Consider the following 288358-nt stretch of genomic DNA (forward strand, 5'->3'; position numbering starts at 1 on the left):
GGCTCTGGTTTGATTTTGTCCTGACAACGTGTGCCTTTTGATTCCACGTAAAATGGGACAGGAGTTTGCAAACTACATTTGCTTCTGGGAAAACTATTTTCTTTTACTTTACACAAAATAAATGCCTGCTTGCTTCTATTTTATTTGAAAAAATGTTTTCAGAAAAATGCTTAGGAAATATTCAAATCATGTCATGTAACCCAAAACTTCACTAGGATATTGCAGTAGTTTTGGAGACCTCCAAGCAGTTCTGGGTTGCGTCTACAGTGGGCTATGAAATGTGTCCAGTACTGGGAAAGACATCACATTAACTTTTAACCCATGTGCTAGATAAGTACAGGACAAGCAACAATTCATTTCAGAAGATGAAGAGATGAAGTCACACCACACTTCATACTGACTGAACTTCATCGACAAAAAACAGTGCTACTAGGTTTTAGCTGGACATCGAGTTCCCACGTGCATCTTTAAGATGGAGGCTCCCTGCTGGTCTCACAGCTCATTGTACAAATTGTGCAGACAAAGCAATCCTCAGGGAGTCAGGAACAGCTTGGCTACTACCAATTTTGAGCCACTTGTGAAAACTACTTTTGGAAGCTGTATTTACCAGCCTGCAAAGCTGGCCCAAACAACCACGTCTGCCTTGTCTGGAGCCGTAAGCCATCCTGCTTCACAGGACAAAACCCGAACGTTCACACACTCCCCTGAGACTGGACTCAAAGCAGTGGAATTCTCCTCCCTCCCCATTAATCCCTCAAGTACAACAAATGACATCTTTCAACATTAGGAAAAATCTTTGTTACCGAGCAAACCCTATTGTTTGTTTGATTCTTGTGGTTTCATGATGCTGGCTGGAGTTTGGGGACAGCAATAACAGCGTAGGCTGTAGAGCAGCAAGTCAGCCAGTTTTGAGGCTGCCCTTGCGAGGAAACCGAGAAGCCTCTAACCACGCACGCCTTGCAAATCAAAATGGCTATTGCAAATCAGAAAATCCTTCTCAAAATCTCAAAAATCTCAACTATCAAGAAAACTTTCATTAAACATGTGCCTTGGTTTGAATTCAGGCTCTTTCTAAGATTACAAATGCTAGTGCTGTTCTGTAACAAATGCTAGAAACCACTACAGGAGCCTCCACATGGCAAGTTAATACAGTCATTACGTAAATGCAACACATCTAACCCCAAACTTTTATTTACGCAATAATATAAACTGCAGAGACACTGCATAAAAGTGTTGCTGTTTACATATAATAATTTTGTCGGTTAACAGGGGTTCTTCAGGCAAAATCACCTAAGTCCCTAAGCAAATCGATGCTTTTTGAACAGCCTTGGGTTTTTTAAAAATACACCTGTGCTTCAGACAGTCTATCTGCTAGTTTTGCACAGCTTATAAAACACAGGAAAGGCTAGTAAGTACAAGAAGCAGAGGAGAGCTCCTAAGCAACAGCCTAGCTACTGTCTACTTCCACGTTAAGTGGAAGTAGCACATGCACCACCCTTTTCCAGGTCTCATGTTCTTTGCTTCTTTGGCTTTTATTACAGTTCCAAAAATGAAACTTTCTGGTTTGGGGGGAAGCAATAGAGTCACTTCAATTCTATTGTTTGCATTTCCTTTTAAATTGCTGCTTCAGCACACACATCATGAATGAATAAAGGAATCAAAAAAATAATACCGAGCGATCTAATACTAGAATACTGGAGGAATATGAACGTCATGACCTCCAACAGCATCTTCTAGGACTGGAATGGGGATGGCCTTTGCCTAAACTGTGCCGACACAAGTGCGCAATAGGCAACGGTGGGTCAAGCCAGCAGAGGCAGCACTAGGTGCAAGCTATGAACAGACAGGAACCAGCTGTGGCACTGCGGAGCATGGTAACATACCACCCTCACAGACAAGATCACCACCGTGTCCCAGCACACATGAGAAGGGAGCTGAGGCTGGTGCACGCTTTGTTCTCAGCAACTAACGGGGACCACCCAGGATGACCTTACAGAATTTTTGGAAATTGGAATTTTTAATGGACTATAAGACCATACAAAAACATTTCTAAAAACACAAACAGAATAAGAAGATGATGATGATATGTTTTATAACCAGAGTCAGCACAATAAATACTAATGAAATTAATAATGGTCACGTTATGCAAGCATTATACTAATAAAGAGCTTGAGTCTGCTACTCCCCAGAACACGGTTATTTTTTTAAGGAATTGTTAGTTTTGGAAGCATTTACCATGTCTGTTGTATTTTTCTGAAACAGAAAAACATTGATTCTATCCTTTGTTGGATAAGACAAAAAATAACAATCCTAAATAGGTGTGGCCATGAAAAATCATCTGCTATTTTTGGCAAGAACGCGGAGAGCCAGCTCCAACAACCAAGCTGGGTCCCCAGTGTGGAAAGAAGAATTCTCTCTCTTATCCACTTCCCAGGTTATTCAGGATACAGAGTTAAGTTTTAGGCTGATCTTAATTTGTATCATTCCATTCATGATACAGCCACACCACTGCGTGTTCTCTCTCACCTGGAACAGCAGCTTCGATGGTTGGCTGTACCAAGCGAGGATGGGGAGTATTTCAGAATGCTTCTTTATGCTGCCTCACTCATTCTGCCTAGCACATCTGACAAACAAAAACTTTCCAAAAAGCTTCTAAACTTTCAGTATGCTTCTCAAGGTTGCCCATTTTACAAGGACAAACAGACAGAACTTCAAACTCCAGGTTTCATTTCTTGCTTTATCTTGTTTCCCTTCCGCTTACAGAACCACCACCACTCTGCCTGCGTTCTTCCCCTGGCCTGCCAAAACACAAGGCCAACACCTCTGGGCTGCGACACTGTGAAAAGAGCAGGTTCTCCTAATCACCATGTCCATTTGGACACTTAACACTAGTTCTTTTCAATACATCTTCTAGTTTCTTCGCATCAGACTCCGAGAGGGTGTTCATGTCGGTCATTTCGATTAAGGACCGCAGAACCTTCGGCCACCCGCAGCGCGCTGTGCTGGCCACTCTACACACAGTAAGTCAGCTTGTGCAGTCTGTTCTTTTACATGTGTCATCATGAACTTCAATTTACATCACTCCATTTCCCACCTTTAAATCTATTGTTTAATGAGTTTAGCTAATCCCAAATCAGTTATTACCATGGTATGGAAATACAGGTTTTGACAGGGAACATTTTTACTACAAATGGCCTTATTTCTCAAAAACTGTAATACGATTTGGCAAGGGGGATGGTGACAGACAGGACACAAGATGGCAGCAGGTAGGGGCTACAAAAGTCAACTCAAAGGCTTAAGCTGAATTTTTCAAACCTTAAGCGCTCAAAATCCTTCTGAAACTCAGTGAGTAAACTGCATTAGGCTTTGAAACGTCCTTCCTCAAGCTGCAGTCAAACTCATTCTTGTGTGGCCTCATAAACAAGGTTAAGTCTTCACCTTTAATTAACTGCCTTTCATTAATGTTGTCCACTTTGATGCGTAAGCACACACATGGGCAAAGTTTTCAGAAGCAGAATTCCCATCCAAACTTCAAGATTTACAAAAGAACCACCTGGATCAGGAAAAAAAAAAATCAAGAAAGGAGAAGTCCTGGGATAAAAGCCTTCACCTAGGACCAGACAGCTCACTGACAGAAGAGACCTAGTGTATCCTTTCAAACAGAAGACTCAAACAGGCATACAGTATAGGTAAGAAGTCATCTAATAAATCCGTTCCTGTTGCACTTAAGGCAGAAATACCTATGTGTTCGTTCCCCACTTTCAGAAAAGCATCTTCAGGCAAACTATTAACAAGACACCAAAAGCTCCCCTCAGATACCTACCAGCTCAAGTGTGGCGCTGAGCAGGACTCAGACCTCTGGCCCCTGGAAACTGTCCTACAGGTAAAGTCATAGCTGTGCTCACAGACAGATGCAGAAAGTGTGTTCTAAGGGTACATTGCTATTTCAAGCTGCCAGGGCTTCAGCCAGCTCCATTTCCAGCTGCAAACTGGTGACTTTGCCCTCACAAGAAAGTCTCGATGCTCAGATTAAACCCAGGCAGGTCTAGCAGGTAACTGTGCTTGAGGACACCGGCATCTCTGAAGCCAAATCTTCTCTCTTTGCTACATCATCTCTCTCCTTCCGTAGCAAGAGGAAATTCTTTACTATTCATTGACATCTGGCATTTACTTGTAATCTACAGGCACACATAATGGTAGATTTTAAAGACCAAGATGATTTAATACTATGGAAAATTACTGCTATTAGAAAGAATATACATATAAACAAAATCTCCCCCTGAAATCTTCACTTGACTACGGGCTTCCATTAGCTATTGGCCTACCAGCCAAAATTGCTACATAAATTCTAACTGAAGCTTTCAAAAGTCTGGAACAGGTATTGAATTTTTTGTGATAATTTTAAGTCTTGAACTGTATTATATATAATAGTGAGATATGTTAATGGTTTAAGCTTGACATCATCACCTGTAAGAAATACAGAGCAACTTTTATCTACTCCCGATCCATTTGCTCTCTTGGCAATACATATGAAACTGCTGTTCTTTATTTCCAACTTTTATCATCTCCCTCATTTTAGTTTACTTTTTTCCCTGTTCTGGCCACAGATTTCTTTCATACAATCTGTAAGTCTAATCCTCAGGCAGATTCTTTTTTCTGCTTCACTGAAGTCAGAAAAATACTGACTTAAAAATCACTTTTCAAGTTTCTCTTTCCTTATTACCTATTACATAGCTTTCTTCCCAAGATATTAATTCATTTTACAAAGACCTGTGAATTACAGCACTTCAAAGAGTCCCCTTGGCAGTAAACTACCAGCACTTTTTTCTGAAGAAACATTAGCTACAGAAAGGTAGAACTTTGGCTGTTTGACCAAGATAGTTTTGCCTCCTCACAACTAGATTTAGTTGCTGTGTTCTTCTTGAGACTGGTAAAACCACCGTGCTGTGGAAGGGTATCGCATCTTTTCTGGCTGACCTAACTGCTTCTGTAGACTACATTTGCTAAATGTTCTAGCAGAGGGTTAGATAATGTCATGGAGACTTTGCTCTAAATTTCAGGTGTTGGGAAAGAAAATAATTTCATAATAATCAGAAAAATGTTTACATCCTTCATATATGAAATATTACTTGTTGAGAAATAAAAACTGCAGTTTAAAACTGACACTTAACTCACATGACACTAAGAGGCAGCATATAGTTACTGCACCATTCACAGCCAGGTATGGCTTAATCAAGCAGTGAATTAATGTATATTCAACAGCAGAGAGAAATCATTAAAGCAACACTTAAGTCACATGGACTCCAGAAAATGGGAGTACATGGATTCTGAACCATCTGAAAAGCAAGACAATAGGGAGAAAACAGAGCAAACACCACCATTATTTTATCCCTGCTTTATCAATACCGCAATCCGGTATCTCTGGTAGCACATTATCCTGTTCTCTGCCTTTGTGGCCAGTGGTCAAGCAGGACAGAGAGATGATGGCAGCCATGGAGCTGAAACTGATTCTTCCTTATGCTTGCAAACCTTGCATTCATGTGAGCTGCGCTAAACAGGATCTGCTTGCACTAGCTTTATAGTCAAAGACAAATCCTTCACCCTGGGAGAAACCCCACCTCTCCAAAAGTGTGCTCCCCACCTGCTCTAGTGCAGTGGGCTGCCACTGAAATGCCATCCTCCCTATGCCAATGCTAAATCTAGCAAACACTGCTCCACATCCACTCTTCCCACTAAAAATCATCCTGGCAGAAACTCTCCCATACACCAACCAAGCATGCTCTGTAGAGCAAAGTAAACTCTGCACTGGGTTAGGCCTACAGATTCACTAAGATTTAAGCATAGTTTCTCTTTCTTCAGGCCTGGGTACGCTCTGACAGCTAACCCTCTTGCCATGCTCACACACCACCTCCGCCAATTGAAAACAAAATCACTCTTGATAGGGCTCACAGCTGTCTCGTTAGTCAAAGCATCAGCCAAGACAGCATTCAGCACAGTTAAGTTCTGTGCAGCAAATTCATCAGCATAAAACTCCCCTTTGCCCCATCAGTTCCTTTCTCCATCACTGATCACAGACTCACAGAATGGTTTGGGTTGGAAAGGACCTTAAAGACCCACCAGTTCCCACCCCCTGCCACAGGCAGGGACACCTCCCACCAGCCCAGGCTGCTCCCAGCCCCGTCCAGCCTGGCCTTGAGCACTGCCAGGGATGGGGCACCCACAGCTGCTCTGGACAGCCTGGGCCAGCGCCTCGCCACCCTGATCATGCAGAAGAGCAGAGCATGTGTGCACAAGCGCTTCACCCTCAAATGTTTTCTGCCACACGGCTCATTTCATGGCTGGCTACCTGCCCATCTCCTAAATCCCTCCCTACCAGAGACAACCAGACTCTCTTGCCTCCTTCTGCTGCATCTTCTAGTCTGTCCCCTTTCCACCTGAACAAACTTCTGCTGGCATAATTTATTTTTATACTGGAAACTCTCAGAACATCTACTGATTTATCTACTTGTCTAGAGTGATCCAGGCAGGAAGTTCATCTTGGATGCACCAAAATATCTCAAAAGAAGGACTGCAAATCACCGTGCTGCTTTCACAGCTATAAAGCAGGCAGCACTCAGGCTGCCTTCTGGAATGAGCTTGTTCTCGTGCTTCATCACCTCAGCACGAAGGTTAAAGAGATCTGGGTTATAATTTGGTAATTAGATGAGTATCTGAAAATTCCACTTTTAGTGAAATGGTGGCCACAAAAATCTTTTCAGATTTGCCTATCACTTATTCACAGGTGATGTATGTCTTCTCCTTGAACAGATAAAGCAGATATTTACTTAGCAGGTTATTTTTTCAGCACAGTTTTACTCACCTACTTTGTTCTTTTAATGATAAATACAACAGAAAGCAACCAAACGATGACCAATGTAATTTCCAAGTCAGATTATTTTCATGAGCTGGCATTTAACTTATTTAGGAGACATAAGAAGATTATTACTAATGAGTTAAGCCTTTCCTTCCAAGAATAAACTTTTGGTTGAGTTTTGAAAAAAATAAAATATGATTTTTCACACTCTTCTAAATGAGGGAGTATTTATTCCTATGTACATGTAACAGAGACCCTGCTTCAACGCAGCACATTTGAAAGGTCTTGGAGAAAGCAAGCTACAACAGTGCTTCCCACTGGAAGCAATGGCTGCGGTCTGGCTTGCCTGATGCTACACGTGTCGACAGCGTGTTATTAATGGCACTGCTACTGCCTTCTAGACTGTATATAATCACTGCCATAGCACCGTTCACATTAGCATTTCCATTAAAAGTCTAGCACAGTATGTTCAAAAAGAATCTGAAAATAAATATTTTAAGCAAGAAGCGCGCTCTTACATTTATAGGAAAATGAGAAGACATTTCTAACAAATATTCTTTTGTCTTTCAAAACATCACAGTGGCCAGTCATTCACTTCATATGTGCATACCATTAACTGAATGTGGATCTCTTCTTTCATAAATACTATACATGCAAATGTGTTGTGCACACTAAATACAAAACACTGAAATAATCATTAAAGCAACAGATCAGATCAAACTTACCTTGATATTGGCCAAGAATTACAAATAGATCTAAGCCTACTATAACGAAACAATTCCAATACTTTGGCTTAGTTTCTTACTTTCATAAGTTACTTAACACCCCGTCAGTGATACTTGCTGAAAAATTATGAACATGGATGAAAATGAGGGTAAGAAAGCACTCCTGCTTTCGGGTTCTTCAGTTCAGGACTGGGGCACAGAGGTGCTGGGATTTCAATGGAAACCTGGCTGCCTTTGGCAAGCCTACACAGCAGGAAGGGGACTCCAGTTTCCCAGGATGTCCAGCTTACACCTAAGGAATAAACACCAGTATAGCCTGGATTTGTTAGTGTGAATTCATTAGCCCAACTCAAAGACAAAGGGGAAGTGAAAAAGAGAGAGATAATATATCAATCACAATCACGGTAAGTTCTTACAGTCTGATTGCACAAAGAATCCCTGCAGTACCAAGGTGGGGACCTGTAAGTGAAAAGGAAGTGACACACAGATAGCACAGAACCAGATCTGATGCTGGAATTCCCATCCTCTTAGGATATGGGATTGCTAGCACCTGGAAACATCTGCTGCAGAGACAGACATGTCCCTTTGCTGAGTATTAACTTTTGTTACACAACCAGCGCCCCAGTGTTTTACCAAGGGATCTATTATAGGCCATCATGGATTAAAAAAAACCAGTTTCGTTCACAAAGAACCTTTCTTTAGGGTAAGGATTTAGATCCTGGTTTGTATTTGCCAATTTTATTTATTACAAAATTACAAAATGGTTTGGGTCAGGAGGGACCTTAAAGATCATAAGGAATCTTTAAGGAAGATTGGGTTGGAAGGGACCTTAATTATCTTAAGAAAATATTTGTTCATAATTTGTAACCATTAAGAAATGCAAATAAAACCTCTGAACTTAACACTTCCATCACCACAATACATAATACATTCATTTTAGTATCATATAATTAATAAGGTTCTGAATAAATTTTGAACTAAGAGTGATTAACTACTTTTAATAAAGTATATTGAAACTTACAACTGCCAAACCTTAAAAAGATTTTAAAAAAAAACCAGCTGAATGCACAAAAAAGACCTCCTATGTTTTGCAATGGAAAACAACTGGTTTATTGAATCAAGAATTGTCTGTAATCAGTGAACTAAACACTTTTTGTTGCTCTGTTTGGCAGGGTTTTAGCACCAGTACATCACAGCTTGTTTTTATTGCTACAGTCAAAGAGTAAAAGCAGCATCCCTACCTTTGCAAGTTCCCTCTCCTCCATTCCATTTCCTCAACTGTGAGTGAACTGGGCTTTTTGGATTAAACTGAATGAACAGAATAAATCAAGTGAAGAAAACACTCACTCTGCTCCTGGAGAGAAGGTTCATGTCTAAAACCCAGTCCCATCACTAGCAAACACCAAGTTTGGGTGACGAGCCAGAGGCTTGCACCAATGCAGCAGTCTGACTTTCTCGAAAACTTGGCAGCCACACAGACTACTCAAATGTTATTTCTGCTCGGATTACACTGTTTGAATACACCAAGGGTAGGTAAAGTCTTGACCAAAGTAGTTAATAATATTATTTAATTCTAAATTAGTGTCTTAATAATAATAATAAAAAAAACCAACAAACAAAGCAAACCAAAATGAGATCTCATTGAAAGGAAAGAAATCTCATCTTTTAAATGCCTCTTGGAAAACAACTGTTTTTTATCCCACTCTGGTGTTATCAGGCACATCATTCCTGGCTCGCTTGCAGCATGCCAAAGAAATAAATTTCCAACGTATAGCTCGGGCATCTCACCTTCGCGCTCCTCTGGGCAGGGCTGCCCTCTCCTGGGCATCGGCTCTGCACCTCACACCCACACTCTACTGCAAAATCTCCCCAAACTGTGCTTCAGGGGGGAAAAACTGCAAATGGTTTGCAGCTGGTTCAGGAAAGTATATTAAGCAGTAAAAGGCACTTCACTTTATCAGTGTTTTTGAGAAAAAGGTGCACCAGGGTGCCACAAAATATTTGGAAAGCTGCTTGTTTCAGTTTGGAAAATACTGGAAGCCTGACAGAACTCCGCAGATGGAGATACGCGGCGGACGCAGGGTGCAACTCTACCTACAGCTAATGTAGCTATGCTAGTTCAGTCTAGTTAGAGTGGATAAAAGCAGCAGCAGAAACTGAGCAGCAGCAATTTTAACATGCTCAGCCAGCCAGGATCTTTAGTGAGTTTATGTATTTTTATTTGGTCTAAAATGATGTACAGTTTTTTTTCCTTCAAGAACCCAAATTCCTTCACCGTCGCTCTAAGAAAACCAGAACTGACCCACCCAGAAAAATGGAAACAAGCCTTTCTTCAAGGAGCTACTGAAACACACAGAAGTGATTGTCTGCAGCAAGCCCCCCTTTTCCCCTTCACTCTTTTTTTCCCCCCTAAACTTTGGAGGGGGAGTTGTATGAACCACTGGAATGAACCGAGAGCAAATCTGTGTTGGGAACTGGTTACAAATATTCAACCTAACTCAAACCACAGAGAGGTCCAGTGAGGGTTTAGGTCAGGCTGTGATGTTCTCTCGTCGTTTTGAATTTAAACTGAAAACTTTCCTAGTTGGTATTTAGTTTTCACTTAAAAGGTTTAACAGAAAAAAGGTGCACAACATTAATTTTATAGAGAAATACTGCTATTGAGGACACATTTCCAAACATCTTCCAAACCCCCTGGACCATATAAGACACCCTGATTCCTTCAGGAATCATTTCTCCCCCTCAGTAATCATCTTAGAAGGCCAACTAATCCCCATCTGGGAAGACCTCAAAGCACAAAGAGCACCTTCCTCCCTCCCGTTATCTCAAGGGCCACCACCTCCCACAATACCCTTCCCAGGTCAGTTTCAACTTCAGCAAAGAACTGTCTGGAATTTATAGGTCAAACACATAAAGTCTTACCTAGAAACAAAGTTTAAGGGTTTTATTAGAGTGCTGTATTAGGGCCTAAAATCAAAAAGGACTATGAAAACTGCATTTTTTTCAATATGCTAGCTGTATGGAAAATCTGAAAAAAAAAGCCAATCAGTAATGCTTTTTGATTATTGAAAATCTAGATTTATTTGTCCTAGATAGTGAAATACTCCATTTAAGTATTGTTTACTAGATAAGTAGTCTTGAAAATATATCTGAGAAGGCACTTAAAAGTCATTAGAAAAAAGCACAAACGCTGAAAGTAATCAGTATCAAAAAAGTGAGTTTTAGACTGGAAAATGTACACAAACATATGAATTATTTTGCAGCTGTGATTTATGTTTTCTGACAGTAACATTTTTATGTGGTGGTGCTGGAGAGCAAGCGTGGTCTCACCAGCCCATACCGTGGGCGACCCGCTCAGTGCCAGCTCCCCAGAGCTGCACCATCATCATCTTTGACTTGTTACGGATTGATGTTGGTACCAATGAAAGAAGTTACCCTCTTGTACTCAAAGAACACTATGTAAGCAAATAAACCATCTTACAGCACCCAACGAAATGCTTTGGAACTATTGAAAGGTGATATATCAAAAAACCCTGGTATGACGGTGTGCTCCTACTGCATAGCAGCACCATTCCTTAGCGCAGCAACATATCTGGCTTAGCTGAAGAGTCAGCTCAGGAGCTGAAAAGTCAACTCAGTTAAGAAAGATGCACTGTTAGTCTTGTAGTCAACCCACAAGAAAGGTCTGGTGGAAGAGGCAGTTGTTGGCAGGTATTCTGGTAGTCAATGTTTGCTGCTAAGCTTCCACAGAATAAAGCTACATTTGCAAACAAATGCCACATGTACTATCAACATGAGTTTCTGCTACAGTACAATTAAAAATCATGACTTTTCCTTTCACAGTCAGGAAATCACTACCAGATCAGCAGCAAAACCACAGATTTTTTTTTAAAGCTAGCGTGTATGTAGGGCAACCAAACAGAGCTAGAGCCTTTCTTCGTAATAACTAACACATTTCATGACATCCCTTCAGATGACAGAGGGGAGAAGAGCCCAGCAGTGTACCGCCTTCTGTACATCCTGCATGTAAAATATCCCTTTGCGGACTCCTCCTTCATAGTTAGACGCCTTTTATTCTCCCTGCTCTTCTGCCAAAGGCACTTAATGCTCTAATAATACGTGCATCGTGGTAGGCTGGAGAAGTTGTTTTAACAGGTGACTGAGATGCCATTTGCGTAATGCAGATACAGATTCTGACATCCCTTTTGGAATATCCATTTCTTTGAAAACATCATGAAAAGAGTGTAAAAGGAGGGAGAAAAACTTCAGTTAGAGGATGCTGATGACAAAAGAATGGAAGGGGAACAAAGTAGCCAGCAATAAAATTCATCCTGAAAATCAGAATAAAGCTTCCACACATAAGAGGACTGAGGCTCGGACTTATGTCCCATCATGAGTGGGAAGGGCAAACATCAACATTGCTTTAAGGCAGGGGTCCTCAAACTTTTTAACCAGGGGGCCGGCACGCAGATGAAGTAGCAGGCAGCCATCTGCGGCTGCTTGGTTTCCCACCCCCCGGCGGGGAGGGGAGTCAGGGGGGGGTCTGTAAATACCGGGGGCCAGATTGGGGACCCTGGGGGGCTGTATCCGGCCCGCGGGCTGTAGTTCGAGGACCCCTGCTTTAAGGTGTCACTCCACAGGCTAGATTAGGATTTTCAGCCTAGATAGGATTAGAACGTATGGACAGCTTAGAACAAACACTGTGCCCCTTCCAGTTGTAGGTCCCTATGAAATCTTTCCTGATTTGCATCAAAGTCTGACAGGAGACGATCTCCATTTCACATGGCATTGGCTTGATACAATCCGGTTCATCTGCTACATTCCATTTTTGCAGCACAGAGACCAGTGTAAACACAGGAAGAAACAGGAAGCAGAGAGAAGGCAGAGACAGAACAGCAAGGATGTAAACTTAACGCAGGTACTCACTACTCTTACCGGTTCTCCGCAGCTCAGGTGCAACACCCCTGGCACCCCCACTTCAACCCGGCACCGACCTGATGCACAGGGAGAAGGGCGCAGGAAGCATGTCAAAGACGGCTCTCCTAGTTCCTATCACCTCAAGCTCTGTGCCCGCGGCTATGGATCACAGTCACATTCGCAGATTTTAGTTATACATGTAAAAATGCAAAGCACTTGCAAATTTTTGCAAATCATCAAATTTTTGATCAAAGCACCATACGGTAACATGCAGCTGCAGCACCCTTCTTCAAAACTGAAACGCTCCGTTTTCACAGAACACATTGAAAGAAGATTCACTGTCATGTTTTTGTGTTAAGGTACATGAACATCAGTCACAAGCAGATATCAGTAAGCCTGGAACCAAATAACTACGAATGAACGCTCTTCAGAAATCCAAGAGGAGGTTGAGAGCAAAGGAGACCATAGATGTAGGTGTCTGTATACATGCACATGTATTTAGGCACTAGAAAGTAATTAGTATGCTGGTGTTTTTAAACTTCATTAAAAGCCAAAAGATGTCTCTCAGCAGTGAAAAGATTTAGTCACCCCCTGGGATGTACCATTAAAAAATGGTGACATCCCTTTGCATAAAAATAATGTCAGAATGCTCACCCAACTGAAGGATACGTTTGCCTGAGCAGTCAGACGTAGCTAATGAAGAGATTAGTTCACCCCAGGTATAACTGCAAGAACTGTAATAAGATAAAAAAAGGCCAAACATGTTTCAAGGGCAATGCAATTTTTTTCAGAGCTTTACAAACAACTTTTTCCACCACCCAGGGCTTCTCACACACAAAAAAAGACATTATCTGCTGGGTTTTCTCTTCCTTTCCCTTGCCTCCTTTTCCCTCTCCCTTGACTCCCCGCCACCCAACCAACTGCAAAATACAGCAGTTACAGCCCTTACAGGTAAAAGGTAGAAAATATGACAAATAAAATGAGAAAGCAGCAAGTAAGAGGAGGGAACATGGTCAGGATAACAGACTGCCAAACACTGACGCACTAACCACTGGGGATAACGGAGCAAGGAGTCCTTGCCAGCTTGTCAGAAAACATTTCACAGAAGAATCACTGCAAGCTTAGGAATGGTTAGCACTGACGCAGGAGTGAAATCCTGACAGAGACACAATGCAAAGCACAAGTCAGAGGTCTCTGCGGCAATGCTGCCTCTGCAGCGTTGTGCTCCAGAGCACAGATGGCTCTGATCGCTCAAGTCTGGCTCCAGGTTTTTCCTTACAGGCATCTTCTGCCTCAGGTAGAAACGCACAGCCATAACTTGCCTCCTGTGCACATCATCACCGGTTTGGAAATGCAACGGCAAGGGACATGCCAAACCAGCTAAAGCTCTGCCTGATAATGAAATCCTGATGTGACTTTGCTCAGCCATAGCAAAAACCAACACTGAAATACTGCGCCACTGCCCTAAGAAAGGAAAGGCAACTTCTTTCCCAGGTTTCCCACTAGTTTCTGACCAATCATTCCGTGTCATAAGTTGCACCTTCAGTTAAGCATTGAATTTTTCTCAGTTTCAGCAGTTAATTCTACCGGGATAAAGGATAGGACTGACTTTCTGAGTAGCGGCTGTGCTGAACATACACCACTGCTGGCTTGGTTCTAAGCAGCAGAAATGGCTAAGTGTCTAACGCTACCGAGGCACCCAAGAAATTGGTTCTCCCCGCTCTCGATGATAAAAATCACACACAGGTAAAAAATACTTCTGAGAAGCAGCAGCAGGACAGCAGAGCTGACCAAACAGTTATTTAGAATATTGCCCCAGAAGCAAGCTCTTAAATCCAGGCATCTTTATTTCCCCCCCCTCCCCCTGGCTCTGTTTTTTTTGTTTTTGTTTTTTTAATTCAGATTCCCTATTCCTCCTGCCATTTTGGTTTCCAACTCAACAATATGCGAGTACACACTGCCTCACTGCCCCAGTGATGTCTCCCAGTTTGTGTTTGTGAGCCTGGGCAAAAAAAAAAAAGTGTGCACACTTATGTTCCCAGTCCTCGCCCAGTGGCTCCCGAGATGGGCAGCTGCCCCTCCGCACACCGCATCCCTTCCCAAGGCGAGGTCCTGCAGGCTTCGCTCTCCTGCCTGAGAGCTCTCTGTGAAGTGATGCCAGGTGAAGAAGGAGACTATATAAGCTGATGAAAGATGCTCGGCTCTATCTTGTTTCCACTGAACTGACAGGCTTCTGTCTCCACTTTCAAACAAAACAGGGCAAGGCTCTGACACACACACACTGCCACATGCTGGTTCATCCTGGTTCCTCCTCACTCACCAGCGCGGTTTTTGTCCATGTCAGCTATCACCCTACTGAGCGACACCCCAGCGCCAGTCGGGACACCCTCCTAACCAGGCCATTTTGATGCAACCGTGCTTTTCTACGAAAGGCTGGCGACGCGCTGTGCGGATGCTAACTGAGCAGTGTCACTGAGCCTCCGAGCCACAGAGCTGCTGCCGGCTCATCTCCTGTAGCTGCACAGGCTCAGCCCTCCCCAGCTGAAATCACCCTGTGCAAGGCTGGTTTGCCCAGTTTGAGCCCAGGTAGCACAGGGTAACTGTGGCAGTAAGATACACTGGTAAGCTTTCTGGCAGTATTTGCAACTCAAGCTCAGTGCTGTGAGCAGGTATTTGCATGCAGGGGCTGGGTTACAGTTGTTTAAATCCCCGGGTCACACAAAAAAACCTGCCACAAAAACCCAAATGTACATCAAACACAGCATTCCACACTGAAAAACACAATTATTATTTTTTTAAAAAAACCCTACAGTTCACACTTGCAGAGCACAGGATCTGTCAATACAGCAGCATAATAAACCAACCAATACAATTCTGTCCCAAGGGAAATGGCAACGAGGAGGAAAATCAAGAGTACCTCTCCTTCAGGTACTTCTGTGATACCTGAAGTCCTCTGGTAACTAGCAATTGAGGAGGAGGCTGGGGATCTCATCCTGCTTCTCAGCAATGTGTCCCAAATTTTCCTGCTCCTTCAGCTTTACATAAACCAAAAATGAACTCTGTGCACACAACACGCAGTAACTGCGTATGGAAGTGGGAGGAAGAGCATTTAACTGCTATGACGGCTCTGTGGAGAGACATTTGCTTTTTCTTATTGCTTGAAGTCACAGGAGGCAGCTCGGGTAAATCACCCTTCAACCCACTTCGCTGCATCTGACCGAAGAGTCTGTCTATCCTATCCTTCTAAAGGAAAAAAAAATCAGTTCAAATTGTTTCCTCACCTGATGCTTTTAATCCGGAATTTACCGAAGAGTGTTTTGGGTTTTTATGGACTTGAGAGATAGCAGCACAGATAGCAAGTGCGAGAGAAATACAGAAAACACCAAAGTACGGCAGATCCTTCGGCAAAGAGAAGCAGCTACACACACAGAGTATGAGCCTTCCCTCACACCTGTTCTCTCCAGAATATTTGGATGAGTGAAAAGTCTTAATAGCAGATAACTTGGACTTAAATGAGCTTAGACAAATCTTACCTTTGTATACCTTTTTAGCTGAAAACTCTTAGTGTGCTGGGGTTAGGGTTAACCCTCATTAATAGGGAGGTAGGGAAAAAATAAAATCAATGGAAACTAACTCACAGCGTATGTCTCTGCCTTTACATGATGCTGTCTTCAGGTTTTAAAAGCAATTTCGCTGTCTGGTTGGAAGTCAAAAGGATCCACGCAAAAATTTAATACTCAAAAGAGGAGAAAAACTGGCGCTGCGCTTTTTCAACTTGCCAAGTTAAAGGAATGTTATTGAAGACTCTCTTACATAAATGTTCCTTGACCTCTGAATGAACCAACAGGTCTTAAAAGCTGCATTAGCCAAAGCAAATTCCCATAGCAAATAAAACATTTAGCCGAGTGCATCAGATTTTTCTCTGCGCAGCACAAAGAAAACTCCAAGACCCAAACCGGCAAGTTAGCATCTCCTCTTTGAGTCTAAACGAGTCCAATAAACTTGGGGCGAACAGTTGCCAGCAGAACTGGAACATACCATACTGGCCCCTCCTGAGTTCTCTCACAACTGGCTAACAATGTTCTGCTATTTTGCCTAGCAATGATACATAGATCCTTCTTCCTCTTGACAAAAATCTCACTGTATGTTGTAGCCTAATGGATTCTGAAGAAAGCTTGAAAAGGCAAGAAACTCTAGAACAGTGGCCAAAACACGAGCAGGCTCTGCTGCCTCCAGCCAAGCCTCACAGATGCAGAGGCATCAACAACAGGTATCACTGAAGACAGATGCGCTTGAGATAAGGAAGCATTGCATTTGTCCAAATACTACAACTTCACTTACCATGTGTACAACCCCAAAACCACACGTAAATGCTACGAACACCACAAGCTTGAGGACGAACTTAAAGAACAAGTCCTGCATAACATGTAGCTAAAGCTGACAGTACCTGCGGGAGCAGTTTCAAATAGGTAAGGAATGCCGTCCAGATTACTGCTAAACAACCGATCACTCCTCAGGCGAGTCAGAGAGCATTAAAAAAAGCCATCCTACAACCCCAACCTGGACACGAGCGTGCACAGATGCTGCCAATATGCTCCGTATTTCTAAGGCTTACCTATTGCCAGTGTTCTTCTGTTCATGCAAAGCAATAATATTACACAATAAAGTGAGACATGCAGGTACACAAAGAGCTCAGGAACAGGTAGGAGAGCCCCCACCGTACCCATCAGCGTAACAGGGTTCATTACATGCGTTTTAGATAACCTTTTGAACATAAGTCTATGTCAGAGCTCTTCTTTTGCAGGTAGTCCTGTAACACACGTTATTAGTGTGCTGCACAGATACGCTCAATCTACCTAAAGAGATTCCTGTAGTAACTATCTTCTGAACTGCCCAGAGAAAAAAGCACCAAAGCCAGGGAGCCTTCAGCCCCCTTCAGCACAAAACCATCCCTTCTGCTCTGTAGCTTCCTGACCTACTCGCCAGGTTCATTTCAACTCATTCACTACAGCATGTCCAAGAGCCTCATGCAGTACGTGAATTATCCTGTACACTGAGGCAGAACTGCCAGGAATAAACCAGTCTGTAGTCACTTAACACTGCGGCATAACGTATCCGTACACAGGGGTGAAGAAAACTGCAGAGACAACTTCAGTTCTGTAATTTAAATACCCAGCTCTGCAAACCAAGGATCTTTTAACAGTTTTTGGCAAATATACATGTATCCCTAGGTCACATTTCCTCTTCAGGTCTCAAGTAAGATTATATGACTATATAGTCTATTAAGGAAAAAAAAATAAATCAAAATATTTGCAGGTATTGTATTTATTGTGATTTGAAGACCACCTCTTCCTTCCCTTTAAATAGTACAGTGGTAGCAAAACAAGGATAGGTTATTCTGAGAAGGGCATTTTTATGTGAACAGAATGGTCGAGGTTTCTTTTATGACATGCCAGAGTGACAGTCTCAGACACAGCAGTTTCACCATTTAACCTCCACGTTATCATTTTATCAGCAAACCTGCCACCAGCCAGAACGGAGATGAAGTGGCAATATTACAATACTGACCTTTTGCCAAAGGATCTTGAACGAGTCTGGGAAAAGGAGAAAGCTATATGAATCTAAGGAAGTTTTATACCAATTTAATGTTGTCTCCAATGAACACATAGTTCTGTTCAAAAAAAAAAAAAAAATGAACCAAACACCACCAAAACAACCAGTACCTGGATCAGTTGTAAACATGCAAAAACTGAGTGATGGCCAAGCCTCACGTTAGTGTCTACATGGATTTTTAAGACAGGAACAGCTTCTAACCACTGTTAGAAAAGCATCATATTTAGATCTAGAGGACGATGTTTTGTCTAGAGGAAGAGGTGTGTGAACTGAATAGGTGATGGGGAAGAGACTGCATGTCCTGCTACTGGCTGCCCCAGGCCTGTATTCATAAACACATTGCTCTATTGATACCACAGTTCAAAAACAATTAAATACAGGCACAACGTGTTTGCAGGTGTATGTGGTCTCAGGGACACCTCACTTGCTACTTTCGGTATAAGATGATTTTATAGGCCAGGGAAATAATTTACAGGAGCAGGTGAGTGGTGCTTCACTTCAGGCTTAAGTAGTTTATGTAGAATTGCTTTATGTCTCATTTGTGCACATGTTTTTTCACTAAGATGGCTTAAATTGAAATTACTGTGGCAATATTCTTCCATTTCTATTGTGGGATCTCACTTCGGTATAATTGCTTTTTTATTGCGATTTATGGCAGAACCTTAACCTTCAGTCATGAAAAATAGCCAGCTTTCTGCTTGGATCTCAAGTGTTCCTAGAGCAGACAAGCGTGGATGGCCATAGCCCTACAATTAGTTACAAATGCTAGCTGATTAGCATGCATACTTTGCTTCAGTTCAGACACGCACTTTTTAATTCACAAAGTACCATAACCAGGATTAAACCTGGGGTATACCCTGGCTGAAACTGTACTTGAGATGTGACAGAGAAGGGAAGCATCACATCAGCAGTGATTGGAGTGATGCAACTTCAAGTGTTTGCTTTGGTCCAGTGAACAAGTCTTACTGGCATTAAACCTAGTTTCTGTCACTTACGTTAGCTCTGTGGCAAGATTAAGCTACATACGTTAATATGTTATAAAATCATCATTTAGCAATCATACAGATGCACCAATCCAGGGCAATACCTACATGTCTCAAGAGGCAAATTCATGTCACATCTAACATTAATGAAGCTCCCTGATGAAATTCCTTAGAGAAAAACTGTCTTCTACACTTAAGAAAACAGCTCTTTGGAGTCAGGTTCTGTTTCTAGGGTTCAGTGGACTCCTACGACACACAACAGGAGAACTTGCCTTATGGCTGTCCTCATGGTGTGAAGGAGCACAAAAAGCACAAATGAAACTTGCATTTCAAAATTCCTTACCCAGTTCTGTTCATACTTGTCCTACACAAAGCTTTTATGGCATCAGATTCTGGCCTTTAACATAGGCTTTTTAATAGTAAATGCAAAAGCCAATTTATTGGTGTTTTCCTGTCATTCACGTGAACAGTTACCTTACTGGTGTAAGTAACATATAAGAATGGTGCAAGAAAGGGTTAAGCGGTGCTGTTACATACATCCAAGTAACTGGAACATTGAAATGACTGAATATATGCAGCCAACTTGAAGACTTATATTGGAAAACAATAACAGGGATTAATTACACACACAGCTCCTGCACATGCAGCTCCTATTTGGAAGTCATGAACATATTTACTCTGCCTGTTGCAGGAACATGAACTGCATGTCAAATATTATTCAGGAAATATTCCAGAGGAAATGCTGACTATACATACACAGCTACTGTGTCATGGCACATATGTTTCTTGCCAGCACAATGTATATCATCACATCATGCTGTGACTCAGAAGTTAGGAATCTTGAACTGTCTTCATTTCTTAGGACTGTATCTAAGAGCGGAGCAAAGCAGGATGGGATGAAAGCAAACCTCTTGATCTGCTAACTATTTTCAAGCAAACAGTTTTATTTACTTTTTATTTATATTAATATAAATAATACTTATATTTATATAGCTGCATTGGGGTTACACTCTAGAAGTATTCACACCTAAGAAAATAGAGTATTTTAAGCTATTAAGCTATATTAGAATCCCACTGTGAAAAAAGAAATTGTAATTTTAACACAGATTAGCTGGTCAGAGTAAAATGTAGGTGGAGACCGACCCTGGTTAGGAAACTTTACAACCACAGTAGGCCAGAGAAAGTGCAAGAAAGCAAGCAGAAAAGCAAAAACTCAGCGACTGTTGAACTCAGGGCAGTGACCACTGAAGGTCACGCAGCAGCAGACCAGAAGCACAGCCAAGGTCCCCCAACTCCAGGTCTACGCAGCAAGATTTTTCCCACCTCCCCCCTCTCATTCAATACACACATTACAGCATGTGCATAAATTCATATTTAATGCACACTACTGACTCTAATGTTACACACCAACATTTTCCCACTTTTCTTTGCCATCACTTGTGGGACTACTGCAGATCCTTGCTTGAAACTTCTGTTTAAAAATACCACACACAGATACAAATACAAAATTTTGCAATCTTTCAGCCACACATGTAATTCTAACAAACCTACGGTTCATCCAGACATGAAATCCACAAAAAGCTAACACAGAGTCCATAAAACGGTGCTGCTTTTATGTGGGATGTGGGATGTGAAGGCAAAGAGATCCCTACACTCAATATGAAACACTGGTTTAGGCCCCAAGGGGAGGAGTAAAAAAATAACCGTGCTTCCCAGCCAGACAGGGAAATCTAATACTTCTCTTTCTAAACGATACAAGGGCACATCCAATGTCACAGTCACCTGTGTAATACAGGTTCTGAAACAAATTCCAGTCATAGCCACTTCACACTTAACTTTTATTTTGGTAACCAGGGTTTTTCTTTTTTTTTTTTTTTCTTCTCTCCTGCCTACTATAAGAAGATGAGTTAAAAAAATTATTACTCATATATATAATTCAGAAAGGGATCCTAACAAAGTCTACCAGGGAATAAATACAACTTTGTTTTCATGTGTATATATATATATCTCACAAGAAGATTGTTACATAGGTATACAGCACAACCTTGTTTGAATGTAGTATTCAGTGGGGTTTTTTTCCATTTAATCTCTAGCAAAGAGAGGCCTAGGTTGCAATTGTACAGTGAGGAATGTAATTCCTCAGTACATGTTAACACCTTTCACCAACACCAAGGGCTTACTAGCAATGCTGCACCACCCCTTTGACTATGGTTTTCCAGAACTATTTGCCCACAATCTCCACCTTTTCATATGAAACGATCAAGTTGTTCTCTGCTTTAATTCCAAACACATTTCCCTTTTCTTCTAAACCAAAATCGCTTCTAAGGATTCCAGTCCTCTGAGAGAGGCACAATGTTCTATTGTAGCCAAAGACTTGACAAAGATGGTGTGTAATTTTGGCTTAATGTAAACAGGGCCAGTGGAAAACTTTACTTGGAAGCAGTTGGGTTTTTTTCTTAAGCACACAGAAGTACTACTAGGCTCTAATTACCTAGATTCCTCTACAAGTCCAACCAATCCCAAGCTGTAGAAGTCCAGGACTATCTGCACACCTCTCGTTTTACATCAGTCTATAGAGACACCCTCATGCAAATGAAGTACATACATGGTTCATGAAGCATAGCCACCACATTCAGGAAACATTATTCAAAAATGTACACATAATTGTTGCTAGAGGGCTTTCTTTTCCCCAGTGATAACGTAAGCTTACTTGATTTTATGTGATTAATTTCTAAAGGCATTTCAATATCTGCATTGAAATGCAGTATAGAATAGCTTGTGTGTGTGCCATTACCTAGAATTAATTTTAAACTTTATCTCCGTGCAGAAGAACTATGTAAATTATGATTTGTGTTGCAGCATCTGCCTTGGAGCACTAGCAGTGGTCAAAGGTATTTTGTAGTATGCAAAGTACATACACATGCTAAAAGACTATGTCCGCCACAACAACCTTACCAGTTGGTATAAAAATCTGAGAATTAAAATGATCAATAAGAAATGAGGAAAAGGTACAAGGGTAACCTTTGCTTTCTGAGCTTCAAGTCTACTGCCTTTCACCCTCAGTGGCCGTGCTCTCAGTGCTTGCCCCAGCTTCGAGGGGGCAGGGGAAGAGCGTTACATCGACCAGCTGCCGCCTTTGCCGCTGCCTGGAACGTGGCTCCAAATACTGGAAACCATCCCGAGTTCTACACAAGGACTTTACCTCTGGGGCAGGATTTCAAGAGTCGCTGTGCCTGGTGCTATTGAACTCCTATATGCCTCACCTGCTGGCTGCTGTCAAGGAAAAGAGCCACAGGGTATCCTTCTTGTACAGACATCACAGAAACACGGATTATCAAAGCATAGCGCATGCTCAGTGTCCTTGTCACAAAGGCAGAGCTCAGCACTCCGACAAGACAGCCACTGGGCAGAGGCATTTGGTGCGAGTAGTTAGTAAGTCCAAGATCTCCCTCACAACTCCAGGGAATTGCTTTTAAAAGATGTACTGCTCTTTTAGCTAGACTAGCTCATCATTCCCTGCGGCTCTGCCCAGGCAAGACTGCTGCCTTGGTTCCATCAGAAGCCTCACTCAAAGGAGACGCAGAGCAAACAGCACTCTTACCTGCACTGAGGGGGCTGGTGACTTTAGCCACAGTGGTGAGCAGGCAGAGAAGGTACCCCAGACGCAGATATTCCCTCCTAGAGCTCTTCTGTAGCACTCGGGGATGGGGACCCCGAACTGACGGCAGAGGTGGGTCACTTGCCAAGACTCTCCCGTATGACAGCTCTGAACACAAGACATGGATGTCAGAGTGGGAGCCAGTACGTGGAGCCTCATAGAAACTACCCGTCTACTGTGGTATATGAGGTGTCTCTACATACAGCTGTGTTTCTTTAATTAATATCTATTTATTAACAGTATCTTGTTATGGCTTTGAACTAACCAAAAATACACCTGACTTCACACCACCTTGGAAAAAGGACCCCATACAGGCAACAAACAGGACAGCTACGCACAAATGACTAGAGGCAGCAGTGCAGGTGTGTGGCTGGTGGTTACTGTGAATAATGCCGCAGTTCCATCACCCAGTGTTAAAGCTCATGTCTTCTGCGAGCCATCTGCTGAATTTAGTCATAATCAGCCTTCAGTGGCTGTGCAAATACCAGCATACCAAAAAAAGAGCCCTGGGATGACTATAAAGAAAAAACCAAAAAATATCCGCAAAACTACCATTATTTCCCATCACATGTGGAAAAACAAACACCCAAAACCACAAACAAAAAAAATCCCCAAACCGTTTGAATTATTCTGGGTGTGTTACCACATCCAAGATGATCTTTTGATATTTGCATTTGAGTTTGGCAGAGTCTCTCCTGTTCGGACTGAATAAATAAAAGTTGTTTCCATGTATACATACACATACACATGTTTATGTAGGCAGAAATACTAACATATATGTAGTTCCACATTAGCAGTCTTACTTCTGTAAAAGCAATATATTCTCCTGCTTATACTGCTTAGAGGTTAGCTTATCCTGGGGTTTACAAAGACACTCAGCATCTTAACATCAAGTTTCAGCAATAAAAGATAACACAAGCTGCAAGCTTGGAATACCAATTAAGCTTAAGCAGAAAAACTGCTGCAGGTCGGCAGCTTCTGTACCCAGCACGACAGTATCTCCAGATAGGTTTGGGACAGACATAAGAACAGAACGTCCATCTGACCCCGACATGAACGCTGCCTGCAATCCAAAGGTCTACAGAGAGCATCTGAAGAAAGAGGTTCCCAAAACAAAGTAAAAAGCCTTCCTAAAATAAGCCATGGGGTTTTAATCTGTGATAAACTTCAGACAAAGCTAATATATAGCTGACCTCTTAAAGGACTTCTTTTGCAACTGGAAGGATATCCTAAACTTAGAGAGAGCTATGATGACGAGCGGTTTATTTGCTCAACTTCCTTCCATAAAACAGAAATATTTAGACAGAAACAGTAAGAAAGGATTCTACCAAGAATGCTGCAATGCTTAGCCATAAACCTTTATGGAGAAAAATAACTGTTGGTAAATTATTTCAATATTTTTGGCAGTCGTTATACAGATACAACATGAGATGTGTTTCTTTTCTGTGTGCTACTCCAAATCATAGCATATTCAGAAGCATGAAAAAAGAAACAATCTTTGTATCATTCAGGACCTTCAGATGCTGTCTTCATCTTGTTTGCCAAATATTAGTTCAGTTTCTGCATGGAGGGCTTTTTAGTACCAATAAGTATTAAAAACAAAGACGTATTAGCAAGGGCCGTGCTTACCTCCAAAGAAAACAGTTTGCTATTAACAGTATGCTGGCTCCTAGCCACTATTAGCATTTCAAATATCAGTCTTCTGCCCTAGACACTGCTCTCCAGAAAATCCTCCTTTCCCTTTGCATTCAGCTGTGTCCAGCGGTTGGCATATTGCTCGTATTCACATTATTACCACCACCCGTACAGACCTAAAGCTTAAAGGACAAGAAGAAAGGGCTTAATAATTCCTTATAAGTTTCTTTGATAAAGCAAGTGAGACAACTACAAGCTCAGCATATGTTAGAAAAGCAGAACTCTACAGATGTGAGCCTAACGCCTCTTATCTTCACAGATCTGTTTAATAGTCTCAAGAAATACTACGGGTTTACTTATGCAGTGAGCATTACAAAGTATTGATTCCACAGTTACTCGTGATCCTTCCAAAGTTTCACACCTCAACACATCTTTGTTTGCAGGGGTTTTGTGCGGGGGAAGGGCTACCTGGCCAGTTCTCCAAGGTAACAACTGAAGCGCCACCCCGGCCCAGGTCTGCCGGGCAGCTGTTGTTGGGAAGGATCTCTGCTCTTTGCTCGTGCACCGCATCGCTCACCCAGCCAACTCTTTGCCAGGTGACTCATTTTGGACCTTCATTTGGCAAAGTTCAAAGAGGCCTGGCTTTTTTAAAGGACAGGGGGAGAGAGTTACAAGGCACACTAACTCAGGGTTAAAATCTCTCACTGACCATGCAAAATACAAGTTTGTAGAAGGCTTTGGTCTGTCTTTCCAGTTCCAAACATTCCCATCCATCCCCAACAGTTTTGTGCTGTCTTAGGGGAACCTGCATCTTCTCTTTAGCTAGCTCCCATCAGAAAGGGGAACTTCAGTGATGCACAACCACAGACACTTCTCTTTCTTGAGAACTGCATCACTGTTCTCCATTTGTGTCTCCATTTCAGAAAACACAGTAAAGCAAATTGTACAGTAGGCTGCAGTTCCACTTCACAAGTGAAATCTAGCAGCGATAAAAGCACAAGAACATTTTTGGGTTTGGTTGGGTCTTTTGGTTTTGCTATCTGCATCTCAGCCGCTCACAAAATTATCAGGCAGCAAATAAATGGTAAGGAGGAGAAATCAAAGGGCAATTAAAAAAATAATTTAAATTTAATTAAATTTAAATTTAAAAAAATACCCAGACTGTTGGGGCAAGCGAGGCTTGGAGTAAACGTTAATACATTTTGCTTTTTTTACCTGACTGAATTAATCATCTATCATTTTCTTGTGGCACAATCTCATCACAGTCACCAATAATCTAAAAATTTGTCCTGTCATACTGATGCTTGCTTATTTTTTGACCAGCTCATGAATAAAAAGAAAAACAGTATAAGGGCACAGAATGAAGAATGCTACAAAGTGCTCCAGAAATCCTGCTCTGAAAAATACCAGGTAAGTAATCCTAGATACCTCCAATAGCACAAAAGTTACAATTCACATGAATGACAAAATGTTACAGTGACTCTGACCCATTTTCAGAATGGAAGTAAGCAGGCTGCCCAGTGAAATTACTGAGCTTTAGATGGAGAAAAATATTTTTTTTTAATGTATTGATTTTTTTTTTTTTTTTTTAGGTATTCATAACCAAAGTAGTGACTGTTCACTGTGTGGAAAGAATAACAACTTTCACATAAAACTGAATTTTTTAATTAGTAAGCTCAATCCATATTGAGGCCCCTATCTTATAGCTTGCTCCAACTCTGCTTGGTTTTTAGGCAGAATCCTCTTTTCCCAGGGTTTCCAGACTGTTTGAACATATCCAGATTCCACTGGAAAATAAAACTCACAGCAAACAATCACCGTGTTGTTTGTGACCCTCAATCACTTATTAATTACCTACTCTAACACCCTCTCTTCTGAAAATTCATATATAATTGTCCAATGATTTTGCCTCTACTTCTTCCATCTCAAATGACTTCAAATTAACATGAAATTAACATCCTTATCCGTGCAGACCTACTCAAGAGTAACATAATGTAGAAGTATATTATTAAGCTAGCAGAAATTAAAGCCAACATTCTAGGTGAATTACCACATAGGGTATCGTGTGGTTGAGAGAAAACTTCATAAACCACAGGCTGTTCTCAGCACATCACCGATATCAAAGCCTGAGGACCTGTCCTCATCACTCAGTGCCCATTCCAGCATCCCAGTGTCACAGCTTAGAAGACCAGCACATTCCACAGAGAACTACCACCCAAGGGAGCGGTAACTGATCCGACTTCAACCTGTCTGGAAAAAGGGGAAAAAAAGGAAGAAGAAAGAAAAAAGAAAAAGAACAGGATGAAATCCTTATCCCACTGAAGTCAGTCACAAAATTCCTGCTGGCATCAGCAGATTCAGGATTTCAGAGAGCCTCTGGAAGGATGAATTTAGTCAAGTGAAGCATAAAAATCAACAGCCTTGGCCAAGATCCTTTTGCAAAAACTTTGGAATTGGCTCTGGGCTCAATTACCACGCGCCAGTTTAGCCAAGGAAAGGTGCTGCATTTGTATGCGTGGGGAAAAGTCTCACCTGATGCACCTTCACTTCACCATCTCCTTTCACTGCAAATGAAACGGAGCGAGACCATATTGCAGCTGCCACAGCCCGAGTTACCTATCAAAGGACATGCAGTAACTGATGGTGAGGGCACATGCTCATTTGGGCAACCTGCCTTAATTTTTCAGGTCAGAAAATGAGTGACCGATCAAGGCGGGGGTGTGGGTGGGGGAAGTGAGCCATATTTTGAGAGAGGACCATAGGGCTTTCACAAGGACTGGAAAACGCTGTTTGACTATAGGTCCATAAAAGATCACAGTGATGCTCACCAAAATAACACAGAGGCAAGTCAGAAACCATTACAAACCCAGGGATGCTGACAGCTGTGACAATGCCAGCACACTAACACAGCAGCTCCTTTGCTCAAGCCTGCACCACAAAAATTTGCGTTTTGCATTATTTAATACCATAAGAACATCATCTCACCTCATAGGACTTTGAGAAGAAATATTATAAAAGCCCAAAGCACCAAACAAATTTCAATTGTCCAGAATATCAGAATTAGTTTTCCCTACCTTTAGGATTTTTAAAAGACTATGTTATGGTCAAGTCCTCACTTCTGCATTTCAGCAGCTCCCAGACTTTAGCCTGATTTTCCACAGAGATCTTCAATCCAAACTTTGAGTTGTCACAGGAGCATATAGCTTGTGACAACAAACAACATGATATATACTTACTCCCAAGCCTGACTGTTCTTATTTCAGTGCCATTGCTTAAGGGGGTTGGCTGCACTGGAAAAGTAAACACGCCAAAGCTCCAAGCTCTCACAATCTGTCAACTGCATTCTGTTCCATCTTGACATCTTCACGTCAACATCACCATGCTGCAGAAAAGAGAAACAGAAGTACCTGCAGCGCTAGTTATTAATAAGCCGGCATGCTGCCTTGAAGCATTTTAAAGCATCGCTGCTCCTATTTTCTCCCGATTTCTACAATTAGTTCCTTCTAGATAATCTGCATCTGAAGGGGAAAAGGTCACCATATATTTTTTAAAAATTGCAGTCATTGCATAGTCCTTCTCTGGGGGCTTATTGCCGAAATCATTATCCTAAGTATCTCCAAACAAAGCTTATCTCTCAGCCTTCCAGTAATAGCATATAAAAGTAGAAAAATGCAAGCATAGCAAAGCTTTTATTATCCAATTCATCTGAGGTTGTTTACTTTGTAAAATAAAAGAGAATTATTAGTTGCACTCTATGGAGCAAGCACTTATACAGGCAGTAACTAAACAAAAACATGAACTGCACAGCGATCACAGATGGAAATTGGTGCAGCTTTGCAAATGGCACCATTTCTGAACCGATGGACCTGGCTCCACTCCCTTATATCTTCCATCTGACAAAGCTGGATCTTCTCCATTTACAAAAGCAGGTAAGGACCCATTGACTCAGTTGTAATTCTGGGGAACAGAAATAGTTCCATACAGCTGAGTGTCAAAAGTATGTAGTATTTTAATTAGTGAAAAACATGAATCACATGGACACCTACAAAAAAGGTAAAAAGCCCAGTTCTGGCTTCAACACTGAATAGCAGGAGAGACACATTTAAAAAAAAACAACACAGAACCCTCACAAACCCGAAAGGTGTTCAAAAGCCGCTGGCTTTCAAAAAAAAAAAAAAAAAAAGGAAAAGAAAAAAAAGGAAAAAAGAAAACACACACACACAGCAGTATGACATGGAACTCAAGGGCAGGATGGTGTTGTAGGCAAATTTAATTGGAATTTTACCCGAGAATAAATCCTAAGTTTGAATAATAGTGTCATGTTTAGGCATAACTGAGAACATTTTCAGAAGCTGTCTGGAGTTTTAAGTTCGTCTGCTTTACAGAACCTTAAAAAAAAAAAATAATCTAAAAAGTCTTGTTTTGTGACATGGACACCAGCTAGACTTCAAAACGCACAAAGAACGCGAGTGCTCAAAAAGGCAAGTCCCTTTAGATTTGCCTAGACAAAAGGCACATTTAAGTTACATTGATATGAAACCTCCCAAAATTTCTTTGCCAACTCTCAACATCAAACTCTTTCTCAAAGCAGAAATCATGTGCCTAGAGAGTACCACCACTATTTCTATTTTACTGGATACATTTCTAAGCAACTGACTTTCCCTATTAGAAGATTTAATCATTTACCTATTTTCTAGACAAAAAGGGCTCAAGTTCCACATTTCTTTCTCCCTTCCTAGCCTAACCATTCAGAAACTCGTATAGAAGAGAATTTTATCTGCCTGCAGCAGCTCCCATTAAAGTGTGCTATTAGCTGCCCAAGGTTAGCCCGCATGGCATTTTTACAGCGCAGTCCCTCTGACTCGCACTTCCTTAAGAAAGTATATTTCCTGACTTACATAAATCTGTAGTTATGCTCAATATGATTTCCATCTGCTTGTGTCAAGCATGTAAAACAAAAAGGGCCTCAGTTTTAATTTAAGCCCTTAAGGGCAGTTATGTCTATTATTCAAAACTGAATTCCTGCATCTCAACTTTCTTCCGACCAGGATCACATTAGAACACAGCTGCTCCTTCCTTGGCCACTTGTGTTTCCCACAGGTGTTGAGTACAAGACGACCCACGAGCTGGCGAGCGGTCTTTTACCTTCTTAACAGCAGGATGGAAGCCCTACCTTAGCATCTCTCCTCCTGGGGCAGGCACAGACGCTTCACTCAGTTTCCCAAGCTAGTCAATCCCACACTGTTCTAAATACAAATGGCCCCAGAACACAAGACTCAAATAAAGGAATTGCTCCTTATGTAACACGCGCGCTCAGCCTACAGCAAGATGTTCCGTCGAGTGCCCCCAAATGGACCCTGCTGTCACAGAGCTGGCTCATGGCTTCCAGCTTTGCCATGAGTGCTGCTGCTGGAAACACTGCAGAAGGCAGGATTGTCCTATCCACATCAATTCCTGCAGATAAATAGCATCTATCACCTTAGATCGCTTGCTACGTTCCTGCTGCATTTGCTCAATTCAAGCTACTTCAGTCTTAAACCGAAAAGCATACTTTTCTGTAACATACAATCATTTTTAAATGAACCAGTCACCCCTATGTGTATCCGTCCACAGGAAAGCAGACTGCACTACCTGCCATGGGTCCTGGTCACTCACCTCAAAGGGGGGCTGGGTGCCACCTGGAGCCTAAAACAACTTCTGAGTCTTCAGAAGGACAAACACTTTCTCACTCCTGGCTAGAAGGCTGCAATTTCTGCCTCCACCAAGGCCCCTAATGCATCCCATACATAGGCACATCCACAGCCCACGCGTGCACTCCTGCATCCCACCCGACCGTCGCACATGCTGTTCCGCACGCCACAGCCGTGGCAGCTCCTTTACCCTGCCACACTGCCCTGCCAGAGGAGCCAGCTCTGCAGAGACCTTACTGCAGCCCTTCTTTTGTAAGAAAGAGGGGACGGGCTTTCTACAGGGGCCTTAGCAATAGGACAAGGGGGAATGGTTTTAAGCTGAAGGAAGGGAGATTTAGATTAGATATCAAGAAGAAAATCTTCACTGTGAGGGCAGCGAGGCACCGGCCCAGGCTGCCCAGAGCAGCTGTGGATGCCCCATCCCTGGCAGTGCTCAAGGCCAGGCTGGACGGGGCTGGGAGCAGCCTGGGCTGGTGGGAGGTGTCCCTGCCCGTGGCAGGGGGTGGGAACTGGAGGGTCTTCAAAGTCCCTTCCAACCCAAACTGTTCTGTAGCTCTATGATAAGTGATCTGGGGCAAATAACTGCACTTGGCTTGAGGTACTAACTGTACACTAAGGTGGAAAGAAGCCAGACCATAGCCACTTTGTAGGCAGTAGTTCCACAAGGATTTGGAGAGGCACTCTCACTTCCTTAAGGATCACTATTTTCTGCCATACTGAATCGTGTATTTGCTAATATACAGTGTGTCATTAAAGCAATTACATAAACAGTAAAGTCTGGAAAATTTTCCGAACTGCACATGAAACTATAAGAGCATTTTTCCTTCTGCTCTCCCTCTCACCCCCCAATTTAACAGTGTATTTGTGATGCAGCTGGCTATCTTTGCAAGGAGACTTTGGAAATAATTAGCTTGCATACCAATATTTCAACTTTATCAAAGTAGAAATCAGTTAATCACCTGCAAGACGTAAGACACTTTTTAATGTAGGGACTAATGACAGTAAAAAGACCCTGGAGAATCAAGCCATGGAAACTGATCTTTTGGCTCACAAAGTCTAAAAGTGTCATATGATACAGTCGTGAGTGCAGAAAAAAAGGCTCAGCTATTTAAATAGCTGATCTTCATTAAATAACTTTCATTTAAATAGCAGATCTTCATTATCTGTAAATCCTAATTCCATTTGAAAAACTTCTTTGCTCAGTTTGTGCAGTGTTTAAGTGGAACTTGTACTTTCTAGGATATCATTTGAACACCTGGCTATTTCTTACAGGAAAAGGAAATAACAGGCAGTATGAAAGACACAGATGTGTATCACTTACAAAACATTATTTGGAATTTGTTTCAATCCAAGTGCAGAAGACCAAATTTCCAGTCACAGTTCTGCCACAGACTTCCTTTGAGCAGTTACAACCAGTGTGCGTATTCTCCTTTTTGATGTGCAACCTGTGAGTCTTTGGGAACCGAACGCTTACCGCTTCTCCATGTTTCCTCACAGCTGTCCTCTGAGTACTTCAAGCTCCATTGCCCAAATTGAAGGAAAGTCTTTTCGTGTAGAGAAAACAAACATAAAAACAGCTAAACATGGGGAAAAATGGGGTGTCGCTACCTGTTGCGGTGCTTGACGTGACTTCTGTCAGCTTCCAGGTTACACGTCACAGCGTGAACCCTACAGTTCATCATCACAGGACATGGACACACACAGCAACGCTGCACTTGTGGAAGATGTTTCTTAATGTCCACTTGCCTCATTTGCTGATGGAAATAATACTGCATGAAGGTGTTTAAAAAACTAACTTTCAGTGGAAGTTGACCTAGCTTCAAGGAGAAAAGGAACACTATCAGATTTTTCACTCAGCAGCTGCAAAGAGAGTGAACTTTCATGCAACACTGCAGCAGAAAGAAACGTGTTTAACTGCTTGGGATACCCCTTCTACTCCATTCACCTTTAGGGGAAAAGGAAAATGGCTCGCGCATCCCGATCCGTACTTAGGATCGCTAAACTACTAGAGGCTATGCATCTCTGCCCAAGATTACAAACCACAAATTCCTGCAGAGCTGATAACAGCGTAAACAAAATTCAACCCCGCAACAGTGAAACTACTTACAATTCTGAAAGTAACAAGATGGGCAGAGAAGGCAGGGGTCAGTGCAAGGTCCGTGTGCTTGGGATAGGGCTGAGGGAGATGTCAGGGACTTAGAGGTAGAACGTAGTGCATATGTGTAATAGTTTAGATTACAGCTCTGACAGACCCTTCTCAGCTGAACAAACCATGTTGTGAAGAGCCCACCGTGAGACAATGAGTCACTGTTATCCACCTCTCCCACGCATTAAAAAGTAATATTCTTTCTTGCCAGTTCTGATTAGCGGAGTGGTTATGACCCCAACCAGGAACAAGGTCTCTCACCATGCCAAACTCCGAGCACTTCACCTACATGAATCTACTCTTTAAATTAGCAGCTGTACAAAATGCTTTGGACAGGTAGCACAAAAGGCATGAAGGAAAATCGAAACACTGAAGTACCCACCCTCAGGGAAATACATGTGTGGCAGAGCCCTGTACCATACTCAGAGCATTGTCTCCCTACAGCTTCAGCAATATTTCTTTTTTCCTCAAGTGCTGGCAGCTCAGACAAGGTCTAGAAAAGGCAGGGCTCTTTCAGAGGAACTGTCAGCCCCCTGTGCTCCCGACTCATTTGTCTTGGAAGTCCTAGCTGACATTTCTTACCTTCATCATGCCCGCCAGCAACATGAAACGTGACCGAAAGGTGGGGATCCTGTTGAAGGATCTTCATAGATGAGTTTGTCTGTGAAGACAGTCTTTTCCTGCCATTAACAATGCACACTATGAATTAACTGGCAAACAATAGCTAACTTACTAATTCACCACCTTGAGCTCAAAAAACCACCTTTATGAGCACTTTTCCCTCTCTGGCAGCTATATTAACCAAGATTATGAGGAAAGCCCCTCCTCACGGCAAGGCTTTTTATCAAAAGTGATGAAACTAAAATTGTGCGAGGACTTTGCATGGAGGGAAAATCTCTGAATCCTTTTAACAGTCTGCTTCAACTAACCTATCCTGCAATTGCTGTTTTGAGCAATGATGTTTCAGACTTTTAAAGAGTGTCTTGTCCTTACACACTTTACTCACCATGACTCAAAAACCTCTATCAGTATAGAGGTCGGTTGTCTGTTGAAACTCAGGTGCTAAAAGAAAATCACTGGACTTAAGTGCTCTGGCACCTCAATTAGACCTCTCAAATCCAGTTCAGCCTTTTACTTCAACCAAAATCCACATTTAAAGTGTTATCCCATCAGAAAAAGTTGATGGCTCATCATTTTCTAAAACATGTTCCCAAAGTGAAAAACACACACCCAACAACAAACAGCCATCCATCACAGCCCTCAGCCATCATCACACAGGAACGGAGACTAGAGCCATTCAGATGTTCTCAAGTTCAAGTACTTCAAAGTTACCATGTCTCTGCCTGCAGATTCCCAGCCCATCTCACCACAAAGTAAAACAGGTAAATCTGAAAAGATGAGAGTGGGAAAAAAAACCCAAAAAACTTCTTGGCTTGCTCTGACTTGGCTGCAAAGTTCTCTTCTGAACCCTCTTGCCCTTCCAAGGATCAATTGTCTACTGTGGTTTTGCATTGTATCCACTCTGGAACAACTGCACACTACTTTTGACCAGCGCTGAGAAACAGTCGCCAGGCAAGTACAAAACAAACATCATAAGGACCAAACTCCTGCATCCAACAGCCCCTTTTCTCAAAACTGGCTGATGCTGAAGACTGGCATTTGTTTCTAATTAACAACATTCTTCCCATTACAACCGGTGTGGTACCCATACACATACCAAATGGCTTTTCAACCTTTCTGGTCCCTCCATTTAACACATTTGAGCCTTGGACTCATAAAGCCAAAAATCACGCTCGTGATTGACAGTATCACAACTTCCCAGCTGTACTCTCGTAACAAGTCCCCAGAACATCTTTTTACTGTTCAAGTGCAGATGCAAAAGTGGGATTTCTTTGAAGGAAGGCAAGGTACTTGGCACAGGTAAACGTGTCTTCCTTCCCTACCTCTCTCCAGGCCTAAAAAGGCTTGGTATGATTAGACTTCAGAGCATACAGTACAATACCCCACTTTTTCATAAGGGATTTGAGTACCAGGGGTTCTGGGAGCTGGAAGATTTCATTGCTTTAATGCTTGCCACGGTTAAAATTCCATTTCTGCAGGGACACACTTGTATTCAAACATCTGCTATTGGTAAGGGATGAACACTCAGAGCTAGAGGAACGCTCTAAGCACAGGATAAAAGCCTTTCTTCCATCTCAGGGATCTATATAGATAACCGAAGCTCTTGTCCCCACCGTACTTGCTCCACAAAGTCAGAACATGAGATTCCAGAATTTAAATGCCTGGTAGGCTTCACCTGCAGAATACTCAACTGAAAGCAGCACACTGCAGCAGAGTCCCAGTGTGAGAGGGGGAAGGGTGCAAGCTGGGGAACAGAGGCAACAGGCTTCCAAGGCAAAAAGCAGCATGACAATTCCCACACAAATTCTTCCATCCTGAAGGATGGCACAAGGACTGCCATCCCCACTTTCCTCCACCCTTTGCTTTTAGGAGTGTTGATGATGGCTGCTTTCTTTCCAGGCCAGTTAGGACCATTTGTTGTACATTAAGTTTTCCCCCTGGAATATGCAAGAAACGAGAGAATTCCTCACTGCTAGCTTCTTTACACTCCAATCGTTATAACATCTGAGGACTGTAATAAAAGGGCAGTTTTCAAACAGGAAAGATTATCCTTCACTTTGGGGGAACTGTGATCCTTACGAAAATTAAAAAAAAAAAAAGCCCCATCATTCTGTAGATACGTGACATATATTAAACAGTAGAAGGACCTGTTCAAATAGTCTCCAGCACAAACAATGTGGACAACTTCCGAATATGCTGCTTAACTGAAACTAGATCCCCAGCATTTAATACTCCATCACGTGCATATCAGTTTACTACAGGAGTATAGAATTACATTTGTTACTTCTTTTTGCGAAAATCCCCAGAAGCATGTTGGCTTTTTATACAAACATTAATTGTTCATCTGAAAACTTGGAAACAAATATTATTTGCCCCCCCCCCCCCCCCCCCCCTTTCCTGGGGCTTCAAGTCACACGCATTTAATTTATCCAAGACAAAGTGGGTTTTGTCCAAATGTTTCACCACATAACCTGCAAACAAGCTAAGCTGTATATAAAAAAAATCATAAGATAATGTACTTAATTGATATTTTTTCATGCATAGCATGAAAAAATACACTAAGAAAACAAATATTGGGGATTAGTTTGAAGGAAAAAAAAAAACTTAAATAAAATGGCTCAAACCATAAGGCTTAGAATTCAGAAGAACAGGTTTGCTGAGTTCTAGTAGTTTCTTTAGATTTACACCAGTCTACATGGTCCTTGGCCTCCCTCCCATCAGTACTATGTGGAACAGAATTTACTTCACAGAGGTAATGACAGTCTCAATTCACCAGTCTGCGCATGAAATCATATGAAAATCATAGGCTTAAATTCCTGTTCTCATTCATTGCAGCTGATAATACTGCAGGTTTCTTTGCTATTTTCTACCATGGAACTAAGTAAAAGCAGAGACAACATTTTTCTTATAATTTTATCTACTCCTGTTCAAAAACGTAGAACACTGGATAATTTGGTCAGTGAAGTATTTGCCAAAGTAACTGCAGTTGGAACGGAAGGCCAGGGAGAGCAGGCTTACCAAGTTTAAGTATCTGACCCTACACACGGCAGCAAATTCTTACCGGTCACCGTGCAAGGAGACCCAGAGAAGCATCCTCCCAACAGCCAGAGGGGACCCTCACTTCCCCAGATAAGGGAAGCAGGGGGCAATAAAGAGCCATCTGGGCTCTCTGTCTAGCTATTACCTTCATCCAGAAGCCCAGTCCCTATAAATAAGGCAGCAGCAGCCTCTCCTGAAGGACTCCAAAGTAGGGGATTATATTAAATCAAGCAGGTTAAAAAATGTTATTTACTGTTACTTCAATTGCAAAGTTAATTAAGGAGTCTACAAAGCTCAGCTCTTTAAAGGAACATACAGATGTGTGCGCTCACCTCAATCTGCACTAAAGTTAGGCATCTAACTTGACACTGTCTTCTTCAAAAGTCCTTACCAAAACCAAAAGCCCGTAACACCACAGGATAATTGTGTGCACCAAAAATTGATCAAAAACATCACTGCGACATCAATGAAAAGCACCAATCCGTTATTACAAACTCACTTTGCCAATTTGCATGCATTCAAAAGTTTCTGCCAGGTTAATTGTGTAGCTTCAGGCTTGCAGTGCCTTTCCGTGACTAACATTTTGCTAGATCTAGTATCATCTGTCCTCCCACAGCTGGCACGACGCTGGCAAGAAAAAGCCCTGACGTCAGCATAAACTCTGTATTTGCATCCTCTAATTTGACACAAATGCAATTGCATAGTCCAGTTTGATCTAGACCACACTTGTCCTGCTGAAAGACCCAGCAATGTGTCTAGTTGTAATATTATGAAATCATGGCCTAAACTGGTCCTAAATCCACAAAGTCGGGGGGGGTGGGGGGGGGGGGGCGGGAAGGTGACTAATTAAAAAAAAAACAACAAAAAAAAAAGAAATTAAGGACATTCTTTTAGCCACTTTTTATGCAGTGCAAATTTCCCACTGGCCTGTTCCCCTTTCTTTTAAGATAATACTAACTTGTGATCCCTTGAACTTTAAAAATAGAGCAACAACCCTCACTTATGAGAACAGCAGCTGCCGTTACTCTTAGCACTATGCTGAGCTTCAAAGAAACAAGGGGTATTTTATTTACCGTCAGAAATAAGTCAGATCAGTTCAATACAGGTAGTCCAACAATAACAAGGGAAAGAAGGAAGCGGAGCCCTCCTGCCAGCTGGCCACAGGGCTGCACAAACGGATGGCTTTGCAAAGACAACGCGGCAGTAAGAGGGATTGTCCTGACACCTGCCAAGTTCCATTTGGCATCCTCAGCCCGCCAAGAAAGAGCAGCTAGCAAGTTCTTTTCATTATTTTAAAGATCAGCAGCGTTAAACACTGGGTTACTTCAAAGGGACACAGCAACGAGGTGGAAAAGCAGTGTACACTGCAAAGGGATGGGTTGATTAAGCTCTGAAGCGGCATCAAGATGAAAGACAGAAGAAAAACGTTTTGATCCGAGGCCTGCCTGCTTGCCCTAGATTTTAGAACCCTGACAGCCCAACAGCTAACACGGAGAACTGTAGCTTGAGCACCCCCGTGTGTACAGGAGCATATTAAAAAATACTGAAGCAGTTTTTCCTTTCCAGAAACCACAGAACTGAAGTGTCAAAATTGACACTTTGCCCTTGAAAAAATTCTTACACTTCAAGGAATCCACCCTGGTAATTCAGCTTTGAATTAAGAATTTGGATTCCCCACTAAAACAGCCACAAAGAACAACCAGGTGGCCTGACAAAGTATCAAATTCTCCGGCAAACAGCAGCACTCCGCTCTAGCACCCCGTAAATGGTGTTACATTATACTGACACGTGCATCTTGAATGTGACACTCACCAACTTGTCTTTCTTACACAATTTCAAGCTAATAAGTAGAGGGAAGTTAAGAAAGAAACTCTCTCTTCCTTTCTCAACTGTCAAATCTTCTATTACTAGTGAGTTTTGGTAATTTACTTACAAATTCTTTGTTTTCAGTAAAGCCAGAATGGGAAACATGCAGAAAAGGTGAAGAAACAGCTAAGCCAGAGCTATGTATCACATTAAATAATACGGTATCATTTGGAAAGAATATTACATAGCCTTTTTCAAGACGCTTCAGGTCTGTGTTTTCCGTTTTCCCAATTCCTCCTCCAGAAATCCACCTCCGCTTGCTCATCTGCAGAAAGTGTACCTTCTAGCATGACAGGACCACTTGTAAGGTTAGTGTAAAGGATGGAGCAGATGTCTCACTGGGACTGCTTCCTCTCCACAGCTGACAAGCTCGGCTGGCCTGAGACAGATCACTATATCTTTCTTTGCTCCATCCTTGTCTCTTTAACATAGACTTAAAAGAATTATGTTACCATAGGCATACATCATAGGGAGGAAAACAGCAAAGCTTTGATCCTCTTCACTAGAAACAGCATCAAACATCAAGACAAGGATTTCTGTACAGTTAATATATTTTAACAGAGTACTTACCATGGCTGAAAAAGGAAGTGCATTTTTGAGGCAAACAGTCTTTGTTCCAGGTCAAAAATATTAAAGCTAGCAATTTAGTTTGGGGGGGGGGGGTGTGTGTGTTTGTTTTTTTTTTTTAAGTAAAGCTAAAACTAACACATCGTAGCCCTGTTTTCAAAGTTTAGGTTGTATTTTCAAGACAGAGAACAAAACATATATGATGTGTAAAATCTTACGCTTTTAAGTATCATTAATCCTAAACTTAGAAGGTGAGTAAGCAGTGTGTGCATTAGCAGGCTCTCCTGGCTATACAAATATAGAAGAAACCCTGCCTGCACCGGGCTAGGCAGGCACTGGCAGGCAAAGTGCATTTAAAATTGGGAAATTATGACCTTTTTTTTTTTAAAAAATTTACACATTACATTGGAAATATTACCAACAAACCAAGATTTTCTATTACCTGTCTCTCATTTGCACCCTATGTCCTCTCGCCTTTGCAGAATTATCTTCTGTGTTGCATTAGTATTAACGAATACTTGACAATGGCTTGGAATGTTTCCAGGCATGCTCTGGATTATGGCTTTGGAATAGAAAAGCAATACAGACACTGAAGGCTCCAACTCCTACTCCACATGGGATCTGTGCCAGGATATTTCAGCAATTTTGAGTTCTATCAGAACAGAACCCCTTCAGGGAACTTGTCCTTAGTTGAATACGACTTGACTGAGTTCAGCTCCACGAGTTTAGGCTCCCTCCTAGGTAGCTGCATTATATCAACAACTCTCTTACAGACTCAGGTTCCACCTAAAAATACGCTGTGAAGAAATCCACCTCCAAATATATCCATCCACTCTCTTTTAACTTGCACTGGCAGACCTTGGGTGGGATTTTAACCAGAATTCAAAGGGTGTAAACCAAACAAGAATAAATGGAGAACTGAGTATTTAGATTACCAGACTACTGCACCCACATATTGCTACAATAACACTGAACATTCATTCGTGTTGCAGAAGCAATCCAACTCACTGGCAAAGCTCATGCTACAATTTTACGCGAGTAAAACCTTCTCTCTGTACAAATTCTCACATTTACCTATGGTGCACAAATTTGCTCAGACCTGAAATGGATTACCTGTGGTGGTGAAAATAGTTCACAAAAATCACAAAGACTAGGAATAAGCTGGCTTGAGTTCAGCACAGCAACTCTTCTGCAGCAAATGGGCTCATGAGGATTTCAGAAAGACACAGGAAATAGTCCAATGGTGTCTGATATATCATATTAATTGATACAAAGCATTTCCTATAAATGCTTATCACAGCTGATCATGGAGTCCCACATTTAAACTTGACAAATATTTGCTGGGGCAACCATTATGTGCACCTTCCTCTTGACAAGGATGTGCCAGTCCTTCAGCAAACCCACGATTATCCGTGTACAGGAATATGTATTTATGAAAACACATGGTGTACACGTATCTCTAGCTGTATGTAACACCTAAACATAACATTCCTCTTTATGTACATATGCCACGTGTTGCTTACTCCAGCAGACACATTAATACCAAAGAAAACAAAGGTGCTTCTTCCTCCAAACCCTAGGGCCACTCAAGTCTTAGAAAGCAGAAGACTGCCAAACACACTGAAGAGAAGAGCAAATCTAACAAAGCTCCTTTCACGTACTAAACATCTGGTGCCCTAACAGAGCTGTTAACCTGCATGAAGCATTTTTCAGCAGCCCTCTTTATGCCTCCCAAGAAATCTCACGTTGTTTTTGTTTTTAATACAAAAAAAAAAAAAAAAAAAGACTTATCTGGTTTAAAGGCCCTGCCCAGAAGCTTCAGTGTACCTTGTTCCCAAGCTGGAAAGGCAAACCCCGTGCAGACGAACCCTGCTAAGGGCGGCGAAGGGGACTCTTCCCCTTGAGATGCACAGAGTACCAGCTCCCTCTGCTGCCAGTTTACCAGCCAAAAATTCACTCTAGTGCCGCACATACTCTTCCAATACCTTCAGCCTAGGCAAAATGCCGACATTCAAAAAGATCTGTAACACCCTCTAAAAACCTAGAAACAATTCACTGCATCCGATGCAACCCTGGAAAGGGCTTTATCATACCAATGCCATGCCATGACCTCCTTACCTGTGGTTTTGGAGTTGTTAAATACCGTTAGATAAGGTGCTTTTCGCTGTCTCATTTCACTTGCCGTTTCACATACAAAAGGTTGTTTTGGTGTAAGAATATCCTGGCAGCACACAGATGTACGTATATCATTCACGTTCTGACATTCATAATCAGGCAGTGACGTTGTCTCCACAGATAAACACCCCAAATCTGCCCAAGTGCAACACTATCGTAGTTGTCCAGCTCACAGATATGCGATCAGTAGAAGGTCAGTCTGTTAGTTAACTTGAAATTTAGACAAAATATATGAATGTCTATAGTGCAGAACAGGAGACGGTCTGGAAAACAGAGGATGTTACAGACAGCAGAACAAGGCCTTGGGAGAAGGGACCAAGACGTAAATAAGTCAGGCTTATTTACATAACAGGATAAGCTCAAGGAGAGCCAAAGGGTTAGCTAGACCAGACAAAAAATTACTGCAACTATGTGTGAACTATCCTAATTAGCATACTCAAAGATCCACCCTTGAGCAAAGGAAGCCCCTACTAACAAAGCCCCCTCCCCACAGAGCATGCAGTGAAAAAACAAGGAATGCTGTACCTTGCTAGTAAGACCCGATGAGAACTGTGTGACTAAACCTAACTGTAAACAATTGCTCAAAGTGTATAAAATGTTTTACTATGTGTTGAAGGTTTGCTAGCTTTGTGGATTTACCACCTAGCACCCATCTCTGCAAAGACACTGTGCACGGGCAATGGACTCCGTTGGTGCGACAACACTATTAGTACCATAATATCTGCATCTTTTCTCCAGAGCTGCTGTTCTCACTCAGAAACCTCATCTCATCCCTATCCATAAGGTTAGAGATGTAGGAGAATACATCTATACAGTAGGCAGAATGTTGCAACATATCACTAGTGGTATCAATGTCCTCGTTTTGAAAGCTGACTTCCGATACCTTTTCAAAAGCATAAATAGGTTTGCCAAGGTGCTAAAAGGCAACTGTAGGAGAAGCAGGATTCTACAGTTCCATCGGTTAAGTGGCTGACCAAAGCCAGCAGCAGCAGCATTATATATAAGTAACAGCACTGGTTAAGCACATGGTACAATTAGTTCTCCTTGAGTTTCACTAAGCTATCGCCACAATTCCCATAAATGTTTCAAATTCTGTATTAAAAATTTTGCTACCAATTTTTTACTTAGCTCACATCATAGTAGTAATTTGGAATCTTTAAAAAAAAATAAATAATTCCTTACCTTTCATTTTAACAAAGAAAAAACTCTTTAAGTTGAACCCAGCATTTACGCAAAGCACATAAGTCTAACTATTTTAAAATCATAGTACTTTAAATTCAGTAACTTTGCAGTTTTCAGGGTAAAGGAGGACATCTACTCACAACAAAACTTTTAAAAAATCCAGATACGCATCTCCATATTAATCTATGCAATTACTGAAGCACTTCCATTCAAGAAAAAAATTAAATAATAGGCATTTATGAATTAAAGGGGAAAAAGGAGGATCAAAGACATATGGATAACGTATAATTTAACTAATGCTAATTTAAAGGCCTAGATAAAAGCTAGGAGAATATTTCCTATAAAATGGAGTATTCTCCTGTTCCTTCTCCCTAAACAGGGATGAAGTGTAGGGAATTCATGTGAAACATGGTTACCAGATTTCATTTTACTTAATAGTTAAAGAATGACATGTATACCTGACAGGCATACAAACACAGCCTATCACTGCTTTCAGATATGCTTCAAGATACTTTCAGGAAGCATAGTTAACAGACTTCTGGGAGAAAGGGACAAAAATTATGGAACAAATGAGCAAGTTCCAGAATAAAACATCAGTCTCGAAGTGCCACATGGCTATTCCTCATGCATTAACAAACCATTAAGTGCTGTGAGCTCACTCCTGCTCACAGCCTGTCACCCATTTAAACAACTCATGCCTGCAAAGCAAGGTTGCCTACTCATGACTTACTAATCTACATGAGAAGCTCAGGTCCTGTTTTAGGTCCGTCAGCATGCAGCCCTTCCAGGTACAGAGAAACATTAATGTACCAATTAATACAGAACTAGAAACAAACTACATGTCACAACATTTATGGTCTTTGTCTCATGAGGTTCAAACAAAAAACTAAAGTATGGCTTTCTTTAAGGACCTAAGCATGACTATTCAGCACTTGGTATCAGTGTTAGTTTTAACCTAAATAAAAAGAATCTGGAAAAGGTGCACTCTGTACATTCCCACTTGAGTTCCAGTTGCTGAACTGCCACTGCTTTTGATCTGAAGATTATCAGCAAACAGAAAACTGTTTTCTTAAAATCACAGAGCTGCAGAGAAAGGCTAGAAGAAAGGTAGGAGGGTGGGTGTGTGTGTGCACGTGTACATATATGTCTGAAGGTAGATATACTGTCTCTCAACACCAAAAAAAAAAAGTAGTATCTTTTGCCCCTTTCCAGTCTTGTCTCTTGCTTACTAAGGGCTTGTGGTTATCAGCTCTCAGACAGGACTGAAGTATGTCTGAAGCATGTGGACTTCTTCAGCCCTGGGTGGAACACTTACTTCCTGTCTTAGTTTCTTTCACAATTTGTCCTCTCTTTTTTGCCCAACAGCTTTCAGTGAATTTAGTGGCTGAACTCCATGAATCTTCTTTTGTGCCTGAGATGTTATTTAATAATCTCTTTTACCAGATTTTTTTATCCAGTACAGTAGAAGCAGTTGCTGAACCTCACTTATTTCTGCCACTGTTTAAAGGTCAGCTTAATGTTCCCAGGAGATTCCTGGGGTTTATAGTACTTACTCCTATTTTTTCAGTGTTTTTTCGGCAATGCTCAGAAAAACAATTTCGAAATTCTAGCACTTCTGGTTATGCTGGAAGTATTTAAAGAATCTGTGGAGCAGGATCTACTGACTGAAGTTCAGAAACTATACATAAATTAGAAGCTTGTTTTTATTTTGCATCAGCACAATGCAAAATAAGTTACAGTAGCTACTGCCACACGAGGCTGTGGCTAGGCATGAGGAACTACAGTCTGTATTTAGGACAGAAGCATCATGCCAACTTGCATTATGCCTGGACAACAGCTACCTAATTCAGAAATAAAAATACTAGTAAAAGCTAACAGTGCTTTTTTTTATTAATGGGAGAATTACAACTTCCATTCCCTATTTATCACTGTTTCCAACTGTTCCACAAACAAAACCATCCTTAGTTATTTCCAATCTGCTGCTTTATGGCAGGCAGTGAAAGGAAGACAACTGTGCAGAATATCCTTAAGCAGTTCTTTACCTCCACACTCCCTTTCATGACAAATTGCATACATACCACTGTATCAGGGGTCAAAGGGACTAAAAATGATTTTAAAAAACCCACCAAAATGCTCCTTTTACCCACTTCCCCCTCTGTTAGAGGGACATCTACAAATTAAGTATTAATCAAAACTGCTAACATTTCTGACAAAGATAAAACAGTGGTATTACACAAATATTAAATTTCTGAGTAAAGACAAGATATGCCTGGATTCTCTAACGTTAGCCTAGGCAAACAGGAACGGGCAACGAGGAACAGTTTCTTCAGTAATGATAAAACAAATCTTCCTTATTTTTAGAACCATTAAGTATTTCAGGAAATAACTGTATGAATTGTCATCTTGGTTAAATCGAAAATTTTTGTGTTACATGAGAGTTCTGAAAACCACAGAATTTCTGCTTCCCCCCTCCCCCCCATATACAGGTGCACCTCTTATTTTGCACAGAAAGAACACTAAACTGCAACAAAAGCTAGAAACTTTACTCTCAATGCAGCTAAATTAGTTAAGACAGAATTTTAATCACCTCGGTATCCACAACAGCTGAAACAAGATGGTACAGTTTATTTGCTCCCAGGAAACTTAGGGACTGCAGATAATCAAACCTCAGAGCCCTGCGAAATTTTTCTCTGGGATCCACTTCACTCAAAATAGCACCTTCTCTGAGACACATCTCAAAAGAAATAAAATTACTCTCATAGTATCTCTTCAACTAGAAATACAACTGCTTTCCCAAATTGCCGAAGAAATCCAAATTCGTATCTTCACAACAGGTATGTTAAAACTAAGCACTCCTACCTAACATTTCAGAAGAACTTAATAGTCTTCATAAAAAGTCAGCTGCATGAACCAGGAGTTGGGCTTTGCTCTCCATGCTGCCATTCCACAGTGCCTGTTGCATTCTGTGTTCCTCAAGTGCAGCAGTTTCATTTGCGATAGTATCTATCCCCATGGAAAAGATAATCAACAGCTGTATGCCTTGCATGGATTTTACCAGATGTTGGCCAACTTTAAACTCCTTGGCCTTGGTAATCTAGAACGGTGTCTTTGTAAAAGCCAAGTGGTGAATGACTAAACAGTTTCACCTTGCATCTACTTTTTAAAAATAATATGCAAATTAATGGTTGGCTTTTTTCAGTTTCATTCTGAACAGTCTGGATTTTGTTGACCTCGTATCCTTATGACTAACAGACATTTCTTTTCCAACACAGAAATAATGAACACCACAGCAATGTTTGAAATCCTTTCCAGAAAGGAAGAACAATAATGTCATCATCACCGAACAGCTTCAGTCCTCCTCGATTTCTACCGCATAGGTTGGGGGATCAAGGATGCACAGATGAGACAAATCTCCATGCCAGCCTCATACCTCAGATTCCAACTACTTACCAATGTAAGAGCAAGGACAAAAACCCCACAGTTCACTAGTAACAGTTCATTCATATTTGCCAAACTCAGCAGTTCATCGCAACAACTGCAAATATTTTCTAAATGCAATTACACATTCTTGGCAATTTAACTGATGGAATAAATGAGACAAAAGTAACTAACCCAGGGAGCACTGGAGCTGGTCAGAATCAGCATGCAGAATTCCAACTTGCAAAGCCACAAGCGTGGCACAAGTTACCAGGTTTCCATGCCAAAATCACCACATGTGGCTCCAGCTCTACCCAAACTGTGTCCTGCCATCCTCCCCACTGCCTCTAGCAACACCCAGAAACAGGTACGTCACAGGGAAGTGCAGGACACATGTAATACTCAAGTGTGGAGTAATCCACCTCCTCGGCACTTTCCTATTAGTCTTAACAGTCTGAGTCTGGGTTTAGTTTACTAGATTTTTGTAGGATTTGAAAATATCCCAGACATTTCTTACCCTTAACGTTAACTCTAAATACCTTTACCTGCGGCCAGTTCACATATAGTCCTTCTGTATACGCTTCTGAGTTTTTATTAACTTTGATTACTTTGTTCTGTATTTATTATTGTTAAACTTAGCACCTGAACACTTAAAACAAAAATAAAATCACCAAATCCCTTAGTGAATATTTATTATGAAATTATAAAGCCACTGGAAATAAGAAGGAACTTTTCCTGACACATGAGACTAATGTCTCCAAGCAGAAGAAAATTATCAACTGTGCCCTTGAGGTCTTGCCCTGTTGCCATTTTAAAACAAGGAAAATCTTGCCTTTGGCTTCAGCACGAGGATCAATATCTCACTAAACCTTGCTATGCTATTTGAGATGACAAAGAATACAAAGTCACTCTTTCTATAATAATGCAAGCAACATCAAAAGCACCGCATCTCACTGAGCTTCACTGCCTCGTGTTCTTGTGCAGCCAGACCCGGTATCAGCACTGTGAAGTGAGTCGTTCTACAACACTAACAACAAAACACAAGTTCAAAAGCCAATGATCCAAACTTGCACATGTACCTCTCTGCTATTAAACCCAACCTATTTTCCTGTGCTTAAAGAATTGCATACATGTTTGCAAATTAAACTAGGACCTCTTAACTGAAATCTCAAAAGGGAAGGAAATCTCTTTTGGGACAAGAGGCCTATTACAGAGTAGGAAGCTTGCCATTAGTTTTAAGGAAACAGTAATAAATATTGAGCAACAGTCAGAAATCAGAAATAAATTTTTTTTGACCAGTGCAACTAAAAATTTTAATTGCCATTCCTCTCTAAAAATTAATCCAGAATATTATTAAACAAACCATACACAGAAGAGGAAGAAAATGTGCAAGTCAGTGATTCCCAAGTAGAAAAAGGTAGTTAAAAGGATCACCGAGCCCTTGATGTGATACGAGGCTACAATCAATCTGTTGCTTCTTAGGATGGGGACGCTGCTAGAAATTCAGCGTTACCTACACAGGAACAACAAACTGCATTCTTGCCTTAACCTATACGGTAACTGGCAATACACCACCCATAACATTGAGTATGCTCCCAACTGTATACTTGAAAAATGTTTTTATTTTAAAGAATGTGATATTTGTCCAGATAAGACACTAATATAATCAAAGAACCATGCAGCTAGGAAGGGAATTCTGGAAATCTCAAGTCCAAGCCCTGCTCGGTGCAGGGCACATTAAAGCAGGTCCCTCAGGGCCTCATCCAGCTGAAGTTTCAAGTACCTCTGATAACACAGAACCCACAATTGCCCAGGAAAACAAGTGCTGAACCATCCTCAAGATAAAACACATGTTTTTATATCAATTTTGAAATTTTTGTCTTCAGACCTGCTCCTGTTGCCTCCCATCCTTCCTCTATACCCTCCTGAGCAGAGTCTGGCTCCATGTCCTTTGCCACTTCCCACTGCTGGCAGACAGCAGTAAGTCTCCCCTGCCTCTTTGCAAGGCTGTCTTTAGAGGCTGAACAAAAACCCAGTTCTTTCAGCACACCACAGGCTTCAGCGCTGTGACTGTCTCAGTATCCTGGATCTGCTCCTGTACATTGATGTGCTTGACCAGGGAACCCAGAACTAGACAGAGCATCCAGACGCAGCCAGCAGAATTGCCAGGGAACAACTGCTTCCCTTCAGCTGCTGGCTCCATTCTTGCCGATACAGCCCAGTAGACACTTGCTCCCCTCGTACAACCAGGCACCTCAGGATTTCACTTTCCCCTCATCACCTTACCAGGCCACTGCCAGGAGCCAACTCCGTGAACAACCACTGCCAGATCAGCGTAACAACCTGCCTGTATCCTGCCACCAGCAGACTATGCAATCCTACAGCGAGAAACCATGCCCAACCACCATTGCTGTCATTCAATCCTGTCTAACAGGTAGATTGCAGCCTGAGAAACCATATGGCAATATTAAATTCAAATAAAATGCAGTAAGAAAATAGAATTTATATGATTTCTTTTAAGCTTCTGAAGCAAGCATGAGAGAATGTCATGCACTCCCCTAGCAAAAATGCATCCACTAACAGACAATCTGCAGTGCAGTATCAGGACTGAAAAGTAGGAACATTTAATTTCAAAAAACATTTCTGAAAAACATCCCTCTCCTACCTACATGCCAAACCTTGATAAACTTCTTCAACCCCATGTTTTGCTCAGGGTTCAGTGTGACAGGAAACAAACCAACAAAAGAAAAGACTACAGGTTCTTCCCACCACAACAAAGGCATGTGACCATTGGCTTGTTACTGTCATCTACAGCTGCCTGGTATTCCACCTGCTTCTCTCTTTCCCACTACTTAAATAGTTTTCCGTAATGAAAAAAAAATCCTAGTAATTTTAAACATTGCTTTCTATTATCAAAGATTAATAAGCACCAACTTGAACAGTGAAAACACAAATCATCCTGACTCTGTGCTACGACAACCATCTGAAAGCAAAGCATATAAGCTATGCTTTGCCCTCTATCCCAATTTCTGCTTCTCTAAGAAAAAAAAAAAAAAAAAAGGACAACCTTTCACTAGACCAGATTCACACAGACCTCTGTGCAAAGGGCCGTTCACGCACATAACTTTCACAACAACATGTCTGCTGACATGGTATGAAGAGCAAAGCAAGATGTGAATACCCTTGCAGGAACTACCTACATGGAAGGACACCATTGTTCACATAAAAAAAATAAAAATCATACACAGGGTCCTTTAAGGCATAAAATATTTGCACTTTACCCTTAGGACTTATGTTGAAAAAGAGATCTGATATACAGCTGAAGTATTTGGTTTCTCACCATCATTCACTCTTTTTCAGGGTGCTACATGCCTCATTTCAGCATATACAATAAGCAGCTGCTACTCTTTTAATGGAAAAAGAAATCATGTAGAAACAGAGCACTGTCACTCAACAGCTGATCACCAAAAACAATATAAGAAACTTGTCCTCCTGACTCCACATCTAGTGTCCGAGACACTGACAACAACCTAGTTTACTTTGCAGATACAGGAAATGAGCTATCAGAACTGTTAGAAAAACTATCACGTAAACCACCTGGACATCGAACGACTACAGTTCGCCAATCAATCTGCGTCACTGTCTTAATTAAATAAACCACTAACTACAGCATCAGACCATCTAGTCTTTCCCTCATCCCACAACTTGTTTGCTAACCCGTAAGTCAGATCAGCTTCACTACAAGATGGCAGCCTAGCTGAGTCACAGTTTTATTTAATATTCATTTGCACAATTCCTTACGACAATTCAGGAGGCAAAACTATTACTGGATTATTCTAACTGCAAAACAACCACCCTTGAAACAAAAATTCCCAATAAAGACACACTTGTGCTGAACAATCATTCTTCACAGCCAGACAGTCAATGCTTTATTTGGAAAATAAATATAATTCCAGCTGCAACATTTTACAGTAAGTAAGCACAGCTCAATAAAACAGCACTACTTAATTACCCATGCAAGATTTGTGGGACAGCTCTTCTGACAGCTCAAATGACATCATTTCTTAAAGCTGTATTTGGTAGTCAAGGCAGACACTATATCCCTGTAAGGAGTATCAGAGTCAGATTTGGTCCTTGGTATGCAACACAGCCGACGAAAGGTTGGAGAACGCAGCAACAGGTTGTGCGAGAGTCCCACGAAGCTTGAGGACAGCCAGTACAACGACATAGACTGCAACAAGACAAATACAGAGTTCAGCTTCCCTAGACACAATGAAAACACTACAGTTTTAGGCAGCTATTCATGAACCACAACCACTGGCTGTTGCAATTTGATCCAAATCAATTTTCCTCACACAGGGCACCAATTGTCACAGCACAAGTAAAACTGGCAGGCTGCAACAGGGCTTTACCATCAGTCAGATCCTACTGTCCGTGCTGTTTTTCCACCCTCCTGAGGCCAGACCACACTGCTCCTTCTCTCCACTACCTCTGGGTTCTTCCTTCCCCAGGCTCCTCCTCCAGCCAGCCTCTCCTCAGAGCTATTTAACCACTTAGCAGAACGAGCTACACCTGCACATCATCCATGTCAGTCAACCCACTGCCTTTGTAGCAAGGCCACAGCTGCATGTTATCAATGTCAAGCAACCCACTGCCTTCATTCCTCTACAACTGGTTACTCCCAGTTATCAAGAAAAATAAACTCACCTAACCCCACTTCTCTCAATAACAATAATGGCTTCCATTTAAAATGTATTTTTCACTCTTTCTCAACTCTTTTGGGGAAAAAAAGTAATCTACTCTGGAATCTGACAACAGTTCATAAATTAATTCATATTAAACTTGCGTAAACTTCTCTATTTCAGACTAAAGGTGATGCGCCAAACAACTAGATACTTTGCTTTTGCTAACCACTGCAAAAATACCCAGAAGTAGAACACCTGGTAAAAATGAGAAGTGTTTTAACAAGATCATGGACAATTTCCTGATATAAGAACTATGCTGTTTTCTCCTTACAGTAAGAAAACACTTAGCAAACTTTTGTCTCTATATCCTTATATAAATGTTACTCTCATGTCTGAGATCACAGAAAGGATACTAACCTGCTCTAAATGTCCTTCCAAGCCCTAAATTGCAAAAATGTAATTTAGAAACAGTAAGTCTGCAGATTCTTCCCTCTGAACAAAAATACTGTAAAAAGGTTTATGAATTTAAATGCATGTGTAAACAAAACATCTTACGTGTTTTAGGGCATGCTGTAATAGAGAGCATGGTCTATTAAACACACCAGGCATTTGGGTTGCTCTTGAAGCACTAGGAACATACCAGAGTCAGAGGTTAACAGATGCATCATTAAGACTGTACTTACAGAGGGGACCGTTGCAGCCACAGGGATCATTACTACTGACACCACTCGAAAGAAATTCGTAGCAAGCTTCTGGAACCTGGAAACGTCCATTTTTTGCGAAGCAAAGATCTGAAAGGCAGAAACCCACAGACATAAGGTCTTTTTGAAATGACTAAAATGAGAAAAAAAGACAACCATGGGGTTTCCTGTAACCCAGCACTCCTGTTCAGGTATTACTTTCATTTTGCATCCTCTGTTCCAATTAACATACTGCTACAGTCTTTCATTTAACTTGTTTGAAGTTTTACATGTTCAGTCCTTTGTAGGAAATACTGTAACAACCCAGCAGAGCAGCTGACAATCATTTCAAGTTAAGGTAACTTTACACAGTCTGTCTCTTTTTCACATCTCCACATGCCAAAGCCCCAGCCTGAAGCACAGCCCTCGAGGAGAAGGCTGCCAACAGGAAACAGACCACAAACAGTTGATGGATAACTAAACGACAGCAGAATCAGGTCTACAGTCACATACGGACTTTTTTTCTCTAAGACACGCTCTGTCCACATGACACAGAAGAAACTGGAGTAACAATGAAATCCACAGGGTTAGAGTTTGATGAGAACACCTGACAGAAAAATCAAGAAGAAAAGTATTTCCATCAAATTACCTCCAAAAACGGAAAATGGAAGACTTTTTTTCTCTTTTCTGTTTGTGTTGGTTTACCTCCCCAGCAACCTTTAAAAGTTAGGGATTTTTTCAAGTTTTTAAGAAGTCATCGTTAGTTTTGTCCACAAGGTGGGGAGAAATAACTGAGGGGGTAGAATAAACCAAAACCCCAACATGTGCTTCTGGATGCTTAACACCCAGGGAGCTCATTAGAACATCATTCTAAGAGAAACTTTAGAGTCAAGACTAAATTTTACTGAGGCTCAGGTCAAGTATCCATATCACATCAGAATGTGTCATCTTTAAACAAGATACCCACATATTCAAATGCACACAACAAATTATTTTTGAGTGCTGCCCAATGCATTTAAAGCACCGATAAGCTGAGATCACCCTTACATTACTGTGTTTTATAAGTGGGTAACACTGCCTCACAGTTCTAGAAAAAAGAAATAATCCCTTTCCAATCATTCTATTTATTCCATCAACGTACCTCCACTATCAGCAAATTCACAAGCCCAAGCAAAACTGGCAAAATCCACGTAGAATCTGGTGCCGTGAGGTCTGTAAACCACAATGCTCCTCCTGCTGAAAACTGTCCCTGAACTATAAAAATAAAGAAAATACGGAATTAAGTATGATTTGCTACCTCAAGCTGGTCAGAACTGTACCATGTATTACAACCAAATCATCCAAGCTTCTAGGTACACTTTATCTACACAAGAAATACTATGAAAGCAGGAAACTTTGGTTTAACAGCTTGCATGTCAAGGCATCCTGCTATCAACACAAGTAAAGAATGGTGGGAGACACCAGGTGAGATCCAGCTTAGCTAATGACAGCCACTGACTCAGGTAAACCTGCGATAAAAACTAGCTTGATCTCAACCACCATTTTACAAGCCAGTGAGGAAAATACGCAATGCAGTAACCTACAGTGAGTACACACTTTAGATTTTGGAAATAATTACATTTTTCTTAGTAACCATATAACTTGTTGCATTTTTCTTTAGAACAGGGGTGCTCAAACTATGGCCCGTGGGCTGGATACGGCCCCCCAGGGTCCTTAGTCTGGCCCCCGGTGTTTACAGACCCTCCGCCCCCCCCCCCCCCCCCGGGTTGGGGGGGGAAAACCAAGCAGCCGCAGATGGCTGCCTGCCACTTCATCCACGCTCCGGCCCCGTTTAAAAAGTTTGAGGACCCCTGCTTTAGAAGAACAAACTATAAACTGCTTTCTACAAAATAAAAACACCCATATTTTTATTAAAAAAAACCCCCATGCATTCATCTTGTCTACAGTACTCCATTTGAAAATTCACATGGAAGAAAAAAAATACAGATTAATAGGGAATGTGCTGTGGTACAGGTAGTATTACTTGCTAAATATCCTTGTCTTGTGAACCAGAAAAATCCCAAGACAATTCCCACCCACCCCCCAGTAAACCTTTCTTCAGAAAAACAAAAAATAATTAAACGCTCACACAGCCTAACAAAATGCCTCACGTTGTTCCCAGAGCTCAGACTCTTGATACTGCTTTTGAAGAGGCATCCTGCAAAGCTCACAGCACTATTACAAATAATGAGAACATATAAGAGACCAGTGATGCTCTGGATGCTGCAAATCCCTGCTGGAAGAGTTCAAACCAAAGAAAAGTACAGGTGGGGTCCAGACACAAGTTCTTTGATTACATACAGTGCAGTTTAATCCAGTACAACATGCCCAATGTACCTAATCAAAGCCTTTGAATTTTATTTTTATATTTATCCATGCCTAAAACTGTATTGTTTAAAAACTTAGCAGTGGAGTATTCTTTGTATCAGCTTATATGTCAAGCGCAGGAGATGGTGTACTTTAACCAAAGAAGCGTCTGTAAAAACAGCAACTGAATGAAAAATGACTGTTAAAAGAGTGTGTCTGTTCAGATGAATCACCTTCTGAGCTCATGGCACCAACACTGCAGTTGCGCAAAGCGAGGGACACGCAAACCCACATCGGGATCTGTACCCACACCAGCAACGTGGCTTTGAAGGGATGGCAGTTGTCTCGAATGTACAGCTCTGTAATAACCCTCCTCAGGTTTTTCTTGAAGTGGAACCTTTTAGAAAGAAAGAAAGAAAAAAAACAGCAACCCAAACCAAAACTCCTCTCACAACAGCTGTTACAGAATAACTTCTCAAATTCTGAAATAACACTCCCACAGGCTGTACGTATCAAATGTGCAACTCTGGAAAACCTGAGCCTTTCCTCTTCAGACGTGCCCCTCTCCTTTGCCAACCCCCATCCCTCACAACTTTTGGCCCTATTGCTATAAAGCAGCTTTTCACAACAAAATTTCCAACCACCATTAGCAGTGACCAGTAACTTGTCTGGTATTTTATTTCACAGTGCTTTTTGTCTGAACTGGGGCATAACTACCTCAATACAGAGGCAATCAGCCAGCTGTGTGATCTCCAGTATCCCAGCCAAGACACACTGCTACTGCACCGCGTGTGGTACTACACTAACAAAGGAACAGGACCACAACCATTCACACCTCAAGTTCCAGCAATATTTAGGTACCACCATAGCTAAGGAAAGTTTACCCGCACATAAAGACAAAAAAAATTAAAATTCCTGGATTTGGCCCTGTAATCATAAAACTATCACCAGTCTGGAGCTTTAAAACAGATACAATCTGAACAGCAATACAAGAAACGCAAGTAAGTCATAGAAGCGGCAAGAAAATCTAATCTTTGGGTAATGGTAGAATCTTCTGTGGAACATACAGACTTTCCCTCCTGCTATCCCTCAATATGGAATGAATTTATAAGGTATATAAAATTGCCATCTTACCTGGCGACCTTTTCAGACCAACCCAGTTGCTTTCCACGAACAGAAACTTCATAGCGAAGATGCTCGGCTAGTTTTTTAATCTCAGGCTGCAAGTTTTCCAACTAGCTAAAGAAAAGGAAAAGTGTTTATGGACAGTTACATGAAACAACTGCTTCCTCTTCCCACCTGATACTGCACCGATATTAAAAATGACTGCGAAGGACAAGACAACACATCCCTGAGCACCTTGTACCTTTAAGCAAAATAACATGAAAATACTAGTGAGAGGTGTTTACAGTAACAATTGAAGATACTATCTTACTAAAAAATGAAATAAATACAGAGTTAGATTTTATAGTTTGTTTTGAATAAGAAACTTCTAATCTTCTTTCAGGAACTGTGACAAGATACTTAACAGAAAAGCCTTTAATGACACCTCCAAAAGATTTAAGGCCCAGCAGGATAGAACTTTGCAGTCACTGGAGTCACTATCCCGAGGAATAAGAGAACCCCCTACATAAGAATGTAATACCGTATTCACTTTTGCAATCACAAGGAAAGGCAGCGTTAACCGTAAAAACCAAAACAAACTAAAAAAACCCACAACCCACCGCAAACACACTGCAATAAAATTGTTTCTCGTACAACAATGCTCTTTGAGGGACCGTCACTGAAGAACCCGATGCAAAAACCACACCTGCATTTCCCAGCCCGACCTTCACGCAGGTGAACAAAGGCTCAAGGGACTCCAGCGGGGATGGAGCTGTAGCAGCTGTGCCCGCACCCCGGCGGCCGCCGCGGGACAGCGCTGGGAACCGCCCCGCAGGGCCGCAAAAGCTCCTCCAGCCTCTTCAGCAACTCCAACCGTTTTCCTCGCTCGGGGGGGGGGAAGTTATTTAGGAAGCGCTGAAGGCTGGTTTACTTCAGGTTTTTATTGGGACGGCTTGGGCAAGCGCCTTCAGCCAGCACACCACGGAAGGCGCCTTGCACACACCGACTCCTGCGCTAAAGCAGCTCCATTTCCACGCAGCCCCCACGAAGCAGCGCACCCCCGCTCCTCAGTTTTATTCATACGTGTTCATATTGTATTACTTACAGGCCCCCGCCGCGGGAAGGCCTCCCGGAGCGCGGCGCCCCGCAGGCCTGCAGCCCGCGCCCCGGCGCAGGGGCACACGGCGGGCCAGGGCCACTCAGCGGCGGCGCCGTGGGGCGGGACACGCGTGGCACGGAGCAGCCCACCCCCCACCTCCGGCCGCAGGACACCACCGCGGCCGGGAACCGCCGTCCTACCAGTCCCCCCGAGGGAATGCCGCCCACGGCGGGCTGGAGGGCGCAAGCCAGGCCCCCCGCCCCGCCTCACGCAGCGAGGCGGCCCTCAGGAGGGGGGACGCACCCACCTTGGCCAGGAGGCGGCCCTGGTGCGCGGCCAGCGGTAAGGTGACGGCGGTGCGGAGCAGGGCGGCGCTGCACACGATGGTGGCCCACCAGGGCAGCCCGGCCGCCGCCTGCACCGCCGCCAGCCCCTGCTCCGCCCAGTGCACGGGCACCGACTGCGCCAGCTGCTCGTACCAGCCGCCGGGACCGCCGCTCCCCGCCGCTACGGGCGCGGCGGCCGCCCGCCAGCCCGGCCGCGCCAGCCGCCACATGGCGAACGGCTCTGCCCCGGGGCGGCGGCTGCCGCGCATGCGCCACGCGCCAGCGCAGCGCGCCCTCCCGACGGCGCGGCGGCCATGGCGGCTGAGGGCAGCGGGACGGGCAGGCGCCGCGGCGGGTTATTCGCAGCCGCTCATCAGCCGTGGGGCTCCCGCCTCCCCCAGGGCAAGGAGACGGAAAGGGCGGGCTTAGGCCCCTGCTCCTTCAGCCCCAAGGCTCCCACATGCACACCGCTCCCAGACCTACACCTACTTGCCTTCCTTTAAACGTGCTTTTCTTTTTCCTAAATAAGAATGACCTGCCAGGTCCCACAAGTATATATTCCTTTTTTTTCCTTTTTTATTGATCGAATAGAAAGCATTACAGTTGAAGTATTAAAAAAAAAAAATGTATCTGCGAGAGGAAAAAAAAAAAAAAGTTCCTCACACAAGACTTCCAGATCCCCCAGGATTTAATCACTGATGCCCCGCAGGTGGCATCCAGCCTATGCAGCCCTAGCCACAGCTCGATTATAGTTCGGGGTTTTTGTTTAACTCAACAAAACACAGGTAAGAAACCACACACACTCAGATGCTGCTTTCTGACCCACAGATGTCATGGTTGTAATAAACACTGAGCGCTACTTCTCAGTAGGATTATTGCAGAATAAGACTGCAAATAATCCTACATAGCACTAACAGCTCAAGCAAAAATTTTTATTAGAGGGCTAAAGGTCATAGTGAAGATTGACAGGGCACTATTCCCCAACTCACACTATGGTGTGCTGAAGTGGAGTTTCAATTGTTTTTTCTTAGTTCTTTAGTCTGGTACCCATTTTGCTACAACCAGTTTTACACAATGCATTTGACATATTGACAGCTGGAAAAAGGAGCTTACGTTTATTCAGAGCATCACCTAATAGCCTGTATATGGACATCAATAAGCACAAACTTTCTGGACATCTCAGATATTACAATATTTAAAAGGCAATATGCTTCTTTGGACAAGTGGGTTTGTTTTTCTTCCTTCTGGCTTTCCAATGAGTACCATAATAAATATAAAATAGCACTTCTTAAATTCCAGCCTTAACAGCAGCCTGTTTAACTCATCTGGGATATTTCTTCCTCAGATTGTATCTCTCAGGAGATTAACTGTTGCCTCCAAGTGACACAGCAAGGAAAAAACAAGCTTTTCTTCAACCTTCCTGCATGTAGAATAACCAGCAACAGATCACACTGGCCCCCACTTGTCCTGCACAAAAAAATATATTCAACTTATAGATTTACTGCTTTAAACTAGATGTACACAAACAGCACGGGGATCCTGACTGGAGCTGCGTGTCACTGCTGACCGAGCCTGGCCTCACAGGACCCCAAGCCTTCACCTCCTGCTACTGCTGTTCACTCCGAGCAACTGTAAGCAAAGGTGACAGCTCCTGACCATGACTATAAGGAAATTCTCCCTTGGAACAAACCTTCATGGGGCAGGGACCCAGTTCAGAGTAAGACATTGTCTACTAGAACTTATTCTGAAATAAGCCTTCCTTTGGAGCTGGTTTTCATCAGTGAAGCTCTGCTAAAACTGCAAAAGTCTCATTCCTGAACTAACACACACCAAGGATGCACGTTCTGAAATTATATTTGTTGATAAAGAAAGGAACCAGAGGAACAGAAGCTTTGGGAGCGCTCATGGAACAGAACAGACCTTGCTGCATGAACCCAACTACAAGAATAATTTTTAATAGATGCTGCAGTGTGATACATTTAACCCTGTTTCCTGGGCAAGTAGGAGAGTTCTCAGTGGAGACAACTCTGAACATGCCAAAAGGCTGCTGTTTTTCTCAGGTGCTTTTTGCTGAAAAGCCTTTGACAGAAGGAAAATGGAAACTCTTTATTATCTGGTTACAACCGATGTATGCCTTCTCAAAAAAAAAAAAAACAACACAGATTTGGGAAAAGCCCTCTGATAATGCCCATTGTTTTTTGGTTTGTTTGTTTTTGGGTTTTTTGTGGTTTTTTTTCTTTTATAATGTACTTAAATTACACAAGTAGAAAAGTTATGCTTATTAATAGTTTAATGTATGAAGGAAACATCCAGATTTCTGAATATGAAGGTACATATCTCACATTAATTTAAGTCTACATAAAGTAGAGCCTCTATACTGACATATTGAAATTTACTTTCTGCTTAGCCATTTGTTATGTAAACAATTGTACATTTATTTGCCATTCTAAAACTTCAGGATCAAGTTTACATAATTTTGCTAAATTTTCTGTGTTTGCTCAGAAGCAGTTTACAGTACTAAAACCAACCAGCCAAAGAACAGCTTCAACAGAAAGTTATGTCAAAAAAAAAAAAAAAAAAGGAAAGGAAAGGAAAGAGTAAAGGCTAACTAAGTTGAAACGTATGATGGTGGGGAATGGGCGGTCACAATGTTCACAGAAAAAGGTCAGTTAGTAAGTTCTTCTGCAAAAAGCCTACACACTTCAGTCAAGCACATCAGTAGAATGATCTGGGAGCACATAAACTGTTTCTGCCATTTGTGTTTTCCTCTGCAAAAAAGGAATCTCAAGGCTAGCAAGTTGATCCCACTCAGCCAAGCTGGTTCATATGCACACTGTTCATGTGAGGTGTCCAAGTTCCAGTCCACACCTGAAAGAGAAAGTTTCATTTAACATCAAGCTTCAGGGCTGCTTAAAACAGTTCCAAAGCCAAAAAATCACTCTACAGTGCTTATGGTTTTCACTACAACTAAGGCTCAACATCACACAACATTGCAATCACTCAAACTACAAAAATGTTCCTTTCACCACCAGTTTTATCCTGCTGCAATTCAGGTAAGAAAAGAAGGAAATGAGGGTTTAATCCTTCTGCATGTACTTTTTCACCATGGCCAAAGGTTCCATCTTCCTCCTCCTTTCTACTTCAGGCAAAAAAAGTATTTCCACTCAGCCAGACTGCCTTCCTTCATAGCAATGTCAAGGACAGAAATCAATGCTATTTATGCCCACTAGATCCTCCATCACAGCAACACTGATGTAATACATGTTTTACTGTTCCATGGGAAAAATGTATCCCTTTAGACCCAGTGAAGTAAGTATTCCCTCTGAACATGCCAGGTCTGTTCTCAAGGCAAATTAACAGGATTCTGTTCACGTGCAAAATTATTTGCAAGGACAGAAGACCTCCAGCTTTCAGACCAAGAGATTATCTTTCCTCTCTACCTTAGGAAGTTCTGACAACCAAGAACTTGATTTCTGGCACCTTGAATTATTTTCCCTTAATGCATACTAACACCCTCAGCTCTGGGAAAACCCAAGTATAACAAAGCAAAGCCTTCTTTGGGGGACAATGTTTTCTCACTAAACCAGAAGACACCTCATAACCGTCACGAGCCACTTCAGAGCAACACGTGAACCATGGCCACACAACAGACTGCCTTCTCTTCTGCACACCTATATGATCTGCCAGAGCCGGGAGCTGCTCTTTGCAGCTTGGATGATGCCCAAGCAAATTAAGTCCAGAAATATCTTTGTTTAGTAGCAGTATAACAGGGTTCACTGAATAATTAAAAATAAAGACAAGATATAATGTAACAGAGCTACTGATGTTCCATTACAGTATCAGTTGCTGGCTGAGTACGAACAGGAGGTTTAGGAGAACATAATCCCTATACCTAAATTATATTTAGCTGACAAGCCTATAACCCAGGCAAGATCAGTGCAGTGGACAGAAGAGCTACTTAATCCCTTCCTATGTGAACTCCTAACACAGTAAAGATGACACACCTTTCAGAGCCCAGCAACAATCCCTTAGACCTAATGCCGTTTTCCCTTTTGGGGAATGGAAAGCTTACATAACAGCAAATAAATGGCTTTTCTCAGAAACACCAATCAATTGTGTTTTCCAAAAGGCAGAACTGAAGAGAAATCATACGATCATTTTGAGTAAAATACAGTGTAAAACTATCTTTTCTACCCTGACCTGCCTACAAGACATCATCAAAAGAGCTGATCTGCAGTAATTAACCTGGTGTCTACTTTGACTAAACAGGCAGCTTCTCCAAGCTCAGCTGGAAGCCAGCTTCCCAGTTCTCAAGCACAACTATGTTCACAGAACACAGTAACAGCAGCACACTCCTTTGAAGTAGATTAACTCAGCGATGTCGATTTTTTCTTGGGACAACCTACAGTTATTTTTGGAGAGATGACTAACGTTTCAAATTTGCCAGTAAGCACGTACAGCACTCAGTGCTGCACTGAATAGGCTGGTTTTATCAGCCCTTTAGAGACAAGTACAAAGAAGAAACACTACAGTGTTATTTTCATATATTCTAACAGCTACTATCTCATCTTCACCACACTTTCTCACATTAAAAGAAAACTGAGAATATAAAAATTGAAAAATTACCGTCTGAGGCCCGTTATTTTCTGTGGAATTTGAAACCATCTTTATCAGCGAGTTCCAAGATGGGTCAGCAGCATGAGGCCCATTAAAGATAGGGCCTCCAGTACCATCTGTGATGGGGGCTACAGGAGGAATCATTGCATTCCCATACACAGAAAAAGGCATGCCCTTAGGGGGAGGAAAAAGCAAGAATCAGTACATATTCAAAACCACTGCTACTATTGCACTTACAGAAAGACAAAAGGGAACTCACGTTAAAAAAAATTCTGTCTTAAAGCTGTAATGAAATGCCCGAATTTATGAAAAAACTTTCTATGAATACTTATTACATCACAGACAAGTTATTTTTTATTAAATCTATGCCTCTGCAATACGTGAGGGCTAGTTAGCATTTTAGCTTACGCATGCTCAACCACACTGTGAATGATACCTCTGTGTTGTTCATCTGCCTCACGCACTGACAGGTAAATCAAGTGGTACCGTGCATATCAAGACCATTACCCCGACTTTTGGGAAGTCCATGTATCCTGCAGGAACGGGCTGATGGAATGTACCGGAAGGCGTTACAATTCCCGTGCTATCTCTCTCCATGGCTTGGTGTGAGAACACCCCTGGATCAGACATTGGCCGGTGAATCATGTGGCTCCCCATTCCGCTGTGACACCAGTCCACTTTATCTAACACACAGGAGACACGCCAACAGCATTGTATGTGACACTTGCTAATCATCCATTTTCCAGCCTAAACATCTGCACACACTTATGTCTGTGACATACACTCAGCTTGCAGTTCCTGCACATCTACCTGCATTAAAACTTAGCTGCATGTGGGGCAGAGAGCAACACAAACAGCACCTGCATGCTCCATGGCAGGAGCCCCGAGCCAGTGCAAGGAGTTTTCAACAGTTATATGCAAGCACAGTGTCACCTCTGTGATATTCCTTCATTTGAGAAGCAAAGCTGCCATTTCTGCTTTTTCTCCAAAAACCTAAATTCTGTGCACATTTGATGCTGTCAAAAGGGTATGTACACTATGAAGACTATTTGTATTTGGTCCACTTCATTACCATTCTTTCATGAATTACGTAATGAACTAAGAGACAGAGAAGTACTTTTGAAAAGCAAAACCAGAAAACGACCACCTGGATATGTGTGCTCATGTTCTAAACACATGAATTTATCAGAGGCAGTTTGGTATTACTACAGTTCCAACCTCAGGCATCCAGAAAGCCAATTTTTCAAAATAAAACATACACAAACTATATTTGAAGGGGTGGAAAAGGAATACAGAAACATTTCTAAAGCATCCTAATACTCAACAAGAGAAGAGCCAATCCCATTCTGGACTGAACATCTAAATGCTGAAGTAACTGAATAAGCAGAAGGCAAGCAGCATAGCAGAACCACAGGCATAGATGGCAGTTTTTACACCTATGCAATGAAAGTAAACATACTCAATTTCTAAGGCCTTAATGACGAATAGCATCTCACTACACAGGTGGGGAAAAGACCACTAGTGAAGTAAAAAAACCAAACCAAACCAACAAACACCACCACACACACAAAAAACCCCAAACCAACACACACACATTTGGATACATCCTATCTATTTTGTATTTTGGGGGAAAAAGCCCCAGGGCAGCACACTCATCACATGCAAAGCATATACACAGTTAGTCCCTTAAGCTGTTCGGACTCCTCAGTCAAGCCGTGGAACAGCTTGTTCAGAGGCTAAGAAGTTTCCATCCCTGAGGTTTTCAAGATCAGATTGGATAAAGCCCTGAGCAACCCAGTCGAACCACACAGCAAATTCTTTTTTGTCTATAGGTCCCATCCACCATGGCCTCATGATTCTCTCCCCCTCATTTGAAGCAAAATAAATCCCCAAACAAACATGAAATCCCACGAAAACAATTTGAAAAAAAATCAGCACTTTCCTATAAACTGCATCCAAGACTCTTGAAGTGTTTGCTGAGAAAAAATGTCCCATCAGTAACTTAAGTTTTTTAAGGAATTCTGAAATATTGAATACTATGCGAGTATAGGAGAGCCAAGAGACTTGCATTAGTAAAATGAGAATGGTATGACTGGAAAGAACAAAAAACCCCACATATGGGCTACTACTGATTCATAAAAAAAAAAAAAATCAATTGCACAATCCTCAGCACAAAAAGCTCCACCTTGGCTACAAATTAAATATTAACTCCTGTTGTACAAAATAATCTATCAACAGAAATAAAATATACAGTTATCTCAAGACATCTTTATTTCCCCTCTTCTTAAATCCAATGATCCTCACATAGTGCAATACTGTAAACCTTGTGATTTTATTTTCCCCGTTATTTCTTGCTTTGAGTAATAAGCCTTCACAGCCAGGGTGCTTCACAAGCCCTGAGGTTTCCTGAGACCTTGGCTAAGACACAAGGAACCTGACAGGAGGGCCAACAGAGGTCCCTGCTGCAACTCCTTCAGAAAGAGCACTCCTAACATTTTGCGGCACTCACTTCCGCATCATCCTTCAGCTCCCAAGGCAAGTTAAGAAAACACAGTACTGTGGTCATTGCAAGCGCAGGGGCATCTGCTGACACTACGTACCTTGATTGCCACCTATGCCTTCGAAGGACCAGATCCCACTATGCCCCACTGGAGCAGCTAAGTTGCTTCCAATAACAGATGGAGTAGACGTTCCAGTTTGTCTAATACGTGCAGACCGCTCAGTTCCAATCGGAACAGGAACTTTTCTGTCCTGAGAAACATTACTGGGTTTTTCTGATCCCAAGGACACTGCTGAAGGAGTGGGAGATGGTGCTCTTACTCCCGAAGACACCGACTGAGCAGGAGATTCTGCAAGAGGAGCAATGACAACACTTAGTAATGGCATCCACATCCTCTCAGGTCACCACAAACCTATCCTTTAATGTCAAGCCATACATCAAGCAAATGGGAACAGGTAGTTTGTTAATGGCAGACTCATACAGCAAACACTTCAAGATAATTGTAACAGTTTTGCATTCACACATTCACTACTGATTTAGTTTAAGTAAAATTATTATCATGCCCTGTCAGTTACTGAACATGCACCCCAACCAATGACAACACATGACTCAAAATCTGAGCTAAGCATTACTGTGTATCAGCAATAGGGGGTTTGAAGATTATATCCAACAGCATAGCTGAAATAAACCCACACTGTTGGGCTGGTTTGGGTTTGTTTCTTCTTGGTTTATTTTTGTTGTGGGGTTTTTTTGTTTGTTTGTTTGTTTTGTTGGGTTTTTTTTAATTCTGATATGTTCTCTGTGGGGTTTTTGCCAATAAAACAGACTAACATGTTCCCTGAATAAGCCAGCACTCAAGTTTGTTTTCTGTTCCAAAAAACCTCCGCTGCACAGCCAAAACTGCAGGGGCCAAATGTGGAGGAAGGTACCAGAACTTGCCCTAAGTATTGTCTCCTGGAATGTGCTCCACATTTCTAAGAACATGACAAAAAATAAGCGATCACCACCATCGAGCTAGCTTTAGTAAAATACCATTACAAAGTTTTAACAACTCACACTTGGAGTATTACCTTCAAACAAAAAAAACCAACCTCCTCTTTCCAAAATGACTGAAAAGATGTCAGATATGGTAACAGGCCAAAGTTAACTGCAGCAAGAATAAGGAACTCCTCAATAGCATGACCTTAGCTGCTAAAAAGCCACACTAGAGATCACAACTTGCACAAGGAAATTTTATCTCAAAATCTGGACTGCATAAAGGTATAAAACATATCTAAAAATGCTAAGATGAACAAAACTAGGCAAGCCTACCTAAAAGAGGCAGTGCATAAGGCCACTTCATTTGTACACTAGCTTCTCAACTACTTTCCCACTGACTAGAACTCACCATTTGATGCTGATGAACATGGAGGCAATAAACTAAGTGGGGAAAAATGCTGTCTGTTAAAATTAGCAGCTGCAGGTGCTCCGCCAAGAGGTGTCCCAGGTGCGTATATCTGACCTCCCGAAAGGTTTGAGGCAAAATTACCCAGGTGTGTAGAAGAAGGTGTTACAGAAGCATAGGGTGAATCCATACTGACAATACCTATGAGAGAAATTGGCACAAGTGACTCCCACTACTCCAAGATCTCCATGAAGAGGTTGCCCATATCATGGAAATAAAGAAGGAAAACTTTTATCCCATCAGTTGTTGGGGGGAATTTGTAACTATTTTCCAAAGAGAACTGCAAGTCTTATGCTTCATACTCTCTGCAAGTCTTGACAGCATGTGGCAGTTCTGCTGTATATATAAATAATGATTCTCATGTTATCATGCAGGTACCTTGAATGCAAATAATTAAAGGAATGTAATACACATTCTGATATAACTGTACATCAGAAAAGTAACAGAGCATTTTATTAACCTGTCAATTAAATGTTTTAGATTTAGAAAGTATGGTCTTGTACCAAGAACGGTGGAAATAACAGTAAAGATTTGAAGAGTTTCTTGCTGTTTTTTTATTTGACAGAACGATGTCTATATACACCATGATCACAACGCTGAGGTGATTTTTTCCCCAATCCAGGGATACATTTTAACTTGCTTAAGAAAATGTTAATTTTTAAGACCAAATCGCACCAATTAGACAAGGTATTCAAAATGCAAGAACTACGACCCCCTCAATATTCTCCTCAATGACGAAAGGGAAAAATAAAATCTTAGGATTTAAAGTTTCAAGAAGTATTACGGAAGCCTGTTACCACCCAATTGCTGTGGCACTTGCTTTACAAGTAGGAGAAAGTTGCGAGTGACAAAAGATTTGAATTTGTAGTTTTAGTTAGGAAAAATCCCTTCACTGGTGACAGGCAGAAGAATAAAGAAGTAACAGCACCTGCTTCCTCTGCATCATCTGTTACCAAGATCCAACCTCTTATTTTTTTGCCAAATTCTTCAGGCTCTCAGGGGCTACTTTCCTGCAAACTAACGTAATACTTGCAAATTCCATAGACTCTGCCAATCTAAATGATTGTGCCTGCAGCCTTCCAAAAGGAAAATTGCTGAAGTAACAGTAGGACTGCAGTTAGAGCACTGCTTTTACTCAGGAACCAACTGGCATACTCAAGTGATACACAGTCTACGCATGTGCCGAAGTCAAAATGCTAAGTAGTATATTAAGCTGACAAAACTCACAGAGCACACCTCAAAAGCTACTCAACACCATGGTATTTAGAAAACATGAAAAATCTAGCTGTTATATGTCTCTATTCATAAACCAAACTACATAAAAAACTTGCAGGTCCTACTATAACTGGCACAGAAGGTACAAACTGAGTGTGTACTTTCTGGAAGCTACAGAACAAGTTCTGTGACAAACCCTTGGCCTCTGTTTGTGCAGAAGGCTAAACATCTCACTAAAAAAATTCAAGCAGCCAATGAAATTAAGTTTTTTTGATCGAATTTAGCAGTTAAGAGAACACACCTCTTATTACAAGTTCACATCAAAACACAATCTTTTTTTATCATCCTAACACTTTGAAGATGCGGCATACCTTTCTGCAGCCTCAGGACAAGAAGCAAGTTAACGCAAACTAGAAGAGTTATTAGCTGGTAGTAGTACAAAAGGGAGGTGGAAACAATACTGAAGCATTTTATTATTTTGGCTATTGTAGGAGAGTAGATTGGAATGGCAAAAAGAACGCCTCAGCTTGGCTGTTATCAGGTTCATTGGCTGCAAAATAATTATTAGATTTGGCAGGTGGCACTTAAAAGGAAGATGAACTCAACTCTGCTTACAGAAACAAACTACCTTACAGCACCCTTTTGGTGCAGAGCAGAGTGATTTCCTAGAAACTACCACAAAAGCTGGGGCATAGAGAGTATTATGCATTCAAATATAAAAATCATGCAGCAGTTACCGTTTAAGTATATTAAGGTGTGAATAAAAACACAGGCTTACCTGAGGGACTTGGAGCTGGCCTCTGTAACGGTGGCCTAAAACCTGGGGCTTTGGAAGTATCTGACTGATGTAAAGGATCTGAATTTGGCAAAAATGAAGACTTTCCTGACAGCATAGACTCCGGTGTTGTCTGAGATGAAACAACGGAACCACCCCAGAAGGCATGAGCAGATGTAGGACTGTTTTCAAACAACGTACTAAAGGGCCCAAATGGTAAAGTAGCACTGAAATTGTTACCCATAGACTTGTTTGCTGGATGGGCTGAATTCTGAGAAGCACTTTGTGTACTTAAGGTAGAAGGAAGCTGCACTGAAGAAGGAACGCTGTGGGGCCTTTTGATGTGATTAACATTGAGGACCGCGACAGAAGAATTTTGCACAGCAGCTGAATTCTTATGGACGCTACCAGTTCCATGGACAGGCGGTCTGATGGCCGGGGTTTCCATCTTAGCTGCAGGCTGAGAAGACCCCATTGAGGTCTGAGACATGGGGTAGGTCATCGGGGCATTTGTTGGACCTGCCACAGGAGCAGATGAGCTTGTCGCTGCTAAATTTGGAGGCACAACCATTCGAGGATCTGGTGCAGGAACCTGAGGTTGCTGAAGAGGGGGTCTTGCCTCTTGCAGAGGAGCTCCTGGAGGCTGCTGATGAGCAGGGTGCACAGATGAGCTGCCGGTACCAGAACTGGGCTGCCTACTGCTGGTTGAGCTGCTCGTTTCCACTGCTGGCGGACTACCCACTTCTGGATCAGACGAAGGTGCACCTTTATTCGGAGAGGTCGCTGTGCAGTCAGAAGGACTGCTTCTGGAAACCCCTGCTGGCTGTGCAGGAGGAGAAGGAGATGAGGGAGAAGATGCGGGGTAGTGTTCTTTGGCAGTAGGAATTGGATACGTGGCATTCGTAGGTGCTGTGCTCGTGTTACTCGCTGTGGTCGTCACTGTGGTCGTTGTTGCGTTTGATGTCTTCACAACCGTGACGAAAAGCTGTCTTCTGACAGAAGGTGAACTTGGACTGCCATTTGCAGAAGAACCAGGCACAGTAGAAGCCACTGAACTTGTTGTAGCTGTTGGACTAGTTGTCAAAGTACTTGCTGAATTCACCTGAGAACCGCTGCTGTTCTGACTGTTATGGCGAGGCACCATGTGAGGTTTCGGCGAGTTGGTAGCTCTTGCAGGGCTCAACGGCCTAACAGGGAACGGACCCCATGTGGACTGAGCTGGTGGGAAAGTACCTCCAAAATGCGTCATGGGCAACCGAGGTGGACGGATTTGCTGGAAAGTCTGAGCAGCGAGTAAAGCGTGTGCAAACTGTGGAGGAGGATATGCTAATGGAAGAGAAACTTGGAAACCAGGCCGCACGTTATTCACTGGGTTCTTAATGGTTTTGTGAGTGGATGCTGAAGAAATTGCAGGCACAGTGAGCGCGGAGGCAGTCTGAGATGTTGACGAAGCAGCTACAGTGGTCACTTTGATGCTCACGAGAGAACTGTTAGCAGCTGTAGTGGCGGCAGGTGTCGAAGACCCTATTTTGGAGTTTGCAGCCGAACTTTTCAAACGATTCTTTGGAATGAGTTCATCAATTTCTTTATCCGGATCCTTAATCAGAGCATTGATCAACTGCGTGGCCTGTCTTGTTGATTCCGTGCCACCCCTATAAAAAGGAAAAGGAAAGGAAAAGGGAAAGTGCATCTAAAGCATCTGCATACATTATAGTGAAGTACCTCCAACACATGACCCGGCCAGTCTTCTGTCATGTTAACACAGATAGAAAAATAACTCTCTACCTGAAGACCGAGCTTGGCATGTTACTGCTGCTGACTATTTAAGCAGTTCAAGTTAAGAACTTGTAACTCCCCAAAACCCCAAATGGTTAAAACTTCTACTTCTCTAAATATGCCTACAGATTTAGCCATGTCTAAACACAGAATCCTAATGCTTACGCTCCACCTTGTCTCATAAGTCTTCTTTTGTACAAACACAATGGTACCAACTGGCAGCTGTTCTCTGCTTTCCCACCCCATTAGTCTCCTCTGCTTCAAAGAGCCGACTGCCTCAAAGCAATCTAGCTGACTGTCTCAAAGCTATCTTTCAAGGGACAACAAGGTCAAGCCTGTTGGGTTTTTCTACACAAGGTAAGTGTTCTACAATGAAAAAATTCCCACAGGAATGACCAAACCAAGCAGCCTGCTTACCTTATCGTTATTATTCTATCTCCAGTTTTGTCCTTTTGTTTGTCAATGTCTATGTGTGCTCCTGTGCACTCACGTATCGCATTGATGTTACATCCTCCTCTACCAATAACTCTGGAAATCACAGTCGATGGAACAGAAACCTTCTTGGATCTATACAAAAAAGAAACATTAACTGAAAGTGCTTCCATAGCATGAAGCAGCAGGCAGGTTGGTTAAAACAGTGTTAAAATTTGTAATTCAGCCTATGTAGCAGAGATAATCGTGCAATCTACCAGGTCCACTTAGAAGGTCATTCAGTAACCCCAGAGAGTGCTACACTACATAAATCATTTTGAAAAAGGACATCAACAAGGGGGAGTTAAGGGAATGTTTTCCTTACCTTCTCACAACTTCCTTCCATCCTTCCTCCCTTTTCTGACCACGTTTAGGACTCGCAATGGTTAGCTTTCCATTTGGAGACGAAAGGGGAGAAGGACCCGATTTTGTGCAAGTAGACAAGGAATTACTCGTCACTTCACTAATAACTTCAGACAACCTTTAAAAGAAAGAAAATGCTATCGTTATCCAGTCAAAAAAAAGGAAGGATGACTTGCATTTTGCCTGTTCTCCAGCCCCCTCCAACCGTTTTTCTCTTTTAGCATAAGTAGTACTATGTTACTAAGTAGTAGCTTGAATTGAGATGCTTACATCTCAAAATACTCCAACAATTCCCCAATTCCACATCCACAATGATGTTTCTTCCTTCAGAACCTCCTACTAAGTTCAAGTTCATGCTGCAATAATGTTATAATGTTGATACTCCTTATACATGCTAGACCATGTACACTGCCTCATCCACTTCCTAACAACTGATTTAAGAATGCAGGTCTATACAGGCATGGGTGCAGCACTCAATTGGAGGGCAACCACCACCTTAAGATGACATGCGTGGTCACAGCAACTTACTTGATGGATGATTTGCCAGCAACTGCTTTCCTCTCATCCTTTGGACAAGTGACAAGAACTGATGGTTGCTTTTTGTTGCTTTGTGTGTTAGTAACAGCTGTGGAAGAATGATTGTCACTTTTGTGGCTGCTGTTGCTATTGCTGCTTTCATCGCTACAGCTGGAAATCCTCATATTGTCACTATCACCACTTTCACTAGTACTGCTGCTCTTCGATTCACCATTCACTTTTTCTGGTTGGCTATAGGAAATTGGGAGTTGATCATCAAATATGATCTGAACATTATCTGTTGTTACTTTGTTTTTCCTGTTTTTTCTTTTGGAGCTTGTTGTGGTGATGGTATTATTTCTCTTCCCATGGGAACCTGCTAATGTTGTCCAAGTTGCAGATATACCTATGGTGGTTGTAGTGGTAGCACTAGGAGGCTCCATTGGGACCTCTGGATCATCTGATGGAAGAGTAAAAAAACAGTACCAATTTAGCTGGCTTGAAGAAGCTTGTGTGGTTTTGTTTTCCAAGTCACACCAGTCCTATCAAATGACCCATGAGTAACTTTACAAGACTCCAAGAAACATGCAGAACCACTAACTATGTGGGCCTCTGTAAAACTACTCTGTGTGTCACACCATAGTGCCTTTTCCCTTATTTATTCTAACTCATATAGAATTTCATTCTTTTCTTGGAACAAATGCAGTAGCAATTTAACAAATGTAAAATTGAATTCAGGCACGGGAAAATAGACACAAGCAATTAGGGGCCATAAACAAGCATATGAGACAACAGGAAAAAATTGTCGTGTCTTCCCTTTCTTTCAGCATAACAGAGTGAGGGAACAATCAGTGAAAACCATTTCTCAGTACACCACACAACTCATTACCACAAGATACAGAAGAGCCAGGTTTTGATCACTAAGAAGAGAATGATGCATATTTGGAATTTCTGTATTGCCAGGTTTTTTTCAGCTAATCATCATTGCAATTCTCTCTGTAAGCTAACAAAAAGTAACTGACCTGGTTTTAACTTTTGGGACCTGGAATGAAAAAAAGAAAGCCAACGCCATCCCCATGGTAATGTTAACCCCTAACTCTCACCGAAGCCATCATGCTAATCTACAGGCTTAATGGAAAAGGTGAACAAAAGGAAAGCTCAGAAGGTCATAAGCAAACTCGATTACAATTTTTGACAGGAAAAGCAAGTATTTAAGACTGGGAGTAAAAGGAAGGTAGTAGTGTTTCAAAAATAATAAGGCAAATAATTTAAATCACCTTCAGCTTTCAGCTTCTCTTTCTCCTGAGCTGCCTGAAGTTCAAAATTCTCTTTATTTTTTGCTTCTATTTCTTCTAGTTTTCGTCTCTGTTCTTCTTTTTTCTTCCGTCTTTTCTCCTTTCTTTTCTCTCTTTTGGCAGCCAAAGCCAGTCTCCTGCTTTCTTCCCTTAACTACAAGTCAAGCAAATGGAACAATATTAAAATATGTCTCGTGCATTTCAACAAATGTAAATGTTTTCTATTTCCTAGGAAGCTGAACTGGCATTTCAGACTAACACACATTTACAAAGCAGAAGCTGAATTCTCTATGATCCATATTTTTACGTATTTACTTCTTCCAAACAGATTGCTCACTCATGTTAACAGAAGGTTAGTGTAGAAACAGAGGACAGACACCACAAACTTAAGTCAGTTTTCCAAGATGCATTTTCAAGGATTCTTTGTTTAACCTTGGGTGTTGTTTAGACTGTACTGCTGACACACACATCTCCCTTTTCACAGATCAGAACACGAAATAGTTTCAGCTAGCCTGAATATAAAGCGTGCACTCATTTGACACTATACTTCAATTTTTCCATTAGATTTCTACTACTGTACTATGGTTTCTAGTACATTATTAGTATTTAAATTTTTTTTTTTTGCTATTTAAGATAAAACCAGGGTTTGGACCCAAAATCCTCACCAGTGTGACTATAACATGACCATTTATCATGCACTTGACAAAAATTATACTCAGAAATTCTTCTTTTGTTACAATATTATCCAAGATCAAAGAGTCACATCGGAGTTTCTTGATCCAATTTCTCTGAGTAAGAGCGAAAGTAATGTTCAACGATTACCTGAACAAGGTGCTCAGCTGCAGACACTCCAATTATGGTATTTACATATACTCCTATACTTTAATACCTGCATTCACTGATCTTATGATCTTGAAGGAACATGAAATCGGGAGTTTTATCAATAAATATGCAGAGCTCCACACTCTTAACTTGCCTTCTCCAAGTCCAGCTCCTCTAGAAGAATGCTTGCATTTTTGTTGGCTTCAGCAGCCTGTCTATCTTTGGCTTGAACAATTGATTCCATGCACAGGTGGCACTTCTTCAGCATCTCCTAAAATGAAAGTTCATCAACCCTCTATTTGAAACAGTAACACTGCATGTGTCTGAATGTATGATCTCAAGCTTACACTTGTAATTAAGTAACTGTTCAATTACTTGCACAGGAAGGTTTTTTTAAGGGAGAGCTTTAAATTCCCTCCAGTAAGCTCCTCTTCATGCCCAACCTTGCAGGCATACTCCAGCCACAGGTGTGTGACTTGCTATCAACAACCTACATTTCAACATGCTATAAACAGTACAAGTTTATAAACTATGCCCATTATAAAGATGAAAAAAAATGAAATAAAAGGCCAGGGGTCCTCAAACTTTTTAAACAGGGGGCTGGCGCACGGATGAAGTGGCAGGAAGTCATCTGTGGCTGCTTGGTTTCCCCCCAACCCCCAGCGGGGGTGGGGGCGTCTGTATATACTGGGGGCCAGATTGAGGACCCTGGGGGGCCGTATCCTGCCCGTGGGCCGTAGTTTGAGGGCCCCTGTAAAAGGCTAAGGATCAGAAAGGTGAAGCAACTGCAGAAATACAAATACATCATAAAGCAAGGCTGCTTTTTTTTCAAGACACCTGAGAAACAACTTGAGTATTACAGTACTACTCACAAACCAACACTGGCTGCATAGCAGTGAAAATGTTTAAATGCATAGGGTGTCTAGCATCACAGAAGCGGACAGTGGTCACAAACACTGGCAATAAAACACGTACCAACTTAAACATTAGCAGCTCCTCAGCCTCAACACGCTCATCACAAACTGACACCCAGAAAGAAGACAACTCAATTGCAGCAGTGCAGTACATCAGTGAAAAGACAGAAGCATTACAACCTTATTTCTGGACTGGTTGTTATTCTCGTTTCTCTTACTACAAAGGAGTTTTTGCCCTGTTCACTTGGACTGAAGATGAAGGCCAGCAGTCCACTTAATGAACTCTAAGAAACCACTGTCCATTATGTTTTCTGTCTTCTTTCTAGTACAAACTTTTTCTACAAGATCATGAAGCTTCATACTCAAGGTCACATGTTTTTAGTCCAAGCTCAGTCTGTTACCTCCACCTCACTGCAAAAGCCAGCATAAATTCAGTACAAACTTGGTCAACAGGGAGGAATGCAGAGCAGAGTGAGGAAATGACTGGGAAAACACTTGAAAAATAAGCGTGGAGAACAACCAACACCATCATTACTACTACTCTGACAGTACAGTACTAAGGCACACAAAGTTACCATGGCTATGTGTTCCATTTTTTGCAACTTTTTCTCAAAAATTCCAATGGAACTCATTATTTGGCTGATTTCTGGTACACCAGGAAGCTGAAGACCATAACCTCGACTCTAAAGCTGAGACAGACACAGCACTATTCCTTCTCAAATATTTTGTCTTACAATCTTACCTTATCAGTAATTGTTGCTATGTATCTCATGCATTCCGAGTCTGATGGAAACTGATTTACTTCTTTCACTAGATAGCGCACCACTTTTACATGACCCTGAAAAAGAAATTTCAAGGACTAAATTTTATATCAGGCCAGATGCTTCTCGTTTGCTAATAAACACTTTAGTACAAGGACTCATTGCAAAATATTTATTTTCAACTCCTTCAAATGATAGTCTCAACACTTTTTTTTTTAAAAAAAAATCTTTATCACCTCCTAGACTAGTGAGGCATGTTTCTTCACATTTATGCCTAACAATTACAGTACCTGTTGTCAGGCTGCCCTTACTCCAGCTGTACTTTCACAATTTCTCTCTCTTATTTTGGTAGTTTTCAAATGCCCAGTTCTGGCAACTTCACAGTTGCAGGCTCCAGCAGTCACTTGCAATTTTTCAAGTACTGCAGTACTTGGAACTATCCTCCCTTGCTAACAACAATTACCTCTAGAGTCAAATTGGGTTAACCTCACTTCCCCACCCCCCCTTGCAAAACCGCTCATCCCCTCTTGCTTAAGAAACCAACTCAAATCCCCCCCCCCCCCCCCGTTCTATCACATATTCCCTCCATCTCTGCACATATACGCTGCAATTTTCACCTCCCAACAGACCCAGGAGAACCAGCCGCAGTAAAGTGCCTATAAAGCTAATTTCCACGAGACTTTAACACAGATATACAGGTGACACACATACCTATTTTTGAAGATTCAATGCTATGTATTAAAATTAGTTGACATTTTTAAATATGTCATTTCTGTCAGCTATGTTCTACTTATAATAGCTGTGTAGGGATGATCAAGACATTACTAGCTAAGAACAAAGCTGAACTTCATATTCTACCTTTCGAAAGGCTGCCATAAGAGGAGTTATTTTCCTGTTATCAGCAGCATCCACATCAGCTCCAGCTTGCACTAACAGTTGGACAACATCTAGATGCCCTCCATTTGCTGCCAGCCACAGTGGAGTATTCCCCTTCTTGTTACGCACATCAATGTGAGCTCCTCTACAAAAACAAACACGTTCAATCAAAACTCTGGATCACACATTTTCATTTCATTAGCAACTGCACTGGCAAACTGGACAAGCAACAACAACAGAGTAAAGTTCAATACTAATTTTTACATCAAACATAGGCATTCTCAGAGTGCTTTGGCTTCCAAAATTATGCTTTTGTTTCTTTTGATGCTGTCGAGATCCTCAACACAGCCTAAAAACATTTTTAATACTTTAAGTCATGCTGTTTGTCAGCTGTTTCTGAAGTTTCTCTACTTCACTAGCTGCCATCCATCAGTACACTGTATTCTTCATTAGCTTACTCAGAACAACTTACAACATTTCAAGTGCAATCCAACAAGCAGAACAACCACTTGGAAAACTACATAGCCAAAATTGACTCTTTTTTTTATTATACTTGAACATGCATCAAGATCAATCTAAAAAAAAGAAATCATTAAGATGTACATTTCCTGAACATCTGCTGTCGTTTAAGGACTCAACACTACCATCTAAAAGGCTGTGTGTCATGAACATAAGTAGCATATGTGTAAACTTTACAAAAAACAGTTTATTTCTAATATTCATGATTCAGTGAGGAAAAACTGAATTAATCCATTTGGGCAAAAGCAAGCTCTCTGACACCAAAAAGAAAACTTTGTTTCATCACTGTTGATAAATAAAAATACATAGTGATGGTCAACAGACACAGAACATTTCCCATTTCCTACCCTGTCTTGTATATTGGGGAATATTATTGTACATTGGGAAAGGTTAGTTTAAGTAAGGCTGTAATGCAAGATGTTTTCCTTCAAGCAGCACACTTGCAGATACAGTACCTGCTAATGAGAAGTTCACAGAATTTGTAGTGCCCTTTGTCTGCTGCAATGGTTAAAGCTGTATCTCTTGAGGAAGGTACTGGAGGAGCATTTACATCTGCACCTTTGTCCAGCAGAACTCTGCCCACTTCTGCATACCCACCAGAAGCTGCTTCCATTAATGGTGTGAGACCAGTCTACAACAAGCAAGCAGGGGGAAAAAAGCAAATTATTTTGGGGTGGGGTTTACTTGAGAGTCAGGATTTATTTCAGATTCCAGCAACATATTTCTAGTTCTGGTGCATAAACTCCAACTTCTGGTGTACAAACTCCAACTGCTACCTGGCCAATTTTGTAACAGCTCAGCAACTTTCTGGAAGGTGAGCTCATCTTCAGCTGGCTCAAGAAGGGCTTTCAGCTGAGAACCATAGTGCATGGTAACCCCCCACTGCTGTGCAGTGCTAAGAGGAATTCACAGTCCACTGCAGTCAGTTGCTCAAAACTAAATCCAACCAACCTTGAACTTACGAGTACCATTACCATTAAGTCCCATAAAGTGCCCATGGTATTATAGAGATGATGTAAATCACATGTCCTGCCTTCATTACCGGATCGTACAGACAGCACCTGGCTAGGTCAAGGGGACACATAACTTTAGCAAGAAGAATACCTAGCAGCAATGAGGACTGTGCAGGTCCTTTAGGGTTCCTCTCTGGCAACTATTAAGCACAGTGGAAAAGGAGAACAGAATGCCACAATCTGTAGAAGCTTTTTTTTTTTTTCTCCCCCTCAATATTCTAGCCTTTTTTTCTAGTGAATAGCCTGTCTTCCCATTTGAAGAGGTGGGGTCAACTGACAGACTCTCAAGCACAAACACCCCCTTTCAATTCTGCATCACTACTGTGGATATAAGCAGCTGGCCAAACAGAAGAGATTAGATCATGAGCATACCTAGGTGAAGATTCTAGCCATTTCTGAATACGTTAAAACCTTCTATTTTTATTAAGTTAATGGATTACTATTCTTATGCTTGTAAGCTGAAGAATTCACCTGAAGATGAACTAAGGCTTCAGAAGAAACTTTTTTTTTAAAAAAAAGAACTGTGTAACCACCAAAATATTAGCCCTTAATTGCAGCCATTATTTTTCTTTATAATATATTGCTCAGGTCAGTTAACTGAACTAGAGAGGTCAACTTGCACAAAAGGCAAGAAAATCAGGTAACCACAGAGAAACAATGACTTACAAGCTTCTTCTTTTCCAGACTTATTCAGCTATTTGTGCCTTACCTTAGCTCTATGTTCCACATTAGCTTTTCTATCAAGCAGCAGGCTAACCACTTCAGTTCTCCCTTGGAAACAGGCCAGAGTCAGTGCTGTATTTCTGTTGGTTTCTATTTGGGCATTTATATCAGAGCCCATGTCCAGTAACAGCTTGACAGCAGCAGTGTGCCCATTCATGGCTGCCAGCATTAAGGGAGAAATGCCCAATTTGCTACCAGTTCTGAAGGAGAAGAAAGAAACCCCAAAAACCTCTTTAAATCATAACCACATTTCAGAAATTACTAACAAAAAACTAGCGAAGGCAGAGTACTTATCCAAGACGAAAACCTCAGCTAAACAGTAAGCGTTACTGAAACTAAAAGAGGTTCTCCATAGTAGCATTGCTTAGGACAAGTATTCATCCTTAGGGACACTATGCATGTTACCTTTTAATTGCTGTGAATTTAAAAGGCATCTCTTATGAGGAACCTAACTTTTGCTTCGACCTTTCGTTTGACTTGTACAGCATATGGCTGAGCTATTTTCTACCTTGCAATGGATGCAAAAGCATTACATACATGCGTACACACACAGAAAAAGCTTTCTTTGAACTACACAGGGAAAACAAAAGGGTAATACATGCACTTTCCTCATGTAAGCCAGAACTAATTTCAATCCACAATCACAAGCAGGCCAACCACAGCAAAAAGAAAGATTTCTATCTTTGACAAAAGACAGCTGATCATATGATACATGAAAGTTAATAGAGATGAAAGTTAAAACAACATTTGAAAAGCACAGTCAAAACCTTCCATTTCCAACTTAAGAGGAGAGCAGCCTACTACAAATTAAACAATACATTGGTTTTGATCATGTAAAAATGGTAAATTTTACTCCACACAGTTGTCAACAATTTTTTTGGAAAGGGTAAAGACTCACAATGCTACGAAAACTGTGAGAGAAGGGGTGAAAAGATAACTTGCCTGGAATTTATCTCTGCCCCAGCATTTAGCAGGATCTTGATAATGTTCACGTAGCCACCAGAAGCAGCGAGGCTTAAAGGTGTGTAATCAGAAACATTCCTGTGCTCTTTGTTTGCCCCTCGAGCTAGCAGCAACTCCACCACCTGCAGTGTTGTAAGAAATAACATCTGGTTTTCTCCCAAACTTGCAAATCTATCAGGGCAAACGCTTTTGAAGCCTAAATATACCGTTGACATCTTCCAACAGTAAGAAAGCGATTTTACTCAGTTGTTTCCCTATACTCCTCGCCTCCATGAACAGATGAGGCTGCAACTATGTTCCCAAAGCCACTGTAAAACTTCCTTTAAAAAAATTCAATCCTGATTAGCATGCTTAAACCATTCATACCAAATTGTATAACACAGCGAGAAAAAAAATCAGTATATTTTTATAACTATTTTAGCCATGTTTAAAGACTGCTAAACCCAGAGATTCAGTTCAAATACAGTATATGAAGTACTCTTGCTTTTTGCTCTCTCCCATTTCAACACTCAGTTCACTATCAAGTTAAGAACTCATCCTCAAATTGAAGCTGTGGAGCAACAAGAAAGCAGCTGCATGCTTTTATCTTATGTTCTCTATTTACACCACTACACTGAATGGTGTGCAAGTTGTACACAGAAACCTCATGCAAGAGCCATTAGAAACCAACATTTGCATCCCTTCCTGTTTCTCTCTGTACATTAACAAAAAAAGAACACAAGTACTTCTTACATTAGTCCTTCCTTACAGATTCATTTACAACCCAGACTCCTCACAGCTTCCCATACTCTACCCCAAGCTCTCATTCTGTAGTGAATGTTTACAGAAAACTTGACAAGAAACTAAGCTGTCTAGCAAATTAAAATCAAAAGGAACACAGAGGTGAAAACCCACTACATCATCTCCAGTGCAATGTTTAACTTGCTACAATTGCAGCTTGTAAGCATAAAACATGCTTAAATTGTTAGACCTGCACAACTGAAGCCAAGGGCTTTTCAGTCAGAGTATTTCCCCATGAAATCACAGGATAAACTTACAGCCAAATATAAAAACTGGGGCAGGAGGGCATCTGGACATTATCTCTACTACCCAAAACCCAGTGTTTCTCATCATCTTCCCCCCAAAAAGCTGAAGGAAAACATGACACGTTCCTCCAAGGAATACTGTTTGAGAAACAAGATCAATCAATTCTCTGGAAAGGTAAGCATCAATTGACCTTTGCTGTATGAGGCTGCTGGCCACAAAGGCTGCTGCGACAGCCTGACCAAACAGCAGGCCTTTCCCTTCACCAGAGCATGTGACTGGCATGGCAGCTAATCCCCTCAGTGTCTGAAATCCTCTGGATGGTGTTGAAAACAGGCCAGAAAAGCTACAAGTTTTCAGTAAAAGCATGTCTAGGAAGCAATCACCTTTTACATTCCACAGTACCACTGTTAAGACTACCTGTGGAAGTGGGAGAAGCATCTCCAACCTCATTCATTTCCAGATGACCACAGAGGAAGGTGATCCTGCACCAGATTATACAGCCTCCACTGTGGCTTTCGCAATTCAAACAGTAGAAGCATTAACAGAATTACATACTTAAGATTTGTAACAATCATTAGAAAAAAAACAAAACAAAATGCAGATTTTATAATTAAGTTACAGAATACAGTATTTAATATAAAGTTCAAAAAAACTCCCCTGCATTTACTTTTGATCAATCATTTGAAAACTGTGTTTTTAGTCAGAGATGCTGGAGTTACCTGCAGCACTCCGATATCCTATGGCCTATACAGAATCCACTGGCAAACCCTCTTGGGTCATATATGAAATTGATTCATGCCTAACTCCAGCTTCTCAACAAGAACACTCATCACATCCACTTTCACAGCTACATCTAATTATGCTGGTAAAAGCCCCATAATGAGCCACTAATGATTACAGCCATGAGGTCATCTACACAGCACTGGTCCAACTTATAAAAAGAGAAAAAAGCAATCTACATGAGACACGCTGCAATATATAACTTCGAAAATGAGAAGCTCTTTGCATCCTTTTTAAAATAGACCATTCTAGAAGACTGCTTTAGTATGCTAACACAATATGTAATCTACACACTGCTACCGAGGACTAAGTTATACTTCACCTCTTGTCTCCCTCCTGAACAAGCCAAAGACAAGGGAGTGTCCTTGGTTCTCTCAGACTGGGCTTCAATATCAGCTCCATTATCCAGTAAGATTTCAACAACACCCACGTGGCCCGCTGTAGCAGCCAAAATAAGCGGAGTAAACCCTGAAATGAAGAGAGACATTTGAAGAGTCCACATTCATAGCTTAAGCGACTTAAGTTAAATCACCAGAAAAGCAAGCCTATAAGCTTCACAAAGACTATGCTTTTTGTGCATTTATTTAATGTGATACACTGGAAAACCGGAGAGGGTCTGTATTGCCGTAGTGAGATACCTACCTTTCTTGTCCCTGTGTTCAATATTAGCTCCTCTCTCTAGCAGTGTTTGTACTAGTTCTTCGTGGCCACCAGCGCAAGCGAGTGTCAATGCTGTGTCGTGATTACTCTCAGTCTACAAGAAACATCATATACACAAGATAAATATGTACTTTTCCAAGTACAACCCCTGTTATATTGTGTATTAGCCCAAGTACAACTCTACCTGCCACAGAATAAAAAGCTTCTATAAGTTTAAGACATGTCTACAGATTACCTCACAGTTATCTTTTGTGTTCAAGTTCATAACAGGGTTCTACTTCTCAAGTCTGCTCTGTTGGAAGATTTGAGAGCAATTCCTGTAAGAATGGAGATTCCTCAGGAACTGACATCTCATCTGTTCTTTGCTAACTAGCTCAATCTCTTTACCACTGCTTGACCAAGTCCTTTACATGGTATAATAAAAGAATTTCTTTAATTCTTAACCCTCTGGTTAAACCCAAGGGGAAAAAATTCCCCATCTCATCATTACTGTTGCTGAAGCCTCTGAACAGTACACACCAGCTACAGTGAGTCCACAAATCGCAGTAATGGAAAAGACAAAACTACTGAAAATATACAGAAATCTCTGTCTCTGAGCTTATGCTCCACTTTCAAGTTTTCTTCCTTTTGAGTACTTGCACACTGTCTCCAAGCAAACATTTCTAGCAGTAGATAGCTCTCTGTAACAGCACAGAGCCCTTATCAACCTTGATTCTGCATATGAAATGCTTGCAGTGTAACAACGCACATTTCATTTCTCAGTATTGCCAGGGCCCGTGTGGATGACCACTGTCCTATCTGAAAGAGCAACCAAGGAACTCTGAGAACTACTGGCACTGTTAGTTAACAACACAGGGACTGCCTAAAACCACAACTCTCTCTTCTTAAACAACAAGAAACACCAAACCAGCAAAAACACCCAAACCCCAAACACATTTATTTTTTTATTACCTTTCATAAGAACTTAGTTTTACTCTACTCTCTTACATCCCAGGGTACTGGCAGCTTATGATAATGTTAATCTGCACTGGTGCCTAGCAGCTAGCAACAAGACCAGTCAGGTTATGGCAAGAACTCCTGTACATGGTCACAGCAGAAACCAAGCCAACTGCCACAAACAACTGAAGTAGCCAAGACTGGTTTTCCAAAGGTTTCTCCCCTTTTCCCCCAAGAGTCCCATGCCTTTCCTCTTCTCCACACTGCCCACATCTTAGCCATATCATGTATAGTCTAGAGCTATGCATATACATGTGCTAGTTAGTACATGTATGCGCTTTTTTTGATGGCCAGCTAGCTACAAGTCAACTTAAAGCAGCTATTTTTAAAAATAATTTCAATACCAAAATGCCTTTTCTTTAGTGGAAATGAGAGCTTGTTATTATTTCTTCTTGCTAAAAGAATTACAGAAATTATTAGTTTCAACACTTTCATACTTCTGTCAAGCTGGGTGATCATTGGCCAACAACTTCAAGCACACAACCCCCAACCCCCCCTGTGTGCAATATTTTAAGGCTTTTTTTGTCTTAGGATATCAGCACAATATTTTCTGTCAGAAGACAACTTTGCTGTTTCTCATAATCACTCCGACAACTAAGAAACAAGAAATACAAGTGTTTAGCCATTCAAAGACCTTCTCTTTTGTTCAGCAAGAACACAGAGGAAAGTGGACTGCAACTCTCTAGGGAGTTGTACAGGATTTCCAAAAGCAACACATCAAGTCTCTAGAACCCAATTCATTATACAACAGAGCTGTTTACTATCACTGAATTATTCAGGATGCAGAAGAAAAATAGCTTCACGTATCTGCGCTGCAGTGGCAATTGCAGGCTTACCTGTGCATCGATATCTATAGCAGGGTAGATTGGTAGCATGGCTGAAGGAGAAATGATAGGACTTGGAGTTGGCGTCTGAGGTTGGGAGACAGAAGTTGCAATGCTGTGGGTAGGAGTGTTTGACATTGCAGATGCTCTTCCGCTCACTGCTGTTGAACAGAATAATTACACTTAGCAAAAGCAAAACACTTAACTTCAGATGTTAAACATGACAATAAATGGACAGGGGGACAGAACTCCCACTGACCAAACTCCCCAAGAACTTTATTTTCCACAAAAAACATTTTCCACTCTTTTAACCCAATCTTTGAACCTTTAACACTTTGATTTTAACAACTATGCAGAAGGTTAACTGTATTCAATCAAAGAAATATGTATCAGATGGGCATGTTTTCTAGAAGCCCACCACACACAAAAAGGATTTATTTTTTTAAAAAACCCAAAGATCTCTCCTCCAAGCCAGCCATTATTTGGACCACAGGTTCCATACCTTTAGAAGCAGAACTGCAGAACAAGTCCAATCAATGGGTATCAACGCAATTTTTCTTAAAACAGTTTAAGGATTTTCATATAAAAGTCCGTCCAATTATCACCCTCTACCCCCCTGGCCCCCATAAACATAAAAAAAAGCAACAGTGCTAGCATCAGGATGCTCACATGGCAGAATTTGTTGACATCAGAGAAGTGGAAGCTTCGTAACAGCCATTTTGCAGAAACTTTGGTCAAGGTTGTTAGGATAAGCAAAAGGTAAATACCATTTTACAGTTGACAACATCATATTGACATGACACAAAATAGCACCGACTGCCACGCTTCCCTGAAATTCATGTCGTACATGTAACATTTAAAAGTATCGAGCAAACTTGAATCTACAACAGCCTTTGGGAAAAAACTCCCGTTTTCCTTCTTTTGGTTTTGTCCTTAACAGAACTCCATGGTTTTCTCCCTGACTTTTCTCCAGTATTTCTACAGGTCTTTTTCACACATGATCAGCAAAAGAGAAAGTAAAGTACTGTACGCTTCTCCTGTCAAGTTGACAAAGGCATCTTTAACTGCAACATTGAAGAAATGCACTTTCCACATATAGTCAGTATTCATCTAGTACACACCACCAAGTAACCTTGTGGAACATCAAATAATACCCCTTTACCCCCACCTTTTCAAGCCTTGGTCATTTTTCAAACAGGTTTAATCATCAGCCATGTCCCTAACTGCCAGCCATTGATAATTAGCTCCTATATTAAATTTGAAGTGGTAAGTTCTTCAACAAATGCCGCAAAAACTGTACCCTGACGTGCCAATTTGTGTACTCCCTCCTCTGCAAGGCAGCTATGTTTTTCATCCGTTACTAATTTAATTTCTGAACTTCCTATACAAAATCCCAGCAAAGCAGCTAATAAATGTCACTGAAACGAAGAAACCCCAGCTTAAAACATAAAAAGTATTATTAACTTTATATGTAAATCAAGATTCAAACTCCCTTGACCTTTATATAACAGTGCCTTCTGAAAGCTTTTCTCATCTTATGAAACAAATCACACTAAGCATGGATTAAAGGAAACATGCAGAAGCTAAGCCAAAATATTCTGACATAAGGTCAAAAATTATGGCCTAAGGGATTTCTGTACAGAGAAGTAACCGAAGATCTTAATGACCTATCATTCTGTGGAGCATCTAATTTAAACTCTGCTCATTCCTTATACTGACTGTAAATGAGAGATACAACCTAAAACCACAACTTCTGATTGGTTTCACAGAGAAGGATAAGAAGTTGTCTTTTCAACTCCTGCTCCCCTCCTTACACATACAGCCATAACAAGTAATTTTGAAAAACTAGCATAGGCACCTTCTTTCTTTAAGTTCAAAGAGCAAGTTAAAGCAGCACAAGAACAGTAATGGAATTATAAAGGATGAGGATTCTTGACTCTTCACATCTAGTCCAAAAGAATCCAATAAAAATGGTAAAACGGACTGGAAACTAACCAAATATGCTTAACTTGGATGATATAAAAGCACAATCATCAAATAACCCACATATGAAAAAAGTTAATCCTGCTACAGTACCACGTGTATTTCAAACAGTTTCTAAGAATTATAGCTGTAGTCCCAATATGGGGGCTGGGGAGCATCTACTACTTTACAGAGGCACTATTAAAGTTCTTAGACCTTAACAACAAAACAAAACAAAACCAAGGTAGTTAGGAAGGTCTCAGTTCCAGTAAAGTCTGTTTTTTGTACTAATGGTGTTGCAGTGAGGGGGAAGAAAAAGAAAGCCCACCAAAAAAAAAAAAGATATAAAAAAAGATACATGTTTAAAAGCAACATCCCTCTTTCCACAAGGAAGAAAACCTTTATTATACAACCCATATATAAATATTTTTATGCATGCTAGTAGGGGAGAATATGCATGTTGACTTACAGTTCTCTTAAGTGTATTTTGAATGTGCATCTGCAATAATTCACAGACAAATAGAAGTTCATAACCCTACAGCACATTTCACTGAGACAAGACATTAATTTTCATGGGTAATGACTTTGATTATATTTATTTCATTATCACCTGTGCAGAGTATAATTAACATGTCAAGGGCAACGAACAGAATCTTTACCATGTCCAATGAAAAATATTAAAAATTTCCACTAAGCCAAAAGGTTTTCCACAACAGTCTTGAGCAGTGGAAAAAAAAAAAAGGCATAACCAGCTGGCTTGACCATCCCATATAAAAGCACTAGCAGCCAAAGGTCTCTTCTCCTCTGCCCCTCCGTCTGCTCTAATGGACCAGTAGCAACATTTAACTAGAAGTCTGTACTTCAAGATTGAAACATCGTTACCTCACGCCTAGGATAATGAAGTCTTCAAAGCTAGTTCACTATTAGAATATTTTAGTATATACATGCCTTGATATGGACCAGCTATCAGTCTTAATCATGTTACGAAACATGGTTAAGCTTCTTTGACACAGTATGTTGCTCCAAGCACCACTTGACCACTAAGTCACAGTCTTTTACATTTGTTTGGACATTAGACAACCAGTTTTGTGCTTACTCGTAGTAGGAGCATGGCTGCTCTTCATATGGATTTCCTTCTGGACATCTGAAGTTTCACTCAGCTTCAATCAAAAAAAAAGGATACCCCCACAGCTGCTACTTTCTCCCCCACGGCCAACAGCCTCACCATCTAGAGAAGCATTTGGCTTACAAATGTTGTCCCAGCATTAGGGGATGAAAGAAAACAGCCAAGCTGACGAATTAGAACACCTGAAAACTAACACAAGATCCTTAACATTGTAGCCAGTATTTTTATCTCACTGCTCTACATGCCCTAACTCAAAACTTGTGTCTGGAAAAAAGCCCAAAATTCTCAAAAGAACATGGAGTTGTTCGCACTGTTCAAGTTTGTTGCTTCCTTGAATACTTTGTATTTTCATTAAGTGCATGATATTACAGAAACCAAGCACCTTTACAATCCCATTTCATCTTAATTGTTAACAGAAGTTTCACATTAGTTTTGTCCGATTGTGGGTGCAGCACTGTTCTTATGTATTTATTCCTTATTTTCGGTAATGCCAACAGTAGATGGATAAAAACTTTTTCACATATTACAATAAGCCAAGATGAGGGACTGAGGGAAAACAAATCCAACATTACAAGAAATCTATTAAGATACCTCAGCTTTTTCCAACTTGTTAAAGCCAAATCAACAAGCTTGTTTCACACCAGGTTGTTCTCCTCTGCCCTCAATTTCTCTGTTGTATCTTAAGTTATTAACAGCTATGCTCCTGCCACACATGCTTAAAACCAGTACAGGACACTTCAGATGCATAACATGCCTTGAATTACAAGAGTCAAAGTTATGTTCTGAATTCAAATACAAACACACAGCGTTGCTTCTTCATACTAACAGCTCCATGGATGAAGCCTGAAAACCACAGTGGCAGTCTTGATGATTATTAGTTATAGTCTGAAAGGTGGACTACCCCAGGCTCAGTCCCACACAAAACCAGCTGCCTAGCAATAGCCAAAAGTCTCTTAATATTCCAAGGGCAAGGGTCTAAATGCATTTACCATCCATCTGCAAGAGCAGCACAACCATTGCCAGCAATCTGTAGCTACACCAGCACATAACAACTTACATCCTCAGTTTTCTGCAGCTCCTGTATAGGTCGTGAGACAGACAGAACCTCCTAATTTTTCTGTGATGCTGGTGCTCTACAGTTATTTTTTCAGTACTGAGTGTCTGTGAAGAACTTACAGGCAATGCATATTCTTTCTTATGTATTAATTCAGTCACAATTAAAACTGACTCATCCCACAAGGTAGCTACCAGGAATTAATCTTATCCAGTGCTTCAGTATTCCTGAAGTTTTGTGAGGCTCTGTTACCAAACCTAATCCTTTGAATAGTTACTATTTTAAAAGAAGTTTCCTAATAAAACCAGGGATTTTTTTTCTTTATGTCCTTAACATACCATTTAACATCTGCAATGTTTTCATTCGAGAGTTACATAACTAACCCTAAAAAATACTTCTATTCACTACCCCCACAGCAAGCAAAGAACTTATCCAGCAACTGAAGCTGAAGAGCAAACCTTTTGCTTGTCATTTCCAGCAGGATCACAAAAGCAGCCTGAAGTTAAAACTGAAGGATTATTTACTGCTTTTTCACAACTTAACCTATTTCTTTCTTTAGGAAAACCCCAAACCCCTTTACTTGGTACATTCTCTTACCATGCTTCCCAGGCAAATTGCATAGAGCTCTGGTAATGTCAATTAGCTTCTCTAAGAGCAAGGAATCCTACTCTCAAGTCCCAGAGCTGATCTAGCAACAACACTTGACCTCTCCACCAATACCCATGTCTTACACTCGCCTCTAACAAATACAAGCATTTATGTACCTGGCCTTGTTTGAAACAAGTACTTAAAATGGGAAAACTGAACTCATTGTTTGCAACTAAGTTAGCACACGGATGAACATTAGGTAAGGCTTACACAGCTAAGGTGAAGCTTTGTTTTTGTAACTGGTGCTGTTCGCCACAGCTCTGTGATGAAACTTAACTCAAGCCATCTCAGAAACGGAGATCTAAATTCATAGGAATATTCTATAAGGTTCCAATTAAAGCAATACACACAAATACTGATCAAATATTTAGCTGCTGCTTAAACATTTTCTGTTACATTGAGCTCATTTCACCTCCACTCTAAATACTGATGTGTGGATTCAAGTTGGCACTTAAGTCATATCTCAGGTCTGTGTCTGCTCTTGCTTAAAAAGAAAGCAAACTACAATTAGCCACTTCACAGAAAAACAAAGACTGAAGGAATTGCAGCTGTACAGCTTTTAACAGTCTTGTCACAAGTGCTTTCCAGAGCACAATTCGGTGGGGTATGAAGGGACTGAGAGCAGCCCTGAGGACAAGGGACTTGGGGTACTGGTGGATGCAAGCTGGACATGAGCCAGCAGTGCGCGCTCACAGCCCAGAAAGCCAACCAAGTCCTGGGCCATATCCAAAGCAGCATGGCCAGCAGCCCCTCTGCTCCACTCTGGTGACACCCCTGCTGCAGTACTGCATCCAGCTCTGGGGCCCCCAACAGAAGGAGGACACGGACCTGTTGGAGCAAGCCCAGAGGAAGCCACAGAAACAATCAGAGGGCTGGTGCACATCTCCTGGGCAGACAGGCTGAGAGTTGGGGTTGTTCAGCCTAGAGAAGAAGCTGTTTCAGGGAGAGCTTACAGCATCCTTCCACTACCTAGAGGCCAACAAACTTTTTAGCAGGGCTTGTTGTGATAGAACAAGGGGTAACGGTTTCAAACTAAAAAGAGAGTAGTTTTAGACTAGATATAAGGAAGGCATTCTTTACTGTGAGGGTGGCAAGGCACTGGCACAGGCTGCCGGGAGAGATAGTAGATGCCCCAATCCCTGGAAACATTCAAGGTCAGGTTGGACAGGGCCCCTCCAATCTAGCTGAAGATGTCCCTGCTCATGGCAGGGGGTGTGGACTAAATGACCTCTAAAGATCCCTTCCAACCCAAACCATTCTATGATTCTCCAAATTTAGACCTTATCCCCAACTGCATGTGTGCATGCACATAGTAAGAACTGGGACTATGGAGTACAAAACCACTCACTCAAATGCACTTTGGAAATGTCTGACCTTTCCAAAAATGCATGCATGAGCATTTGGGTATGTAGCAGATGACCCAAAACTGCAAGCTCTCAAGATGTTATATGTGGTTGAACACATAAACTTGGAGTTAGGACGTTTGTTAAGTTGTATCTAAACATAATTGAAGTGCATTGCAAAGATTCTTCTTAAGTAAAAGACCTGCAATTATCCCATCTCTTCAATTGGAGTAGTTGGTATCGTTATGTATCCCAGCAGCTCCACATCAGAATAATCTTCACTGTTAATGCATGATGGATGTGGTTTTATCTATTTTTTCATGCATCCAGTTTTTTATCCACTGACAGATTTTTAGCCAATCTGTATGTCTAGGCTTCAATTCTAACAAGAATTTCAGAATAGAATCTCTTGTCTCCTTTAAGTTTCAGTAGTCTTTTATGAGGCTTTGTCCAAGTATCAGGTTACTCATTAGATGCCTAATTTGAAAACTGTTGTTCCAACTATTTTAAACTATCACCATCTGGTATTTTTAACCATTACCATATCTTCTATTCACTCTCCACCATTATCGTACTCCAATAACTCTTGCAGTATATGCAGGATGAGCACCACACCTCTGGGCTAAAGCACCCCTGGAAACCTGCCTTTCCTCTGGCAGACGCCCTCATCCTAACATATTTTACATAACAGACTTATCAAAATAGAGAGCACTTAAATGAAAGTCCATCAGCTTAACCAAGAGCACCTCAGTGAAATTGTATCAAGTGACACGATTTTCTTTTTTAATACTTTGTCCTAACAATCTGTATTCAGCTAAGCCGTCAAAATGAGTATTTCAGCAACTACTTTAACATGGAAAGGGGGATAAGTGAAACTGAATGAGGTGTAAAGGAAAGCAGCACTAACAACGCATGTTTCCTACAGCATTTAAAACCCATTTCACTCTTTTGTTTTACTACTTAAGGTCTTACTGCACTGATGTCACTGGGTAAAGAATTCCCCAAAGCAATGAAGAATTTGGTAAGGCTCAATTTGTTTTTCACTGGCAAAGCAGCCATTTTTATGGGTAGACATTTTTAGAAGTCATAGGATAATAATCTTTTTTTTTTCCAAACAGAAGTAAAAGCTTCCAATAGGTAGACTATTCAAGGCCAAACAGAGGAGCTCTCATCCAAAAGCCTACAGGCTCCTTACAGATTTATAGGCTTGACACTGTGCTATGGTTGCTCAAAGCCTGTTCTGAGTGCTCCAAATGAGCTCTCTGTTAGCTAGTCCAAAGTACTAACCAGTTATCATCAAGATACTGTTCCCAAGCTACTAACAGGCCGAAGCAGAACCGTTAGAGCCTAGGGCATTCCCCCCTGCAAACTATAAAGAGTTAGAAATGCCCCTTCTGACATACCAACCTGACAAACAGGCACCAGTTAGCTCAACAAAAAGAAAGGCAACCATGTAAATTGAAAAGTTGAAACTAGTTTTCTGAACTCCTAAAGACAGGGATCAGTAGGCTAGTGGTACTTGCCGTGGAGCTAGCAGGAATGCACAAACACACACACACAAACATAAAGAAGTGGACATACCCTCAACTGGTCAAGCAAATATTAAACCTGCTCATAACAATATAAACCCACCTGCCATGATGTCATCCAGCGTGTCATTGAGCGTCTGAGCAGGGCTGGCTACCATTAACCCTTGCTGTGTTTCTGTCAGTATTCCTTGCCCCAGCCCTGCTAGTTGTGCTTGGCCCAATACTGGCTGTCCAACTATAACACCTTGCAGTTCTGTAAGATTTGCGATGGACCCTGGAGGTAAGGAACCTGCTGCCAGAGGCAAAGCTTGTGGCATCGCCAGAGGCTGAATTGGTGCAAAACCCGTCTGCGCAGCAGCTTGCTGAGGATCATCTTTAAGCAAGATGGGGTCCACTTGCTGTAATCGTGCATAGTCTCCCTCTGAGAGTTGTTCTCCTACCCCAACAGGAGTCAGTAGTCCCAGATGCTGGCAAGACTGCTGCTGCTGCTGCTGCTGGAGCTGAATTCTTTGCGCTTTTACCTCTAGATATTGCTTTTTTAGCTGCTGCTGAGTTTTCAGCTGTAACTCTCGCTCCACTTTCTGCAGTTCCTCCAAAATCTTTTGTTTCTTCTGAATTTGTTCCTCTCTCGTTTTGTTCAGCTCCTCAATCTTCTCTTTGGTGAGCTGGTCAGCATGTGCCAATTCCAGGGACTGCAGCTGAGCGTTCTTCTCTATGGCTTCTTTTATCCTCTGCTCCAGCTCTGTCAACTTGCCCTGAGCCTCTTCTACAATGCTCTCTGGAGACTGATTGGTGATGTAACCCTGTACATCCTGGTTGTTTGCTGGCAAATGACTGCTGGACTTTTGTTTAGAAGCAGCTGTGTGAAAAAGAAACCCCCTCAGAACCAATGGAAGTGCATATGAATAGCATCCTCATTATAGAGCTACTGTTGGGATGCTAAATGGCCGGTTATGCACCAAGACACAGCACCCACAGAAGGTCAGCGTGTACTGTAAGGCCCTCAAAGAAAACCGCATCTTTCACTATCAATTTTAAGACAGCAGTCAGATTGAATTTAACAGTACAGATTACTGCGCATACATTCCAAATAACCCTGCACTACGTTGACATACTTATTCCAAAAATTGTTATACTTTTGCCAAATGAAGCGATTGTCTCAAGAGCCGCTGTTATCAAGTGGTGCTACAAGATAAAGGGGAACAAAAAGAAAGGATATGCTGTCTCTTTACTTGATGTTTTGCGACTGGTATCAACGTGTTAAGACTTAAACGTATGGTTACAGCCCTGAAAGCACAGCAAAAGTGATGCAAAAACATCTCAAGGGACAGGTGACTTGCTCTAGGCCACCAGTTTTGTGAGTAACTCAGTACATTTTAGGAAGTGCTACACTTTCTAGGACTACTGAATCCTTTCACTACAGGTATCCAGCTTTGCTCAGTTGACAAACAGCGCTAGAACCCAGAATAGTCATTTATCAATATTTAACATGATCTAACAGGGTATGTTTAGCCACTACTATTTTATCCATAGCAGACATTATTTTGCCTGTGTCAAAACTTGGCTCTCTGCCCAGGCAAGGCAAATATTTCAGCCTTTCTGTAAGAATGAGCGATGGACTAATCCAATTCATCTTTTATGAAGAAGTCCACAGTAACACAGCTGACATGGTCTGCCATACCAGTTGGAGAAGGAACAATCGGTTAATTTTGAAGGGCGAAAGGCAAATCAAAACTCAGGATTTGAGTCAGTGGAGGTGCCCAGTTTCTTCCAGTCATCCTCGCTGTATTTCCAGAACAATACAAGTGTACACACAGTATTAATTTTATGACATGCACGCCTGTATTTGCACTATTGCTGATCCTTGATAAAAATAGTTTTGGAAGAAAAATCTTAAGTACAGAAAGCGTTAAGTGTCAAAATGGCGGTATCAAAATAGATGCAAATTTAGTCCTAGCAGGACCTGAGCCACATCAGACTACGTATTTTATAGCACAAGAAATTCCGCCTTCAAATTAGTCAAACCCACTCCAAGACTACTATTCTAAGTAAACACAAGTTATCAAATCAACTACAATATGGAGATTAACATTGTTTTTACAACTACCATTATCAAATTTACATAGGCTTCTGGGTGACATTTTGCATTAGTCCAGTATGTCAGACTAATATATATTTAAACATGTTTACTTAGGCAGATTTCTTGACGCTTTACGATTACAGGGTTAGATGACTGATACTTCATATTTGGCAGATAAGCAAATCCTTAAAAAAAAAAAAATTGCCATTTCCTTGACTGAATCCATAAGCACTCTTCATAGGAACTACTCTGCTAGAAGTGCAACCCTCTATCTTCTGCCTAAGGAAGGATATTTAGAAAATAAGCTCCAGAACTAAGACTGACCTTTATTTCTGATGGGAAGGGTTGTGGCGACATTAGCAGGGGGTTTGTCAGGCTCCTGGGGTGGAACGACCATGGGCAGCGCCTGCACTGGTACACGAGGAGCCTAAAATGTTGGATACTAACAGATTACTTTTCTCATACTCTAATCTAGTTATAATTCAATAGAAGGTAAACAAAACCTGTTAGAAAAGCAGACTTTAAATGGTGACTAGTAACACTTAATACTTCTTTTTAATATGCCAAGTTCAGTAGTTAACAATTTGAGATCATCTGACTTGTATATACTCCGCAATTTTAACCTAAGAAATTAATTGCTGAACAATACTTGTCTCAGCATGGTACAGGGTTATACTATGGTAAAGCAAATACAAGTCACAATGGGCTACAAATGTAATTCCAAAGAGCCTCATTAAAGAAGACCTTTTTACTTGCTGGGGTTCTTTTCCCCCCCTCTTCACTTTTTCCAGTAATATTTATAGAGCAAAAAGAACAACGATGAAAGCACTACACAGTGATGCTCAAAGGTCTTTACTTTGAGCTGTCTTGAACATCGTAATTTTCAGTGTGTTCACCTACAGTTCAGTAGTTCATGAAATGAATGATTAACTCTTCTCTCATCTTTGAACTCCCAAGTAAGCTACAAAAAGAAATGCAAAAAAGCCCCACAAATCCACAGACAACCAGCCCTTACATCTTACCCTATTCAAATCATGGGATGGTGGGGTCAGCTGAGTAGCATCAGGTGGAGGAGCAGAAAGCAAGTTGTTTGGGTAATCTAGAAGGTAACAAACCACGCTGGTATGACCACCTTTTGCTGCCTCTATTAACATAGTTGATCCATCCTAATGAGGGAAAGACCACAGTATTAGAAAACAGCATCATCAAAACATGACAGCACTGAAGCATTTTGGAAGACACAATGGAGTATCTATTAAGACTGCTTTAATAAACAGTCATTCTACCTGCAGTTAAGTCCACATCTAAACTTAAGGACACTTAAGTATTTCCAAAAAAACCTAGTACTTTTTAGAAGGACCTTACTACTTGAGCACAACCTATACTTTCATGGTAATGAACAGACCTGCACTACTCCTAACAACTTACATAAACATGGTCACGAGCATAACGCCTGCTTGTGTAAATACCAGCTCTTGCACCTTACTTCATTTAAATCATGACATGTTGGGTCAGTTGCAGAGAACACAAAAGGAGAAAATTTGCATGGGTATTGTTAGTTTTAATATTAATGAAAGACTACTTCAGAGGAAAACAAGGTTGAGCAACAAACCTTCAGTCTGTGTGTAGGATCAGCACCATGAGCTAGCAGTAATTCCACAACTGCCAAATGACCTCCAGCACAGGCCAGCGACAATACTGTATGATCGTTGTTAGCTGTGGTCCTATTCACATTTGCTCCTTCAAAAATAACAGGGAGAAATATTATTTAGAAAGACTTCTACTCATTCTCCTGTACCTGAAGTGACAGGAAGTTAACTTTTCTTAAATACAAACCTGTAGTTCTCCATGGCTGCAGTCTTAAAACTGACAAACAGTCAATTACTACTATCAGAAGACCTTTTAACAGAAGAGCAACCCTACCTGGACTTATACTCCAACCTCACTTTTCTAATGGATTCCTTGTAAGCACAGAACATCACACAGCAGATTAACCTATCGTTTTTAAAACTGCAGCAATTGTGCTAGGGCTGTCCCTCTTTTTAAAATTAAAACAAATGCTAAGATCCAGCACGTTGATCCATGCATCTTAGCACCAGCAAGCAGATGATTCATTGCAGCTCTGCTTCCTTCCTCTACAATCTAGACAGGGAAAACTACATCACACTGAAGCTTTAGGCCAGTCCTGCTCCATACAAGGAAGGTACAAGAAAAATCCATCACTATCAGCTCAAGAGAGAGAAAACAGCAATTCTGAGACGTGTCAACTCTATGCGTTCAACAGTGATGTAAGGCTGGAGCCGATGAACTTGCTTGATTTTGTCAGAACTAAGTCACAACTTTGAGACAAACAGGCACTTCAAGTTCAACTTCTGGAAAGATTGCTCAAAAGCCACACCAAGAGCATGGAGACACCCAGTAAGCACTACTACTGTTGCTGCTTTTACTAGGCATCAGAGACTGGAATGTAACTGTTTTCAGAAGCAGCTGCAGTTCCCACTAATCTCACCAGAAACCAGAGGTGATCATTACGTGCCTAGTTTGAGAATCAATTACCTACTTGACTTAAAATACTTTGAAACAAATCCAAGAAAGTTACACTAGTACTAACACGTTCTTAACCTTGAGTATTTCGAGCACCAGGAAAGCCAAACCCTTCTCACACTCTTACCTTTGCTAATCAAGAACTGAACAGTGCAAACATGACCTGCCCTTGCAGCTTTCATGAGAGGAGTTCTTCCACCTTCTGATTCATGCTCCTAGAGCAGATAAAGAAAGGCTTAAAATTCAGAAGTAGCAGGCGTGAAAGGATGCAATTCAGCCTTCTGGGTTTTTTTGATTGGAAAGACATCAGACACAGAAGAACCCTTTTTAATGTTTTACAAAATGCAGACAAAAATTCATTTAACATTTGAACTGAGCCCGTCTTGCAGATGGATGAAACTACCTACCTACCTTTGTACAGGTCGAGAGTCCTGGACAAGTAGTATTCAGGCACATAGTGGGGATTTTAGTTAAACATATTATGTACTGTCATGCTTAACTTCACTTCTTGATAACATACAGCTGTACAAGCCTACTGAAATGTAAAAATCGATTTACCTCTGTCATCTTAACTGCATTACGGTATACCAACTAGATCATGTCAGAACAGAGCTATCAACTGCTTGCTGCACAAGGAACAGAACAAGTTCACAGGTACATGTACTAACTCATGATCAGCTCAACAGTTTAAAGCTGAATACCATTCAGGACTGCACATGACAAAAGATCCCCTATTTTTTCTGTACAAGCAACCCTGAAAGGCTTGGAAATGCTTTAGACATCAGTTGCCAAAGTACCACAATTGACCTAAGCACTTTCAGGTAATTAAACAGCCTGAGAACTATTAGAAAAGCATCACCAATTCTCACTTCTTTAAAAGAAAAAGGTTAAAAGACAATTTGAATACAACTGTAACAAATAACAGCAAACTGCTAAGTTTTCAGCAACAGACATGGGACAAAAACGGCACGCATTTATAATTTTATTACCTAATAAGACTTTAAGAAGGTAATGACTTACCAGATCTGCACCTGCCTGAAGTAAGACATCTGCTACATCAGTATGGCCATTTTCACAGGCATATGTCAGTGCTGTGTCACCTGTTGCTGTTGTTGCATGCACATTAGCCCCTGAAGCAGTAGTAATGAGCATGTAAGCTTTATGAAGTTCATTACAGAAAATACGCAACTGTCTTCATCATCTTTACCATGATCAGATAGTAATTTTTAAATTTCCCCCTTCCAATCCAGTATCTTTGAAACAGACAACTTAAATCATACTCTAGAGGAATAAAACAAGTAAACATAAACTAGAAGTTCAGTTTCAAGTAAGTTTACATCAGCCTCATCTTCAAAAGCTAAATTAGGATCCAACTAATAAATTACTTAAAGTTCCACAAACCTTTGCAGTCAACTTCAAGAAGCTGCTAGTGAAAGTGTAATGAGTATGGAAAAAGGTGTTTTTCTCTCAAGGTTACATTCTCTACAGAACCGTTAACAAAACTACTCCATACCTGCAGCTAATAAATATTTAACCAGCTCCAAATGACCCTCTTGAGCTGCCTCCATCAAAGGTGTGGAACAACCAAGTTCTATATCAGCTCCTGCTTTAATAAGAAAATCTGCAACCTCCAAAAAACCTCCACAGCAAGCCAGAGTTAATGCAGTTTCTTGCGTCTCTTCTGTTTGAGCATTGATGTTTGCTCCTTAAAACAAAATAAAACACCAGTTACTGAAACCAGTATCAGCTGACAAAGCCATTCCCTATGCACAAGGCATCTTTTTGTAACTTATGTTGTTTCTACAGCTGCAGAAATTTTCTTCTAAAATCATGGTGTATCAAATTTAAAGATTTCAACTTTAATGTCTTTGGAAATCCCTGAGGGCCTCAAAGCACTTATCTACAGCTTTTCAGCAACAACACCATCTCAAGATAGGCCAAGGCCACTGTGCAGAGCACAAGTTACCCACATTAACAGTTCATGGTTCAATGTCTGTGATAAATGCAAACCTGTTCTGAAGAACAATTCAGAATGACCACTTATAAAGGGAACTAGTAGAGCAAAGGACATTTTGCAAAAAAAAAAAAAAACACCAAAAAAAAACCCCCCACCACAAAAAAACCACCAAACAAAAAAAAACCCCAACCACCCAACAACTGTCCAAAAACAGGAGGGCAGAAGCTGTTGAATGAGGAAACCAAAATTACTGTAACTTAGCTTTCCCCCTGCCTCCTAACATACACAGATACCTACTGAATTACAGTCCATAGAAGGCACAACAATAGTTACCTTGACCAAGTAACAGTGCCACCATCTCTTCATGGCCTTCTCTAGCTGCTTCCATTAATGGTGTGTATCCTTCATCGTTTACCTCTTCCAAGTTAGCTCCACGTTCAATCAACAAAGCTGCCAGTTCAACATGCCCGCCACAGGCTGCCAAAGTCAATGGAGACTCAAAAGAGTCAGCAGGCATGTTCACCTGAGCTCCACTATCAAGAAGTAATCTTGCCACTTCCACATGGCCATCCTAGGAATTCAAAAAAACCCAAGATCAAAAGACTGTCAACATAGAAGAATTGCTCCTCTTCTCCTAAGCTTTAAGTAGTCACCCACTCAAATGCCCTCAGAAGACACAAAGCAACAAATAAGTAAAGCAGTCCAAAAAAATAATTTAACTTGCTTAATAGTTTTCCTATTTTTTTTTACCCAAGTATTTGTATAAAAGCTAAAGAGCTATTATTAAATAGACACCCAAAGAAGCTTCAAGCACGTTTTAGTGAATATGTTCAATTCAAGACTGAAATATTTTGAGCCACACATTAAACTTTCCCACCAATCGTGTCAGTAACAAGCTGGTCAGCTTCTTCATATCAGACTCAAGTTCATGTGTTCAGGATCAGCTTGCTTAGGTGGGAAAAAACCAAACCAAGAAACCCACACAAAAACCCAAAACTCAAACAGCTGAGAGGGAGCTCAACACTTTTAGAAGCTTGCCTCCTCCACAAGAACAATAGCAAAATCCTCTGACACCCAGTACTCCTCTTTGTTAAAGACTGTAGACAGAACCATATGTGCAAAATTATTTAAGGAATACAAATTCTAATTAGTAAGTTACTACTCAAATGTATTTCTTCTTGTATTCTGCCAACAAATTTCCTAGTAACAACACAAGCAGTCTAATAAATAAAGGAGAATGAAGAGAATATCAGTCAAAAAAAAAAAATCTCCTGGGTGTAAGAACAGGTCTTGCTGTTCTTCCTGAAGACTACAAAACCTTTACACTGCAAACAAGTCACTCAATGCCAACGCTCCCCACTTTGACAAAAAGAAGGAATTTTGTTTGAAATTCAACATGCGCTTGCATTGTTAAATACAGTGTATTTTAGTTATAAAAACAACGCATGCCAGGAGTACAGACTGTCCTCACGTCCATGCAGGCTGTTAGTGTCTTGGAGTATTTACAGATTCCCAGCTTCTGGGGAGGGAGGCGGAAGAGAGGACAGGATTTAAGTTTAACGATTTTGCTTCCTTCCTTTCTTAAAAAGAAGTTGTGCATGCTGACATTGCTTGTCTCTTGGCTCCTGCAGAACTATTTCACTGCTCAGTTTAATATCAGTGCCAGGATTTGCTTTCTCCCTCCAAGAGAAAAGCCAAAACAAGACCATTTGTCAAGGGTTCCTCATACATCACAGGAGGCACCTGAACCTTCCCTTGGCAGGACCTTGGTAGGATTTTCCAGATACCATCATCATGCTGTCAAACTCATTTTACCAAAACAAGGTCTTAAGTTTGCTTTCTTCCTTTAGAAAGAAAGAAAATACTATACTTGACTGTATGATCTTTGCCATGTTTTTAGTATGCCATAAATTCAGGAACTATTTGAAGTGGCTTTTCAGCTCTATGTTTACACTGGAGGCCTAACAGTGACATATCCAGCTGCCACTCAGTCCTGCTTTTGTTTAGACAGAAGCAGAGACTGGCTTGGTCACTGCAGTCCAACAACAGCACAGACTCTCCAAGCTGGTTTTCTCCGTAAGGAAACTGCCACCATTCAAACTTGGAGCAACCAGAATGGGAAAAGGTCTAACACACAAAACACAGGACGACTGCATAGAACAACCAGCAGCTTACCAAGAACACGAAGCTAACCCAAGGCTGTCATTGAACAAGGCAAGTGTGCCTTGATCTCAGATTAATTCATGAGACAGCAAATTGCAGCCATTGCCATCCTTGCCAAGCTAGAAACCACAAGCCCGAAGAGCTCTTTTCCAGACAAAATACAGAACTGCCTCCGACATTTTTACACTTCATTTGAAGTGTTTTATACCTTCTTCTAATATACAGGGAGCAAAACATGATTTCCTCTCAGAAAAATATCTAGGACATTAACTAGGGCATATTCACCTTTTACATGAAATGACAATACTATATTAGGGAAAAACTCCAAGACTCCATAAAGAATCTTTCCTCAGGGAAATGCAGAGACAGTGCCTCAACCATTAGGCTCTGGCAAGACAGCTCACTAATCATCCCCAATCCACAACAAGCATGGCAAACAGCGGTATAAAGGTATGCTTCAAAGCTTCTTACATGGGCCAAGCAGCCTTGAGAATAACTGCTGGTGGAATAACCACACAAAGAAATGTTATCTGTGCTTTCACAAGCCCTGCAATGGGGTGGTGCTGTTCAGCTCTTTTGCAACAGCTAGGAAAATCCTCAGAACTGCTGTTAGATCACAAAAAGTCATCTGATCAACCTGCACAAGCGCACCAGGTGTATTTTAAGGATCAACCACTGTGGGCAAACAGTACTCAGCCCTTGCTGTGGAAAATGAGGTAACTTCAGTAAGAGGAAGCACAAACTCGATATACCTGCTTTTTGTTCCCAGAAGGCAAGTCACATTGCCCAGGAACTCATTTGCATTAAACCAATGTTAACTGCTGTCTATAGAAAAAGCTCTGTCAGAAGTCTTCCCAAACGCCTTGTAGAAGGTTTAAACAGTCTCACAGTTCTATAACATATATTCAAGTTCAATGCTATTCTAAAGAAGGTAGTTTTCTTCTGCTACTGAAGAGTGACAACTGTTTCTGCAGAAAAAAACATGCTGAGATGAGAAGGCCCTGTGCTGCTTTATTTCAGACTGCAACCTTTTCAAGTACTGCTATGGAAAGCTGCTCCCTCTCCTAAGCAGAGCTGAAGGTACTGAGACTCTCCGCTGTCTGTCAATTCCAAGCAGCAGCATGTAAATGCCTACTTTGGAATAGTTTCCTACAGAAATAAGGGAGGCAGATTTTTATTTTCTTTCCCTATTGCTCACTAAGTCTTTGTAAAAACTGGGTCTCAACACTTCCGCGAGTCCAATGGACTTTTGTTAGTTTGTTCATGGAGGTAAAAGAGTGGCAAGGAAAACAAGGCTTGCTCCATGAAATAGCAACTTTCTCTGCAAACTTCTGATCTGTGAAGAAAATGTCCCAACGAGAAGGCTACTGCAACATCGAACAACTTAATTCTATCGCCATGTTCCAACAATAAATTTGCTGCAAGGAAAGTGTCCATGATTTTTATAAGGCTAATCTATTCAGATTTCAGAGTGAGATAAACAATACCTGCAGTCCTGTTTATCTACATGCCTGCCTTTCTAATGACTTTTTGAGAAGTATGGTGCTTTCTGTTAATGATTCCCCTATCTGAAGCCATTAACTTCCCTCAGTAGGCACAACTGGCTGATTTTAGAACCATTACAGTTATTTCAGGGAAGGGAAGACTAAATAAGCATTTGCAGCACTCCTCTACAGCCACAGATTCACATGACGCTACGCAAGGCTAATGAAATGAAAAACCCAACCCATGAGAAATCATCTTTAGAGAAGAGGACAGAAAGGAAACCCAAGAGACAAGTTTTCAGTTTTATGTTGAAATTCCATATTCAAATGAAGGATCTGGCATATATCTTGGCATAAGGCACAAACAAACTACTGACCTACCTAAGCATGCTGCGGCTACACACCCTAAATAGTACAGAAAACCTCTGCAGTAAGCATTGCTCAACAGCTTACTGCAAATTCAGGGCCACAAAGAAAACGGGGCGGGGTCTAAAACTGAAGCCTAATTCTGCTCTGGTTTGTTTCATTTTCATTTCTCCAGCAGGAAAAGTTTCAAAACGTTCTCATTCTAGAAACACCAACTAACAGCTGCTGAATTTTTCACCCTGCTAGCTTACCCCTGCCAACCCTTGGTATGGTGCAGGGTTAACCAAGTCACAGCAGCATATTCACCTCTCTGAGAAGGGGTACCAAAGCCTAAACAATTCCTGAAGCAGAAATGAAGGGAATAAATGGGAACATTTACTCCACCATAAAAAGAAATCTCCAAAGGAAAAGGCCAAAGCAACTGAATCCTATTACCTCAAGTAGTATGTAGGGAATAGATTTCAAATAAGATATGCGCTTTAAAGAAGATGCAGATACATGAGACTTTACATAGCCCAACAGTACTTCAAACAGAAAAATCTATCTCTGAAGATGTGAATTTATCAAGTCTTCGTCACCACTAAATCCTGGAATAATTGTTAAATCTGGCACCAATTATACAATTTCAGCATTAAAATGTACCCATACAACACTTTTGCAAGGGAAAGCTTCACATGTATTTCTGTTCTACAGCAAGAAACTTATAAAAAACAAAAATCAGAGTTGTTCTCAGAATCATACTACATTTTATAAAAAGGTAATTATTCTACACTGTCATTTTACAATTGCCTCAGATAGGCAAAACAACATGAAAGTAGTCTTATTAGCAAGAAGTTAACAATGTCCCCTTCTGTTTCCTAGCTGCTTCCCAAACAGCTTCTGATCCCATGTTTGATGAGCACATGGCTACGTGAACCATACTGAAACAAGCTGCGCATGCACACCCCTCAACATAACCACCTGCACTGAAGGCATGTAGCTTACAAACTGCTTAAACATGACACAGGTATGTTAAATGCGTCCAGCAGCCAGGTTATGACAGTATTCACTGCCTATGTTTAGCACACTAGAGCTGTTAAAAGCCCTTCAAGAACCCCCAAGAATCTTCCACTTTAAGCTACTTAATTTAGAAATTCGTCTGTAAAGGATTTGCCCATCGTAAACTGGAAGTTGCTCGCCCAGAAGCCTGCAAAATTACACAAAGCAAGAAAATAAAGGTACTATTCAAATAAATTACTCTTATTTACTTTTGGCTATCTCTTGAAGTCATTCATTTCTCTGAAGTCACAAAAAATAGCTGTTTTGAACCAGCTTCCATGATTATCAGAAACACAAAAAGCCAAGAGCAAGTGACACAAAATAAGACAAGGAGAGATGCAGCCTACAGAAGCTGCTCTGGGACAATAAGCACAGCTCTACTCACTGATTTCTGCCATTTATGGGAAAAAAAATAATGAAGTGCTGGACATACAGAAATCTACTTATTCCAAGGACAGGTTAATATAGCTCTCCTGCTAATGCTCACACGATACAACTTCTAGCTGGTGTCACTTAAGAATTCAACTACTTTGTCAGCCCCAAGAGGAGCAAGTTCAATTTTGCTCATTTAGGAAGCACTATTTTTTAACCAGGTATTTCCCTCTCTGCCCTCCAATTTCTTCTGTGAAAGTACACAGAACTGAAACATCACATAGGTAGGTTCTGTACCAAAAGGAATCACTTTGTTCACCGTCAGGATGTGAAAAGTACATACACCTCACTGCTCAAGCCATATATCTCTTACCATGCAAGCCTCCATAAGAGCAGTATGCATTTCATCTGTCTTGTGTTCCTGGTCTGCACCAGCTTCCAGCAGAAATCTCACCATTTCTAGATGACCTGTAGGGAGAAAATATTTAACAGATAAAACATGTTTCACAACTCATAGAAAGGGTCTAATGTATGTAACGAAGGTAACAGACAGCCATGCTACAACATAAAGTCCCCTGGAACACTCTTGAAAGACATGTTCATATCTATGCATTCAATGTGCACAGAAGTTTAGCATAATTATTATAAATATAATTCAATTCACTTAAGTTTCTAAAATCATGTCTGCACTACGTGTGTTCCTTGAAGTGACAGTAGAGCCAAGCAGCGCATGCTCCAGGAGCTTTACCAGCATAATTTATTTTCTGGAAAGATATTTCCCATTTTTTTCCATCAACAAAATATTTGTTTTTTGTTGGGAAGTCAGGATTTCCCCTCTGCTTGCTTGACATTAAGGATTTAAGTTAATGCTCTTACGAATGGCATTCTAACCAGTCCCTGAGCTCACACCGACCCTCATACCATAAAACACATGAAGCAGATAGGAGTTCAACCATCTGTAGGAATCCTCTAAAAATAATGACACCTAACAGCTTTTTGAAAATATTTGCTCTCAGCCACTCCATTAATTCATGGCTATAATTCATCAAGTCCTGTATCTGTGCCAAGTCCAGTCAACTTAGCTACACAGTCATGACCCACACCATACGCAGGCATATTAAACCAAGTCTAACAAAAAACACCCCCACCCTGCTGTTTTGTAACTCAACATAACTGTGGCTAAGCCTTAAAAGTAGAAATACACCTGGCAACATCATCAACAGCACAGATTCTGCCAAAAGAGACTATACTTTGCACCCTTCCCCTTCTTTGGGACAAGTTACTGACCAAATATCATGTGTCATTCTACTACAGGAAGCAAGCAACATGAGGAAATAAAGAGCTTATCTTTATGCCCCAAAGATGCGATCTGAAGCAACATAGAAATTCACAAAAGACAGATAAATCATATATAGGTAAAGCAAAAACCATAACAGCCTAAGTATCTTTACTTCTGCCCCATATATCCAGTGAGCAGCTGATTAAGCACCGACTTTTATTTTTCATTTCAACTTTCCAAGCTCACTGCAGGATTCAGAGCCCAAGCACATTTTCTCAGGGAGGGAGTGTTTTGCAGTCTCTATCCCCTCTCAAAAACAGTCTTTGCTCCGAGAGCCACCACAAAAGAAAGTTACCACAGCTTATGAAGGTGTTCAGCAACAGCGAAACAAGAATTTATAAAGGCAGGTAAAAGAAACATAGAAGACAAAGACTATCTTGTACTGAGGTGCCACAGAAGTACCTCTGCTACTGACATCAATTACTCTATGATGCCAAGAGCCACCCTTAATAGCTCTAATAAAACATGTCCTAAGTGACTGTAAGAGCAACTGCTCAGCTGTGTGAACACATCTGGCCTCTTAGTTACCATCTTCAGCCCTTGCCTGGGTGATGCAAGATCGCTGCCTAATTCTCTAAGGGAGGCAAGAGAGGCCTGTTGCCTAAGCACTGGCACCTAAAATGCAAAGTCCTAGATTCTGCATGTTTTCCAGGTGCTAAATCCTTTAAAATGCAGTCACTTCTGTATCTATGCAGAGGTATTTTGTATAATATAGCTACAATACAGAAAGTTTACTATATTTACTCCTCGTCTCCTAATTAAATAGATAATCTTTTAAAGCATGACGACTTAGGCAAAAGGTTTGTATCTTGATACTTACACTCTCCCCACCTATCATCATTCTACACATGGCACCTACATGCTATGTGGTATCACAGCTGGGATAAAAGTATCAGAAAGGGTCTATTCAAAGCCTTTAAATTCATTTTGTCCTGGACAGAAAGGCTGAATAAATACATGTTTGAGAAGACTTTTCACACCTGTCACACCTTTCTAATAAACGTGGTATTCAGTACTATACCTTTGTAGCAAGCCAGTGTAAGTGCACTCTCCTTGAATTCATTGGAATGCGTATTTATGCCCGCTCCATTTTCTAACAGCACTCTGGCCACTTCCACATGGCCAGCACTTCCTGCTTCCATCAGAGGAGTGTGACCATTCTCATTATGGTCCTCAATACTCGCACCTGATTCCAGCAGTACTTTCACAACATCTACGTAGCCTCCAGCACAAGCATACGTAAGGGCTGTATTGCCTAAAGCCAGAAGAGAAAAAAGTTTAGCAACAGATTTTGATAGCATTTCTACACTTGGAACTTCAACTTATGCTCCATTTCATCCCCTTTTACCCAGCTACCTTACAGAACAGGGTTTTTCTTTTTTTGGCTACAAACCAAGAACTACAGGGCGGAGAAAAAAAGCAAGTAACTGCACAAAGGAGCTCAGTGCTGACAGGCTGAAGGTCTCCATGTGCGTGGTGACTGTATCGACACTCATTTTCCCATTTCTATCCCAACTCCTGTCACAAAACCCCATCCTTTTCTTGTTGATCAGCAGGGACATACTACACGGTAAAAAAGAAAGCTCAAAACAAGAACAGAATGAACTGCTGATTCTAAATCAAGTCTTAACACTTCTACACGGCTAGTTCAGAAACGCCCATAGGCTTTACAAGGAGATGAAAACAATCTCCATGAAAAAACTACAAAGATATTTATCTGAACAGAATAGGCAAAATATGTGCCTTTGTGAAAGATACCTTGAAAGAAGTTAAAGGTCAAAGCAGTATTACTATTCAGAACTACTTCACTGAAAAAAAAAAGTAGTAAGGTGCCTTCTGCTATCCCAACTTTCCTCATCATTCAGGGTCAGGACTCCATTTGTCAATGTCTGCTGACCACACACCATCTCTCCACCTCAAGGCCCCACGAACTTAAGAAAATTACCCAATTTGGTCACTTCAAGACAAATGCCTACCAAACCACTGTAATGAAGAGGGGTGGGGTGGTGTGGTAGAGTACATCTTATGTTTACTATTTTCCCTTGGTTTCCTAGACTTGAAACCAAATAATTTCTATGTACACACAAACTTCCCCAATTGTGATTAAAATGCTACCTGACAACAAATCCTACGTACGCAAAGACCTTTCAGTTCTTAATTGACCTTATCTACCTTTGTATGTATGCAACCAACAAATATAGCTTCATTTAAGAAAAGGCAGAAGCTAAATAGTAAAACCACAAGGAAGCATTCTGCATTGCCGGGCCAAGAGCCATTCCTCCCAAATTTCCTCACACACAAAAAGATTTGCACACTGAAAATCTCACCTTTCAGTAATTTTCAACAAGCTCAACACACTTAATTTACCTGTTGATGACTGTGCATTCACATCAGCACCATGAGCTAGCAGCAACTTGACAATTTTGACATGTCCGCCATTAGCAGCAGCCATTAAAGGTGTTATGTCTCCTTTAATACCACGGTCCTCTACATTAGCATGCATTGCCAGAAGAACCTGCAAACACAAAGGCGATCAACAATTCTGGCAAGTGACAAACCAGCACATGAAGATGGTTGAAATGCTACACAAAACCCCTACTTTCACCAACACCCAGTTTTGTGTTAAAATCAGTTAGAGAAAGTAAACACAAAGAATGCATTTAGTAACATTCGGTTCACATCTAAGTCTTCATTTGCAGTTAACTGACATCTACTACTATAACACCACCTCCCAGGTGCATGAGACTGGAATACAATTAATTCAGCACTTATTTTTGTACAGATACACAACTAGGAAACCAACCTGTGCAAGCTCATAATATCCTGCTGAGCAGGCTAAACAAAGGAGGCTTTCCCCTTCTTCTGTGTGCTCGTTCACACTTCGTCCTTCAATTAGCAACTTCCGCACAGCATTTACATCTCCTTCTGAACAAGCCTCTGCCAAGCTGCGGCTAATAAAATAGAAAGCATTTAGAAGTGAAAAAGGACTATGCTTGAAATGCTTGCTCTATGTGCAGAGTAAAAATCCAACATGCCATGAGGATGCAGCCAACAAAAAAAGAAACATGATCAAAAAAATGCCAACTGTTAATTAATGAGGTGCCACTTTTACACCTCAGGTTTTCCACACATCTTTTCTGAAAAATGAGCTTTGGTAGTCCCAGTTTCAAAACACAGGTTTTGTCCCACTTGTTCTCTAAAATAAGATTCAAAGAAAAAGAAGAACTGATTAAATCATGGTAAGTACAACACCATGAGTATTCCCTTCCAAATCTGCAACCATAACTCAGGGTTTTATTCACACTCTCTTTTAGCCCATGATCAGAGGACACAGAAATCACGTGTCCATCTTAAAACTTTAACTTTTCTTCAGCACCCTAACTGTTAAACTACATCACCTGCATCACTTCTCCTGTAACAAAAATAACCACTTTCTCCTCCATCCTGTGCTGAAAGCCCCAGAATTTTGTAAGACAAAAATGTTTCAGTTGCAACCCTAACTCAACCAAGCAGAAAAAGTGTAAAGTTCTCCTAGTTTGGTAAGCTCTAATCCAGAAGTACTTGTGGTTGTCATGTCACTCCGTAACTTCTTCTCTTCTATCATTCAAATTCTGTTTCAGTCAAAAAAGGGTCTACTGGAAGCACATTTTCAATCTCACTGATCCTGTCTTCTGCCTGCATTGCTGTATTGGGTCTGGCTGAGTTCCATAGCAGCCCTCGGTGCTGTGCTTGTATCTGTAACTAGAAAGGTGGTGAGAACACAGAGTGTTTTGACTACTGCTGAGCAGTGCTAGCACAGCATCAAGGCTGGATATTCCATACCATATGACATGTGCTCAGATACAAAAGCTAACAGAAAGAAGGAAGGGATGGCATTTGCTATGTATGATGTTTGTCTTCCAGAGCAACTGCTATGCATGCTGAAGCCCTGCTTCCCAGGAAATGGCCAAACATCGCCTGCTGATGGGAAGTAGGGAATAACATCTTTTTTTCTTCCTTCGCTTCTGCATGTGCAACTTTTGCTATTGCTTCATCAAACTGCCTTTCTCTTGACCCACAAAGTTTTGGGGTTTTTTGCTATCTTATTTTCTCCCCCGCCATTCTGCTGAGGAGGGGATTCAGAGTGGCTTGGTGGGCACCTGGCATCCAGTCACAGTCAACCCACCACAACTGCCTTCATTCCAAAATAGTAACTGCTTTGTGAGAATAAAACTTGAAGTCTAATGTATTTCTCTATTCTGCTCCAAATAATTGGATCAATAATAATAAATCTAAACTAATGGCCTCACCCCACCCACTGCCCTTTCATCTCTTCCCCATTTAGGAAGTCCTACCCACACAGGACTAACTCAAAAGGAAATGGAAAAATAAGGTATCTGACAGAAAAACACCGCAAACCATACATCTCAATGAGAGTATGAGCAATTCTTAAAATACTAAAGATATAAAAGCAGGCATTTGTGCACACTAATGTAAACCTGTATACGGTACCCAGGACTCCTATTTAATTCATGCTATCAGACACAGCCTTAATGTATGGAGAACTATTTCTCAAATGTGTCTGTTCAATTCCCACATTTGTCTTTATTTCCCACAACCTCTGTCTCAGTAACAACTTCGGCAATGGCCACCATTTACAAGAGAAGAGGCAGCTAGGGACAAGGAGGGACACACGTAGAATAGAAGCAGACATAACACCAAACTACTCTGCTCTTCTTCGTATGCCCTGATAATACACCAGGAAATGTTTCTTTGAAGTTACTCAGTATACAACGAACAAACTGCCAGCCAGCACAGCAGCACTTGGTTGCTCCTGCAGACATTCTGTTTCTGTTGTATTGAAGCTTAATGACAGCCTAGAAGGCTACCTTCTTTTTCTTTCCCTCATGAACGCCCCAGTAAGAAATAAAATGACAAATGAAGCCAGGAAGTCCAGTTAGAAGGTAGCAGCTGTCTGGCCAAGGCTCTGTCCAAGGTCCTACCCAACACAAGAAAGCTGCTGACCAGCGTGAATCTCCACTCCTGCAAGACTTGATTTCCTTCCCCAGTTAAAACAGCACTCTGAAGTTCTCTAAAACAGACTGGGTTATTTTTTTGGTCCCAAAGCTGGTTTCACACTATGACTGAATTTAAGGAATTGCTGTTTTTTACATCATTCTAAGGCCCATACTATTTAAGAGCTTGGAAATTTTGTTTCTACAGTTACTCAAGTTAAATTACTTGGAGTGCAATTTCTGAATTCTAAGCAGTATTCATGGCTTCACTCCCCATTGCAAGACCTGATAGTCCAGGAATATTTAACAGGAGAATCACAGGGGATAACCTGGCACCAATTCCACTTGAGTAAGAGTTTCACCATCCTGTAATTAGAAGTGATACAACAAGAAAAACTGCTTCTAGAAGTAGCAAACTGAAAAAAAATCCAGTATAAAAGTTGGCTTACTTGTCCGTCTGCCCTGCATTTGCTGTGCTTTCTGCTCTCATCCGGGTAAGTGCAGCGGCAGCTTCATCCAACGCGCAACTGACCGAAGAAGTCAGTCTGCGAAGCACCTCAGGATCTGCAAATGCTTTACCATCAGCTGTAGACAGCTTACCTATTCCTTTCATCCCAATTTACAACAAATGGGTACACATGCCAGAAAAGGAGAAAACAGAGAAGTTGAAATTGAGCCTATGAGATCTGTTGGCAGAAATATTCCAAGCACAATGAACTACAGCTTCCAAAATGCAGGGATTAACTGTTTACACCACTAGTTTAAAAGCTGCACTCAGATGTGACAAGCATGAATGAAACCCTCGCATCCAGAGAAGGCATTATTTTTTCAACTCTTGACAACTACTTACTATAAGCAACTAGTAAAGCTTTTAATCCAGCAACTGTTATAAAACAAACGAGTGTTGAGCAATTTAGATTTTGATATAAGGCTGCAAGGCAAGGTTGGGTATAATTTTTTACTCAAGCTTCTAAAAATCCAACATTGGAGGAATCTGATCAGAAGCACAGCCTTCATAGAAAACTCTCATTTTCCAAAACTTGAAATACTTCAGTGAACTTCCTTCTCTTCAGTAACTTGCACAACCTTGCCAAGTTTGCACAGCCTTACATTCTGCACTTGTATTGTGCTCATATGGATTAGACTTATGCAAGCAGTTCCAGAACGGACTCATGTGTAAGGGCCTCAGGATTAAACCTGTATGGGACACTAGTACTTACCTGCAGCTTCAAGTAAAGCTTCTAATCTCGCCTGGGTTTCTGGATCTACTGTTCTCAGGTCAGCACCATCAGCAGTACTTGACAAAAGCAATTTAGAAGCTGTTTCCAACATAGGGTTTTCGAGATCATCCTGATCCAAGATAAATGATTCCACCTGGAAAATAACAGGTCTAGTTTAAGAATGATAACTGACCAAAACCCATAAAAAACCCACAGTTGTAGTTATCACTTAAGCATTTGCTTTTTAAGCACTGAGCCAAACCATCCTCAGTTGACTCTAAAGGGTTTCATTTCGCCAATGGAAGCAATATCATTTTCTAAAATTACATACAAAGACTGTACCTTTTATCACCTGATCCATTTGTTCTGTGACAGGAAACTACATGATACACCAGAAAAACTTTAAGACTGACTTCACACCTCCACAGTGCACTCTACAGCTTTCAAGTCCCACTTAACACAGGGAGGGAAAAGTGAAAGAATAGACACTACTCTAGAAGGTCTAAAGGTAGCTGCCATGAGTTTCCATGCAAGCTGTTAGTTTGGGCTTTTTTTTTTTCCTTCCCAAAGCATGAAAAGATACATATAGCAAGGACAGAATTATTCTAATTCACACAACCCAGTCATCTTTCAAAGAAGTAACCTACTCTCCAATGGCATTAAACTCTACTAGCACACAAACCATAAAAACTAACAGGCATCACTATTTTCATGTCCGTTGTTTTCTTGACTTGCAAAAAAATTCTCACAGCTAGCTCACTTCTTTCAAGTTTGATGTCTCCTAATCCAACATTAAAAAAAACACACCACAAAAAAAAGGACCAGCGATATTTTCCATATATAACCAACATAAATGCAACATAAAAAGGCTTCACAGAATTCTTCTCAACAAAACATTTATTTAAAACTTTACCTACAGAATATGCAACCCATTGTATCTACCTTTTCCAGAAAACAGATGCTCAGTGGCCCAAGTTCTTCTAAAGATCCTACTTTCCTGTACTCTCCATTTGTTCAGGTTGTGAAACACAGAAATTGGGGAAGAGATCAATATATTAGAGAGAAAAGCCCCTAGCATCAATTTGTTTTAATGCCTGTACTGGTTCAAGTAGTTTAGAGAAGACACTCCTGTATGAGCTCCATGAACACACCCCTAAGCCAATGAACTAGCCATCCAACCATTTTATAGTTACGAAGACCAAGTTTAGACATCCCTCAACAAAGCTTAACAGGCTCAAAAATCCACACCTTCAAAATTAAATCAAAAATTAAAAACAAATCCCTATCCAAAAATTAAGCTCAATCTAAATGCAAGTCTGCCAGACAAACAACCCGTATCTGCCAGCCACCTCTACACGATCAAAAAACTTCCATCACCTTTCGACAAAAGCAGCTAATGTCTGTAATAGAGCAGTAACCTATTCCTACATGGAATACAGTTCATCAAGATAGGAATACAGTTTAGTTTATCCTTAAGATTCATGTGTGCCTCCAAAGTTTAAAAGCAGTCTCATGAGCATCACAAGTTCAGATTCCTGAAGATAAGTGCCCTAAGAATTTACGTGGGCAGACAAACCAGGAGTGACCAATTCATCTCAGGGCTCCTGAAAGGTCTCCCTCCATCCTCCTATCTCTCCTCTCATCACAAGTGAAGAAGTCACACAATAGCATCTTCTCCTGCAGTCTGCTTCCAGCTCAAAACTTGCCAGGATACAGTACCAGCACATAGCTTGAACCTAAACATGTTCTTTGTTTAGAAACGTAGGCTGAGAACTACTTTTAAAATTACTTCAATTTATCACTTCAATGGTACCATTGAGAAACAAAAATCTGTCAGGCAGCTTTTGGAAACACACAAGTATACACCTCAAGGGTAGCCCTCAAGAAAGCTGGAGAGGGAGTTTTTACAAGGGCTTGTAGTGACAGGAAAAGGATTAATGGCTTAGGCTGGAAAGGGTAGATTTACATCAGGTATTAGGAAAAAACTCTTTACCATGAGGGTGACAAGGCTCTGGCACCAGTTGCCCAGAGCAGCTGTGGGTGCCCCATCCCTGGCAGTGCTCAAGGCCAGGCTGGACAGGGCTGGGAGCAGCCTGGGCTGGTGGGAGGTGTCCCTGCCCATGGCAGGGGGTGGGCAACTAGAGGACCTTAAAGGTTCTTTCCAACCCAAACCATTCTGTGGTTCTATTCTAAGCCTCCTTCCACTCCTTTGGAGCCTCTCTGCCCTCTTTCTTCAAACCTGGGAATATAGCAAGCCATAGAACATGAGTTCCAGCTTCTGATGAAAGCGGCTCTGATGTCTACAGCTGCGAACAGGACAGTACTGCATATTGCTCTGCAGCACTACTGTTTTTTAAGTGATACTCGCACAGGCTGAAGCTTTCCAGTTTGGCAAACTGGTGAAGGAAACTCCTAGTTTCTTCCCCAGTCCTAAGGAACAGTTCACTCCTGCTCTGCCAGGGCCCTTTGCTGGTCACAGCCAGCTCTGCTCCATGCATCTACACCACCATTTTTAGGTGGTTTTTGGTTCATCTAAGGACCTGCCATTTGTCTTCTTCCAGAGGACTAAGCTTGCTGCAGGAAGCAGCAAGAGAAAGGAACTACACTGTTCAGGAGCCAAGCGACAGATTTCACCACTGGAAAGGCAAAACTACTGAGCAGTTGGAAGGATTCTTGGCTCACTCAACTCGTGCAAAATCTCTGCTACTCAGACTAACTAAAAAAAAACCCTCATCTGAGCGAGATATTTAACAGCTGGTCGCAGTTCTTCCTAACACTGTGAAATATTTGCTAAGGAAAAAGTCAAAATAGGAAAACGTCTCTCCCCCACTCACATCCTCTCCCCTCAAATTAGGTCTTTTATGCAGTTTAAGTTTCAAATGGAAAAATCTTCCTTTTTTTTTCCAGCTAACAATATGACTGTGGTTTGATAAAAAAAAAACAAAAAACAACTATAACACAAGGAGAACAGGGACAAAAAGCAGTCCACTTACAAGAAACACAGCACCAAGACAACTGCAAGTTATCTGAAGAAAACTCCTTTTGCATAAAGTTTTGAAAATGCTTATTTTAATTGCTGTCACTTAAACCATTTCAGAGCAACATCTCAAGAAATTAACTTAGATAGTCTAATTTTGTTATTTATTATGTTCAATATAGCTGGTTTTCCTCCTCTAAGGTATAAGAGATGCATCTTCAACCTGTGGCTGGCAGAACTTTTCATCAAGTCCCCATTTACGCTCTAATGTATTCTCACAGTTGCCTTTTAGCTTAAGAGTTTCATTAGATCTACAGTCTTGTCTTTTCTGCCTGTTCAACATGACACAAAATACCATACAGGGTGATAGCAACAGAAGACAGTGTCTAACAGTGGTGAATAAAACTATTTTGTTAGAAGTGAAAGTTCCATTTCGTTTCTCAGAAAAACACTGCCTTCTCTACAGAAGCTACAAACGAAAAGACAAAGCATTTCCATTTACCACGCCAAGTAAACAGATGTTTCCTTTAATGGTCTTCAGATGTATTTTATTTCCCTTAACTAAAAAGAACATGTAGAAAAGTACACAAATGCTCCACCTTGCATATCAGAATATTTAATCTGGGTTCTCAGTCAGTACTTCTCCGATCAAACAATACTCTGACATAATCCAATTGTTCAGACAGTCCCCAGCAGAAGGCCTTTTACAAGATTTCTCCTCCTCTCTCATCCTGCAATAAAAATCTCGTTCCATATTTGCCCAAGTTTATTTTGCCTGTAATCACTTCTAGTGTATTTGACGCTTCTATAATCAAGAAAGATGCTAGAAGAACATCACCACCAAATTCAGGCTACGCTCAAACAGAACGGCCTACAGTTTTGATGCATTGAATTCAACTATAAAGAGAAACTAAAAAATGGCTTAGAAAAGCATGATGTTAACAGGTATATAAATCCACACCTCAAGGAAATGTCATGCTACAAGCACCTTAGCGTATGTTCCAAGTCCTGTTTTTCCAAGCAAATAAAGTTTTTCTAAATTTTCCAGGTAATTTAACACTAAATTTAGATTTTCAACTTTACGTGCTTTTCTTATTAAAAAGGCAAGTTCTTCCCCACTTAGCAAAGCCTTGCAACATCAAATTCAGTTCTGCACATTCATCCTCTCCCTCAGTGATCTCTTTTGTCCCTGTGCACACCCCCAGGCTCCTGCAAGGCACTCACACAGACCTACACATTTTGTTTTCTCTGTTTTTTGAAGTACAGACTCAAAAGAACCCACCTGTTCTTTTCTCCTCCAATCTTGGGGTGATCCTTTTGCTCCCCTGGTTTTCCCCATCAAGTAGAAAATAATATCAATGGATTTCCTCTTTACCAGACCATAATCAGAAGGTGTAACTTTTTACAAAAAACTATTCTATGGGGCAAGATCATATCTTTTCTTCCGTGTTTCATGTACTGTTCTGCCACCCAGTACATGGACCTACAGATATCTCAACCAGGTAAACGCTGATCCACTAGGACTCATGTCTATACACCCTGTAGACATCCCTGTAATAAATAAGTCAGTATTTTTATGTTTTGACTATCGAATACCAGATACTGAACATACATTTTAATAAATGCCAGGTTAGAGCAGGAAAAAAAAAAAGTACAACTGAGTTATTTTGCCCTAACTGGCATGGCTCTTGCCACCATGTGACACTAGATCAACTGGAGACATAATTCAGTCCTAGATGCCGAGTCAAACTGCAATCTCACCATCATGTCATATACATCTAAAACTGCCATCAGCATAGATCCCACCGTGGACACACTGATGTAAACATCCTCCCATACCCCCACACCACTGTCTTCCAAGTCCATACATATGCCTCCACATGGTCTCACACAGATAAAAACTAAGGTCAAACTTCCTCCCATAGTTTCCCCTCACAAAAAAAACCCAAACCCACACACAAACAAAAAAAAAAACAACAAACACCTACACAAAAAAAATTCCTGCATTCATGATTTGAAGAGAAACAGTCACCTATTGATTTCAATTTTACTACTTTTAAGGCTAAACACAGATTAGCATCTTCCTAGTTTTATGTCAAGCCAGGGAGGGAGGGTAGGAGGGAAGATCAGTTCCACCTACTAACAACTGTCTCTTCACATCTTCTACACGTACAAGATAGAAATCCAGTACTCCACACCAAACAATTAAACAACTCCTCTAGAACCACTCACCAACTAAGGTATCAAGCTACTCAAGTCTTCTCACTACCAGAATTGGTACACAATACCCAAATTAACATTACAAGCCACAAATGACAGCAACTCTAATCTTACTCTCAGAAGTACCTGCCATATATCGGCAACCTAGTATGAAAACTTTGTGTGCATCAAAACACAATAACCAGTACTACATATCTAACCACAACATGATCTAACTCTGACAATACTGTACAATTTCACCAATAAAGAAATTCTAATCTTGTTTGATGCTATGCAATGAAAGAACCCAAGAGCAAAGCTAAAGGCCTTTTTGTTATGCTAGTGACTTTGGTACCTTCAAAATGTCACTTGGCTTAGCATCTGAACCCCGTTTTCATGCCTAACACTTCGTAATATTTACACTTTATATCAATATAGTCTTCAACAAAGCAGTACCACAGAGCTTTATGATTAAACTTTACAATAGTAAAGAACAATAAAAGCAATGATTTAACATTTCGTTTATGAACAATGGATGAAAGCAGCTAGTTTCCAGCATCCACCACCTACTAAAGCTTGTACAGCAGGATGACAAAAGCCCATTTTTTATCCATCTAATCAGTACATAGCTGCCATGAAAGCTCCGGTCATTGAACATCTCTAGCATTTGTTTATCACCATTTTACAGTTTCTCCTCCTACAGCTCTGCTGTAAGGAAAACCCAGAGACATTAAGAAAAGGCTGTAAAAAGTCATTTTCTCCTTCTTATCACAGGTTCCCCACTGATTTCAAGAGCCCATTTTGCAGATTCATCCCCTAGTCCTCCTCTTTAAGGCGATACTGCATGCACACAGTATTAATGTGCTACTGCTTTCCAGCATTTATTCAGAAATCAACACAAGAGTAAACATTCAAGACCCTACATTCCATATAAATTACAAAAATTAACACCATATTTTTGTTACGTGCCATCCAACAGCGGATGCACAGAGATGGAAGGCAGCAAACAGCTGCTGAATTGTTGGTGCATTTAGGCACAGTGTCATTAACCCAGCCCAAACATTTGCTCATAAGAACCCGAAGAGCACCTTGGCCGAACATGCAGCAACATCTTCCTGGAAGCAATGCAAGTTACTAGCTGTGTTTTAGCTATTATTTATACTAAGAAAACAGACAAAATGGTATTACTCTGTCTTGAAGCCTTACCTGAAGACATGCTCAAAAAGAAAGAAATGGTAAACAGTTCTTAAAAAAGTATCAAGCAAACAGTGAAATCCTGTTTAAGTGTCTGGCAGTTAGGCTGCAAACAGCAGATCTGGAAGGCTGTGAAACAGCAAGTTGCGCTCATTAACATAATAGGATGAAACATTTTTAAGCTTCAGTGTTTTTAAGCTCCATAAAAAACAACATCTGAAACCTGCTTTGGATGAACCACGCTAGCCCAGACAAGTATTTTAAATAGGCCCAAAAAAACACCTTTCGTGAAAGGATATTTTCTCTGCAGGATTTTCTATTTTCTAGCCTTACAATCCAACAGCAGATTTGTTTCTCACCTTTTGTCAGTTGACTCCCATGATATTTGCCTCTGATTAAGCACCAGTTACAATTTTAGAATTTCTTTATTTTTTACCTTGCACTTAGGCCTTTGGTGTTTGATACCCAGACAGTGCCAAACGGATCCTATGAGAACCAAGACTTAGTTCAAAGCCCTTCCTAAGAACCTAGCGTACAAGGAGTGGCTATTGTCATGTAGCCAACTTCCTTACCTCAAATAGGCCTTAATCAACAGTCCTTTTGCATTATTTCTTATTGAGGTACAGAAGGACTTACGGCCAATTTGCAAGTGCTCTAGAACGGTTCATTTTTCCCAGCATCAAAATTTTTGGAGAGCAGCAGCAGTTTTTGAAGACAGTATGAAATTTGACAAGGATTTTTCAAGTTCACCAAGTACTGCAAAGCCACCTTCAGACCAAAATGACAACAATTACCAGACCAGTTAATAAACTTTAGTCCTACTACACTGACAACTTACTAGCCTACAGAGCAAAGTTGCTTCAGATTCTTCACCTTCTCAGCTAAAAACAGCCCTCATACGGTTTTAATCCTGATTTACATGGGGAACTCCTCATGTAAGCAGCAGAGCCTGACCCAGAGTTACACTACCTTCCCCTTGCACTCTAGCAACTCATACCCAAGATAATCTCAGCTTTCGCTCCAGAACAGTTTTAGCTCTCACACCTTCAATGGCAGAGAGCCAATTATTTCTGTCCCTGTCCATCAACTCACTAAGACAACAGAGTGTTTTTATAGCCAATGTCATTTGCTTATTTAAAGCTGGACTTGCAGAACTTCCACCTCAGAAACATAATGGGCCAGACCGGACAGGCAGGAATTGGACACTAGGCTAACACGTGCGCACACCCCCCACCCCTACCCCTTTTCTTGCAGATCATAGGCTAGCCTATAAACTCCCCTGCAATCTGGGATCAGTACCCCTCTCAGAATTTTCTTCTGTCCGTTCTTGTATGAAATATGGTCCCCAAGTGTTTTTTGGCTGCTGATCAGCTCCACTGAGCACCTACTGGTCACTTCCTACAGCCTCGCAGATTACTGTGAAACTGTCCCAAGTTACTGCAAGTCACTGCCCCTCCCCCAAAATATACCTGTCTCTCCATCTTCCACAGAACTTTCACAAGCATTCCTTTAAAATATTTTCCACTGCTCACAAATATAGCCTACGAGCTTTTATACTATTACCTTGCAACTGGAAGACACAAGAGGAAATAAAACAACATTCCCAGTGCAATAACAAAGTCCAACTCTGAATAGCTACTTATGTTTTCTTTGCACAACACAGCTACGTATTTTTAACGTCTTAATATCTAAACATTCAACACACAGAGGGACTCGTGAGGTAAAAATGAATCAAAACAAAGCGATGATATATTTGGAACATGGCAAACTGGGCCAAGCGTTTCAAGCACCCATTTTTCACTTTGGCATCCAAATCACAACATACAAATAGGCAAACCTGCAAATTATGATGCATAATTCCACCATCTTTTGAACCTTAATGGGCTATCAAAGTCTTTATATGCAGCTTTAAATTTTAAGTGTCAAGAAATCATTTGGAGTCTCGTAAAGAAAAAAGCCTCCTTATTTCAAAGGTAACGCATAATGTCCATACAACATACATACACTGCATTTTTTGTTCATCTTAATCACAGGTCAGCTCAGCGTTAAGAAAGGGTAGACAATTTTTCCAGCCTCTCACAATGCCCCCTTCTAAAGCAAGAACTTCACATATGCTCCCCCTTACCCTACTACCTTTTAACCCTTAGAGTATCACCTCTTAACACTTTCAAAAATGCATTAACTCATCTCAATTTAAAGTCTGCTTACTGGAAAATGTACTCTGATCTGAAACACCTAGACAAAGCAATACACTTACATCTTAAAACAGTGGGAATAGATTTTTACTTTATCAAACTAAGTATTAAGGCAAAGGGTATGGTTCTGCTTTTTCACCTAAGGCTATATGTTTTCAGGTTAAACTACCACTTATTTTCTGTGTTATGTGTGTATAACAGTTAATGCAGGTTTCAAGCCCTTTTAAGATTTAGATCTTCACAGCATTATTAAAAAATTATATTAGAAATTCCATTCAAACTTCACAGAAGACAAGCCTCTGGCATTGCTTGCCATTTTTGTGGGGACAAAAAGGAACATCACAACCACCTAATTTATATGACACAACTCTGAAGTGAAAGCAATGGTTTGCTGGATGTTTACACAAGACACCATTTTCTTTAAAGATCAGCTTCCTGGTTACTGAAAAAGAAAGCATACACTGAAGCCGAGTGAAGCAGACTATCTTGCCTACAGAATTTCAGCCTTGCAGTTTTGTGGGTTTTCTTCAAATCTATTTTAAAACAGGAACAAGCTGTGTGATTCTCCCTTGCTCTACCCAGCTACTACAGCAGCACTGTCACCGCAGACAGAGACTTCCAGCAGCATTTCTCCCCTGTACAGTGAGGACTGCTTCCAGTTATCTGGGATACACTGTCATATCTGCTCTTTCCAACACGGAATGACCCTCCCCAAACCTAAATGCCTTGTTCAGCAGAAATCTGAGGTCCAGCAGCTGAAATGTCTCAACAGTGTCTTCTTCCATTTTATTCTGTCAACTATACACTCCATTTCATTCACTGCTGCTAAAAAAAAAAATAAAATAAGAAGGGGAAGGGAGGAAGAACCATGAGAAGAATAGCAGCCCATGCTGCTGAAATGGCATAACACCCTCCTCATGACTGGCACCAACAGAGTTTCTGCTGCAGGGACACCTGCATTATTACTGCAGTGTGTTTCTGATGACGAGACAGGTGCTGATGTATTCACATGAAAATTCCCTCCGCTCCTCTGTAGTCTGTATCCCCAGCATTACAAGCAACAATAAAAAGACCGAGGCTGGCAGACTGAAACCTATAGCTTCAAGAAGGTTGTGATACTACAAGGAAGACCTTCTGTTTAATATTCTTTTCCCATTTCAAATGCTTGGCATATTTTCACAATAAACAAATTTATGCATTAACTGGTATTCAGCTGCAATCGTTCATGTGAGAGATTTCATACCATCGTAAAAAACACCACCTCAACTCATTATCTTATAAGATTCCCTGTCCCAATCTCACATTTATGTGGGCAAAAAACTTACAAGTTTTAGTCTCTGACGTTAATATCATGACAGGATATAAAACCTAAAAATTTTAGACAACAGTCTAAAACTGCCTGCCATCATCCTTCTGAAAGCTCAGCTTCAGACAATACTTTTATAACAATAAAAAGCTGATAACTTGCCAGTCCAACCACCTGAACCCAGGTATGCATCTTCACTCTCTCCCCAAGTCCCACTAAAATGCTGAACATGGCCTTTTGGTAGAAACCATCTCTTCTGGAACAGGCTTGGAAAGAACTGACCATAGAAGCCAAGCTTTGACAGTGTATGAATAACTCAGACTGCTGCTGTCTCTGCAGCACCCCTCAGATGCAGTAGTCTACATCAGAGCAACTGACAAACAGGTAACACCTACAACAAAGGTTGTTCCCATACTGTCACAAAGCCAAAATGGAAACTGCTCTCCACAAAATGACCCTGACAACTGAAGGATACTAACCAGACAGCCTGATCCCATACAGGCAATTTTTGCTGCCCTTAGCAAGTAACCTGTCATTTCTTCCCAAATGATAAAAGTCTATCCATCAGAGAGACACAATGAAGGAAGCACATCACAACTATGAAGAAAGCAGATGATGCAACTGAGCTTCCCAAATCCGCCAATGTCACACTCTAACAACTGTAGCCCCCTAAGGCTCTCTCAAGTATCTGAAGTAGGCATCACTTAAGCTACTTAACACATTACTTACAGGGCCACACAAATCAAAGCCTACTCAACAGCTGTGAAAAAAGCTTAAGAGGGGTTCCGTTGCCTCTGACCACCTAGCCAATTCTCCACCCAGACCATATCACAGGCCCTTTAAGACAAGCCTTCTGAGCTATGTAAATGGCATTTTGCATTTCCCCACCTCTCCTGCTGAAGGACGGCTCAAGGACTCTAAATCTCTGTGGATAAGCTTGCACTTCAAGCACATCCTGACAACCATCACCACAGACTCTGACCCCTAAGCACCACACATGGGCAGCTTTGACTGATGTAGCAGTAAGAACTAAGGAATACAAGAAGAGTACACATGGAGTACAGAGCAACGTAGCTGTATGAAAGTCTTTCCAGTTTCGTCACTCAATGTGTAAGAAAGGGCAAGTACATTGAGCAGGACTCTGCTCTTAACAGAAGATTTTGGACATTGACCTGAAGAGCACCTCAGAGAGACACTAGCATTGCTGTCAGTCGAACAATGCATGTGTTACTAAAAAAGGACTAAGCAGTCCTGCCGTGCACTGTTACATCCTATTCCTCACTGCCCTACTTTCAAGGGACTAATTATTCTCCTAAGCCTTGTTTAAGGAAGGTGAGCTCCCAAGAAAGAGAAAATCCTTCTCTAACAGTTGATCACATCCCTTTTCCACTGAACTCACCTTTTGTGTTGGCTATATACTCCAAGGACAGATCTAATGGATGCATTCTCAATACAAGCATTTCCAAACCTGCAATGAAAAGCCTTGCTACACTGATAGATCCATGTCAACTGATTAGAACCTTGAAGCATCCTCCTTTTAAATGAAACCTCAAGAAAAACTGACAACTGTTTAAAGAAAAAATAAAATCCTGAGCTGTTAAAAGCATGAATTCCTCGTTTCAATTCTGCCATCTCTACAAGAGAAATGCCAATGATAAATTATCTATATTACTGGTTAACTTCAGGGGGCTTGTCTGCATGTTTGTTGTCTGCAGAGTCTTCAAGAAGTACCTTGAGCCTTCTTTTCAGAGCCCAACAAGCAGCCATTTCTCTGTCCCTCTCAGGCTTTGTTGTAACAGATAAGACCCTTAACTCTTTTGAGAAGGGAGTTTAGAGCAGCTTAGCACAACTAAAGGTGGCCCAACTTTTCACAAGTGCTTTTTCTGGAATATTTTTCACCTCTTCCATTTCACACAAGCCCAACTTCAGTTCAAAACTGTGTACACCCATCCATTTCCAGCTGAAACAAGTTGTTATTCTAAGGATTGTAGATCAGCACAGCTGAACAATGGAAACACAACATCGTAACTTCTACATAGGCAAAGCTAACAGCAATAAAGCTCTCCACAGAAACAGTGCTGCGGGGCCTTGCCTTCACCCAGATTTTCTAACAGCATAGTTAAAGCCTGGTAATACAGGAGCAATTCTCTTAGATTTGAACACACACTTACCTCTTGCAATAAGGCTAGACATCAGACATAACAAAGCAGCTTCTCTGTCGTCCACGCCAAGGAAGCTGCTGAACTTAGGAAACTATGTAGATTCAGAAGAAAAAGAGGACAGGCATTTATACCTATTCATGTCAACCACAGGCAAGACCACTCTCCTATCCCTCAATACACATAATACAAAACATCAGAATCCTACGTCCATTCAAAATAATTTTCCAAAAAGAAAGCCTCCATTAGCGCTGCTACATGGTGAGTTTTCACTGACAGAGCACGCTCCATTTATTTGTAAGGTTAAGAAGAGGGAAACTATCGACTTTCCCAGTCTTCACTGAGAGATGCTTCAGATTTCCTATGCCAAATCTGCCAGAAAGCATTTCTCAGTCAGCATTACTTTCACCAATTAGCCTCGTCAGCTTGGCTCCATTCCTCCCTGCATCTGCAAGTGACTACAGTGGTGGTAAATCAGCTACAACTCCCACTAGGAGTTTACTCCTGTTCCCTAACTATTGACAAATGACTTATTTCAGGGTGTTTCCCAACTCTGACGTTAAAGCTAAACTCAACCCTGAACCAGAGGGCATCTCACATGCTCATTCATACCACAAAACCTCCTAACAGAAGATACGACACACACAGAGGAAGACCTCCACTCCCTGAAACTCTTGACATACAGACAAGCTATTAAGTCAACAGACACTTAAAAGGCTCTATGCATCACACCAATATACTCTAAAATCTACTATTCAATTCGGATCCGAGGTGCACGAAAGCTGTTCAGTTACCAGCAAAACTAAGGAAAACCAATATCCCTGCTGCACAAACAACGCCAATTTTACTCTGCACTTAACTCCCTCTCATGTCTAAAAACCACCAGGAGTTTTCCTCTTTCAGAACAACTGGCAGGTCACCCAGCTGCAATGTCTCAAAACCTTAAAAACCCTTGTACAAAATCACAGTAGCATCAAGTAAGAAACAAGAGATGTTCACAGCTTGCTTTCTTCCCCCTCTTTTTTTTCTGGTCAGGATCAAGGATACATGCCAGACTTCTACACAAACTGCTTCCTGGAGAAATCATAGCAGAAGTGCAGTATTTTGATAGTGTCCTGCATGAAACCAACTTCTCTTCAAGGAGAACCAGAAGCAGGACAGCAAGAGCACCCGTCAAGAGGAGGCACAAAATGACTATGCACTAGGGGGTTACAGCACCAGCCAGCTTTTTCAGGTATGTCTTCACAAACCTGCACTAATGGTACTGTAAGAACTCCAGTTATTTACTTTAAATTGTTGTTTAAAGTACTTAAGGCTTATTTGAATATAGATTATGAACTGCACACTTCCATTGCATCAGCTGTTAAAAAGGCCTACAAGAAACTTGTGGCAGTTACACTGAAATCATGGTATACAACTATCAGAGACTTTTTACCAAATCACTTGCACAGTAACAAAGATTGATACCAAGCCCTATGTTTTTGATTGGAACATACTGAGGGTAACAGACTTAAGTCTCCCCCCAAAGCATCCCATTTTCTCTTCTTAATAGAAGCTGACATGGAAGTTGGCATAAAGCTTCAGTAACAACAGCCAACTTAAAATTTGCCATTTGAAGGATGATATATAAAGCCTGGGGCAGCAAAATTGTGTTTTGTGGAAGCAGTACAGTGCATCTATGAAGTGTAGGAAACAAAGTGTGGCAGAGGCCTTCTCAGCCTCAGGTGAGGCATACACCCACCAGCTCTCTCCTGGCCGCCTCTGCCACAATGTTGGGAAGGGTACAAATCAAAACAAAGAGACCACACCACCACCAGGGATTGAAGAAACCCTGTTGTGCACCACAGTGTCACACAACACTCCCAACCCCTCCCTATCTGTCCCCTCCATGGTGGCAGACTGTCTCTTTGCTTGAGCTCAGAAAAATGAAGATCTGCTTTAGAGGAAAAGACATGTCAATGGCAGACATCCATCTCTCCCAACACAGCAAGAAAGAAAAGCTGTTTGCCTCCCACTCCAGTCTGCTTGTTTTGCCCACTATGTATAACCTATACTCCCTCAAGAACAGTTTTTCTCCTGTAAGACACCACCAGAGAATAGAAGTCGGGGGTTGGGGGAGGGGGGTATGTGGTGGTGAAAAAAAAAAAATCAGGTAACCATTTTGGATAAACAGTATTTTCACCAGCCTCAATGAATGAATTATGTTTAGCAGCACTACCCCTTCCTTTTCATCTAAGCTATGTATTTCTTCCTCATTATTTCTGTTAAAAAAAACCCAAAGTATCCTCTCAGATTCTCAATTCCGATCACTCTTGCACATACTCCTGCATGTGCATTTCAGGCATAAGGTCCACAGTTACCAAAAGGACACACAAATTTATTCTGTCATTCACTGTGGCTACTGAGCATAAACCATGGTGCGCAAGTGGCCTGAACTGCATTAACACCAGTTGGGTTTGAAACAGAAATAGTTTTAAAGCTGCCCACATGTTTTCTTACACAAATTTGGCAGGAAATCATTCCCTTCTGTAAGCAGTTTTGCATGGCTGGTCTTCACAACAGCAAGTGCTCTGCAATGAAGGATGAAGCAGCAGAAGGGAACGAGGACATGTGGAGGAGGGACAGGATGAACACACAAATAGCTTTTCTGTTTGAGTCCAACTCAGAATTTCCTTTGGCATGAATGAAACACTGATGTGCGCATGGACTTGTTCACAGCAACACAGTATCAAGTTGTGCGCAGCAATGTAAAACAAAATGCAAGAATGCTAGTACAAATCTTTTCTTCATTCAATGCAATGTGTAGCTTAGCTGAGTCACAGCTTTCTCCTCCCATCAAAGTCATCAGAGAATCAGTCCACTGTACAGGTCACCACAGAAATACAAGGCTTCTCCGTCCCCTTCTTTGTCCTCTCTTCTTTTCGCAATCTGCTCTTCCAGGGACTAAAAAACCCAAGAAACATTACGGACATCCCACAATTAACCTTTCTTGACCCTAGGTGGTAGCTGCTTTAATCAAGCCATGCTACACTAAGCGACCAACAGGCAAAGAGATGTTTCTAATGTGCATTAGCATCCACAAGAAGAACAATATGGGGAAACTTAGTTACTAGAAGGACTGTTTTCAAACACTTCTCTACCAATAAAAAAGACTGAGACATAGCAAATGCTCCTCCATGTTTAAGTATAATTGCTCAACCGTTTAGCATATACAGGTTTAGCTACCATTCCCTCCTGCCCTAACTTCCAAAGCTAGGAAACAGCAAAGAGACCAGCCACAGTGCCACTGCTTAAAGTTCACCATCCCAGCAGAGCCAGGAAACTGCAGAACGGCTCCTTAAGGAAAGTGCTTTAAGCCAACATCAGTGAAAAAGGTTCATCCCAAGCACATCAAACCCTGCATGACATTCAGCAGGGCAAACTATAGAAATCCCGGGTTTTGTTTTGCACCAATCACAATTAAAATCTTGCTAGTATACTGCCTCCAGAATTTCTGCAGCCTGCAACCAATTTAATCCATCAGGATAGGGGAGGGGAAAACAGGAACCAGGGATCCTTTAGAGGACATCTACTTTTCTCCATGTAATTATCTTGCTGAAATCTCCCTTCAGTACATCTCATCATGCAGCATCACCAATTCAAAGTACTATATAGAGACATCTATGAAGTTAGCCAAAAATATTTTGGGAAGATACAACTAGTTGGGTCAAGAGCTTTGCAATCACCAAGTCATTTCAGTTTTATCTATTGTTGTTTATTCTTGTCCTATAGAGTTAAACAGAAAATTAACTACGCAACTGCCCCAAAACAACTGACCACACTTAGACATAAAAACTGACCCCAACAAAAAAGCAAAACAGAACCAACTGAAACAACATAGATCTCCTTTCCTTTTTTGACATTTACAAGTCTTTTTTCTTTTTCAATAAAGGAATTTGTATGGCCTAGTTTACCAATCTTCTCTTCTGATGAGAAGTGAGAGGATAAAGTTACAGTAGGAGACAGTAGAGTTCAGTATCTGATTAAAATTCCTATTCTTACTGCCTGGGGAACTGAGCACAGAAGGAATTATTTCTAATAATTTCAACTCATTTGGTTAAGTTCTGACAGGCTTGATAGTCCCCGAATTCCTCCTTCAATACAAACTGCTGTTAGGCATACCTAATAAATGAATTACAATATTACTTTTTTTTGCTCTATTTGGCACACCCAACTGAAAGCTTCTGCATATTGAACAGATTTGAACAGTTTTTACATATGGCAAATTAACAGACTTGTGAAGGTAGCTAAAGCAATGCATAAGTATTTGACTAAATCCAAATGTCTTTTTTTCCCCCTCATATCGAAAAGAGGTTCTACAAAAAAAAAAATAAATCAAGGTTTAAGGGCAGAGGAAAGACAGCCACTTTGAGTGGAGTCCTTCTCACTGTTCCCTTTGCATGTTAGATACAAAAATCACATGCCGCATTCCTTCAAATCGCTACCACAATTCTGACTTCTGCTCTCTCCTTAATGCTTCTGATCACATCTGCTCCACAAAGATATTTTAGCATATTTATTCAACATTTACACAAACATAGCTCCAGTATCAGCTTGTCAGTAGGACAAGCTGCATCATGACTTGTTTCCTCTCCTTCTCTCCCATGAGCACAAACTATGTTCAGCTATATTCAGATCACAGATAAAACTGCTAGTACAAAGTTCCTTTTCCTATTACAACACACTTGTCCACACAGAGGTAGCAACAACACATTTCTTCCTAGAACAATACCTAAGACCTTCAAATCCATCACCCACTAGGCAGGAATATTTCTAAGTGCAACAGCGTTGAAGAAACTCTGCAACTACTGCGCAGCACAAGAGGTAGTCGCCATAAAGTTAAAGAGAACCTATACTGGTCTGGTTATCCAGGTTTCCTTCTCGCACAATTTTGATCCCGAGGCAGTGTAACAGGTTGTTTTGAGTGTCAGTTACAGCTTTAGAGCATGTGACTTCCTATCAGTCAACACAGCCAGCAAATTCCAGCAAGGCAAAGATCTGAAGATATTTTATGCACATGCTGGAAAAAAGGGACAAGCGCCTTAGCCGTGAGAACTTTTTTTTTTTCTTTCTATACATTTCTACAGAAGTTTAAGGACAGGATGTAGGGGGGGGGGGGGGGGGGGGGGAGAACCACTAAATAAATCCACCTGTTAAAACGTGTCTCTTAGTTCCATTACTGTTTTTGATTAAGTACCTGACTTGAATGAACAGCTTAAAAGACAGAAGAGCCTGGGTTGGAAGAGACCTTTGCAGATCATCTGATCCCACCTGATAGTCCAGGCCTTGGATAAGTTATCCCAATTAGCAAGACACTCACTGGCAGACACAATCACTGATTAACGTTGACCTTTCAAACAACAGTTACCCAGTACAAAGTTACTCGCTGCCTTAAAGGTTTTTCACACAATAATTGCATTTTCATACCACTATACCAAGAACAAACCATTACTGAAAAAGACAAAAGCAGTAAAGCATAAACAACAAGAAGTTTCCAACTATACCATCAAGCTTGTAATCTCTTCCTGCAAGTCAAAGAAGAAACAGCTTCGGACCCAAAGAAATCACATCTACCAGCTTTTACGCCTTGCTCATCGCACAAAGGAACCCAGACCCAGCAGCTGAAAATTAGTTCCTTGCCCTGCAAAACAGTCTTACCAAATTAACTGGATGAGGGAAAGTAACAGAAATCAAAGATAGGATTTGCTTTTCTAGAAGACTCAACATCAGGCTTGTTCTAAGCTCTTTGCCTCACAGGAACAGGCAGAGGAGGTAGTATTAGGGATAAAGCAGTTTCAAGGGAAGGGAAATTACCTTCCTATGTTTCATCTGAAAGCACTAGGCAGCAATACAGAAAGAGCCCATGGGAATCAACCAGGCAGGTTCACTCTCGTTTCTGCTCACCTTCATGAAGCTGCAAACACACAAGTTACCAGAGCCTAGGTCACTGCCATCACTGCTATTCAAGTCAGACTGACACCATTCTGTCATCTCCACCAAGCTGGGGGAAGATGGCAGCAGCACAAAGAGGTTTTTGCTACATAAATAGTTGCATAGTAGATCAGGAAGCTGCATAAGTATCTCAGCCAGTAAAAGCTCAGAAAGCCCCTCTTTTCTCCAGCCTATTCATAAGGACAAAAAAGTGTTTTTCCTTTAAAATTTCCTAAAACTCATGTGGTATTACCAGCCAACAACGATATGGCACAAGTTCTGGCATCCTAGTCTTCCTACTCCATCTTCACTACAGGTATTAGTGCTACCTCCTGAATGTAAGATGGCTGATGAACTTTAACATTAATAATGTTAATTATTAATAATTAATAATGCCTCTTCTATTAGCATGTTTGGCTTGCTTTCCTTCAGGCCAGTTTTCTTCCCCGAACAATTCTTCAGACAAGGCACGTTCCATTACGTTCAGTTCTCACTCATCCAGAGAGCTTCTGGAACATGAGTTCACCTCAGAACAATTTAGTCCCACACCCTGACACAGCAACTAAAACCATCTGCTTTTCTTAAAGTCTGGGCAAACTATGGCACGATCAGCTAGCTGTTGAGTGACAGAAGCGCGCTGACCAGATGTAAATGACTAACAAATCGTACGGTCATGTTCTTCAGCAGAACATGAAGCATGATAAAAAGTTCATTTCCACTGCAGACTATCAGACAACAGCACAACTTCACAGCACCGCACCAAGTAAGAGTCCAGCTCTTGCCATCCATACGGTGAATACTGCATTCTTGCTGCCTTGTGACTAGCTTCAACTCAACCTTTTAAAAATCCTTGTGGGGGACGACCTCACAGCATTGAAGTGGAGGTCCTCTTGTTGACATTAGCTCAGCATTTCTTAAGAGTAAACCTCAGAAATTTTCCTACCTTGGATCCATTCAGAAACATAAGCTTCCAGTATTCACCATCTGGGGTTGGGACTAGATGTGGCCCAGACTCCGTAATGATATCCTAATAAAAGGAACACTACAGCAGTGCTCCAACTTACTTGGAAATAACGCACGCAGAAGTTGCTCTGACAGTGTATGAACTGCAATGAAGCACTAGGAAATGCTGGAGCACATCAGCAGCCAATGCTGACTTCAGGTAAGCAAACTCTTTAAAAAGTCAGGAAAACAAGTAATAAGCAAAACCACCCAAGATCACAAAAAAACCCAACCACCTACAATAAAGAAAACAGGGAAAGGATTAGCCTGTTTAAGAGCTGAAACATGGGAAAAGATCTAATACCCAGAACAGAAATACTGTACTAGAACCCTGATTTTAATCTTCAGACCAAGAGACTATAAAGTTTATTAATATTAAAAGCCTTGGCCTGCTAAAAACAATTGCACTGCAGAGGCTTCCCTGATCTCTGAACACGTGTTATAGACATTATTCTTCTATTTTATGTTTGCTCTTCCTTCCATTATTGTTCCATCAAGCACCTGTGTATTCAAGCAGGGTACTCTCCCCTCTATATAAAGCTTTTGGTCACCACGTAAGCTATGCCCCACTGTCCTCTCTGTGGCTCAACTAGACAACTGAATGTCTAATACACGATTCAGTCAAATTACCTCACCTCTTACAGACACCAACGGCAGCTACATACAAAGCAACTGAGGTATAATCTTAGAGATTATTAAAATATCCCTATGACTCTAGTACTAAATAAAAATAAATTCTGCAGTCAGGAAATACTCCCAACACCACAGTAAGTTTGTTTGCAATGATTTTGAGTTTCAGTTCAAGGTAGGTAGAAGACCTTTACCTTAAACTAGAAAGTTAAAGGAAATTTTTTTAAATGCACTTAGTAAGAACATAAAGAAGCCACCACATGTGGGCTTGTGTTGTATTCCAGTTTGCTTCTTTTAAGTCAAGCACAAACAAGCTTTCAAAGAATCTGAAGGTCAGAACACATGGTTGTTTCTCTTAAGTAGTCCCAAATCAACACAGGGAATATAAGTTTACCCCTCTGCTGTCACAAGCTTCTTTAGATTTCTGTGCTGTCAGTCAGAGTTCAACACAGGACAATACAGACCACATCCTCACCTGCCAGGACAAAACATAACTCCTTTCCTCCTAAAAGAGATAATGTTTTTGTTGACTAACTCAAGCATCAAAACCACAACTACAGGTTTATTCCTCTCTGTGAATGCCATCCTAAGGTACAGCATAATTATTCCTTCACTAGCACATATGAGCCAAAACCTGAAAAGTTATACCAACAAAAAAAAGCACCTCTTTGTCAGTTAGGTCACATATCAGCAAAAGAAGTATGGCCAAGATACACATATCAGAAGAACCAAATGAGCAGAAGCTAACTGCAGATTAACCCCACGGTACTTAAATCGTATTCAACTGTATTCCCACATGGCGCTTACAATTCCAGATTCAATTAACAGGGTCAAGACAATGTTCATCTTCAGCTGACAGTAGTGATGCCAGCTCAAGTTCAACATTAAGTACACCTTCTTTGAAGGCACCATAAACACACAAGAGCCAGGACACCACATGAAACTCTCCAAGCCAATGACCATTTCCACCTGAAGTTGCATTAAATTTGCTGAAGAGTTACCGTAGTTTTATCCTCTGACAGGAAAGAAATATTGCAAAAGATTATTTCTAACAGAGTCCTTCAACTTCAGTAATGAATCAAGTGCAGCCTATGCTTCTACCTCATCTTGTTTCTTCCTCTCCCCAAGAAAGCAGCCTTCACACTAGGGCAAGCTAGAACATGCGAGCTATGAATTACTTGATTACAATCTACCTTTTTAACTCAGAAGTGATTTTTGCCCCAGCAGCACCCACTCTCTTCTTGCAGTAAGGGCCTCTAACGCAGTTTGAGCCTCAGTCTCTATGCTAACTCAACATAACCAGGCTACAGACAACGCCTTTTCTTCCTGCTTTAAATTATAACCAACTCTGAGATGAAAACATACTTTAAGATTTCATGAAGAGGCAAGGACCGATCTCTCCAAATTGAACTAAATACTAAGTAGTACCAAGTCTGTCCAGTAAAACAGAGACCAGACAAAGATTCTCCTGCCTAAGCAAAGGCACTTCTCTCAATCTTCACGCTGCTGTCTGAATGAACATCAGAAACTGTTACACAGGAGGGGGGGTGAAGTGCCCTGAAGTGAGGAAAAAAACCCACACACCATAAACACACCATTCAAAGCTACAATAGAAAGAAGTTCTGAGGGAACAGTTTTACTTCTAGACTCATACTGGGAATGCAAGACCAGTGCAAGAAGCAGCGTAAACTGCTTCTACAAATGCACTACAAAATTACAAACAGCCTCCACTGCTACCAGGAGTATTTCAGAGTCATGAACAACTGATTCAGTCATAGTTTAAACACAGCTAAGTCAGACAAGCCATACTTGATTTTGGAAGATGTTTTATCTGGATACAGTTGGTCTCATGACCAGGAAGAGAACATGTGATGAAACTATCGAAAGAAAAGTCCATGCATCCTACCCTGAGAAGCAAGATATAATTGCTTAGTTCACACATACAAACTGAAAATATTGCTATACTGACAAAATTAATCTCCTAACTGCCCTTCCAAGACCATTAATAAATACAGATTACTTTATTAATGTGACATATTATGGAGTTGCACATGACAATTTGGTTAAAATAAGGGGGGAAAAAAAGAAAAAGTTTTCAGTATTCAGTAAGACAAGTACTGAAATATTTGCCTGATGGCAGAAACCCCAGTTCACTTCTAGTCTTCCTATCTCATCAAAGAAACCCAGCCACACAAACAGACACTGGTAAAAATGTCTTGCTCATACACCTCTCTACCAGTTTCTTAAGCACTATCTGAGCAGCTGTGTTAACATTGTGGATGTCATTATGTTACACAGTTCCAAGGTTCACGAGGAAGTCACCAAGTATTTCTATTGATTTAAAATTTTACAGGAAGGTAAAGAGCAGTGTCAGTATGGCCATTAATGAAAAAAGCCTACAGGTCAAGCATCACTGAAAGCACTTTTTTGTTCAAATTTTAACAGCAGCTAATAAGGTTGTAGCTTCTTGTTACAATAAAGAATACACACACATATTCTGAGAAGTCATCTGGCAACAAAACCACGGTTTTGCTTGCAAACACAGAAAACCCACAGGAACAACAACAAAAAAGAAAGATATTTCCTTGAACTACTACAGCCAAGATAATCTGGAATAGAAGTCTGTATCCCTGAGCAGAAGTTTCACTTTACGATTCCTATGCTGGCCTCTCCTCATCTGGCTGAAACAGTCTTTTCAAGTCTCACTCCAAGAAAGGGAAAATGTCATTTATTTCATCATGTGGGATCTACTTCTGCTGAGGAAGTAAATGCAGACTAAACTCAAAAGACGCCTGAAAACACAGTGACAGAAATTCTCCAGGCCTAACAACATACTCCGGGCAAGAAACAGGAATACCGGGAGGTGGGGGAAGAGTTCTGACAGCCAGTTGTTCTGCAGCAAGGGCTGAAGCCAGTGCAATCTCCTGCAGTGTCAGCTCCAGGCACACACCGGGGCTCCAGCAGGCACTCACCGACTCTGCGGCGCTCAGCAGGGCGCCGGCGCCCCCCCCCCCCCCCAAGCCCTCAGGGCCCGGCGGCCCGCGGCCCCAGACCCCGCGCCGGGAGAAGGCCCGGCGGCGCGGGGGGCGGCCCCGCGTCCCCACCTAGGCCCCGACCGTGCGCTGGCCTCCCAAGGCAAGCCCCGGCCGGTCGGGCGGGGGGCGGCGGGGGCGGCCTGCCCTGCGGCGGAAGGGAGGGCGGGCAGGCGCGCTCCCCGCGGGCCAGGCGCTTTCCCGGGGCTCGGCCGTCGCCGCCGCCTCCCCCTGCCGACCCCGCGCACCCCTTTGTTCTGCGGCCCTCTCCCGCCCCTACCTCCAGGATGTCCTCCAACACGTACGCCTCCATTGCGGCGGCCGCCGCCTCCGCCCTGCCTCACCGCCCGGCCATGCCCGCCCTGCCTCCCTCCCGCCCCCCGCCGTCGCCGGGCCGGACGGACGGACGGGCTGCCGGCCGCCCGGCAGCAGCACGCTCGCTCCCCCCCGCTGTCAGCACGGGAACAGGAAATGGACTGTTCCACCCCGCGCAGGGCGGGCACCTACCACCCGAGCGCGGGGGGGGCGGCGGCCCCGGGGCAGCGCGGCCACGCTCCGCGCCCCAGGGAGCGCCCCGCCAGCAGCCCCGGCCAGCGCCTCCGCCTCGGGGTCCCTCTACTCTGGCCTCCGGAGGGCACCTGAGTATTCATAAAAAAAAAAAAAAAAAAAAGGACGAAAGAATAAGGAAGAAAAGAAAATCCTAACGCTTTTTATGTTTTCCATAATGCATTCCACCACCCTTCCCCTGCCACGGAGTGTTTGGTGCTTCTCCTCACCTACCTCCTCCACCACCCACAGGTCCAGCACAGCCCACACAAACACACTCCCAGGAGCTTCAAAGTGTTGCCAAGACTTTGGCCAACTCACTCGGTGGCCCCCAAAACAGGGAGACCCCAACACGAGGTCTCCTCTGGCTGCCAGGGGCTGCTGCCAGTTCCTCCGTGCTAAGGGGCTGACTGGGTACATGCCAGCAACACAGCAGATGCTTGAAGGTACATATTCTGACCCAATGAAGTTCACAGATCCACTTCTCAGGTGGTTTTCCTTAACCATCCTATCCTAACCGCTCTCTATTGCAAAGCGCACTCCTCAAAGATGTACCCAAAAAACACCCCCAACCCTTTGATTAAGTAGATCTATGGCATGGCCCACAATTTTCTGTGCTATGATAAGCAAAACCTCCTAAAACCAACTAAACCACCTTAAGTGCTGCACTGTCAACCACTGGCGTTCCAACCACCCCATCCCTTTCTCCTCCACTGCTCGACGGTGGCAAGAATTCCACAAACTGCCTGTGACACCAGTAACAAAGGTACTGGCTGTGCCAAGCAAGGTCTCCACAAGGTAGTTTTGAGAACCATCATCAGCTCTGTATGCCTCCTCTGCTTCACCCAAAACATCAAGTGATAACATGGACCAAGAAGATGAAATTTTACACGCTCCTTCAAACACTAGGTGACAGTGATACCCATCATGCATACATCAGGTCAAAGTCATTGAGCAATCGTATCTGCAGCTCTCAAAATATTTAATTTTCCAGTTCAAAAAATACAGCATAATAAATCATGTCAACCTCACAAAAGCCTCCTCTCAAACACATTTTAGCAGAGCACAAAAGGGTCTAATGGCCAACAGAATTAAATTCACATTTTGACTTGGAAGCAATGCTAGCAGTAATTGCTTTTTTAATCAACATCATCTTTTCCCAAAAAACACTCTAAGTGTAATAAATACTCTCTTAACAGCAAGAATATTCTTACCTGGTTTTAGAAAGCCTACCAGACTGACTACTAAACAAAGAGAATTACTAGTTGATCAGTCTAAGTTTTAGGCACCAGCTATGTTTTCTGCTAAAAATCATGTTCTTTAACCCCAACCAATTGGAAATACATCCTACTCAGCTCTCAGAAAGTCCCTCATTTTACACAAACTCTACACCTGCTCAGGCAGTCCATACCATTGTTCCACTTCTGGTAACATCCAAGATTTTACACTGTTTTACTAAAATTCATTCGAGGAGCACCTCCTCTATGGGCTGTTCATCTTTGACACTGTATAACCTGTCTTGCGCCTGTTGTCAGAACTTCATATATCCCACACAACTCATATCGTGGAAGAATTTTTACGCTGTTCGCCAAATACCTTGCCAAAGTCTGAATTTGGATGGTCAAGTTTCTTTTCCAGAGGTACTATACTGGAAGAGTTAACTGGTAAATCCAGCCATTACTATCTCATCTGCTATTCAGCTAGTTTTAACTTAAAACCAATATATATATATATAAATCTAATGACTTACCCCTTACAGGCAGTTAACTCTGAGGACAAGGCAACATTTGCCAACATCTACCATAGGCTTCAACCCACTTAGGTTTGTCTCAACAGTACTTGCTGAAGGATCACTTTTAGTAACACTCTCCCGGCTTCCTATCAAATTTTACAGGACACGCGTACCTACGGATGAGAAAACTCAGCAATCTGAAGTTAGAAGTTAGGTAGTCAAGAAGATCCGTAGAAGTCTTAGCTGCCTTGAGGGAAATGCATCACACAGACCCATACATATCACAACCTTCTTTCTGTAAGAAACTGTTGTCCGCCCAGAGAATCACAAGGCAAAATTCTGTGGTTCCTCTGGAGCAGCACTTTGAGGTCAGCATTTGTAATAATATCCTTAGCAGCCCCTTGCCACTGATCCTGTGCTCATGCAACCTAGCAATTATACACAAATGTTAGGCCAAGTACAAAAGCTATCCCTGCCAACTTGAAGGATGCCTTTATAAAAAAATTAAAAAAATAAAGCAGCTACCACCTCCCACATAGCACTCATGTCTCAAAAGACTAGTTATTCAGTCTTCCAAGCATCAGATAGCATTAAGAGATACCTTATATGACACACACCAAAAAAAGCATTAAACACTCAACTCTCTGCTGAGATTAAGACACTTTACCTAAGCCAACACTGATTACATTTTCCAATGGAAAGACAGCATAACACAGGAACAAAAGAAGCTGTCTGTTCCACGTAAAGCAAGCTGAACGGCATCATCTTGTCCATTTTTTACAAATCAGGTACAAGACTTTTCAGGAGAAACGAACTCACCTCAAGAGCTGAACCATTTCTCAGCTCACTTGGGAGACAGAGTTCTCTCTGCAACAACATAACTTCCTTTATAAAACTGTAACTGAAAAAAATCATTTGGAGCTTCTCAAGCTGTGTTACACCATCAGAAACACCATGAGCAGCTGGGTGCTACATGTGAGCAATGAGGGCAGCGAACCTAACCAGCTAGATACTCCACTGAAAGTAAGTCACACTCACCACACACTTTCTTTGCTTTCACACTCAAAATCTCAATACTGTAATCCCCTTTGTGCCCCTGTTCCCTCATCTCCCCTCTCCCAGCCCACCTGCATCTGCAGCCCTTTGCTGAAGGCTTAAAAAGAAACTGGCTTGTCAAATGACATCCACTACTTAATGTAAAAAACATTTATGAGCGTGGAATACCACACTCCAAAAAACCCATTCCCAACGCTACTTGACGTTGCTACCAGATCTTCAGTAGAACATAAAGGCTTTCATACACGCTTCCATTCTTTTACTGCAAGAGAGAGAGGTATCTGAAGAAAAAATAACCAACCAAAAATATTTAGATGTCTGTGATTACTTAATCTTTAATATTCCTACTGTGCCATTTTGGGTTTAAACACACATCAGGAAATGTATCTTCAAGCTTTGCACAGGTGAACACAAATGCATTTCTTCCTTGCTTTCAAGTCCATCTCTATGAATTACTTGAACTAGCTGTTTAGGAAAAAAACAGCTACCTCTTTTGAAACATCTCAGCTTCTATTTCAAACCTCATTATCTTTCTTTTGCCTTACTCTGAATGGCATGATATAGTCAGTACTTTCACCTATGACTAGACACTACTAAAAAGCAGCCTTTTCTTCTGAAAAAAAGTGGTACCTTAAAACAACACACACACATCCACTATACTGTCTCATTACAGTCCCTTACATTCTGTAAGCCTCAAACACAGAAAAGCCCTTATGTTCCCCACACAGAAGGTGGGAGAGTAAACATTTGAAGTGCAGCTTGAGAAGACAAACTTGGTACGTCACTGCTCAAAAACAGAGGGAAGAAAGTCCTATTTCAAGCTATGCTGAAGTGTGTTAGACCAAATGAAATCCCTAGAGAGTATTCTGAGAAAGTCAAAAGCAGGGATGAGTACAAATCAAGGCTGGTTTACTCTATGCTATGTTCCCCTACAGCACCAGTGTAGCAAGCACGTGATCTGACCAAATGGAGAACACCACAGTTCATGCAAGATGAAGCACACAGCAGACCTATAAATGCTCAAGAGTTAGGGGACAGCTTTTAAGAAGATTCTTCATTCCACCTCTTCGTACCACACAGGCCACCACAAATTTTGAACTAGCATCACTCAGATTACGTCACCCTGAAACACAAGCTTTTTAACAATTGATCCGAGACAGATTCTGGCACCCAGAAATGTAAGCATTTGAACAATTGATCAGACAATTCCCACTCTTATATCACAAAAGCACATTGTTATCTATTTACAGCTGATCAAGCAGTACTGGTCACCAACTGTCCCAAAGCATATAAACACACTTTTTTTGTGTGTGTTTTTCAGAGTCAGAGAGTGCAGTGTCAAGGTTGGGTTGTTTAAACTGCATCCCATGCGGATGCTAACACCTTATTCAGCAGAACCACGAAGTGCATTCATTACTAAACAAATTATTTTGAGATGGAAAAAAAGAAAAGTTGAGAATAGCCCTTCAATACAGTACAAAGTATCACTTGGTTATCCCCTTCAGCATGGCTTTCCCAAGTCCTTCTCTTTCCAGCAGTTAGGTAGAGAGTCCTAACAAAATTACTTCAGAAAGAATCAAAAAGTTCTTGAGACATTTAAGACCAGAAAGCAGGGTGAGTTTCCAGCCAAATTTTGTGACATTCTGATTTTCCAAGTATCCAAGAGGCAAAAACCCCACTGTCACATGAAATACCTTGAAAACTGAGCTATCTCTCACACAAAAAAAATATATATTTCAACGTGTTGAACACAACAGGATACACTTGCAAAGACAATTGACATTTCACGTGGATTAGGAAAACCCATGAAATCAGAAGTCAGTTATTCCACAAAGGGGAAAATTCCATCATTAAGCCTTTCAAATTACCAAGTTTCCTCTTCTAACACAAAACAAAGAACCATGATAAGATACATAAGCATTTCTTTATATGAAAGACAAACATTCAATGCTGCAAGTAACATTCGGATAGCTTTTTCCAAAGGCTCCTTCAAACCTGCGTTTGAACGACTCCATGGGTGAGAAGCACATGCAAGTTAGCAGCAGTAGTGCAGTGGACATGGCAGTGTAGCACCTAGGAACACAGCCCATTACACATTCTGTCCCGAGCTTTATTGCCAGTACTGGGAGAGCACTCCTGTTACTGCTTAAGGGGAGAGCAAAAAACACGTCCAAGAGAAGAAACCACCCACAGAATAATCAACAAAAATCAATCAAATGTCTTTACAAGTCATCAAACTCTGAAGGGATGACTTTCTGTAGTCCGGACTTTCTTTGTTCTGTCTTGGATGCTGCAGGAGGGCATCACTAAAACACTTTTAAATGCAATGACCACGTAAAAATCTAGGAAGCCTGTGTCCCTCAAAATCAGATGCAGTTACTGAAGCTATTCTGTATTAAAGAATATGCAGTCACCAAAATCATCTTAAAAACAGCACAGGGAAAAGAAAAAGAAAAAAAAGAAAAGCAAGAAACCTAACCTAGCAGGGACACACACTAACGGGTAAACAAGTCAAAATGACACACTACAATTATCCACCATCTAATGTACATCTCCCCCTCCTCCTGCTAAAACGAGCTTTCAGCTTTGTGTTAGGTCATTTTCTCCCTTTTTTTAGAGCAAGATACTCCTACTCACATTCATTTTGCTGGACTAAGCCAAGTCCTTCACCAGAGTTTTTGAAAACCCTCTACAACTAAGTCAGAATTGAATGTTTCCCCAAACAGATGCCCTTAAGGACACACACCACTTCAGATAATGCACTAGTATTTACCAGCCTTCATTAGGAGCTACATGCCCACCTGTGCCTGTAACTTTCATCACTATCATATCAGTAGCTAGTTTAGATAACCACTAAGACACTAAACATGTTGTTCTCTGCCATTTAGGGTTTTTTTTTCTAGTAAAAAAGTCTTGCTGTATCGTAAAAGCATGACCTCTACTTCATAGCAGTTTGCATCAGTCAGCACTTGGTGCATTTTGTAAGGTCCCTTAGTTCCATGTCAGTGCAAAAAAATGAGCTTTAAACCTATTGTTCCTGCTTCTCTCTCCAGATTCATCAAACTCCTTACTCTTGATCCTTAGTGGTTAGTGATCACATAAAATCAAGTCAGTCCAAAACCAAACCTCAGGACCGATCTGAAGTCACAACCTTCATCTGCTTTTCCCATTTTTATACAGTATGTTGTTTTCTTTTTCTTCACTTCTTACAGCAATTGCATCTTGGCAGTGGTCTGCCTGACTAAGTTCCAACATCCTGCAGGTTGGTGCTTTAGTGAATTTCAAATTAAAGAAGTCTATTTTCTTCCTTTTATTTTTATTATTGGGGTGGGGGCACTTGAAAAATTATAGCCTTTAACCTGGTAAAAATCTACCAGTTTTTAACATGTATTTTTATTCCGATTTCTTTTTATTCCCTTATCCTTATAATTCAGTGCCTCCTTCTGAGCATTTCAGACTTCTCTGCTAAAAACTGCAGTGGAGCATTCTCCGAGTTTCACAATCACAAGATATTCTTTGCTGCCCATCTTACTATCACACCACCCTTCTTTCAGTTCCGTTACCTCCCATTGATAAGGAAACCTCCATTAACAAACCCACATACTTTTCTTCTGTACCAACTACCTAACAACATTTCGACTGTCCAAGATTATTGCCCTCAAAAACTAAGCTTTCTCCCAAGACAGGTTATTTCATTTCTGTCCAGCATATTCTTCACTTGGCCTAGGGCAAGGCATTCAAGACCCTTGCTGCCACATTCAGTATTTTCTGTTCATTTAGCATTACTCATTACAGTAAGCATATAAAGCTGGAGAGGATGAAATTCTAATCCTTACAAGGCCTTAACAGGGTATTCTTGAGACCTGGGTTTTCCACAGCTCCAAGGAAACTACTATCCTTGAAAGTACTGTACTTTGAAAGTCTGTGCTTTGCTACCTTTGAAAGTACCAAGATAAACACATCCTCAGCTTTTTATCTCAATTTAAAGGACTGCATAAAACTAAAAAGGTTTCAAGACTGACTGTTGAAAACTGACTCAGATGTTTGTGACCTGTCTGATGGAATAACGCTGCCCAGTTGCCTTCACGTTACCCTCCTCAGATCTGTCCTCCCTTAACAGCAGCACTACGCTAGCAAAGTATATTTGGCAGCTTGCATGAACTATCAGGTTCTGGCAGGATCAGGGAAGATGACAACTCCACATCCAGAGAGGTATTATCTTCTAAACAGGTATTATCTCCTCCCAGTAACAGCTGGGGGATTTGCACATTCACAGTGCATTAGCATTTCATAGAAGATGTCTCTTTCAAGGGTCAATAAAACAACAACTGAAAGAGAAGTTAGCAACATAATGCCAGGAAGCTAAGGCAACTGTAAGGATTCACCAACAGCACATACAAGCTCAGAGCACTTTTTCCAGGAACTCCAAGGCAAGGGATGTCAAAAGCTAGCTCCATCTGAAGTAAGACTGCAACACTCCAGTCAAGAGTCATAAGTTAATAGTCTTGAATTCTATTAGCAGCCTCTTATTCTTCCACAATCAATCTCTAAACAGAAGGCAGATGCACAATATAAAAATATTTCTGAAATAAGTCTTCATCTATGCCTAAATGAAACTGACAGCTAAATAGAGTTTTTCAGTCTAGCAAGTAAGCAGCATCCTTGCACAGAGTGAGAGTAACACTTCTCACCAGTGAAGAGCCTTCTTCCCCAGTGAGTGCTTACATCAGCCCTATTATTTTGATTTAAATTCCGGAAAGCAAGTCTATGCATGGAAAAAGGAGGAAATCAAGTATCTTTACACATCCATAGCACTGCCCTGAAAATGAACTAAACTAGAACATCGTTAAAAAGAAACCGCCTCGAGACATATTCCCCACCGTTCTGTCTTTGCCTTCATGCAGTGAGTTTTCTGTCTCTTACAGAAGCCCCTACAGTTTTGCTGTGGTAGAACTGCCCAATACAAACTCAAATGCAACATACACAAAGGTGTAAAAGTGAGACAAAACAACACAGCATTATATAATCATTTTAAAAAGGTTTTTTTATCAGAAGTGTAAGATTCCTGGCATAATTTTTTGTCTGAGGGGAGCTTTCTGTAAGAGAACTTCCTTTAAGCCCTCTGCTTTAAGTGGTTCATGTTTTCACTGGGTAATACTACGTTCCAAGCCTTTAGTCCAAGAACTTTCAATGCACTAAAGAAATCTGGTTTTGGACTAAACACAAGTAAAATGGGGAACATGTTCAAAAAATACAACAATTTGGGACAGGGCGGATCCTCCTTCAAATAAATTAAAATATATTCCTTCCTAATTCCACATGGGAAATACTGATGACAGGAAAGCTATGTATAATGTAAGCAGCATGTGAATAGCCTCTGGACAGAATAATAATTTCTCACATGTAGGAGTCACGTATAGTCCAACAACATTCATACTAACCCCTCTCAAATTCTAAAATGTGTACTAACCCAAGAGATCTTCCCATTACAATGTGACAATTTGAGAACAAGGTCAAAACCATCCTCATCTAACATATGCTCAACCTGTGCACTCTAGTTGATCTGCAATTAGGAGAACATGCCTCCTTCAGGAGAAGTTGCTCTTTGTTTTCACCTAGTTAATATTGGTACGCAAGCTCCCAAATATAGACACCTTTTCTCTTACGCCTGCTGTAACACAACACAATGTATTTTCAGCAATTTCAGCTGTGCACTCGCAGAACACAATGAACAAATAATAATGCAAGAACTGTAAACAAAAAAACCTGAATACAACATGCAGGAGGATAGTTCCTTATTTCCAGTTGTTCAATCATTAAGCGTATATGAACATACATTCAACTTTGTCTAATGTTTTAAATTAAGCACTTTTTGCAGGTAACAGCTGGAAGTCACTGGAAGTTCTAGAGTAGTTTAAGTGCGAACACAGTCCCTGCAGATTCAGAAAACCTTCAATCAGAAAAAGTCACTTTCTAGAACAGCCTCCTCCCCCTTTTTAAGCAGCCTAGCCCATCACTTTCTTCTACGCATAATAATCCAATTAAGTGAATACTGCTTTAAAAAAAAGTATTCCTATATCAAATTCCAATCCAGGATTCTGCTGGATCATGATGTCCTTGTCTCCCTTTCCGCAGCTGTAAACCAGATAGTTGTTTCAGCAGTGCTACATTCAGATAGGCTGTTCGTAATGAATTTGGACTTGGTTAATAGCAGATTTTGAAATGTATCCTAACTGTTATGGAAACAAGCAGGACCCACAACAATGTACTTCATGCTTCTTTCTTTTACAAAGCTCTCAATCAGTCACTTAGCGGGCATCTTCAAGTTCACAGACTAAAACAGCTAGAAAACCCACTTCATTCATTGACAGCAATACCAAGCCTGGAATTTAACAGAGCAAGCTACTAGAAAAGACTGAAGGAAAAATACAACAACTGAATGAAAACAAGAGACTTTCATGTTCTCTATATTCTTTTAATTAGTTTGTTCACTTCTTGTTTCATGTGAAGTTACCTGGAGGATCAAGACAGACTGGGGACCACACAGCACAACTCACAGCATTTACCATCAATATACTTGAACCAGTGGCCAGATTGAAATACCTCCAGATGAACACTGTTCACTGGAGTTCAGTACATCCTGTTCCCCATTTCTTCTTTGTTGGGTCTTCAGAAATAAATAGGTTCGGTTTATCTCAGATTAGCAGAAGAGAGACGCAACAATTAACTTGCAAACATCTGCCCTTCTCAATTCTAGATGCTCTCCATCTAGAGATCTAAAATCAGAGTCTGATTTTAGCCCAAGACTAACTCTAAAGGCTTTCAAGAGTCCAAAAATCAAAAAATCTTCAGCAGTCTTCAACAGCATAGCTGACAACTCACCACCCTGACAGCTGAGGTTGGGGTGCTCTTCCACATGTGTACCTCTATCCCATAGCAGAACCTTTCCCCCTCCCTCCACTGGCATTTAAATTAAATCATACACACAGAGCCTAAAGGAATTATTTTACCATGACAAAGTTTAATAAATGCATTGGAAGGTCACAAAAAGTTTAAAAAAAAATTAAATATGTCCCAGACTGTGTGCACAATACTTTTGTTACAAAGTCAACTGCTCAAGTTATTTCTGCTAACAAGTACTCCAATGGTTTGGAAAGACTGCACACTCTGCAACACCCAGCTCTGGATTACAATGAAAGCCAGTACCAAAGACATCTGCCTTTCTCAAATCTTCATAGGGTTTTTTAGATGTAAAAATAGTTGTTTTTTTTTTTTTAAAATGAAGTTCATTAAGAGTACTACTGCTAATCTTATTTTAAGTCTGACTCACTCAAGAAAGTGGTTACTGGGTAGCACTACTTCACACAATTCTTCAAAACCAGTAACGTTGATAAAGTTGTCAAAGACACAGGCATTTGCAACGTAACCGTGGTTTTGGCCATACACTGACCTAACTAAGGGATGCTGGGACAGAACAACACACAACAGTTCCAAAGCACCAGAGGAATTAGCATGTATATCAACTTTCACAACAAATGCTGCACTTGGCACAGCTGTTTCATCAATGCTCAGTATACCAAGCCCCACAGAGGTGAACAAGGCAACGCTGGCAGAACATGCAATGCTGTCCCACACTGACAGAACACCTCAGTTCCAGAATCAGAAGAAAAAACAACCCAACAGAAAATACCACACAGTTCTCTCTCCCTTCCCACTTTGTACCCACTTCACTACCTTTCAGACAGGTCACAGGCCCATGACCTGCTACACAGAGAGCTGCCAAAACATAAGCAATGTAAACATGCAGCTGGGAAGAGCTCAGAGGAAGAGATTCCCTCTTCTTAGTAGAGGTAACCTATCAGGTCAACTCAACACATGATGCCATCCCATATCCTAAGTATTTCTCCAGAAGCCAACTTCCATGCACATCCTCATGTGTTTCTAAAAACTCACCTCAACTCAAAGACACAAGTACATTTTCTCAACTCAAAAGACACATTTAGAGCTATTTAACACAGAAGCATCAACGTTTCCCCCACATGCAAGCTTCAGAAAAGCCTTTTTTCAAAATTTAGCACATAAAGTTTACCGCTATATTTATCACTGAGGAGATCCTTTATCAAGCTGATGCTTCACAAAAATACCATCATGCTGTTATGCCAGCTTTCACTTCTGTTAGTGACTGAGCTGGACAGAAGGCATATGTTCATCTATCTAGCAGACTGTTACATTGAAAGTGCTCTTTTTCTTTAAACTAGCTTGGTTTTTGGATTACCATTACTGTACTGATCACAGATGTGCTTTGTGACTATTTATTTTATGCTAGCCAGCATACAAAGCGACTCCTTTGCTGCACTGCACTAAATGATGCAAAAGTGGCAATGGTGACACTAAAAAGTACACATTTTGAGAAAATACTGCTTTGTTCCTCTCTTTCTCTCTATCCTTAATACGCCACTTTCAAGCACCTTAACAAATACCAGAGGAAAAAGTCAGTGGCAATTTTATCAAGAAGCTTTCAAGTTTTAAAACTGCATGCAAAAAAAAAAAAAAAAAACCACCACATTTCTGCAGGATTTATCTTTCCAGGATTGCGCCAGCCACTTTCAAATAGAAGATCCAAAGGAAGCATCAGGAAGACTACTTTACCCTTTAATACAAGAATTCTCACAGATCTGTACCATTCTTGGCAACTGGAGTCCTCAAAGACAATGCAAGTGTTTGACACGCATTTAAATGAATAGTTCCACCAAAAAAAGCAGTCCTCATCCCTCCTCCCTGCCCAAGTTCCTGGCTCTTCGCTGTGTCAGCACAAGCTCTTGTGTGACCGCCTGACAAAATGGATCAAGGAACTGATCAACTGTAAACACGCTTTTTCTGTTGCTGAGGTTTTTTTCAACAAGATCATTTCCCAAGTGGACGGGAGGAGCAATAAATGCCTTTTTTTTTTTTTTTTGGCAGTAGTGTGCTTACTGCAACCTTCCTACAAGGCCAATTCCCCCAACTTCAGCAGGATTAGCACCCACATTAACAAAGAGGCTGAACAACAATGAGCACTTGAGGGGAAAAAAGAAAACCAACTCATAAAATGACTTTAAAAAATGACTTTACATTTTAGGCTTCATTAAAGCATTGTTCACCATTTTGTGGAAGAGAACAATTCACACCTGCAGAACAGCCTCAAAAGGAAAATTCCACTGGCAAAACATTTCAGGACAAGACTAAACAGAAGGAAAAAAATACCTGAAGTTTTGAAATGGTAAAGCTCCAGAACAACATGTGAGTCACCAGATACAGATATAGTAGGAATGTCCAGCTTCTTGTTAAACAAAGTGTTCCAGTTCTATTTTCATGTATGGGAAAAACTGGGAGGATCAAAACTACCTTCCTCCTCTTATCTCTGAATCACTCCCTGCCCTAGAGAGAGAGGTTTCACACATTCCCCCTTCCGCAGAGGCTGTAATCCACAAAACAGTGTCTGCAAAGGACAGATGTACAGGCTTAGAAACAACATTAAGACAAGGGGAAACAAACCTGAGCTCAAATATAAGCTTGCCTCCTTAGCAGCAAGAAGACACATTACTGTGTAAAAGATGCCTTTATTTTTAACCTAAAAGTTAAGTGTCTAGATTCTTCTTTTTTGACTGTTTCAAGTTGAACTTGAGGAGAATGGAAGCCAAAACCCCAAACTGATATTCTAAATAGCAACATTTCATCACTTCTTAATACTCCGAATTTCTTTCTAGCTCTGCTTTCTAGCATCTGAACAGCTGTGTATTTGGACACATTCTTGATTAACACCACAAAGACCTAAGATATTGGGGTCGGGCAGGGAAAAAAAATAAAATCAAGGTTTACTTCAGCTCATTTCCTAGAATACACCATTATACTCCTAAGACTTGAAGATTCAGCAAAAATACAGAAGAAAAACACCTGCAGATCAAACACCAGTAATTTGGATCGGTCAAAAACTGCTTTGGGTAAGGCAAACAAAATCTTAATTACAACATTCAGCCTAAAAGAAAATACTGCAAGCACAAACAAAAGATATATTAAAGACATGCTTGGTTTCGTGGCCAATTTTTAGCTTGGTATACAGCTACTACCTAATGTAAAAATAAGGTGACACAACAGTTAAGTAATACCTCCACATGACTGTAGCTCTTCAGAGAGTTATGAGTTTAGGATTGTATACAGGGGGAAAATGTGACTGAAAAACATCTGGAATACTGAGGTAACATCTCTGAGTACCGATTAACACAAAGCACTAACTGCTTAGTGAAAACAGAGAGGAAATGCTGCCCTTCATTGGTCAAGCATGTATTATTATTTTTCTCCAAACATTCCTGTTGAAACTGTACAATGACTGCAGAGAGGTCATCAGAATTCATACACCAACACCAAGACACATTTACATTCACTGGTAAGGCTAACCACACGTTAAGGAAGACTCTTCCCCACCGCCCCGCCAAGTTCACATGCTGGTAAGTGACCCTACCCAAGCAGTTTGCTACATTAAGTCCTTCCCCCACCCACACAATTAGTATTCTTTCTCAAAACATCAAGTTACTGATGTGACAAAAAGTCCTCTGTCGGTACAGAATCTTTAAAGATACAGCACATCTTTGAGATGTTATTTCAACTTAGTCACCTGAGTTGCCATGCCATCAAGAAACTGGAAGCACATCATTTCACAAAAAAAAGCACGATGTCTACCAAGGCAGCTACAGATTCTGCTCAAATGGCCTAACACACTAATACCACATTTATGTAATATTTTTTTTTAAAACACAAAGTTAAAAGGGCTTGTTTCTTTAACTTCAGAAACAAAGCCTTCTTACTTATCTCAGACCTGCAGCACTGATTTTTCAATTCCTAAATCCAATTTCCAAATCAGCTATATCCTAAATAAGCACAAATAGTTTTGCTTTAAAAACAAAGATAGAGAAAAAAACCAAACATACATAATCCTATTTCCCTTCAAAACTGACAGATGAGGAAACTCCCTCAGCTAAGTCTCTTCCAGAGAAATCATGCTCTTTAAAGAACTAAATTACTAGCTTAAAATATGGGGTGTTTGGCTCCAGCCTGCACACAGGAATTATGTTTTTAAGGACATTTCCTGAAGAAATATCTGAGGAAGTAAACAAATTCACATGGCACCACCAATACCTAACTCCAACTCCCACAGTAGTTGTATGCAGGGGGCTTCTTTTTAAAGCCCAAATATTCAACTAATAACTTCAATTAAGTAGAACAGACAAAAAAAACACCTGTAAGATTTTTTTTTCATATGTACTAGGTCTAACCAGACACCATTTATCAGCTCTGCATACCTAGACTCTGCCACGCACATAAAGACGCTACTTAATCTTTGCTTACCACCTCTGCCAGTTAACAGCACACTCCATCTCCTAACCAGCACATGAATTCTAGTAACATAACTCTCTTAGATAAGGGGGCATATGCTAGTTATCATCTACAGGGTGATGCCAATAATGATTGAAAGGTGGTTAGCAGGGAGAAGCCAAGCCAGCCAAATAGTTATTCCAGTTTTCCAAACAGATTTTGCTGGAACCTAGGCTAAGGGAACAGTTAAGGATGGGAGAGATATTAAGCAACATTTTTGGCTAATGCTTCCTGGGGTCAGCTACAGCAGGTTGCACTACAGAGAAACGTGGCTGTGAGATTCACCTACCAACAGCACCATCAGCCCTGTTATTTCAGGCATTTTTGAGAAACATCCTTTACACGCTTCCAGGCAATCTGTAATTCTACTCATCTTCAGAGACTACTAATGGAAGCTAACTGTTGGCAGTTATATTACACCATACTCACCATATCCCTCACACAAGATTTTCTGTAAGAGCAGGCTTTGTGTTGGGAGCACCTAATAGAGGTGAGAACTGGCGTCTCTGAAGTGTCATAAGGTTCTTTCTAGAGATGGAAAAGAATTCTGACACGGACCCTGCTGTGGCTCACCTGTTTTTTCAGTCACATCCGTTCAACTGATGTAACTACTGCTATACCAAGCAACTACATATATAATACCAATTGCAGTAACTATACCAATGAGGAAAATGCTGAAGTCACCTTTGGTTTTAAACAAGTTTAGTTGTTTTTTTCCTAAGGGACTTCACTATTAATTCTGCTTTTGAAGGGAAGAAACAAAACCCTACAGGCAAAAAACTGCCAAAGACAGACAGAAAGAACAGAATTACAGCATAAACAACGTAGCAGAACGCAGACTGAACTGTACATCAGGATGTCATACCCTAATAAGGACAGAACCCAATTAGTTGCATGTCCAGTCATGTATTTGAAGACACAAGGAGGTGAAAGTAATGGTAGTACAGAGATACAGCGGACAAGCAAGACATACTGGCTCTTTAGCAGCCCTGCAGAACCTAAAGGCCTTATTCCAGGATTCTAATTAAGACGGTTGGGTTTAAAAACTTATAAAATAAATTGTGTCAAACCAATAGCTTCCTTTAACACTTAAATTGTAAAAGGCTTTAACAGCTTAATTATTACAACTATATGCCTGTGATGCTCTTGAAATCACATCAGTAAACCCAAATTTTCAGATTCTAACACATATCTGAAGCTAAAGAAGTCAAGAGTAGCTGCTTCAGCAGGAAGAAATCTTAGAGGACCTGTGGCCTTTTGTTGTTTTATTTACTTCATCTTATTAGTTCAGTTCAATTACTAATTCAGTTGCAGCTGAAAAAACAAAAATGAACTTTTATTTACAGCAGCTACAAGGCCCAAGTAAAACCAAGAATGCTTAAGCAGCAGCCAAAACATCTCAAAAACATCCTTTGCACAGGGCAGCACTTTCAGCTATAGTTAATGTTATAGGATTATGTTTAGGAAAGCTAATTTGCACCTTGTATGAGAATCCAGTAACAAACTGTACCAGTCAAAAAATTAAAGCACCAAGAATGATCTACATCTAATCATCACGAGATGTTTTGCTGATGGAGAAAACTGAACTTAAACTCTTAAAATGGATATGATATTAGGAAAAGCAATTACAAAATTCACTGCCAGCAGCAAACATCCTGTAGTTTTCAAAGACTTGAAATAAGCTTGTAAACAGTTTTTATTATACAATTAAACCTTTCCACGTTTAGTAAGAGAAGCTTTAATGCACTCTGGACATCAGATCTTCAGAAGCAGCTTGATATTAGGATTTGCCCATTTTTTTTGCACTATTTCACTGTTCATTGAAGGAAAATGTTTAATAAATTCAGTATATAGAAGAACACATTCAGGAAACCTGCACATTAGTTTTTTAATCTAAGCCTGTTCAGAGGAAAGGCTAAACCATGTTTTCACCAATAAAAAATTCCCAAACAGTAATAATGTTCTCAAGCTTCACATTATATGTCAGCTTTCATTTGTCCAACCTGCTCCCACCCTGCCATTTTTTTTTTTTCCTTTTTTTATCTTAGGTCCTGAAAATCATTCTTTTAAAGCAGCTAAAACAGACCTTTGACTTGACCTAAAGCACAAATCTGACAGGCATTTTACTTCATTTTTGTTTCACATATTGTAAACCATGCTAAATGAGGGGTGGCAGGTACACTTTGCAAAGCCCCACTAAAAAGTAAAAAGCAGCTTCCCACTAGGGATGCAACGAATAAAATGGCCCACAAACATAAAGTCTTCTTCAGTAACAATCCTCATACCATTCTAATCAACAACAGAGATGCACCTTCGTCTCACCCTTAAACATCTGTGAAGCGATTAAATTTTCCGTATCACTGCACCTACCCAGTTTTTGCCTGAATGCACACTCCCCATCAGTTATCACCCAACCTAAGTGCCATTGCAGTCCTATTCACCAACGCAGCTCCTTAAACAGCTTATGAGACTACCTCTGTGAAAACCAAACAAATTTGCTTGTTGTATGTGATCATTCATAAACTAAGACCAGAATTCTGTTAGAAAGCATTCAAGCTGGCCTCCCCTGGTACATAACTTCTACTGTAGTTTTTCTTTTACCTTAAGATACCTCTTTCTGTGTTCTGAAAAGAATTGTCATTTCTTTATTAACTGGTGGTTAGGGAAAAGGTAATTTGCCATTTAAAGAGAATACTGGACCGTGCTACCTAGACTCTTGCGTTTTTTGGCAAACAGCAACTTGCTGCAATTTCAAAAGGCAACTTGGAGGTTGCCATGAACACTGTAGTAGGAGCTCATTAAGTTGTTCGTATGAAATTTCAATTTAACTTCTCCCAAAGCTCTATCCAGTGCCTGTGCTTCCACACTGAGATCTAACAGAGTTTAGAACAGACTGAGATGAAAACATCTGATTACAACTTTTTATTCCATCCCATCAGCTCAGCAGCAACTGAGCCAAACAATGTCTTTCCACTCATGGGGTTTTTGTGATTTAGTATCTGCCAGGTTTCCAATTATAAGTCTTTTGACTTGTTGCTACTGTGCTCCTGATATTTTAGAAGCTGCCTCAGTAAAAGTACTCAGAAGTACCTCGGCTTCAGAGATTAGGGAAGTCTTAATGTATTAAGCATGGGAAGGGCAAAAAATAGCCTAAGACAAACTGTCTTAAGTTAACAGAGATAATGAACAGAATGGCTGGGAGGGAACACCATCTTACACAGTGTTTCCACAATAGTTTCCATTTACAGAAAAACCATAAACTTAGATTTCTTTGTGTTTTTCATCTTAAGTGCCTTCCAGACTGCCAATGCTCAGAAGACCACAATCCAAATGCTGAAAGCCACACAAGCTATGCACATCTCAAGTAAGTCTGACTAATAAAAAAAAAAATTAAACCCAAAATAAAAATCCTATAGTACAAACTCCCCGCCCCTAAAAAAAAAAAAAAAAAAACCACTACCAAAAGCCTAAATTAAAACACCAGGTTGCTTTCAGACAAGGACAACTCCTTTTTGCTGAGAACAGTCAAAACATTTCCTCCCCAGGAGCTGTTGGGAACTACTTTGAAGTGAGATCCTCTGCTCCATTAAGCAGGCCATCCTCAAGTTCACATTACTAAAAACTGTGATTTCAGCTGTGCATATTCTACAAGCTGCATCATTTCATCCTTAAGTCAGCAGAGGAAAGACTGGAACAGTTGTCTGCAAGCAACCTGAATGATCAAGAGAAAGTTATTATAAATGAAGCTGATACATGGCAAAATGTGTGCTGTCCTGAACTTAATAAACAGAGTATTAACTTGCTTATCACTTACCCCTGCTTAATATTTAATCTCAGACCACCCAAACTGGGAAAGCCTTCACTTACTATGATTAAGAAGAAAACATCAGGGAAGCTTCCAGATGCCAAAACTACCCTTCCCAGCTATCAGTATCTACAGCATATATCATTCTGTCAAAAAAAAAGTCAAAAATTCTTCTGCTGTCTCATGATAGTTTAATGACCATTTGCTTTTTCATCTCTCTGCAAGTCTCAAAACATATTAAATGGGTACCTGTGGTTCTGTAAGGCACAGCACGCAGGCAAAGGCTCACCTCACCTAGTACATGCATTCCTAGATTGTCTCTACCTTTCTTGTCACACCATGCACACTATACCATTTGAGAGCTATCACTATAAGGAACTATTTGGAAGGATGGCTGTGGACCACAAAGCATATCTGCCTATGGTTTGGCCACCAAGTCTCACTTTACACACACTGTTGAAGATTGCAGTCACATACAACTGATCTCAACGCTTAACTATAGACCTGTCCATCTGCTAAGTCATTAAAAGGCCCTCATCCCTTCACCACACACTGCCATAGCAGAAATCAGGGGACTGTTAAGAGAGTAAGAGAATTCTTCAAGTATCTGTAGGACTACTAGATAGCACAGCTCAGCACGTAACCACGGCTGCCTATCTCACAAGTCTTACAACCTCAAAAACTACACAGTGATCTTCACTTTCCTAAAAATAAAACACTGTAAAAACAAAATGCCAGGTGTCAATACTTGTTAACTGGGACACACAATCGCATGCAGTTTATCTCATAGAAGTTGGATAAAACGCCTCTTGTATCAATTTCCACAGAAATAAAATTCAGAGTACTTGTGAACCGTTGAAAAACCTATCACTGCCTTAGCCCAGCCCTTCCTTAAATGTATCAGAGTCTTCCTTCCTGCTTGTTTTAATTCTAACACAAAAGTAGATATACCACTTAAAAGCCAAACCACTTAGAAATAAAGTTCACAGAAAAGCTTACAAACTTTAAGTGGACTTTTTTGAAGCCACTTGAAAAAAAGCATTAGTATTTGGTTTAGAGGGCTACAGAATTAAAATCCCTCAGCAAAGCAATGCTGTGTAACTATGTATGCAAGTAAGAAAGGGACTTCAAGTCTTGCTTGGCCTTTTCCAGCGATACCTACCTGAAAAACCTAACTGTAAAGAAGAGCAAGTTAGTAATAGTTCCTAGTGCCAGTGTCAGCGTTACATGGCAGCCGTGGCTGCTGCAGGTTCAGAGAGGTGTGCAAGGAGAGCAGGAGGCCCAGGGCCGGAGGGCAGCCTTCACTCTAGCTGCATCTTCACCTGCTTTCCTTCAGGATGGTCTATTCCCAGCTCCCCAGGAGCCTCGGCCTCTGGCCCACAGCCGCAGCCCAGCCCGGGGAACACGGGCAGCCCTTCCCACCCGCAGCTCCGCCGCTCCCGGCACCGAGCTGCAGCACGGCACATGCAGGCAGGCCCCAAGCGCGGCCTGGCCGAGCCACCTGCAACATTTCTGGGGCCTTCCCCTTCGCCGCCACCCACCGCCCGCGCCGACAGGCGGCGAGGCTGAGGCCCCCGGGCAGCCCCCGGGCCCCCCCGCCAAGCCCCTCCCCCGGGGGCACACAGGCCCCCCCGCACACACCCGCCGGGCGGGCACCGGGGCCGCCGCCTGCCCTGAGGCGGGAGGTGCGCGGGGCCCCCCGCCAGCCCAGCCGTGTCGCCCCGCCGTGCCCCGGAGCCCGGACCCGCCCCGCCACGAGGCCGCCCCGGGGCGGCGCGGTGCTGCCCCCTTCCTGCCTCTGCGGCAGGGCCCCGCGGGAGGCGGGGGAGGCGGCGGCGGCAGCAATTATGAAACCGGAGCAGTAGGGCAACCCGCGGAGCCGCCCGGCCACCCACCCCCCGCCACCGAGGCCTCCCCACCCCACGCCCCCGACACCAGGCGGAGCAGCCCCGTCCCCGTGGCCTGCCCCCCCCCACCCCACCCCCCGCCTCCCCGTCCCCGCGGTACCTCGGAGACCTCCTCTTCTTCTTCCTCCTCCTCGTCTTCCTCCTCCTCCTCTTCCTCGCTGCCGTTGTTGCTGCTCTCGCTGCCGCCGCCGCCGCTCTCGCTGCTGCTGGCCGGCCGGCCGGCCCGCCCGCCCCGCTTCGCCTTCGCCGGCGCCTTCTTCTTCAGTAGCAGGTCGCACACCCGCACCAGCCCCCGCGGCGCCGCCGCCGCCGCCCCGGGCGGGCACGACGGTGGCGAGTTACCGGCGCCGCCGTTCAGCCCCTCCGGGGGACCGGGCCCCGCCGTGGCGCTCCCAGCGTCCCCGCCGCCGCCACCACCACCACCACCACCACCGCCGCCACCTCCCTCCGCGGCCGCCGCGCCGGCCGCCTTCTCCATGGCCGCCGATCTGCCTCGCTCAGCGCCGGCGCCCGGTGAGGAAGGAGGAGGAGGAGGCACCGGGGGCCGCCGCCGCTGTCTCGGTCACCTCTAGCGCCGGCGCCGCGCCACCTCTCGCGATACTTGTCGTCGCCGCCGCCTCTCAGCAGCGGCAGCAGCGGGCGCCTCTCCCGCTGCAACAGCCACCGCCACCCTACGCCCGCCCGCCCCCGCTCGCCGCCGCCGGCCTCAGCTCGGCTCGGCTCGGCCCCGCGCCGCGCACCCCGCGCCGCCCCGCGCCCGCTCCGTCGCGGCACCCTTCTGGCGGCGAGCCCTTCCGTGCGTGCCTCGGTCACCGCCCCGGCGCCGGAAGTGCCCGTGACGTCATCACCCGCCGCGGCGGCGCCGTGTGGCCGCTTCCCTCCTCGCCTCGCCTTGCCTCAGCCTGGCCTCGCCCGCCGCCTTCGCTCCGCTCCGCCCCTGTGGTGGCCCTGGCCCCGGCCAAGGCCGGGGCCGGGCATCTCCCGAGCGAGGGAGGCGGCCGGCGGGGGTCAGGGCCCGGCTACGGGAGGCAGTAGTGCGGCAGGGTGGCCTCGGCCGGAGCGCGGCGGCGGGCAGGCCGCTCCTGCGGTTGCGGCCTTGGCGGTCAGTTACTTCGTCAGACTGAAGGCCGGGAGAGGCTGGGTCCGGGCCTCCTCCAGCCCCGCTCGCTGCGGAGGGTTCTGCCTGTTCGGTAATCCCCCCCGGGCGGCGGCCAGCGCCCGTTGAGGCCTTAGCACGCTGCCACCCCAAAACCACAGCGGACTGATTTCCGGTTACAAGCCGTGTTCTTTCATACGGGTGTACTCGCTGGGCACCGTGTATTCAAAGGCAAGCTCCGAGGCCCTGTTTTAAAAGAATGTTGGTGGACTGTCACTAAATAAGTAATGAAACAACAAGGTGCCTGTGTCACTTTGACCATACACTTTAATTACATCCTTTAACTGTTGCTCTACCCCATTTCCTCCCTCAGGCCCCGTGCCCCAGACTTTTATCCCTAAATTGTGCTTGGGACATCAATGCTCCGATGGTTTTTGGCTGGAAGAACACTCTCCTCCATTGATGCAGGTCAGGTCCTGCAGTAACAAAAGCCTCATGGCAGTTAAGTATAGGCAGTCAACACATGCTCACTGAAGGAATGGGTTTCTTATTTTCTTTTTTTGTGAAGGCCTGATGAAAATCAGCAAGGAAAACCAAGAAATGCACGATTGTAAAGATCAGTGATGGCTCTAATGTGCTGCCACCCTACTGATCTTTTGGAATTGGTGTTTCAAGCCAATTGTGTCTATTCCAGTTACATTTTACAGAAATATAGCAAAGATTGTACCAAGAGCTTGTCCTTTTTGATTAAGTTGTCTGCTGTCTTGTACAAAATGTACTAAGAGTTTGTCCTTGATTACTCTTAAGTTGTGTTTTGTCTTACTTGGAGAATGTTGGAAAGCACCAGTTGTGTCTGCAGCACCTCTGAAATGAAACATTGCTGCAAAAAAAAACTCTCAAAGAACTAGTGCTGATCACAAAAGCAAGCCTGCACCGTTTTCCCCCCAAATTTTCATCTTTCTTACCTCCCACCCAAACTTACCTCTTATTGCATGCCTCTGTATGTTCTTAATAAAAGGCCTGCATTAGCGGTAACAGCCCCACTATTAAGTTACATTATTTTTAAGTCATCCGTTTATAACTGGTTCTTAACCTCTAATCTTCAGGTATGAGGTCTAAACTGAACAATACCTTTGTAAATACCTCTTCATGTGATCCAGGAGGAGTAAATGGAATGTTCTGGCCACCTGCCTACTGCTTCCTGGTATGACTGCACAAAAATCTCAAAACAGAGCGAGGTGCATGACAGCAGATCAGTGAGAAGAATGCTTTTGTTATCTTGTGGCAAATGCATTGCTTTTTACTGATTTGTATTGAGATGCAGGGACAAATTAAGCATTTGTTATTTGTGGTAATCACAACAAGCAGAAAACAGAATTGTAGGTTAGCATCGGTAACCTCAGCCTTACCACCTGAGTTTTGTGGTGTGGGTGTGAAAAGGATGTCATTTTTTTCAAGTGGCAGACCTGGAAAAGTGACCTAGTCTTCATCGTTTGTTCCAAGATGTGACTGACTTCCTCAAACAAAATGTGTCTTCGATTTCTTTGGCTGTACAAGCAGCCTGGCAGAGGAACAGACTGTCCAAATGCACCAAATGCACCTGCTTGAGTTCAAGAAGGGTGGTTGCAGGACTGGATTTTTACCCTTTGAGCTGCTGGCAAGGAGTTGCCCTCTCTGTCCCTTTCCGGTGTAGCGTAAGGTTGGGAAATGGCATCAAAGGGTCAGTCCACTGCTGAGCTGGGGCTGCAGTAATACTCAGTCAGACTGTGTCAAAATCTGTGTTTTAATACTGGGCCACAATGTTTGCACATTACTTCAGGTATCCATTGAAGTTGTTAGGCTTGAAAAGGGTATTTTGAGCCATCCAGTTTCTTGCTAATGAAAGCAAACGTATTATTTTATCCCTCTGCATTGTATTCCTAAGCCCTGAATCAGATGGAGTAGTTACAAAACCACTTTTGTTGGCACAGGCAGCACAGCCTATCTGAGACTATTTGTTCAGTTTCTTTTATGATGATGACCTCTGTTCTGATCAGAGTTGCTCCTTCTAATCTTGCAGTGTAGAGTAAGTGGTTTTCCTCCATTTTAAAAACATACAGTTTATACCTGCGCTCCCTACTACCCTTACTAGTTTGAGCCTTTTGTGAACACGACAGAAATAAAAGAACTTGCGGTCTTTAGAGAAGTTTAGTGTTAGATTCATTGGGCTTATAAGCTTTGTTTTTGTCATAGGCAAAAGCTGGTAAACGAAAGTCAGCCAGCAATGTTGTGATGGTTTGAACAAGAGAACGCCATGGGAAGGCGTGAAACTTCTTGAGGTTACGTAACAGCACTTTAGATTTGAGAAACCCAAAATAACACAGTCTTGTAGATACCATGATAATCATCAAGACAGGCTTGTCATGAAATAGTAAATAATTTAGACAATTATTTCTTTTGCAGCCCAGTTTCCATATGGTTGCATGACCCAAAGCTGTTTTCTGTATACAGGGCTCTTAGGTAATGGATTACATAGCAATGGAAAGTCAGTGTAGGAAAGTCAGGGAAGCAATACTGAACAGATACATTTACTTTTGTGAGCCTGTGAAGTTGATTAACTTTGGACATTTAGGTTTTTCACTAGCATAAAGCTGCAGGAAATCTTGAGAAAAGTAATAATCCTTCGTTATCCCTTTGATCTGTGACTCCTACTTCAGTATTTATTCAGTTCCCTTCTGGTTACTGATCACTTTACTGAGCACTCAGTATGAATAGTGGGAAAAGCTGAGGTGTGAATTCAGTGAATGCTTTCAGGAACTGTTTCGCGTGTGCCAGAAGCTTTAAAGGTTCTGCAGGACAACTGACTTTTAAACCTGTGCTGTCGTGTAATTATCTGTATGGATCTGCTTTCAGTTACTGAAAGAAGTATCATCATCAAAGTCAGGAAGCAGGGATATTGAGTTTTGTTTGCAATTATAACTAATACAGGAACTGAAAAAAGTTATTCTTGGTTTGAGTTTTAGTAACCCCTCCAACACACACACATGCACACGTAACGTGTATTTTCACACCTCGTAAGTCTGACTTTTGCCTCCACCTGCCCTTCTGCCCTGATTTTACACGTGGACACTGTCCCTCCCCATTTGTACAGATCAGCTAATTCAGCCCACCTGTGCTCTGTGCCATGCCATCCAGCAGTCCTAAACACATTCTGCTCACACTCGGCTCTTATTTCTTAGGTATTTTTTCACCCTCGGAGCTCCTGAATGATAATCAGAATTTTTTAAATTATCATTTTAGGGCTGGAGAGAAAAAAGGGTGAAAAGAAGTGTCTTGTTCTTGATGTGCAAAGATTAAATAATCTAGCTTTTAACTTCAATAATATTTATTGTAAATGCACTGAAATAGCACTTCTGAATCACTGAAATAGTTTTTTGTTTGGGAAAGGGTGAATGTATTTGTTTTTATGAAAACTTCTTGGATTTTTAACTGAACGTCAGGACTGCCACAAGGCTACTATTACCCATTGCTTCACTCCAGCAGTTTCAGTATCAATGTTTCTCTTTTTGTGAATACAACTGCCTCAGTTGGGTTCCTGTAAGTGCTAAAGAGCAACTGCCTCTTAGGAAGTGTGAATGCTGTCAGCCTAAAGCCACACCCTCCACGTTTTCATCTCTTCATGTCAAGACTGAATATGTCTAGTTTTAATATTTGTCACAGTAGGAGGAACATAGGAGCACAAAAGTTATACATCTCCAGATGAGTTGATTATCCAAATGAGCTATGAAATTAATCCAAAACCCAAACCATGCCATTCTTACTGGTTATAGGATGAGTGAGTTCATTAGTTATCTTTAATGCATACAGTTTTGCATCAAAACTTGCCGTTTCTATATGTGCTGACATGCTTTTATTCATATGATTCTGGGAAGTGTGAACCCCAAATGATTGTATTCTTTCAAGACACATACCAAAATGACTGGCTTACCAAACCTCCTTCATTCATAGCATTGTCTCAAAAAAAAAAAAAAAGAAAATGGGAGATGAGAGAAACTAAAATTAGACCATCATTAATTATTTTAAACAGAAATAATAAAATTGTTGTTCAGCAATTATGCAGTTACTGCTGACCAAGTCAAAGGGAGAAAGAAAGAAAAGAACACAAATGTCTCTGCCTTCAAAGAAGTACTGTTTTCTGTGGCATGTATTTAAAGATGTGTTTAAACCACTCAGTTTTAATAACTGTAAATGACATGTGGAAAAGAATGATTAAAAAATGTTTTTATGCAGCCATGGCATTTACTTGAAATTACATAATTTTTTTAGTATCTGTATTTCTCCATTACAGCAAGTTTCCTGTGATCATCTCCATTGGTGTGGCCTTGTGAGTAAAGAAAGCATAGGAAATCCAGACAGACTGAGAATTTAACAAGAGTAGTGCTAGCCTGGACGAATGGCTTAACGTTACAGCAGCCCTGTTCATCAAGAGACAACACCTCTGTATGTGCAGAAGGTAAAGCATTTACATTAATGCGAACACTGAAATGCACCCACTATGAAAGCCCACTTGGGACTGATTTCTGCCCATGTTTCCTGTGGTAAGCCAGGTGATTTTGCCATTTGCTGCTCTTATCCATCATCAGTGTCCGTTTGAAATACATGTATATCCTTCTTGAGTGTCTTGAAGATTATTTGTATTCCATCTCAGATACTGATATTACATGTTCTGATAGTTGCCCTCAGACCTTAACACAACACCATGCCAGCTCTGACTACTTCCTCACCGGGAGGACTGGGAAAGTAAAAAGAATCCTTTTGAAGATTGATTCGCTGAAGAAATAATGCAAGTTCTCTGTTAACAAAGTGCCGGCAATGATGGCATTCCATCCCATTAAGACTTTGCTAACAAAGACTAACCTCCTTGTTCCTTCTTCTTGTCATCACTAGAAACAATCAGCTAGATCTACAGGAGTGTTGCTGGTCGCATTCATCCAGCCGCAAGACATCAAAGTCCAGGGTGGTGTGTGATACCAAGGCATCTGTTGGGAGGCCAGTAGGAGGGCTGGAGACTTTCAGTGGCATGGAATCACTCTGGTTTGGGTCTGAATGCAATGATATCTACCAATACTCTTGGAGCTGGTTCGGATAGTTCAATGGGACTTACTCGCTGCTGCTTCTGGTGTGAGGAAAAGCCCTCCCTCTGGAGTGCAGTGTTTCCATCTTGCTGCTCTAGCTCGAGTGTTTGGGCAGAGGCATGCATGTTAACATAACAGTGACCAAGCTAGTTGTGGCCATGTTGGCCTAGTTTTTTCAAAGAATCTGGCAACTGTTAAAAAGACAGTGACAGCATGAGAGTAAACAGTGATTTATATAATACACCGCTATGATTTTGGGCTTGGAAATTCAGAGTTCTAGTTAGAGATATGAGACTTGGAAACAGTCTTCCTGTAAGAGTACTGCATGCAGGAGTCTACAATTTAAGATAGCACTTGAGAAGTCTGTGTACAGCATAGGTGGTACAAGATGATTGACAGAAGACTGGGCTGAAACACCGATGGTCCCAGACAGAGGATAGGCAGGCATCCTAAGCCTGATGATGCAAGGGGAAGCAATAACTTTTCTATTAAAATTTAGAGTTTAATGTAATTTTTGTACTTTGTATTTTTTACCATGAGCTTTGCAAACTAGTCACAATTTTATACCCTTCTCTATAGTCCCAGTACTACTCAGCATATAAGGGCATTTTGAACTTAAAGTTCTAACAGGATAATTAGCTAACAATTGACTAAAGCATTAAGCTAGAAAGCCATTTACTCTGTAATATATTTAGAACTTTGGGAGTTTGTATCTTATTTAAGAAATAGCTTAAGCACTTTGAATCCTAAAACTTATTAGTACTCCGTGAGACTTACATTTCTACCTGTATAAATGATTTTTGAAAGTATATTTCAGTTTCCTAATTTGCTTCCCATGCTTTCAAAAGGTTTACCCTTTGTTAGTATAAAATTGAAAAATACCATGGCAAATTGAGACAAATAGCATCTGGATGAGATTCTGGATTTCTGGATAAAACCAAGACAAATCTCAAGATGAAGAGTTTTTAAACTGACGTTTAAGGTAGCATCAACTGTGGACTACACAAGAATCAGCTAGGAGGTTAAACATTTCTTACATTTTCTGTTTTGCCTGAGCCCTGCCAGTTCATAATGATAATTTCTATAATAACCACTTTTTAAGTAAACAATTGATTAGTTATGAAATTAGTCCTTGAAATTGCTTCTCTTTGTGCAGCTCAGGAGATCTTCATGTAAGCAGCCTTCTGCTGGCATGCAAAACAACAAGGTTCAAGCTGTTGTTTTTCCGTCTTCCTGTAAAATGTGCCTAGAAAATGTTTGTACTACCAGGCAAGTTTATCTCTGAACAAGCAAGGGAGTGAGAATCTTTCTGTAAGGCTTTGTAAGACCTTGGTCTCAGTGAAGGCAATGTAAGAAAGTTCTTTGCTATCTCAAAAACATATGATAAGTGGAAGAAAAATATTTTTTGCAAGTTCAAATGGTAACTAGAAAAAATGTCTAAAGTCCTTGATCGTCTAATGTCCCAGGATCCCCTGCAGCCTCAGTTTTTCAAAACCGAACCCTCCCTACCTTGTTTACTGTGTGCTCTTGTACTTACTGGCTCATGTTATTTGCCATTTTGTCTTTGCTTCAATGCATTCCCTTTCAGCAGCTATATATTGCTGATTCCTGATCTCCTATTTTAGAGGAAGGTTGGGTTAAGTTTTTTTAAAAAATAAGAGGGAAGATCAATCTTTCTGTTATTTCAGTTTGGTGCAGTAGATGGAGCTAGAAGCTGACAATCCATCTTCATCTAAAACTGGTCAGAATCGAGGACTGTGAATGACAAATTCTTACTTTTCCCAATATTATGCAAATGAAATTTTACTTAAGCATCTGATTCTTGAGCATATACGTCCTAAAAAATACTTTTTATTCTGTTCAACAGTAAATATAAAGTGATTTTTTTCTCATTCATTTTCAGCAGGCTAAACAGGGGTTGTTTGTGTGTGTGACATTTACAATGCCATTAACTTTAATGCAAGCTAATTACAAAGAGAGTTGCTCCTCTGAATAGCTTTGTGTTCCTGAATTAGTGTCCTTTTCAATAAGAATTTCATGTACATGGGAGGAAAAATGCCAATGGGGTGAATTTTCCTTTTGTCTCTTGTCATTCTCTTGCTTTCTCATTCAAGAACATGAATTCAGTTATATTTCTGAATAAAGAGGTACCACTAGACAGTAATTGAAAAGAAGGCTGCAGTAAGTCAAAATACACATTTACCTATAAGCTGATCTGGTGAGTGATCTTATGAATGTGTTGAAAGGTAAATCTGGATCATTTATTCTCATTCAGAATTTCCACGCACAGGCTCAGCCTAAAACATCTGATTTATTTTCTTAAGTGTGTGATTTTTATCTATACTCAAGATACCACTTTTCAATACTTGACACGGCATTCCAGAAGTCGGTTTGAACACAAATTCACAAGCTTGTCATTTAGACATCGCTACAGTCTTTCTGTGTTCAGCAAAGCTCTTAAATGCTACTTCAGTGAGATTTAAAACATCTGCTTCAGCCTACTTGCATTCAGCAAAGCACTTCACATGTAGCCTTTATGTACCCTAATTCCAAATCCTGAACACCTCTTTGTGAACTACTGACTATTACTAGCCAGAAAAGCTGATCATGATTTTTGGAATGCTATGCTTCATCAGTGTTACCTATTATCTTAAAGAACTTTTCACATTCTGTATTTCAAATATCTGTCTTTAATTTAAAAATACCTATGTGAGAGCAATGAAACCATTTTTCAATAAAAGTACTTCCAAAAGTCTTACACAAATACTTTGCAATAAAAGCATCAAAAAAAAATCACACATCCTTATTAATTGACAAGTCAAGTTTTCACTTTTTATTAATCAAAACCCCAGTGACAGCTCATCTCTTAGTTATACACTTCATTATGGAAATTTTCTAAGACTGTCACTGGACTATTGGACATGGATTTTTGTTTTACATTAACAAGGATTTTACATTAGAGACAATTGCTTACTTAATGACTATTCTACTCTGAATTTTAATCTGTGAACAGTAGCTTGCACCCAGGTGCTTAGCTGGCCCAGAATAAATTTGAATGCAAGGGATCAGATTTTTATAAGGAGCTGCTTTGGGGAAATGTGTCTTTTTAGGATGCAGTTTTTATCCATAATGAGAGAAAGCTGCATGATGATACCTGACTCAACCCTGGCATTAAGGAGCTGAAATTCACAATGAGTACATTATAAAAAAAAGGTTACTGTGGTATTGGTGATTTTTTTTATATGATGTCTCCTATAAAACATTTTAATTTAGGGATAATCCATATGACACGTAACTAGTAATAAGTGTAATCATTATGTGACAACTTTGCCAATGAAATTATTGTGGCATCTATGCGTTTAGAGAGCTCTGAGCTTAAGAAAGCAGCCTGAGCCAAAATTGCAGCACTTTAAAAAATTTAAAAAAGGATAAAGAAAATCTCACCTGACTGGAAGAAATAAAATTTAAGAAAACAACAGACACCAACTTCACAAATGAATCCTTTACTTCTTCCCCCTTTTGTAACTGTATAAGCTATTTTTGTAGTTCAAATTGAATTAATTTTCCTTTTATAACCAACATATGATCATTCCCTGTGGTGCTTTAATAAAGTTCAGTTTTAGATAGCTTACCTGTAACAGAAACTGATGATTTAGAGCTAAAGAAAAAAACAGATGCTTCCCTATACTGTGGTATTTGAAAAATACCTTGTGCTGTGTGTATCCCCCAGTGCCAACCAAGAGGAAGCTGAATGTTTTTGCTAACAGAGCGAATGCAGGAGATTTACGGATATGAATGGTAGTTTTGCTACGCATTGTTCTACTTCTCTCATTTAAGATATCCCTTAGTGACCAGATTTTTGACAGATGCTGTGATGATAGCGAACATCTGCATATTTGTGTGTGTTGTGTTTCGTGTGTATTGTGTATATTCACATAAATGGACAGGGAAGAACCATGTGGTTTGTGAATCGCTGGCTCTGCAGACCTATATAAAACAATACCGGCAAAGTCAGAGTAACACTATTTACATTCCTTTAAACCTTTTCACTAAGAAAAAAAAAAAAAAATAGGAACATTATGACACATTAAAGTGGTATTTCATACTGAAGAACAGACAACATTTCTTCAAGGAGCCTTATTCCATCAGGCTACGGCTAAGTATGGGTAGTGCTCCGTGCATGAACAAAGAGCAGAATGCCACAGGCCCTGCCAGCCCAGCAAGAAAAGGGAAATTGCAAAGATGCATCATCTTTACATATGTCATTGACACATCATGCTCCTAATATCATCACCTGATGCTTGTTGACTATAAAAGTAGCAAACATTTCCTCAAAGTTCTTAAATGAAGAAAAGATAAAAAGGCTCAGCCTCCGGAGAACACTGCCATTCTCAAACACCTCAGGATTTCTCTGTGGGTACCATGCAGATCCTTTCTGCTAGGCAATCCTGACCACAAACATTTGTGCTACAGACAGGTAAATCTTACAAAAGTTAAGAGAGGAAGCAGACGCAAAGAAATCTGTGGAACAGAAATGGTCTCATGTAACATTAATGGCAAAGCCAAGAACGGGACCTACCCATGGCAAATACCTTTTCTCTCTGGTTTTGTCCCTGTGCCTCTACCTTTGACCATTTGCTGTAATAGGCAGCCTGCAGGGTTATTTCAGCAGCAGCAGTCTGACCATTTCTAGCCATCTGTAGTGTGCCATTACATATTCAATGGGTTTTACTTACAGCAGCCTGAATAAAAGAGGGAAGAAAGTACAATTAGCAGAAAGCAAACTCTTATCCTGGTGTAATGGTATGGCCTGACTGCTGCAGTACCTGTCAAACTAGCGCAAACCATTGATATCCAGATGTTTACAGATGTTAGTGAGGCATTCTTACATGTCAGCGTCTTTCACCAATGCAACAAAGTACAGAGAAAGACCTCACAAGCTTTTTATTCTGGAATAGTTAGTCATTAAATGGAAATGGTTTGTAGCAGTGATGTTTCTGATTAACTGAAGGAACAAACCTTTCCCTGCCCACAGGATCATTACTTTTTTCTCGAGGTTGAGGCTCACAGCTTCTCTGTGCAGAAGAGTTTTGTTAACAGGAGGTGGCATACTTCTCCTGCTTGAGGACTTTGAAAAGGCTTGCTGCATGTTAATCAAGACTAGTTTTTACCGAATGCTGATACCGGTTTATGTCAGGACACATAGCTGCTTTCTCTGCTAGAGATAGAGATGTCTTTTAGGAAAGGATTAGGCTGGAACATCAGTTTTAGAATACTCTCAATATAACCTGAGATAGACCTACTTTTTGCACTCCATACCAGTGCCCTCTGCATTTATGCCAGAGCTCCTCCCAGCCTGTACTTTTCCCACAGCTCATTGCAACAGCCTTTTCACCTATCACCGCTGCTCCATCTGCACTAGCCTTCACCTGCAGTTTTGAGTGGGTCGCTTGGCCTCACATGCAGGAGGTAATTAAATCCATATTAATTCTTTGCTGTGTGATATGGACATTCCCCACTCTTTCCACTAACCAGACTAAAAGTATTTGTGTAATTTGGTGTGAAATAACTTCTTTAAAATATTGTAGAGAGTGTCTAAAGTCCCTATGGAAAGATCCAAGGTACAATATCCCTTGGCAGTTTCGTGAATTAAAATCCTACCTTCCAAAGCCAAGGCCTAACAAAAAGTCTTTTGCATGAAGAACAGCTTCCCACTTATAATTGTATCTGCTTGTGTAAAATAAACTGTTCCTGCACCACGCATGCTAACCAGCATCTCTGCTGGAGCTTAACCTTCCCTACATTGTTGACTCCAATGGGGCTGTACACTGTGCATGCAATTAAGCATACTTGTCGTCTTATCTTTGAAGATCCACTGGTATAAAGGCTTGCTTGCACAGATCTCATGGTGGATAAAGATTTTAATTTTGACCTGACATGAGTGAATCTGTGATTTTAGTTGCTACTTTACTCAAAAAAAGTTTGATAATTGCTTCGTTATTCAGCAGTTTCTCATTTTTTCTTAGCTATCCAGTTCTCTGGTCACAACTACGGTAAAGCACACAGTTTTATCTAACTCAGTTTCCAGTGAAGTCAGGCAAGTTTTAGCACTGACTTTGACATGGCTAGAATTAGGCCAGTGCTGAGTATCTTTCAAAATCCTACACTGAGAACCTGATAACCTTATTGAGTTGTCAAATAGCTACTTAGGCAATATGAGTGCCCAATAGACAGGAGTCTCTCACTTGTCTCATTTAAATCTGCCCTTACACAACTTAAAGTGCAGTTATACACTGAAAGGAGGAGGGGAATACTTGATTTTCCTTTCAGAATTGGAAGTAGATAGATTGCCTACTTGACAATCAGGAAACAAATAAAATAGTAATCTTTTTCTTTGGGGGAAAAAACTCCACCTAGTCTGAATTTGACCTTCTCCACCAACATTACATTGTTCTGTATTGAATTTTATGACCAGCTTGATCATGAAGTTTTCTTTTCGTGGGTGGCAAGATGAAATAACCGAAGTCCATGTCAATGAAGTTTTTGTTTGTTGCCACATGGTACAATAACTGTGTTTTTTCCAAAGAACAGAAAATTCAGTGCAAAGTTTCATGAATAAATGCCACAAGGACTGATAAAAATACATGTTATCAGTAAAACAGTGAAGGTTACTGGCCAAGGACTTCCACATTTGTTGTTCTAAAATGGTGACAACCATGAATCTTTTATAGGGTTTGCATTTGTGGGTCTTAAAAAAGTAATTCCTAAATTTCCACACAGATGATATATTAATTTTAGAGGCAGACCTGGTGACAAACTAGTCTCTTGTTGTTCTCTTGATTTTATACTTGGTTCAAATGGCTGTATTTTTAACGGAAGTCTGTTTACAGGTTATCTTCTTATTCACATCTGACTGTTGCATGAAATCAGGTGCCTACCAAAACAGTTCAGTTTTGCAGGTATAACTGATGATACATCAGTCTCTATTCATTCAGTTTCATGGGATAGTCAGCATAAGACAAAATGGAGCCTGCAGGATCAGAAATTTTGTTTTATTTTGTGTTAGTGTGAATGGCATGGAACATTCTGAACTTACACTGCTGATAACAATGGATCCTGTGCTTTCCATATGCAGGATTATAACTGAAACCACACTTCCTCATGCAAATCCAGTTTTGCTTATGTTGTGTTCCTTTTTATACAGATTTTCTGACAGAAATAAAGTACACAAGGAACATGAGGCTTGGTCTTTTTAGGACATACCGAACTTTGTATATTTTCCAGTGTAAGACCTCCAGGAATTATATTCATCATCTTTTGGTTCACTATTTCAATCCTTTCATTGTTCCTTATGATTGGCAGGGTAAGTTCAACACTCAGATTTGCATTTACAACTGGGAAGACATGGAGTGGGAGTGGGTTTACACATCTGAGAGTGTCACTGAGACTAATACAATCTAATCTACATTCCTACAAGTCTGAAGAGGAAAATAATCTCCACTCTAAAAGGCTAAGTCTGTCACAGATAGCCAGCCTTGGTCTCTGAGAAGAGACATCAAGGTCAGCCATAGTAGCTGGACTCTGTCATTCCTAGCCTGAGAAATGGGCATTTGTCTATGTAGGTCATCATCAAGTACTGGTTCTAGGGTAACAGTGTTGTAATTTGTTAATTTGTTTTCAATTTTTATTGGACATAGGTCAGGGTTAGCAGATTAAAACATGTTTGTCATTTGAAAGGTTCGAACAATTTAAACATTCACTCGCTCTTGAACTGCTTTGGTTGTAGATGGCAAAACACCATCCCTGGGGACAACAAATGCATTCAGAAAGGTAATTTCCCATGGATTCAGTGCTGCCGTAGCTCATACTCCTGCTGGGAGTTTTACTGTTGTCTTCAGTAGGCGCAAGGATGTGCTGGTGATATTTCTGATCAAGCAACCATTATGACATAAAGTACACCTGGTTTACCTATGTATTGCACTGTTTTCACGTAAAATGTCAATTAGTTGAATCCAGAACATTTTACTGGAAGCGTCAGAGTCCTGGTACACTTTCATGAAATCCAGTTGTTTCCTGTAGAACCATATTGGCTGTAACAAACCTGCAGGGAGGCAGGCCCCCTGCTTGCAGGATTTCTAGCTTTGGGGCACCCAGCCAAATGAGCCAGGAACATCAATGTTCTGGGATGCCAGAGCATCCCTCCAAAACTCTTACAGTGCTGACAGCTGTGAGGCTACAGTGCCCAGCTGTGCAGCAGGACCTTGGAGACCATGAAACTTGTGTTCATGTCAGGCTCCCAACATTTTCAGGCTTCCTCTTACACCAGAAGCCAAGTTCTAGGTCTTGGCTCAGCTCTAGGCTCTGCTCTGCCAGGTGGAACTGTGAGAAATTTGGTTCAACACAGAATTTGCACAGCTCCTAACTTCCCTTCCCAGGGAGCCAGGAATCTGGCAGCCTTAGGCAAACCTGGCATGGAAAATACTTACTGAGACACAGGAGGCAGATATAACATATAAATCGGGTAATGTGAGTAGCTATTTATGAACAGAGGCAGGCGGATCTCCTACCACACACCCCTGTTACTGTAAGGGGCATAGGGCAGGATTCCTCTCTCTCTAAACCAAGCACTACTTTTGGTTAGATGACACGTGTCCTTCACTCCGTGGCTGTATTGACGAGATCTGCACTGACATTAAAGGAAGCCTCGAGTCTCTCTGCAGTGGGCATAGCTCAGGTGCTGGTGTTGTAAACACCTGAAGCTTAGTGAGACGAATCCCACTCTGTGTTTCTAGCACTCATAGTCATGGAGAAAAGTCAGAAAGCTAAGTTCAATGAAAAGCACAAGAGCCAAATAAGAACAATTCTAAATTCATTCTTATAATTTAATTTCATTATTTATTTCTGAGACGTATAGATTATGAATGTGCTTGAGTGGCAATATTGAACCGCTGTTGCTGTTAGAATAAAAGGCATGTGAACAGAAAGCAAATGTCAAGGACTGTCAGCAAGGGGTTGGAGGGTGATATAGAGGAATGGCCTAGCGAGTATAGCCACTGGCTAATTGATCCGAAAGACAACACTAAAAGCTTCATGTGCAAAGAGTTTGTTAATATTTCTTTTCATGACTCGAGAAGGATTCTTGGGTTAGCATTCAAATAAAAAAAAGAACAAACAACACAGCTATTCAGACTTTGCAAAGCCACAGATCTATCTGGTGCCTCTCATTAATTCTTTTGATGTGACTGTCTGGACCAATCTTTTTATTACTTATTTAAGAGAACCACATGAACCATATGGATCTCTGCTAAGCTTAGTCACATTTCTTGGTCTCAGATGAAATTTTTCTGATCCTTGGAATGTACTAAGGAACATGTCTTTCAAAATCAGGTCTTCCAGAAGGCACTCTAATTAGGTATTCCATGTCCCTTGTCTCCTTTGAAAATCAGAGTTTGCAAGCACTACTCTAAAGAAAAACAAAACCAAAACCAAACCAAACAAAATAAGCAACATTTCCTCAGTTTCATACTGTGTTTTAGTCACTTCCTTAACATTGGGGATCCCAGGTTTCCAGTATTACACGCTGTGTTGTAACAAATACAGGTAAAGGAGAACATATGAAGGAAAACAGCACCCAGAAGAAAGACAACATTTTGTTGCTGCTGCCGCAAACCGAATTCTCCTCTAAGAGATTGTTACGTGCTGGTAATGTCACTGGGGGTTTGATTCACGGTTAACATAGTACTGGACCTGGAACTACAAGCCAGAGATCACCTAATAAATGTGGTTTGTTTGAAAGCTGCTTGAAAAGCCTTTAGATGTTAAAACCAATTGATTTTTTCAGACAGAAAAGTACACATGCTTAGGTTTCATTAATTGAACTTTGCTTCTGAAGCTAAGACAAAAATGTTGAAATATTTCACTGTGGTTTTGAATTTCACCTGTGAGGACAGAAAACTTCACATTTAATTCATGGAGCCTCGGAATTCATTATAGTGGAATAAGACGCAAAGTGGATTATCTTTTTATGTCAGCAAGTAAATGACAGTGCCAACTTTAAAAATTTGTTAACCTGCCTGCTTCGAAGGAACGGAAAGGGCTCAATCCTAGCAGCAGCAGGCCTGCTTGGTGGGCTGCAGAGCTCTGGACCCTGTTCATCCTGTTCCTCCTTACCCCTCTGCTCGCAGGGTTTCAGCCTTCCCTGCTGTGATGCCAGGAGGCGATTCCCTGCCTCTGTTCGGGTACTGGCTTTGAGGAAATTGAACACCTTGGTTCTGATAGGAGTGCTGAAAGGAGCAGCAGTTTTGAATACAACTGTGGCAGAACTTTGTTCGGTATGTACGGGACTGAAAGGATTCTTCTCCACATGTTCCTCTGTCTCTCTTGCGCCATAAACATTCCTCCAGCAATGAGGACCTACAAATGGCTCTACAAACTTGTATCTCCTGTTAAGGTGCCAGTCAGGCCCTGACTCTTAGCTAAAGAAATTCCAAAGGCAGTAGGGGATATTTGAGGTGGGAAATGCCGCTCCTGCACCAGGGCTTCTCAGAAACGGAGGAAAGAATGAGAACAGGATCACTCTCCTTTTCTCCTTAATGCTTGAACTTCTACAAGTTGTCTTAAATAGATAAACTAGTATCTTCCCAAGAAACAGTCCAACATCCAGAGGCCGTAACAGAAAAAAACAGCACAAAATCACAGAACAATTACAGCAGTAACACAGATTCTGTTTCTATGGAGATGGACATGAAAGAGAAAATATTTATCAGCTCTACAGTTATTAGGCCAGAGTGGGAAAGCTATTAGTTTACAGTGCAACTAAATGAAAAATAGGACAAAGTTAAGAGAGTCAACTCTGCTGGGGGGTGAGGGCTGTCAGTGAAGCAGTAACATCGGGGTGTGACAGCTGCACAATGGGGCAGTCTATGTAAAATCTCAGAAATTTTCCACAAGTCCCCTAGCCCCACTAGACATAAAGCAATTTTTTCAGCTCTTAATGTGTTTAAAGTTGGGAGCAAAACTGACGACTGCCAGAATCATTAGCTCATTTTCAATATGCTCTTCTTCTGATTTTAGCAAATACACCTGCTTCCACTTACAGAAAAGTTGGTAGCCATGTTTTTTATCAATTGGAGGTCACACATGAATGCCTTAAAGGAACTCAGAACAAAAAACCCCTTCAAATATTTCCTGCTGTTCCTCAAAACTTTTCAGTACTTTTTCATTGCTAAACCTGAAGTACTTCAAATCCAGGAAAGAAATATTAACAACCTCTTGCCAAACAAAAGCTTCCAGTTTTGGCTCTTGACTGAAGTGTGTTCACTGAATGGTTCTTCCATACTGCCAAAGACCACCGAGCTACAGCTGACTGCAGCTGCACTTTTCCAGGTGCAGTGCCACCAACAATTTCTTTGAGGTGGAATACTGTTTATTAGCTATCGGAAACAAAAACGACAGACAGGCTGGTGAAAAGGATGAACCGCAGACACTTTTAGTGAGAATTGCAGAGAGTTTGCAGCAGATCTGGTAGGATCGTTAGAAATATGTGAAGTAGCTCACAGCTAAATATAAGCGTAAGTAGAATAGATTCAACAGCAGTTTATCAAACATGAAAACTCATGAAAAATATATCAAAATTGGTGGAAAATGAAGCACAGAAATAGAGTTTAAACAAAATCAGTGTTTTGTGTGCTATTGAGAAAATACACTGATTAAATGTATACGGGTCTCATATATCAGCTACACCAACTGTTTTTAAATGGTACCATAAAGAAGAATGCAACCAGCCACTGAGAATACGAGCTTCTGTGGAGGTATGACATCAGTGGAATACAAACCAACAAAAATAGGTGGATCATAAAACTCAGAAGAACACAGGGTGCAAAGCTCAGGCAGCAGCATGGAAATTGAAAACTGCTTGCCAAAAAGTTTCTAGGGCACAAGTGAACGTACTGGATTCCAAAGGCCTTTGGAGAATTATGTAAGAGGAAGAAAAAAGATCACCACCGACAGATGTATCGTGAAACAAACATCAATCACACCACCACAACAATTTATATTGCAGTTAGCATATCAAAGAAATCTATGAAAAAATACTGAAGCAAAGGTTCTTTCTGATAAGGACTTCATGAACTCAGTAATGCTGCACCTAGGATAATTATTTCCTGCAGTAATTAGATGTGCATTTCCCTCATACCAAAACACCATGCTGGTGGTTTTTGAGGGACCTTATAACTAGAAATGGATAAAACGATCAAGCCAGTACCACACCTATTTTGCAGATTTCCTACTTGTATTGACAGGGGAAAAAAAAAAAAAAAAAAGACATGGAAAGACATGGAAAAAAGAGACTAATTCTGAGAAGTCACAGGACTTGCCAAACTGGTAGCCCTCACAAAACTTTGAAGGCTGTATATCTGGATAGATTCAAGCAATTCAATGCATTACCGAGGAGTCAATATGAAATGCTTACAATCAGTATTAACCTCACAAGGCAAAAAAAACCTTTTCTTACACTTGCTGCCAAAGGATGATGTTGGAAGCTGCTGCTTGATAAAGAAAACAGCTACATCACCATGTTGTGGATTTTATCAGGCAAATTGGTAGGAATGGTAGAATGCCCTAGGGATCAAGTATACAGGATTTGAAAAGCACGACAGGCAACAAGACTCACTAATAGGACTCAGACACTTTAGAGATTAACGTTGAAACACAGAGGTTTTGGTTGTAAAGACAGCACAACAAGAAGCATAGCAAGGTGTGCAAGGTGTGAAGTCAATCTCTTCTCTTTGATCAATGTCAGTAGGGAAGACGGAAGTGATTTCTGTCCCACTGCTGCACCATACATGACATTGCTAACTTACCCGCAGCTTGCTTTCGACAGGTAAAACCAACAGGGAAGATAACCCACATCTAAAAGATACTATTACATTATACCAAAGCCTTCATTAAAAAATATTTAATGTGGGTTTTTTCCATGTTGACCTAGTACATATTAAACCCCCAGGATGAGTAAAAGATGGAAATGCAAGAGATGTAATTCATCTAAACGATAAAGCAAAGAGTAGGGTCTCGGACTTTGTTTCTAGAATTAAGGCAACCAGGAGGTTTCACATTAATCTTACTAATGCCCACAGAAAAATATATGCACAACTGAATTATCTTGTAATCACTTGCATGTATAATAAGCTCCACCAGCACAGTGGGGAAGGAGAGTCTTCAGAAACTACTGTAAATATTCAGAGGCATTTTTATGAAGTACCCAACACACCCCAGAACACTGTTCTATGACCTTCTTGGAATAGCAGGGCTAAAACTGAGATACTATGGGATGCATGTAAATGGTTTCTCACACGGCAGTCCTAGATCATAAAGAGGAAGCTATGAAAAACACATTTTTCTTCTTAAGGGAAAGTATCATTTAAAGCAACTATATAGGAAATTGAAGGCAGGAACTTGAAAGAACAAGAATAAGCACTGATCAGAGGGTCACAATTGCTACTATCATCCTAAGGATACTTTGAGGATCTGCACATGAAAAAAAGGCATTATATATAAGCAATATACTATTAAACACATACTCTTGAGAAAAGTTGTTCTTGAAAATACACATTAGGGCCATTTTGACTTCTTACATGCCAATAACTGTAAGAGAGATGAGAGACCTGGTAAACACCTATGTCACACATAGCAAAATCCAGGGCCAGACATTCCCAGTAGAGCTTAGTAGACATTAGGAATGCACATAAATTATCTCATTACTGTAAACCACTATCTAGGGTTTGGGAAGTGATACATACAGTCAGATACTGCTGCAGTGGTTACTGTAAGCAAAGCAGCATAGCGTATCAATGGATACTATACTGCAGTAATCGTTTTGGAGCCGGTTGGTGCAACTTGGCTGGAAACAGACATCTAGTTGCGCCTCCATTACATCACAACCAGTCAAATTGTAAAGGTAAACTACTGGGTAAACTTCTCAATACTGTAATAAAGAGCACAGCAACAAAGAAATACACACAAATGCCAGGCTGAACAGGAAAGAGCTGACTCAGAAGCCTGATGCTGGCAGTCTTAATATCACTACTGTTGCCAGTGAAGTAAAGGACAAAATAGGAAGAACAGGGAGGGCGTGTTGTCTGAAGCCTAATGTAGCTGAACAGAGGTGAACGGCTTAGCAGAAGAATTCAAGCAGAAGACCGTGCATGAATCACTTTCAAACTGTGCACCTAAAAGTGTCTGATGAACAGATATGCACTTCTTCAGGGAAGGCAGCCTGAATTCACTTTAATGAAGCTATAAATCCATTTAGCTCTGTAAATGAGAATCAGTAATATTGACAATATAGAGCATAGTGAAATAGGCAGCCTACCAAGACTTGGTCAACAAGACCAAGAAGACTGACTTGCATTGGCTTCTCCTGCTTGCGAGCCCTTCCCAAGGCCCTAAAGGCCAGTGTGGTGTGAAAGAACATTTTTCCAGCCCCTGCCACGGTAAATGCCTTGTTAACAGGTAATTAGGGGACTACCTAAACAAAAAGAAAGGAGTAACTTAACAAAGTAGAGTCATTCATATATATACGTGATACATATATAAAAGAAAAGCAGAGTCATTCATACATATGTGTGTAGGTGTATGTCGAGATGGGCTTTGGAAAGTCATCAAATTGTGCAATTGGGTTATCGAATTCAAGCTTAACTTTGCAATCGGGAAAGCATGTATCCACCATACATAACTATACATATACAAAACCTTTCCATATATGTATGAAAACTGGGGGCTGGTGTATGCTTTTCAGCCTCATTTTAAAAATGTCTGCAGATGGACTTGGTGATAGAGAGTGTAGAGACAATGAGGTCTGCGTGTTACCCTGTTTGAGGTCTTTCTCCCTCACTTGGAAGTAAGCACCAAATACTGCATGTTCTGGCTGCTCTTTTCTGTGTTCTGGATTTTGGCATGAAGTCCAGGTTTGCACAAATATTTAGGCATTGAGGATGTAGACTTGTGGTCTTGAATTTGTTCCAGCAGAGGACTACAGGAGTAAGACAGTAAACGACAAATTGAGCTTATTGGAATTAGGTGTTTGAATTATTTAGGTGCAGTGAGACTATGAATAGTCATTCTGGTTGATTTAAAAATGCTTATTTTAATGAGAGAACTCTGTAAAGCTGCAGAGAAGTGGCTGATCACCCAAGATAAGTGGCTTAGCATCAGAACTGAGGATGTGCCTAGAAGATATGCCCTGTCATGGAATGCTGTTAGCTGTACCTTAGCAGGTATCTGCCTATTCTGCTACAGCAATCAAAGCCTTTCCATGTTTATGTTTGCTCATCTGATGGGCCTTCTTGCTCGTTTTATATCTATGAGTCCATCTCTTTTCAAATAAAAGGCATATATCTCTTTGGGATGTTTGACTTGTTTTGCATGGGAGCCAAACACCAGTGATAAGAATAGCAAACACAATGCACCAGAGCAGGAAAAGACTGGTACCTGACCACGTGTCCAGAATTACAGGCACTTACTTAGAAATATGCTGATAATTACAGTTATTTAAAAAATGCGCTACTGTCCAATGGAAAAAAATATAACAGCCAAGCCACACATCTGTAGGCACAGGACTGGAAAAAGGAGATGGCAACACCTTTTTCAGCATTATTTCACCTCCACCTGCAGACAGAGAAGTAGCATTCTTTTTGCTGGTTCCATCCTCTTTGGCAGAAATCAATTTTTCGTTTTGAGGAAGAAAAAAAATTGCTAGTTGGCTACCTTCCTTGCGTTATCATTAGCTATGTAAAAAGTCAAAGCAAAACAAAGAACAAAACCACTGCCAAAACAGAGCTGCAGTTGCTGGCTGTGGCTGTGATCCTGGCATGTGAACGTCTCTAGGTTTAGTATATATCTCACAGTCCATTCACACCAACAAAACTTATGGTCTTTAAAACAAAGATGACACAGCAATGAATAAAACTGAGTGCCAAAAAATTAGGGGGTTGCTAATAGTCTGTTTTCTGAGAGATCACTTTGAAAAGGACTTACTTTCCAAAAGTGCTCTGGCATTGTTCTTACAATGTTATATCAAATCCATTACTCAAAAGTGTCATGCAATTGTAGTACATTTTGGTCGACGTAGGTGTAACTTAGTAGGAACATGAATCCCAGTGAAATATTAATAGCTTTCCCTTTAGTTTCTGAATGCTTTCCACTCTCTTGCAGTCTCCTTCAAGTGCAAACCACCTGCATATAACCACCTGAACACAGTGGTGAATGGGCGGGTTTTTTCTGATAAAGGAGGTGTTCTTGTAAAATTCATGGCTCAAGTTCCTTGAGAGTTATGGCTCTACCATGGCATCTCTCCATCCTTACTAATTATGTTGTATCCAGCACAAGACAGCACGCAGCACAAAATGAAGCCTGCCCATATGCAAGCAGAAGTTGGTTACGTAGGTATCCCTGAAAGTATTTCTCCAGTAGGAGTCTGAGAATGAAGTAATCCACTTGGTATCTACTCTTTCACTTTGCACAGCATGGTGCAGTGGAATATTTAAAGATGTGTCCTTTTTTTCCATGTCAATTACTCTTGGAATCACTGTCCTTTGGTCCCCCACATCTGAAATAACACTAGTTACCCTGTAACTTTAGACACAGATGTGTGTGAAAATGCAGTCATCTTAAAATTTAATTGATATGTTTCTTTCTGTAATACCAGGACAACTTTGTTGAAAGTGTACTCAATGCGGTATGGAAGAATTGAGTAAGAGGAAGCTCAGTATAATATTTAATATTGTTAAACAAACATCACCATTGGAGTTCAGATCTCTCTTTCAGCAGTTATATGAAATGTTGGCATGAAGTACAGGACAGACAACAGAAGATATCTAGAAATAAACATGGACCCTGTATTACAAACTTACATATTAACTCTAGGGAACCAGTAGTGTTCTTGCTAACACTGCACAATGCTGCAGGGGAAAATTCCAGCTAGGTTTCAAGATGCAACATTACATATCCAGAGTTTTTCTTGGGCTAAATTTCAGTGTGACAGAAAAAACTTTCCCCTCCCCATCCTTAGCTGTCATTTTCTGAAGACTGCTTTGATGCAGCCTGAGAGCATTCCAAGCGCTGTTCTAAGGCATGATCTGCCACTACCACTTTTTTTTCACCCCTTTGACTTGGACAATGTTCCAGTCTGGTGCCTTTTACAGTCGCTTTACGGTTATCAGCAAGACACCTAAATGTGTGTTTGTATCTCACTGAATAGTCTGTTAAGATTCCAAAGGAGACAGGTATAAAACGCAGGTAAGTCAAGCTGATGTTTGTAGGAAGGTTATATTCTGTTTTTACAGTGGCTTTCATTGGGTCAGAAGGTCAGATTGCCGAGTTAGCTACTTGCAAGCATTTTTTCTGAGATTTTGGAAAAAGTATCGTTAAGCTCCTCTCCACCATTCCACTTCTCACCATTTATATCTATGCAAAAGTCGTGCAGATGTTTCCAAACTCAGAATGCTGATATAGCCAAATGTCAGTGAATTAAGGGACTATGCAAAAAAATGCTAGGTCGTCTTCAGCCATTATAGGTTAATCAAAAAGATACATGTTTTAGTGATGGGTTCTTCTTTGACAGAGGGATATGCTCAGTAAATCCAGTTACAGACTGAAGTGTTAACCATTTTGTTAGGCTAAAGCAGCACAGGTCTGAAAGGTCCAGATTATTCACCATAATTCCCATCGTTCTCCAGAAAGTTGGGATTTTGCTACAACCACCTGAAAATAATTCCTATTTCCAACATTATGACAAAACTGGAGTGCATTTTCGGCAAATTTGGCTTTCCCACACCATCCTTCATGTAACAGTTATCTGGATAACCTTTAATTTCCAAAATAGAGCTTTTGTGCCTTTAAATCACTGACAAAAATGCAGGTTTTCACCTACAAAGATATCAGGACCAGACTTGGAAAAATGCAAAACTGTTTTGGAAAAGGAGCAGCCAGTACAAATTTCATTGTAGCAAACTATTCTGTAAACCTCTCTAAATTTTATATGGTTATTCATGGATAACAGAATGGTCTTTCTGAAAGACAAGATGCATTGCCTTGACATCTTTCTAAAGTAAAATTGCTTGCAAGTCTTTTCTGCTTAGACACATCATTTGATTTATTTAAGACGTGTTTAAAAACCCAAGCTCAGAAATAAAGTCTTTTTTTTTTTTTTTTTACTTTTGTCAAATTTCCAGAAAACTGAAAATTGAGTTATTCAGACTACTCCCAGTAGGAACAGTATAGAATTGTAGTAAAACTGCCCACTTGAGGAAAAAAAAACCCAAAAAACCAAAAACAAAAAACCAAACAGCAGAAAAGGGAACCGTAAGGACTAAGGAAGTGTTAGAAGACCTTGCTCCAGGCCAGTGGGTGCTTGCTGCCAGAAGCAACAAGTTGTGAGGCAGAGCACGACCTGCAGCATCACACTGTGAATAGTTTTGTGGGTTAACATCCACCCACTGGAGAGATAAATTCATTAAACAGAGCATTTCCTACTGTGGAACGACATCACTTTGCACTCAGTAAGGATCCAACCTTATACTTGTTATTTTCTTTGAAGCCTCCTACTGAGTGTTCTGGAAAAATAATTTCAATTTTGTTCCCTGTCCAGGGCTCTGTGCAAACATCATAATTCTTCCAGTGTCTGAGCTCCTAAGTTACCGAGTAATCAATAGAAAGTTGTCAAGGAGAAGAGCGGAGCTTAATTAGGAGATTACTCTGGGGAGGATTCAGTGCAAATGAAGAATTGTAAAAAGTTATGAAATGACAGTACTTCCAGATGTTTACACATGTATTTGGCAGTTTTCAGGATCCCGGCGAACGGCAGCATCCACAGAAAACAAGTACAGGACCTAATAAATCAGGTGCTCAAATAAAGCCTTTGGCTGTTTGAGCAGCCTCCCTCTTGGATGTTACCCTAAGTGTACACGCCAAAATTTGGAGTGAGATGCAGCCTTCTACAGCGTAAAAGTGTCAGTTCCAACACACTGACACAGACCCATGAAATTGTTCTGCTCTGAAGCTGCATATATTGTGACATTCAGGTTCCTTGGTACCCATTCCACACTCCTACCTTCTGTTTCTATAAGAATTTGGAAGCCAATTGAAATTGGAGATGCCCTTTACCTGTGTCTTTGTGCTTGTTGGTGTATTTCACCAATTTGTATTTTTAGTACCAAAGTCTAGATGAGCCATCTCATCTTTGTACAGTGATTTCAAATTAAAATTCTGTAATTACAAGTGAGTGTGTGGACTGAGTCCCTCCAATCTGGGTAAACTGTTACTGTACAATACCAACCTGCTTTGTTTTTGAACAAATACTAGCAAAAAAAAAAAAAAAAAGCACAGCTATAGGGTAAGACTTGGTGACTTTTTTGTCTGATGCCTTGAACTCCTTGTTTGTCATTTGATAAGGAAATTTACGCAAAACTTTATCTATTTGGGTGCTGGAAGGTTCAACCTTTTCAGGACAGAAAGGCTGAGAGTAACAAATAATATCAAATTCATTTTTGGCAAGGACAGTCCAAGTTTTGTAATGTTCTTCAGACCAAATGGAAATCTACAAGTGCCAGCTGTATGGTTAATATTTTACAGACACAGATAGTAAAGGGTATATAAGCAAATGCTTTCCCTTCAATCGTCCTAGCATTTCTGAGCAATTTAGCCCACATCATAATCTGCAACCATGAAGTGGGTAACATTAATTTCATTTATTTTCCTCTTAAGTTCTGCCAGATCCAGGAATCTGCAAAGAGTTGCTCGAGATGCAGGTAAGAAAAGACTAATTAGTTGTCTTTGCAGTCTTTGTTATATCAATTTAATGTCTTTGATGCAATTTCACTGACAATTCTCACAAGACTGATCCAAAGAGAACAGAAAAAATTGTTAACTTGAAAAGAAACTAAATGAAGAAATTGTGAGGAGATGGGTAGAACACTCAAGACAACTTAACCGGGCAAGAAGGTTGGGTGACATCCCTCTACAACATCAGTGTAGTGTGTGAAGGGATGTTGATTGTTCAGAATCTGTTACTGTGCTGGGAAGTGCTGTCTTTTGAATGGCACTTCATAAGCAAGCTCCTTGCCAGTTAAAGGCAATGCATTTCACACGAGTAGGTTAAACCCCCCAACATGTACATCTCAGGCTGGCTATAAGAAGGCTAGCAAAAAACTCCTCACTGTGTCATTTCTCCCTGTACTATAAAAATTTAGACCTTGGTCAAAAAATATTTCTGCAGGTAGTCCTAGAAACTTTTCCACTGGTATCTTTTATTTTTCTTTGAAACATGAAAAAAACCAAATTTAACAAAACTGAGTTCTCAGGAGCTGTCTGGAAATGCTAGCAAACAGCACCGAAAAATCTTTACATTCAATTTTCTGCACTGAAACCCTTACTATCAAAATGGTTATATTCCATTACGTAAAGGAATTACCCTTCATGTTTCTACTGAATGCTCCTGAATGGTGTTTCTAGAACAAAACAACCGCCCTATTGTAGCTCATTCATTAGTGTGGTTGTATGCTGCAGTACCTGTTGGGAAAATCTTGTTGGGAGTCTTTGCACCAAGAGCAGGCTATAACTGCAACCTGTATTTGTTACTGTCAGAACCAAATGAAGGGATTTATTGCTTTCCTTCTCATGAAGAGCGCAGATGATATGCACTAGGTGCAATAAGAATACGAAACTGCCAAGTTACTAATTTTGTGTTCAAAAAGAGAAAATTCTACTAATGGCTGCTCTAATTAACTGCAGCTGCATTCCTTTATTTGTAGTGTAGACATGATAACATTGTTTGTGCAAAGGATATGTTTGCTAACCCTTAACAGTAAGCTACAGCAGTCGTTTTGAATATTTGAATTAAGTATATGGTTACAGAGTAAAATACTGTATTAGAATCCTAAAAAATCATGTGCTTGGATTCCTTCAGAAAGATGAGTGTCTGCAAGAGATAGGGATGTGCAGACAAATGGCCCAAAACAGTCAGCTGAGACAACAAAGAGCTCAAAGTGTCCTGAAGAAAGCTTCAGCAGTACAACTTGCCTGGGATGGTATACCTGAAGACGGGATTTTATGAGTGCTCAGCATTTGCTTGGTCTGTTTCAGAACAATTATATCAGTCCCTTAAGAGCTGGGTGAATGCTGAACACTTACGAAAATCTGGCCCAAAGTGCCCAGAATGTATTCTTTGAGAGGTCTAGCACAGCCAGCGTGACAGCGAACATCCAGCGTTCTCTGTTTTTCTTCCTAGAGCACAAGAGTGAGATTGCCCATCGCTACAATGATTTGAAGGAAGAGACATTTAAGGCAGTGTAAGTGAATGGTCATCTTCCATTTTCTGATTGTTTTCCATCTCTGTTGATATTGGACAAAAAAGGGAAACTGAAACACACTGTATGATCTAGTGAAGAGTCTATCTGTCTGACTGGAGCCTGGCATTGAGTTGACCTTCCTCCTGCTAGTATATAAAGCCTACACGTATTTTAAGACCTGCAAAACTCACAATGACTTTCTTGGTCTCTGGGAAAAAAGACTCCCCTGATGAGAAAACACATGTTCCTTGTGTGAAATGAAAAAAACCAGGCATGAATAATACGGTGTTGATGACCTTAAGGTGGAAGAGTTATGCTGCATTGAGACATAACCAAAAAAACCCCCTAAAACAACAAACCACCAACCTCAAAAAACCAAACCTGTGACAGGTTTTCTGACACGGTTTAGTGACTTCCTTTTGAAACTGGTTTTGGGAATGGCAGGGGACTGATAGAAGGCAGCCTGAAGATAATAATTTGTAGCAATGGCAAAAAACAGCTTAGTTTATGGCATTTACGAATGTGCTGATAAAAGTGACAGAGAACTCAGATTACAGTCTTTTCTGTTTTCTTTCTAATCTGTTATTCAAGACTTTTGTTCTTGGGAAGTAAGGTTAAAAACATTTTTTAGAAAGGGAGTGAGAAGAGGAAGGATATAGGATCTGGTACTACGCTCTTCGTGGTACTCTGTTTAAGCATTTGTGCATGTCATTTGAACAAACAATTTTGAATCCAGAAGAACTTCCACAAATACTGACTGTTACATTGCTTATCTCCATATTCCCAAATGTGCTTTTTGTTTCAGTACCCTGATCACATTCGCTCAGTATCTCCAGAAGTGTTCTTATGAAAGCCTGTCTAAACTGGTGAAGGATGTTGTTGATACGGCCCAGAAGTGTGTGGCCAACGAGGATGCTCCTGAGTGCACAAAACCACTGGTAGGCAGTGGATCCTTTGGTATTGTGTTTCTCCTTATTCTGTGCAGCCACCAGTATCATCCTTGGTGAGGGTTTATACCTGATCCTTTCAGGCGTTGCTGTTATCATTGACCAATGCCCAGATTTTGGTGATGAAACAAAGAACTTATTTTTGTCAGGTTCTGAAACTCTGTCTTTCAGAAGTGCCTAAATGATCTGTGGAGTCATGTATTGGAGCCCAAACACCAGACTTTGGCCCATTAAGTTTAGCATTGCCTGGAAAGAAACTTTAGCATTTAGTACAAATAAGTGCAAATACCCCAGCTGTAAAACATAGGTCTAATTCTAGGTATTAAAGTGACCAAAGTGTATGGGGTTTCACACTGGGGTGACTTGAAAAGGTGTGTGTGTTAATTGAAGGTACTTAGTTGAAGAAGTTTTAAAACAACTCCTCTAAGACCAGGTAGCAAAAGAAGTTTGCAAGTACGTAAGGTCCCTGGATGTCTAGCAGGTTCAGCCCAGCCCTACAGAAAGTCAGGTGCTTGTGTTCTTGCAAGCTCTAACATTCAGATCAAATAAAATTAGTACATTAGTTCTGCCTAAAAACATCAAGTAGAATATAAAGTCTTGCTTCAATTCATCTACAAATTAAGTTTAGTCAGATTATAAGTAAAAGGAGATCACCGTCTTGCACAAAGTATTTTAAATTACAATTAAAATTTATTTTTCAATAAAGCATTGTAACAGTTTTGATATTGGACTACATAAAACAAAATGTATGAAACTGTGTTGAAAACACTAGATCATTCTGATTTATGGTCTAAATCTTATCCTGTAAAAATATATTTACATTTCAGTCTGGGTTTTCTTTTACAGATAAATATCTTGTGCATTACACTGTCTATAAACAATAATTCTGACCCTCAGCAACTCCCTTATAGCCCTCCATTTTCCTGGATGAAATCTGCCAAGTAGAAAAGCTCCGTGACTCATACGGTGAGATGGCCGACTGCTGCAGCAAGGCTGATCCTGAACGGAACGAGTGCTTCCTGTCGTTTAAAGTGCACCAGCCAGACTTCGTTGCGCCATACCAAAGACCAGCTTCTGATGTGATATGCAAGGAGTACCAGGACAACCGAGTGTCATTACTGGGACAGTAAGAAAAAGAGCCATTTTGTACTGTCTAAGTATTTAGACATGCAGAAGAGGGTTTCCCAAGCTACACAGAGAGTGTGTGGACATGCAGGACATTTGAAAAAATTGCAAGTATTCAACCTCATATCTGCATGTGTAAAACAGTTGTTCAGTCACTATATACCCAAAGCTCCGATCATGTTTTTTCATTCCATGATAGAGCAGGTTTTTCCCTTCAAAAATGGGCTTTAAGAGATCACAGTTTATAAATCTGGCAGGACATTTTTTTCCCCCAAAAAACCCTGAAAAATCACAGTGTTCCCAATACTGATTTAATAATTTACTTACTCCAGCTTCCCACTACCCCCAATCGTAACTAGAAAGGATAAAGAAAGATAACAGAGAAAAAAAAAAAAAAAGGCAATAGAATCTTGGTGAAATGGCCACAGATTAATTTTTCACACTCAAAATCAGAATCTTCAAGTATTTGACAGTGCATTTTTTAAAAGCATATGTACATCATACTAGGTGGCTGACAATATAAGGAGTTAATCCTTCTGTCATTGTTATTGAGTCCTGCTTTGGAAACAGTGAGGTTTAGCAGAACATCTACTATTAGCAGGCATTATGGTAGGAAAGTAGATTACATTTCTAAACTAGAAATAAAAGTTATAGAAGCTGTAAGAGATTTAAGGACATTTGCTGTTGTCATTGGAATAGGTAACTTGTCTTTTCCTTTTACTTATAGTTTCATCTACACTGTTGCAAGAAGAAACCCCTTCTTGTATGCCCCAACAATCCTCAGTCTGGCTGCTGACTACGAACATGCACTTCAAGGCTGTTGCAAAGAGGCTGATATCAACGCTTGCTTGGATGAAAAGGTATATTAAATTTTTCACTGTGGATGATAACTAAGTGATCAGTCTATTTGATCTTAGCAGCAATTCTCTTTAAAGCAAGAAGTGACTTTAAAAGGCTACATTACAGCTTATAATTCCAAAATTGTGCTTTCCCATGGTGGTTTTCAGTAAACATTTGTATATGGCTTCATAGAAACTAACATGGTAAAAAGGAATCATATTTTGATTTTTTTTAAGTAAAAAAAATCCAAAAGAATCAAACTGTAGATAATTACGTCTGTCTTCTTGTCCCTCTGCTAACACATTATCAGGCAGCTGTGTGTATTGCACAGATGCTTCAAATCCAAATAACGTGTAGCACTTGGGACTGTTCATCTGTGGTAAACTGCAGCAAGATGACATGCTAGCAAAGAGGAGCTAGGGAAATGCAGACACTTGGCAGCCTAACATGCCATCACCACATCCAACGTGTGGGTGTAGGAGAGGTCTTTCCTATTCGTTACCCAAGCAAATGGAGGAGAAAGAGTGTGAGACAGGTAAAATCTTCCTGTTCATGCACACCTTTGTATGAAGAACTTGTAGAGAATGGTCACGTGTTAGCCCTATGAATCAAAAGCAGATGACCCACACAGCTTTGTTTTTTAAAGAACTGTAGCCAAGATTTCATGTTAAGCTTGAGCATGGCATGAGCCGGGCTTTCCCTTTGTCTCAAACTCAGTCCCAGTGACTTCTGTGTAATCACTGCGGTGCTTTGCAAGACAGCTTGCCATAGGGTTTCACTGAAACTGAAGTATTTCGTGAACAGTAGCATGTCTATAGAAGAATTGCGCCATACCATAAGGTGTCATATATAGCCCAGAAGTTAAATGCTGCTTGCAGACTGGTTAGGACTGCCTAAGGGATTTTCAGTTGGCTTAGCTTTTCATCAGAGCTAACTGGACCTGAACCTGCTGTTTCTAAAGTGGGATTTTCAGACTTGCTTTTTTCTCAGTCCATTGGATGTAATCTGTTAAATGTGACAATGTTCATCCTGTTACTACAGGAAACTGACATAAGGGAAAAAGCCAATAAAGTAAGTGTGACGCAGCAGTATTCTTGTGGAATCCTCAAGAAGTTTGGTGAGAGAACTTTCCAAGCAGAGTAAGTTCCAATCAGTTTTTTATGAAAAGTAGGCTTGTTAACCTAAAGCTAAAACTGCTCAAGAGGAAAACATCATCATATATAATTCACTTCTATATGGTCAGTTTGAAAACTGCACTCACAGTACTTGGGTACTTCCTAGAATACTTTTGGCTAAGGACTATTGCCTAACAGAATAGAGATTAGTAGGTCAGTCTTTCAATGCTAGACCGACAGTGATTTCTTAGACTATTTATTTAAATGTAAAACTTCATTCTGATGGGGCTTCTGCATAAAGACTGGGCACAAAGAGCAACCTGCGTATTCCAGGCTGATAGCGAGTACTAGTAAAAAGATCAGCCATGCGAGCTACAGAGAAATGAAACTGTCTCTAGAACCAGTCCAGGAGGTGCGGAGTTAACTGATGGGGTGTCACTCAGAACTGGAGATTCCAGTGTGTTTCATCTAGTTTTGCGAGAGCTGTGCCTTGTTCAGTACCTACAGCTTTTCACAACGGGCACATCAGTAATTAGCAAAGTTGCTAGTTTGAACCTTAAAGCAATCAAAGAGTCAAACCGGCATAATCACAGTTGTTGTCAAAGGTGCATTTTTAAGATTAAAAAAATACTTTTTAGTAAGTGGATCATCTGCTTAAGCACAGACACTTTCATTCTGTGCCTAGTCTAACTAACATTGACTAGGATTTACCTTACCAGATACGTCAGCTTTGATTTAAAGGTTTAGATTAGGATTATATACATCTGTGCTAAGTAACCTAAAGATGCTTTACAGTCACTCAAGAGCGATGGGGAATTCTGGGGTGTGAATCTTACACAGACAGCTCAGATAGAAACAAGTTTGTGGTTCTTCTGTTCTTTCTGCCTATTTTAAAGGAGTGCTGGGTTACTGGTGCAGGTGTCGATGCCCTTTTTTTCTAGCCATCAGAAGTTAGATGAGAAGAATGAATTAATATTTACTTGAAACAATGAAGATCTGCAGTATTGTAAGTGTTAGTGACTTGCAAGGTTTCTATTCAATACCAAGCTTTAAAACAAGTGTATTTTTCTTGTTTTTCACCTAGTAAACTTGCTCTCCTGGGTCAGAAATATCCCAAGGCTCCATTCTCAGAAATTACTAAAATTCTACAGGATATTAAGGGTATCTACAAGGAGTGCTGTGAAGGGGACATGGTAGAGTGCATGGATGACAGGGTAAGTCAAGTATTTTTCAAAAATGTTTACATATTAGAAAAGTGTTTAGGAAAACAGTAATTTGTGCAGCTATTCGTTCACAGTCCAGGGATCTTGTACTCAACACTGCTGGAAGGTTCCTCAGTCATTGACAAACTTATGGCCAGCTCAGATGACTGCTACTGGAACTAGGTTTTGGGCCAGTTCTGGATCTGGCCTTTTAAGATCATGAGAGCAAGGAGCTGTTCCGTACAGTATAGCGCATGCGTGTGCTTGGTTGAAATCAAAACACGTATCAGGGAGACAGTCTGATGGTACTTGCTCACTTCAGATCAATCATAAGCAAAGCAAAAGAAAGCAGAGGCAAAAAGACCACCATGTGTTTGTTGTCCTGTTGCATGTACTGCCTTTAGTCCAGTTTTCCTGCAGAGCCAATGACCTCCAGAGAACAGCTTTCATGGGAGGATTAGCAAAACTGTGCAATTGTGACACGATTTAAATATTGCCTGTCTGGCTGGAACTGAGACACACTATTAAAACCAGCTAGTGTCCAGTGCCGGCTTTATGAAGCTCTGGGGTTTTTCATGTTTTGCTCTGCCTCAGAACAGAGCGCCTAGTAGGACTGACAAGTTCAATCAGGCATCCTTGTGACAGACCACTCAATGACTTTCCCTGGCTTTCCAGAGTTTGCTTGTCAAAATTTCTAAGATCAGGGGTGGGTGGCACACAGCCTTCCCTGTGCCTGTGACTATTGTGATTGACACACATAGGATGTGCCCATTCCTTGGATTATTTCTCTTTGTATGGAGACAGTATTTCTTCAGGAAAGTGCTAAGCAAATAGGTGCCCTGAATGAAAAGGGAAGAGTCTGAAAAAGAGAAAAGAGATGGATAAATCTATCTTTACATTATTATTTCATAGCTTGCCTGATAATGTTTTCATTTTATAGGCAGAGCTGATGACCTATATGTGCTCTAAACAAGAAGTTTTCTCAAGTAAAATCAAACACTGCTGTGAGAAGCCAGTTGTGGAACGAAGCCAGTGCATTATCAAAGCAGAGTTTGATGACAAACCTGAAGATCTTCCTTCACTAGTTGAAAAATACATACAAGATAAGGAAGTGTGTAAAAGCTTTGAGGCAGACCACGATGTGTTCTTGTCAGAGTAAGTAGTGCCAACAGCATGCATGCTTATATTTGAATGCTCCTGAAAATGATCCTCTCTCTTTTCTGGACTGTGGCCTTTTGCACCGCTGGAAAAACCTGTCATCTTGGGTGTCTCAAATACATATGGAGAAAAGAGATGACCACACAGAAGTCCAGTGTAACTAATGTAACTTCAGCCCTAGTAGAATCCCTGGTTTCTCATAGTTGCTTTGTGACTGTTAATGTTCAGCATTGTCCCACTTACCAAAGCTGAATTTATCAGTGCCTTTCTTTTATTGAGGGCTTTGTGCATGCCCACGTACATCTGCTTAAGAAGTATTCTGTCACAGGGAGCTGCTTTGTTCCTCTCATATTTGCCCTGTTGGCAGACAATGGAACAACCAAAAAAAAAAAAATCTACTAAAACAAAAAAACAGCATTCCAAGCTGATTGCCCAACTTGCTTGATCTCATCTGGGTAACTGTCATTGTCAATTACTGTGTTGTGCATGAAGGAAGCAGCACATTATTGGTGAGCTCTAATTCTATCTGCTTGTGTGTCTTTCAGGTTTGTTTATGAATACTCACGAAGACACCCCGAGTTCTCAACACAGCTGATTCTGAGAGTTACTAAGGGATATGAAACAGTCCTGGAGAAGTGCTGCAAAACAGACAACCCTGCTGAGTGCATCGGAAAAGCTGTAAGTGCAAAGCTTTGTTTGCAGATAACTGGAATGCTTGGTTGGTACCCATCACAAAATGGTCGAGTCGAGAAGCTTGTTTAGAAGAGCAGACAGAGAGCATTTTGAGAGACTAATCCCAGGGGAAATTCGCGTTCTGGTGGGAGATGAAGCAGTCCAGGGTCCGTGACAAGGACTTCTTAGATCACAGAGTAACTTCATTGGTCACCTTATGACATTTCAGACTAGTCTCACTCATCTGCCTGTTGCCTCTGTCTCTCAGAAGTGATTCTGCTTGTACTGAAGAAGATGATTAATAGCTGGGGAGCTGAATTATTCTCTGGGCTCCACTGCCTACACTGAGTATGACTGCTCATGGGTTGTGATGGGAACCTACATGGCCAGCTCACATAAAGATGCCTTAACTTAGGTCTCCCAGTCTTCACCTGAACTGCACAAAAGTTACAGCACAAGTTGAGTCGCTTAACTTTGGCCAAGGAATAGGAAGAGGATGTTCCCCTCAAAACCAATAGTCCTGCACTTGAAAAATATTCACCCAATTTAAACAAACAAGAAAAACCTCATTGTCTAGAAAGTAAGTCCAATAGGTAATTAATTTAAATTTCAAAAATCTTGCTGCCTTCTTAACAGAATTTCTGTTAGAACTTAAGATTTATATGAGAATCAAGTCCTCCCTACACCATCCAAGCTATATGGAAGTGCTTAGTCTTGCAAAACAGGTATCTTTTGGCTAATAAGATTTAGAAAAGGTCAAAATATATATTTGATGACTGTTAGCAGGACATCCTGCTCTAATGTTACTAATAAATTTATACTTTTTTGCAGCAAGAGGATTTGAACAAGCATATCAAAGAAACTCAGGATGTTGTAAAGACAAATTGTGAGCTTTTCACCACCCATGGCGAGAAAGACTTTTTAAAAGCGTAAGTACTTTCTGACAAATATTCTTGAGTGTAGACATGGATGCTGGCTGCTTTGGGCACATTTATTTGCTCTTCACTTCTATTTCCACTTCAGTAGTCTAGCACAGTAGAGCGTTCTTCAAATGTGAGCAAACAGTGATTTTGATACAACTTTTTCAGAATTCTGATCCGCTACACTAAGAAAATGCCTCAGGTGACAACTGATACCTTGCTTGAAATTGGAAAGAAAATGACAGCCGTTGGTACCAAGTGCTGCCAGCTTCCTGAAGACAAGCGCCTACCTTGTTCTGAGGGATTTGTGAGCACATTTTTTTATCCTCTCTACTCCTCTTGGAGATTTCTTCTGTTCTCCAAACCGTCAAATGCTTGCTGTGCAATTGTAAACTCATGGTGATTTTCTTAAACCCCAAGCTAAGCATCTACCTAACAGACTTTGAAGTCAGTTCCTTTTAAATGGGTGTGGTAACCTAAACAGTTGTCTGATGGTAGCTTGTGAAAATTTCAGCTAAACTTTGGCCTGCCTCAGAAAGAAAAAGTTGATTGGGTCTGTGGCAACTTGCATTTGGAAAAGCTAAACAGTCCAAAACCCCCAGTGTACTTAACAGATTGCAGCCCAATGGACAGACTGTTTGCAGATTAAGAAATCCCCAACTCCAGGAATATGTATTTCTTTTAAATTTTAAGTCCATGCCATTTCTGAGCAGGTGGTTAGGTCTGAGAGCTTCCACTTCCACCTGTGCTATTGTGACACAAACATCACACATTTCTTCTGTTATTGTAGAAGGTGTAACTCCCATCTGTCCTTCTTTCCTTCACTTTACAGCTGAGCATTGTGATCCAGGATATGTGCAGGAGGCAGGAGACCACACCTATAAATGACAACGTTTCACATTGCTGCAGCGACTCCTATGCTTACAGGAGACCATGCTTCACTGCTATGGGAGTAGATACCAAATACGTGCCTCCAGCATTTGACCCCGAGATGTTCAGCTTCGATGAAAAATTGTGCACTGCTACTCCTGCTGAACAGGAATTAGGGCAGATGAAGTAAGCTTAAAATACCTTGTAGAAAAACTTCCGAAGTGTAACACTTTAGAGGGGACAGAGGGAAGCTACAACCCCCCTGTTTGGTCACCTGACTGGGACTTCACTAGCAACAGAGAGAAAACCAGGTGGAACTACATGTTTGTACTGAGCTTGTCAGTGCATAGCATTGTGTAGTCTGGAAGAGGCAAAATAGGGTATTTTCTTAAAATTAGATCGGTGCCTTAACTGACCAGTTTCACATAGGTCCACTGCCAGCGCAAGTTTAAAGATGCACTTTTAATTAAAACAACATGCAGACCATTACAACAAGTTTTTTCCCCACCTGTAACTGGGATAACAGAAAATGAACAGATGGTTGAGGTGGACTGGGAGTTTGGAGTCACCAGTGGGCACAGACTCCTCTAGGCATGACAAAAAAAACCCAACTCATAAATGAGCTGTACCTGCATAGAATGATGTATTTTAAATTGGGAAATCAAACTAGGACAGGTAGTGTTAACTGTGTATTTTGGCTTTGTTTTCAGATTGCTTGTCAACCTCATTAAACGCAAGCCCCAGATGACAGAAGAACAAATAAAGACAATTGCTGAAGGTTTCACTGCCATGGTAGAGAAGTGCTGCAAGCAATCCGATATTGACACATGCTTTGGGGAAGAGGTATTTCCTATCTCCTTTAACAAAAAAAAAAACCAACCCAAAACAAAAAACATACAAGAAACACGCTAGGAAACTGTACTATGAAAGTCATGCTGCAAAGCGCTATGGTTACTTGTCCCCGTGCCCTTACAGTAAATTTGCCTGCAGAGCATAACATATATCTTGACTGTTCGGATTATAGTCATTGAACAATTCCATTCGGAAGAGTTGTCTGGAGGTAATGTAGTCCAGCCATCTGCTCAAAGTGCAGCTGAAATCTAGATTAGATAAGGTTCTTTAGGGCCTTGTCTGGAAGAGTTCAATATCAACAAGCCACAGTTGAAAAGTATGTATGTGTAGAATTTAAACTTTATCTCTAGCATATGTAAACTTCCTTTTGTGCTACAGATTTTTACAGAACTCTGAAGGATTACCAGTAAAAAGTGCATCTGGATCAATTATCAGAGGTGCCTAGCAAATATAGATATACTGGCAAGGGCAACCCAGCTGATTATGTCTTATGAACAGTCACTCAGTATTTTTTTTCCAAATTCATCCATCATAAATATACATTCATTCATTCAACATTTACTTGTGTCTGAAATAACCACAGGAGAAGTTTATCTGTAGCTGTATTGCTGAGCAAGTGCAAAGCATTTACAGAAAGTATAAATGGCAGTTTCCAGCAGCAACCTCAATATCATTTGAGGCATGGAACCGTATTACTAATATCTAAGACTGCTAATCGATTGAATCCTTTTTTATTTGTAACCAAAGAATTGCATAGGTAAATATATTACGAAGACTTAGGAAAGTATTTTATCTCTAATTCACTCTAAAAGTTTATTTTCTACCTTTGCAAAATTGAAAGATACCCATCATACAGAAGCCCACAGATTCTAAGGTTAGGAAGTACCATTAGAATTATCCATTAAACCATAAGGCAGACACAAGTTCGAATTTATAAAAGTTCTTGCTCAAGCACTACATACTTTGCTCCCTTGGTTTCTCTCTCACAACTGTTTGTGTTCCTTTTTCTAGGGTGCAAACCTAATAGTCCAGAGCAGAGCCACATTAGGAATTGGCGTTTAACACGTGGTAGGTAACAATAATAACGCATATATATCGGGTCAGCTAGCTAGCTAGCTACCCCTCCCTGCCCACCCTTCCACCCATTTAACTCCTTCAACTCAAAAAATCACCTAGCTTCCCTTTAACCGCCAGCTGTTTGCTTTCTCTAATGGTTTACCATCTGCCATTACATTACATACAAAAAGTAACGTATAGTACAGTAAAGACACTAGCATGCTACCATTTTACAAAGTAATCCTTTTTGTTTCTCTGATGTAGGTTGCCAGTGGGAAAAATATGAAGAAAAATACTTCTGTGTAACTTCTCCTGCCCATTACCTTTTTTCCTTTGGTATTGAATGAGTATTTCATAAATCTTGTTTTGTCAAACCACATGCTTTTCCAGAAATGTTTCAATTCTATTACTTTGGAAAAAAATATAAATAAAAGCTTTATAAATCTGCATCTGTCCTTGTCTGCTGGTGGCTACCGTAAGGCAAAGCTCTGCAGTGCTCCCTATACAAAATGGTTGCTCTAAGTAGTATATATGGGAAGGGATTCCATTGGGGTTTTTTTCTGTTTCTTGCTCTTGGAAAGTATGTATAAAAGAATGAGAAAGGTGGTGAGACATTTAGCTAGACTTCAATACTCTGATTCAATTACATGTTCCTTTTATGCTGTATTTCAGCAGTTATAATCACATATTAAGAGAATGTTCAAAGGAACTGTCCAGTCTAAGATGACTAGCAACAAGCTCTTACAAAAAGAAAAAACAGGTTTTTTACATCAGCCCCAAATCAAGCATCTCTTTGCTTGCAGAGTTGCAAACAGACCTGTTTTCAGACACTTCATGTCTTAAGTTATTTTCAAAACAGCTTTTGACTTTAGAGTTGCCTGTTGCAAAGCCCACCATCTAAATCATGCTCTTCATCGCAAGAAGCTCCTAAGAGAGAAATCTTTTGGTTCTATGCCACTAAAGCAGCGTGATTTTCTAGTACATGTTTGGTGTCAGTCCATGAATATAAAAGCCCCAAATCTCCTACACTTTAACAAGGACTCTTGCATTGCAGGAAGAGCCTTTGCATAATAAGGGCAGTTTTCTTCGCCTTGAAACTCTTTGTGCCTGTAGTTCATGAACTGGAAGTCTTCTCCAGAACCATAGAAACATACTCAGAATGAAACATTCAGAGACATTAGGTTGAAAATTTAAAAGGAAGAACCATAAATCTTGTGACGATTGAAAGGTTTGAACATTCAGTCACTGTAAAACATGGTTATGTATTGGTTTAGAAGAGTTTATGTGACCCCAAGGCATTCACAAGCATCTCGTTCAAGATTTAAAATTTCATGAATTTGAGCAATAGCCATTTGTCAGTTGCAGTTAAGCAACATCTCCCTTACTTTAAGGGAGCACAAACAGTCATTACCGTTATCTAATCACACCATTCCCATTATCTAATCTACCATCCAAAAAGCTGACAGTCATTCTCCACAGCTAAAATTAACCTGCTTTAGGACAGCAGAGCTGTAGTTAATTAGGACAAGTTAAACTTGTTCGAGGAAGAGGTTTGCTGAAGATTCTTAGGCACAGAAATCAGCATAAACACCACAAATCCATGAAGAATGTGGGTTTCTCATTCAATTTCCAGCTAATCCCTGTGCTGCATCACATTGTGATTCTGATGTGTGCTGGTTAGTGTCCTGCCACACTGGCATGGCTTTTGAACTGCGTGTTGAATAATTCCAACTACAAAGCAGGTTAAGAATTCCATTAAGATTTAGTAATTGAAAATGTGTTTAGAATTCATGCGCTTGTGATTTTGTGGGCTCCAGAGAGATACAGAATTAATAGATAAATTATTTCCAGGCTGCATTTATCATTTATTAATGCTGAAAAGAGTAATGTGCTAAGCAAGTAGAGTCAAGTATCAAAATACCAAAGATATGTGAAAATAATTTATTTCTTGCCACCCTACCCCATCTCTACAATTCACAGAAACCCATTTATTTCACTCTCATGTGTCACAGTACCTTTCAGTTTGCATAAAGATAAAGCGCTGCAGCACTTAAAGAAGTATCTTAAGCCTCAGTGTTGATCTGGTTTTGAAAATGACTCTTAAGAGCTTTTGCTGCCATGCTGGGCAATCTTCCTTGTATTCCTGGGGCTGTCTTTTGGGCTGTGGTTTTCCACAACTGGTATGGTTTTGGCCATCTGGGTTTCTTTTAACACGGTGACTTTCCTTTTCTCCTTGTAGAGTCTGAGCTCAGAAGGAAAAGGAATAAGCACACTGGCAGCTGTAGCTAAGACTGCACTTGTACAAAAGCATCGTAAACCACTTCGGCATCACCTGAAGGGGTAGGGAAACCTCCCCCTAATTACCTGGAACCTTTACATTTCTGCTACCGAACCTGAAAAATAGCTTCAAATTTCAGAAAGGCCAAATGTTACAGTAACTGTTAGCATGAGACCTGAGACTTGTTTTCATGCAGCAGCTTTGGTTAAGTTATTTGAAGAGTCTTTCAGGTTTTATATTCCTTCTACTGCAACTTCTAGTCCCCAGAACTCACCAAAAACAAGTACCCCAAGCGTTCAAGGGAGAAATCAAAACAAAAACCAGCACACTGATTGTAAAGCAGACATGAGTGTTTTGAAGGCCCCTCTCCTTGCCTGCGAACAGCTGGGTTTGCAACAGCACAGCCAGGGAGCCAGAGCGCTGCTGTGAGCATCCATTTTCGGCGCTGTGACAATTCACCTGGCAGATCTGCTGGTACATGATATGCCCTGGGGAGGCTGACATTTACTGCCTCTGGCTAGAGCAAAACCAGAAACACCTTCCCTAGGAGAGGGTGTCCCAGGAAACAACATGATACTGTGGTAATAGATTAGGGGTCCTCAAACTTTTTAACCAGGGGGCCGGCACACGGATGCAGTGGCAGGCAGCCATCTGCGGCTGCTTGGTTTCCCCACCCCCCAACCCCCCCGCGGGGGGGTGTCTGTAAATACCGGGGGCCGGATTGAGGACCCTGGGGGGGTGTATCCAGCCTGCGGGCCGTAGTTTGAGGACTCCTGTAATAGATGAAGATCTAAACCAGCGAGACCGAGAGCTTCATGGTACCGAGTACTACGAGGACATATGTATCTTGTAGTCTGCTCCCGTTTGTATGCCCCGTTTGCCTTCTCTTTCCTCTCCAGCACAGTACAGCGACTGGATATCTACTTGTGGTTTGTCATCTACTGTTACCCCTCAGTAACATGCAGGCTTATTTTTTCCTTTCTCTATTTTCATTTTCTGGTATGCCCATAGCTCTTTCGCATATATCCTCTATAAACGTTAGTAAAGCCATTACTACTGAACTTCTAGTACTTACCAAAACTACTCCCATAAATCAAGATTTCCAGTCTCTGGAGAAAGCCTGGTAGGAATTACACACCCATCCTTTACAAGAAACGGAATTTTGACAGCACTACCCATAAACACTAATTGATAGAAATTTCCTCAGACCTGACTGCTCTACATTAACATCTTTGCTATATGTAGATTTCTTACGCTAAGACAGAGAAATAAGCAAACACAAAATCATTAATTCTTAAAAAAAGCAAAACCTACCATTGCTGGACAAAGAACTTGCACCTGCAAGGTCCAATGTCTTCAAAGTTAGCCAGATCCAGAAATTAGAAATGCTGCTTTTCTCTGAGGTGATCAGAATGCAACATCTTTATTCGGATGCTCCTAGTGTGAAAGGGTGAGGGGCTCCATCCATTTCCTTCTGCCTTCTCCTTCAGTCTTTAATTCCTTCAGCTGACCACACATCAGACTCCCCTCCCACCTGCCTGAAGCTCCTTACTCTCTTCATGCCTGAATTACCTGACCACCTTCTCCTCTCCATGCCTCTACCACACCCTGAATCGTGAAGTAACAGTTATCCTGTCTGTAAGCATAGTTTCCTGTATCTTTCAAAATGGTGTGTATTGATAGCAGTCTTTTTAGGGGCATCTCTAAAAAGGTTTTGTTATCTCCAGGTCACTGGGCTAAGTTGGATCTCTTGGTTGTGGCATTGCTGTGTTACTTCTTGACTGCTCGTGGTCCCTCTGGTGAAATGTCATGACCTTTAAGCCCCAGCTGCTCTGCATTCATTGCTGATATTAGTGAGCTAGTGTTAGTTTCATGACTCTAGATTGGCTCTTGTAAGAAGGCTGCTAGCTGTGGCCTTAATGTATGGGAATTCCTTTAATGCATGCTTCAGCTTTCATCTGAACGCTTGGAAACATTTATATCCAGGTCATGGCAAAGCAACTGAATGATTGGGTAGCAAGAATGTTCTTCCAGCTCTCTGTACTAGCTCAGGATGCCAACCTCATGGTGCTCAGCTTTGGTACAAATGCAGTGGAGTGTATCCAGCACGTGGTTACTGGGCAGCAGCTTTGGGCCAGGGCATATTCCTGGGTTTCTAAAAAATTCCTCTTGGTCACCCAAATGCTTAAGCAATTTTCTGCTCTTAGATGTGTTGTGAAACCTTTTTGACCGCATCAGATCATAGATGCACAGAGTTTTTAAAATGTGCAAGAAGTCCACTAGTACATTTGGGTGTACGTTTTCTTAATGTAAATCTTTACAACCTGTTTGACTGCCTAGGGCTGCTCTCTGTTACCTTGTACTATGGGTATCACTTCCCTTGCACCCAGCAGGGGCTGTGGCTTTTGTGTTAATTATGGGTAAGCATCTTTAGTGGTCAATGCCGTCTAATCAACTTCACTTTTGGTACTGTCTGATTTATGATTTATTACTGTCTTTGCCCAAAGACTGAATGGGACTTTTCTGTACATTAGCATTAGTACATTGCATTTCCACTAACATAAAATTACTACACGCCAGGGATACTAGGACTAGACTGGATTAGATTGCTTTGGTTGCAGCAATGGCTCATTTGAATCTGCCAAAGTTAACTGGAGGCAAGTACTGAACCAGATCCACCAATGCATTCTGTCTGTTTTGGGCTTCCCCAGGAACAAAACCCAACCTCCTTTAGAATCCTTTCAGTGAAAGTGGGTAAAGCGCCAGGAACATGCTGAGGAAACTGTACCTCAGCTCATGTAAAGCAATTGAAATTCTATATTAACTTCCTGTGATTTTCAGTCCCAGGTGAATTGTGACGGCAGTTCTCACCTCTGCCTCAAAAACTCATTGTTAATACAAAACAGTATTCGACAACCACTGTCTTCGCTTCATATTTTACAGGAAGACTTGTAACCCAGTTCTCAGTTTGCACAATTTCTTATGCAGCTGGGCAAAACAAAAATCTGAATTTACAAGGTCCTTTCAAAACTTCCTCCTCTAAATCACAAACCTAATACTTTGTCATGCTCCCTTTTAGCAAGGGTGCATTCTGTCTGGGAGCACTCTCCACAACTTAATGGAAATTTACAGCAATTTACATTTGCATGGTTAATTGTTTACAGGCACTGGTTGATAATAGCATACAAATGATTTCATTGCCTTCAATCTTGTTTGTTCCCAATGTCCCCTGCATGGTTTACACCTCCAAATAGTCCACAATTATGAAGCAGACACTATTTCCTTTATTTTCTGCAGTTTTGCTACATGCAAAAATCAGAAAAAATTTGCTTGTGATGCAGGTAAGAACACTCTAGCTGAATTGCTTTCCTGCTTTGCAACTGTGTCAGTATGTGGTTGGAGTTAATGTTGCATAATTTCATAATAAACATGAAGTAAAAACCCCTTATTTTTAGCTTGTTGGAATACATACAATATGCTAACTATAATGAATTCAACATTATAGTTTTGGTTTGTGGGGTTTTTGGTTTTTGTTTTCTTTTTGTCCCCCCCCCCCCTTCTCCCAAACAGGAGGAATCTGTACTTTGAAGATTCTGACTTCCCATTATAAAAAAGAAAAAAGATTTAGTGAAAGGTCAGAATATTTATTTTCATTGACTATTATATAATAAACATTGACTACTTCTAGACAAATGTTTACAGAAATCAACAAATTCCCCAAATAATGCAATTTCAAATGTTGTTTTTTAACATATGGGAAACTTCATTATTTTACAAGTTCTAGTAATTGCTTTCTATGTATTGAAAATTTTTCAATGAATACTAAATAAAGGGCTTCAAATTTACATATAGCTACACATTATTGTATGCAAAGACCTGCGTTTTTTAAACACATGCAAGTCGGACAAATTGGAAACTCCCTGGTGATCCTATCTCTTACAGAAGTCTTGTGGTGGCGATTTGTATTGCATGTAACCAGAATCCACTCTAACAGTTCTTTATTTTCAGGATCTCCAGAATTAAAAGCCTACCAATGTTTTCCAAAAAAACTGTTAATACATGAGTTATTTCATATTGTTGACTAAAATACTACATGTGTGTGTAGGGGGTGTGTGTGCAATAATAAACTACACCTTTAAGTACACACAAACTACTTAATCTTCACATTTCACTGCAAAACATATGTTAGCCATGACACGTTTAAGGTCATTTCCTCATGACTGATCCACTTCAGGCATCTTGTACAGGAGATTTGAAAATTACAGGAAAAAATGGTGTATGGAAAAGGATTAATTACTTTATTCTTGCTATTGCTCCATGCTATGTCAGAACAACTCAGCAGGACAAACCAACATCAAAACCAAAGCCAAAACATATCTATGTGCAGCAGTTAAGAGGTCATTTTCGGAAAGTGTAAGTATCCATTTCTAAATTTTGCTCTGAAAGGAAATGAAGAACTTGAGAGTATTGCTGTTACATTTTTCCTTATTATCATGGTCCCCTCCAGTGTGAACTCATTAGCTCCACAGGAAGTATTCTTTATAAACAATTAAGAAAAGTAGTCTCTCTAGAATGGTATATCCTGTGTCTCTCTACACCAGACTGGTAGACATAAACTGTATGAAAGTTTGTGCTTGGAGTCCTCTGACTTTCTCTCTCTGCTGTGTTTGCAGCCTTCTAGCTGGCAAACCTGGTAGCTGAAAGTAGAGCCATGTTAGCAAAGCACTGCTCATTACAGCAGCAGCATCTTTCTACTACATGTAAATATTCAGACCAACTAGATACATAATAATATGAAAAAAATTTCTACTATACTGTAACATGTAAAACTTCATGTCATGAAACAAAAGGCGTCAGTAGTAGAGGAAGATGGCTGCTGGCTCCAGAACAAAATTGTACAAGAGAAGATTTCCAAGCACAGCATAAAGGGCAGGAACACTCCTGGCTCTGAAAGAACTCTTTGAGACTATGAACTAGTCGTCTGTCTTGGTGGAAATGCTGCTCCAGTATCACAAGCATCAAAGGTTTTCAACAGCTTTGACTCATGAAATGAATCAACGCTCTTTTGAGATGGAGGCTTTGACGAGGCATCCATAAGGTGGATCAGGAACATAAATGTCCCTTTTCAGAAAACAGCAAACATTAAGGAAGGTTTTTACAAGCTGACACTGATACAGTCTTGCACTCCGGGAAATGTAGCTTGCTATACCCTTTGTCTTTTTTTTGTGTGGTGGGTTTTTTGTTTTGGGGGTTTTTTGGGGTTACAGTCCCAATTCATAAACATAGTTACTTTTAGAAGCTAAGCTCTGTAGCAGGCTCATCTCGCTTTCTTCAGGTCAGAGGCAGGCAGAGCACACATTCTGGGCAACTAGCACTAACACACTTCAGCCTGAACTGCACCTTGGACTTGTGACTCATCACCTTTAGCAAGTGACTTCTCGGTGGTTTACATAAGCATTAGAACTGTATGTCGTCCTTCTGGTTTCTCTCAGTTAGTTGAACAATGCTAATGATAGTAAAGCCGCCTGCTCAGCCTCTACTTTTTTTCCCAGCAGTAGTGGAGTCACTTAAATTAATCAGTGTCTGAGAACTCACGGACTTTTCCTATCCTTCTGAAATTCTGTTGTTGTCTTTCTCTAAATGGGCATCGAGGAAACACTTCACAAATCTATGTTGTTCCAGTTTACTGTTTCATTCTGTAAAGCAAAATGAACAACTCATGCAATGCAGCAGTGGTTTGATGTGAGAGCAGGCATGGCAGAAAGGAAAACCATTGCTTCCTTACTCTTCCATTTCTTTTCCTTATAGGACACATATATATGTTGGATAATAAATTGTAGCAATTGTGGCTAGTTCCACTGACCCATTTTAAGCAGGCAGGACATTTTAGACTCCTGCTGCTGGTTTTTTTTTTCTCTGCCCCATGTATTTCTGCCAGGTGGATGTACTTGAACACCCCCTTCTATGGGGGGTGCAATTTTATGAGCCTTTCCCTCTAAAGACAGACAAGCAAGCACTTCAGTCTCTACAAGCCTAAGGCATTCTTAGCTTTTCTGATTATACACATGTGCAGAAGCTACAGATATGATTCAGTTGCCTAAAAGTAAGCATCTAACGCCATTTGAGATACCCTAGGTAACCTGCCTGCTTTCTGCCTACTACTCCAGAAAGTCACAGGTCTTTCCTGGGCAACCCACACACAGTATTGCAGATACCCAACAACATCATGCTCAGCTCATGTGTTCAGGGAACTTAACCCTACTGTGCTGCTTCCATCTTAAACCCAAAAAGTGTGCACACACAGGGAGTGTTAGTCCATGGAAAACAAGAAAATGTGAAAACTGGAAAAGTCAACATATTTTTCTCTCTTCCTTTAAAAATAAAAGTATCAAGCACGGGCTCTAGTCTGAGATGATTACTTATCAGGGCTTCACAAGGATTATTCAAAATTTTTTATTCAACCATAACCATATTTATTACATGAACCTTAAACTTACCAGGAAAAGGTAAAGATGGGATAGAAGCCAACAACCCGTTGCAGTGTTGGCCTGTTTAGGAAAAAGAGGTCATAGGGTAAAACTCCACTGAGAGACAGGGTCCTTAACGGGAGAAAATGTCCCAAGCAGACCCTTACAGAAGCTGGTAGAGTGGAAGAACAACTTTCTGCTTGCAAGAGCAAGGTTAAAAGAGCTGTGATGTGCACTCGAACCAAGGGAAATCCCCATCCCTTTCAGAAAGTGATACGAAATATCAGGCAGTGTGGCTTCTAAAGGGGATTGGGACTTGACAGCCTTCTCTGCTCTGTGGGGCTGCCGTAAGAGTCACGGGTAAGAGTCACCGTAAGAGTTGAGGGGTAGGCTCCAAATGGAGTCATCTTAGGAGAACTACCAGTGTAAAAACCTCACCCAACAAAAGGATGACTCTGTCAGAAGAGAAAGCCTGGACAAGGGAATGCCAGACACTTGTCTCCAGGAGTCAAGGAAGAATTTGTGCCCCAAAACCTAAACCACCACTAGATCCTGAGTGAGCTGTACAATACCCGATGTCTTGGAAGCAGTGCCTTTCACAGAGCAGCTCCAAGAAATCAATCGGGTCCTACTCAAAAGAACACGCATTTTGTTTTGTTACCTGTGGGAAGACACAGGAAGTCCCCTGCCTTACTCAAAATTGCTGTGTCAGCAGGTCACTGCAACCTAAGTTTGCGTTGTGCTAAGATAACGGTGATTGTGTTGTATTAAGATAACTTGTTTTGACATTCAGCCATGGTGTTTCACTTGGCTAGACCATCACGCCTACAGGTGCCAGATAAAGACAAGGACAAGCTGTAAATGTCACCCTTTGTACTTTGTTGTGTCCAGTTCAGATGCAATCAACCCACGGTGGGATTTGGAATATAGATAATAGGAGTGTTTTGCTTAGCAAGTTAAGGGGAGGATGGGTTGGGGGTGAAGAGTTTCAACTTCAGGAATTTTTTCTTCCATTCCAGATGTTGCAGGTTCATCTAACTCTCTCATAATTAGCTGGCATATATAGGCTTTTCTTCCCAATAAAGGACATATTGTGTTGGTAGCAAATGTGTATACAGAAAAACATCCCTCCTTTAAAGCTTTCACACTAAATACTGGCTGCAGATCCCCCACCCAATACCCAGGAACTACCCAGGATCAGTGATTACTCCCTTCCTCTCTCTTAGGGGTTTGTAACTACTTCAGTCCAGAATCCCCGGAAGGACATTCATTGCACTGAATACAGCAAGTGGAGGAGCCTCTCCTGGAAATGACCCTTACCTAAGGCAGAGCAAGGTTATATCCAATTAGACCATTTCAGTATGAAATGTGAAATGAAAAATGCAATGTGAAAGAAAGCATCCTACAGAGCTAAAGCAGACACCTGGTTCTCTTGACGAAGCCATGCTGGCACCAACACCACCCCTTCAACTCCTGAATAGAGGCATCAGTCCTTGGAGGACTTGGAGTCCAGAATAAGGATCCGTTCCTTCCTTTTTTTACTATCGAAAATGTTTGTTACAGAAGACATTGCCTCTGAGGTGAGCAATAGCTCCTGGAGTTACTAGAAAGTCTCTTTTCTACTCTATAGAAGTGCATTATGCTTTTGACATGGTCCTGGAATTAAGTGGAAATGGAGTAGGGCAGGGTGGAAATCCAAGGAGTGAAACTTACAGGGTACAACTCGGTCCTCATGTCATGGAGGTAATCAAACTGCACTTCAGATGGAAGCTTGACCTCCTGTACTTGGAAAGACTGAAGTAGAAAGCTCCTTGCCTGCTCAACGGAGGAAGTGGGAAAAGTGCCATGGAGTTCCACTTCAGCAGGCCGCAGAGGCAGGATGGTTGCTTTTTCCTCTTATGCTCTTGTTGCTTAACAACATGCCTGGGAGAAAGGCACAGCTTCATGCCACTGCAGCTGGGAGAACAGCCTCAAATACGGATGAAGCCTGGATCTTTTCTTAGAAACTTGGGAGTAATTTCCTCCAGAACAGGTCACCCAGGAATCGTTCACCATACATAAACAATAATCATATCTGCTAGGGCAATAAGGTGACCTTTCACGGCACATCAGTCACTGACTGAACTTCTAGAAAACTAGATGACTCTGCCACCTTGCTACCTGCACGTCATTACCCAGCCTGCAGACATCCTGGCGAGCTGCCATCCCTCTCTCAGCATCCCATCAACATCACAGTAAAAACGAAGGGGAAAAGAAGGGGCACGAAGTGAAAGAGAAGTCACAACACAAGAAAGGTTGTGGCTTTTATGTTAATTTGTCTTGCAAAGAGGACTACGGAGTCTGAAGCAAATGAATATACCTGTACAGAAAGATTTAATCTGTCAGTTTGTTAACAAGATTTGTTTCTTCTTGCTTCTGTCAACAAGATTTGTTTCTTCTTGTTTCTCTTTGTAGTGCTCCAGAAAAAAATTGCTGGAATTGAAGAAGCTGAAAAGGCAGCAAGATTTCTAGTGTTGACCTTAGATGCTATAACACTGAAGGACTGAGAGCCTAACTGGCAGCCCACTGACTTGGTGAGTTTCACCAGCCCCTGTAATGGGCTAGGTCTTGCAATGGTGCACTGGGAGAAAGAAGGACAGCCCAGTTTGCTAACATGAGAGTTCCCTGCAGCCTCTCTTGGGTCTGATACTCTGTTGTAGGCCCATTTCTTCCTCTCAAAAGGAGCTCTGTTCAATAGATCTGCACTGCAATGAAAAACAAAGCTTTCTCCTGTGTTGGCACGCTAAGAGACCTATGCTGTGAACACCCACACAGACAAGTCCTCCTGGGACACCTGTTAATTTATTTCCAACACCAGGACCACACAAAGCACCCTGTGCGCTTCCCACCCACATGACACTCTGACGCAATGCGCAGCAAATGTGTCCTCGCAAGCCCGGAGACCAACGGGATAAAGAGCAACACTGCCAGCAAAGTGGTGAGGAAAGCTCTTTCATTCCCAGCCAAGTAACTCAGAGGAACCAAAGGACAGAGGAATTTGTTGCCAACTTACGGCAGCATGTAGGCGTGCGTGGCCTGGGCATGCTCCCACCTGTGCTGCATGAGGTTGTCCCGTCTCCTGTGCCGACATGCTTATACACCCATAGGGTGAACGCTCCCAAAGACAAGGACTCAAGGAAAAACCATCAATTCATATCAAACCAAGGGGCCACACAAAACACCTAAGAATGATTACTGAAGAAAAAAGGAGAAGCCAGGCATCATACATGAATCTTCTAGTTCCCTCAAGTTAAAAGAATTAGAGTGGGATCCTTTTAGCTAGACTGACTATGGTTTGCATTACACCATGTACATCTTTTTGACACGTATCGGCAAAGAGGCATGGCTGGGGAACAAGGGAACACTTGAACACCATGCCAAGTGTTGCCTGCCTTTCATTAAACAAGCCATACTTCTCTATGTACTGATAGTACATGAATTTATAAAGCCTTTTAAATATAACTACGTCTGGATTATATATATAGTCAGATAGTCAGAAAATAGGTTAAGACATGCACTTCTGGCAAAATATACCCACTCAGGAAATAATCTCCAGGTCAAACAGAAGTTCATAACTGATTGTGATATAATTAGTCATTTGCAGGGGCTGAAAAGAGCAAGTCTTGCCATCAGACTTCCCAGCATAGCCAAATAATGTTAAATCATTTGCAGCAATGAAGTGAACAACTTGGATTTCCTCCCTGTATTGCCTCTAGGCTACACAGACCGGAAAAGATTTGCTGAACATACAGGTAATAAAGTTCTATATAATACATCCCATGCCTTAAGTTCTGAGGCACAGATTCAGCAATGAGAGCCAATTGTCATACTGTTGCAAGTGATCTTAAGAGAAAACCTTCCAATCTCTTCACTAAGCTTCAAAGCGGACCCTAAGAGGCAAATATAAAACTGCTGTGCCCGGGGAAAAGTAAGCCCCGAGCTGTGACACCCTAGCCAAAGGCTCTCCTGTGAATTAGGCTGGATGTGGTCCACACTGCTGCAGTGTGCATGGTAAATGCAGTGTATTTTAGCAAAAGGAGCTGAGCATAATCCCAGTTCAGAGCACTTGGAATGCCATTCACGAACACATACAAGAGGACAGAGGACTATTGTTGATTTTTGAGCTAAGTATTTGCAGGAAAAACTCAAATATATTGTAATAAAGTGAGTTTTCTTAGGGAATATGCAGTTAACTAACTGAATCACATGGAAAAGTTGACATGGTTTTGGCTTTCAATGGAAAACGTTGTGTATTCAACTACAAAGCTGTTACTGGAAGAAGAGGAGGAATGGTGTCAGGGCTTTCAACGAAAACTAAACAAAGCAAACCTGCAAAAATGAACCAGTTTGGTGCATTTTTAGCACATAAAGAAATACTTTCATCCCTGTTTTTTTAAAATCCAGTCATTACAAGTTCTTCTTCTTCATAGAAGGGAGTTATTCCTCATTTCCAAAAAAGCAGAGGGTTCTGCTGCCAGGGCAGAAGAGCTGTCACCCCCCATCCTAACAGCAACCCTGCTGCCGCTGCGGGCAAACGTGCTCAGCAGACCAACAAACGCAACCTGCATCTTACACACTGGCTGTGTTTCTTGATCAACAAAGGGTGTATGTAAGCTCAAGTCACTATTGACAGGCCAATCACAATATTTACAGTCAGGGCTTATAGACAACGTAGGCTGTTTCCATACACACCAACCAACCTCCACACCAGCTGGATTCTTTTATTTTCAACAATACAGAACGAAGCTCCCTATGGATGAGATTTTTCAAGGGCCATCTGTGACTACCTCAGCTTTATAATCTTGGCTGAGTAAAGAGTTAAAAGAACTGGCATTGTTTTAATATATGTATCCATGCACACATAAATCCAGAGTGTGTGTGTGCGCGTGCATGTGCATGTTAATATTTATTTACTTTTGTCATCTGACACAACTTTTTACAGGAAGGCAGTGAAGAACTGCACCAGAAATCCCTCCTTTCTCCCATGGTCATCTTTTATGCTTTTCTTCCCTTCCCAAGCAAAGCCAGAATTAGCACGTGAGATAAGAAAGGACTGACGAGCCTTTACGGAGCACAGGAAGGGGCCAGCTCCATCCTACAAAGATGGAGCTAAATTAAATATGGATAAAGCTTTCATGAGCAGCAAAACAGTCACACTCCTGCTCACTGGAGCAGTTAAGTTAGGGAGACTTCAGGAGTGAGACACAGACCTAAAGTATTAAAGGGCCCAGTTACAACAGACCATCTCTCCCGGATACGATCCAAACCTCATTTTTCTTGGCTGTGCAGATAAATGGTTTGAATAATGAGAGTTCAGCAGCCTCTAGGTTAGAGAAACACTCACACTGTGCAGCTTTCTGGGGAGATGGATCCACAGAAGTTACAGAAATATTAATAACTTGCAACTTACCTCATTATCAAGTTTCCAACTTCTTTTTCTTTTTTCCCCCTCTCCCTTTCTTTTCCATGTCTTAGTTTTATTTAACCAAGAAACTTCCTAGGGCTCCATCTTCAGATATTTACAATACTGCAAACGGCATCTCAGTTACCAGCAAAGACTGCTTTGCTAGAAATGTGGTAAATTACAAAAAGTTGCCCTTTGCATGCTAACACATTTGCAGTTATTAAAAGCATGCTACTTCTCACTGCTGTTCCCAGTTTTTTCTGGCCAGCTCATGCCCCAGTTGACCAGCAAAAAAAAAAAAGCTGCAACATCAGAAAATTTGGCCTAGTTTCTCAGCTAACGTAAATTGGGATAATTACATTGCCTTCAGCAGAACCAGTTCACACAAGCTGGGACTGTCATGGTTCACAATTAGCATACATTTGTTTGGAATGCAAAATTGGATCACTTCCGTAAATTTAAACCAGCCGCTCAGCCAGGGATGTGCCGGTTTCACAGAGTGGTGAGAGAGCACAGCCAAACACTAAAACAGACCTCAAGGCAACCCACAGAGACGCTTTGCTCCTCTGGGTTGAGAGGGAAGAGCTGGAAACACGTTCTTGCCACCACTGCATGGCTCTGCACACCAGATGAGAAGCATCAGAGCTGGAGAACTGCTGGTGTCCCATGTCCCAGGTGACCCAGTGGTAAACATGCACCAGCCCATGCTGAGGTTAACCACCTGCAATGGGCTCCCCAGGATGAGAAAAGAATTCTGCTACCTAAGGAACTTGTAACACTCCTCCGTGGTGGTTTGGGTCAGCAACAGAGGAACACTGGGAAGGAGGAGGGGGAAATCAGGAACTCACATTTCACAACTTGCTGTAGCATACTCTCTCTAGGCAGGAGACCCCAGCACCAAAACAAGACATATTCAAAAGCACATAATCATATAAAGTCTAGCCAGTTTCCTTTCATGGTATTTCCATCTAAAGACACGAACAATGTTTTCTTTATAAAACAGTTTATAAAGTTCTAACATCCCAGTACTTGTAGTTACCTACAGGGAAAATAACTCCAAATATCACATCAGAGCAGCTCAGGCTTTTTTTAAAGACAAATTTTCTTACCACCCAGGAAGAAGCCAAGTTGTTCCAGGTGCACGAGTTTCCTATGAATATTGTTCTTTTTAGAGCGAATACTCAGGATTTGACAAGAGTAATATTCTCCATGTATAAAGACAGGATCTAAATGAACCCTATACATGTACTACTTACATTACCAGAAAACAATTTTGTTGAATTTCAAGAAAGAGAATTAAAGTATCGATGTAATTGATGTAATCATGATGAAACCAACCCAAGCAAAAGGGAGATTCACAAATTCTGCATTAATTAGCAAGAACATAAACGAAATAGCTCTGAGCACACGTTTGCTCTTTTTTGGCCTAGTTTGAGGATGATGATCAATGGCTGAAGCCTATCAGGAACATACACCAGCCTAAGGCATGGAGAGCTTTCCTTTAAAATTGGTGGATGTCATCAAAATGAAATATCCACTCAAAACTAACCCACCTCTCTGCTGTGTAACACACACAGAGTAAAAGAGCTCCAAGAGGGTAACTACCCTGGCATTACAAGAGTGTACTGAGCATCCCCTGCTGATGGGAATCCACAGCCCCACACCCCAAGGCCAAGCAGCTGCTTTTGCTCTATCTTGACCTTGCAAGACAGTTTCTAAGAAGTTCTGGAAACAGCTACATCCTCAACAGGTGTGAAACTGAGTAAGTCAACATGGTTTCCATACTCTGAAGGACAACAGAAACCCTTAATGAGGACCTCAGCTCTTCATTGGATCTCATTTCTAGTGTTTGCCACACTCTTTCCAGTTAAATAGTACACACACCTTTCCCTCCTGTGAATGAGTGTTCACTGTGAACAGACAGATTGCCATCCCAACAGTGGTGAGTATTTCTGAAGAAAAAGTGAAAAGTAGTTAACCATCCTGCTGAACATGGAAAAGAGCAGTGGAGAAATTGATTTTAAATGCAGCAGCCAAGTGCAGTTCCAGAAATACTTAGGACAACATGTTACACAGTCTCTGAAACACATTCTGCTGGGCCAAAGAAGAATCTGCTATAGGGTCTCTGGGATCAGCATCTCAGTTGTTTCTGCAGCTCTACCTCAAGTAATACACCCTATCTCTTTTTTTTTTTTTTTTTTTTAATAGCTGACAGTAACAAGGCTTCTCAGAAACAGCTGGATGAGAAAAGCTTTCTCTGGCCTGCTCCTATGGACTTAATGAGGATCATATCTGCAGGAGCACAGGCCATAACCTCCAGATCTCTCTCTTTCAAGCAGATTATTTCCTATGGGGCTTTTTAGTTAGCAGTGTGACAGGGCTTATGTGTGTCTTCCTCAACTGATGCGGCTTCAACTTAGATTTCAGCTCTCCTGCTCTGAGAACCATGCCCCCACCTTCCTCCGCAGAATCCTTTTCCCTTTTGATGCCATCTCATGGGATAACGAACAACCTTCATGGTCTTCCTGCAGCATGGAACAAGGAGTAGTGCCATTTTCTCCCTAAAGAAATAAAAAGTCTTTGCCTCTTGCCCACCTACCTCTTTGTTACAAATACCTATGGCTCTCTAAAGTCATTCCAGCTCCAAAAAATTGTCATCTTTACAATGCTGATGCTTACAGTGTACTTTGTAGAAAATCAGTAAAATAACTGTAATAACTGGTTTTTCCCCCCCCCCTTCATTCTACAGTTCTGGAGTTGATTTTATTTTAAGATTTGGAGAAATTTTGATGGTAATCGTTAATGCTGCAAAACCATTGTAGGGGTTCTCAATTCTGCCTTTTCACCATGACACCTTAGGAGCTGGGAGCAAAAGACAGCTTGTACAGCAAGGAGGGATGCAAAATCATCAGGTTAACAGCTGAACTCAGAATCTTTGAGTCAACAAGGTGTAAGAAGGCACCTTCTGCAAAGCAATCACCTTTGAACAAGTCTGCAAGTAGATGAGATCAATAGGGACAATAAAAAGCCCAAGGAGTGTTTAAACTTCTTGTTTAAAGTGTGATAAGTTTAAAATGCCTATTTGTCTGAATTTCAGGGGAAAAAAAGAATCTCCAAGGTTCTTTCTTCCCAACAAGCCAGTCAGTTCATCACACTGAGCAAATAATGTCATGTCTAATTATTGTGGGAATACTCCAAAAGGGCTAATGTTACATGTGACGGTAAAAGGGTTTTGATTAACCAGAAATCATTTGGGAGAGTATAAAAGTAACTCTTTCCCCTTAATTCTTTCTGCCTTTCACAGATGAACCAAGCTCACCCCAGGCCCCTGCCAAAATCCGCCAGTATGAATTGGAGACAAATAATTTATATTATTTTATTGGTGAGCCTTACTGTAGTCAAAGCCCTGCCTAGAAGTTATCAGGACATAGGTAAGAATATATCTCATGTTTTTACTCTTATTCTTCTGTATAATACTGATGGCTGCAGTTTTGCATGCATAGTAATTTGGTATCTCGCTTTGCCCCCGCCAGATCTACATGGGTATTTTCTTATGGGTCAAAGACATACAGCAAAACTCTATCTGTATAAATTTCTTGTGATCAGTCTCAGATGTGTTGCTTCTTAACAGCTTGAGAATCTATGTAGTGTGCCGGACTGCCAGTGATTACTGAGAGGAAATTCAGTGAAGGGTAATTTAATCCACAGGAATATGGTTGCATCATGGATTTTAGGTACCCCAAAAAGTGTTGAAGTAAAGCCTGTGGTTCTTCCGACCTCCCTCTGCAGTCCATGAGGAAGTGAGACGGAGAAGTCCCAAGAGGGATGCTACCTCCAGGTGGCTATTCAGAGTAGTTAAGTTATGCTATTGTTCTCTATTATCCTTTGTAAGCATCTTACTCCCTCTCCATGGACCATTAAAGGAGCTGACAATGACCACGCTTCCCACTAAAGTTAAAATGAGACAACCCAAACCTCCAACCACAGTGCGCCATTCAGGTGCTTCTCTCACCTTACGTATTGTTAGCATTAGTCAACTTTTTTTCCATCTTTACAACTTCCAAATGAACTAAATGGCTCAACAGCATTAAACAGAACTGATATTTGTGTTATCTCATATTATCATTGTCTCAACTGACACCCCCATGTTACTCAGAGGCAGAAGCTGGCTTATTCCTTTGGTTCGTTTGATCCTTGTACACTGATCTCAGCTGCACTGACATGGGGGCGAGATGGTAACAGCTTTTGGGACAAGCCCCTTATATTTAAAATTAATGTCTCATAATATTCTCTGACAAACAAGGAATTCAAGAAATTATTGCATTTAGGTTTGCCCATTAATAAATGCCCAGTGGCAAAGGAATAATATTTGCACAGGATCTTCACATGGATTGGGCACAGATTTGTTTTCCTCTAGGCCAGTTTGCAACACGGACAGAAGGATGCAGCTCTGTGAGTTTTTGAGGAGCTTTGCCTACCGATGTAGCCCCCAACTTATCCCACGTTTTCTGCACAGGATATCTTTCATCTGTAGCCAAGGAGTGGTCAAGCACACCTTTCAATAGCTGAGGCAAGGTTAAAAAGTGTTTTGTAAAGTGCATGTTTAATCACATGAAGCGTGTCATCAAGGAAGCTGAACGCCCTCCAGATTTTAGCATATTCCTTCCCACTGCACTTGAGCTAGGCAGGGGAGTTATATCGGCCCTGTTACACTGTAGGTCAGAAACAAAGTGCTTCATGTGCTCATGGTGAAGTCAAATAGGAAGTTATGGCTTTCCTACTCCCAGTGCTACTACCCCAGGCACCAAATTAACTTTCTCCAAGACTCCAGTACCAAGAAAGACAAAAAAGGTATTTGAGGAAGCATTTAGAAAATGTATTCTATTCCAACTATCTTCTTTTTCAGAGGGAAAAAACAGCATTGGCCAACGTTTTTCTCAGCTGCAGGAGAATAATTTTAAAGCCATGTAAGTTGTCCAGGTAAAGCGTCTACTTGCAAATTTGCTGCCACTGAACACCATTGTGTCATTTGGAAATGAGCATGGACAGTGAGTCAATGACCGTTCTGCCAGCCCGCGGTGATATGAATCCTCTCGTTGTCTCACATGTAAAAGCTAGGCAATTAGGTTTTAGGTAACCAGCAGCAGGTTTAATACTGTGTGTTCTTCTCGCAGTGCCATGATCATGTTTGCTCAGTATGTGCAAGGAGGCACGTTTGGCAAAGCAGTTCAAATGGCCCAGGATGTGACAGCCCTTGCCAAAAGGTGTGCTGCTGCAGCCAGAGACAGCCCGGACTGCCTGAAGCCTTTAGTAAGCAGATTTATGCTTCTAACACAGCAGGCATTTTCAGAAGGACTTGTAATTTCAGTGCCTGGGTATGTGTTTTTCCAAAGAGGCATTGAATATGTCAGTAAGAGACCTGACTTCCTTGTGTATACTGACTCTTCCGTTCTCCAGGCTCTCATCTACAAAGCATCTCAAGATACGTAGAGGAAAACAAAGCCCCCCTCGTTCCCCCCACCCCAAGTATCACAGCATCTTTTGAAATCCTTGACCCATATCTTTCTCAAAAATGTTCTGAAAGTTGTGCTTTTACAGCCAGTGTAACAAAAATCAGCAAAAGCCAAATTAGCTATTTCTAGCAAGTGCAATATTCATAGGCATTTGTTGTGCTCTGTTAACTCACAGTCCTGGTTTTTGGTTGCGTCTGCTCCAACACATTTCTGGAGCTGGCAGACTGAATCATGAAACACGAATGCCAGCCTGTGTTTGGGTTCATTGCTGATGTGTTAGACACACTGAAACAAACCTGAATTAAAATAGTTCCCAGCCGAGGCAAAACCGACAGCCGGACCTGAGCCTCACTACTCAATGAACAAGAAACAGCCTTTTCATTGTACAAACCTGACTGTAACTAGGAAACACAGATCTCACTGCGTGGCAAACTGCAGTACACAAACTGGATGATCGCCTTGATCATTATCAAGAAAAAGGGTCTGAACAATGTCGTAAGTTCAGTGTTTCAACACCATTCCATTTGATGCCTGTCTTGGCATAACAGTAGGTATCAGAGTTTGAGAAACCATCACTTAGAGGTTCTAGAGCCTAGCCTGATTTTCACTGCATCAAAGCAGGAGGTAATAGAGAAACTGAGTTTATGCAGGTTGGGGTTTGTTGACTTAAAGTAGCCTCCTCAGAGAGCTCAGAGGAGTAAAACAGATTCCTTGCGCAAATTCACTTTTTTTCTAATTTTTCACAGGACAGGATTTTCCTCGATACAATATGCCAGGAGGAAAATCTTCCCAGGTTTACTGACTGCTGTGCTAAAAGGGATCCTGAAAGAAATGACTGCTTCCTCTCCCTTAAAAATTCATCACGAGGGTTCATGTCTCCTTTTGAAAGGCCAAATGCTGAAGCTGCCTGCAAAAATCATTCACAGCATCAACATCCATTAACAGGATAGTAAGTAAATAAATCATGGATTCGTTGCCTAGAAATGACAGTTAAGAGCCTGGAGACAGCAAGTGCTGAACCAAAAAGTGCAGTCTACGATTCTCTGTCATCTCCTACTTGTTTTCCTCCCTAATGTAAATTATTTGCATGATTAATCTAGCTGTTAATGTCATTATGTGAAACCTGTTCTGCCAACTTCTGCTTTGGATATAGGTCCAAACGGCAAACAATCTGGCCTATTTTATTGTAGCCTATGTAAAGGATGCCTCTGAAACCAAGGGCCTCCCTGGAGTCCTTGAAAGCCAAGCAGAAGCTTTGCTGCCTCTAAGCCGGACCTGGCAGGATTGGAGACTTCAATTTCCAGGAAAACATCAGCTCCATAAGAATTTTCCAAGATCAACGCCACACTATACACACTTTCAGTAGCTGCCCTTTTCATATATGGCAGAGGCTGCAATAACACTGCGGCTCCCTGCATGCAGGGGCTTACTCCCAAACCAAAGACATTTTTCTCTCTGTTTTAGTTTTATCTACGAGGTTTCCAGAAGGCACCCTTTCCTCTACGCCCCAACAATCCTCTCTGTTGCTATCCGGTATGACGAGATGATGAAGAACTGCTGCAGGAGTGCTGAAGACCCCACTCACAACCTGGAGGAATGCTTTCGGAGACAGGTATTTCATCACAGGGTTGTAGTTTAATAACATGCAACTGGCGACTTCCCTATAGCTAAGCAACTACTGAAGCAGAGATGTCGGTCATTTCCTTTACAGCATCTGAACCTGGTATTAGAATTCACTTTGTTAAGGACAAGCTGAAACCAAACTTAAATGCTCTCTGGAGTTATAGCTTGAACTTCTAAATGGAAATGCTAGACTGCGGGCTGTGGGGCAGATATAGCTTTACAGGGAGCACAAGGCAGTCCCTGCACCCTGCAATTGTTGCCCACCCCAACTCTGCTCCCTGCACTGGGTTTGTCATAAGGATGCCGAGGTGCTATGCATCGTACAGGTTGATAGCCCCATGACACACCACCTCCTGCTTGGCCAAGCATTCGCACTGCAGAGACGTGCCCCACACACAGCCAGTGTCAGAAATTCAGAGCAAATGACCTGTAACGGTGGAAATAAGGATGGGGAACCTGCCCTTGCTGAAGGGTTGAGTACGCCTTGCACACAGCATGGCTGGGTTGCAAGTGATGGCATGGTTTAAGGCTAGCTAATTGTCGTGCAAAGCCAGTCACATCGCTCCCAGATGACAATTCCTTCCCCTGTGCTAAAAACACTGAACTATTGTCTAAAAGCATTCTGGTTTCTTTTCACAGAACAGTTAGTTAATACATGCTGGTGACTAAACAGCAAGCACCACAGTTCACATTGCAGCTCGGACAGCATTTTTCTTTCACTATTAAAAAATCCCTGTTTAAAAAACCTGTCACCGCAGTAGTTCTAGCGCAAAGCATTGTCTTCTCTTCCACTTTCATGGTCTGCAACTCCTTTCTACCAGGCACCAAAGGTGGTGAAGCCAGTAAAAGAAGACAGCCTGAGGCAGGAACACACATGTGGAATCTTGAAGAAGTTTGGAGAAAGGACCTTAAAGGCTCTGTGAGTCTTCCCTACATTTATCATTATTTTGAAATAAAGCATGGGAGTCGCATGTGGCTGGCTCCACACCTGCACACAGCACAGTGCCCCTGAACACCAGCCATGTCGGTTTTGTGTGCAGGTCACTAGTAGCATCTCACAAGGAAGGCAGATTTGGAACACAAATTTATGCACGATGGCAGTCATCATTTCCTTACAAACTGCCATTAGCTTTCAAAATCCAAACCCAAAGTTTGAAATGAACGCCTCTCCCTGAGATGAAAGTTAGTGATTGGGAGCAAAATATAGCTAATCTCCCTTGACCATTTTTGACAGAATGTTGCTTCTGTAATTTCATGCTCGCCTACCACATTTCTTTCCACCATTTCACACTGAAATTCACCTAGAATCCTTAGCTAACTCTGAAATTCTCAGTTATTGGCTTCAAGGGACGTTTATTTGGTAACTTCAGTGGCAGCAGTGAAAGACCATTCCTGAGCAGTCCCGATACCGTCGCCACAGAAAAATGATGATAGCTGTCACAGTCTCGCACTGCGAATCTAAACAATAACTATTTTTCTTCATTGCAGGAAACTTGCTCAGATAAGCCAAAAATTCCCTAAAGCTGATTTTGTTACTGTTAACAAACTTGTGACGGATATTGCTAACATGCACAAGGATTGCTGTCGTGGAGATATGCTGGACTGTATGCGTGACAGGGTAAACCTCATTTAATATTTATGTTCACAGACAGGGATTATATTTTTTTGCTGTTTCCAGATTTTTTTTTTACCTCTTGTGCTGTACTGCTTGCTCTCCAAAGCTGGAGTTTAACTCTCAGTCTAAAAACCTGGCTGATTTTCCCATTTGAACTTTCCTGGGTTGAAGCCATTGAGAAGGGCAGAAAGTTCCCTTTGGGACTAAAACGCCCTTTGCTGCAGGTTTGGTTGCAGCTCCCAGCTGTTTCTATGTATTTTCTGTGCAGCTTTCCGCAGAGCGCAGTATCTGCCTGTCCTCTGCTTTCTTCTAACACACCAAATCCATTTCTCTCACCTCTTGTCTGCGGTGTCTAGCTAGACGGCTAGCGTCTCGGTTGAGGTGGTTACCAATGAGCGCCTACCGTATGGCAAGCAAGGTGCTGCAGCAAATGGATCAACAGGACTGCAGTCTTCTTCCTTGCTCTGCCAGCTGTCTGTTGCACAGCTTCAGCCAGCCACCCCTGCTCTTTGGGAGCCACCCTCTCTGTCTGCAAAATGGAGATACAACCGCTGATCCAAAACCAAACCAAACACCAAAATGGGGTAAAAATTCCTTCATTCCCTTTTTTGCTTTACAGGAAGAGATTCTACACTACGTCTGCGCAAACCAAGACATCCTATCCAGTAAAATTAAGAAGTGCTGTGAAAAGCCTCTGTTACAAAGAAGCGAATGCATAGTTAATGCAGAGAATGATGATAAACCTGAAGACTTGTCCCCCCACATCAGGGAGTTTATAGAAGACAAAGGAATATGTGAACGTTTTGCCCAGGAAAAAGATACACACTTAGCCAGGTAATGTGGCTCTTCCTCTACTGTTCAACTTTGCTGTTTCAATACTTGGGTTGCAAGGTGACACTTTGGATGTTAAAGCCCAGCTCATCAGCCTCAGGTCTGTCTGGGAGCATGTAGGCATGGGATGCTGTGAAAGCTGATCTTAGTAAAACACCACTCAACCCTAGAAGGTGTGGAATGGGAACCAATGCAGAACAGGGCACTAGTGTTGTTTCAGAGACAAAACCAAAGAGGTGCACGCGAAATTCAGTAACTATCAGTTCTGATCTCAGGCCCAAAATATAGCTTTGATATAGCTTATAGCTTAAGCGGGAATTGAAAAACATCATGTCTTGATTCAAACAAGGTTGGTCCATTTCTGTTCTGGCCGTGTTCCTTTGGGCAATGAAGTCCTGATCCTACCTGTTGGAAGCTCCGGCAAGAATGCCATGGGCTGCAACAGAAACAGCACAGAGCTCCAAAAATAGAGAATTCACTTCAAATAACATATATCAGTCCCGTTTATGACAAGCGCAGCTAACTGATCTAGCACAATTGCTATGTAGGGTGACCGCTTAAGCAGAGCTAATCTTTTCATCTACTATGAAATAGATCTGTTACTGGAAATTATTTCATTTTTTAGACAGGATTAAATAAAGAGCAAAACCCCAAGCCCCACAAAGCTCTCAGCTATGCTTAGACTTGCTTGGGCAATGCTGGGCTCTGTCAGCTGTGCTTTGTTCGGGCTCAGTCCCAGAGCTGCTGTGAAACATTCCCTGTTCCTCGGGATGTCAGACACAACTGGCCTGAAAGCACCCCTGCCGTCCTTACCACCCCGAGGGTCAGTTGTCTTGACTTATCTCTAATTCCTGATACTCCACATATTGCAGGTTTCTGTATGAATATTCCAGGAGACACCCTGAATTTTCTGCTCAAATGCTTTTAAGAATTGGTAAAGGCTACGAGGACCTGCTGCAAGAGTGCTGCAAAGCTGGTGCTCCGGACAACTGCTGCAGCAGAGGGGTGGGTGCCATCAGGCTTTGCCCAGCATGCTGCTGGATCCAAGCACATGACTATTTGACTGGTTCTGGCTAAATAGGGAGTATCCCTGCTGCAGGTCTAGAGCCACAGCTCCTGTCACAAACCCAGCAAATATTACAAGGCCTGACTGATTCCCATATGGAGAAAGCATCAGGAGAACCTTTGCAATCTTCGTTTGCAAAGCAGTTTAACATGGATAGACAGAGATGCTGGGGAAAGCGATGAAGCTGACATTTCTGTAAGCCTTGCACCCCTTTGGGCTCCCTGGCAGTGCCAATTGCTCTCTTGCAACTGTACAAGGCGCTTATGGTCATTGTCTGAGATAAAGACACTGGCGCTGCGAATATCTGAAGTTAGGAGCTACCCTGTGTCTCAGACCTAGCCTTCCACCAGTTATAAAAAATTAAGTGTTTCAAGGTGATTGAAGGTGGACATTGATCACATCCAGGCATTTTATTGAGGTTGCAGACAGATGAAGACTTTCTAATGGAATTAAAGTTGGGTGGTATATATCAGGTGAGAGGTATCTACAGATATCCAGGCCTTATCATGAGGCAATAGGGCATTCTGCATTCCACCAACACAATGACACCTCAAATGAACTTATTTTTTTCAGGAGGAAGAACTGAAGAAACACATTTATGAAACTGAAAGTGTCATGAAGACAAGCTGTGACATTTACAAGGAGAAAGGAGATTACTATTTCCAAAACGAGTATTACTTTTTTATATGCTTACCTTACTCCTGCACCAGCTGGGCACAACTCGGGCTGAAGTACAGCCGCAGGTGTCAAAAAAGCTAGGCCAAAAGACACCACTTGAAGATTTGGGCCAATTTATTAATGACTTCTAGGATATGTTTTTCTCTTTCCAAGACAATTTTCTGGCCTCTCATGAGTTGTCTCCTTAACCCAACTCACGAACCAGTGAAGTGACAACTTGATCAGTCTCCCACCCGTGTTTCCTATGATGCTCTTGCTTTATAGCCACATTTTTGAGCTGTGAGCTGTAACTTAAGAGTCATAAATTTGGCCCAAAGACCGTTGCTGTGTCTTTTGCAGAAGACTGCTCTATCCAGCTCCTGCAGCAGATGTAAACTTTAACAACTGTAGCAAAAATCAAACTATGATAGACAGAGAAAAAAACCAAACTAGCTGAACTGTGAAAAACCACACTGTGCTTAACGGCAGTGTGCAGGCACAAGCCTCCTGGAGAAGCTTTGCCCCTGATTAGCCGTGTTAATAAACACGTGCCTAACTTAAAGTACATGAGCAATCTCAGTGACACTGCTGAACTGCTCTTATACTTGAAGTTAGGCTTCAGCTGGCCTTCTCTGGGGAGTCGTATCAGACTTTTTGCACCCCAGCACATGTTTGATCTTTAAAAGTCCACTGGAACTAGATGTTTCCAACAAACCCGGTGGGCTGCTTCTGCCTCTTGTATCAGTTGTTAACATTTTCCTGGCTGTGATGGTTAATAAGCACAGGTTTTTAAAAAAAGAAAAAAAAACCCCACATGATGGTCAATAAGCATAGGGGGTTTTAAAAGAAAAAAATTACAAGTGAACTTTTTTGAGCTTATCTAGTATGCCAAAAAGTCACTTGAGTTAAATTTTGCTGTTAAACAAGCGCCCTACAACTCCCAGGGAAATTAACGGCACAGTAAAAACTTAGGTACCATCTCACTAAGATGGGCTACCAATGCAGAACTAGCGATGCTATCGTTAATTTTATTTGTTTAACCCAGTAAGAGACTGATCAGAAAAAGGAGAGAGCTCAAAGAGAGTGTGCTTACACATGCCTACCGGAGTTTACAGGCACCAGGCTTAGTCCTGCCCTTGTGCTGACGAGTGTTCTGTGGGGTTTAGCTGGAGCTTGACGCATGCAGATGCAGGGGCTTGCTCACTGCTGCCTGGTGAAACAAAACCCCCAATATCAAACAAATTATCATTTCAGGCTCCTCATGAGCTTCACCAAGAAGATGCCTCAGCTGACATCTGCGGAGCTGATAAAATTCACCAAGCAAATGACTACAGTGGGATCCAAATGCTGCCAGTTAAGCCAGGACAAGCTCCTGCCTTGTGCCGAGGAAAATGTGAGTATTTTTCTTTTGTATCTTGGTCCCATTTTTTCTTTAAACTCTGCCACAAGTTCTGCTGCCAGCAAAGTCGAAGAGCTTGGAGTAAAAGTCAGTGAGAAAAATGTTCACTGAGCCATTGAGCTGGCCTGAAGATGTAGTTCCACACCACATAACTCAGCATCGGTGAAGTTAATACTTGAATTAAACTGCAGAAAATCATCAGGCTAGTGCAGGGCAGCTAACCGTTGCGCAGTGCAGGCAATCCCACCCTCTTCCCTCTGAAGCTAACTCTTGTCTGAATTCATCCTTTCTAGATGCTTGAAGCTGTAGGGCTCTATGGAAGGGATCAATTTTGTATAGCTATTCCGTAAGAATTCTCTAGGCCTGTAAGCCAAAGTACTTGATCAGCTTCAGCCCGTATGCCAGCCATCCATTTGTACCACATTTACAAGAGCAGCCGAACATACCCACAGAAACCCTGCTGATGAAAACAAATCAAATGCAAGCATAGTTTTATGAAAAAATCACATCATTTCTACATGCACAGTCCCTGAAACTGCATATACATATTTACTCTGAAAAATCTGAGCCATTTTTGCACGAACAGAAGTCAGTATTCTGTAGATACATAAACTGTTATCTATCTGACAAACAAAATTTAATTTACATTCTCAGGGTTTTTTTTTTATAACTTTACTAAAAGCAGCATGTATTTCAGGGACTTCTGAAAACAAAAAAATAAGGTGACATTTTTTTTCACTTCTCTTGGTAAAGCTGGATCTCGTGCTTGGAGAAATATGTAGAAGACACCTGACTGATCCTATAAACCCAGGAGTTTGCCACTGCTGTAGTAGCTCCTATGCTCTCAGGAGGCCGTGCATGGGGAAACTAGAAATTGATGAGAATTATGTGCCCTTATCATTGACTCCTGATCTGTTCACTTTCCATGAAGATTTGTGTACGACTGAAGAGGAAAAGTTACAGCACAAGAAGCAGGAGTAAGACATGCTTGTTTCACGCTCCTACCCCTGTGTTTCTTATCTTGGCAACATTCACCTTTCCCTCGTCTGTTCTGGCTGCCTGCCTTGTTTTGCAATATTCCATTGGAAAAACAGCCATGCAGCCCTTGATCCTTTTCTTCCCTCTCATGCTAGTCCCAGTTTCTTCTGCTGTCTGGTTCAATCTATATTTACTCATCCTAGATTAGAAGAAAGTAATTTTCAGAGGTGGGTAGCTGCTCTGGAACACAGCTCACCAGAATGGACACAATAGACGCCCCAAGTTAGGTCTGATAAACATGACCTCCCACTGTCCTTGGTGGGGACTACACAAGGCGCTCCTTAAAAAGATACCAGAAGAACAAGGAAGCTACTGCCTAAAGTGCTGCATGACCTTTATGGCTTGCTTAGGGCTCCTTCCCAGAACGGGAAAGCCCCTACATTTTCCTCATCCCATACACTCCTCGAGTCTCTGAAAAGCTCTGGTGTTTGGTTGCCTTGGTTAGAGAACACTTGCATGGTAGACCCCGGCCATGACAGTCACAGTCACCACAGAAAACCTCTTTGGCCATTAACTTGTGCCATGGTGAGCCCACACTGCCCCGGACCTCCTGGAGCGCTATGGAACACATACACCATCTGCAGCACGTATTCATGGATATTGATAGTGGAGCAACTCCAAAACCAAGCACTGATATTGTGTTTCACACAGGGAACAGGGCACATCTTTGCTCCCTGCTGAAAATATGTGTCTGGGTGGCAGATAAAAGTGAAAAAGCTGTAAGAAGGAAGTGGGCTGTAACCAAAAAGGCACTTTGCAGGACTAGTGTTGGAGAAACACTTCCTGAGCGGTGTGCTTACTCCCCAGCCTCACAGGGCTTGCTTTGCTTTTCCTGCAGAATGCTCATCAACCTCATCAAGTACAAGCCCCAGATCACGCAGGAGCAGCTGAGCTCCGTCACAGCCGCCTTTACTGCCATGAGGGAGCAGTGCTGCAAAGAAGCAAGCCACGAGGCATGCTTCGTGAGAGAGGTATCGTTTCTGTTTTCACTCATACATTCTAAATCAAAACAGAAACATGGAGTATATATAAAAGTGTGAATTTCTCCGTTAAGCAGCAAACCCAAAGCCTGGCTAGCCAGAATTCCTGCAGTTACATTGCCAGAGACAAACTTTATGACCTGCACAAGTACATGTGTGTACCAGTTAAATGATCACTAAAGAACTTGCCTAATTAGTCTCATGTTTATGGGCAGCAATTTATAGATAGTGCTCAGCTAACATCCTTTGCTTCTGGGGAGTCACTGGGACTTGCTGTTGAAGGATGCGGGCAAAGGTCTTTCCCTGGCTGACAGTTCTAATGGAATTTCTCTTGAAAAATTCCTCTGCAATAGGGAGAGAAAGGATATATTCCGATTCTAGGTCAAAACATTTTCCCCGTTTATTCTCCCTACCGCGGTCTCCTCCTTGCCCTTCCTATGTAATTTTAGCTCACTGAACTTCATACCACAGAGCTACTTTGGCCTCTTTCTACCCTCCAGCAAATCTGCTTTTGCCTACTTCTCCTCCCTCCCTCTCTTTGATATATTCCTTAACTGAACTTTAACAAACTATCCACAAGCCTTGATCCCCCTCTCTTTTAATCTTTGCCTTGCTTTGCTTTAAATGATAAAATACAATCCTTTTAGATTAGATAAGAAATTTCCACCTCTGAGTACACCCAAAGAGTGTATCTGCAAAGAAGCATTCCATTAACTCTTTGTAATAGAACTGTCTTTTAGTATTTTTCTGACAAATATCAAATCTTCCAAGACAATCTGAGCTGAACAGTAGAAGTAAAATGTATATTAAACATAATGAGATACGTATATGTGCGCTGCATATACAGGGTTTGTACACAGCTTGCAATGGTTATAAAACATTACCTACTGCTGCCATACTTGTGGAACTTGTTCACAAGTACATTATCTTCCTGCTTCTATTGCTCATAAATATTTTGCTTTTTTTTTTAGGGTCCAGAACTTATAAAAAGAAGTGAAAAAATGTTGTCAGCATAAAGAGCTTGCATAGCTTATTGGAAGATACTTACTGAACGATAGGAAGTCACACAACCTTAACTGTGAGCATAATACCTTGTCTAAACGTTCATGAAATATAAACAGGAACATATAAATTGTCATAGTGGAGAAAACTATGTTGCAGCTCTTTACTTACATATCTAATGAGGTCGTGATGGTTTACCAGCTAGAGCTCTGCCACATCCCATCTGCTGCTGTGAGCGAGGTGAACGAGGTGCCTCAGAACAAAACATCACATTCCCACATCAACCTGCTGAGCTGTGGAGCTGTAAAACCGGCCTGATTGCAGAGCTCAGCTCACCTGAAAATGAATTGTGCTTACCCATTTTTTTCAGACATGGGAGAAACCCGTACGCAAACTTCATCTCTGGCCACTATCACTGATTCAGAATGATCAAGAGTATGTAAAATCTAAACCAAAACAGGTGACTTAAAGCCAGTTCAAGTCCAGGGAGAGGGCCCATCACCTTAAAGCAGGGGTACTCAAACTACGGCTCGCGGGCCAGATACGGCCCCCCAGGGTCCTCAATCCGGCCCCCGGTATTTACAGACCCCCACCACCAGGAGTTGGGGGGGGGGAAACCAAGCAGCCGCAGATGGCTGCCTGCCACTGCATCCGCGCGCCGGCCCCCTGGTTAAAAAGTTTGAGGACCCCTGCCTTAAAGAAATCCACTGAAATAGTAAGTTAAATGGATAGAAACTGAGGGTTTCGATGTGGGCACCATCTTAACTTATGGAATATTATTTTACTTATAGAAATACTCACAGACGCAAAAAAACTCCAAAGGCATTTTAAATCCTAAGCTTACGAAACACAAATGCAAATGAGATCAAAATCAGAAAATCTGCCTGTAACCACTTTTAAATTATTTTCGATCACCAAGTAATTATTTTTGCTTTTTTATAGCACTGTCCTTGAAATACAACACATACACTCGCTAATATGGGCTGCTCTGGGGGATCGTAAATTTGCCTTTAAGCAAAGAAAAGGATTATGTTGGGCATCCTGAAGAGGGAAAGGAAAAAAAAATAATGGGCAAAATGTCATGGAAAGGACAGAACACGGACTGCTGAAACACCTGGTCAGCAGATGAAGGTTTAGAGAAAGCACTGGGATGCTACCAGATTTACGCTCCAGGTAGTTTGACACAAAAACAGCTTTGGGATTTTGCTCTCTTTTTACATTAAAAGAAATTAGAAGGCATGTTAAGAATCCTATGTCAAAAAACAGTATTAAAAGAAAGAAAACCTTTTCCTGGAAAACTTTGGCTCGCAGGAAGATACCCAGGGACCAGATCCTTTGGGAGGATGTATCTAACAGTAGTTATCCTAGGAGCATTTGAAATGTCTGTAAAATAAATATTGCCTAAACAAACATCACACCAAATGCAAACCCAGCTTACAGTATTACCATCAGAGAGAAGATTTCAGAGTCAGATTGAAGAGGTCAACCAAACCAAGTCCCATCGGAATCTACCCTGTGCGTACTGCTAGGCAATATTTTCATTAAGGATATAAATAATGAGAAGAAAACCCCTTCATCAGATTTTTGACTGACAGCAAGATGGAGACACACTGTTGTAAATCCCTTCGCAACATTTTAAAAGTCAAAATCATCTTGGAAAATTAGAGAAATAGCCTAGAAAACAAGAGGAATGCTCTATAAGGACAAATGTAATGTATGACATCGGTATGATTAAGCAGCTGCACCATTTCAGCACAGGAAAATTGACTCACGAGGGAGCTGTGTGGATAACAACACTGTTAGAAATCACAGCCAACTAAAAGCCACCAATCTGCCGCTAATTAAAATCTAACTTCTTGCTTGCACACCAGGAGCATAAGCAGAACAACAGACAAACCAGAACAAGCTACGTAAGACATATAGCACGGTTTCATTTTCCTCACCTCTGGTATAAGGACTTAGCTGGAGTGTTAGGACAAATCTTGGCTACCTTACCTCTAGAAAGCGTTTCGCTGAAAAGAGAAGAGCAGTAACAGTCAGCGATCCATAAAGTACGAAAGGAAAGGTAAAGTAGGATGGGGGTGCCTGGTTTAATAAGAAAGGCTGCAGGAACTTGAAAATCTTCACATACCAAGAGACTGACTGCAAGGCAGAAAGCAGCGGGCCAGTGCCCAGCAAGGGGAACAAAGCTCTGGGATCAACTGTCTGGGAAAGGTGGGGACCTGTGAGAGGCACACAAACATTCAACAGGCTTTACCCAAATATCAGTGATGTTTCCAGTACCAAAACAATGATTAGATGGGCATCTTGGGCTTCTCCTAGCACTCTGTTTTCTCAAGACTTTATGTTCTGATGAAAATCCGTCCTAGGGAATTTGGAGGATGGTTTGGGTTTTCCACCTTTTTGGTTTTTTGTGAAATCCAGTGATGTCTGGATTTTTCTCATGGTGGAGCTTGGTAGTACAAGTTCAGGTAAGATATATCCTCTAATTACTGTCTTTATGGTTAATGGCTTAGGCTCCAAATTCAAAAGCAGCCCCCATTCCCTGTCACCTCTTTTTCATTGCTGTGTTACCTCGAATATCCAATAATGTTTTGGAATAAATTCTCCCCCTGTTCTTGTCTGTATTTGTGAGAAATGATGAATTTAAATGAGCACAGTACCCACAAAGAACTAACGCCACAACAAAGTCACAGCTTTATTCCACCAGCCCTTAAACCCCAGCAGACCCTCGATGATCTGTGCTATGTTCTGTAGTTATTTTCCAGCATCTTTCAGTCCCAATTCAGCAGGATAATGGAAATGGATTTGAGTATTTAACATCAGATGGTGGCAAAAGTGGCTCGGTTTAGGAATTACATACTTACACAAAGAATCTGAGAACCTGCTTGAAAACACTTTCTCTTTTCCACGTGGTCTGTGCTGTTGATTGGTCTCTTAATCTCAGACCAAGGCATTATGAGCATTTCATATGCCAATATTTTTATGCTGCACATTCATACAACCACTACAGTATTCACAAAATGGAACATGTAACATAAATAGTCCATTCTGCATAAAAATACTTAAATCCTTCTTCCTGGTTCAAATGAGAAAGAGGTGCCGCTGTGCAGACAGAGATCACCGTAGCCCTTGCTGTTAGATGTCTGATAAATGCAGGCTAGCTTATTTCCCTGCTCATGCATTTGAGCTACCTGAAAATTGCCTTGCGGATGGGTTCCAGTTTGTTCCTTACAGCAATTTAGGCAGAACGAAGCCAGAAATCCAGACAAAGTCTGTTCCTACTCTGCCTCTAGCAACACTTCCACAGTGCTTCAATACAGCCTTTCCGCTTCAGAGGAGCGAAAAACTCCCTCCATCACATGGCTGAAACTGCCAACCTCTACTGTTGCGGCACAATCAAATTATCAGGCTGCAACAAGGCTTTTACCATCAGTCAGTCTACTGTCCGTGCTGTTTCTCCTTCCTCCAGAAGCCAGCCCACACTGCTCCTCCTCCACCCAACCCCTTCTCCCACACTCCTCAGAGCTATTTAACCACTTAGCAGAACGAGCTACAGCTGCACATCATCCATGTCAATCAACCCACTGCCTCTGAGGCAAGGCCACAGCTGCATGTTATCAATGCTAATCAACCCTCTGCCTTCATTCCTCTACACTCCGCTGCTTGGGTTTGGCTATGAACTTGACCGTGGCCTGCTTCAGACTCCACTGACACATGACTTTACCTTGCCAGTACAAGCTGTGATGTCCCAGGGCAAGTTTCATACCCCCTGGAGCTTGGCTAACACGTATTTGAATGGGTCCCTGGGGAAGTGCATACTGCTGCTGTTGCTTCAAGGAACACGTACTTGCACCTCTGAGGCAGCTGTTATTTAATGACATGCATCTTAACCGCTAAATTATTTTTATTTCTCCTCTCTGCACTCCCATGCCCGCAATTATCTTCCTGAACAGGACTGTAATAGACTCCATAATAAAATAAACCCCTTGCCCCAACCACAGTAGCTTCAATTAGCACATTGACTTTTCATTTTTAAATTACCATCCAAGTAACATCATCTCTGGCAGGGTACAGTTTTTCATGTCTGATTTCTTCCACATGATTTCTAGGCCACATTTTGTGCATGTTGATTTCCTTAGTGGTTTTATCTTTTTATCTGCATAAGCCAAAGGCAGCTGAGGCACAACACAGATACCATGCCAAAAAGACAAACTAATACAGGTGGGCAATTAACGGTGCACAAATTGGGGTTTATTTACATCTCTGTAATTTGAACTGTAGCATTCTGTATAACCTGCTAGCTTCGCTGCTGCACACTGTGCTAGGGCCAGATGGTACCAAAACCGCATCCATGGGTAGGCTGCCAACCCAGCCCCGGCACGGCTCTGATGCTCAGCCCCTCCCTGAGTGCTCCACATCCCTCTTCAAATACAAACTCCAGGAAGTGACATGGAATCATTCCTTTCAACAGCAGCAAATGCTGAGGTGCCTTCAGGACCCAATCGAGCAGATGTAATGGTATTTCATGAGAGTTCTTACTTGGCAGTTCATCGAGATGTTTCAGAGAGAAATTCCCTTTTCTGTTTAAGAGCTGAGGAGCTATTAAGTGGGAGGTTTCCATTTATATTTTTCTAGCTGTAGCTTTAAGCAAGTTAGGAATCTACCAATCTGAAGCCAGTGGGATTTCAGGGCTCTCCTATACAGTGCTCTTTTGCTTTGTTTTGTTAAGATAAGTGAAAAGCCTAACTGCAATCTTAGTTACATAAATAACTTTTGCCACTTATCTCTACTGAAAAGCTTCCTCCTAATATAATTCAACATTTTGCTAATGGAAGGAAAACCACTTAATTTTCATATTTTTCTGTACAATTAAGACATTGCTTATTGCAATATTTTTCTCATATGCTAGACTTTTGATAATGGTTTGCAAATTAGTACATTTTAAAGCCTTGTGCTTTTAATGAGATTTCCTACACACACACACACACGCCCCCATCTTAAGCTTCAAGCCAGGTTCAGCATCTGTCTTTTGGGGGATCTAGCGTATCCTCCTGGGTGGGTCGCAACTTGTATTGCAGAGCTGTAGAGGAGTGGGTTCAGTTTTGATAGCGTAATTATCGGAAGAGACTTCAGCACTTGGAACACCCCATGCTGTAAGTGTTCTTCCATCACGGCACATTCAAGCAAGCATACTGACATCCCCTGGGCAAAGGCGGTGCGTGGGGTATTCACAAGAGGCTGTTGGCATCAAACGGTAGTCTCTGTTTTTTTAACAGTTCGACTATGAAGGTGCTGGCATATCATACTCTTCTCTTTTAGGTACCTGAGACACAGAGAGGGAGAAAGTTTTTAAGTAACATAGAATCCTGCAAAAATTCAACCTCAATTCTAACGTGCTAGTTGAATGGCTAAAATACTTTGTAATGAAAGCTGTTCTGATAGAAAACAACAACTGCTATTTATTTTTTCCTTTACATTTCCTGGCCACTTATGATTCAAACTGACCAGACAGCCATTTGATAACAGATCCACAGCTAGTGTAGACTCATTGTGCTTGACCCCAGGACCCATACATACGTTCAGAAATAGCAGGGCATTTTAACTTGTACCTGTTGCGCATTTTCAGCTGCCATCAGAAGAACTCATGCCATTTGTCAGAAGAACCCATGCCATTTACCAGAAGGGAAATTTTAAAGGGACGATAGGAATTTGGCACTAGTCTAGCCTAAATACTGTGCTACCTAAATCGTACCACAGTACATACTGCATTTGTGCTTTCCAAGGAAACACACAGCATCAAGCAGAAACAGAGAAACCAGTCTAAGCCTCAGAAGTGACCTTGAGGGTCCAAATTTTCTAGCATGATCCCTCCATGTATATGTAGTCATTATTTACTTAAGAATCTTTAACAGCAGCAGCTCACCTGGGTATGTGGGATACAGAAAGGATTATAAACCCCACCACATTTCACTTGAGCAGCCGCAGCAGTGTTCTAACTGCACTCCTCTAGGTAAATGCATCCACCTCTTCAGCCAGCCCATAACTGTCAATAGTCTCCTGGACTCAAAGTGACCCCATGCATTTTACATCTGTTTACCTTGCCACTGTCTGTTGAATCTCCTGTTCCTCTTCTTCATTTATCCTGTGCAGAATCGATTCCAAAAAGGGAAGATGAAATTGAATATACTGAGCAACCTATCAAGAAGACAACAAGAAACATATTTACATTATTAACTATGCTCATTGGGAAAAATACTGTGAACTATTGGACCTGGTGATATACATACGTCACTGCTAATCTCTTCCACATCCTGGTCCATGAGAAAAAACTTGGCAATCTTCTCTGAGGGCCCCTGCAAGAGTCTGTGCAGTAAGGGAACGTCTCCACTCCGCAGCTGCTTCTTCTCTAGGATTTACAAGACATGTCGTGACACACAGAACATACAACAGTTCCTCTAGACATCTCATGCAATCAGTCTTTTTTCTTAACAACGATCCTGCATTTGACTGCTGGGCAATTAGGAGATACAAGTCTCTAATACATATCTGCAGGAGGATGTGACACCTAACTTCTACTATGCATTTTCACAGAAATGGGTAGATGCCACACAAAGTAGTGTGAAAATATACAAATTTCAGTAGTCAAGTAAGCATTTAAGAGACCCATCAGCTGGGCCATGACTCCCTGAAACAAAATTTACTTCACAGTTTTCAAGCATTGTTCCAGCTTTGTATTTTGACATTTAAGGTACAGGCCCATCAGTTGCGTCCCCCATTCTTTCAGGTATTCCTTTCAATGAAGATCAAATTTCCTTTTTCCTGAAGATATAAACTGTGTTGTGGAAGTAAACATTTTCCACTGAAAAATGACTGCTTTCAGCTAGACACCTGTGATCCAGGACTACCATCCAAAAATGTCAGTTACAATATCCCGTAACACTACCAGGGAGAGACCAGCATCCCATGCGTGTAGCATGGCTGTGCAGAACGGAAGTCAGAGCAGGCAAGCATCTGAAACGTGGCCTTCAAATACAGGAACAAAGGCCTCTTGAGCTGAGCCAACTGCCCAGGCAGCACACTGAAAGCACCTGGAACACAATTGCTCAGGTTTTCCTCTCCACCAGAGGACCACACACCCCTAAGGGGGTCTCCAGAGAAGCCAGAATGCCACCCCACACTCACACTGCCCAAACCAGGACAGATGCCCATGCAGAATCCTGTCACTCCAAGTTAAGCGGTCTACACACACGCACACAGAGGAGAATCAGGGATGAAGTGATCACACAGCAGTGTCTGGCTTACCTCCGGATGCATGGATAATATAAAGTGCAAATTCATGTGGGCTGTTTTCTATCTGTTAAACACAAACAAAAAAAGTCTGTTCAGACTGACTGATACACTTCCCCAGCATTTCATTGTCAGCAGATAATTCTCTTGTGCTTCTAACTCAGACATTTAGGTCAAAGTCTGAGGCTGGGATCCTGTCTGTGTAAGAGTTAGGAAGCTGGGTTTGAGTAAGATAGAAATCCACACTGCCACATGTATCGTCCCTGTACCCCACTACCTTGCAATTGCTTATGTTACCATATTGCCCAAATCAGAAACATACCATCTTAGACCGCACCTTAGATCTTTCCAGTCTTGTTTCCTTGGAGCATCCTTAACTACTTCACACAACTTACTTTTCAGGTGACCCACAAATTTGCCAAGAGTATCACCTTTAGGATAAAACCCTGTGATCTCTTCCTATCCACTTGCCCACACAACCACATTCAGAAAATAGCAGTCCTTTTGGACACTCATTCTTCAGCTTATTCTCTACAACTTGCTCTGTAATCCCATTCCTTATGTTATTATTCATAGAAGTCAACTTCTCATTTTAGTCTTACGCTACCAAGTGTTGCTAACCGTATGAAGTGATTCTGCAATAGCAAAGTCTCTAGACAAGTTAAATGGAAAACTATCAAAAATTGCACACTAAGAAGCTACAGAGAATAAATGCATTGGAGAAACATGCAGCCTGAATGGTAGATAACATTTTTTATTGAGTATAATCATGTTTATAGGAGATGGTACCAGAGAAACTCCAAGAAAAAAAAAAAAAAAAGAAAGAAAAGAAGTCAGTACGGCACAGATCTCAAGCACTAGTTTTCACTCTGACTTTCTGCAGCTTTTCATGTGCCTGCATTTAACAGGATGAACCTCCCGGACACCCGGGCTAAAAGAATTCCACTTTAAGGCAAATGCAATTATTAGGGCCCGTCAGCAGAGGGAAGCACGGGCATGTGCATTACACACCCCTCACCCGTGCTGGGGAACGCTGCAAGCGCCGCAGCACGGTTCCCTGCTGCGCATGAGTTAATAGAGAAGCCCCCACCTAGACACCCAATATAACTTCTCTAGCCTCAAACCGCCGTGAAACATTCGTAAGATAAACCCAAACCATTTCTTAAAAATGGCCCCTGTGGGTGGTTTTTTTTTTGGAGGGGGGCTCTATTTATGCACTGTCCCCTCCCGGTTATTTCCTTCCTTTGTCGCACACTCGAGTCAACATCTCTGGAACACGGCTGCGCCTGCTTCTGCAAGCACATGGAGTTACCTTAAACTTTCGAAGCAATTGTTCTATCACTTGTCTTGTGCTCATCTGGCTGTTGATCCTTATTTTGGTTTCTGATCCAAAAGCCGGAGTAAAGACTGATGTCTAGAAACAAAAACAGCGCATGAGGGTGTGAATGTGAGGACTGCTGGATGCAGTGACATCACTGAAAGGATGTCATCCAGCACAGCTCTGGGGCAAAGCAAGCAGTCAGGTATGCTGCCACTCTCACTGGGATCCTGCGGGCAGTGGCCATGCACACATGAAACCCACCTTCCCCAGCAGAGCCCAGGAACTGAGCCCAAAGCCCAGGAACCCCAGCCTGGCCACACAGGGGGGCCAGCAAGCAGGGACCCTCTGGATGTGTTACCTGTCCCGGAGCCTAACCTGGAGTGAGAAAAGACAAGCACATTCATACCTCATAGTTGTAGAAGTGGCCATTAATCGAAAACCTGTGAGTTTCTACTTCTGTCTTCGACATCATGGGGAACTTGGTCCTCTTCCGCACAGCCGCAGCATCGCCGCCGGCCCTGGGCAGGGTAGCACAGTCATGTTCCTGCTCGCTCTTGGACTTCAGAGTGCAGCTTTCGTAAGGTGAATAACCTGGACAAAACGAAACTGCATCAGCATATTGTACAGCTGCTCTACCCTCCTTGCCAGCATCCCCACAGGAAGGAGGCTCTTGGCAGAGGGATTTTTTTTTTTTTTTGTAATTATGTCTTTTGGTGGAGGGATTATTTTTTTTCCAATTATTTTTGAGGGGGGAGTGGGAGAGGAGCAAGGTATAGGTGCCTGATGAAGAGCAATAGTTTGTCTACACTGGCCACAGTTTGCTATTTTGTTCGCTTCTTGGGAATGATTTCTTTGGTGAAAGCACAGCCTGTTAGCTCTGGCTGTTTGAAAAGTTATTTGCACAGCAATGGTTTTTACTAACCAGTCACAAGTCAGTGTTTCACTAGCACATAATGAATGTTAAACAGAGACAGAAAAAGATTTGACACGTTAGGCCTTCCCTACTAGTACAGTCTCAGAACAAAGAATTTTTACTAACTTTTCTCAGGGTTTGGCTTTTCTTCAGTAGATTTCAATGTCTCCCCACTAATATGATGCAGGTCATCAAATTCTCCCCAGCGTGTCATCCCCCTGAAATACCAAACATATATTTATAGTTGATTACTCGTTAATTCAGTGATTACAATTTCTCCTGTAACCAGGCTTCATGTAATCCATTCCTATACCAGTTCAAAGCTTTACAGAACACAACTACATGCTTCAGTGTGGTATAGGAAGCCAGTAATTTTAGTTTATGTCATAATAAAATTAGTAAAATGTGTTATGACTAAGGATCCCAAACGTGACACAATCCTATTTAGAGCCTGTTGAACATTGACCACACTGTCCCTTAAATAATTTGGAGTAATTCTTTATCTGTTTTATAGCAATGCCCTGGATTCATAACATGTAGGACACCAGGCAGACATACAGAAAACACACATACAGATTGTGGTTTCAACAGTCACAGGGACGCATCACGTCTGTTATACAGACGGCGACATGACTACACTAGCCCCTTGTGCCATCCAAAGCAGTTCTGTACGACAGCAGGGAAGTCAATCTGCCCTGGCGTAAAATCCAACTTTCTTTATGCCAACATTTCCATAATTCATTGCATAAACTCTGTAGCAGAAAGTCTTTGGCCAGTTACTGCTCTGACTGAGAATAAACCAATTTGTAGGCAAATATTAAAAATTCATTTCCCATATATATTCAAAACAATATTCAACTAACTCCAAGCAACATGCCAAACAACAATCTCAGTTGTGTTCTGTGCATTTAAAAAGTTCATTTAAGATCAAACAGACAAGCTGCTCTGCATACCTTAAAGCATGTCAGGGCAGCTTCACATTTCTGTGATCGTGAATTAATATTTACTTTAAGTTTCAGATCTCCACCAGTCAAATTTTTTTAAGAAATAAAGGGCAAAGCACAACTTAAACTGCCAGAGCGGACCCTGTCCTCCAGGCCACGTGCACCCCGTATCAGTAGACCTGGTCAAGGTAAGCAAAGAGAACGAGATGTGCCTCAGGCTCGAGTTTTTGCTAGTTGCTCCCGCCAGGTTACAGCCCTTCCCTTCAACAGCAAGAGGCAGGGAGGAAGACAGTCCCTGACTTTACTGGAACTCCACAGCTTGCAATGATGGGAGAATTAAATCCTCAATTTAAACATGTACCTTGTGCAATCCAAGACAGTGGATAAATAAAAAACCAAGCTCAAAAACAGAATTTGTCAGTGAGTCATTCAGGGCAAACATTGGCTCAGTCTCCATATTACACATGACTCAGCTTCAGCTCATCAGGTACAATTCAAAATTCACCAACCAACAGTTGGGAAATAGTATTCAAAACAGAAAGAAGAAATGCTCTAAGGACCGACACCAGTTTTTGAAGATATGGCCAATCTAGCAGGGGCCAGATCAGCGCAATGCACGCAGATTTGAAATGTCACAGGCAGCAGCCTGGAGGAACAGGTGATCTGGGCATGTTTCTGAGGGGCTTTAACACAAGACTGTGCATGGACAAAGCCAGTATTCATTCCCAGGCTTGACCTTCACCCTGAGAAGCAACGGTTTCACATCACAAGCACCTGGGAAGGTAACCTGTGATAGACAGTCACTTCACACTAACTCACCAGCTTTTTGCCTCATGCTGTAGAACGTGCGTCACCACGAGGTCTTTCAGGGGCTAACGACATTATTAGGTGTACACATATACATGTGAGCTTATCTGGCTTTTTTTAAAAAAAGACATACATATAGACATACATTTCCCAGTGCTTGCATGGGAATAGTCAGTGTAGACAAAAGCAGCCTCCTCCACCTTCTCAACTCTTCTTAAGCCCAAAGGCAGACAAGGAAGCTACAAAGACACATCCTTCTGCCTTGCAGAAGCTGTTGAAAGACCACACCAATTACAGAGTACTGCTGTGCAAGCAGCCGCCACAGCCGTCAGGGAACCTGGGGTATACAAGCACCCATATATGTCGAAGCCGCCTACATGAGCTGTCTTGAAATACTAGTCTGCCTCCTTATAGAAGCTGATACATTACCTTTTACTAGGGAACAAACCAGCGTTCTCTGTTGACTTCAGGGTGACAAAAGAGGGTATCTGCTTCTCATCCTGAATTTTTAATCTGATAGGATGTCGGACTCCCCAAAATATTGACACGATTCCCTCAATAAACGGTTTGCTTTCATCTTGCTGAAAAAAAAAAAAGAAAAGGGAATATGGACCACTTATTCACACAACAATAACAGAGTAATAATAAGAAAGTATTAACAGTCCATCTCCCCTCAGATTAACAGGAACACGATGAAATTGCTGAGGCTGACAATCCTGGAAGAGGTGACCTAGAGAGGCTGTGTAATCTCAATACTTCAGGTATTTCCAAAACTGCTAGCTAAAGCTGCAGCTGATCTGATCTTGCATCAGCATTAGTCTGACTCTGGCTGGGAGGTTTTCCAACCAATACGTCCATAACTCCATACAATTGGAAGCCAAATCCTATCTGTTCTATTTGGATGAATCCTCTTCTGAAACCTGGGTGCTAAGAAGGTGGTTAAGGGGAGGGAAAGACTGCCGGTGAAGGAGAAAGAAGCAGTCGACGGAACTGTCCTTGTTGACTCAGGGCACTGCATCAGTCCAAAACCTGTTATCGGTCCCCATTCTTGCCGACTTAGAGCTGTCACTGCAAAACAAGCTGGCTGGAAGCTAGCTGGAAGCAGGGGCTGCCTGTTTTCAGATCCTTTTGGCCCAGAACTGCTCTGAAGTCCTTTTGGGTCTTGATATCAGCAAAACAAGAGAAACACAGCTTGAGAAGGAAGCTCAGACCTCTAAACCAGGGACCCTATGGTATGAGACATACAATTCAAGCTTTCATTGTCCTTCAGCTCCACAGGCCCTTCTGGTCTCCACAGAGGACTTGTTCCCAGGGTGTTACTTGCGAGCATTTTCTCTGTATGGCAAGCTCATATTCGAGGAGAGTCGCCCCTTACCCCAAGTGACAAAAGTCCTGCCACTGCACACTGTGGGCTCAAGCTGAAGGAACCGGGGGGAGCTGCACCCCACAGAAGTATTTGCAGTACTACCTGCCCCCAGCAGCTAATGATATAAGGCTGGAGAGATCAAGCCGAAGAATGATTTCCTGCGATACGCTAAGGAATAGGATAGCAAGGAGATCACACTGTTAAACATCTGAAACTCCCACTAGTCTGAACAAACCTATTGCTGCTCTCTTCTCCTCACTGCATTTGCCTCTGGCACTTGCTGTGGCATTTTTTTATACTGATATATTCCAACTAATATACTAAAACAGAACAGGCATCCTACACTGCTCAGCCTAGCTGCATTAAACACCAGGGCTCATTAGTGCTTTCCCTACCATTACATCGTGCTCCCTCTATTATTTTTACTTAGATCCTTACCTGATTATGTGACAGCTGCAGATTTTCTTGATCAGAATAGTAAGAGTTATAAGTCTTCAGAAGAGAATGGAGCTGTTCCCTAGAATAAAAGATCACAATAAAAAGAATAACTTTTTAACTTCTCTATCACTGTAAAATTGAGATGCTAATTGGCAAGGAAACACCCTGTATCAGTTTACCCACTGCACCTGTACACAGGTTTGTTAATGATTAATACGTCAATTTCCAGGAGTAAAATTTTGTCAGGATACTGGGTTGTTTCTTTAAAGACCTGATACACAGAGGAAATTAATTAGTCATGGTCTGACATGAGTTTAATAGCACTGCCCCAGAATAAGCTGTACTTTGGACTTCTGTTACAGTCATGAGGGGGAAGCAAACAGGAAAAGCACACCCATGTTACAGATTATTTTAGTTCGGTAACAATTAGTTTTGCCCCCCATGACCATTTCCACTGGAGTTTTATATTTTTTCAGACACTTTTCTCATTCCAAAATACAGTATGCCTAAAGAAAACATTTCCCTTTCCTCCTGCTTGAAACATAACAGATTTGCAGTAAGTCTTTTCTCAGAGGAGAAAGGATGGAGATGAGGAGAACCTCTGCCAACAAGCAAGGATTATAAACCTGCCCCATCATCTCTGATTTCAAACAAAATTCACGATGCAATTAAAAAAAGCAGCAAAACATTCTATTTTGAAAACACTGCATTGAGGCACGGAGGCAATGTGAGGCACGCTGGTGCTAATGATGTTTAACAATACTAAAAGAACCACCACCAGAGAGACCTATGCCTGTCTCCATCCTTCATGAACTCACAATGCTGCAGGACAAGAGGGTTTCAGAAGATGCTTCAAATCTGATGGCATTTCAAAATAACCAAGTTAGGGCTACCGCATATCCCAGTTTAGAAGCCACAACTGCCGCCACCCCCACCCAAGCTAACAGCAGCCATGCTGTGGACGGCCCCCATCAGTGGCATGCCCATATAGCCGTTGTAAACAGATAAGAAGCAATAAATGCCACACTGCACAAACACAGGCTGGGCATGATTGCTTCAACACTGGTGCTGTGGAAAAAAGCACCTTCTGGTTACTGCTCAGCAGCTGCTGATGCCAAGTCAGCAGTGCCACACTGTCAGGTGAGACGTAAGCACCATACAAGTAGACATACATGGGAATACCCTCTTCAGAGCAAAGCTGCTTGAATTACAGCTCGAGAATGAATTTGGGCAAAGGACATCGCCTTCTTAGCACTGCTTTTAAAGAAAGATACACCCCAAGCTGAAAGAGTCCAAAGGAGAGCAGGGGAAATGTCAGTGGCATGAACCATGAAGACAAAAAGCAAGTTGCAGCTCAGGCTAAAGAGGGGGACCAAAAGAAGAAATAAGTGATCTGTATTTCAGGACCATCAAGAACAAAACGCTTTTTCCTACACCAATTGAACAGCAAAGACTATTCGGACTGTCACTCCAGAAAGCAGTTTCCACTAGCAGAGATAATTAAGCATGGGAAATTGCATGGAAGTGTATGAATTCTTCCTCGCGGACAAACTTTAAGCACCAACTGAGATGACTAACTACAAGACTGTTTGATGCACTGTTTTGCAGTGGTGAGTGAAGACACCACGTTTGTTTCTAATAGTGTCTATTATTTCCATGTTTTTGTCTAGTATGAGATATTACAACAGCGGAACCACAGGCAAAACAGACAGCATTTGCAAACTCTTCTCAGAAGTTCCAGAGAGACCTACTGCAACTATTCAAGACCCACATACCATCAGAAGTACTCTTACAACTCCTACACCAATTGTAAGTTAAAAAAACCCACAAAAGAACCAAAAAATCAAGATCATAAACACACGCCAAAAACAAAAGCAAGAATTGACTTCCAGCACTGTCACTGAAAAACAAATCACACATGGTAATGATGCTCAGTAGAAATTACATTTTTAGATTCCAACATTCAAAAGCTCACCAAGAACATCCAGGAAATAATGTCAGAGATGCAGGAATATACGGACCAAGACTATGTGCAACGTATCACACACTACCTTCCATGCAAAAGACAGTTACAAAGGAACTTCACAGCCCAGCCCTGGGGCATTGGAAACACTGGCATGAATAGTTTCAGCAGAATTTTTCACAGTTGTTTTCCTGTAACTGTCACAACACATCCCAGAACATGAGGACATAATTGATGGTGACAGTGGCACCCTTATCAGAGATGCCAAATCTAAGAGTGACCTCTCCCCTAAGAACGGGATCAGCTTCTCCATCACTGCAGAGCAGTTCAGTAGGATATTTTCAGGGGTGAAATGAATATTATTTCATAGCATCACTCTCTGACCAGATTGTGACTCAGTTCACTGAAACTGGGTGTTTAAATGTCTGCACAGTTGACTGTGTGAACTTGAAGAAGTCAGTGCTGCTCTAGAGATCTCACCTGAGCATATTAAGGAACTCCAAGAAATCAGTGCAAAAGAGTAGAGGGACAGATTATGCAAAGAAACACACATCATTTTGGCTGGAAACTGCTGTAAGTTTTAAGTGTACCAACTGGATGACAAGAGTCTTCTCCTGGGACTGTCACAGCATTACCCCCGCAGTACACACACTCTGCTGTGGCTTACAACACAAGCGCTCCTCTTCCACCTTCAGCCTCCTCTGCCTACAGCCTCTTCAAGAGGTCAAAGCAGATGCCTCATGCAGGACTCTTTTTCAGTTGCCACAACTTAGAATTTATACGTACGCAAAGCACCAGGAGAACACGCTGCCTGAATAACACTCAGCAGAACTGTATTGCGACACGAGTCCCTACATGAGATACTGACCTGTAGCACCAGGACCTCCCCTGGGGGCACGGTGGGCAGACATCTGACACTGCAGAGTGCCCAAGGAGTGGGACCAATGGCCGCTGCTGACCAAGAGCCTGACATCGAGACTGGTCAGCAGGAACGTGGCTTTCCCACAGCCTTACTGGCACACTGGAGCAGGAAGCTGGGAGGCCAGTCAATGTGTGCATGCCACCTTCGGGGCAGAGGGGCAGGCAGTGTGCGCGAGGGAAAAGCTTTCCCTGGCATACCCTATCCCTCCCTTGCTCCACTTCATAAAGGGGACTTGGTGGTGTCCTGTTGCTTGGTGAGCCTTTTCCCAGGGTGGAAAGGGAAAAGATAAACACGGCTTTTACTCAACAGGTAACATAAGGATAAGGGCTGCACCACTAAACTCAACCAGGTTAACTGCATTCCCTTCTCGCACTCCGGATGTAAATTATTTACTTGGTAACTTACTGCAATACCCCTAAAAATATTTTCAAGTGCCTTTATCGAAGTGCTGGGCTTCCAAACAGCATTTACAACATTTACTTCAACTCACTTTGGCCTTAAATCCTAGTGCTACAGGTGGTAAAAGCCTCTCTTTCTGTTGCGTTGGAATAGCTCAGTACAGGTTCTTTGTGTCTCGTGAGCTATGAGGGATTGTATTCAGGTCATCCGTCCAACAGGGGAAGTTTCAATAGACTTAAGATATGAATCAGATACAAGGAAAATTTTGGTTGTGCTCCTAAAGGTAAGCAAGATTAACCACGCCTTGGCCTCACACGCAGGCAAAATCCAGATGCAATGTCAGATTAACATGCAAATAGGAGATATGTAGTTTTGTTTGACAGATGTTGCGATAGACCACTGATCTGCTTGCAAGGTGCTTAAAATTAAGTCTTTTTACACTTTGCAGCCTAATATCTTCAGCAATCATTTATTGACCACTTATTTTGCAAGCTTTTTCCAGATGAAAGAGTCAGGGAGATCAGTTCCCTGAAGACAGATTAGCACTACAAAAGGACCTGGGTTGCATTCTGAGGGCCCATCTGTGGCTCTTGGTCTGTGCTGGCTATGAAGGTAAATAAAATCATAAGGCTACAAGCACTAAGTAATGTGGTAAGGGTTATCTCGGAGGCGGATTCTGTTTCTCAGAGCAAGCTCTGAAGATTTTCACTTAGTTTCTTGCCTCATCTAGAAAAACTTTCCATCACTTGTGCAGAAGCTTGCGCAAATAAATCTTTCAGGTTTCAGTCTTGCATTAGTGCAACCAACAGTGACAAACCATACAAGCAATGAGAAAAGCCCTGAGGGAGAGATTAAGCAGCAGCTCACACTGATTTATTTGCCCTTGTGTGGTGGAGACATCAGAAAAGATCTACCTTTAATTCTTTTAGGCCCAGAACAAAATCTTACTGTAACACACCTTCCCTATGAAGGCCCAGAAACCTCCCGAACCAAGAGGCAGACTGTCATCCCGTCAGAGTTACCCTGCCAGGAAAGCAGCAGCTCTGTTGCATTGCAAGGCTGTTTCTCACAGCACAGAGCTTTGTGACAACAGCCACATGCAGCCATTAATGGAAGCCAAAGCCCAGTAACTGGTAGAAGGACTTAGAGACAAACCCTGAAACAGCTAACATTTACTGCAGATCCACCACTTTCATCTGGAATGAAGGCAGGATACAAGGGAGGTGCGAGGTGAAGCGCCCTGGGGGTAAACCACAACAGAGCCCAGGCTGTGTTTGCTTGTAACGCTAACCCAGGAGAACTCACCTGTGTCCCTCTTCTCCCCCAAGCCCTACGCATTTATCCATGGATATTTATGGTAGTTATGCTTGAAGACAAAATAGTTCAGCAGCCAAATAATCCCACACGTTTTGGTCAGCCCTTTGATCCAGCACTTGTGCAAGTCCCAAACAGCAGGCTTGCCACATCAGCAAGAATCGCATGATAAAACTGGAAGAGGAGTAACGTAACAGCAGATTCAAGGTATAGATGAGGGACGATAGTCTGGAAATTGCATTGGAAGCAAGCTTGAGTACACACAGAATACATTAGTGATTCTGGAAACACTTATTTGGGTTTTTGCAAGGCAAAGAAACTTGAACAATACTTAAAACCATGACCGTACTGCAGAAGGATCTCAACCAGGATCCACTTCTCACCACCTGAACAGGCAAACATATAGGGGAATAAAACCCCAGAGACATTGGTTCATCTGGTACATTTCCTAATGCTTTTGTATGCCAAGTACATGAAAGTTCACTCAGATTAATTACCTCTGACACAAAAGCATTATGTCCCAAATTAGTTGCAATATAAGAGGAACAACTCTTTAGGTGAACGGGAGGGATGCATTTATTGCCTGCATGCTTCGAGCAAAGCTGACATCCTTCCTTAAAAAGGGAGAAATTGCCAGCACTGCTCACACCACATATCAGAGCATCAGGATTGAGATGAAAATACCTATTGCAGCATGATAAAATTTATCACTGGCCCCATCCCTGGGTGTGTTTACAGTTAACTTCTTCCCACAGGAACATCAAGGCAGATGGAAATGAAGTGAGAAAAGAGCTCCCTCTTCCAGCTCCTGCGCTCTGGTCAACCAGGGAAAAATTAAACCTCTAAAAGGGGGATGGAGCTACATGCCAGGTGGCTTGGGTTTTACGGCAGTGTTAGGAAAGATTCCTACCAGCCCAAGTTAGCTGTGGGAAAGCATCCCACAAAATACAGTTGGAGAGCAATTCCAAGGTTTTTACAAGTACGTTAAAGAACCACTTTCACCCACCCCGGAACAGAGCTGGCAGCCCAATAGGTTCTGCAAAGAAACCCTGCTGTCTGGGGCTACAGACCCAACCCCATGCCTCAAGGAGTGCTCACATTAAACACTGGAACTTGTATGCAATTCCAATAGGTCAAAGATAGGGAGGTGGTCTTCCCTAATTTGGAATTTTATTTCAGTATCCCTTAAAAGTAGTGTTCTACCTAATGAACAAAATCCACAAACCAAAAGGTTTAATGCTCTATTCTTTGAAATCCATATAAAGGGCAACATTGTTCTGTAGATACTACACAGAAAGCAAGTTGTAGAAGTTGCTGCTCTACAAGCTCAGCTCTCCACAGGATTGCCTGTTAATGAGTCAATATGGAGTAACTTGAAAGAACGCAAAGTCATTAAACATTGGGGTTTTTTGATCCTTTACCTGGTTATGAACTTCTCCTCATTGATGCAAACAGAAGGTAGATGCTGTGCTTTCATAGTCACTTTCTTGATTTATTCAGAAGAGATTAATCTAAACAAAAGGTTAAAAAAATAATTACATCCACTAATGCCACTAAAAGACTATGTGGTAAATACAACAACAAAGTCTTGGTTTGCCAAGTGAAACAGGCTTGGACACTCAAGCTAAGGGCTAAATATCCCATATATTGACTACTTTGTACTTAGCCTCAATACTCACATATTCCCCACTCCTAGTAAAAGACCCATAAGACATTCCCACCAAGTATATCACAGTACCTTAAATCCCAAGTACCACATATACCAGGACCTTCTCAAGTAGTTCTAGGGCTACTCTACAACTCTGTGATGCTTCACTTGTTAGTAGGCTGAAACTGCAACTCATTTACTGGTTAGGATTAATTTCTTAATTATGTATACAGCATTGCCCAGGGTCACAAAAAAAAAAAAAAAGTGACTCAGCACACCACCCATAACCAGGTTTGTAAAACTAGGCAAGAGAAGAAGTGTTGATCATTGGCAGTGTCCTGCAGCACACAAAGAAAGCAACTGAGATATTAAAGAGAGAACAAGGCTATAATTAAAGTGATGTAGCAATATAATTTACAGATCTCCATGTAGTGATTGCAGCATGTTGTGTAGGCAACAAGCCAGACTCATGAGACTCCAACAATGCATTCTTCAACAAGCTTAATTATGGAGTCTTGCCTGCTTTCATTCCCCCTCAGGTACTAGAATAAAAGGCAGACTGAGGAAAGTAACTGAAGAGACTGAGATTCAAGATTGACAACTGATACTGGACTGAAAAAACTGAGTCTCAGCCCAAGAAGTGGCGTCACGCAGATGGGGTGGGGAGGAGGGGTGGGAATGAATCCCACAGAAAGCAGTAAAATCTCCAGCGACTGCACTGGAGGTTGGTCATTCCACTTTAATTGCTCTCTTATTTGGGCATGATGACAGAGGAATTTGCCTAATAGCATTTGAGGTCCATTCTCCCTCATGCCAGGAGATTGACTCGAGTCTGACTTCCAGCTGCATGGGACAGAGCCTGGACAAGGACATCCAAAAAGTACTCTGTTGTCTACAGTACTAACGACAAGTAGCCTTCAGAAAATCAATTTATAAAAGAAATTCAAGCTTGAAAAGATCATAGCTAGCTAAAGAGTAGGTACCTGGCTTCTGTGCGAATGATCCTACACTGCTGAGCTTCTGGTTTAGAAGAAGTTACATGAAATTTCTATACTCACAGATGAAGGACTTTAAAAAAATGTGTGTACAAACAAACAAGAAGTTTCACATAAAAATACAGTATCTTCACTCTACAAAACATATCGGAAGTTATTTCAAAACCTCTAAAACCAGAGTGAACCACCAAAGTGGGTGGAACAGGAAGGATCTCACATACCTGCTGTCCTTTGGGTGACACCCATCGAGGCAAAAGCACACCTGAAAGCCAAATAAGCCCAGGGACTTCTGTACAGACATGAGTTTGCATATAAGAAGTTGGTGTACGCCAGTACAATGGTGTTGTTTCTTGGCCTCTGAAATGAGTGCAGTAACCATTGGCCACACCCTGAAATCTGATTTTTATGTGATTTACTAATACCTTTAACTGCATCAACTGCCTATGCCAGTGTAATTTCAAAATAATTTTAAAAGATGCAGAGGAGTTTATGTATGTTGGCACTTGAATAACTGCATATACGCTTAAGCTTCCTCTCATCTGTCAGGAAACAACACGTTAAGAAGAGTGGGCAGCCAAGTCACCGCTGTTAACTGTCGAGCAGCGACTGGCAAGCACTAGCACTGCTTCATTGCTTGTGGTCGCGTTCTTCTCAATAGAATGTGACCTTAAAATGATTCATATTAAAGAAAAAGCTGATCTCTACAGATTGAGAGAAGCAATCTTTACATGTACACATGAAAAAAAAAGGAAATTATCACTGAACTACCTGTTTTGTTACATCATGAATGTAACTAAATTATTTGCCATAAAAACCTTGAGCATAACTTGAATCAGCTGGATGCCATTAAAATGAATGAAACAATGAAACAAGCAATGAAACAAGCTGGAAGAGTAGCTGGTGACGGGAACAGATCTTCACCAGCACCTTCCTCTTTTCTCTCCCTCACTGCCCAACCAGCCTGAACAGACTGACCTTTTCTTCTACGGCTGGTGCAGAAGCATAAAAAATACTCGTTACATGTTCCTGGGCTACGTGACCTATTCTGCTTATCAGACTTGTACAAAACATTCCCACATCACAGCTCACGCTAGAGATAAAACCCTTCCCCATGTAATGTACCCTTCCTGTAGTTGCATTTTGGCTACAGACATCTTGCGACCTTTATTTTCAGTCAACCTTGAAACCCACAGGTCAAGCACCCACAGTGACTTCCGCAGTGCAATTATGTGACACTACAAATGACAGTATCTTTACACTGGTGCTCCATAAACCCACAGATCTGTCACATTTTCTATCACTTCTTGATATTTTATTGTTTTCCATGTCACTCCCCTGTAGTTCTTTCGAGGAAGCAAACACGAGAAGCAAGATGCGTTTTTTTCCATTGTTGCCTTTGATTTGAACTAACAAAAACATGCTAGTTTTCCAGCTCTTCCAACAATATATGGTTGTGGCCATCTATTCAAAGCTGTTTCCTGACTTGCTTGGTGTCATACAGGCATCTTCATCATGACATTAAACTGGACCACAACCACAGAATTCCTTCAGATAGGTAAGACCTTGAAAGTGGGACCTTGGCTGGACTAACCCCCTGGCCTGAAACTTAACTAAGCATAAACTTGATGCTCAGAGGAAGACTGACTGAAGCCTAAAATACTTCTGAAAGGAAAGAAAAGAAACAGGAAGGAATGACATAAGTCAATGAGAAGTGGGGCAGATGCAAGATGAGGAACTCTAGAGGAAGACTGCAACTGCTGGAGAAGTCTAGGAAAAAAGAAAGGGAAAAGAGACCACTGCACAAACCCAAAGCTGCGAGAGGATCAACAGTTGCATCAAGGGCACAAGACAAATCTCACAAAGGTAGTGAACTTCACTTCTCTATAAGATTTATAACTCATCAGAAATACATTTTTTTTCCCAAGAAAAAGTCAAAGTGTTAATGGAGAGGTAGATGAGAGGACTAGCTTAATTTTATTAAATACCGTGATCTTTAAGTTATTTGCTTAAGGGGACAGCATAGGGACAGGACAGTGGAGGAATGACAAGGCAATGGTAAGAACAAACAGCCATGCAGATTTTTATACAAGGATGAAAAGAGGCCATTGCAGAGGACAGCTGGAAGGAGAAGGACACCTGACAGCCAGAGCTAAGCCAAGCAGGAACAGCAAAATAGCATTTTGATTTGCATGTAACAGCCTGGATGTGCTTTTCGGAGCATCCATATATTAAGATGGGGACTTGCAGAGCAAGTGGTGTGCTATACAGAGCTCCTGCCAACTTTAAAAACTAAAAAATCCACCACCACCACCACCCCCCCCCCAAAGATTTCAAGACGTTCCGAAGCAGTCTTTCCCAAAGCTGTTCCCAAACCACGGGAAGTCAGGATGGGGTGAACCTTCTCAGTTTCTTGTACAGAAACTACAAAACTCAGCTGTCTATTTACTTAGCTATCAACAACATATATACCTAATCTTCTGTACAGCACAAAGAGCTTTGCACTGCAGGCACAACAGCACGTAGACACAAGCCGTTTTCTAAACTCATAAGTGTCTGGTATTTAGAAAAATTTTGGACCACTACCTGATTTTGTAAAAATTAGTTTATGATTTATTCACATACACAAGAAATTCAGTATCAGCAGAATTATTTTACTAGTCTTTACCTAGTCACGCGCTCTAGTTATGGTCCTTCACGTTGGGGTCAATTGTTTTTGGGAGCTGGTTTGTTTTTTTCAAGGTAGATGCCCTCACCACCAAAGCAAAGGTCTAATCAAAAGAAAGTACTGAGTCCAAACACTTGCATTTTCCCCACTGAAAACAAGGGGCTTCTTTTCTTTGTCTTGCAGACAACTTTACACTCTATTTTAACAACTGCTACAGTACAGAGCAGTAACAGCATTACTCGAATACAAAACACCACGTAACTCCTCTGCTCAGGCAGGTTCAGAATGGGCTTTGACCCCAAAACGGAAGGGAGGTTGGTATTTATCTGCACACATGGCACCGTAGCTGCCTGGGTCACAAAGGGGGAGAGACACCAGCTCCCTCGCTGCACAGCAGGATGACAGAGCAGTGCTTGCACCACATCGGTCTTACACACCAAGTAACCTGTTATTATGAAGAGGAGTTACTTTCTATTTCAGGTCTCTTAGGAAAGATAGCTTTTACCTGCCAAAAAGAACAGACAAGGTCACCGACGTAACCTTTCAAATCACAGCGGTGACTGAATGAATGGCAGCGAAGGCTCATGCCCACGTACATGCCGAGCAGCAGCACTATTATCTGCCCATTTTAATCACTACTCTGACTCACACAAGCCACCTCGAGATTTAGGAACTTCTTTGATGAGAATTTCTGACCGAACATTTATCCTTCCCTCCAGCACCCTAATTACCCGAAAGGAATTTAACTTGAGTTCTGGGTGACTGTGAAGGACCTTGCTTTCTACTGACACTGCGGGTTACGCGGCAAGCAGAACAGCTCCAGCTTTACATTCCACTTACCTGTGCCTACGATGAGAGAAGGAGAAGCAGAGGAGGAGCTTCACATACCTTTCACTGAGCCCCGGCAGAGGCATGACAGCATCGCGCTGGCTGACAGCTACCTCTGCCTCTTCATGGATCCACAGAGGTGCTAATTACTATTTTGCTTAACAAACTGGGAGTGCTGGAAACCCAGGACACTCCCCACACCTTGGTGCATGTCGGGAATATTTACCTACCCACTTTCCTTCCTGCAAGCTGCTGACAGGAGCACTCCCTTAGTCAGGGTTACACCTACAGAGAGGCTCCAGTTAACGCTTTAATCACTAACTTTATAATGAGAGGCAACCTGCTGACTCTCAGTAATCATTTGCTGACAGGGCGCACCCTGAAACATCCTGTGCCGAAAGCACTGTTACGCTTTAACCTCTTGTCTGTTTTCTAATCCGAAGGATAAAGTAATTTTCCCTTCTCCAGACATGCACCAATCTTTAGCATTTGGTGGAGTAATTGATGCATAGTCAGATCATGCTTAAGTACAGATGTATGATTTGTAACATTATGACAGAAATTGTGACAACACAGCTCGATCACTTAATCACATAGAGCTGTGCATTCAATTTTTTGCTTAACTGTATAATAGTCTTACGATTATTACTCATTAGGCAAGAGCTGTGCCTGCAAGAGAGAGTGCATCGCCACTTAGCTTCATTGCTCAGCGGCTGATCTTCGAAGCAGATGTTTAAACTGTAAAATACAGCCAAACTGACACACACCTTCCCAGTTCCTGCTTGCCCATCCATTTATAGCAACCCATTTACTCACAAGATCAAGCCTAAAACTGGAAGTTATTGCACAGAGAGAAGAGCATAAAAAATACCGAATTTGCCTTTGTGCCCATTTACGGGGCCTGTGATTTATATAGAGTTACTTCTGCTTTATATAAATTTATGTGGCAGAAAGGCTGAACAGATCCATAAATACTTGATTCCTGATCACATCATTATCCTCTGGTGTACTCCTCCGGAGCTGGACTCACTGCTCTACACACAAGGCAAAACACTTGATATTTGGGGTTACAGTTTGTGCTGCAGTTTCTAGCTCTGCACCTGAAAAATATGTAACTAAGGATTTTGTTGGTGTCTGTATAACATTGAGGCATCTCTCCAAGCACAGGAAGGAGATTTTTGCTCAATTCACTACAGCATACAAGCTTCCATGCTGAGGTGGGCTTGGAGCTTCTCCATCTCATCTGTAACTGTTTAACACAAAACCATGCAACTTCCCAACTTGTTTCAAACCAGAGGTTTGGTTGTTCCTGTCCCAGCTACAGACACTTGAGCGCTCTGCTCTTGGATCAGAGAGCAAGCACAGCCTGGCACCTTCAAGCCTCTAAACTAAGATAACATCAAATCCATCCATTTCTGGCAAGTATGCCACCCTGCTGGACACTTACACAGTAAAGCTGTGAGGTACCAAAAGGCATCCGAGTATTTTTAGAACTGAAGACCACATAATTAGCTCACAACAGGGCAGCGTGACATTAACCCTTCAGTGTGACTGAAGGTTCATCCTGACTCCCAACTTTTGAGGTTTTATTTGTTCTTTTAAAATTATCTTAAGCTTTTGGGAGAGCTTTTTAAAATTTACTAGCAAGTTTTGAAAACCCAGTGCTTCAGTTACTTATGCAAAGATGTCTCGGTGAGAAATCAATACAATAAAGCAGCAAAAAGCCCTATTGTAATGATGGCCCAGAGTTTGCATTTCCAATTAAGCCAGATGTGTTGATTTTACACTGGCTTGGAGAACGTGGCTCAGGTTTGTTTCTCCATTTCACTCTCACACTTGAACTACTCCTACCAAGGGCCAAGTTCTGCCCTCATTTGAGTCACACGCAATTAACTGGCAAGTACTTTGTGGGGACTGGTCAGTGCAGACTAGGAACAGCATCACATGGTGGGGGAGGGGAAGGGGTCTTTAGGGCCACACCACAGGAATCTGTTTACTGTAAACTCCAAGAAACAGAAAGCTAGTATTCCTTTCATAGGAAAATAAATAACTGATGCACAGAGCGCATTACCTCTTCATCCTTCATAATAAACATAGATTTTATGCCCTGGAAGTCTAAGAACAAGTCACAACTCTGTTACACTATTTCACCTCTTAAATGAAAGGGTAACCGTGATTTCTCTAGAACGGAGAGAGAAGGCTGTGCTACATTTCTTGTGCCTTGCATAATTAAAAGTTAAATATTTTCAAGTTAATAAATAATTGGAAGTTGGAGCTCAGCTGTTTAATAACTTGGCCTCAAATCAGTTAACTTACAGACTGCTAAAGCTAGAAGAACATCTCAAGTGGAAAAAACTAAGAGACTCCTGTTTTTGTAGCACACAATCATAACAAGCAGGCTGGCCACGGCAAGGTCATAAACACACGCTGGGCTTTAGTGGGACTGTTTTGATAAACACAACAGGACCTACATGAGCTCACAACAGATTTCTCTGCTTTATAGTGAGAGGGAAAATCCCTAATGCTGCTGGCAAACAGCTGTTTCTGGCCAACTTCAGATCACTAATTCCAAACACAGAAAATTCTTCTTGGAGTTTCTAAGCCAGCTACTGGAATTCAAAAGTAGAACCTCAACTGACAAAATCTGAACTTAACATCAAACAAGGGAGCAATTCTTTCCTTTAAATTACAAACACTAGCAGCAGGATTGCATTGGTAACAGCAACAAACCAAGAAATTTTAAACAACTAGATTTACCCCGCAAAGGGCCTCCCGTTCTTCAGCAAGATTATTTTCTGTCATCACACCAAAGTGCCAACAGCAATACCTGTGTGCCAAGACATGTTTTGCAGACACAGCTGATAAGCATGGAAAACAGAAACTAGGAAGCAGATGATTAGCTCAGCTAATTAAATATGCAATGCTCACATCCACTACAACTCCTTGTAATGTGTCATGGGCCATAATCCCTCACACACACCATTTTGTGAATTTTGGGGGCCACAGGTTTTTAAGGAATAGAAAAGAAGCAGAGCTGATGGTTGTAGCAGCACATGTGCTAAAGGCTACAGGTTTTGACACTATTTAAAGAGCAGGAACTCCCCCTTCACCTGCATGGAAAGCAGCTTGCAGGTATCACTGTCTTTGTGCTCTTGAGCCTCTGCTAGGGGGGCAGGTGTTACCTAAGCATCTGAAACACCATTAGTCATGCACCACAGCTATATACACCCATTGAGTCACTTGCTTGATACTAGAGAGCTTTATAAAGCCATACAAGATTTTTCATTGCCTGGAGCTACAAAATATTATAAAGGACAGAACCAGAGAGAACTGCCCTGTCCAAAGGGCTACAGCCACACAGCCTCTCACTTCCATTACAGCTCAACCAGGAGTAGGATCACAACCTCACCACACCCAGCCAACTTACACAGCACTTAGAAGCCTGAGCTGCTCCACACTCAAGGTTTCCAGAGCCAGATTTCCTTTCCTCAAATTCAAAGTTTTCTATAAAACATCACTTCCTCAGACTTCTTTCTATCACTCTATATCTGTATTCTTCTATTCTAAAGATATAAAAACCCCAGACTGCTTTCCCCAGCCTCAAAAGAGAGCCACAATCAAGACCCCCACACTCTCTCTCACATGCACACACCACCACCCCTCCCCATACAGGATCCTTTTATGCTCAGGTCACTCCTCTGTAACTGTCAATCAAGGGTCATGTGACTGTAGCACCTGGCTCATCTTTCCAATATGCTAATGATTTTTCTTTAATTACTTCTTTCTTAAGGCAGTTCTGTCATAGTGTGGACTGTTTCTTATTTTCTATTCTTTTAAAAAAATACTAGTCTAGTACTCTCCATAATCGAATCATCATACTAGAGCTAAATGAGAGTTTTGGGGAAGCGTTGGATCTGAATTCTGATTTGCAGCTATTACCATCATTCCTGTGAAAGCATACCCACCTGCTGCAGTTGGAACTGCCCTGGAAAACAACCAGTTAATTTTACTGTTACTTCTACACTTGCCATTAGATTGTAAATGGGAAGACTCAGTTTGCACAGTGTTTTATAACTCTTTGAGAGGGGACAATCATTGTGCCTGAATTTTTCCCATTCTCCTCATCCTAGGATGTCCCAAATCCTAAAGCAAACTTCAGCAATAACCCGAATTCCATGATATTTTGCATCGCAGATGTACATATGCAAGTCAGTATTTTCTCCACGAACTCGGTGAAGAAATGGGAAATGTCTTGGCTCCACTGAAGACCAGTGCTAGAGTTGTGTTATAAATACACGAACCTTATACAAAAAAGTCTACCAGTAAGCAGTCCAAGTTTAATTTCTAATGAACACAATGCAAATCAGACATTGGTTTCTTGATTTTGCTGCAGTACATGGCAGTGCATAATGAAATGATTAAGTATCCCCGGTGTACGGTCTGCAGCACGCTCCTAAGCCCTGTTGAATGTGCCTGCAGGTTACTGAGCTCAAGGGGATCTGGGAGGCTGATCACTGTCATGCTGTCAGCGTTCGCTCCCCTACCACTCAGACTTTCAAAGACACAGGTTTTTTCCCCTCAGAATTTCATCTTCTGAAAATTTACACAGTTCCAGATCCAGAGATGGTCTGGGCACATGCAAGTCTCCAGCAAAATTTCAGGGAAGAGCCTGGCAACAACTGGTTTTGTGTGTAAACTGCAAGATATATTTGAAAAAAAAGTCTGAGGTAAACTGCACTTCAGGAGTGTCACTATTACATAGCGTCCTACCAAAATGCCTTTAAAGGAGCCTTCCAAGCCAAACCATTCAATGGTTCTATAAATATACTACTACACTAAGACACACATTCCTACTTCATAGCAGTTGATGCTGAGTCATACTTATGAAGCAAAAACCTCCTAAGGTCAAATTAGCTTAATGTTAGGCTGGATATAGGCTAAAGAGCACTCATGTGAACACCTTGCCATTGTGTATGTAAACACTTCAGTGGTTAAAAAAAATGGTTCAGGTTTCTAGATACCATTCTCTTCACACTTGCCAACAGAAAGTACTCTTTTTTTTCACCCAGTACTCTGCTTTGGGGCACTAAATGGAAGTTGCTTTAAGAAAGAATGATAAGCCATGCTAGCCAGTGTGGCTAGACTTTCCAGACTTCAAGAAAATGGTAAGGACGAGAAAGGATGTGGAAACTGTATTTAGCCAATGTTTTACTGAGTTTGAGATTATAAAGCAAATTAGTAAAGACTGTGTGATACAGAACTATGTGACATCTCTACCAAATTTTACATGACTAGTTTACTGAACCAATGATGGCATAAAATCATGACACTCCATCAATACTGAAGGAAAATAACCTTTCAGCGCACGCAACTTCACTAGGGGACCTAGGAGACTGAACCACGAGTCACCTAGCAAGAGCTCAGCTCCAGTGATGTGTTCTTCTATCAGGTGCCCAGATAAAGAGTATGAAGAGCATGCTCACACTTACACCACCTCATTTATTCTAGCCTCCATTCTAGAAGAAAATCAGATTTCCTTAAAGAGCCATTACACACTAGAGCTTCTCCTGTACAGATGAGGACATACAGTTTGTCATGGCAGCAAAGCAGACTGAAATGTTTCAGTTACCTGTGCATCCCTAATTCTTTGCACAATGAAAGTTTTCAGGTTGCAAAGGAATAGCGTGAGAAACAGTACTCTTCCGCCTTTGCTCTGTGACTATGAAGTGAGGAATCAGAAGGTGGTGGGCATGGGGGGAATGCCTGGCAGCTGCAGCCCGCCTCTGTGTTTGAGCAGCCCACGCTCCTTTGCTCACAGTTGCTGCGCAGTCCAGACGTTCGTTACATTGCGTGCCAGTGGCCCTGCTTGGCATGCAGTTCTTCATTGTATGCTGCTAAGCGCAAACAACTTGAGTGATACATCAAACTGCTGGGAAGCTAGTATAAAACCAGCAACATCTGAGATTTAAAAGCATTTCCATAACGAATATTGACTGCATAAGCAAATAACATCCTTGAAGTGCATCATAAAAATTGTTCAGGGAGAGAGCTGACTTTTTAGGTTTTGTACTTCTAAACAGACAGTGGAGCAGATGATCTATAAGCATCTGTGGCATTTATTTTTTAATTTGCTCTTGAAAATCTCACATCAGCACAACAGAGAACAGCACTGCAAGGGAGCAAGTGCAAAGCAAACCAGATTGGGCTGACTCAGAGGCTCTGCCTTGGGCTTGGTGGTTTGAAGAGACCTCCGTAGCTCATCATCTGACACTGAGACACTGCTCCATGCTGCTCAGTCTTATTGAAAATCACCCCATAGACACAGCAACTGCTTGCTCTGGAATACTCCTTTCTTTCTATACTGCTGCTTTTCTATTACACCACCAAATAACCCCTGTGGGCATCCAGGTGCCTAGAATATTTTACCAAGAGTAAATACGTTTATATACTTACTGTGTCATAACTCTTCTTCTCCTGAGCGTCCAACTGTATGGATGACATTTTACTTCTCATTCAGATATCCAAGGCCCAAACTCTTACGAGCAGGGTCCTAGAGTGCGGTGAGCACTGTGCGCGATAGGTGGCAGTTACGTCTCAGCTTGATGGCAGAGGCGGTGCTGGCATTTCGGTGGCGCTGGTTGGAACAATAGAGCCTCTAACTCTGAAGGACTAAATCTTCTCTCAGTGCTTGGCTAACACATTTACAACCTACACCACGTTTCATGGGAATTAACAAGGCTAAAATTTGATCTCAGCATTGAGGATATCTGAATGCCTTTCCAGTCTAGAAATGCTTTGGAAAATCAAAGCCAGATGAGAAAGGAGGCAAATGGAACATGGCAGTACAGAAAATCACTATATGATTTGGATTATGAACTCTGCTTGTTCCTGTGAAAGTGACAAAAACAAGTCAATAGCTGTTTAGGAGATGCTGAAATTCTGGAAAGATCCTTCCCTGTGCAGTTGTTCGGAGGGTGTGTCTTCCAGTTTGGAATTTGCTCCATCTGAAACTGTCATTCTCAGCCCTGTGGGCGATACCTTGCTTCTAGCCAGTACACATGTCCTTACAAGTGAAGAATCTGAACAAGCTGCCCACTGGAAATGCAGATTCAGCCTCGGGGATGGTGTTGTCCCAGCTTCTACAGCGTATGCTGCACAGGGAAGATGTACCACGCTTGCAAGAGGTGATCCACACCGCAGGAAACCATGGGCTGCTGGGTGGCGGAGACAGTCTCCAATGAGAGGAGGGTCAATCAACTAAAAAGCTGTAAAGAAACAGGAGTGGTTTTAGGACTGTAAGTCGGATGGTATGCTCATCCAGCTCTGTGCAGAGAGCACAGGTTCTAACAGGTGCAGGAATGGAAGCAATTTCAGACATGAAATTTTATGCAAAAGGTATTGCAGAAATGGAAACCGCACCTGAGCAGTAAATGTCCAGCTATTACTGGAGGCATATGGACAGGGAGCTGAATGCTCCTCTCCCAGAACGCCTGGTATCTGCACAGATCCTCTTTGGCCTTGTGCACTCCTGTAGTAGTCAGCTCAGTAATGCTGCAAGAGATGGCACCGAATTTTCAAGCCTTCATTTACAGCAATAAATTTCAGACACTGCTGTGAAAAGTTAAGGAATATCATAGAATCATAGAACCACAGAATGGTTTGGGTTGGAAGAGACCATGAAGACCCTCCAGTTCCCACCCCCTGCCACAGGCAGGGACACCTCCCACCAGCCCAGGCTGCTGCCAGCCCCGTCCAGCCTGGCCTTGAGCGCTGCCAGGGATGGGGCATCCACAGCTGCTCTGGGCAGCCTCTGCCAGCTCCTCACCGTCCTCATGGTGAAGAACTTCTTACTCATATCTGATGTAAATCTACCCTCCTTTAATTTAAAACCATTCCCCCCCTGCCCTATTGCTACAGGCCCTTGTAAAGGTCCCTCTCCAGCTTTCTTGTTGGCCCCTTTAGGTACTGGAAGGCCGATGTAAAGTCTCCCTGGAGCTGCCTCTTCTCCGGTTGACCAACCCCAACTCTCTCAGCCTGTTTTCATAGGAATATCTAGTGAAATACCCTGAAATTGAAGACTCATAGATCCACAACCATTTTTACATTTCGATGTGAATGTTCAAGCCTGGCATCGCTCTTTTGACATAGACCACCACAGATCTGCAGTTAAATTACCATGCTTTTCCAAGAGAGACTGTCCTTTGTCTCTGCTGTCCTCAGACAGCTGCCTTTGTTACCTGAAATTTCATCAAAGATGACATTCCTCTGGAGTCAGATCCTTCTGCTTCATCTTCTCCCCACCATCAAGCAAGCCCCTGCCAGGTGGAGGATATGCTTTTTCCCAGCATAACGGACTTCATACAGCAATGACACACGCATGCTGCAATATGGAAACATCTCTTTCAGTGCCTGCACTCCAAGGGCACCGATTCACCTTAATGACCCTGATTTGCCTCATGGGGAACCTCCTCACCCCCTGATTCCCACTCATGGGCCTATGACCCTATTTAAGCTCAGCCTGGAGGAGTTACTCTGGGTCGTGCTGGAAGAGTATTGATTTTGGTCTCAGCGGCAGATGTATCTGTGCCCTACTGATCCTGATCTGCAGAATGGATTGCTTTCTTGTCACTCTAGACTGGACAGGCAATCACTGGGTGATCTGGTTGTGATTTGTGGATGGATTTCTTAGCTTTACTTTGGTTCTGCTTCACTGCTGTGACCTTGTGTGGTACTTGGACTCTTGATTCCTTGTGGCTACAAGCTCTGGTTTTGCTCGGCTTGCCTTGTTAAGGTACCAGAGGAGACTTTTAGCAAGCAAGATGACCAAGGGGTGTGCTGAGCAGCTAAACTTCTGCCAGGGAAGCAGTGGGGTAGGGGACCTGCCACCGCTAGCTGGGCTTGGGTGGCAGGTGTTCTGTAGCCCAGCCTGGTGAGCTTCCACTGGCCCCTGCTGGCTTCTGCAGCAAAGCGTGCACCAGAGACCCGACGTGAGTCATGGCTATGCTGCTCTGCTCCATCTCCCTGGGTGCCTGGCACTGTATCTTAAGACATATTTCAAAGATCTTAATTTAAACTGGTTTTGTTTGCTTTTCTTATTTTCCTACAAAAAGCAAACACAACGGCAGAAGTAATTAAAAAGGCCTGAGCCTTAAATATCCACGTCCTCATGCCTTGTGTTTTTTGTATCCAGGAACTTAGATCTACGGCCCAGTTGTGCATGTCACTGCAACACTTATATTTTACAAGCTTCCAGGGCCTCTGTGGAATCAAAATAATTTTAATGGTACGCTGTTAAAGCATTTTCAGGAGTGCAGTAATTTTTTTAATTAATGCAGTAGTTGTTTGAATGCTGTTTAGAACTAAAATTTCATAACTTTAAGTTTGCCTTACAAAATGTGTATTTTTATACTTAATTTACCAGCTGAAAGAAAACTGAAATGGCTCTTGGATTTTGTCAGAAGTTCTTGTGAATGTAAAATTTATGTCTGCCAGCTCTCACTTAGCTTGTCTATCCTCATCTTGTTTGATTTTCTTTAGCTGTGTTTTCCACTAAGTCTCCTTCCAGAAAAACAAGTTATTGCAAGCCTTCTCTGGTACATAAACTAAGTAAATGCTGTTGCATTCAAAAGTTCCACGTAAAGATGGTATATTAATAAAAGTTATTTTGGATGCCAACCACCTCGCTTACATTGGGCTTGTCTCTCAGTACTTCACCTCTCTGTGGCTGTTGGAACGACAAATGCTTCTGATGACATGTTTGTTAGCCTTTTTCCTGGTCTCTAAAGAACTGAAAGAACCACAATTCTAACCACCAATAATTGTATCGAACTGGTGTCAGCAACACCGTAACACGGGGAAACACCTCCGAACTGAGCAGTGCCTGCCCTGTAAGGCTGATAATGAGGGTGCAGTGAAGTGCAAGTACCACAAGGCGGTATAGCCCCAAGGTCACAGCTCGTGGGCTGACAATTCATTTTGACAAAACCCTTGTATTTAACTTGGTGAAGCTGAGATGAATTTGCTCTTCCACTGTTAGAGCTGTCAGTGTTTGTGTATCAGAGTTACCACTTTTGAGAATGTTCTATTGACTCTGGAGTGCAGAAAAAAGAACTGTTATGTTTATGTCGGGAAGATGTTTAAGGGCCCATGTAATTAAACAGTGTTAAGGGGGTTATTAGACTGAAAGGTGGCTTCCAAGGGTTGAAGAATGATCAAACAGAGGAAACATGACATGAATACTGAGTCTAGCATGCTATGTGCAGGGATAAAACATATCAGATGCCAAACTTCTCGTTTACACCTGCCTTTGGTATCAGATTTGAAAATGGCCTGGTTTTAAAGGTAAGTCTTCTGAAAGTCTGGAAAACCACAGACCAATAAATTGATGCCTTTACCAGGCAAATCAGTAGGAAAAAAGTACAAAGGATAGAGTCAGCAAACACAGGGCTACACCTAGAATATCAGGGAAAGGTTGACACAGCTTTTGCTGGTGAAAGCCATGGCTCAGGACCTGCTAGGATGCCTGCTAGGATCCCAAGTGGCAGGGACACGCTGGCTCCGTGGAGGAAATCAACAATGTCCACCACCAAAGAGTCCTTTAAGAAAGGAGAGGAGAAATTACTCATGCAGAAGAATAAAAAGTTAGAAACAGAAGGCAGGACATTTCTCTTGTTGGAGAGAGGTGGCCTGGGTCCCACAGAGCTGCTTTGGGACCTCTGCTCTGACATGAAGGGCATCAGGAAGGTGTGAACTTCCATCTCAAAGAGCTGTTACGTACAGAGAGGAAAGAGTTCTCCTTGTCCTCTGAAACACTCCACCCGCAGCCTAAGTATGGCACAGCATGTATCAATCAAGTCTCCCATCAGCGACCTTTTGATCATATCTAATAATACTAATATGTGATTACAGCAAGGGATAACTGTGGGGAACAACTTCAGGCACAAGGCAGTGGTCACTTCCAGGTACCAGCAAAACGCTCTCGTGTATAAGCAGTCGCTCAGGTGGAACGAACTGGATACGCATGAGCAGCGCAGGGCTAGGGATACAGATTTTGGATTCGGTGTTGCCTTGTCTCTGACTATCCCTAAGAGCAAGCTCCGAGGGCCGTGGCAAGAGGCTGCTGTGTCGGGCTTGGCCACCAGGTGGAGCTGTGGATCTGCCTGGGCGCACCGAGCAGCCAGCGGGGGCTGCGGCCGCTGCCCCGTCGGATCTGGGAATCCTTACCCGAGAGAACAGCCGGTGTGGGATGAACCTCCGAGTGGCTCCTCGATGTTTCATGCATAGGTACTGCTGCCTTACCACGTATATAAACCCCTCCTGGCTAAAAGATACACGGGGAAAAACCCGACTCCCTAATTAGACTGCCTTAAGAAGCACTGCAATTACATTTTATTGTGCTACATTTACTGTGGTGACCTGGGGCAGAAAAGAGGGAGGGAAGGGATGGACTGGGATACACCTGTGTCTCATGCACACTCCACAGCTCGCCAGTAGCCAGCTGACTCACCTGCATTACCACACCGAGGGTTTCCCTGCCAAAGGGGTCCCTGCGCTGGGTCCCAGGCTGCGGGGGCAGATCTGCAGCAGAAAACGGGTCCATCCCATCCTCAGGGGCATCAGCAGACCTTCCTGGACAAGAACGAAGCACAGAAAGAGGTCATGAGATGTCTGGTTTTGGTTATAAGCCCTACAATGGTTTGATGACAGAAAAGATAACTGGTCCTGGACAAAGAAGCTGAAACAATACTACAGCTACCTGCTTGCTTGAAGTTGTTAGTGAAGCACTTCCAAAAAGAAATACCAACATCCCTAGCAAAGCTACATTATTATTAAAGGAAAAAATCTGGACCAAAAATGCTAAATCCTGGACAAAACAAGAAATGGATACACCCACCCCAGCCCATTCTGTCGTAAGTGCAAGAGGCTACTTCTGCCATTGTTGTAAATAGGAATATTTCCTTTCTTTCAGCTTTCAGATTAATGAGGCTCTGGATTGCAAAGAGACAAAACATTGTATCCCATTGAACGCTGCAATCAGGTATATAGGGCTGAGCTCTTATCTGCTGGATCTGACAGCACCTAAAATGATTGAGACAGGAGGCGTGCCAGCACTGGATCGCCTGCAGGAAGTATAGATATTTTATTTTATTTTTTTATCCTGTTGCTCTTCTTGCTAAATGGACAGCAAATAAATCTTTATGTGAAAGACAGGGAGTGATACTGGGACTAGTGCGACAAGAGGATTCTGTTGAGAGGACTTCTCCTAGAATTAGACCCTCACCATCTGTTAGATGCTGTTTTCACTGTGGCCATTGAATGGCACATCTCATTCATAAATGTCTCACCAGTTATGATGCTTATGGATAATCTGACTATTGTCAAGACCAGGCCAACGTGCCTGAAGCCAACACAGCAAAACACTACGAGCACAAACTCCAAAACAGACTTGACAATACAATGGAGCACTTGTGTTCGAAAGAGAAGGCTCAGTCACCCAGGCAGCACCCTGCTGTTTCCTGGGTGGTTTGTGTATACATTCAGCAACTCGTTGCTGCAGGTTACTTTCAATGTAGTATCATAAATTATTCTGTTTCGTATAAAATAAAATATGAGTGCTTCTTTGTTACCAAGTTCTGAAAATCACACAGGCATCAGTTTATTCTCTTCCTGTTTGAAGCAATTCTCAAGAACACAATTTAAGTCCATGTTTGGACACTTAATCTCATTGTGTGTGATGTTGGTGATGGGAATACATCTTCATTCTTTTTTTTCTGCTACAACAGTATAAGCAATTTCCCTAGAAAAAAAATTGTGCAATGCCTGTTAATAGTAGCAAGCTGTCTCTATGTAACACCTCTCACTTGGGAATATGAATAAATCTGGTAGGAATCATCATCACTAGTGAGAAAAGTATTAATATTAAAAACATAAGGAATGGTGAAATCCACAGACAAGGCTTTTTTGAAACAATGACGTGGGTTTGGATACCTACTTTCAGATTCAAATATATCTGGCTTACAAAAAGAAGCAAAGATGCACTCTGAAAATCACGCTTTCAAGCTTTCTGCAAATCCAAAGGCATTTGCAGCCAACAACTGGACCATGAAACACACCACCAGGAAATTTTGCCACTGCTGTCAAGGGACACAAGATCAAGCCCAGAGCAAGCACCTGTGATTTAAAATCCCTTTGGTGTCTGGCACTGAGCAGGCAGCCTCTCACAGCATTGCACTAAAGGACTGTTTACACTGAGCGGCATGCATTGGAGGCAATTAAAAAAAAACCAGGGGATATGTCTCTGAAGCTCAGTTGTCACTTGAAGATGGAAGGCAAAGAGATTCATAAAGGGCTTTACTGCCATAACTGGAAGGAAAGCTTCTGTATCTTTCCTTTGTTGTTCAGGAATGATTTAGCCTGAGTTTTATTTCTGTACAGGAGTTCTGGGTAAGAAATCAGACATTCAGAAAAGCCACAGAAGGTCTTTTAAGCTGAAACTCCATTTTTTGCAGGCTGTAGCTGAAGGAAGAAAGGCTGTTGAGTCTTACTAAGCTTTGCCGCTTCAGTACTTCCAGCCAAGTTATTTAATGACCTCGTTGAACTCCTCTAGCAATGACAAGCAGGTGAAAACACAGCATTTCCAGCACTGGGGGCATCACTCCAACAGAGGCTGCCTGCGGTCAGAGCACACCCATCGCCCCCAGCAGCCCTGGTGAGCCTCACCTAGAGCCTCCCCAGAAACACCCTCGCCCACGGGCCCAGAAGCTCATTTAAGGTCAGGCTTTGGCATTTTTAGTCTTTTTGAACTCTGGTGGAGGAGTGTTTGTCTCCGATTCAGTCTCAGCTTTGCCTGGCCATGGACTGTGTTGATCCAGACCGTGGACCTGTCACTTGACTTTCTGATCTGATCTTGGACATGCCTAACTGCCATGAACTGGCCTGGCAATGTGGGCTCGTGGTTGACCCTGGCTGTGATCTCTGGGGCTGCCCGGCCCACCTGGCTCAGTCCCATAGGAGGGCGCCCAGGCAGCGAGGTCCCTGCGCTGCCGGGGGTTATGGTGCTTGGCTCCCCGTCTCTTGGGGAGCAGCTGGTCCTTGCTGGGCCCTGACACCCACCTGCTCTCAACTTGCTATGAACTTGAGCACTGACTCCTTGTAGTGTTTTCTGGTTGCTATCTCAAGATCCAAAACATTATGTTGATATTAGTTAGAAATAAATCTAGATCTATTTAAATGTAGGTACTCAAGTAACAGCAAGGGGAGATGTTTTGCTTTGCAATCTGTGTTTAAATAAAGATGATTTCAAATGGATTCTGTGAATTTATTTCTGGAGTAAGTAATATACTCAGTTGGTAACTTCCTGTAACATCCCCTTCTTGCTGGTGTCTGCTCATAATGCTTCACCTCAGGCTTTTTGAAGTAAAATATTCCCATGGATCGAATGCTTAAATGATTAATTAAATGATTAATTAAATTAATTTATTTAAATATTTAAAGAATTATTTAAAATAATTAATTAAATTATCAAATGCTTATTATGTTCACCTGTTTCACATCTTCTGAAACAGAGCTATTAAACCTCTGAATTCCAAAGAGTGGTGAACTATGCACATGAGAAAATAATTTGATGTTGTAAAAATGGCAGAGGTGGTGGGACCTAGGTCTTTGACACCTAGACACTTGGGGCTTGTACTATATCACATACCAGAAGAAAATCTTGGTTGTGTTCTTCACTTAAGCAGTCTTGTTAAGGCATGTGAGATGGGGTGGGGGGAAATAGCAGATTACGCAAGTTGGAAGTGTGATAGGGAAACTGGTGACTCCAGTGAGGTGAATAAGCCCCTTGCAATCCCCAGCAATGTATTAGGTCAAGCCATTCCAAACAGAAATAAATCATGCAAATCCTACATTAGAAGTGTGACCTGTATCACCTCCTGGCAGGAAATCTGGCTTTCTGCTAGTGCCTATACCTGGCATTACTATGAAAAGAAAAACAGCTTGCATTGAGAATGGGTGTGTCACCTGTAGCTGAATTTCCTGGCTCTAAGGTGTGGAGCAAAGCCCTAATCCAACTCAAATTCTTTGTTCTGTGTCAGTTTATTTGTTTGAAACGCGATGAGGGTGAAATATACTGTTTGAATCTTCCCAGGGGATTAAAAGGTATATTTATTTCAGAAAGGAAGAAAGCAAGCCTCTTCTTTTTTTCTGCGGCGTTACAAATTCTGTTTCCATTTCAAAAGGTTAAAGTGCTTAAAATGTTAATGATAAGCTCATACCTGTAATTTGCATCTTTTTGAGCAAAACAGACAGAATGAAGGTGATATTTCTTTCAAAGGTCTTCTAGATCCATACTTCAAAGTATACATGGTAACTCACAGATCTACTTTTGCAACAAGAAAACCCTCTTTCCCTTGCATTGTCTGGGGTCTGCTCTTGTGCCTTTTGCCTTAGAACTGTTCCAATACTTTATTCAATCACATAACCCAATGGCAATCCTTTCCTCCTGTTTTCTAATGTGTATATAATCTTTCATAAAATAAAAGTGTTAACTGCTCAGTTCTCAAGGCCGTAAACTAACTTCCCTCCATGCTGTCTACTTCAGCATGTTTCTTTTTCTGAATCTCTAGAACAGAGTCACAGTAACTCAAACACATCTCCTGGGAAACAGGCAGTTTCAATCTATGTGGCTATGTAATTCTAGAGAGAAGTCGAGCACAAAGAAATAAAAAATCTTCTGAGATAATTAATTTGCTCCGGGATGACCATTGAGGATTACAGCCTCACCTTTGAGATTCTTAAGGAAGATACTGAAATTGCCTTTATTGTTCTCACAGATAACCAGCAACTTTGACAGCAGTTACAGACCTGAAAATCAGGCTGCTTATTTAAGTATCCACACTCAGATCCAGGGGTACAACCTTGAATATCAAAGGCCATGCTGTTACCCTGCAGAATGTTAACATCACATCACATACCAGACAACGCTAGCTAGAAAACATGCACATCTATGTTTTCTTCTCACAAAGTGGTTTCATTATCCTTGGGGTGAGCCTCACGACAAAATTTCTGTGTTCAAATACCCACACGGGAACAGGAGCTTCAGATCCAGATTCCGATCTCAGCTTTGTGATCTGGGCCTTCTCTTTGCTGCTTTCGACAAAAGCAAGTAGCTGCTGGTTGTGCAAGAGTGCTGCAGGGTGAGGAAAGGCTCCTCTGATTTCAAAGAGCTGCAGCTCAGTGATGGGGTGGTGGGCAGAGCACCTCAGGTCTGTCACCCCTGCTACTCCTTGTGCACAAGCTTGGCTTCAGACGAGTAGCCTGTTATTCTAGATACTCTTCAAAAATAGGAAAACGGGGTGCTTGCTGGTGCTGGAGTCTTTCGACCTGCCATAAGCCCTGCACCAATGGCTCTAAGACTCCATCTGGTAAGACTGCAAGTGCTGCTGGAAACTCTGTATAGGCACTCTCTGCCACTCCTGACGTTTGCAAGTGTGTGCTGTCTGCTGGGTTTATGCTGAGAGAGAGATCAAATGCATCCACTTGCTGATCCTCTTACAGGAACAGATGAATATTCTGAACCCACTAATGAGCTACGCCAGGAACTTTGGCTGAATGGTGGTGAAATGCTGCCTGCTCGGAGCTGAAGCATTCTCACTTAACAGAAATGTTAAAATGCTGAGCCGCCCTGCTACCACACAAGAGGGACCACCACTGCTCGCACGAAATGACAGCATCCTCCTTGCGTGCCACTAGTGCAGAAGTGACTTACACAGGGCTCCCAGGATGACACTGCAACGCAATGAGATTGCAACATGATGTGGGTATGATTTTTCGCCTTGCTGGAACTCGTTACCAAGTTCCTGCCTCCAAGTAAAAGAATGAGATGAAAATAGCCTTTGGATGTCCCCACAATGAATGATTAATTTTTAAATGAACGATGGCCGGTACATGCGCTTGAGGATGAGGCCCTGAAAAGCAGCAAAGATGCAATGTATGGCCATTGCCTTTTGCAGATTGACAGCAAGGGGAGACATACTCACAGTTAGAAAGACACAAGGAATGTCAGTGAGTGACTCACCTTAGGCAGCAACTGCTCTTCTGCCTGCAGCCTGCTTGTTTTCCGTTTATACCATAGCAGACACGTGCAACACAGTGCCCTAGCTGTAATGCTATAGTTGTGATAGTAGCTGTAAACTAGAAACAATAACAGTATGGTCTGACTGCTCCCTGAGCAGCGCCAAGTACCTGATACCCTCACTGGCTGCTGTGGAGGTTAAGGCATTCCACATATTATCAGAGACAGCCAACACTTCCTTACACCAACATGCGCTAGCAGCACACCTCATTGCTGCTACCAGGAAGAGCCAACGTAGTTGAACATCCCACAAAATGGAGAAGAGATGTGTATGTTAGTCAGGTGTTTAATAAAGACAGCTTTCATTCTGTGCTAAAAATGTCATTATGTCTTATTGTGTCACGTAAATTAATTTGATGGCACCTTTAAGGCTTTAAAGCAATTGTTGCTAATCCTTCAGATATTATCTGCCAGCTAATACAGCACACCTGATGCTTCATACAGTGGATTACAGTAAATTATTTTCTAGGCTGTGTTGTTACAACTAAGGATGTTGTTAGAGACATACAGCTTTGGGGTAGCCAGCCTAAGAAGTTACTGTGCCTTCCTCAGCCCTGGCCTCTTGTTCCTACCTCTGCAGTGCAGCTTGCACATCATCTCCTCAGATATTTCACTACTGCTATTATGGAGTCAGAGTATAAAATGGGACCCCCTCAAAAAAAATTAAAAAGTATCACCCTTAAAAAAAAAATGACAGGCATTGAAGTGAAACAAATTTGTCTGCAACAATGAGCACTTCAGAAATCTCAGCCCATTCCTATTCCCAGACCCCACAGTCAGTCCCAAAAGTCCTCCACTGAAATTCTCATTTGACTGCACATTGATGAGAAACACTATTCCTTTCTGGACTGATCTGTCCAAACCATAGTAAGACAGCCCAATAACTGTTGATGATTAGGAAATATCTTTGACTGAGAGAAGAAATAAGGAGAGACCAATAAGGAGGGACTCCAAGGAATTCACCATGGTGCAACACAACTGGCCTTAATGTTCTGCCTAAATAGTAAAATGTGATTTTTAGTATCTTCAGAAGGGAAGCAATTAATTCATGGTTTGAACTTGTGCCACTTGGTTTACACTTCTTACTGTCAACAAATCCTGTAAGTACTCAAAAAATGTGTACGAAACCCAAATTTGTTTGCTATTATGCCTTCTGCTACAGACACATGCTTTTCATCTGAAATTTGTTTTGGTAAACGATTACCATAATGTTTGGCATTTCCTTTCAGACTGGGTTGTGAAAAAAGCAGGACATGCTCTGGCTTATACAGAATTACAAGCATTCCTTTCGGAATGCACTATGGTGAGTTTAAGACATGACACACAGTTTTTAATTAGTAACTTCATAAACAAGTATCACAAAACACTAATGAAAAAAGTATGTGACAGAAAGTACTACTGTGCTACAAAGTGTTGGACTGGATCTTATTGCCTATCATGGCAGGAGTGTTTTCGCCAGAGCAACAAAGAATATACATCAGCTTTTTCATTCTGAATATACATTCTAGCAGACAGTGTTCCAAAAATCGATGGTAAACTGAGCTCTATCTTGAAACTGGGCATGAAAGACTAAAAATTTCAATGAGGCTGCACAAATATACTCCACAACTAATTTTCTCCCTTCCTGTTCAATTCCATACCTTGAAAATCAAGCCTTATTACTTAAAGATTATAATAAAAAGGTATGAGTTCAAATGTAATCTGTAGTTGTTCCATTTCCCACACTTCTATAGCATACTTCAAAAATTCGTGCGAAAGGTGAACAGTGACGTACAAGTCAACAAGTGCACATCCTGCTCATTTTGCAACTTCAACTGGAAGGAAATTTTCAAACTCTGGTTTAGTAACCATTCCCCGATCAAAACCACTGTTACATCTCCCTCACTAAAGGGCAAAACAAATCCACATAACTAATAAACGCACAGTGGTTTACAACTAACCAGCACTTGTCTGGAATGAGGTAAAGCACCTGAGCCCCTGTCACCGCTCCTGGCATACAAAACTGGGCAATTTTATGATCTGCAATACTTTCCAAAGTGACTTTCATTTCACAGTGAAAAGTGTTTTAAAACTGCAGAAACAGTTCTGAGAGGTGCAGTGTGAGTACAGGACCTTTGCAGTGCCGTGTGTGTAATTGCAAGCTTTCACCAAAGATGGCTCCAAGTTAACACAACTATATGTAAGTGCTGGACAGTCAAACGCTATGAATATGGCACTTGGCAATTACTCTTTAAGGTAATATTGCCCAAAAAACTGTTTACGTCCCACCTGTGTTAGCTTGCTAGGCCTGCCATGCTCACAGAGTCACTCTGGAAATGCTCATCACGCTCCGCCTGCGATCGGTACCAAACCTGCAGTCAACACAAAAGCAACAATGAAGCTCATGTGCAGTAGGAGGAGTGTTAAAGCAGCCATGTTATTGTGCTGTGAGGTCTTCTAAGACTCAAGGTGGGACATAAGGTTCAAACTCTGAATGCCATACCTTGCCAAACTAACCGTCACCACCGAACTGCTTTGCCAGGATTCATGAATCACCCATCAGTACAGGTGGCACTGAGTCATGGGGTCAGGTTCTGGCAAAAACCTGACTACAGTTTTTGTAGTGGTGCTCCTTGCGGGTCTGAGAAATACCACTCTGCTGTTACCACACCAAAACAATGAAGTTATTAGCATAAATCATACCAGGGGCAACTGTGGCTGCAGCACCCTGAACGCTAGAGTTCAGGATCCTGAAAGGAGGGGGCAAGGCAACAAAACAGGATCACAGCTGTCGTGTTCGGGAGAACAGACTTCAGGCTCCTCAGGGATCTGCTCAGAAGAATCCCATGGGAGACTACCCTGGAAAGCAGAGGGGTTCAGGAGCACTGGTTGATCTTCAGGTATCGCCTCCCTGCCAAGCTCAAGAGCAGTCCACCCCACCAAGCAGGAAATCAAGCAAAGGCAGCAGGAGGCCTGCGTGGATGAACAAGGAGCTCCTGACAAAACTCCAACATAAAAAGAAAGGATACAGGGGGTGCAAAGACTCCATCCCTAGTGATATTCAAAACCCAGCTTGACAAGGTCCTGAGGCACCTGCTGTAGCTGACCCTACTTTGAAGAGGCAGAAGGCGCATGCATGTGCACGTACGTGTTTTTAGGAGGGTGGACTGGGTGTCTCCAGAGGGCTCTTCCAACCTCATTCTCTCATGTCTTTCTGTGAAATTCTGATTCTCCGCCTGGTTCGAGAAGAGGCAATAGTAAGTATCTGGTTAGATCATACCTGCAGTGCTATTGAACATCAGTATTTCCAACCCAGAGTGTTCATGCAATGGTTTGTCGAGGAGGTTGTCTGCAATAGGGAGTGAGAAATCTCTGAAGTCAGACATGGGACATTTGAATCCAAATAAACCTGAAAGATAGCTTTGGGGGATATAGGGAAGCAAAGATCTTTTTCCAAAGCAAAATGAAGCCTACAGGCAGCGTAAGGGCTATATTTTCAAGATGACAGGCAGTGAACCTCAAAGTAGCACAGTTTTGTTTACATCCACTTCAGAGAAAGGGAAAACATTTTTAGTTGTGGTGACAGATCTGATGCTAATACCAGAAAAAAGGTGAACTGGGGAACTTCTTGCTCTCAGGGCTGTGTTACAAATCAGACTGTGAATGGTGAACTTACAGTGTTGCTCTGTTTATTCCCTACCAGCTCTGAGGAATACTTAGTCTCTAAGGTTTGCTCCATCAGACCTCCTGGGTGGTGGGAAAGTCAGAGCTGCTTTTGGACCATCTCAAGGATTCCTAGGAAGGACACAGTGAGCATGAAGAAGAAGAAAAAAAAGATGTCTCAAAGGCATCTCAAATCCTTTAAGATCAGCAAATCCTTAGTGGATTTGGTGGAACAGAACTTTGCTGAATGCCTCAAGTAGAACAGTAAAACGAGAATACAGGAGGCCAGTCTTATCAGGAGATAACTTTTTAAGTCTCATAAAAGCCAGAAAGTAGATGCAAACATAAAGTCTAATGAATTGGGAGAGTCCTAGGTCTCTTGCATTTCTCATTTACTATCTGAAAGCCTATGAAAAAATCTTCTGGAGGACATCCTACTACCCAAGCAGTTTTTGTCCTCCAGCACTGCAGAAATCATGGAGATTTTGCAGAAGTGACCCATTTTTTTTCTGAAGAATATGTGTGACTGACAGAACGAACCTTAAGAAAGACTGTCAGCCAGTGCACAGTCAAGCATGCCACTTCCGAAATGAAAATGATGCCAGATATGCAGGAATCAAAGCTTATAATGACTCTTAACAATTCCCAAGCTCTTCAGCGGTCACATTTAAGAAGAATGGGGAAGGGCTATTGTTTTGTGTGTGTGGTTTAACGTTCGGCTCAGTGACTACCCCCAGTACGTGCCTTACACTCTTAACAGATGGTTTCCTGGTTAACTGTACTAGGACTGTATACCTCAACAGGCTGGACTTAAGAAGAAACAGGCATTGGCAGACATTCCGGGAAAAAAGTGCTGGGGAAAATCAAACTCCTTGCTGCAGGTTTATATCCCTGATCTACACTAATGATTTCAAGCATTTGGGTTTGGCATTGGCTACTAATGGTCTGTGTCAACACAGCTGTTTATGCTAAATTGAAGTGGGTAAATTCCCTTATTCTAATTATGTTACTTCTTAGAAGAGTAAATTAGGTCTGCGCTGGAAGTAAGAGAAATGGTGCTACATATCAGTAATTTTCACATCTTTCATTGAATCCCAATGACAAATACTTTTCCTACAATAAACAGGAGAAGATGCTTTTTATTCAAAGAGAATCCAAGCCCAGGAAGGACAACACTGAAGCATAATACTGAAGAGAGGGTAGGGTGGGAGCAGCAGAGGGAAATCAGGGCTTTTAGAAGTTCAGGACACACCTTAGGAATTCCAAAAGGTACAAACCCACTTGTAATTCTAACTATGACAGTTCAAGATAGTTCAGATCTTGGCTGACGGTGGTTTCGTAAACATCAGACCCACAGTCATAGTGTACACAGATCAGTCACACAGAGATAGGATCTACCTCAGGTTAAGAAAACCCATGTGGGTAGGAAGTGTTTGGGTCACATTACAAATAACTGCTTTCAACTGTCAAGTCACTTGCTTCTGAAGAGTTAAAGATTAGCTTCATCACTTTCCCCAAAGCACGTGGGTGAATTGTAAGTGCACTAGAAGCTTAAGGTGTGAGGAGATATGATTCAGTGTGTAACTACCAAGATGGCTAGACATAGATTTACACTGCTGAACGATGGTCTTTCTAATTTCAAGTTCACAAAATCTGAGAAATGTTACACACAAACAGAGCTGCTTTCCAAAAGTGCTATAAAACTGCAGACAATTGACAGGGGCTTAAAAAATATGAATTCTGTCTTCATACCACCGGGCCTTTACAAATCTAGAGAGCTACTTGTGAGTGCATGGAAAAAAAACAAGGTGCAAATCTCCCTGTCACACAAGTATTCTCCTTTGCTATCACAGATCTGAGGAGTGGGAGAAGGCAAAACAGGTCATACTTAAAGCATTCGTTTGACCTGCTGCTGACTTTTCATCAGCGTTACAAAATCCACGGGAGTTGAAGGAAGTTCTCCACAGCAGGAGTTGCCAAGAAGTCAGAATAATTTTCCATGGGGCTTTCAATTTTATATAGGAACAAAATTACAACATGAAATGAAGGAAAGAAGAGAGAGAGCCAGTGAGAAGAAAAATTAGTTTGGTTCCCCTGAAGACCATTACCTTCCCTCACAGCATTACCAGTCAGGAAAAGTACATGCTGGAGGTGCTGCCTGTGCTCTTTTTTCCTGAGGAGCAGGATTGGGTGGGAAGAGACAGGACCCAGGCCTGTTCCCATCTCAACTGACCTTCCTGACTTCTGTCCAGCACCTGTAACAGCTGCAGGAGGCAAGCAGAACACCCGGGTAACACAGCAAACCAAATCCTTGTCTGTACCTATTAACAGGGGAAAACAATGTCTTCCACTGCAAATACTCAGAACCGACACACCACAGAATAAAGAGAAAATCTTAATCTGCAAAAATCAGCTCCACGCACTCAGCAGGGCAAGTATTTAACCTGTAAATAAACCAGCAGAAGTGAATTCCTGGGGAAGAGTTGGCTGCTCAGGGCCCGCTGATGTCCCTGCAGCGTCTGACCAGCAGTGCTGCCCTGCAAGCAGGTCCTTAGGGTCTGTTAGTTCTGGATGGGCTTCCAGGGTGGCACTTACCTGGGAGCACTCGCCCTCAGCCCCAGTGTCAGAGGTCTTTGTTTAAGGAGCTAAAAACTCTGTCTTGGTTCCACGTGATGTAAATGTACACACAGTCTGCTCCGTGTCCAACAGCCCCACAAGACGCCAGCTTCCCACGTGATGGGGATGGGCCCTCGTGGATGACATGCAGGCTGCACTCCCCTTCCTCTCCAAGTTCTTCTGTCTTCACCTTTTGTTCTCTCAGGTGGGGGCAAGAAGCATACACATAAGCCCTCTACCTCCAGTTCAAACTGATTTTTCCTCCATACAGCTGAAACTCTGAAAATAAAAAATGCCTTGATGATTTACACAGAGGACTTTGAGATCGATGCACTCTCTTCCATCTCCTAGTAGCTGTTGTGCTTCATACCACCTCACTGCCTCTGAGTTCAGGACCTCGTTCTCTTCAGATCTAGATCCAGTGTCAAAGCATGACTCTACAGAGTTTCATTTATTCCCAATTTACACCAGTAGGTGGATGATCAGAATTGCAATACCCATGTAGCACAGGGTTGTTAGTTCTGCTTTGCTTTGCAATAGGTTTGAAAATACAACAGTTTTGGGAAAACTGTCATTACTTTATCCTCCACCCTCAAGTAGGTAAAGGCTACCTAGAAAATAGACTTCCCATTTTGGCAGTGCTGTGGGGATAGAAACTTGCACAGAGGAGGAGGTCAGGGAGTAAGGGATGGAGTGTGATCAAGTGGGATCTTCTCTGGTCCCTTCCTTATTCTCAACTACTGTTTCTCCTCAGTCCTGGAAGTCTTGGCCTTGTCACATTAAATAAAATATCTGTTTGAGTAACCCTTTGGTTCATGTATTGTGATCACTTTTCAGTTATGATGATTAATGAAAAAAGGTATTTATTTAATATTAAAGACAACACATAGTGATACCAGCTGAAACACTGGAAAGCCCCTGAGTAATGCTACCGCATTTTTTTTTTCCTTAAAAATACAACTAATGCATTCAAACCACAGTGGTCACTTTTTCTTTGAAGAAGTCATTGCATATTGAGTAGCATGAACATCCTAATCATGCTTCAGGCAGCATCCTGTTTTCTTTTTTTTCTTCTTTTTTTTTTTTTTTTTACCTTCCCTCCCCCCAATACTACTTCCTTTTCTGGAGATGACTTCATTTCACATGCAGTTGCTATACACAAGGGGAAATCCCAGGAATATACAAAGGCAGATATTTTCCATCAAACCTGATCAGTAAACAGCTTCTGATTGTATTGTGAATCGGCCAAAGGGCACAGAAAGGAAGGACTGCAATTTTGGATTCCTCCAGACTGCTGAAAACTGTGAATAGAGTCCTGAGTCAGCCGTAAATGTTCTGCTTGAGGCTCAGGGACTTTTGCTGAAGCAATGCTCAACATCGCCATTAACGAATTTTAGGAGTCCAGCTGTAAGGGTAGAGTACTAAATGAACAACACTAGGATTCAGAACAGTTAGAAAGACAAACAAGGGGAAACGAAGCCAGCTAACAGAAAATTCAGAAGAGAGAGAAAGAAGTGACAGCGATGGGTTTAGATGCGTTACACAACTGTGTGCTGCTGGAGCGCTTGCTTGTGCTGCAGGGAGATCCACGTGGCAGGTCCTCTCAAGGCAGAACTCCAAGGCACTTCTCCTACCTCTAAACCAGAGATTTCACCAGCAGTGAAGGTGGAAAAAAATATTCACTGGTATAGGTGTTGCAACTTACTGCTCTGCTGCAAGAATCATGGGCTGCACGGAAAATACAGGAACAGGGAACATCATCTCCTGCACCGTGAGGAAGTGGCAATGTGGCACAGCAGGGCTCTGGCTCTCATCCTTGTTCTCAGAAGACTTTGTGCAACTTTATGACTAATTAATACCCTTTTGTAAAAGGACTTGCACAGTGACCTTTGTAACACCTGCCCAGTAGAAGGCTAATTCAGAAAATACACTTTATTTCCATGCCCACCACTTCTAGAAACAAATGAATGCAATTTATTGTTAGAAAGCTTCTACATTAGAAGCATAAACAGCCTCAGGAAGAGGGGTGCAGACAACCACACGAATTTCAGTAAGTCTTTCCTGAGAAGAAGGGCTCATCAGAATGAGTTAGGCTTTCAGAGAAGAGGACGGATATTTTTGTAGAGGACTGACCCAGTCACTGCTGAAGCTCGTCAGGAAGATATGTATCTCATGGCTGCACTTCTCTTTACAGCCATTTATTCCGTATCTCTCATATAGAAGTCATCCAGTGTAACAGTTGGCAAACTTGAAATCTTGGGGTTGTTTTTTTTTGCTGTCTCATAAAGAAATACTTAGGGCGGAAAGACATATATGTATGGTATTTGTAACTGTAAGTTAGTTCTGTTTGGCCCTCTCAAGTCAGCCAAGTTGCCTCAGGTAGAGCTTCATAGTAGAGATGGTCTCACCGCCAAAATACAGATGACACTGAAGACCCAGACTGCCAGAAAAAGACCCAAAGATGTTGAGACATTTTCACTTTACAGATCAAAAGTACATACAGATTTTGCACACAGAAGTATAAGAAAATAAGAGGAAGAATTTGCCTGAAGGAAATCTAAAGCTCAAGTAGGACCACCCTTTCCTGCTGAATGTAATATTCTTGAAAAAAACCCAACAGGAGTTGTCACATTCACTGACTCAGCTGCTCAGTTTTTTCTAAATTATCTTTTACACGTTTGGAGGCAGGATTTCTGAAAATACTGGTGAACAATCACTGAAGAAGATGAGGACAGAGCAGTCCAAGGGGTTCCTCTGTGTAAAGAAAACCCCTATTGCCTGTGGGACCACAAGGAAATTTAAAGTTCTGGGTCACTCACAAGTCAGGTGAAGCTGGGGAGAAGCATACAGAATTTAATCTGAGAAACTCTAATTTTTTCACTTGGGTGCCTCAAGCTCTCTCTTGCCCTTTGCTACGCCACAGCATAACTGATGTGGAAGCCTTGGTTAGCGGAATTAGGGAATTTTATGCCTGCTGTAGCACCTACAGATTGTTTCAAACTAATCTAGCATGTACCAGTTTTCTGTGTGATTTGGACAGGGACACAGGATAGTCTCCATTCCTGTGTGTTGTATATTGCTGATAAGTAAATAATTTCTCAGTAATATTATCACTTGTTAGGTGTATGCCAAGAAAATTGAAGCTTCTCAGTAACTGTATTTATGACCCTGATGACAAAAAAAGGGTTTATTCAGCTGAAGGCTACCAGATATTGTTAACAATAGTCATATTTAAGGCTTAGGAATTATTCTTTTCAATCAGAGACCGTATGCATTAGAAATTCAGCAGCTTTTAAGTCACTTGCCTCACAGCTCCCAAACTAGGTCCATGTAAATGAATTGAAACAGCAGCTCCTCTTTCTCTCCCAAATCACAAGAGCTTAAAATAAAACATGTGTTCCTTCCATTTATAGTTCATCTTTTCTGACTTCCCTCTGCAACTACAAAAGGAATTTTATCTTTGCTGACTGTGGGGTTTTTGCAGGTCAAGTCGTCTGCTTTCTACCTCTTAAATTACAAGTCAAAACACGGGCTCCAGAACTCTAGTCAGTTGTTCCCATTGCTGCATATCAAGATTTGTTACACTGTAATCATTATGTCATCTATGACAGATGCAAGACACCTAAACCCTTTCTTTGTATCTGAGTAATAACGTACAAGAGTCACAAACATCTTACCTGCCTGGATCAAGAAAGCAGAGACAACGCTTCCTTAAAACAAAAGAGGTGGTAGGTTTTACACAAAAACAACAAAGGATAACAACTTTTTTGCATATACAGAACAGAAGTAATAATTTTATCTTTGAGTTAATGAAAACCATGAGTGAAATTAAAGACAAAGAACAGTTTCTTGGGTTTATTTGGAAAAGAGCTCTGCACTCCTCAGGCAGTGCAATTCACACTTCAATTTTCTCCTTGCACGCAGGCCAGAAGACATTGCCATTGATACTCTAGTTTGCATTTCTGTAAAGGGTTTGCTGTGCATGAAAATAGTGTGTTAGGGGGAAATAAAAAGTCCAGAGATAGGAATGAACAAGCCAGCCTATGCTGCTATCAGGCAACAGAACAACGTTTTGTATAAAGAGATCAACCCGGAGAAGCGTTAAAGGCCTACAGAATTATGAAGGAAATGGAAATTTAGCTAAGGATCAATATTTACTTCTTGTTTTCCTATAAAAGAATCAGGAGGCAGCAAATGAAACTGGGCTCAGAGTAGGATACTACTGGGGATAAGTCTCAAAGACACTTGATCTTTTCTTACCCATTTCTGGCCACCTGCTGATGGCCCTGGTTGAAGAGGCAGACCTCTGGTTTGCCAGAAGGGCTGTAACTGAGTGCTTGCGTGCTCACGTTAGCTAATCCAGCTATGCTCACTGCAAGCTGAAAATTTACGGGAAAAACAGGCACTTAATTTCATATCTACATATCTTGTTAGCTACTATCCAGAACACATCCCCTCAGACTATTTATAAACTTCACTGTGTAAAACTACAGACACTGAGCTACACAGTAATACGAATTGGAATTCAGTCCGGCATACATAAATCTCTGTGTCCTTCATGATGAGTCAGAGGACAATAAACCTGTATTCACTCATGTCTGGTCCTATGTTTTGTTCCTTTGCATTATCTGGCAGAAGAACAATAATGAGATTCCTTAATGTTTAACCCCTCAAAAAACCTGGTTTTTTAGTATTTTTTTTCTATTTTTAATAAACTGACTTTATCTGAATAATCCTCCTTCATGAACCCATCTTCACTTTTCCTTTAACTTTATTGTAATCAGAAGATATCTCCTCTCTACAGGGTTGGATTTAAATTTGCAAAAGTGCCTCAATTTATTTCAGAAGCAGAATCTTGCAGCGGCTTTTAGAATTTCCCTCTGCCTAGATTTAAAGCAGCAAACAGTGAAGAAGTTTTGGCTTCAGAAGAAGCAGCCATCATCAAAAAAATCCACCCAATCTGGCACAGCAATTCATCATATCATCATAATATATTTAATGTGTTCTCAATAGTACAACAAAGTCTGTCCAAATTCTGTTGTTTATTTCAGTGATGCTAGGTTTTAATGTATCAAAAAACACTGTAAGTATGTCTGCAAAGTTATCTCAGCATATAAAGAAAGGTTTTTTGAAAATGTAAGTGCATATAAGGACAAGGGGGGCTCATGAAAATCCAGTTCAAGTACCTATCATTTCTACAAAGTATTAGCTCCTACTTCTATCATGTCTTAAAATGAAAAAAAAGCAAAGCCCAAAGGCACACAGATGGAATGTCACAGATCAAATTCCTTCCACCAGAACTGGAAAGTCACAAAAAGTAACGTAATGATAACATCAAAAGTATGAAAGTACAGAAGAAAATAATCACAAGAAATAACATTACAACAACCCTATAGATTCCACAAAGCTAAATACAGGGCAATTTTGTACATATTCTATCTTTTCATATTTATTTAACTAATTAAGTGTTTTCTGTTAATGAAAAACATTTTTGTGGTCATCTAGGGAAAGGGGCTTACCCGCTCACCTGTGACTCATTCCACAGCAGCATCTCACAGGTTGGGAGTTTCCATGGGTATGACCCAGCCATGATGCTGGAGCACAGCAGGGAGGGCAAGACAGTATATAAACACGCAGCTTCCAGGGCACAGGCACTGGCCACCCTTGGGGGCTATCAGAGCTCATCTCACCACAGAATCTGAACCAGGCAATACGAGGCAGAGACACTCTCGCATCATGATGGGCAAAGCTGTGGCTGCTGTCCTGACTCTTCTCCTGATCTCAGCGGTTGGAACAAAAGGTAAAGAACTCCTTCCTAAAGTTCTCCTAACTAACTGCTAGTGTAAACGCTGACGGGGGAGCATCCTGTCTTACAAGCGCAGCAGGTAGCTCTTCTCATACTGTAAGCAAAGAGAACGTGCTGTGCTTCCCATGGAAATAACGGAACAGTCCAACTTTATTTTTCTTCTTGTGCCACAGGTAAGGCACTGCCACGCTCAGCGATGGAGCTCCGGTGCCAGTGCATAGACACCCATTCGAAGTTCATCCACCCCAAGTTCATTCATAATGTGAACCTCACCCCCAGCGGACCTCACTGCAAGGATGTTGAAGTCATGTAAGTGCTTTTGCAAAACCCTCCCTATTACTTAACAAGAAGGAAACAGATTTTACATTAAGGATGATGTAAGTGTTCCCTGAAAGATGTCACAAGCTAGCAGGCGCAGCTACTCACAGTGCAGAACAGCAACGCTCGTTGCTGTTAGAAATGACATACTACGTGTTACAAATTGTGTGTTGGGTTTGCCGTTCTCTTCTTCGTAAACACCCCATGCAATATTTTGACCTAATCTTGCAGTCATCAGACAGCAAATAACTTCCTAAAACTCTGAATTCCACCAGCATATGAGAGGGTAACTAAATGCATGGAGCTAGGCTGAGCAAGCGATCAAAGTGTGAATTTTAACAGCTAGGTCAAAAAAACAATTGCACTTCTACTCAAGACTACCACTAACATAGAAGTCATACAATCCAGTCACAATTCCAGAACTTTTCCTATAACAAAATTCCTGAACCAAGACAGAAAGGTTTAGCCCTTCAGTTAAACACTATTACAAATACAAAGCAAGTTGAGGGAGGGGGAAGCAATTTTGAAAAGACTGAGAGTCCTGCAAAGGGTTTAATGCATTCAAACAAACACATACGAGAAGATATGAAACCATTTAAAATAAAAAAAAAAACCCACACCAAAACCTTTATGTTAGGCCACAGCCTCAATGGATACAACTTAAAGGAGAACGTGTCAGTGTACACCTGGAATGATCTCACCAGGGAAAAAGGGAATTGCCTTGGAATTCCCTAAGTAGACCTTTTCCCTTCCTTTCTCCTCTGTTGCAGAGCTACCTTGACAGATGGCAGAGAAGTGTGCCTGGACCCCACTGCTCCCTGGGTGAAGCTGATCATCAAGGGAATTCTGGACAAGTGAGTCATTTGTTCTCAATGAGTACAGCTTATCAAAAAAAACCATTTGAAATGAGCTAGCAAACATTTACAGAGTAAAGTGCTCAAAAATTCTGTCTCCTCAGGCAGTTACTACCATCTGTGCTTACTAGCTGGGACAAATACTGTAACTGCTTTGAGCTTTGATTATAGCATTAGGTTCAATCCCCTACTGTGCCGCATACCCCATGGGAATGTTAGCTACATCTCTTTCAAGGCATAAGCACATTGAAAACCTGCAGCTCAAGTGCTCAGGAAATCTGGGCGTTAACCAACTTGTTTTCTCTTGCTTGCAATGGTAGAAAGCAACAATCGATTTATCAGTTTTTCAAAACTAATGGCATTTAGACAGTGGGGGGGGGGGGCGGGATCCACACTAAGATGTGTCAAGTGAAGCATCAAACTATGGCAGCCATGGTTACTCATGTAGAAGTCCCAGCGTACCAGTGTCCCTTAGGTGCAGTTACAGCTTTTAAGGGGCTTGGACACTGAAGCACAAAACCCAGAGCAGTGGATTTCATCTGATTCCAGTGAGTGCTACCTGTTCCATGAGCAAGTTCTAACTGTCTCCTTTTCCATTGCCTTTCTTTCTAGGGCAAATGCCAAACCCAAGACAGTGTCCTAAGACGAACAAGAAGAATGTCCCAAGTCTTCCAGCAAGGCAAAAATGGGAGAGACACCCATCCAGCTTCTGGCAGCTCACCTCCTCCTGCCTCCCACATTCACACTTCTAACAGCATCTAGAGTATGGATTCGCTGGTTTTGTAGTTAGTTGACAACAGCACTTTAAGTCTTTTATAAACATCTCATTATGTAGGAAAGAAACAAACCACTTGACACCAGAAAAAGCTGCCAGAAAAAACAGCTTGTGAATGGATATAGAGATGATCCTGGAATAATTTTTGCTAAACACAGCTGGATCAGTGCAGTGCACTCAGCAGAGCTTTCACTAAATGACACCTTTCCTTTTTGCTAACAGTTTAGGAAAAGACCAGTGACTCCTTCTCTCCAGGAAAGCATGGATAGGTAGCATCAACTGCACCTAGGTCACTGCCACTCACAGTGGGCTACTGACTGGAAGAGGGGAGCTTGCAGAATTAGGATGCCAAAATTATGAGACATCAGGGTTTGTGCCATCATTTTCAATATCTAATTTATTGTGAGTTACTGTCATTGAGGTATAAACATATATTTTAATGCCATCTTTTTGTTAGGAAAAAGCACTTTATATTTATTTTTATCTATGTAATTTTGCATATTTGTTTACTTTTGCATAAGAATGTAGTTGGTCTTCAAATTTATTTATTTATTTATTTATTTATTTATTTATTTATTTATTTATGTTTATGTACCTAATAAAATCTTGTGGAAATGTTTTCATTTCGATTGTGCGTTTTAATTTCCTTATTGAAATCCAGAACTGAAAAAGAGGATGCATTTTCTTTCATTTTGTGTCACGTGGTGGGTTCTCAAAAGGGCAAGCGGCAGCTGAGTTGTCTGGGGCAGCTAATTACAACAGCAAATTCTTGCCTCTGGTGAGCGCAGACGGCTTCCAATAGGAGGAATTTATTAACGTGACTTCCTTCCTTCTTCCTTTCTTGCCAGACCTAGGGTTTTCAGAGTTCTGGGTGATAAAATTCACACATAGAAAGTAATGAGCAAGCAATGGTTAGTCACAGAAATTCCAAGGCCGTAGCAAGTGGTGGCGTGCAGACAGCACATCAGCTGAGAATCTGGCACTGAACGAGGTTTTTCATTGACTTAAATAAGCAGGAAAATTGGATAAACGTTAAGGAAGTCGCTGAGCATCCTCCCTAATTCCAGTGAGAAAGGAGGACTCCATCAGGTCAAATCCTAAGAAACAGAGCCCTGATGGCGCAGCCACACAACTGCGGGAGACACAGCAATTTACAGAGGAATGGCTGGAATACAAGCAGCCAACACTTGAGAAAATGGGAAAGTTCAGCAGATGTTTTGATACTTGTTTTGCCTCGGACTTTTCCAATAAGGAGCCACTCCACACTTTGCACAAACAGCTCATATTTGCTCACAGTGCAAGACAAAAATGGAGTTTCTGGTACTGTTTGATCAAGCTGTTGTGCAAGATGACAGCTATTCCAACCACGCTTCGCTCCCTATCCCCACCTCTGCCCCTGTCCCACAGCACTGCCTTTGCTTCCCACAGCCTGCTAGACCTCATCCTCACAATGTAAAGGAGACCAAGTTTCTCAAGGGAACAGGTTTCGTTCAGACTTGTCTCAAAACGCTAAGCCTTCCTGTTTTCTGAGTGATTTTTACAAGCTGGCTTCTTTTGGAGATCTAATCTGGAGGTAAATACATCAGAAACAGCAGCCAAGAATGGGGGCTGGTGAGGAAGAACCACTTCATGTGCACACCCTAAAGGGCTGGCACCAGTTTTAGTGCTGTACAGATACGGTGAGCGTGTAACTTTTGCCACCAGAAAAAATCTCAGTCAGGTTACTGGGAGCTGAATCGTGGCCAAGGAAGGGCTCTCCTCATAAATGCTTCTGTCCAAAATGTCAGCAATGTCTGCACTCCCAGGACCCCAGGCAGGGCATCTGCACAGTGGCTGGACCGTACCCCTTCCTCCTCCACAGGTTATCGCCCATCAGTGAGACATGACTCAGAGGCTGTCTAGAAATGATAAAATATTGCATTTCTGTTCTGTGTGCGCTCACAGTGTACCTTTCTTAGGAATACAACAACCACCCTCACGCTTCCAAAAGCCTGTTTCATGCTCTCAGAGACTGCTAAGAGAAGCACTGCCGCTCTTCTGAATTGACAACCACCTTTGTGAAACGTGGGCTGCTCTTCCTTGTGGTTTCTGCTTTGTTAATGCTGTATCTCCAAAAATGAACTCAGTATTCATGACATTACTAATTCTCCTGGCAAAATATTTTTATGTTGAGACATTTAACAATTAATAGTTGGCAATCCTAGCTAACACATCCAACGTGTTGTCCTGTTCCCCACTGAGCAAGCACCAGACACGATGTATGCCCAGGATAAACTACCATCTCCCCTGCGTACAACACCAAGGCTCTCATTTGGCAGGCTCCTTCTTTTCAAAACCCAATTGCTTTCAGAATTTTAGTAAAGTACTGAAATTCACAGAGACAGCATATTTTATCAGATCACAATGTGGTCCAGTTTCTTTCTTTAAGACGGCCTTTTTTTCACCTCACAAAAATAAGAATATCCAATATCCCAATGAGTACATAACAGACAATCTAGAAAGGGATTCCTGAGGAAAATTCGAGAGATTTCACTTACGATGTGCGTTTATCTTCTGTTTTAAACACCTATGATTATTCTAGATGCACGAGGTAAGAACAAAAAACAAGTAACCTCCTAAGTGCTTATTTTAATCAGGTGTTGTAACAACTCTTATCATCAGGTACTTTCTCTTTTCATATTCTGAACAAACGAAATTTTCAAAAGATCTTAAGTGACTTAGGTGACAATGCCCCAGTCATTTTAAGCTCACCATTTCCTGTCCAATGACTAGAGAAGCTTTTCAGTACAGAATTAAGCAATTAAATCCCTTTAGCCAAACTGAAAAAGACAAAATCCTTTCAGAGAACAATAGAAACTAGTTATGTCTCAACTTCCTAAGACACTAGCTAAATAACTTCATTAGAGTCCTAGCAAAACATAAGACTGGGATGAAAGATTCCTGTTAATTATGTTGGGTACAAGTTTTTGCATAAGGTGTTTAAACTCAATACAAAGAGCTGAACAGAAATTCTTCATTCAGAGAAGGGGGAAAAGAGTCTTTATTTTGGCTTGGGGAGATGGCTGGTAATGCTGTACTGATTTCCAAGCGCAAGCTCAGCATTGTTAGTTAAAACTAATATCCCATAAAGATGTGCTAACAGAAAATGATGGATAACAATCAAAATTGAAAGAAATAATTTAAAATATACAGCAGCAGAATAAACTAGGGGTTTCTGAAGTGGCACTGAATGGACTGCACAGAGGTTTGGATTTCTTATGCAACGCTCTCACGTATTAGGAAACTGGTGAGTACAGAACACATGCATTGTACTGGAGCACACTTGTTCAGCACTTAGGCAGCTGCGAGGGCACCTTTCCAGTATAAAACCTGATGTGAAATAGAACCAGAACAGGACATCTGTCAAAAAGAAAACTTCTGCACAGCAATGGATAGCAAATCTGTTGCTATGGTGTTTGTTCTCTATCTGGTCCTAATGGCAGGGTCAGAAGGTAAGAAAATGATTTCTTAAAACTCACATAACCAATGAATAAATATACGTATACACATGCAAATGCAAGTGGGCTTATGCTACGTTAATGTTGACTTTTTGCAAGAGATGTGCATCTTTGATACTTTGTCATTCAGAAGTAAAAAGTATCAGTTGTATTTGCATCTGTTAGGATGCTGTGGCTGTCTCTGGGGGTAAAATATGTTTCTGTCAGAAAATGAGTTTATTCCTATGCTGTAATATAGGCCTTATCCTAGATTTCAAGAAATGTTTTAAGTAAAACAGGACCTTCATTCTAAATGTGTCTGTATAACTCTTCTCTTCCAAATAACAACTTTCTCCTATTTGTACTTTTATTCTTGGTAGGCAGGTTGATGATAACGCTTCCTCAAAGCAAGAATTATGCAATTCGCAGAAAAGAATGAAGACTATGAGCAGATGAACATGGCAGAAACTAACAAACAATATGTGGACATCGTTAATGACATTAACCTACTTTGTTCAAGTGATGCAATTTAGGTGTAGAATCTGGCCAGCACAAATGTACTATGAAAACATCTAAGTATTTTCACTTAGAAATACAAGTTTAACTTCAAATGCATCTGCACACTAACAGCTCTGAAACTGTAACTGCTGCTGTTGTGTGGATGCAGTTAATTTTATCCAAGTCTTCAGCAAATCAGTGTCTGAGTAACAGGAATAAGGCTGACAGAGAGGAATACTCTTCGCTTCACAGCAGCAAACAATGATACCGTTCATTAATGCAGACTGAACTTAGTTTTGTTCTGCAGGTAAGACCCTGGCAGAGACAGAAGAAAAAGGCTTCCGATGCCTGTGCATAAGCAATCATTCCAAGTCCCTCCCAAGGCTATTCAGAATGTGACATTAAACTAAAGAGGAGCTCACTGCAAAAATGTAGAAGTCATGTGAGCACTTCTGCAAAACAGCATCTTGCTTTCAATAGGAGGAAGCCACCTGGCATCTCACACCCTGGTTACTTACTTAATTTGGGTGGAAATATATATCCCTTGCAAAGCGTTGTAGACAGTAAGTATAAGGTGTTAGGCTTTCTGTCCAAAGGAATGAGCTAATTTCCTGCCAATGTTACAAGCCACTTCCAGGTGGTATTTTAAAAGTCTCTCTATGCTAATGCTATCTCACCGTAATGATGACCAACATCAGAGGAGAGAACGAGATCCCCATAACACATTCGGGCATGCTTAATAATTTAGACAATGAAGAATCAATCAAAGATACGATCTCGATCCCATTGACATGAATTCCAATGATTTCCACTAACTTGGTCTATGTGTGGCAAAGCCTGAAGGTCCACAAGTAACTGTCTGTGTCAGATTTGCATATGGAGCATTTTTCTGTGCCAGGAGTGTGGAATTTAACTTGCAAAATCCGTGTGAGTACAAAGTAAAAGAAATGGTAAGCTTCATGTAAAGTCCCATCAGGAGCTATTCACGTGAGTTGGATCAATGCATTCCTGTAAACAGAAGGAGGCTCCCAGGTTTTTATGTTTTCACTATGGTTTCATAAGCAAATAATATTCGTACAATCATACCCTCTGTGCAGCACTGCATGTCACCGAGTTCCACCACACCAGCAATTGGCAATTTCAGCCAGGCTTCATTAAAAAAAAAAAATAAATGTTTCCAAGACAATTAAGTTCCTGAAAGATCTGCCAAACTATGACCAGATAGAGAAGAGAAACCAAACAAAAAAATCAGCAGGCTCATTAAAAAGACTGCATCATAAGCACCTATATTGACATCATTCATTAAAAAACCCAAACTTACTTAAATGTCCAAGTATAGAAAAAGCATAGGGAAAACATTTTTCCCCAGTCCTCTCAGAAAGCCTAGCTGGAAAATGTCAAACAACTTCATAAACAAAAGTTCATGCCATGTCCTCCAGTTACTTGACTGAGAAATAGCTAAGGTAAGTGTAAGAGCACTAGGAGAGTGGGACGGATCCACCTAGCCGTAACTGCTTTGCTTCCTTCTTGGCAGAGCTACACTGAAAGGCAGCAGGCGAGTGTGTTTGGAGCCCACTGCTCCCTGGGTCCGGCTCACTGTAAAGGCTATTTTGGCCAGGTCGGTTGTTTTCTTTACTAGAACAGCTTCAGTTGAAAGCTATTTTTAGAAGGTGTATTTTAATTTCTTTATATGAAAATGTTCACCTTCTGCAGGCATTGGTAACTCTTCCCAGCAGTTCTCTCTAAACCTATATTTCCAAGTGCCTGAGGATTAAAATTGTTTCCTAGCTTCCCTGTGTGCTAAGCCACCCAAAAGCCACAGGCATGATGCACCTAAGCATCTGCTGAGAGACAGCGCAGCCTGGGTGTGTGTCTAACACTTCCAAAAACCGAGCTCTGAAGTCTCATGCCCTCTTTCTGGGTATAATTCAGATGTACAGCTGGCATTTCTATACCTATTAGCTTCCACCGCAGTGAAGGGGGACAGTCACATCCCTAACTTTGCACAGCTTGGACACAGGCACGTGGAAGCCCTTCCTGTTAGAGCAGTACTTGGGTAAACACAAGGGGTTTTTGTCTTTGCACATATGTCAGGTGGTTGATACTAACAACTTGCGAGCACCTACTGCTCTCCCTGGAGCTTGTATGGTAATTGGTACAATGATAGTTGCTTCATTAATAAATTTCTGAATTCACTTATACTTCATCTAATTACAGGGCCAGAGACAGTATTGAGTCACCAATCAAAGAATAGCCAAGGAAAAATATACCTTGGAGTTTTTCAAGGATCTGAAAGGAGAGGAAACACTTGCTGATGACAATGTCAAGGAACAGACCACTCCTTTTGCTACATTACTACATTTGATTATATTTTTTCCCTCTGAGACGGTTGCTGATTCTACTTATTTCCTTTGCTGTGTCTATCTCTAAAACTCTGTCTGTAATGGATCAAGTAGTTGAAGCCTAATTAATGTGTTTTAGTGTTGTAAGGTCAAGAATAAACACGAGGAAATTAGCTACCCTTAAATGGCCTTACTTAAAGTGGAAATTGAAAGGATAAAATTAGTAAACACATGAATAAACAAACGATAAGGAAGAGTCTGTGTAGCTTTGAGGAAGTCGCCTTTCACACCCTTGTTACAGTTCATTGAAGGTGACAACAACCCTATGAATGTGGAAGGTCCCACAGGTACAGTCAAACTGATTTTCCAAGATCCTTTCACAACCCTCACCAAACACTAGAAATAATGAGGCTAACAAAGAAATCTTGGAAATGGATACATAACAGCTGAATACATAGAAATGAAGGACAGAATGAAAAGGTCAGCTTTTTTTGATACAGGGACATCACCCATGGGTTCCTACACCAGCTTGTGTGGGGCCTTGATTTGGTTTGGCAAATCCACAAGTGGTCTGGGAAGGTCATTTGCTATGAGCTGAAGTATTCTGATGACACTAAATGAAGCGTAGTGAAGACTAGGCTCAACTATAAAGAACTGCAGAAGGACTTTAGGAGACTCATTGATGAAGCAATAAACTACCAGGTGAAAGTCACTGCAGAAGGTAGGCAAAGTGATTGACATAGGAAAAAACTACAAATCTCCTATAAAAATGAGGTGTCCTAGGCACATAGGTGAGAGAACTTGGGATTATGCTAGAGTTGTACGACAGGAATATCAGATCAGGGCTCAGCAGTGAAACTTCAGAACCAACCCCCAAAAACCCACCAAAACCAGAAACCCAACTCATCCAAGCATTATGTCAGGAGTTACTAGGGCATGAATAAGAACTAACTACTGAAATTTGTTACGCAACTGTGCAACTGTGAGATTCACCCACATGCAAAGCACTGTGCAGCCCCTGGCCCCACCTTCAAGAAGCCAGAGTAGAGTTTGGAAAGGTTGAGGGTAATGCAATAAAGATGGTCAAATGCTCCATGCATTTGGTAAGACGATCTCTTTCAAAAGTGAGGTGCCTCTGTGTGGCCATGAGAGCAGTGAATTCACACCCATTTCTCCATGAAAGAACCACTTCTGAGAAAGTGGCAGAGATCCTCTACCAGCCGCTCCTACCAGCTGCAGCGATGTGTTCTACAGATCTAGAGAGCACTTCATTCTCCACGAGTGCCTAGAAAATAATATTTTTGGTGGCATCTCTTTAAAATGATCCATGAGACATGCCACCCACTGGAATGGGGAATGCTGATTAAAATGTGACTGACTGAAGGAAATGAAGAGCACGTTTGTAAGTAACTTTAGCTGAGCAGTGTTTGACGGGGCGTACCTGCAGCAGAGCTGCAAGCGGGCATGGACTGACACCTGAATTACCTCCTGTGAGGTGCTTCGCTATGTCTCATCAACAGTTCTACGTCACTGCCAGCCTCAGGGTAGCCTAATGACTGTAAGCTAAGGGCTTTCAGAAGGAAGCAGCTAAAATTAGAGATACTAAACTCCCTCTGTTATTCCCACAGTGGTGTTTAACATGCAGCAGTTTCCACTTATAGATAGGAGGATGCAGGCAGAGACACACACATATATATGTGCACACACAAAAAGAAGTTTAGAAATCACATTTCTGAAGAAAAGAACACATTATTTTAACACAATGGGAGATATTTCACAATTTTTTTTCTCACATGGTAGTTCCAGCTGAAACTATAATAGACCATATTTTTTGCTTTGCAAAAGCATTTTGTGGCTTACATATTTATTATGTTACATGTTACTGCTCAAGGGTCCAGGAAACTGCTTATAAGACTAAACATCTGTTTAATGTGTTCATTCCCATTGCATTTATTTTTAAGTTCTTTCTACAGTCAGAAAGGGTGTTAAAGATGTTCTCTCTTAACGATCTGCTACACACTGTTTCTGCCTGGCAATGTAGGTCTAGTTTCTGAGGACAGAAAGCAGGAGAGTGCAGATTCTAGCAGCAATCGCCAGACCAGAGACCCACAGTCAAAGCAACGGAGGACTGCAGGAAAAATATCATCAGTGCCTGGTGGAGTTTGAGCTTCTTGAGCCCCAGGGTGGCCAAGTGGGGCTCGGGGGACAGCCGCGGGCTAGACAGAACACCAGCCTGCAAACAGACGGGTAGGAAACTCTCAGGATGATCTGTTGTCGATGGGGACCAGCCCGCAGTGCAACCCCTAACCAGAGCAACTCTGGATTCAAATCAGAATTCACAAGCTGGCTAAATACATTGATTGTTCCTTCTCACTGCTGTCACCGCCCCCCCCCCCCCCCCCCCCCCCCCCCCAATTTTGGCAACCAGTAATACTTGGCCCATCCAGCGGCTCGAGAGCCAACAGATCAGCAAATTTCTATAAAACAGTTTTAATGCAAACCAGATCTCACTTCTAATACTAAACGGGGTATTTTTACTCAAGATGCCGACGCCTACATTTTTACACTTGGTTCACTGGCAGGCTGTCTGCCTGCATTCACCTGAGCGCTGCTCCGTGTCTCTGTGTGCAACCTGCTCTGAGTGCACCGCCAGGAACCCCTCAGGCTGACATCCACCAAGCTGCACGGGCTGCAGTTTAAGCAAACAGTAAGACGACAGCAAGTAATAAATTAATAGTCAGAGATGAATGCATGACGTGTATTATGCCTACTGACCACTTCTAATTTAATCAAAAGTTCCTGGCACAAACTTCTTAAAACTCACCATGTGTTTCCTCCAACCACTTCCATATCTTATTTCCACAGTCAGAAAATGCTTCCTGCCAAACTCATGCAAGAGAAATGCAACTGAAGCAATAAACACAGCCTTCACAAAGCAGGTAAAATCCAGCTGCTGGTCTCTAAAAATTCTCTAGTTGGACTTAGTATCTCCTCTGTTAATACCAGCTAGATAAAATTTATTTTTAATATGAATATTTTTAATATTTGCTAATATTTTATGTTAATATTAGGATATTAATCTGTTGGTTTATAATATTACTAGACACCTTATATTAATATCATCAATGACTTTTCATATTGAATTGGTTCAAATGAAACATTTAATTTAACCCATAACAATTTTTTAACCGAAAGCTACAATACAGAATTGACTGTTTTCAAGCAGAGCTGAAACATACATTATAAATAAATGTGCAGTCACATAAATATATACTTATACTATTGTATTTATAAATATATAAATTAAAAGGCAAATCAACTAAAATGCTGTACTGCTATTTCGCAATTCCAGAGGGATTCAGGGAAGTCCAGCACTTGCCATGACCTGATCAAGGGCACATAACCATCTACATTTAGACACTTAGGTTTGAAAAAAATCACAAACTGACCTAAGCTTTTCTCCTTTCTTTGCTGTCACTTCCTCATATAGCGAGTCAAAAAACAGATGTTCAGGAGACATTCTGCTTGTTACGTATCTGCTCCCTGCGCTCTGCCTCACTGTCAACTTCCACAAGTGTTTGCACAACATCGTGCCCAGTTTTCAAGCAGTGGAAGCAATTATATCCCAGCCCTGGGATTTGCCCCTTCTGCTCTCTGCGGGTCAAACAGAATGGCAGACGAATGCCAAGCCCTTTGTGGGGAAAAGGAGGTGGTTCCAGAAGACAGAGTGGGATTTTTTTTTCCCCCAGGGAACAAGAGTGGCAGGTAGAGAGGGTGCACAGGAGGCAGGAGTTGAGCAACTTCACTTTGCACAGGCTGAACCCTTGTTCCAGCAGTAGTTTTGTCTCCTGGGCCTTGGAGGTCATGTGTGCACAACTTACCAAGTGAGAGGTCTGAATTTGTCTAAAACAAGATAGATTCTTAATTTCCTTAGATAGAATCAGCTCAGAGGCTGGAACATCCCTCTGGAACTGGGGTTACTCAAAACAGTAAGGGATTGACACCCAGCTCTCCTCCATCCCTCACAGTGCTCTTGGTCACCGGAGGACACATGAATCCCCCTCACTGTGTCCCTTGAGTTCACAAGTCCTTTGCTACATGCAAAGACTCAAAATGATCCTAGTCAAGATCCCAAATGACTCCCTTTTGACTTTTGTCTTCATTAGACTGGGCAATGAGTCATAAAAAAGAAAAACCACAAATCTGCATCCTGCAGCACAGAGAACACATCCTATACCCTGCCTTAAAACACAGGCAAGGGAGCTATTTACTTCCCTTTTCAGTAGTCTTTCCGCAACCGGGCCATTGCGTAACTCTTGTTCGTTACAAGCGTGCCTTTAACAGGGTTTAGCATGGAAGGTCTCTGCCTGCGGCAGTATCAGCTCACTCAGTGACGTTATCCTTCAAAAGGAGCAGCAATTCCATTTGCACAAGTCATCTCTGATGGCTGGTGGTAAAACGCCTGCTGCCAAAATCGCATAATGGGTTTGGAGTTCCCATAGGCAGGGGTTGGGATGAGATCCTGGGTAAAGTATTGAAGGGATGGGTGTAGGGAGAACTTGGGTGAAACACGGCACTCCCATGAACAGGGTTAGGAGTGCCTGGCCTTTGAGCTTGATCTCATGTCCCAACCTTTTTGTGCCACTATGGCCTCTGTTACACCCCCTTCGTTAGTCCCAATGCAACTCTGTCCCATCAGGGGAGAAGTGGAGGTAGAGGAGACACTTTAGCTCTCAGAAAACATAGAGGATTTTTATTTCATTACAAACATCCTACTCTTTTAGACAGATACTTATTCTTAGCTCAGGGGCAGAGTTAATCATAGAGGTGGAGCAGGCTCTTGACTTCACTTTTGACCTGGGGATTTCTGCCTAACTGTTACTGCCAAAGTCAGGAAATAACTGAGTCTAGTGGTGAAGAGGACAAGCAGTCATTCGTTTTACTTGGGGATTTGAGGGGGAATTTTTTTTTTTTTGCCCCAGACATTAATGACATTTCAGCGCAGACCAAAATCAGATAATAAAGCTACAAATAGTAACTAAGAAAAGTGAAACCCTTAATCCAATTTTAATTACTCTGTGTGTGCCTACACTTGTAGAGACACAGACAGAGAGAGAGAGAGAAAACCCAAAAGAAAAGAATCAGCAAAAACTCGTTCCAAGTAAATCGGTTAAAGCTCCAACATCTACAACCTGATGCCAGTGAAACCACTCTGTTAAATTAACATAACTTATACAACATAAACAATAAAACATAACCCTTGCTACCTGGTAAAATCCTCTCCTTTTTCACACCTTCAGAGAACTACATGTCTCCTTCAGTAAAGCTAAGACATACAGCTATGGGGAAGCACCATTAGAAGTCAGAATCAGTACCTTTTGTTGACTCAGTACTTGGTAAGAGGTAGGACAGGCAAACTCAGTGAGACTTTTTCTTAAGCCAGCTGAAACAGTGATGGGAAACAGATGAATTTTCACCACAAAATTCCTTTTATGAAGTAAGTTAATGACAAATAGTACACTGTAAACCATAATAAACTATGAGCAAACTATTAAATTATTACTAGAAACAAATTATAATGCTTCACATGCTAAAGAGAATTGAGTTTTTACAAACTCTGCAGAGTTGGGGAGAATTATCTCTATAAATCCACAGGTAACAGAAGCATGAAGCTTTGAGGTTGGAGACATCAAACAGCAAAAGTAATCACAGTCAAATGACTTTTTTACAGCACCAAAACTGAACGGCTTCTCCCATTCACATGCATTCCAGATGGGTTAAATGCCCAAATCTTCATTTAAGCAACAGATTAGTATTGAAGCCCAAGTCTTCCTTTGAAATTGTCTCCCTCAGGTAATATCCCTACCAGCCACAGCAAGTAAACAGTCAGCATTCATGCAACGAGCTTCTTTTTAACAGAGGTGTCTACAGCAGTGTCATAATACTCCAATTTCATCTTCCTTTGCTATGACCTAGGGTTACAGTCACTGAAAAAATTACAGAAAAAACATATTAAAAATATCTAGACTTACAAAGGAAGCAAAAGCAGTTGCATTCAGCAGGCCATGCTATTTAGTTTGCATACAAAGCTTCTTCTGTTTATCATCTGTTAACATGTGTGACATGAAAAATGCAGGCATGATTTTCAAAGCCGTTCAGAATTTAATACCTGCTTCCCATAGGAAGCTTTGAATACTGCAGCCTCAGTTCCTTTACTGAACACACAGTATTGGAGGTGAATTTACTTTGTAAGATGCCACTTGAAAAGAACAAAAAATTAAAATCATTAACATCAAAATAACGCGGCGGTAAAATCCTGACCCCAGTGAAAAGCCTTCCCAGTGATTTCAGCACTGCCCAATTTCTACTCCAGTGGCTTAAAATCAGATAATTAGAAGCCACGACCACAAACAGAGATAAGAAATTAAATATCTCAACTATAGATCTGGCATCCCTATAAAGAACTGTTATTACCTGGAAGAAAATAATAAAAAGTTTTAACATTAACTGAAACCGTCGGAAAGTTGTATTACTAAAAAAGGGTATGCATTAGAAAAAGCACAAAATTTACAAAAGAAACCAGAATGCATGGCTATTATTTACATAATTTAATAAATTAATACATTATATCATTCCCAGCAGAATAATTCCTCGTCATCTAGAAAGGAGTTTCACAACAGTCATGTGACTCATTTTTACTACATCTGGGAAATTCCTCTAACGCAATCTACATGCTAGCAAAGCATACGCGCTGGGCACAAAACGGTATATAAACAAGATGGATCACCCAGCTTAGGCATCGGCAATCCTCGGAGACAAGAGCGGGTTCAGATCCACAGAACCAGAGCTAAACAATCCAGCAAAAAACTCCTGTCTAATCATGAACGGCAAACTTGTGGCTGTCTTGGCTCTCTTCCTGATTTCAGTGGCATTGTCTCAGGGTAAGTAAATCCCTCCCAGGATCCCCATGGCTGTAGTATTGTCCAGGCATCCACCGAGATGCTTGTCCTTGCAGAAGTAGCTTTGTATTTGTTTCAGCAAAATAGTTTCTTTCAATAGATTTTCTGCAACTTCTCTTCAGTCAGAAATCTACACCGTGGCCCTTGTACTGAAGAGTTACTGACATCTTGTGGGAAAAATTTTAAGGAACTTTTAAACTTGTGACTTAAATTTCTGTGTTTCACTTGAAGTGTATGGAGCTAGAGACAGGATCTTCTTCTTAAGTGTTTGAATGTTTCTCTCTCTTCCTGCACCAAGAACAGTTTATGATCTCGTATCTGTTACTTAACAGTCATACTGCCTTGAGCAAGTAATACATAGCTGGGAACAGAAAGCAAACAAGACAGACACAGA

At 41.6% G+C, this 288358-nt stretch overlaps 7 protein-coding genes, 1 long non-coding RNA gene and 1 pseudogene across 17 annotated transcripts in view; 5 read left to right on the forward strand and 4 right to left on the reverse strand.

Moving 5' to 3' along the window:
* Positions 1 to 22613: 22613 nt before the first annotated feature.
* Positions 22614 to 40562, reverse strand: LOC129736958 (uncharacterized). The gene is made up of 7 exons (XR_008734202.1): positions 40432 to 40562; positions 32803 to 32900; positions 31549 to 31618; positions 27459 to 27766; positions 26435 to 26634; positions 24379 to 24566; positions 22614 to 22857 (listed from the first exon to the last, which is right to left on the reverse strand). It is a non-coding gene; the product is annotated as an uncharacterized LOC129736958 (long non-coding RNA).
* Positions 40563 to 48990: 8428 nt separating this feature from the next.
* Positions 48991 to 55611, reverse strand: LOC102056422 (cytochrome c oxidase assembly protein COX18, mitochondrial). Of its 2 annotated transcripts, none has more exons than XM_055700895.1 (6): positions 55309 to 55611; positions 53933 to 54033; positions 53032 to 53195; positions 51594 to 51706; positions 50456 to 50563; positions 48991 to 49318 (listed from the first exon to the last, which is right to left on the reverse strand). In XM_055700895.1, the coding sequence occupies exons 1-6, from the start codon at positions 55594 to 55596 to the stop codon at positions 49145 to 49147; spliced, it is 948 nt and encodes a 315-aa protein (XP_055556870.1). In that variant the 5' UTR covers positions 55597 to 55611; the 3' UTR covers positions 48991 to 49144. The 2 variants fall into 2 exon arrangements, with proteins under 2 accessions (XP_055556870.1, XP_055556871.1); XM_055700896.1 differs by lacking the exon at positions 55309 to 55611 and adding an exon at positions 54609 to 54969.
* Positions 55612 to 57599: 1988 nt separating this feature from the next.
* Positions 57600 to 152159, reverse strand: ANKRD17 (ankyrin repeat domain 17). Of its 6 annotated transcripts, none has more exons than XM_055700890.1 (34): positions 151615 to 152157; positions 108396 to 108549; positions 107625 to 107781; positions 104985 to 105132; positions 104549 to 104696; positions 103203 to 103436; positions 101216 to 101310; positions 95753 to 95990; positions 94976 to 95167; positions 94483 to 94592; positions 93590 to 93677; positions 92531 to 92658; positions 91941 to 92084; positions 91243 to 91345; positions 88942 to 89697; positions 81189 to 81334; positions 79339 to 79450; positions 79019 to 79164; positions 76870 to 77012; positions 75914 to 76127; positions 74647 to 74822; positions 73655 to 73817; positions 72778 to 72873; positions 71276 to 71392; positions 70282 to 70453; positions 69017 to 69464; positions 68451 to 68606; positions 68072 to 68221; positions 65882 to 67530; positions 63832 to 64029; positions 62545 to 62793; positions 60452 to 60627; positions 59954 to 60118; positions 57600 to 58195 (listed from the first exon to the last, which is right to left on the reverse strand). In XM_055700890.1, exons 1-34 carry the CDS (start codon positions 151990 to 151992, stop codon positions 58136 to 58138), a joined length of 7809 nt encoding a protein of 2602 aa, XP_055556865.1. In that variant the 5' UTR covers positions 151993 to 152157; the 3' UTR covers positions 57600 to 58135. The 6 variants fall into 6 exon arrangements, with proteins under 6 accessions (XP_055556865.1, XP_055556864.1, XP_055556867.1 ...); XM_055700889.1 differs by having other exon boundaries at positions 81189 to 81337; XM_055700892.1 differs by lacking the exon at positions 151615 to 152157 and adding an exon at positions 131340 to 131443 and having other exon boundaries at positions 81189 to 81337.
* Positions 152160 to 177390: 25231 nt separating this feature from the next.
* LOC102051299 (albumin) lies at positions 177391 to 190269 on the forward strand. Its single transcript, XM_014276875.3, has 15 exons — positions 177391 to 177526; positions 179005 to 179065; positions 179871 to 180003; positions 180924 to 181138; positions 181865 to 181997; positions 183019 to 183116; positions 184177 to 184306; positions 185235 to 185449; positions 185998 to 186130; positions 186956 to 187053; positions 187213 to 187351; positions 187877 to 188100; positions 188625 to 188757; positions 189778 to 189834; positions 190087 to 190269. The coding sequence occupies exons 1-14, from the start codon at positions 177442 to 177444 to the stop codon at positions 189826 to 189828; spliced, it is 1848 nt and encodes a 615-aa protein (XP_014132350.2). The 5' UTR covers positions 177391 to 177441; the 3' UTR covers positions 189829 to 189834; positions 190087 to 190269.
* A 5460-nt stretch (positions 190270 to 195729) lies between these two features.
* On the forward strand, positions 195730 to 222306 carry LOC102056761 (alpha-fetoprotein). The gene is made up of 13 exons (XM_055716309.1): positions 195730 to 207441; positions 208917 to 208977; positions 209185 to 209320; positions 210270 to 210472; positions 210988 to 211135; positions 211968 to 212065; positions 212635 to 212764; positions 213381 to 213595; positions 214465 to 214597; positions 215232 to 215329; positions 216570 to 216708; positions 217468 to 217691; positions 218591 to 222306. The coding sequence occupies exons 1-13, from the start codon at positions 207315 to 207317 to the stop codon at positions 218790 to 218792; spliced, it is 1914 nt and encodes a 637-aa protein (XP_055572284.1). The 5' UTR covers positions 195730 to 207314; the 3' UTR covers positions 218793 to 222306.
* A 102-nt stretch (positions 222307 to 222408) lies between these two features.
* On the reverse strand, positions 222409 to 250131 carry RASSF6 (Ras association domain family member 6). 4 transcript variants are annotated; one of them, XM_027799770.2, is made up of 11 exons: positions 250001 to 250131; positions 238833 to 238922; positions 232814 to 232892; positions 231439 to 231590; positions 229385 to 229476; positions 228752 to 228936; positions 228337 to 228438; positions 227040 to 227091; positions 226025 to 226143; positions 225835 to 225932; positions 222409 to 225060 (listed from the first exon to the last, which is right to left on the reverse strand). In XM_027799770.2, exons 2-11 carry the CDS (start codon positions 238886 to 238888, stop codon positions 224985 to 224987), a joined length of 1011 nt encoding a protein of 336 aa, XP_027655571.1. In that variant the 5' UTR covers positions 238889 to 238922; positions 250001 to 250131; the 3' UTR covers positions 222409 to 224984. The 4 variants fall into 4 exon arrangements, with proteins under 4 accessions (XP_027655571.1, XP_027655570.1, XP_027655569.1 ...); XM_027799769.2 differs by lacking the exon at positions 250001 to 250131 and adding an exon at positions 243608 to 243786; XM_027799768.2 differs by lacking the exon at positions 250001 to 250131 and adding an exon at positions 243560 to 243786.
* Positions 250132 to 272672: 22541 nt separating this feature from the next.
* LOC102056940 (interleukin-8-like) lies at positions 272673 to 273918 on the forward strand. Its single transcript, XM_027799871.1, has 3 exons — positions 272673 to 272736; positions 272916 to 273051; positions 273831 to 273918. Exons 1-3 carry the CDS (start codon positions 272673 to 272675, stop codon positions 273916 to 273918), a joined length of 288 nt encoding a protein of 95 aa, XP_027655672.1.
* Positions 273919 to 278116: 4198 nt separating this feature from the next.
* LOC102057116 (interleukin-8-like) lies at positions 278117 to 280956 on the forward strand (annotated as a pseudogene).
* Positions 280957 to 287593: 6637 nt separating this feature from the next.
* The window catches only part of LOC102051634 (interleukin-8), a 3541-nt gene continuing 2776 nt past the window's right edge, over positions 287594 to 288358 (forward strand). Inside the window, exon 1 of the mRNA XM_005435234.3 lies at positions 287594 to 287946. Within this exon, the coding sequence (XP_005435291.1) occupies positions 287886 to 287946 (61 nt within the window). The 5' untranslated portion in view covers positions 287594 to 287885. The remainder of the gene's footprint in view (positions 287947 to 288358) is intronic.

Source organism: Falco cherrug, chromosome 1 (genome assembly GCF_023634085.1).
Source record: "Falco cherrug isolate bFalChe1 chromosome 1, bFalChe1.pri, whole genome shotgun sequence".
NCBI classification, from domain to species: domain Eukaryota; kingdom Metazoa; phylum Chordata; class Aves; order Falconiformes; family Falconidae; genus Falco; species Falco cherrug.

What these genes read in the sequence shown, in the direction of transcription:
- LOC102056422 (XM_055700895.1), bottom strand. Translation starts at nt 55,596, where the DNA reads ATGCGCGGCAGCCGCCGCCCCGGGGCAGAGCCGTTCGCCATGTGGCGG. An exon ending in AGGGCCGCCTCCTGGCCAAG is followed by an intron (nt 54,034 to 55,308) that starts GTGGGTGCGTCC and finishes TTCTTTAGCTAG; the next exon opens with TTGGAAAACTTGCAGCCTGA. An exon ending in TGGTGCCATGAGCTCAGAAG is followed by an intron (nt 51,707 to 53,031) that starts GTGATTCATCTG and finishes TTATTTTTATAG; the next exon opens with TTCAGGGACAGTTTTCAGCA.
- LOC102056940 (XM_027799871.1), top strand. Translation starts at nt 272,673, where the DNA reads ATGATGGGCAAAGCTGTGGCTGCTGTCCTGACTCTTCTCCTGATCTCA. An exon ending in CTCAGCGGTTGGAACAAAAG is followed by an intron (nt 272,737 to 272,915) that starts GTAAAGAACTCC and finishes CTTGTGCCACAG; the next exon opens with GTAAGGCACTGCCACGCTCA. An exon ending in TGCAAGGATGTTGAAGTCAT is followed by an intron (nt 273,052 to 273,830) that starts GTAAGTGCTTTT and finishes CCTCTGTTGCAG; the next exon opens with AGCTACCTTGACAGATGGCA.
- LOC102056761 (XM_055716309.1), top strand. Translation starts at nt 207,315, where the DNA reads ATGAACCAAGCTCACCCCAGGCCCCTGCCAAAATCCGCCAGTATGAAT. An exon ending in CGGACTGCCTGAAGCCTTTA is followed by an intron (nt 209,321 to 210,269) that starts GTAAGCAGATTT and finishes AATTTTTCACAG; the next exon opens with GACAGGATTTTCCTCGATAC. An exon ending in CAACATCCATTAACAGGATA is followed by an intron (nt 210,473 to 210,987) that starts GTAAGTAAATAA and finishes TCTCTGTTTTAG; the next exon opens with TTTTATCTACGAGGTTTCCA.
- LOC102051299 (XM_014276875.3), top strand. Translation starts at nt 177,442, where the DNA reads ATGAAGTGGGTAACATTAATTTCATTTATTTTCCTCTTAAGTTCTGCC. An exon ending in CTGAGTGCACAAAACCACTG is followed by an intron (nt 180,004 to 180,923) that starts GTAGGCAGTGGA and finishes ACTCCCTTATAG; the next exon opens with CCCTCCATTTTCCTGGATGA. An exon ending in TACCTTGTTCTGAGGGATTT is followed by an intron (nt 187,352 to 187,876) that starts GTGAGCACATTT and finishes TTCACTTTACAG; the next exon opens with CTGAGCATTGTGATCCAGGA.
- RASSF6 (XM_055716184.1), bottom strand. Translation starts at nt 235,835, where the DNA reads ATGCACACATTGACTGGCCTCCCAGCTTCCTGCTCCAGTGTGCCAGTA. An exon ending in AAAGCCAAACCCTGAGAAAA is followed by an intron (nt 228,937 to 229,384) that starts GTTAGTAAAAAT and finishes CGTTTTGTCCAG; the next exon opens with GTTATTCACCTTACGAAAGC. An exon ending in TGGAAGAGATTAGCAGTGAC is followed by an intron (nt 225,933 to 226,024) that starts GTATGTATATCA and finishes TCTTCTTGATAG; the next exon opens with GTTGCTCAGTATATTCAATT.
- ANKRD17 (XM_055700889.1), bottom strand. Translation starts at nt 151,992, where the DNA reads ATGGAGAAGGCGGCCGGCGCGGCGGCCGCGGAGGGAGGTGGCGGCGGT. An exon ending in AATGCAGGGCAGACGGACAA is followed by an intron (nt 105,133 to 107,624) that starts GTAAGCCAACTT and finishes CTATTTTATTAG; the next exon opens with CCGCAGCTTGGCAGAGGCTT. An exon ending in CTCTTATGGAGGCTTGCATG is followed by an intron (nt 95,991 to 101,215) that starts GTAAGAGATATA and finishes TTGAATTCCTAG; the next exon opens with GATGGCCATGTGGAAGTGGC.